The 288,358-nt window shown below is 45.8% G+C and overlaps 3 protein-coding genes across 5 annotated transcripts; 2 read left to right on the top strand and 1 right to left on the bottom strand.

The window, feature by feature from the left end:
• The first annotated feature begins 64,132 nt into the window (after positions 1-64,132).
• On the top strand, positions 64,133-69,567 carry LOC142570838 (defensin-like). The gene is made up of 3 exons (XM_075679155.1): positions 64,133-64,321; positions 65,170-65,211; positions 69,326-69,567. The coding sequence occupies exons 1-3, from the start codon at positions 64,279-64,281 to the stop codon at positions 69,436-69,438; spliced, it is 198 nt and encodes a 65-aa protein (XP_075535270.1). The 5' UTR covers positions 64,133-64,278; the 3' UTR covers positions 69,439-69,567.
• Positions 69,568-85,918: 16,351 nt separating this feature from the next.
• Positions 85,919-140,778, bottom strand: Rab14 (RAS oncogene family member Rab14). Of its 2 annotated transcripts, none has more exons than XM_075686646.1 (8): positions 140,622-140,778; positions 135,187-135,547; positions 126,529-126,595; positions 122,506-122,593; positions 114,488-114,518; positions 107,841-107,909; positions 99,690-99,831; positions 85,919-86,418 (listed from the first exon to the last, which is right to left on the bottom strand). In XM_075686646.1, exons 2-7 carry the CDS (start codon positions 135,468-135,470, stop codon positions 99,723-99,725), a joined length of 648 nt encoding a protein of 215 aa, XP_075542761.1. In that variant the 5' UTR covers positions 135,471-135,547; positions 140,622-140,778; the 3' UTR covers positions 85,919-86,418; positions 99,690-99,722. The 2 variants fall into 2 exon arrangements, with proteins under 2 accessions (XP_075542761.1, XP_075542769.1); XM_075686654.1 differs by lacking the exon at positions 140,622-140,778 and adding an exon at positions 140,113-140,553.
• A 411-nt stretch (positions 140,779-141,189) lies between these two features.
• Gclm (Glutamate-cysteine ligase modifier subunit) lies at positions 141,190-228,601 on the top strand. Of its 2 annotated transcripts, none has more exons than XM_075686636.1 (7): positions 141,190-141,718; positions 147,734-147,799; positions 150,270-150,351; positions 154,598-154,654; positions 181,835-182,028; positions 203,383-203,497; positions 224,280-228,601. In XM_075686636.1, the coding sequence occupies exons 1-7, from the start codon at positions 141,599-141,601 to the stop codon at positions 224,318-224,320; spliced, it is 675 nt and encodes a 224-aa protein (XP_075542751.1). In that variant the 5' UTR covers positions 141,190-141,598; the 3' UTR covers positions 224,321-228,601. The 2 variants fall into 2 exon arrangements, with proteins under 2 accessions (XP_075542751.1, XP_075542743.1); XM_075686628.1 differs by lacking the exon at positions 224,280-228,601 and adding an exon at positions 214,047-223,275 and having other exon boundaries at positions 141,193-141,718.
• Positions 228,602-288,358: the final 59,757 nt, after the last annotated feature.

Here is a 288,358-nt window from a genome sequence, read left to right as displayed (position 1 = left end):
GCGTCGGGAGCCGACCACATCCGATTCGCCACCCTTCGTAACCTCAGTGACGCGGATATTAACCACCTCACCCATATCTTCAATGATTGCTGGCGCAAGGGCATGCTTCCCCAAGCATGGCGACACGCCGACATCACACTGATCCCCAAACTGGGCAAGCCTGCTAAGGTTGAAAACTTACGACCCATCTCCCGAACATCCTGCATTGGTAAGCTCATGGAGCATGTACTCTTGCGGCGTCTGCAGCCCTTCCTCGAAGAAAAATCATTTTTTTCTAACTCTCAACTCGGATATCGGGCTCATCTGTCTGCCAAAGATGTGCTTTTACAATTGCGGGAGGAAGTCATAGGACCTCCATTGTCCGCCCAAACGAGAGCACTCATCGCCTTAGACCTAAAAGGGGCATTCGATAATGTTCAACATGACTTCATCCTTCGCAATGTTGCACATAAACACTGTGGAATGCGTATGTACAACTATATCCGCGCATTTCTTCGAGATCGCACAGCCACTGTAGAAATGGGACTGCATCAATCCGGTACGATTCGCCTTGTAGGACGTGGGACACCCCAGGGCTCAGTTTTTTCCCCTACTCTATTCAATATCGCGCTCGCAGGGCTCCCCCGGCTACTCGACCAGATCCCTGATGTCGCCCACGCTATTTATGCGGACGACATTACTATCTGGTCGACACGGGGTTCCGACGGAGCCATCCAGTATCGACTACAGCAAGCACTCGATACAGTTTCCGAGTACTCGAGAAAATACGGCTTAAGATGTGCTCCGGAAAAGTCGGAGCTCATAATCATTCGCCCCCGGAGCCGTTCCTCTAGTCCCCCTATCACTGTGCACGTGAATGGCACACCGATACCACAGGTTAATCGTGCTCGTATCCTCGGCCTGCACGTCCAAGCGGATGGCAGGTCAAATTACACTGTTTCCCTTCTATCCAGACAGATTGAGCAAATTCTGGCCATGATCCGGAAGGTCTCCAACAGGCGCTCGGGCCTTCGAGAAGAGGACCTGCTGCGCTTGGTGGAGGCATGCGTGATCAGCCGCCTTACATACCATCTCCCATTTCAGCGGTTGACCCAAGCGCAACAACTTCGACGCAATGATTCGCAAAGCGACGAAGCTGGCCCATGGCCTCCCGAACTATACTTCCACACGCCGTCTCCTTAAATTAGGGACACATAACACGCTAGGTGACCTGCTAGAGGCACATTGGGTCAACCATCGCCAGCGCCTCCTACTCACTCTTACTGGCCGCCATCTTCTCACACGGCTAGGATACTCTGTCCCACCCCTTGCGTCTGAAACACGTCCAACAATCTTGTCGTCAGCGATACGCCAAGCACTAAGTATTCATCCATTGCCACGTAATATGCACCCCGAGCATGACAAAGGGCGGCGCAAAGCCCGTGTACGATACATTGGCCGCATGCTCGCAAACATCCCGGAAACACATACTTTATACACGGACACATCACGCACTCAAGAGGGCTATACCTCGGTAGTTTTGGATGGCACCGAATCCCTGAGAGAGACTGCTGCAATGCGCGGAACAAATGCCGCTTACGAAGAAATTCTCGGCGTTGCTCTTGCAATTCGATACGCCATCCGTGTTCCTGAGGAAGTGTATGTGTTGACGGACTCGCAGCAGGCATGCCGGGCGTTCCTATCAGGACATGGCATCCCGAGAGCGGCGCACCAAATTCTCAAACAGATCCCGCAAAATACACCAACCACACCTCCCCGCATCCACTTACTCTGGACCCCTGGTCATACCTCGCTGCCGGGTAACGAACGCGCACGTGCGGTTGCCCGAGAAATTTCCCTCCGGGCGACTCGGCGTGGTGAGGTGACTAGTTCAGAGTAGGGGGATCCCTTGCTCCGTTATAAAGACATACTCGGTCATTACACACGCATTCGTCGCACCCACGCCACACCACTGCCGTCCTTCTCGCGGGAGGAAGCAGTGGCATTACGCCAGTTACAAACCGCAACTTTTCCAAATCTTGTCTCTCTCAATAAATTCTACCCACACTGTTATGCAGATCGCTGCCCTGGCTGTGGCAGCTCGCCTACAATCTTCCACGTCACGATTGAGTGCACTGCAAACCTCTTTTCTCCCTTGCCAACTCTCCTTTACCCCCTACGTAACAAAGAGCTGTGGGACGATGCCCTCCGCGACGGACCTCCCGAGGTCCTCCGAGCTGCGCTACAAGGGGCTCGAAACATCGCCGGAATCATCTTAGGGACTCTGGACTGAGGGTTCCTCCCAGACTGCTCTCGCCATTCAAATATTATTAATAAAGATGTTTTACTCTCTCTCTCTCTCTCTCTCTCTCTCTCTCTCTCTCTCTCTCTCTCTCTCTCTCGAGGCGTGATTGGGCCACGCTACTTCGCCTGCAAACTGGCCGCGTATGGACACCAGCCAGACGCCACGCCAAATGCATCATCGCTTCACCTGCTTGCAGACGACGCGGGGATTCTGAGACCCTCGAACATCTCCTCTGCACCTATCCAGCCCTTGCACAGGATTGTTCGAGGGTCACCGCTGCATATAGACACCAGGGCCTCCCTGCGGTCCATCTCACGGACATGCTGTTCCCGTCCCGCCCCCACAGTATCGCACTAAACAGCCCGCTGGAGTTTGCGGAGGTGAGCGGCATTACAGCTTAACAACTGAGCACCACCGGTCTGCCCTTGCCGGCTCCTGCCTCTCTGCGGCCCCTCCGTGTGCGGACGAGCTCCAACTGCTGCATCACTCCACCATCTTTAATTCCCCCTCTCCCCTCCCTTACGATGCTGCGCCGTGCTCCCTAATGCGCTGCAGAATATAGCGTCTTTTCCCCTTCTTATAATTACAATCATCATCAAACACCTCTCCCTGTGTGTTCTGTGTACTAGGCAGACAAAGGGCAGTGGTGCACGCAAGATAACGTTTAACATCAACCCACCACTCTCGTGTTAGCCTAAACGCTAAAGAAATTAAGCTTTAGCCGTCGACATCACCGCTAATTATCGTCAATCAAATCATCCAGCAGGGAAAGCTTCGCTTACATCGATTCCCACAGCGCGTGCGATCTGCATAATTTTGATAGTGTGTTTTTCGCCGTCACTACAACTTGACAGTATCACACACAAAAATTGGCGCTGTTGATGTCGCTTTCGTTTAAGCTGGCCATGCGTTCTCCGTGCGCGCGACTGCCCTCGTTCAACAACCGCGGTATTTCTTCTTTAGTCAGTGAGGTGGGATACGGGTTCAACGGCCCCTACCCGAAAGCACCCCCACAGTCTAGTCAAGCCGACTGTCCGGAACACATCTTCCTGACTCCTGAGCGACACGCTGATGCCTTTCCAGGAATACACCGGGCAGAAAAACCGCTAGAAAGGTCGGCGCGGCGCCTCTGGTCGACTGAAAACGGTTGGTCCGCACTGGTCTCGCGTATGCAAATCGAGGCCGGGCTAGAGGGCAGAGTGTACGCGTCGCCCCTCTAGCCCGGCCGCGACGAACTTGGGTAGTAGCGTCTTTTCCTCTCCACAATATTTATCGCAAAATCAATTGGTAATTCTGCTAAAAAAGAGAAAGTTCCTTCTTTTAAATCCCAAAGAATAAAAAAAATATTTTTTTTCTAAATGACGAAATCAGTGGTTTCCTTTCAAAGAAATCTGCTAAGTAAAAGTAGAATTTTCCCGCTTTTGCGTTATTGTTTATTTTTTCACAGTATAGGTCCACCATGGCGCCTGAGTGTCGCACGTTCATCAGTTATAATTCGCGGCTCTTGCAATTCGCCATTCTGCCTTGCTGGCTCATGAAATCTTCGCGTACACCGATTCCCATAGCTACACCAGTTTTTATCCTTTCTTTGTACCTTTAATTTTTTCGTATCTTTGGCAGCGAATTTGGGGTTGTGACTCTTACCTGAGTGGAGCCTTTTCCACAAATAGCACTGTGCCCATCTGTACAGGCATCTCCTGGGTGCGCAAGGCGCAGTGACTTTTTGTGCAATCGATTTAACGCATCTACGGAATGCACTACGTTCGTGCGACGCGAAGGCGGACGGTAGGCACAGAAGGAGTGTGTAGTGTTTTAGTTGAGCGTGTTTGCGCTCCGCTCAGCAGCTGAGCGGAGCGAAAGCGCGAACGCGCATGCGCCGTCCGCTTAACCGTAAACGGGCTAGCGGACCTAGAAACACGTTAGGGCCGATTTACGCTCGAGCCGCCCATCGCCACAAGCCGCACCGCACGCTTGCGGTCGCGCGAAAAATTGCACGTGCTCAAATTAGCATTTACACTGTGTGCACAGTGTATACCTTACACATTGTAAACCGAAATTTGTGCACAAGTGTTTGATACGTGCAATCTTTCGCGCGGCCGCACGCGTGCGGTGCGGCTTGCGGCGATGGGCGGCTCGAGCGTAAATCGGCCCTTAGAAGCTGCCTGAGCGGAGCGTGCTGCGCAGCGCTTTGGCTAGCGTTGGCGTTAGAAAGGATTGGATTGGATGCAGAAAGCAAGCTCTCTGGTTATCACGTGGCGTTCCCCAAGGAGGCGCTTTATTTTCCATTGGATAAAATGTACCGGTAACGCATTACAAGCGCACGTCCAGATACTTCATGGATATATATATATATATATATATATGTATGTATGTATACCTTTTACTGAGTAAAAGTGATCAATAGGCGTTTTTATTATTTTCTTTCATTACCCTGAATTTGGCCAGAGGGCGCTGCAACTACGAAATTATTAACACGCAAGGTGGCAGAAATAGGCTAGAATGGGAGGAAATCGAAGAGAAACTAAGGCAGGAGAACTTAATGGTTTATGGGTTTGTAGAGGCACATCTTAGTAAGATGGAACAACCGCCCTGTAATCCTGATTATGCATGGGAATGCTGCAACAGAGTGCAGGGTAGCAGAAAGGGCGGGGGAATTGGAGCACTCATTAATAAAAATACAAATTGGCAAAGGGTCAAGCAGGAATCCAAAGAGCATTTATGGCTAAAAGGAAAAGTAGTGGGGGAGAAAACACTTCTAGGCTTTGTATACCTTTGGACAGGAACAAATGCTAAAGAGGAAAACAAAAAAAAAATGTTGGACTGTATGGTAGCGGAAATCAATGAGCTAGGAAAAGGATGTGAGATAATTGTTTTAGGAGACATGAATGCGCATGTTGAAGATATGGATGGTTACACAGACTTCACAGGTAACATGCTGCTGGATATGTGTGAGAGGCATAACTTAGTTGTCTGTAACTCTACTGAGTAGTGTGACGGGATCATAACATGGGAGGTAGGGGGTCGACACTCGACAATAGATTATGCGTTACTGTCACATAGGATGATCGATAGATTAGGAGCCATGATTATAGATGAACGGAGCTCCAGAAGTAAAGGTAGCGACCACAAACGTATCAAGTTGAGTTTTAAGAGGTAAACTAAAGCACGAACGAGGCGTGAGAAACAGCCAGATGGGGTTTTTTACTCAGAAGAGCAAGTGGAAATAGCGGCCAAACAAATTGAAGAGGAAATATCAGAGGGTATTGAAACTGATTGGACTTACCCAAAGTTAACGAGACTATTTGAGCGTGAACTAGGTAAGGTGCAAGTCAGGAGAACAAGGCAAGTGATACGAAAACTCAAGAGCTGGTGGAATGAAAAGGTTAAGAAGGCCATAAAGAAACTTCAGGAAGCCTCCAGGGAACACAGGTATTCCAAAAGTAAGGAAAAACCTGAAGTAGAAGTAAAGAGAAAATGGGAACTCTACATAAGATGCAGAAGGGAAGCATCTTATTTGATCAACAAGAAAATTAGGACAAAAGGGTTCCAATTGCGGTCAGAAGTAAGCAATAAAAAAGATAAACAGGCAGCTAGGAAATTCTGGCAACATCTGAACTCATTGGGTAATAGGAGAAGACTAGAGCAGAGGTATATAGTAACAGCTCAAGGTACTCGGTTAGAAGGAGAGGAGGCAATGGAGCATATCGGAACCATGATGAGGGAAACATTTACAGAACAGAGAAATGGTACATGCAGTATGTCGGAGAGGGATAGCCCGGTCAATCCACTGCTTTCGCTTGGACAAAGAGAGGGAGAAAGGGCCGAGAAGAGGGTATCAAGTAGCACATCGGCAGGCCTGGATGGTATTCCAATTATGTTAATAAAGAAATTGGGCCCGCAATCTAAGAAAGCATTAAGGGAGGTGGTGAGCAAAATGTTAATGGATGGTAAAGTACCTGACGAATGGAGGCTAAGTAGGATGAGAATGATATATAAGGGAAAGGGGGACAAAGCTGACATAAATAACTGCCGGCCTATAACAGTGACGTCAGTGGTTTACATGGTGGTTATGCAGATTATAAAGGACAGACTGCAGGCATGGATAGAGAACGAGGGGGGGCTTGGAGAGCTACAAAATGGGGGTTCTGGAAGCTGAGGCGGCTAGAAAACAATCTGTTCTCAGTGACAGTGCATTGAAATAGCTGAAAAGGAACACATACTCCTATGGCTGGCGTTTTTGGATATCAAGGGAGCCTATGACAGTGTATTTCAATGGTGCAGCATTCTGGAAACCTTAGGAGTGCAAGAAGGAGTAAACAATTTCTTAAAATGTGACCGGATGATTATACAATGGGAAAAGCAGGTTTCGGAGCCTGTAATGATTCGGCGAGGGCTTATACAGGGGTGCCCATTGTCACCTCTGTTGTTTATGCTGCACCTGCAAGGATTAGAGGCCAAAATACAGCAAAGCGAACTCGGCTTCAACCAATCATTTTTTAAACAAGGAAAATTGATTGAACAGTCATTACCAGGACTGATGTACGAGGATGATATTGTATTTATGGCTGACAATACAAAAGATCTGCAGGGATTGATGGACATATGTGGTACAGAAGGAGACCCAGATTAGGCTTGAAGTTCAGCAAAGAAAAATCAGCAGTCATAATTTTTATTGATAACATTTGCGGCGAGCATAAGATACAGGAGGCCACGCTGGAGATAGTCGATAAATACAAGTATCTTGGAGTGTGGATAAATAATGTAATTGAGTATCTGACAGAGTACGAAAAATATGTAACGACTAAAGGTAACAGAAATGCAGCGATTATCACTGACTTTTACCAACGTAGTTCTATGTACGAGAGCAGAGACCCGGGCACAGTTGGAAACTAGGCAACGTGGTGTGGGTAGCCTCGCTCTGGGAGCACATGACAAGACACTAAATCTTGGGGTGCAGGGGGATCTGGGATGGTCTTCTTTCGATGGCAAAGAGGCTAGTAACATGGTAGCATTTGAGGAGCGATTGAGAAAAATGGGGAAAGTGCGGTGGGCTAGGAAGGTTTTCAGTTACTTACACAGGAGGAGTGTTGACACAAGGTGGAGGAAGCGAACTAGAAAATTGTCAAGCAACTACTCGGGCAGCAGGGGGGGGGGGGGGGGGGGGGGGACAGGTAAGGAATCATCTGTCAAGAAAAAGATTAGGGAGACAGAGAGGGGTATGTGGAAAACAGAGATGCAAACCAAATCAGCATCAGAGACATACAGGACGTTTAAGCAAGAAATAGCCAAAGAAAATATTTACGATAACTGTAAGAGAAACTCATTGCTGTTTGAGGCCAGGACAGGTGTGCAGCGGACTAAAACGTACCCAGCCAGATACCAGGAGATAGACTTGTTGTACGGGGCGTGTGCAGAGGAGGAGGAAACGGTTGAACACCTGATAATTTCTTGTAAACAACTTCAACCTGCAGTTCGATGTAACGGGGAATTATTCAAAGCTATGGGTTTTAAAGACAGTGTAGGTAAAATAGACTTTGAACAGGTAGAAATAACTAAACGGAGGCTATCTGATTGTTGGATAATTTCAACGCAGAAGTAAAGGAGTAAATACATAGGTATGCATGCATATAATACCATTCAATACCCGCCGTGGTTGCTCAGTGGCTATGGTGTTGGGCTGCTGAGCACGAGGTCGCGGGATCGAATCCCGGCCACGGCGGCTGCATTTCGATGGGGGCGAAATGCGAAAACACCCGTGTATTTGGATTTAGGCGCACGTTAAAGAACCCCAGGTGGTCGAAATTTCCGGAGTCCTCCACTACGGCGTGCCCCATAATCAGAAAGTGGTTTTGGCACGTAAAACCCCATAATTAAATTCAAGGCTAGGTGGCGCTTGCCGCCGCCGCCCGATTCGGGAAAAACGTCCGCCGTTCCGTTTTGGCTTAGCGGGGAGACTCGGAGCGGAGCGTATGTAAAGACGCCCAACTAAAACACTCTATTCTCTCTTGGGTGCCTGACACCTCAAACGAAGGTATCGTTAAAGCCAGTAAAGCGAAACAATTGTCTGGCTTCTGTGCCACCTCGCAAAGAACACTGTAGTCACGGGCGATCTCCCTTGTCCAGCTTCAGCCACAAAACTACTTCCCCCCCCCACCCCCGTTCACCCCAGGCCATGCCTATACAAGCTCGTATATCAGAATTCGAAGAAATGTGCGCCTGTACGCATTCTTGAATTCAGGCTTCACCGGGGAAAGACATGGAAAAGACGACGAAAAAGGCGCTGCTCGCGAAAGGTAAAAGCACGCAGGGTAACCAAAACGAAAAGTAAAATAATGACACATTCTGGGAGAGCTAGTGCTGCCCAAGTAAACGTCACGACTGCAAGGTTGGACCGACGTTTTCTTTTCTCGCTTTCTTTTCTATAGAATTATCGATGCTTTTAAATCGCCTCAGGCATGCAGGAGAGTTGTACTTTTTGAGATGAACTGCTGAGAGGCGGACACTATTTGCCCGAGAAATCGAAATGCGAGCTCGACTACAGACGCCTACGCATTTGGCATGGTCGGTCTATCACTTTAGCGGAAACAGTGCGAAACAACAAGGCGCCCCATGCTCACGTCCTGTCATTTCGCGCCGTTTCCACTCAAGATCGCCTCGTTGCGAAATTTTCGCTAATCAAAATTTTTAAGACACACACTCAATCTGCGCATTATAGCCGGTGAGCTCTCAAGGCACGCCCACTAATTCAGCACGTGTATTGGAACACTTCGCTCATTAATAAGACGTGTCGAATTCCCTTCCAACGTTTGGCTGCTACACCTATGCCTATGTTTGGGTTGGCTTATGTTTAACAGCAGCACTGCTGCAGCGTCAGCGGGAATATTTCGGGACCCGCCGTGGTGGCTTAGCGGCTTTGGTGCTGCGCTGCTAAGTCCGAGGTCGCGGGATCAAATGCCGGCCACGGCGGCCGCACTTCGATGGGGGAGACACGCAGAAAAACACCCGTGCATTGCGTGCACGTTAAGGAGCCTCAGGGGGTGGAAGTTAATTCGGAGTCCCCCAGTTAAGCACTATAATTCATTTCCGCAAATTTCGTCGGCTTTCCTTCAAAATCGTAAAAAATAAACACGCAAGGGATAGCGCGCAGAGTAATAATGTTTATTCCCGTCAACTCATACATATCGACAGAGGAGGCAGGAATAAAAGCGAGAAAACGCTTCACAACGTTCCCACCCCCTTTACAGAAGATGCTTCGGGAGAGGGCAAAGACGGGCGAAAAGTAGGGCGCACACAATATCAATTGGACGTGTAACTTGCAGCGTATAGGAACCACTTCATCACACGTAGCAAATATAAATAATAATAAGAACAGATACGCATGCGCAAAAAGCTACTGCTGTCACAATAAAAGCGCGTAAGAAGACCATATTACGTGTATGCAAAACACATCATTAAACTAATGGAGCACAAAGCCCAATTATATACACGGTCATAACTACATTATTCATTTACAACTTGCTACGCCGCAGAAAAAAAAGAAAGAAAGGAGAACTAAAAGAGATTAATTAAGTGTTCTAAAATGCGATCTCGACATTATGCCAAAGTACAAGAAAAACATTTTACTGCATTAATAATTAACTAATACATTATGAATAACACAAAAAATACTGGACGCTTCCTCAGGTTACTTCTGGCACCAAACAATTTACTGCATCCGCATAGAAGGCTTCCCTTAACAAAATTATTTTCGGGAGCATTACGACAGCTGGGACACCCAGTACAACCGAAACCAAGACCTGTGTTCAACTTATTTTTCGAATTCCTACTAGTAATTTGCCCTGTGTTGTCCTTGGTGTCTTCGTTTGTTGGCTTCTTATGCTATGATTATTGAAAATCGGGCTCCTCGGTTCCCTTTCTTCTCGTTCATTACATTGCGAGGGTCTTGAATCCAGCAACGTTAATGCGTTCAGGTAACATGTGTGGGTTTCGTAAAAGGTCACGTAGTCGTGACGCCTGCGGCAGAAAGGATGTTTTACATCCGCCACATAGGTTTGTGAATGGTGGCGCTGGCTAACACTCCCAGGGTTAGTTATATTACAAAAAACAGGAATACCCCAGAAAGTGGATGGGAAAACAGCGGCGCGGTAGGTAAGAGCATCGCACGCGTAATGCGAAGGCGTGGGTTCGTATCCCACCTGCAGCCAGTTGTTTTTGTCGAATTCAATTTCCATTAATTTATCATTCATTTAATTCAGTTACGATATGATATGATTAATAAAAATCGGGCCCCTCTATTCCCTTTCTCCTCGTTCGGTACCCACGACGGCGCTTGAGAGAAATAGGAGTTAAGTTATGGCGCGCTGATCGATGGACCGCAGCCGAGCCGACTTCACTAAAGTGCGGACCGAGTGCAGCTCCTGGCCGCGTTCTGTTCCTTTCCTTCTCCGTATTTCCTTTGTTGCTTGGCAACTCGGCCGCAGATTCAACCTTTTCTGTTAGTACAGTGCTTCACTCAATGCCTCCACACTCTATCCTAATGCACTCACAAAAAACGGGTGGGTGTTAAGAAAATTTCTGAGGTGGGAGGTAAACCCACACATATCCAGCAATGGAGAAAGGTCGGCCGCCGCTTTCCGTAGTCATCTGTTCAGTTATCGCTCTCGGCCAAAGTCACCTAGAACGAGTTTTAGTGGCCACTGTCTCTACTCGCTTGTCGAGTATGCTCCACAGGACAAGGCATGCATGTGCTGCAAAAATGTCTGCAAACGACTTGGTACATCATAAAGGCATGCCAAGATATTAAACCAGCAAGACTCGTAGGGGATGTTCTCCTTCCAGAAACGTTGGGACTCAAAGAAGATGAAATCGTTAACTAGTCGCCATAATATACGATTAGAGAATTCGTGGGAAGAAAAATAGGGAAGAGATGGAATAGGAGTCACTGCAAATGTAATATAATGGTACATAGGAATAGCGGGTTTAAATATGAAAGTTAATATCTAGATCACGTAGGCATAAGGCTAGATGGCGTTAAATGTAGCCAAACTTGGATAAATCAAGAGACTATGCGACATACTTGGCTACGCCCTGTTTATAAGGGGATACCAATAAACATCATCACCATCGTGTCTCCGATGTGATGGCATACCTTTTCGCAGTTCTAGTATGTGTAGCTTGCAAAAGGAATGTGTTTTTAACCAGGCCGTGCTGACGCGGCATTATTAATGCGCGACCCGCCTACACGATCACGCGGTTGCTTGCCGCGGAATACAGTTAAATGCAGTGGAACACCCGTGAAGTGTGGCTTTCAGATTTCCCCGAGTCTGACGAACTCAATTTTGTTAATGAGCAACTGGCACATTTTAACGTGTCTAGGCCCACTCGTCACAAGGCCACTCGTCGTAGGCCACCTCGTCGATAGTAAACTTGTCAAGTAGGCCAACTTGTCGTAGGGCATGTCGTACGAGTATTTCTCGTACCACAGGGCAATTTGTCACACGGAAAGCTCGAGTTCGGAGCTAGGTTTATGATGCGGCGTTTCGGTGCCGTACACAATCAGTGGGTATGTTTGTTTTCCACAGGATGTTTGAGCTCTACGCCATCGCCCTTCGCTGGTTGGCGCTCCTGCGCTTGGCTCAAGCTCGAGCGCTTGCGCTCCCTACGGAGAGGGACATGTTCCGCCGGGGTAAAAGGGTTTGGATGTGGCTTTGTCTGGATGGCCAAGTCTCTCCACACCATTTCTACACCATACGTACGTCTCAAACGCGGGAGGGGGAGGGGGGGGGGGCAAGCGTGAAACTGCAAGAAATTGCACACTTGTAGGCCTTATAACTCCTGATGAGCGCGGGATTGAATTTGAAGGATGATACGCACTAAGGCATAGTCAGCTCTCTTAAACGTGACCGTTCCTACTCAGATAGACAAGCGTGCTGCCGAATTACGCCTCTCTGAACACCGCACGTGAGGCTACATTAAGCACTGATTGCGACATGTGTGGCGCAGCAACGGCGCTATCTACCCACGCGAAACATGCGTGATCGCGTAATGGCTTCGTTCATCTGCACAACGATGAAAGTAAGGCGCATGAGTACCTTATTTGCATTCGTTCTGACGCGCACCTTTTTCCGATAAAAAGCGAGTTCAAATTTGCGTGTACGTTATATAACTAATTCTACTCAAAACCAACAACGAAACCAATTCTTATTTAAACAAAAGCTCAGTGCGAGGTAGCTATACTCACGGACAACTTTCCTTGGCAATAAAGCGAAGGCTACAGCGCCAAATTACGCGAGTGCTAACGCTAAAGAATGTAGTCCCACAATTGCGTCCGTGTGTTCTGCATGAGAACAAAAAAATAACATTGCTTCATTTTCTACAAGAAGCTATTTGAAAGAGGACGCAGCACACACCAGGGATATATATATATATATAAACTTTATCATTTCGTGCTTTTGCACGTGTGAGAACGACGCTTTTACATGCACATTAAAAGCAATATGGCGTCTCCACCTTCTGGTGAGCGTTCGTTACCTTCTGGCAACGAACGCTCGTGATTTGGAAGAACTGCTCGAGACTCGGATGAGAGTCACAACGATTGGAGTTCGTGATTTCGAGTTACTGAGCAGATAACTCCTTCCACGTGGTCTCCTTCCGGAATGTCTGCATACGGCGCGGGTTTTTTAGGGTTCCAGCCAGGTGTCCGTAAGCTTTAGGATAACCCTCCCGGCGTAACCACTGCGAGAATACGCTGCGCCGCCCTAACGCCTTTCACGCTAACATAACCTAACCTAAGGGAACCTAAACCTAACCTAAACCTAAGCTAGCCTAACCTAACGTGGGCGAGACGCAAGGTCAATAATCCTCACGGCGTGATATCACGCAGTGGCGTTCAACGGCGGTTGCTAAGGTGCTGTGCGTTTATTTCACTCAAAGGGGACCACTCAAAGATGCTCCAGAAAAATCGCGGACAACAGCATATGAAAAGCCTGCCAAGAGCAAAGATACTGCATTAGGAGAGCAGGCCGGGCCTCTACTATGGCCCCTACTGCTCCCCTGAAAAAAATACGTTTTTTTTTTTTTTTGAAGGTAGAGCGCCGTAATGGGGGGGCAAGCAAGGCTTAATCCGGCATGACTGACTCAGCACCAGCGCCGCAGGCGCGATAAAGTCTGTCCAACGTGCCTTTAGACACAGCGATCACCAAACGGGGCGTCCGTGCCCACTGCCTCACCGCGCGGGCAGCCAGCGCCGGAGCGTAAACAAACTCTACCCCATGTTGCGACTTCGGGGTGGAGGACGAAAAGACTAACTCGTTCCGTAGACGAAGAAACGAAAAACTTTATACAATATTTAATGATAGTGGATGATAGCGTACAGGTAGCAGTAGGAGCGCATCAGACCGACTGGGCGGCTGCAAGCGACTCTGTTCACAATAGGCCGGTTCTCCCTTGAATCCCTTCGGCGACCCCTCGTCGGCAGGAACCGGTTCGGGCGAGTTCTCGTCGGCAGGAACCAGGCGGGGCAGGGTGATGACCTCGCCCGCGTCGAATTCTTGATTCGTCGCGGAGGTGCCTGGGCGCCGCGGAGATTGCTGGGCGCTTCTTGAAGTCGCCTCCCGTGTCGAATTCCCGATTAGTGGAGGAGAAGTGAGAGCTCTCGTCGCCTCGTGGTAGCCACGTGGCGCCTGTAGTATGGCAGCTCCCGTCGCCTCGTGGTCGCCTCGTGGTGCTCGTAGTATGGCACAACACCCACTCCGCAATGCTGCCATGTCTGCGGAATCTTATAATGGTTCGGAAAACGAACCGTTCACTCCGCCGCTTACTTCACTAAATGGGCCACTCCCAAGCCGGAGGTGGAAGAGGGGAGAACGCGACCAATAGACGAGAGAGTGCCTTCTCTGAAGGGTACGCATGGAGGAAGGAAAACTGAGGAGGGGCCCTGAGGTCACTCTTTGGGGAGCTAAGTGAAGCCGGAAGTTGGCGTTGCTCCGCCATCATATCGAGCCAGTTCTCCTCTCTCGTTTACATTTCTCGCGAAACCACGCCGCTCTGCGCGCAACCGGGCGGCTCGGACGCGCGCGCTCCGTAGAAATGCTAAACAAAAGGATGCGGTCGCGATTTCTCATTGCATTACCGTTGCCGAAGTCAGGTTGAAAGAAATTCATAATGACCTTTGCAAATTGGGCCGTGAGGTCAAATCGCCTGCGTTTACTGGCTTTTATGAAAATAAATATGCTTTATCAGGCCAGTAAACTGTTCTCGTCAACCGCAGGTACCGGCCGTTTCCCAGATCTCGCGTGTTTTTTTTTTATAAAAAAAGGTCACCTTTATCGCTGACTTCTACTTCCTTTCTTCTGCTTGGACTTCCTGGGACGTTCAGACGATCTTGCGAGCTAGACGTCTGGCGATACGAAAAAAATGTACACCTATTTGCGATCCATTTGGAGTTTATGAGCACAAACTCATATTCTCGCTGTGGCTTGAGGAATCGTCGTGCTTTATTGCAGAAACTTCAGGTGGCCGCGCATCACTACGACAGTGAGCCGGCGAGGAGGCAGAATGTCATTTATGGCTCCGCGTTTATATTCATTGACTGCGGCCTGAGGTACCTTCTTCCCATGGTAAGTGAAGCTTCACGGAGCCAAAGTTTTGCGATAGCCGGCGCAAGGTGCAGAACAGTACGCCCGTAGAACCGGGTCTACGTGCGACCACGCATGGAACAGTCGTTTGGTGTGTTTGCAGGCGTACGTTCTGTGGAGCCTTGCCCACTCTTGCAGCGCATCCGCTAACCTTCACTTCCCTGCGCTTCTCGCGCGCCAAATAAGATACGCCTGCGGTAGGGAGGATTCGTTCCTTAAGTCAAGGCAGCCGCTTCTTTCCCATCTTACAGGATAAAGCGTCGGGTGGCCGGCACACGGTGCCGATCGAGGGCAGCAAAATGCACATATTCTGCGTACCGCTCTATCAGCACGTGTATTGTGGCACACCTGTGCAGGTGTGCATGAACCTCGAACGCGCTCTGCTTAAAAGACTTCGTGCTGTCGCGAGTACTGCGAGAAACAAGCAACAGTTAAACAACATGTGTTTTAACATGCACAACAAAAGCAACTTGTTACTGATTACGAATGTTCTAAAACCAGGACTGTGCAATCTAGCATAAGGCACACGTTCTACGTGCCGCAAATGCACCATGCGCTGCCAAAAGCAGGAATCCCTGACCTGCAAGGCGTTCATTGTGCAGATTCTGAAACGCATCGGTTTCGGCCTGCGATGGCACGTTAGCATGATTCCGCGGAAGAGGGCAAAATTTCCCGAGAACATTCCTTCTTCCGTTGCCATTGCCGTGGCGCGGTACATTGCGTACAGCGTTGCACGCGCGTTCATTTCGGGAGCTTTAGTTCCCCCTGTCCCACCTCAACATCCGGGAGAGTACGGTTCAGATAACACAGCGCAACAAAACACGGAGACTAACGCAATTAACCTGCCCACACGGCGCCTTTGCCACCGTACGAAACCTACGGAGCAACACGTGTGAGCGCACAGAACCATAACAATGCCGCCATTGTAGCCCGAAAGTATGGCCGCTGCAGCAAAAGAAATAAAAAACTGCAAAAAAAGAGAACCTACTACGTCATTTCCTCCATACTTTTATCCTAGCGCGCTGACGGGGTATAGGGCCTCTCCTCAGTTTTCCTTCCTCTATGAGTGTACGCTATCATATGACGAGCTAATCGAGGTACTGAAGAATGTTTCTGCTTGCTAATTAAACATAAAATCTAAATTAACTATTATACGGCAAGTTCTAAAGTATAGACGTGTGGTGCCGGACGTTTAGGCAATGCTTGAAGCAATTTATTAGTGTCATTCTTTTTCATTCTCCGCCGACAGGCGGTATCACAAGCGTAAAGTTGGCAGGGCACAGCGCCATGTCGTCTGCTACCAAGAGTTTGCACGATGCACGCACCAGGAACGCACTGCCAGCATACACTTCCTAAGTAGCGAGCGCAACAAAACCGTGAACTGGTTCTTAGGGCCACCTTTACTATATCAATTTTCCTTCTCTTGTCGCCCTTCGTCATCGGATCAGACATGACTCGCTCGCCACCGCGCTGCCGTTATTGCTGCGATCTGCCTCACGGCGCGTTGCGTGACAGAAGCAATGGAACTTGAAATCGAACATTACGATATACGGGCCCTGCATTGCCTGCGCGAGGTAAAATCGAAGAGCATGGTGCTGACAGCGCGTGCTGTGCCGTGAAATTGCGGACGAAAGTGCGGCACTCCCGAACTATGGAGCAAAAAGGGCAGCCAAATAAGAGATCTCCTCAGTATCTCCCCATCCTGACTGTATAGTTTTATCAGCCGAACGAAGGAAGCGCTGGACCAGCCTAGGCTGAACCCTTCTGTTTGCTGAATGCGATCTGCGAGCTATTTACGCTGGCGATAGCACCGGGAATTCGATCTCACCATGCAAATATCTCCTTGGCATTGGCTTTGAAGCGGGGGTCACGGGAAAGCTGACCCAGCCCTTCTACTGGCCAACACAGTAATTACGAGAGCAACTTCGTGGACAGTGTCGGCGGCAGAGATCTAGGCCATTCCGATGAATGCTTCGCGTCCGACCGACCTCTGGGAGCTGCAGGCCGGTGGCGATAACCGCAGCGCGCATTTCGTTCCTCTGCGTATAGAATGACTGACCACTGGTACGCTTGTACCCAAGTCTCCTCTAGTTCGTAGCGTATAGCCTGCAAAAGGTCTACTTAGAAAGCCGGCACGGGAGGGGCAAATAGTTACCGTCATTTCTTCGAACCCGTATCGCACTTCCAGCCGTGGTCGACACTGAAAGAGCAACGCCGAACCCTTGTCGTCTGCCTGCAGGCAGACGACAAGGGTTCGGCCTCGTTAGGTTAGGGTAACCTAACCCAAGGAGGCGTATTCTCATAGCGGTTGCAGGGGCGTCGACCATCAACTGCGCCCTTTCAGCCACTCGCGTTCAACCGCGGTTGCTAAGGCGTTTTGCCTTCTAGATTTCATATATGTGCGGATCGGGGCCACTTCCACGGTCCCTACATTCTTAAGCAAAATTAAACCCTTTTGCCACGCAGCAATAATCATCATCTGTCTTGTGCGCATTTCCTTTCTTTAACGCGGCGAGCCCGGTATTTCCCAGTAACCAACGGCATGCGCGTTGTCAGCATGACATAGCATTCCCGACAGGAAAGTAGTGGGCGCAGCGTTTTTAAGAAAGGAAACGCAAGCAAGGCAAATGATGATTATTGTTGTGTGGCAGTTATACACCCCAAAGTTTTGCCTAAGAGTGCACTGCTACCACGGAAACATCTGCGATGTTATCACCTGTTTCACCGCGCCGGCAGCCAGCGTCGGAGCGTAAACAAACTCGACCCCACTCCGCAGTGCCGGCATGGCTTTACAATTGCTGCTAAGGGAAAATGCATAGAACACGCGCTAAGAAACCTCAGTAGTGCCTAGGCAGAGTCACATGTTCAAGGAGCAAAAGCCCCCACACTTTCTCTCTCGCAGCCGCTTTTACTCGCGCATGCGCACAAACGTCCGGCGCCTCCGCAAGTGCCACATCCCGCTGTACTTACTAGCAATTGTAAAGTCGCGCCCGGGACGCGTATAATCCTGTGACGCGCCGTCCATCGCTGAAAACACAGATTGAGTGCCTCGCGTGGATCCACCTTAAGGGACACTAAAGAAATAAGTCAGTAGCGTGCCAACTTGTTTTCGTGTGGTGAGGGGAGGCGGCAAACAGTGGCATCGCAACCAGCCTGTAGCAGAAAAAAAAAGATAAGTGCGCATCATCTAGTGCGATGTGCAATGTACAGCCGGGGATAAAATAATCCGGGATCTACGAGCGCGTGCCACACTGCATTCGTGCGCCCTTCCACAAAGCCTTCCTTCGAGACAAGTCCTTTCATGCTCCTATCCCTATGACCACTTTTTGCCAGCGTGCTGTCGAAATCGCCATGATTGTAAATGATTACGCTGGGACGGCGCTGTCATGTTCGATTGGCGTAGTGCACTGTGCAGTGCATTCTCACACGTTACAACGGCCGAAACAGACACCGCTCTCCTAGCGTAATCTTCTTGCACGAAGTGGGCGTAGTGGCAGACGCACGAACATCAAAGGACACGCATGCTCAGTAAGTAAGTAAGGCGTTCCTAGTCCCTTTTAACGCAGGGTAGCCGTTTTAGGCGCGAGAGGAACAATGATATAGCTTTTGCTGTCTCACAGAGTTCACTTGGGTTTTGTTATTGTACTGTCGAGTTTCGCACAGTTTCCCAAAGGTGTTGGGCTGCTAAGCACCAGGTCGCGGGATCGAATCACGGCCACGGCGGCCGCTGGGGGCAAAATGCGAAAACACCCGTGTACTTAGATTTAAGTGCACGTTAAAGAACCCCAGGTGGTCCAAATTTCCGGAGTCCTCTATTATGGCATGACTCATAATCAGATCGTGGCTTCGGCACGTAGTACCACATAATTTAAGTAACCGTTTCACCAAAGAACACCTCGTTCATTTACGATGGCTGGGCTCAAGGCGCATCCTTCGTCAAAGGGCAGGGGCGTAGTCAGGAAGGAAGGGCTTTTCAGAACTCCCCTCCCCCCCGAAGTTTTTTCGTGCTGTCCATGCATCAACGACCAAAACAACCCCCGGCGCTGGAAATCATTCTGGGTTTTGTCTAGAATCTCTTTTTTCACGCTCTAAAATACATCCCAGCGAGTACATTGCGAACTCGGGCTGGAGTTCGCGGCAGTGCCCACGCACCGGGAGTCACATAACGCAAGGAGTCCCATCCGAGCACAAAGCTTCAAGGGCGTTTTTGTGGCGAGCAAGCTCGTCGCGGCATCTCGCGGAGGCTGCGGAATCCACGGAGCGCATGGATTTCAATTCCGAAACTTTATGGTATAAAGTTTTGATGCGAAAGGTGCATTGACATTTCCAAAGTCGTGCCTTAGATTTTCAATTCCGGAACTTTGTGGGTTTAATGTTGTTATAAACATTTGACGCCAAAGGTGCATCAACTTTTCTAAAGTTGTACGTCGGACCATACAAGGAGACAAGCCAAATCAACGCACTATCAGACAAGTTGACAAAGCACGCAGCGAGGTCCGAAAAGACGAAGCGTTGTGGTGGTTCATTTGTGCTGACATGTCACAGAAAAAACATATTAACATTCTTTTTCACCTGTGTCAAAGCATCCATGTCAAGACACTAAAACCAGCAAAGCTAACTACGTTCTTGTTTATTTTTCTAATTTGACTTTTATTCGCGACGACACATTGAGCCTCTTCAATATTCTTGTTCTCGCTACCCGCGGGCTGCCAGAGCCAGCCAGAGCGCATGCGTTTTTCTCGTGTTGCCCTGACCAGCACGCGACGCATTTCGGTGCGCGTTCGTTTTTGTCTGGCCGAGTGGATTTTCGCCTGGCAGAGTTTTTAACACTTTTTGGCTAGCAGACGAGTAAAAGAAACAATGGTCGTTCGCCGCCACCACTGTGGGGACTCGACGTATTGCAACACGTTCGTTTGAGCGCAACCTCTCCGGAAAGTCTTGTCTCGCCGGTGTAGGATACCGAGCAGTGTGCGTACCAAGCGTGTGCGTACCAAGCGTGTGTGTACCAAGCGTCTCACTTTTTCTTCAATATTCCTTCGGTAGCCACATTATGTTCCCAAAGTAGGCATTCGATTGTGGCCAACATGCTTTCCTTTGCGTTTTTTTTTTTTCATTTCGATGCCCCCGCCCCACAAAAGAAAAGAAAAAGGCACTGTTGCGGCGCAGCGAATTGTCGCGTGGTGAAATTTTGATTTTGTTACTTCTTCTTTTGCGGAAAGTAATGGGCCACGGGACGCTTCAGTTGTCGGATATTCTTATTATATTGTTACGATAGCAAATATATGGACACTCCAGGCGCATTCCTGCCGTGCGGCGATGGCAGTCCGTCAACATCGTGACCGCGCGCCGCATGCTGTATGTGCGAGTGAAAGGTGGTTTCGTGGCATGGGGTGAGCAGACGATGGTGGCTCAGTCTTGTGTGCACAAGGAGGAAAAGCGGGAAGGAAGCGCACCGCCTTTTGTTTTTAATCCGAAAGGTTGCCCTTAGGCATAATACAAAGGATGCTAAAAGTAGACGAACAGATTCGACTCGTGCAAAAAATCTAGGAGTGAACAATGAGCCTCCATGAATCCAACGTTCAAGGTCGGTTGGGCGGCCAGACCGAAGGCTTGTTGCCCAGAGGTGGCGGAGACGGCTTAGATGAAGTCCTGGGCACGTCCGCAGTACGTGTGTCACTGTCACATTTTGGATTTCTGTGTTACAAAATGGGCACGATGAATTGTAAAGACCATGGTACTGTTGTGGCCAGAGAGCGGTCACAGACGGGGTGAGCGCGAAACCGACATGCAGCCTCCTTAACGTAACCTCCTCTCGGCGGGTTAATCCAGCAGGGAGGTCTGACGCACACGGAGGTATGAGAGCTCGTGTGGTACGTCGGAGATTTTCCTTTTCCTGGTTCAGTCGTCCACAGGCGTCTTCAGGAAAATGCGCAAGTGAGCATGTTGTAATATGTGGGTGGGGCTGCCATATCTGTTTCAAGGCAGGGCTGCTCGAGGCACCCACTGGACGCGTATGAGGATATTCATAGTGGCAGCAAGACGGTGAATGGTATCTGAGAATAGGGTGGACCGAGATACACATACGTATGTCGTGGATGGCTTGAGTAGAGTGTGCGAAGGAGGGGTTGAGAGTATCGAGCAGCGCGCCGCCTTCCTTTACGCGCGATACATCGGGGAGAGTGGAGGGAGGAGGGGCGGGCCTCAGGATTCTCTGATCTGTGAATCTGTGATTGCGCAACATCTTTATTTGCCTCGTTTGACGCATTGTATACCATAACTTTTTCTTAGATACGTAGATTTATTGGAGGCACACGTATATTTAAATATCTTATTGCGAGGTTTTGTGTATACGTCCAGTGAACTTTGTTTCCAGGGGCACTTTTTTGCCCTTCATCAAGCTGTATCTTCGCATTTCTTTCTACCACTGAACCACCGACGCCGGTCAGATCTGTGACGCAGCAGAGGATGCTAAGGATACCTGGCTCCGGACAGGCCGCCATTGGAATCTGAACCTGGCAGCGTTTAACATTAGAACGTTATCTAGTGAGGCGAGTCTAGCAGTGTTATTGGAGGAATTAGAGGGTAATAAATGGGATGTAATAGGGCTCAGAGAGGTTAGTAGGACAAAAGAAGGATATACAGTGCTAAAAAGCGGGCACGTACTGTGCTACCAGGGCTTAGCGGAGAGACGAGAACTAGGAGTCGGATTCCTGATTAATAAGGATATAGCTGGTAACATACAGGAATTCTATAGCATTAACGAGAGGGTGGCAGGTCTTGTTGTGAAACTTAATAAGAGATACAAATTGAAGGTAGTAATGGTCTACGCCCCTACATCCAGTCATCATGACCAGGAAGTCGAAAGCTTTTATGAAGACGCGGAATAGGCGATGGTTAAAGTCAAAATAAAATACACTATACTGATGGGCGACTTCAACGCCAAGGTAGGCAAGAAGTAGGCTGAAGACAAGTCATTGAGGGAATATGGCATAGGCTCAAGGAATAGCAAGGGATAGTTGTTAGTAGAATTTGCAGAACAGAATAATATGCGGATAATGAATACTTTCTTCCGCAAGCGGGTTAGCCGAAAGTGGACGTGAAGGAGCCCAAATGGCGAGACTAGAAATGAAATCGACTTCATACTCTGCGCGAACCCTGGCATCATACAAGATGTAGACGTGCTCGGCAATATGCGCTGCAGTGACCATAGGATGGTAAGAACTCGAATTAGCCTAGACTTGAGGAGGGAACGGAAGAAATTGGTACATAAGAAGCCAATCAATGAGTTAGCGGTAAGAGGGAAACTAGAGGAATTCTGGATCAAGCTACAGAACAGGTATTCGGCTTTAACTCAGGAAAAGGACCTTAGTGTTGAAGCAATGAACGACAATCTTATGGGCATCATTAAGCAGTGTGCAATAGAAGTCGGTGGTGACTCCGTTAGACAGGATGCCAGTAAGCTATCGCAGGAGACGAAAGATCTGATCAAGAAACGCCAATGTATGAAAGCATCTAACCCTACAGCTAGAATAGAACTGGCAGAACTTTCCAAGTTAATCAACAAGCGTAAGACAGCTGACATAAGGAAGTATAATATGGATAGAATTGAACATGCTCTCAGGAACGGAGGAAGCCTAAGAGCAGAGAAGAAGAAACTAGGAATAGGCAAGAATCAGATGTATGCGTTAAGAGACAAAGCCGGCAATATCGTTACTAATATGGTCGAGATAGTTCAAGTGGCTGAGGAGTTCTATATAGATTTATACAGTACCAGTAGCACCCACGGCGATAATGTGAGAGAGAATAGTCTAGAGGAATTTGAAATCCCACAAGTAACGCCGGAAGAAGTAAGGAAAGCCTTGGGAGCTATGCAAAGGGGGAAGGCAGCTGGGGAAGATCAGGTAACAGCAGATCTGTTCAAGAATGGTGGGCAGATTGTTCTAGAAAAACTGGCCACCCTCTATACGCAATGCCTCATAACCTCGAGCGTACCGGAATCTTGGAAGAACGCTAACATAATCCTAATCCATAAGAAAGGGGACGCCAAAGACTTGAAAAATTATAGACCGATCAGCTTACTGTCCGTTGCCTACAAAGTATTTACTAAGGTAATCGCAAATAGAATCAGGAACACCTTAGACTTCTGTCAACCAAAGGACCAGGCAGGATTCCGTAAAGGCTACTCAACAATAGACCATATTTACACTATCAATCAAGTGAAAGAGAAATGTGCCGAATATAACCAACCCTTATATATAGCTTTCATTGATTACGAAAAAGCGCTTGATTCAGTCGAAACCTCAGCAGTCATGGAGGCATTACGGAATCAGGGTGAAGATGAGCCATATATAAAAATACTAAAAGATATCTATAGCGGCTTTACAGCCACCGTAGTCCTCCATAAAGAAAGCAACAAAATCCCAATAAAGAAAGGCGTCAGACAGGGAGATACGATCTCTCCAATGCTATTCACAGCGTGTTTACAGGAGGTATTCAGAGAGCTGGAGTGGGAAGAATTGGGGATAAAAGTTGATGGAGAATACCATAGCAACTTGCGATTCGCTGATGATATTGCCTTGCTTAGTAACCCAGGAGGCCAATTGCAATGCATGCTCACTGACCTGGAGAGGCAAATCAGAAGGGTGGGTCTGAAAATTAATCTGCAGAAAACTAAAGCAATGTTTAACAGTCTGGAAAGAGAACAGCAGTTTACGATAGGTAGCGAGGCACTGGAAGTGGTAAGGGAATACATCTACTTAGGGCAGGTAGTGACCACGGATCCGGATCATGAGACTGAAATAACCAGAAAAATAAGAATGGGCTGGGGTGCGTTTGGCAGGCATTCTCAAATCATGAACAGCAGGTTGCCACTATCCCTCAAGAGAAAAGTGTATAACAGCTGTGTCTTACCAGCACTCACGTATGGGGCAGGAACCTGGAGGCTTACGAAAGGGGTTCTGCTTAAATTGAGGACGACGTAACGAGCTATGGAAAGAAGAATGACGGGTGTAACGTTAAGGGATAAGAAAAGAGCAGTTTGGGTGAGGGAACAAACGCGAGTTAATGAGATCTTAGTTGAAATCAAGAAAAAGAAATGGGACATTGGCAGGGCATGTAATGAGGAGGCAAGATAACCAATGGTCATTAAGGATTACGGACTGGATTCCAAGGGAAGGGAAGCGTAGCAGGGGACAGCAGAAAGGTGGGCGGATGAGATTAAAAGATGTTTGCAGGGACAACATGGCCACAATTAGTACATGACCGGGGTAGTTGGAGAAGTATTGGAGAGGCCTTTGCTCTGCAGTGGGCGTAACCAGGCTGCTGCTGCTGCTGCTGCTGCTGCTGCTGCTGCTGCTGATGATGATGATGATGATGATGATGAACTTCGCATTTCTAGTGTACGATGGTGAGTCAAATGAAAGTGAGCCAACCAACCCCGTGCCATAATGGTTCTGTTCGTTATCTGCGAAGCATGCGAATAGCACACAGGCATCTCTTATTTACAAAAGTGACACGCAGGTTGCGTGACATAATGGACCTTCCAAAAGTTGAACAGAGCGGTGTCGTGAGGCTTTTGACAGCTGAAATGTGTTTCCTAAAAAGAAATTAGTCGCCGTATGGCTGCCGTGTACGTTGAACATTGCATTTCATTGACCACTGTGAAGCGTTGGAGCAAAGGGTTCAAAGAAAGACGTGAGAGTAGCAAAGACGATCCAAGACCGGGCTGAAACCACCGTGCAATCACCCCAAACACAATTGCAATAGCTGAAGCGCTGATTAGACAATAACAGAGGATAAGCAGCGATGAACTGGCAGAGCGTGTGAACACCAGACACGGTTCGGTTCACACCATAATTCAATAAACATGTCGGTTACCGGTTCTTGCGTGCGCAATGGTTGCCCGAGATTTTGAACCACCGCCAGAAGACGGAGAAGTTCGGCGCTGCATTGACTCATCTGATCTGGTATGGCAATGAGGGTGACGAATTCTTGTCGGCAACTGTGACCGGGAACGAATCATGGTGCCACTACTATGAGCCTGAAACACGACGGCACACGACGGCAAAGCTTGCAGTGGAAACATTCGAATTCGCTGCCCCCAAGGAAAGCAAAGGCCGTCATTTCCGCCGGAAAGGTGTTGTTGACTTTTTTTTTTTCGATCGTCAGGGGCCATTACTGATGGAAGTTTCTAAACCTGGAGAGGCTATCAATCGTTTCCGATATTGTGAAACGCCGGATCGGCTGCGTGTCGCAATCAAGAACAAGTGAGGTGGAAAATTGACGAATGGGGTCATCTTGCTCCACGACAATGCCCGTGCCCACGCCGCAGATGTGGTTAATACAAAACTGGCAAAATGCAAGTGGGAAACACTGCAAGATCCGCCATACAGGCCAGACCTGCCCTGCCGCCTTGCGACTTCCTCATTTTCGGGCAACTGAAAAAACAGCTCAAGGAAACCAGATTCGTGTCGGACGGTGGCATGAAAGAGTCAGTTACATACTTTTTGAAGCAGCAACCCAAGGAGTTTTATGAGACGGGAATCACGCGACTCGTTAGTCAGTGTGACAAATGTCTAAATGCCCATAGAGACTACTTTTAAATAAAGTACCCCGTTTGTCATATATTCGCATTGGCTCACTTTCATTTGACTCATCCTCATATATTTTGCAGAAATCCTGCTTTTATATGTGCTATCTGTTGAGACTAATTTCGGTGCAATTGCTCACAATACACGACTGGTGACAGCTGCTCCTGAGCAATACATTGGAAATGACAGCGTCATTGAGATTTTTCCCTGGTCGTTGTATATGCACAAAACTGTAAACAAGGTTCTTGACTGACAAAGTTTCATTAAAACATTTGTCCTCAACTTATTCATTTCATGACCTTTACATTTTTCATATCAGCGGCATGCACTGCTTTGCTGATTTCGAACTGATGTAGTTCTAAAGTTCGTGTGATATTTTCTTTACTTATTGAATAGACAAAAAACTTGGAAGCATTGACATCAGTTGTTTCGGACACAATTTTTGGGACAGACGAGTGTATTCTTTTATGAAAAAATGCATATTTTACTTGTCTTGACAGTGCGTAGCGTACAAGAATTCGTTTGCAGTATCTTTCGCAATGGCAATGCAGTTATCATTCATGCATTTCATCCCTCGGCAAATACTACAAGGAGGGGGACGAGCTGCAACGTGAGCCTCACCCCCCCCCCCCCCTCGAGAGAAACTTCTGGCTACGCCACTGTGAAAGGGCGATAGAATTCAGTTTGACATGTCGCTCGCAGAATCCTTCTCATTAGGGCGAAAGCCTTATATGCCTCATAGGTAGAAAAACTGGCCGTACGGCGTTATGGCGCCCAAACTCAAGTGTACGCGCCAGTATTTCTTCATCAATAAAGACAAGAGCTCGATTATCCTTGTTCTCGTTGAACAGACACCCTTATATATAATCATTGCGGCCCCAAAAAGTATCTGCGTGTGGTTTTCCGGTTTTGTCCATATTTGCCAAGCAATGTGCACGTATCTTATGTTTTGAGGAGTATAAGTAAGTCAGCGAGAACCAGAAATAAATCTGTTGTTGAAAGTCAGCGTTGTGTGTTTGTCTAATTTCGCCTTACCGCGTCCCTCTTCAAGAAGTACAAGGTACCATATATACAAACCCATTTAGTTATCGTTGCCGCTGAAAGTGTTAGACAAGAAAAAAAAATTCGGTGCCCTTCCACTCAGTGAGGAAGGGGCCCATTTACCAGCGAAGCTGTGTAAATGGGCCCCTTAATGGCTAACTGCGCTTCCGCCGCGGGTCGGCCCGGCATTGCACTATATTCGGGATCGGCGCACGCATGGGGAGTTTTGTCTACACACGGACACGGTCGTGGGGGAACTGGCCCTTAACAGCTTCGCTGTAAAAAATTCATTCATTGAACCTGTGTATGTGTCATTAATGGAACCTGTGTATGTATGTGTATGGTCTTCATAGACTTGCCACGTCCGTTCGAACGCGTCATTAACCACGAAGAATGAGTGACGATTTCTAGGTGACCGAAAAAGATAACAAGAGAAAAACAAGTAAAGATAAAACAAGTAATAGAAATTAACGCACTCAAATGAGAATGTCAGTGTAATTTAATGAACGTCACGTGAGCACGCAGGCTACCGTGAGCGTAATTTTTTTTAACCCCCCCCCCCCCCCCGTGCCTCATACTTTCAAATTCACTGGAGCATTTATGTTTAATACCGTGTGATAGCCTAAGCTGGCTCCATTTCTTCATAAGAGATTCCCTATAACGGATTCCCTATGTGCCGGGGACACATTAGCAAAGCATGGGCCTCTTTAGGTGGATCACTTAATTGAAGGGGCGTACGTTGTTTCACGCGGCGAATCCGAAACGTCCATATAACCAGACATTCCAATTATCTAAGCATGCAAACATGCGATCTTCTAAGAAAGCAGGGTTGCTACACAGTATGACAAAATGTAAACACGAGGCAAAAGAAAGGACGAGCACTCACTTCAAATTGAAATTTATTGCATATTAATGGGAATGTAATGTAAAAAATAGCACTTATTACAATACATCTTTGCAAAAGGTTGCAAAGCGAAATTTGACACTTCATTGCTGCAATGCCAACGTATGCATAAATCGAACTTGTTCGAAATAAAACAAGGAAAATTTTGTACCACATAAACAAGCTAAAGCACGTCTTAATCATACTGTCCGACATCTTTTTTTTTCTCTCTTCTATTGTCTGGCGAGGCACAGATATGTCATTTACTATCCTTTCAACGACACTTGACAGTTCAGTGCAATACCGTATGTCAGTTGCCGCAATGATCCACATTCTAATACGCCGACAAACATTACGTAGCACGCAAGGAACTTGACAAAGTAGGAACAAACACATCGAACACACATTGCATGCAATCATAAGAACAACTATAAACGAGGAGCACCTCTCTTTAATGTGGCAGAACATTATGACGAGGAGATTTTTAAGCTCGCTACGGGATACCCGGCAAAAAGACCATCTCAAAAGTAACTCAATAGATTCAATTTTAACACATTGTCACATGCTGCATTTGGACTTAGCCAAAGGCCGGAGAAATGGTTGTACCTCTTTTCGCATCGTCCACCTGTCTGCCATTTTTGGACATATGGTTCCCTCTGTTGGGCTTAATCTAGCACAACAAACATGAACATATAACATGCACGTTTCACACGCTTTATGCCACCAATGCAAGCTTTGGAATTAAAAAAAGAAATGACATGTACGAGTCTCATAATCACAGGTTTAAAGTAGTCTACAGGTTCTAAAATTAGTATAATCACGGGTTTAAAGTAATCTAGTTTGTAAAGTTTCTACAATCACTGGTTTAAACTAGTGTACACCCGTCTGTCCTTTACAGAAACCTTCGAAGGTTTGTTGGAGGCGTAAAAAATGGGATACGATAATTGTCGCAAGCTCCTTTAAGAACAAGCTCTCACACCGACTTTGACGAGTTTTGTTGCATTTACAGGAAGTTAGAATAGTATAACTGTAAGAAACGCTTTTGTACTCAGGTCGCCAATCTTTAAGAGAGTTATTCAAAATGTCAAAATAATAAACACCTCAAGTATGAAGTTTACAACACACCCAAATAAAAGAACGATATCGCAAGTTTGTATGCGGTACCAAATAGTACAAATTGACCGGTTCAGCTGGATAGCTGCAGCAAATGTGGTTCTGGACTGAGGGCTCCACCCTCTAGGACTTCATTACCAAATAACACATAAAGTTTTCTACTACTACTACTACTACCAATGATACAACTGGACGATGTTAATATACGTATTATACAGGGTGTCCCAACTATCATGCGCCAAGATTTACATATATATTCAAATGCCACGTAGCTGGGCAGAAACAAGGTGATGTTGTTTGCCGTCGCTTGGAGATACTCAGGTTACTTTTTGCATTCCGCCTAATTACATAACTAGTCTGAATTAACGAAACAATTTCTCAGAAAACTATATCTATATAAAAAGTGACACTCCGAAAATTGTAGAGCAACATCAAAAACCGCCAGTGCAGCTTTCTGTTGCTCCATACGTGCGACAGCAAAGTGTTTTTCCAAATGTGAAAGAAGCCTGCGGATGTACGCAAAGTGCGTCGAACGACCAGTCGCGCGGCAATGTTGCGTGTATTCGCGGGCTTCTTTCACGCTCGGAAAAACACTTTTGTGTAGCACGCAATGAGCAACAGAAAGCTGTATCGGGAGTTTCTGACGCTGCTCTGCAATGTTCCCATTTACAAGTTCCATCTAATTATAGTATTCGAGAAGCTGAATAACTCATTCATACTAATTATGTAATTAGGCGGAATGCAAAAATATACTCTTGAGTATCACCAAGCGACGGCAAACATTATCTTGGTTATGTCCAGCTACGTGGCATTTTCATATATTTAAATCTTGGTGCAAGATAGTTGGGACACCCTCTCCTCTTGCACAGCTATTGTGCAATTGTACGTAAGTTACAAATTTATACAACTCGTTCGACCACCTGAGATATTTTAACAGATACAGTTTAGTGAATTGTTAATTCTGTTTTTGGCGCAGTTACGGAATTTACACTTCGTGCATTTTTTTAATCTTGCCGATTTTCTGCATTCTTGGGGAAACAAAAAATGAAGTACTAAACCAAATTCTGCTTCTTAGAGTAGAACTGAACTTTCTCAACTGCAACAAACTTCATAGAAATCGGTCCCGCGGTCGCCTCGTAAAAGCACTTGTGCGTTTAGCATGTATTTGAATAGAAAAGCCTTGTTAGGTCACGGGTTTGATCACGGCCCCTGGATCTTGAATGGGGCGGAGTGTAAAAACACTCCTGTACTGTGCACTTAAAATAACTTTGGATGGCCCATAATAATCCGGAGCTGCCCTCTACGGCGCACCTCATAATCAGATCGTGGTTTTGGCACGTAAAACAGGTCGTTGACGAGTTAAAAGATTCCTCTTTACGAGAGCTTAAAAGGAACATACTGAAAAAAGAGAGAGCTCAGATTTTGCAGTGGCACTTTCCGCTCGTTTCGGTGCCACTTTATCGTTCACCCGTCACGGCCGGTTGACCACAATGATAACGCGGCCGGAGCATCGCTCCGACTACTGACGAAGCTCGAAGAGCGCGAGGCATCCAAAAATGCATCGCTACAAAACAGCGGCAGCAAGTCAAGCTCGGTTCAAAATAATGTGCCGGTCAGAGCATTCCGCCGTCTCACAATTCACGATATTCATGTAATAAAAGTGCGAACCTTGCGTGAACACCGAAAGCAAATGGAACATGCGGCGTATGACGCCAGAAACGAAGAAAATTATCGCATTTTTTGGACAATGCAGCACAACCTGACATCTTTTTTTGTCAATTTCACGCGAAAGTACGCAAATAAATGTCGCCGAACAAATATTAATAAATCCCGCAAATCCGTTATAGTCTACATTTTCGATCTATTCTTTGGCTTTGTTGGAATGCACGCACACATCGTCCGTAGTTAACGATATCGAATAACAGCGAGGTCAACGTACTGACAAACGTTACGTGAAAGCATTGTTCCTCTAGACCAACTCGTGTAACGGCAATTATACCCTCTCTTCTTTTCCAACAAGTAAACAATGACCGAAAGAAAGAACTTTTCAGTAAAAATCCTCACCATCTTTTCCGTTGCGCACTCTAGACCACGAAATCCACAAATAATTCGAAAGGCAAGTATTTGACTTGTCTAGAATGTACAGCAGATGAAACTGCTTCGTTTACTGCCGAGTTCCCCAAAGTCAAGTTCGGCTAATCTAAACAATGTTCCGGAAGGCCACCGTTGAAGTTGCAGGCCATATTTCGATGTTGGAAGTGCATCACGTCGTCGAGCACTACTGTTCCTCTACTACCATGGGAAATTAACTTTAGAGTCAAGTTATGGACGCTGTTTTCTCGCTTTCTGAGGACGCGCTCTGGCCAAAGCTAGTCGGTGTTACCAGTTTCTGTGTCAGCCAGGTTTTCATAGGGGTGCTGAGCTGTTGTTTCTTCGGTGACTGGTGGTGTTACTGAAGTTCACACATCGTAGTCGGGGTCTCCCGCATTTCTCCTGGCTCGATGGTCAAGTTTTCGTTCACTTGGGCGTTACCGGTCACAGGCTCAGCCTCATTCAAGACTTCTTGGGGATACTCGGCGGTTTCTTTGGTGAACGGTGGCGTTCCTTGTAGGCTTACACTTCCCTGGTCAATTTCACACATCGTAGTCGGGGTCTCCCGCATTTCTCCTGGCTCGATGGTCAAGTTTTCGTTCACTTGGGCGTTACCGGTCACAGGCTCAGCCTCATTCAAGACTTCTTGGGGATGCCCGGCGGTTTCTTTGGCGAACTGTGGCGTTCCTTGTACGCTTACACTTCCCTGGTCAATTTCACACTCCGCAGCCGGGGTCACCCGTATTTCTTCGGGCTCCGTGGGCACGTTTTCGATCACATGGACGTAATCTCTCGCACGCTTACATGAAAACCTGCTCTTCATATGGTCGTACTTCTTACAAGTGCTGCATCGCGGCGCTGTACAATCATGATTCCAATGGCCTACCGTGGTGCACTTCAGGCACAGTGGTGGTCGCCCTGAGAAAGCGATGAAAAGCGTTCTTTTCTGGTAGCGGCACAGGTATGGTAGATCTTTCACTTCCAATCCTTCCTTGAGGCACAGGCGAACGTAACGGGTTTTTACTGTGGCTACATCCTCATCCCCAGACCACATGTGACAGCTCACCTTTTTAACAGTGCCAAACGCTTGAAGCGCTTCCCGTAGAGATGCATTCGAGATGCGTTGCGGCACCCAGCGAACCTTTATCCAAACCTCATTTGCATGGGGATCAACGATAGCGCAGTAGCGGCCTTTCACCTGCATGCTCCCAGCGTTTGCGAGAGCTCGCATGGTATCAGTTGTCTTCAACTTAAGCAGCCATATTTTTCTGTACCGACACGGTCCGATAGCTGCAACCTCTTGGTATAGTCCAAGTTTTGTCATTGATTCCAGGAAATCAGAGCACTCGTAGGGACGCCCACGTGGGTCACAATGCAGAAAAAGGCCCATCTCTGGCATATTTTTTTCTTTGGCAGGCGATGCGTCAGGTGTTTGATCACCTTGACATGACGCGACCAATGGCTTTACCATCTCCTCTCCTTTGGCAAGCGATGCGTCAGACGCGTGGCCCTCTTGACCAGAAACGAGCGATGCGTCTAACATCTGTTCCTCTTTGGCAGGTGGTGCGTCAGACGCTTGGTCATCGTGACGAGGCACAACAGATGGCTTTAACATCCCTTCTTTGGCAGGCGATGCATTAGATCCTTGATCATCATCACCAGACACAAACGACGTGTTCAACATCTCTTCGGCAAGCGATGCGTCAGGCGCTTGCTTATCTTCATCAAACACGAGGGATGGCTTCAACATATCCTCTTCAGCTCGCGACACGGCAGACACTTGGTCATCTTGATCAGAGAAAACCGGTTGCTTCGACAGCTCTTCGGCAGGCGATACGTCTTGACCAGACATCACTGCTGATTTTCGAGCGCTACTTCCGACGTTCACTCTGCTCAGACGCCACTCGCAGAATGACCCGTCAGCTTAGGAGGGCCAGCATGCATTCGAAGAAGGGGAGGGTGACGTCACCATACAGCGGGGTCAGTAAAAATAAATCACAAGCAAAAAAAGTCTTCGCCTGGCACCCGCCCCTTGCGCTTGCTATTCACGACTCCGCCGCGCAGCTGCACTGTTAACAGAGAGGCCGGTTTCCGATATTCGGGTAAACGCAGGCGGGCGGGGCTTTGGGGCGGAGGTGTAAACATGAGCGTCCTGCATGGTGGAGCTACCTGGTGGTGCAGAGCTCAAACAGACGAAAACAGCTAATATTGCCTTCACCAAGTGTATTCTACTTCGCTGCTGGTGTATATTTCTGGCACTGGCGTTAATCGTGTTGCTGCCAAAAATTTACACCCGCAGCAAAATAAAATGCACTTGGTGACTGCAATATTAGCTGTTTTTGTCTGTTTGGGGTCTCTGCCACTAGGTGGCTGCACCATGCAGGATGCTATAAACCCCTCATTCTTCAAAAGCAGTGCCAACCACTTCCCTCCTCCTCCGCTCGGCGCGGCCTCGACGGTGGCGCCGCCCATGCTGGCCCTGCCGTAGCAGACGGAGGAAATCCGCGGAAAAGTGCGTTCAAGCCCTGCGGAGCAGTTTTTTCAATCGAGATCTTGCTTTGTCAATCGGTAACTGGCCTTAAGAATGTCGTGTTGGAATTGCGGAAGAAATAGAGAAAATGACGATTAATTAAGGAGTAAATCACGCGCACGTTGAGAGTTCGTGTTGTTGAAACACGACGCATGCACGCGGTGTGCTCAAACACGCGCGTAATTACCAGAGTTTCAGGTTTTGACAGCGTGAAAGTATATGTACATGGTTTCGTAGGTTCATCTTCGAGGCCGACCACTGTCCTCTGACGTGGCTCAATCAAATGACGCACAAAAATTGCCGCTTGCTTCGATGGGGCCTCACTCTCCAAGAGTACAACTTCTCCGTTAGATACAAGAAGGGAAAGTTGCATAGCAATGCGGATGGTTTGAGCCGGCTAATTTGAATTCTGCGTTTAGGGCTTCCGCCTAAATTTTGGGGTTGTTATAGTCAATTTTGTTAAGCCAAGAAGATCCCCTCTCATTTAGCAGGACTCCCTCCATGATTGCCCCGCAGGGGCGTCTGCATCAGCAGGCGTTTGGTGTGTTGCGGCACCACGTACCCGAGCACACGAGGGTTGGACCCTCCCGCGTGTAGCCGTGCGCGGCTTAGCCGTGTCCGGGGAAAGGGGGATCCTGGAGGTTGAGCCGATGCCAGGTGTTTGGACCTTTAAGGCCCCCCGGCGGAGGCAACACACCTCTTTGGCCTCTGCTTCACGCAGACGGCACCCCCGAACTGACCCACCCGGGGAAGTCGGCAGTCACCTCTTCCTGTCTCTTCCTCCTCGAATCTTCGTCTTTATCTCTTACTTTTTGACCTTTCCTGTCTTCTCCTCTCTTCCATTTACTTCATTCTCCTTGGCGGCAAGGGTTAACCTTGTGTGGGATAGCCAACCTTGGTTATAACAGATTTGGTTATAGTAGTGTCGTACAGCTGGCGCATGCAGGCCGTCTTTTCACGGTCCTGCAGCGTCCCCTTGTTGGGCTCCATGGTGGGTAGCTGGCGGCACTGCCGAATTTTCGCATATATCTATGGCAAATTCTTTTCCAACACTTCCTGATCGCACTCATAAACGAGGGCGCACCGAAGAAGTTTTAAAGTTTTTTTGGCCGAAACAATGACAATTTTCCAAGATTTCATGTTGCACATTCAGATAAAAAAGAAAAGGCAGCGAGAATGATCTCACCTTTTCTTGTTGCAAAGACACCTAGTGAAGCTTTTGGCCCAGGTTATAAAGTCTCCAAGTTGGCAAGTCGCGACCTCCTCTTAGAACTGCGTCATAAAACACAGTACGAGAAACTCTCTAATCTAGTATATTTCGGGAGTCTTCCAGTGACGGTCACACCGCACCGCACAATGAACACCACCCGCGGAGTCGTTTTCGATGCCTATCTCATGGAACTGACTGAAGCCGAACTACTGGAGTGCTGGAGCTATCAAAATGTGACCAATGTCAAGAGAATAAAGATCAGGCGCGATGGCAAGGAGATTGAAACAAAGCACTTAATTCTAACTTTGGCATCAAGTATGCTACCTGAGACCATTGAGGCTGGGTACGTAAAGATCCGAGCCAGACCGTACCTCCCTAATCCTCTCCGATGCTTTAAGTGTCAAAGATTTGGCCACAGTTCACAGAACTGCCGAGGCCGCCAGACTTGCGCAAAATGTAGTGCCCAAGAACGCCCATCTGACAATTGCGAGAATATTCCACACTGCGTGAACTGTGATGGGGAACACGCCGCGTACTCGCGGTCCTGTCCATCATGAAAAAAAAAGGACGAAATAGTCACAATCAAAGTTAAGGAAAACATATCGTTCAAAGAGGCACGCAGGCGGGTAGCATACCTGCCAAAGAAAAGCTTTGCGGAAGTGGCGCGTCAGGGGGCAGCGTCACAACGGCCTCCGGCGGCTGTCCGACCCACAAGCAGTGAGTCGGCAGTTACGCCATCTGCCCCCACGCCATCTGCCCCAATCTGCCCCCGCCAATCGAGCAGAAGGGAACCCTCGACCCCGAAGGCGGGCGCAGCCGAGGCTGCTACAACTTCCCCGGCCCCTTCCAGCGCTGGCAACAGCCGGCGCTGCCAAATCCCTCAGGGAGCCCCATCGACCTCCGGGCTGGTGGGCGCAGGGGTCTTGCCCTCCAAGGCGGGACTCTCTCTGGTAAACTCTCGCTCGCAAGAGCACGTGTCCGGAGCCTCACTAGAGGCAATGGACACTACACGTGTCCTGAAGGCGCACCAAACGCCTAAGGAGCGGCGAGGCTCCCTCGAACGCTTCAGAAAGGGCAAAACCCCGATTACAGGGCCTCGAAAGAGCTCTGTAATCTAAAGCATAACTTCCGTTTCCGTACACACAGCACCTATTTACTTCCAATATGGATACAGAAATTATTCAATGGAACGTCAGAGGTCTCCTTAGAAACCTTGATGATGTTGAAGAACTCATCCACAAACACAATCCAAAAGTGCTGTGTTTACAGAAAACACTTAAAACCAAAATACACAAACTTTCTTCGACAGTATGTCACTTTTCGCAAAGATCGCGATGATGCAATCGCATCATCGGGTGGCGCAGCCATTATACTCGACAAAGGTATAGCGTGTCAACATCTACAACTACAAACGCCCCTAGAGGCAGTGGCTGTTCGAGCCATACTTCTAAACAAACTTATTACCGTCTGCTCTCTGTACATACCCCCACATTATCAGCTCCATAAACATGAATTCCATACATTAATAGATCAATTACCCCAACCCTATTTGGTTCTAGGAGTTTTAAATGCACACAGCAACCTATGGGGCGACTCTCATTGCGATGTGCGAGGTCGACTGATTGAACAGTTTCTCTTTTCATCTGGTGCATGCCTTTTGAATAGTAAGGCACCTACATATTATAATACTACACATAAGACCTATTCCTCTATAGACCTCAGTATTGCATCTCCCACCTTTTTACCTGATCTTAAATGGAATGTTATTAGAAATCCATACGGGAGCGACTATTTCCCGATAGTTCTGTCTACACCGAAGATGAATGAATGTCCCCCACAGTTTCCTCGGTGGAAAACTGATTCAGCCGACTGGAAACAGTTCCGGAAAATTACTCTCTTATCGTGGGCTGACGTTTCTGCTCTAAGCCTGGAAGCTGCGGTTGAATACTTCACCTTTTTTCTGATTGATGCCGCTACCAAATGTATCCCAGAAACAAAGGGACCATCTAACAAGCGCCGTGTTCCTTGGTGGAACGAAGAGTGTCGTAACGCGCGTAAAAAACAGAACAAAGCATGGGGGTTGCTCCGCGATTCTCCGACTGCAGAAAACCTTGTTAATTTCAAGCCTGTCAAATCTCAGGGAAGGATAACGCGCCGACAAGCTAGAAGAGAGAGTTGGCAAAAATATATATCAGGAATTAACTCTTGCACGGATGAGACAAGGGTCTGGAATAGAGTGCACAGAATAAAAGGTCGACAACCTTACTCGTTACCATTAGTAAATACACAGGGAGATAGTATGGAAGACCAGGCGAACTATCTAGGCGCACATTTTGAACGCATATCCAGTTCGTCGCACTATTCTGACACATTTCAAGGACAAAAAACACGGATAGAACGGCAGCCATTAGTACGAAAAAGTGCAAAATGTGAGGTATACAATAGACCATTTGGTATAGCAGAGCTTCAAGCAGCACTAAATGGCTGCAACAAATCTGCCCCTGGCTCTCACCGCATAATATATGAAATGTTAAAGCATCTGCCATCTGAAACACAAAAAAACCTTCTTTTTCTTTACAATGGTATATGGTCTTCCGGCCAGATTCCCTCTGTCTGGAAAGAGGCCATTATAATTCCCATTCTGAATCAGGGTAAGGACCCTTCCTTGGCAAACAATTATAGGCCGATAGCGTTGACAAGCTGCCTATGCAAACTCTTTGAAAAGATGGTGAATAAACGCTTGCTCCACTATCTTGAAACCAACAGAATATTAGACCCATACCAATGTGGTTTCAGGGAAGGTAGGTCGACGACAGACCAGCTTGTCCGCATGGAAATGTACATCCGTGAAGCCTTTATCCACAAACAGCTTGTCGTATCTGTATTCCTTGATATGGAAAGGGCATATGACACTACGTGGCGCTTCGGGATCGTTCGGGATCTTTCTGGAATGGGTATACGCGGCAACTTGCTGACCATTATTGAGAGCTACCTGTCTGACAGAACATTTCGCGTTAGAGTTGGCAATGTGCAGTCTCGATCATTCTCACAGGAGACAGATGTACCGGAGGGTGGAGTGCTGAGCTGTACGCTCTTTATTGTGAAAATGAACTCCTTACATACAATCATACCTCGCACACTCTTTTACTCCGTTTATGTGGACGATGTACAGATAGCTTTTAGGTCGTGCAATCTTAGCATCTGCGAGAGACAGCTACAGCTTGGCCTAAACAAACTCTCAAAAAGGTCAGAAGAAAATGGTTTTAAATTTAACCCTCAAAAAAGCACATGTGTTCTATTCTCAAACAAGAGAGGCATGTCACCGGAACCCGCCATTGACCTTAATGGAGAACGACTATCGGTCATTCTTGAACATACATTTTTAGGTATTATTTTGGACACAAAACTTAATTGCATTCCCCACTTGAAATATCCTAAAGCGAAGTGCCTGAAGACTATGAAGCTGCTGAAGCTACTTTCTCGAACAAACTGGGGCAGTGACAGGAGGTGTTTGCTTAGCCTGTATAAGAGCCTTGTACGGAGTACGCCTCGACTACGGAGCAGTGGTGAACCAATCCGCATCGGGCAGTGCTCTCAAAATTCTCGACCCAGTCCACAATCTAGGTATACGACTGGCAACAGGCACATTTAGGAGAAGCCCTGTGGAAAGTCTGTATGTCGAAGCGAACGAATGGTCTTTACACCTACGCAGAACATATCTAAGCTACTGCTACTTTTTAAAATGTAAATCGAATAACGAACATCCGTGTTACTCAACTGTACTTGACTTGTCTTCTGCAAGACTTCACCGTAACCGCCCATCTGTTCGAGCTCCTCTGTCTGTGCGCTTAGAACAACTGGCTAATGAAACCGCGGTATTCAACATCGTGAAATAGTCCTAATGACTCCCACTAACCTTGCACCACCTTGGGAATGGCAGACTATCCAGTGTGATGTCTTTCGTCGCAATAACAAAACATGCGCCTGAGGTGCATATACATTCACACTTTCTCGAACTCCAGGCGAAGTAGTCCTAAGACAGACGCTTCTAAGTCTACTTATGGTGTAGGTTATGCAGCACTCGGACGTTAATTTTCAACGTCCGGTGCACTAAATTCAAACACCAGCATTTTCACAGCGGAGCCATACGCGATCCTCTCTGCTGTGAAACATATAAAACAAACAGGTATAACAAAGGCTGTCATATTCACAGACTCATTAAACATAGTTAGTTGCATATCAAGTCTACGAAAACACAAAAACTCTATCCTTAATGAAGTCTACAACCTTCTATGTTCAGTATACATGTCGAGCCAAATGATTGTTCTTTGTTGGGTACCTGGCCATAGAGGCCTAGAGGGCAACGTAACTGCTGACGAAAGGGCTACATCCGTACCCTATTGTGATGCAAACATTAATATACCTGTACCCTACACAGACCTTAAGCCATTTTTACAGCATAAACTACGGAAATATTGGCAACGGCAATGGGACACTCAGGTATCCAACAAACTGCACCTAATCAAACCAAAAATAGGGAACTAGATCTCTGAGAAAACAACAAGACACCAGGAAGTACTGCTCTGTAGATTAAGAACTGAGCACACCTATAGCACTCACTCGTATATTCTAACCGAACCTAACCCTCCGACATGCACTAGGTGTGGAAGTAGACTTAAAGTCCTTCATGTTCTAGTTCAGTGCCCATTATTAGAAGAGGAGAGAAAAAAGTTCTTCCCTTCCTTATACCATCATAATATACCTTTGCACCCAGTCTTCTTTTTAGGCAATGACCCTCTATTTAATTTTAAATCAGTACTCAAGTTATTAGCAGAAACGAATACCATAGAAATCATTTGGCCAGGCTATTTGAAGCACAGCCTCTGCTTAGAGGCTGTAGCTGCAATGAAATCACTTACAGAGCACATGCCTCGCAGCCCTTGCGCTGAAGGGCTGTGCAGAGGCACTGGTGCTGCTATAAATTAACATGCTTTAGTATGTAATCCTTCACAACGTACTTTTACAACCATTGGACTCACTTTTCATTGACATTATTTTAATAGATACATATTTTACACCATTTACAGCGAATATTTTATGCCAATATACAGCCACTCGATTTCCGCCATATTCCACGATACTCATGGCCATTTATCACCAAATGTCATGGCGCTCTTTGGCCATTTCTGGCCCTTGCGCCAAGAAACAATATCCATCAATCAATCTCTCCATGGTTGCTCAATTTGTCAGCACGAAATTCCTTCAAAAATTGGCGTAGCGAAATGCCGAATTTGTTGTTTCTGCACTTATGTTTTTATTTAAAGCCTAGAGGGTTTAAAGTGAGATCCAAAATATGTCATCTCGGCGCAGAGCCGTGTTGTGGGCTTCGTTTTGCAGTTGCCTGTCCTTGTTGGACGTTTTGGGCCGGTGTCATCATTTCACAGCTGGCCGCTGCAAACCAAGGCATCCCCCCCTTGCAACCAGCTAGTCTCTTCCTGCCCAGCAGTTGTCAGCACTGGCGAGTCCAGATTTTCCGGGCCATGGAGGAGCTGTTACGTTCGACTTGCGGGGGCTGGCGATCTTCGGGGAAGCGACCGTCGGAAAGGCGCCACCATGTCCGCTGCGACGACTCGCTTCGAAGGGACAATAGTCAGTCCCCAGCCCATCGGCGCCAACATGGCGCCGATGGGCTTTTTCAAATTTTTTTTGATGTCCCGGCACATGCTCGTGTAATATAAGTAAGGGCAACACTGCGTGCGTGTCAACACATCGCCCACGGCGCACCACGCGCCAGCTCGCAAGCAATGCCAATGCGCTACGTAGAGCGCGCGCGCGCAATTAAAAAACAAATACACGAGATCAAGCCGCGTACAGCAAGAAACAAAAGAAAAGTAAGCGGTGCGCGTGGCATGGGGGAAATAGAGCTCAGTGGCTTGGCATAATAAAAACAAAAATTAACGCTAGGGAGAGGAAGCGCCGCGCGGCTGCTGTAGGTTGCCATGCATGCAACGTAAACAATCGTGTGCACCGCCATTTTGCTAAAGCATCGCCCTCATGTTAGGACCGTAACTGAAGGGGACATTGGCGCCAGCGTTGAAAGAGCGTTTGCTTCAAAATAGCCACTGGCAGCCATGCGGAGATTCACCCCTGGGGCGCGGCCGGGACGGTCATTTGAGGATCGCCAGCCATTTGTGCGCAAGCACGAGTAAGAGCAGGCGCGAGAGACAAAATCTGGGGAATTTTGCTCCTTGAATATATGACTCTGCCTAGGCACTACGGAGGAGGTTTCTTAGCGCGTGTTGTAGGTGTTTGTCCCTAGAGTGGGGTCGAGTTTGTTTACGCTCGGACTCAGGCTGCCGGCGCGGTAAAATACGTGAAGCAGCGGGCACTGGACGCCCGATTTGGCGACCGCTGTGTCTGACAGACTGTCTCGCGCCTGCGGCGCTCGTGCTAAGTCAGTTCAGCGCAAGTGGCTGAAAGGCCGCAGGTGAGGATGACTGACTCAGCACCAGCGCCGCAGGCGAGAAAATGTCTGTCCGACGTACCTTCAGTGGCAAAGTTCTGACTGGTGTTGCAGAAGTCGCGGGTCGCGGTAGCGCTGAACTTAGCGGCAGAAGTTGGCGGCTGGACGTAATTATGTTTATTCAATCGTACTAACTGTAAGAACGTGCCATTATTTCGCATTATTGGCGGCGCTTCCAGGACAACAAAGCTAGAAACCGGATGCATATTAACCCGGACTGATCCGTGGGTTGGAGCTCGCCGAGGCCTGCGCGTGCCTGGGGTGTATAAGATGGGATGTCCGCTATCGCGGACAGCCAATTTTTTATGCGAACAGCCCCTGGCACGCTTCGGCTTCCGCGGCCCCAACCCACCACCGCCAAGGCCGCCTGCTTCCAGCTTTGATCCCACCGCTACCCCTTGGGTACCCAGGAGATCTTGCGCCGCCTGCTTTATTATAACCTCAGGTGTTCTTCTGGAGAAGTGCTTGTAAAACATCCAATCTGCCGTCGCGATGAAAAAAGCGACCCGCGACTTATACAACACCAGTCAGAACCTTGCCCCACGGCACCGCGTAAAAAGCTTTGCCACCTTCCGTGCGATTTGCACAGTTTGGTACGCTGCAACCCTTCATACTAGAATACAAGTGTCAAAATGACCTTCTTTGTACACTTCACCAAAGTCATTAACTTAATATCCTCGAATACCGTACCTTCAACCCGGAGCCGATCGTTGCTACGCACGCTCGACGGTTCGCAGATTGCTTCGATGGCACTGAAAGAAACGAGTCGGCGCCGTTTCCGTAAAGTTGGCTTCGGAGCGCGCAGTTGATCATTTGACGTCATTTTGCACCACGTGATCGCGCTCGGCGAATAGCGGTGCGAGCGGCGCCGGAAAAGTTATGCGCAACTCTGCTCCCTAAGGGAGCATATACAGGAACACTAGTGGTTCATGGGTTTTAGCGCCGTCTAATGTGGCGGGAACACTTCCGGCAGAAGAAAAAATAATGTGACGCCATATCCGTTGAAAACAGAAGTGACGTCATTTTGTTTTCGAAGGCGCGAAATTTGTTTTGTTGGCCTGCCCTTAGAGCTATATATTCAAATGCCCCGCCATTTAACTTGATGGGCGTTTCGAGCTCTCAGCACGGAAAGCGATGCAGGAAAAGGCCAACCGTACGGTTATCGAAATCGCATCCCTGCATAGAACATACTCTTTCTGTTTTTGAGGCCGACGAAAGCTTTAGGCGTAGACTGCTGATCCTATCGTCGGATGCCAAGCCCGTTAGCAGCGCAGTCGCACGAAAACAACTACACAATTATCTGACGGTCGTAACTCACGACTTTTGACTGAACAGGTTAAGAAGCGATCACGCTACCCGCGTCACCAAATTCAGACAAACTTCGACAAGCAAAAAGGCACAACTTGTGAGGGTGGTCTATTTCAACAGGTAAACTTTACGAGCGCGTCTTTCTGCACATTTCAAGAGGTGCATTGCACTGCGAGTGATAGCGGCGTCAACGCCCCCTGTAACGATGGGCGCTGAAAAGAAATGCATTTATAAATGATAATATTAAATAAGCTTGTACTTTCTTAACGCGTCAGGAATATATAAAATTGACCAGGAATTTTATTTTCGTTGAATGAATCTAAATGTGTCTCACATGAAGTAAAAAACGCTTTTTTCCTTCCCAATGTTTGTTCCCTCCAAACCTAGTCGCGCTTCAATCGCTGCTCCCATAAGCACCCTTGCTGATCTCGGTGACAATTTGTAGTGAACCGCTTTCCGCCCGAAGCTTCGCGACCTGTTTGGATCGACCTTGTCCTTCGCGCCTGGCGTGCCGTTAGCTTGTTGCTAGGTAACGGAAGAAAAATAGGTCGCAAAGTATAAGTTCATTTATACGCTGAACTTTTTTAGTTTTAGCAGGAAAGAAAAGAAATATGAAACGTTGTCTCTAAGCTCATTTCAGGTTCTGTTTTTCCGATGCTCGCGTCCACTAAAGGATGCGATTAACACTAGCCGTGACGTCTTTCCTGTTGCCAGTTTTCGCCGAGTGTCCCCTCTAGTTAAATGTCTTTCTCTATGGCCTGTCTGGCGCATGACGCATGCATCTGTCGCGCTTGGCGTGCCATTAGCTTGTTGCTAGGTAAGATCATTTGAATATAAGATCATTTATATAAGATAAGATCATTTAATATTGATCATATAAGATAATTTATACGGAAATCTTTTTTTTTTAGTTTTAGCGGGAAAGAATAAAAAATAGAACATTGTTTGTAAGTTCATTTCACTTTCTATTTTTTTTTCCAGTACTTGCCTCAACTAACTAACTAACTAGGGGAGAGCACGCGTGCGTGCCGGCAGACGATTACACAATGGCCGAGGTCAACGCGCTGCTGCGGCTTGTCTTCAGCTGGCATTGCGAAAAAAGTACGAGACACCGTCGCTTGGGGATTCCGCATATGGCAGGGGAAAAGAACGAGGGCCTCAAAAGCCGCATTAGAGGGCAGGTAGGTTTCCCGCCGGACGCTGGCGTGTTCGCAGGAACATTGTCTGCAGATACCAAAACAACAGAACAGTTAGAGCACGTAGCCTCAATAAAAAGAAAGTGCATAAAGGCGCAAGAAGAGATCATGTTACGCAGTGAAAAACGGAAAATGAGGTCAGCTGTTACTTCCGTAGCAACGCTTTGCCGCGTCGCGGCAGCTATTGCAAAGGACGTTTCTTCCATTTTTTTTTTTTTCGTCTCACCTGGCTGAGCAGTTGTTCAACTGTGAAAGAGGAACGCTGAGGAACTGCGTTCTTGTTCAAACGCGGCACACAGGAAAATAAAGTAGAGTAAACGAGTCTGAGCAATCTCGCACTGTTAACTAGGTCGTTTCTCCTTGTCCCAACGTTTGCTTCAGGCCGAGGCTTTCCTTGTTCGTCCAAAGTCGATCACTTCAAGCATGGCCTCCGAGATCTCGCGTGCAAGTTTTGGACGCCATGCTTAAAGTCCCCATTTCTCTGTGAGCCCCTCTCCGTTGTTTAGAACACCGTGGAATAGCCTTCTTGGTGCTTGTTAAAGCAAAGCTAGTCTCTTCCTGCGCTTTGAAGCTATCTATAATCTGTCTAACCACTATTGACTGCTCAGGCGCACACAGACGTCCACTCTGCGCTCCCCCAACTCTGGGAATCGTGCGATAAGATATATTACTAGAACTTCTATGAGCATGCATTGATGCATTCACGGTGTCCCCAGAGCAATGCTAGATTTCTAGTGATAGAGAAATGTGCGGAATATAACCAACTGTTATAGCTTTCGGCACGTATGCTCACTGAACATTTATTTTATAGCGTACTTTTCTTTGACGCAGAGCGCCGGGTGCATTCCAGTCACGAAAGGGATGCATGTATGAGCGTGACACAGCATTCCTCACGGAAAAGTACCGAGCGTAGAACGTTAAAGGAGGTAAAAACAAGATGGATGAAGATTAACACTGCGGGACAAGATAAATAAAAGGACGTAAAACGTGTTTTTTTTTTTTTTTAGAGAGAAAGTGTCCTGACTGCTTCAAAAGTGGCAAAAGAGTTCTAAAGCTGTGTTAATAGAATAAGTCCATTTATGCTCACGCTTACGCTCATATGCTGTCTCGCACGACCTTTGTAGTGCGTTGGCGGAGCGCTCTGAGTTCATCGTAGGAGTGCCACAAAGCCACCAGCGTTTTGCATTCCGCCTCCTATGGAACGCCAGCCGCTGCCGCCGGAAATCAAATCCAACCCGCGACCTCGTGGCCATGCAGCCACCGCGGTGATTACTCCGTGAAGAGCTGGTCCCTATTGTCCGTCCCAACACCGGGAATGGTTCGCGTGCATTTCTAACGTTTGCGATTTCTCTAACAATTGAAATCTTTTGCTAGCGCTAAATTTCGTCACAGGGCAGGGCGGGGCTTTCTTGGGGTTATATCTGTTCAAGTAAAACCACTTGCTTTTCACTCCCTCGATTTTCAGTCTGCTCGCTGGGGTGCGAGGATACTGTAATGCAGACGTGGACTACGCACATTCCTGGCACGTCGGTCGAGGTGCTTTAGACGCCTTGGACACCAGGTATTTACGAAGTTGTTTACAATAGAAGCGCGGGGTGGCAAACAAGTTGGGATTCTCTGGCAGACCACGCGAACGCATGCTGGCGTGCGCCAGCTCACGTCTACGCGTCTATACTGCAAAAAAAAAAAAAACGACTATTATTTGTTGTTGTTGGAGCAGGGGACGAAGAGGAGAATTCTGTTGGCCATGCCCGCGACGGCTGACAACGGCGAACTAGAGGGTTCCCATAAAAATAGTACAGATTAGAAGAAATTAGTGATCGTTCATGAAGAAGAATGTAAGGAGAGACTATTGGGTAACCTTACAGTATCCACAGTAGCGACTATTGGCGCAATTTGCTCCGCCATTTCACCTCCGATGCAAGGGACATTATGAGTGCATGTCAGCAAGCAGCAGAAAAGGTAGGTCATTATGCCAACGGGTCATTGAGGACAGAGCAACATTTGAGAAATGGAAGCTTAGGGAACATTGCTGTAGCCCGGGAGGGGGGGAGGGGCGGAGGGGGTGGAGGCAATCTGCCGTTGCATTGTAAATAGAGGAGTCTGAATAGGAACCTTTCCGAATGGTTTCGAATAAGAAAATTATAGAGAAAGGACCTTCGAATATCGAATACAATATCGAATATTTTCTTACTTCTAAATAAAGTGAATTATAAAGGTTCAATAAACCCACTTTAAAGCCGTTCAGAACTATGTTTTATTTGGTCAGCTTCATTTGGGAACTTGTCGCTGAGAACTGAAGGGCAATTGAATCTGGTGCGCATGGCAGTAATATGAAACGCAGGAACCGCGCAACACCAGACATTCAAGGCAGAAAGTGGTGGCGCTGTCCAAATAACAAATTGGTTTGCCCAAACAGAGAAAACAAATTTGGAAGCTGCCCATAAACACGACGCTTACTGAAGGACTGGAAGTCGTGCAGCAGAATTCAGCTATTTCTGTGCGTATGCTCGGCAACTATAGATACGCGGCAACGTCACGGCCTCCATGCAGCAGAAACAGCCTGTCCACATTTGGCATTCTGCCGAACAGAAACGAATGTTCACCCGTCCCTAATTGTAAGCACTGTAAGCCCATTTTGCTTTAACGTGTGAATCATACGGAGTATACAGTTCCCCAGAGTGACGCACTTTGTGCACGTTGGAATTCCATAACGACGACTAATGAAACGCGAACTGAACACACGTACGAAAAGGCGCGCGCACAAACACAGGCGCTGCGCCCACCAGCTTGTTCTTGTGGTCATGTTCCTGCACTTATACCTAATAGACATCAGCGTAGTGCATGTAAACCAGAAAAACAGAAACAATTGGCAGGTTATCAAATCTAAGCAATGACCCCTGCTTCTGCTTCAATAACCTTTGTTGTAAACTGAGTATTTATAGTAAACCGGCTTGCACAATAATGATATGTCCTGTACTCATCATGCCCCGAGTAAATCGCACAAATGGTCGTTATTGTAAATACTGTAAGTGTACCAAACAGTCCCTGTTTACTTTCTCTAGTTCTGTTCCCTATTTATCGCACCCTCTCGCTGACTCCGGCGCCAGCTGTCACCGGTGCTGCCAATAGAATTCTGTTCCTTTCCTCCTTCCACCCACTGCGGTAGATTAGTGGCTATGGCGTTGCCCTGCTAAGCACGAGGTCGCGGATTGAAATGCCGGCCGCGGCGGCCGAATTCTGACGCAGAAGAAATTGCAAAAACACCCTTATACCAAGCAGTGTGTGCACGCTAGATATCCCCTAGTGGTCAAAATTAATCCGGAGTCCCGCGCTACCGCGGGCCTCATAACCGGATAGTGGTTTTGGCACGCAACACCTCCCCCCCCCCAACCCCCCAAATTTGATAAACTTTTTTTTTACTCTTCCTAGAACCGCATCTAAAAGCCGCTTTTTCCACAAGCAGACACAAGGTGTGTTGTGGCGAGAACCATGGTTCTTCCCATCTTCATCCCGGCGAGAACTATGGTTCTCGCTGGGAGGAACGCCTATCGGAGAACGGCGTGAAATCGCGCGCGCTTCGAGAGACAATGGCCCTTGAGGCATAAATGTAGCCTGCGGACAACCATCAAGAATTCTTAGATTACACACAGCCTCTCGCCTGCGTACAGGCTTCGACGTCATGTTTAATCGCGTTAATGGAACTAAATGCATTGTCACAACGCGAAAAATCATGGTCGAGTTTACGTCGATGACAGGAAGGAAGCGCGTCGATTCCTGGATATGGATATGCACTGGAACTGAGCCAAATTGCGCTGAAGTGCTCATAATGGCAGACTTCCTGCTCTGCATGCATGGTTTCCGGCCATGCACTGCAGACGCCCAACTTAAGCTGAGTGAGACAATTAGTGTTAGCTTATTGGCACGCAGGGTAATGACGCAAGCATTATTCCATTCATAAGCTTACAGTGATGTGCATGCAACAGATCATACTTGTCCCCTCATGATCCCTGGCCCCCCAAATAAAGCAACGAACTCGACGCTGTCGTACAGGAACCGTATATATACTTTCGCATGCTCCGCATCGCTTTATGCATGCGTGTGTTGACACACGCCCTCACGAGGGCGGCCAGTGTCTGCGTCGACGAGCGTGCGTTGACACGTACAGGTCGGCACCCCGGCCTGTCTTCTACAAGCGTGCAGAAGTGAATGCCGAGTTCTCGCGAAGACGAAGACGCATGGCCTCGGCTTGCCACCCAGCGCTTTGAGCTCGCGGTCTGAAATATTGGACGCAGCTGCTCGCAAGACGCTGACAGGATGCACGTCTCCGCAGCCTCCGGGTTCCGACGCGCTTTCGCCGACAGGGGTGCTGTGAGGACATCACGCGCCAGACAAGTCGGCAGCCTCATTTCCTTCGATGCCCACATGCGACGGTACATACATACACCCACTGGAAGAGCGAGGGATATAGGACATGTCTTCAAACTCAAGGGCGGTTGGCAAAACTGACCGCACGCATCGGCGCAACTTCGAGCCGTTGCAGTATGGCCTTGCAGCAAGTGGACACCTTCCTTTCAAATCAGATCTTTGGAAGTGCTTATCTCGCAGATAAAGACTCAGCGACCGCGGTTGGTATCGCGCGGCACGCCCGGCTGAAGCGATTCGAACAATGGTGACAGCGCAGGAATCTCTGCTTGAGAACTCGGCAGCACGGGCGTGAAGAAAACGCATATGCTTGCTTAGAGTGCTCCCAGCAATTTATAAAGCTGCGTTAAATTAACACTAAGAGCAATTATGGTTGCGCAAAGTGACTGATTGTGTGGGCAGCCTCCGAGGTGCCGAAAGCTTAACTTTTTACCGAGAACAATTCTTTCGCATTGCGTAACGTAAACGCACCGTACCAGTTCCCATAACGTAACATATCCTGTTTATAAATTATAAGCTGTAGTTGTAGTCAGTCACTGGCAAATAAAAAAAAAGGCTAATTACGTTGGATTTCCACATTGAAAAAAAAAGCACTAATGTTTGTTTTTCGTACAGGTTTATTGGCACACTATTTGTGGACCTGTGCCGCTCTTTCTGTGCAGCGCCTGGCAATGCATGACCTCCAAGATTGCCGGCGTGTGTATTCAGATAAAGATGGTCCCCGCTATTTTTAGTTTGCAGCGAAATTTTTACATGGTCTGGGAAAATGCCTCCATAAAAAGGAATCAACCTGTTTTTGGCGAAACATAGCACGTATTTCTTTTTAAGTTGTTGTTTGACTGAAGTGGGAAAAGAACGTTTTAGCGACTTGCAGCTTTTACAAATCCGAACGCCTATTACACTAAACTTAACGCATTCTAACCAGCCAAAAATTTTTCTGTAAGTCTAACCCACTAGTACTGTGTTGACCCACGGGAAGTTAAATTTATGTCACCACGAGCATGTTTCTGAAAAATTGCCAAACTGGTTTTTGAGCAACAGCCTCTGACTGACCCTGCAATCAGGGTTCTTTTTCTCCATTTCAGCTACGGCAATGAAGCTGAAAATATGTCTGACAAATCTTCAAAACGTTTCTCGCTAACCAAAAGAAAAGAAAGAAGTGTGCAAAATTCCAAAAAATTCAAAAACTGCGAAAATAGCGATAATCGAAACTTATTAGGAGACGTTGAAAAAAAAAATCATCGCCGACATTCCTGAACATTTTATAGGAGACCACCCAGGACTGGTAAATATAGTGCTTCAAAAGCATGTTGCATTATTTCAAGTGGAATATTCAGCATATTTTAAGACCCGTGTACGGTCATCGCAAAGATGTGCCTCGTTTTCATAACAAAATAAATATCACTCTTATTGAACTCTGAAATCATTATTTTTGCTGTAGTAAAGAAGAGTGACTCAGATTGCGTCTTTCTTCGTCTTTTTTTAGCCACGAAATGCGTTCAATCTTGAGTGTTCAGAGCAGCTGCATCCGTATTCCTAAGTACGGTACGTTGAGGCAGCAAGCACGCGAGAGCGCGTACAGCAATTTTTTTTTAATACTAGTCGGGGGAACCTATTTCTAGCAGTGCTCTTTTATTACATCTGCTATCTGAAATGCTGCCCATGTGCGCGACCGTTGCACCGGCCTTGTAGGAAAGTACAATGCGCCACTGCAGTGGATGAGCCAGCTGGGTATGTTCAGAGGATCGGACAGTCGCAAAAACGACTCCCGAATATTTTTCATTTTCAGTTAAAGTTTTATATTAGGCATAAAGATCCTTCCACAGCGCACAACTGCGACCACTTTTCCAACACACTTTTTTTTTTCACAGACAAGAAATCTTGACTGAACTTAAATCGTAATTTAACTTCTCGTCACCCAATACTAATAGCGGTGTAGATTTACCCAGAAAATCTTGGCGGGATACAACGTGTTAGAGTGATAGCCCTTCTAATTCGTAAAACCTGCAAGTCGTTAAAGAGCTCTTTTCCGCCTGTAGTGAAATAATTTTTTTCAAGAAATTCGTGCTAAGTTTCGCAAAACGAACGTTGATTCCTTTTTTTTTACGGAGACATTTTCCCTCCCCAAATAAATATTTCGCTGAAAACTAAAAAAAAATAGCTGGGAACGTGCGCCCTTATCAGTGTGTCCGTATCTGAACACACACCGACGCAGCTGCAGTTGTGCGAGAGCGACACCTCCAAGACGTGTAGTACATTTGATGGGAGAACCCGTTCACCACGTTGGCTGCTTGAGCATGAGGTCGCGGGAGCGATTGCCGGCAGCCTCATTTCGATAGAGGGGGGGAGGGGGATGCGAAAGGGCTCGTGCACTTATATTTAGATGCTCGTTTAAGAACTCCGGACGGTTAGAATTAATCCGCACTTTCCCACTATGGCGCGCCTGGTGATCAGGTGGTAAAGTTTTGGAACGTAAAGCCCAACAACTTTTCATTCACGTTTTTCCTTGGCGTTAACGACATCGGCATATTTTTTTTTATTTTCAGTTTGTGCTCCTTTAATACATATGCACGGTCCCTACGTGCACATATGGCTCAATGGCTGGTGGTGGGCAAAGTCTTGCTTTTTTTTCTTCTACATACATAAGGCGACGGTGGAGCTCAATGATGAGAAGGTGGACAAACGATTCCATATGGCAGATGGAACTTTGTGCGTACAGCGTGATGGTTGCTGAAAGTTCGAAGACACTTTATCAGCAGCTAGGATTTTTTTTCGCCTCCTGCGTTCCGAAAACGTTTGTAATTTCTGATCGCCATCGACAAAGGCGGAAAAGCAGAAAACGGAAAGCGCCGCAGCTGGGGACGCCATGTGAGTCGTCGTCCGCATACACACCTTGTTGACATGTTGCTGTCTCGCATAACTGCGCGAATTTTTGAGCACGCCTGGCGTGAGAGCAAAGTCAGATGGCACCCGAAAGAGAACCACTTGTCCGGCACAGAGTAGATCAGGAGGCAGTCGGTGCTTGTTCGGAGGCACAGCGCGTCTCGCTGGCATTTTGGCGAAAATCGAAAATACGCAGACGCAACGCAATCTTGGCACCTAAACGAGTCGTAGCTTTCGTATTTAGGAGTGTCTTTTTCTCGTGGTCACGCGCAGAAACCTTGAGTTGAATGCGAATTTATTTATTTATTTATTTATTTATTTATTTATTTATTTATTTATTTATTTATTTATTTATTTATTTATTTGTTTGCAATAAAGTGCTGTCCTTGTTACACTTCATTAAACTGAATGGGCTTCCAGTGGGGGGCAACACTAGAGGGTGCATGTTCGAAGAGGTGGACGCAGCGAAGATGGGGATAAGCACAACCGTTGCTCGCGCTTGCATGGGTTCCTCGTCTTCTTGCAAGAAGCTCCTTCTTTTCAAGAAGGAGCGTGCGAGGATGTCGGCAGACTGCTCAAGATGCGCCGGTGCATGGAGTTGTACGAGAAATACTACAGGTTTGCGGCAACCGACCCGCGAGCACATAAAGACGACGTCAATTGCACCCCCAGAACTAGACGCGGTATCAAACTAGTTAGGGGGCGTGTTGAGAGGAGGACCAAACTTGAGGCCGTACAGTGTCGAAGATCTGCCTGTTTTGAGTTTTGCGAAGATCTGCTTTATTTTTTCCTGAAGGTGGGAAACTCGAATTCACCTCCCCCAGAACACTACATCTCCAGGCTTGCAGTGACGCCTGACATCGGCAAAAACGCCGAGAGCAAGTGGGCTATACTAATCCAGGTACAACCAAATTAGGAAGACCCACTAAGCTTCAACAAGACACTCCCTCACCAGAACTGGGATTGGAATCCCTGGTGCAGTATTCGGCCACTCCCTCCCAAATGACTCATTCGATTACCCAATGGCCCTCAGTCCCCAGAAGCTGCGGAGCACCTGACCAAGATGGCAGACAGACCTGTAACGCAGCAGAGGGTGCTAAGAATCTCTGGACCCGGACAGGCCGCCAATTGAAACTGACCCTTGCAACGTTTAACACCCGAACCCACCGGAGTGAAGCTAGCCTAGCAGGACTCTTTGAGGAACTATCAGGCATTGTTTGGGATATCATTGGCCTTAGTTAGGTTAGAAGAACTGGTGAGGCTTATACAGAGTTGACAGATGGCCACCCCCTCTGCTATAGAGGACTTCCAGATAAGCACATCGGAGTAGGATTCCTAATCCATAAGGACATAGCGGGCAACATTTACGAATGCTACAGCATTCATGAGAGGATAGCAGTAGTAATAAAGCTGAATAGGAGGTATAGAATGAAGGTAGTACAAACCTACGCTCCAACCTCCATTCACGATGACGAAGAAATGGAACAGTTTTATGAAGATGTTGAATTAGCGATGGGAAAAGTGCAAACTCAGTATATTGTAGTCATGGGCGACTTCAATGCAAAAGTCGGGAAAAAGCAGGCTGGTGAACAAGAAATTGGCAACTATGGCGTGGATTATAGGAACACTCGAGGAGAGATGTTGGTAGCATTCGCGGAAAGTAATAAGCTTCGAATAATGAACACCTTCTTCAGGAAGCGTTGAACAAAAAGTGTACCTGGAAAAGCCCTAATGGTGAAACAAGAAATGAACTTGATTTCATACTTTCTGCCGATCCCAGCATAATGCAGGATGTAGAAGTGTTAGGTAAGGTAAAGTGCAGTGATCATAGGTTAGTGAGGGATAAGATTCACCTCAATTTGAAGAGAGAAAGAGTAAAATTGGTCAAGAAGAAACAGGCTAACCTAGACGCAGTAAGAGTAAAAGTAGACCTATTCAGGTTGGCACTTGCAAACAAATATGCAGCCTTAGAACAGAGAGATGAAGACGACATAGAGACAATTAATGAAACCTTAACTAGGCTGGCTTAATAAGCAGCAATCGAAGTGGGAGATAAGGCACCAAGGCAACCAGTATTCTTCCAAGTAACAAAGGACCTAATAAAGCAACCACAAATAATGAAAGTGTCCAACTCAAGAGATCGGATAGAATTCGCGGAACTGTCAAAACGAATCAACACGGAGAAAATAAGTGATATTCGAAACTATAACGTGAGAAAGACTGAAGAAGCTGTAAAAGATGTACGCAGCCTGAAAACAGTGAGAAGGAAACTAGGCATCGGACAAATCAAGATGTATGCACTGAAAGATAGGCAGGGTAATACCATCAGTAATCTCGAAGATATAGTAAAAGCAGTGGAAGAATTCTCTACTGACCTGTACAGTAGCCAAAGCAGCCACGATATCTCCATTTGAAGTATAATAATGAAGAGGTTACAGAGGCTCCTTCTATAACTAGCGATGAAGTTAAAGGGCCTTGCACGACATGAAACGGGGAAAAGCGGCAGAAGATGGACTACCAGTCGATTTAATCAAAGATGGTGGAGCCATAATGCTTGAAAAACTAGCGGCCCTTTATACGAACTGTCTATCGACTTCAAGGGCCCCAGACAACTGGAAGAATGCCAACATTATACTAATCCACAAAAAGGGAGACATTAAGGAATTGAAAAATTATAGGCCCATTAGCTTACTTCCAATAGTATATAAAATATTCACCAAGATAATCTCGAATAGAGTAAGGGCAACACTGGACTTTAGTCAACCAAGGGAACAGGTAGGTTTCAGGAAGGGATACTCTACAACGGATCTCATCTATGTCATCAATCAGGTTGTAAGTGGCGCTTTGTCTGGACGCGAAATGGGAAAGTACTTGCACGCAAGACTGAAGCCAGTAGTGTTGTCCACATTGCCTCAAAGACTGACCTTCAAAAGATCGCCTAAACTGCAGCGTCTAAAGAATTTCAACTTTGCTCTCTTTTGACTACATGATGTATCGTGAGTATAGCTTTCCAAGCGAAATTGCTCTGCCCGCACACGCAAAAAATATTTCCGCGCTTCACGTGAATGCGCGTTCACTTGCCTATAAGCACGACATACTAGCTATGTTTCTAGCCGAGTTTACTTTTCCATTTGACATTATCATGTTCTCTGAAACGTGGTATCAGGAACACAGTGAAATGCTGATCATAGATGGTTACAGACATTTCTTTATTAATCGCACCGATAAACGTGGGGGCGGTGTAGCATTGCATGTCAAGCGCGGCATACAGTGTGATGTGCCTGAGGAATTCACCTGCGTCACGCCACATTACGAAGTGCTAAGCGTTAAATCTGACAATAACCTGTTTGTTGTGATGTACCGACCACCTACTGGTAATATATCTAATTTCTTAGAATTTACTGAAAAGCTATTAGAGCATGCTACTTTTCACAATTACAAAGTGCTTCTTGGTGGTGACTTCAACATTAACGTGCTTAATGAAAGCGCTCCAACTCGTGCAGTGACTAATGTAATCAATTCTTCCGGTTTCTGCAGTGTTATTACGACACCTACTCGCGTGACACCATCTTGTCAATCAGGTCTCGACAATTTTATTGTTAACGCTGGTGCAGAGATTTACACAGCCGGGACTATCAGATATGATATCAGTGATCATTGTCCGATATTCATAATATGCTCATTTTATATTCACGAAAGAACTTTACCTGATACCACGTTCAGCTACAGATGCCTGTCAGGCGAAAATATGGAACACTTTCGCGCACTTGCTTTGCGCACAGACTGGTCTTCTCTCTATAACAATAAAGATGCTGGTCAAGCGTACGATGAATTTCTGTCCATATTCAGTCGCCTATACAATTTGTCTTTCCCGCTTAAAACAGGAAAGGTAAAAAAAAACGCATTAGAAAGCCGTGGGTGCAACCACAGCATGTTAGAATGATTAACAAAAAAATAGGATGTTCAATAAATTTCTGCGTACGCGTCAGCAAAGTGATCTCGTTGCATTTAGGAAGTTAAGGAATACACTAAATAAAGAACTGCGAAAAGCTAAGGCACTCTATTACGAGAGCCTTTTTGCAGCCGTGCAGAGAAAAAATCCAGAAAAGACTTGGACAATTATCAATGATGCAATCAGACAGGGGACGTGAATCGCAGTTTACGTGAGATAACCGTGAATAATGAAAAGGTGTCGGGCATCCTCTTAACCGAACGTTTCAATTAACACTTTGTGAACATGACGACATCATCAAATAACATGGTCAGTGGTACTACTGTTAAGAGATGTACGCACAGCATTTTTCTCGAGCCGACTGACGATGCCGAAATTTGTCGTATATTTTTGGGCTTAAAAAACAGCAATGCTGTTGATGCAGACGGAATTCAAATCAGGCCTATAAAATTTGTAATCGATGTCATCGCAGTTCATCTCGCATTTGTGTTTAACCTTGTTATGGAATTGGGACATTTTCCAACAAATATGAAGAAAGCAAGGGTGTCAGTTATTTTCAAAGGTGGGAACCGAAATTACCTGGGGAATTATAGGCCTATTTCCATTTTATCCGCTTTTTCTAAGGGTTTAGAAAAACTGATTTCTGCACGCATTAACAATTTCTTTGCGAAGAATGACATTCTTTCTGAATGTCAACACGGATTCCGCTCGGGTAGGTCAACCGAAACAGCTTTGTTATGCCAAAAAGAACTAATAATTAATAATATTGATGCCGGAAAACTAATGTTGGGTATATTTATTGATTATAGCAAGGCATTTGATCGTTTAAGTCATCAAATTTTAATAAGTAAACTAGAAGGATATGGTATCCGTGGCGTGGCAAATCAGCTCTTTCAATCTTATCTGTCTGGGCGGACGCAGTGCGTTGCTATCGAAAAATACTGCTCTTCATATAGGGAAATTAAATCAGGTGTGCCCCAGGGTAGCGTTTTAGGCCCGATTTTGTTTAATATCTATGTTGACGATATTGCTGAAATAGTAAGTGACACATCCATTGTACTATACGCTGACGATACGAGCCTGTTTGTCTCTGACAACGATCTTGATGATCTGTTACAAAGATCTCGCAGTATCCTTTCTAAATTGTCGAGTTGGTCTCGTGATAACGCTCTAACAATTAATAGCTCCAAATCAAAGGCCATATTGTTCAAGGCAAGAGGCAGGCAGTCTTATTTAAATGAAGAATTATTGTTGGATGGCGCGCCCATTGAGATTGTAACCAAATACAAAGTATTGGGCGTGACGCTGTCAGAAGATATGAACTGGACATATCACATTGAACAAATTATGAAATCATTGTCATCTGCCGCAGGTGCATTGTCCCGTTGCCGTCATTTTTTCCCAGAGAAAGTAAAGTTGTACATATATTATGCCTTGTTTCAATCACATCTGAATTATTGTGCGCTTGTATGGGCTACCACCACGAAACGTAATCTTCATGCACTTCTTCAACTTCAAAAACGAGCAGCCGCCACCTCCTCTCCGCCTGCCGCCCAAGACGGAGGCCCTTCAAGAAGGGCGCGCACCACCTCTCGACATCCCGCCGAGTCTACAGCCGCCGCCTCCGCGCCCCCTCAGAGCAAGGGCGCGCCCGGAACCATCCTCGACGCGCCGTCTGCTCCTGATGGCGGCGCGTCCCCTGCAGCGTCTGCTAGCGAACCATCTACAAACGAAAGCGCTGCCGACGAGATGGAGCTGACGGACGCAACACCCACTGTTTCGTCACATCAGGGCCCTGATCACCCCGCGGCGCGGTTCCTGAAGGACGCACCATGCCAGCCTGCTTCGCGGCCGAAGCCAAAGGGGCAGAGGAAGCAGAAAAAGAGGAAGGAGCCTGCCCATGTTTCCTGTTCTTCTCCCGGGGCAACGGACGACTCGCGGCGCCCACTCGCTACTCTGGTCACGCCCAGTGTGCCTACAGCCGCAGCACAGAGAGTGACACCATCCGCCCGCGAGTCCACCACGTCCGACTTCACGCTGGTGCAGTCAAAGAGGGACCGGCGCCGTGCACGGGCCCTGGCGACTGCTGCACTTCCGGTTGACCCTGCGGTCGTCGGTACGGTGCTCTTCCGTCCCTCGGCGCCCGGCGGAACCTTCCGAGGAGCACCGCGCCTCTCACTCGCTGCAACCCTCTCTTCGCGGCCCGGTGTTGCAGTGGTTCGCGTTAACCATAAGCGCAACATCGTGGCCGCCGATACTACCACCCGGGAATGCCTGGAAGAGCTGCTGGCAGTCACTGAGCTGCACGGAATTCCAGTGACTGCCCGACTGCCAGCCGAGCGCGGCAAGAGCACCGGCTTCCTGCACGGGGTGGTCGGGTTACCCGCGGACACAGACCTGCTGGGAGCCATCGAGTCGAGCGTTCCCGTGCTGTCGGCAACGAGGGAGGAGAGCACCATCACCATCCGATTCGCGGGACCGGTCCCCCCTGAACACGTGCGCCTTTTCAAGCTCGGGTTCAGGGTGCGACCTGCCCGGCCCCGTCCAGTGCAATGTCGGCAGTGCGGCCGCTTCGGGCACGTGCTGGAGTCCTGCAGATGGCCGACCGACTGTATCTCCTGCGGCAAAAGCCACGCGGAGGGCGCCTCCTGCGAGAAAGTCCGCTGCCGGAACTGCGGGGGCCCCCATAGGGCCGACACTCCCGCCTGCCCCAAATGGCAGGAAGAACGGGAGGTGGCCACCATCATGGCTTCCTCCACCTCGGCATTGTCGAGGCGTGCTGTCAGGGCAGCAGTCCGGGAGGAGAAGCAGCCACAGCAGTCCTCATCTTCGGCGCGGTCCTATGCGAGCGTGCTGAAGGGCCCCAGTCCTGCACCCAGGCATCCGGTACCAGCCCCTCGTGCCTCTCAACGCCAGCAGACACAGGATACTGCTGCTCCACCCGCCCAAACTACTATGGATCAGCTGGTAGAAAACCTGCTGCTCACCATGCAAGCAGTCAGCACCTTGCTGCCAGCTGACCATCCGCTCCGGGCCATCTGCCTGCAGGCAGTGGCATGTCAACAGCAACACAATCACCATGGCTAGTCGCACAGCAAAACGTCGGCCGCGCATCCTGCAGTGGAACGTGCGCTCGCTGCGCCGACGACACGCCGAACTTTCCGAACACCTACTTCTGCACGAGTACGACGTGCTCGCGTTGCAAGAGACATACACGCGCGACGGGGAGTGCAACTTACCGGGATTTGTGGGCTACCACAGTGCGACCACCTGCGAGTTACGGACTTGCGCCAACGTGCAGTGCTGTGATCCGCTCCATCAACCCGGTCGCTCCCGCGCGTCTATTTACGTCCGTGCGCGTCTTGCCCAAGCCGTCGTTCGTGTGGCCGACATTGTGCCCACCTCCGTAGAGTGTGTGGCTGTGACTGTACGCGTTGGGGGGGTCGACACTTGTGTCGCCAGCGTGTACGTGCAACCCGTACGACGGTGGGATACGACCTTCATCGAGAGCCTCACCGCGCGCATCGGTGGTGACTGTGTTGTGTGCGGTGATTTCAACTCCCACCACACGGCGTGGGGAAGCGCCCACAGTGAGCCGAACGGCAGGGACCTGCTGAGTTCCATCCATGCTTCGGGCCTGCTAATCATCAACACCGGAAGTCCCACATTTGTGCGTCGGAGGGTACACGGGAGTGCGATAGACTTGTCGCTCGCGAGTGAGCGATGCCACTACGAGTGGGTTCGCAGCCCTGACACGCAGGGGTCGGATCACTATCCGATCTCTCTCGACCCGCTCGGCCTGAACCGCACGAGGACATGTACGTACCGCGTCACGGACTGGTCCCATTTTCGGTCCCTCTGCGCAATATCCCCTCCGGCAAATACAAACTTTCTTACGCATCTTACGAGGTGTTTGGATGCCGCTACAAAATCGTGCGCGGTGCCTGCTGGAACGCCGGTCCCCGATATCAAGCTTCTCAATCTGCGCGCTGTCCGTCGTCGCGCCGAACGCCGTGCCATCAAGAGCGACAAGGTGGAGCTTTGGACTTTATACAACCGCCTGGACGCTGCGTGTCGCCGTCACGCCAGGCAGCGCCGCAATCAGAGCTGGCAAAGTCTCTGCGTGTCATTGGAGGACACTCGCGACAAGTCGCGCCCTTGGCGCATTCTCGCTTCCCTCCTCCGTCCCAAGATCCCTCGCCATCCTGCACTCTCCATCGCGGTGGCTACGAGCTTGAGCACAGAGCAACTGGCCGAACTCTTCGCCGATGCCTTCGCCCCACCGCCACCGTCTGTGCGCCCCGTCAGTGCACCCTGCGAACTACCGCCGCACAACAAGGCTGAACTCCTCGCTCCCCTGCGCTACTTTCCTACGAGGGCAATCTTGGAGCACGTTGAGGTGCTTTGCTCGGCCGAGTTTACCCTTAGTGAGTTGCGCATTGTTTTGAACACGCGTAAACGACGCTCAGCGCCTGGTGCCGACGGACTAACTCATCAGGTCCTCAGGAACGTCGACGCAGCGCAGCTCCCTTCCCTACTCGAGGCCTTCAATGCCGTCTGGCGCAGTGGCATTATTCCTGCTGACTGGAAAGAGGCGATCGTCGTCCCTATTCTCAAGCGCGGCAAAGCTGCCACGAGCGTCAGCTCCTATCGCCCAGTGTCGCTTACTTCGGTAGCCGGCAAAACTCTGGAGGCCATGGCTTTGCGCCGCCTTGAGTGGATTGCCTCCGCCCTCGACGCTTTCGCCCCTGAACAGAGTGGTTTCCGGCGACTGCGCTCAGCAGCTGACTCGCTCGCGGACGTCGTAGCTACGCTCGAGCACGCAGCAAGTCGCCAAGAAGCCGGATATCTCGTGCTGCTCGATGTGCAACGCGCATTTGATGGTCTCCCTCACACCACCATCATTCAAGCCCTCCGTGAGCTACGTGTCACCGGCCGCCTCTTTGACTACATCGCGGCCTTCCTCAGTGACCGCACGCTCAGAGTGCGAGTTGGTGACACGCTCAGTGCCCCTCGCAGCGTGACCTCCGGGGTTCCCCAGGGCAGCGTGATCAGCCCATTTCTTTTTAACTTGGCTCTGGCAAGACTACCTGACTACATCCCCAAGATGACAGCCCACGAAGTCCACGTGGCGATCTACGCCGATGACATTGCACTGTTCGCGTGCGGGCCCACGGCCCTCGGCTTCCAAGTGCGAGAATCCCTGCAGTCGGCGATCAATGCCGTCGATGAATATCTCGCCAGCATAGGGCTCCAGCTCTCGGCGTCAAAAACTGAGGCGTTGTTGGTACACCCCCGTGCTCGTGCGCGCTTCGAAATGCCTTGTCTCACGCTGCGCGGAAGCCCCCTCCCGTGGCAGAGAAAAGTGCGCTATCTCGGACTTGACATCGACTGCCGGGTCAACTTTAACGCCGCCGTCTCCCAGCTCTGCAAGAATTCTAAGAAGGTGGCTGGCGCCGCACGCTCCCTGCTCGCCCGTGGTCGTGGCTGTACACCGCAACTTGCGCTTCGAGTTTACAACTCTGTCGCAACAACGCGAGCACTCTATGCGCTTCCCCTCACGAACGCCAGAGCCACCAACTGGAACGCCATCGACATGGAGCACCGCACCGTAATTCGCCAACTTTACGGGCTTCCTCGCAACTCGCAAGTAGGAGCAACTCTCGCCGAAGCGGGAGACTGGCCGCCCTCACTTCGCGCACGGAAGCAAGCGATGAACCACATCGAGCGCCTTCAACGTTCGCCACAGGGACAACGCCTCGTTTGTCGCCTCCACACCCTCGAGGGCTCGGGCATGGGCCAGCGTGCCACCGAGTTCAGCGCACTCGTCGCGTCGACGCCGCAACTCCTACCACTGCCGGTATCGCCGCACGCCTCCGCGCTACTCGATGTAAACACCACGGTGCCAGGCGTCAAGTCCAAGCGTCAAACAGCTGTTTGTGCTATGCAGCAGGAAACGGCCGCACTGCTACACGAGCGCCTAGGGGGCCGGCTGCTCGTTTACACCGACGGCTCCGTGGCGAGTGATGGTTCCGGTGCTGCGGCGTGCACGGCGCCGGATATTTGCGCTACACGGCAGTGCCGCCTTCGTGCTGTGTGGTCGTCGACGGTGGCCGAGCTTGCTGCGATCGACCTAGCAGCTGATCTCCTGCTTCAACAGCGCAGTGTTGTTTCTGCCGCGATCCTTTCGGACTCGCGCGCGGCACTGTGTATGCTGGCGAAGGATTACCTTGGACCTCCATTGGTGCAGCGCGTCGGCTCAAAGCTCCGCCATCTCGTCAGCCAGGGCTGCGATTTGGCGTTGCAATGGGTTCCAGCGCACATCGGCCTGCAAGGGAACGAAGCCGCGGACGCTCTCGCAAAGCAGGCTCACTCCCTGCGCTTCCCCCTCGCTACCTCGGTCAGCGGCTTCGACGTGGCCAAAGCAACCATTCTGCGAACTCTCCGTGCGCAGCACCCGGACCAGCGCGTCGCCGCGGGTGCGTCACTTCGGCTCCTCCCCCGCGTGGGCTTCTCCCGGGCGGACCGCTCTTTCCTGCTTCGCCTGCGCGTCGGCTGCTACAGGACGGCTGCTAGAACGCACAGGCTGCAGGGAATTGGCGACCCCGCGTGCAGCGACTGCGCCGATACGGAGACGCTCGACCACTTGCTACTTCGCTGCCCTGCCTTCGATGTGGAGCGCACGGACTTGTGTACAGTCTATCGGCGACTGGGACTGACTTACGATACGGCGACCGCGCTGCTATTCCCTGCAGCCCACTCGTCCATCGTGAAGCATGCTCTCTCGGCACTGCTAGACTACTGCAATGCGACGCACTTGAGAGCGCGGCTGTGAGCCCCGCACTCACATTCTTTTTTTCCCCCTTCCCACGTTCGTCCAGTCTTTCTCTCCTTCATCCTTTTCTTCCCATTCCCCCTTCCCCGTGCAATGCTGTTGAGGTGTCCTCCTGTGAGAGACAGTTACGGCGCTGCACTCATCTCTTCCGTTTCCTTTCCAAAAATCACTTCACACACACACGAAAAGTTTCAAATATTTTTAAAAAATACGTCACGACTTGAATATGACAAAAGTGATGCGCGTACCCGCAGCAAAGACAGGTGGTTAGTACCGTAAAGGCGTACAAATTACCTCATGCAGTCGCTAAGACACACGCTACCTTCACTGTTTAATAAATTTGGGAAAGAAATTGTTATGACAAATACCTTGACTCGAAAACAGCTTAGGGCATATTTTTGTAAAGAAATTTTTGAAATGTGATCTTTGTAATTATTGTAAATGTAACCCATTGCATTGTATATTGCATTTGTACTGCTGCCATGTGAGGGCCTTCAGGCACATTCAAGCTGTATGTCGCAGCTTTTCGCCTGGAGGACCCCCAACAAGTTTGTTGGAAATAAAACATTTGATTTGATTTTTTAATCGAGAAATCCGCAAAGTACAATCAGCCTCTCTATATGGTTTTCATAGATTACGAAAAGGCATTTGATTCAGTCATGATACCAGCAGTCATAGAGGCATTACGTAATCAAGGAGTACAGGACGCTTCCTTAGATATCTTGGAAAGTATACCTACAGAGATTCCATAGCTATCTTAATTCTCCACAAGAAATGTAGGAAGATACCCATGCAGAAAGGGGTCAGACAAGGAGACACAATCTCTCCAAAGCTATTCACTGCATGCTTGGAAGAAGCATTCAAGGTATTAAACTGGGAATTAAGGCTGAGGAGTAAGGATCAACGGCGAATATCTCAGCAACCTTCGATTTGCAGATGACATTGTCCTGTTCAGTAACATTGGGGACGAGTTACAGCAATTGATAGAGGACCTTAACATAGAGAGTGTGAGAGTGGGGTTAAAGATTAATATGCAGAAGACAAAGATAATGATAAATAACCGGGCAAGGGAACAAGAGTTCAAGGTCGCAAGTCAGCCTCTAGAGTCTGTGAAGGAGTACATTTAATGAGGTCAATTACTCACAGGGGACCCTGATCATGAGAAGGAAATTTTCAGAAGAATAAAAATGTGTTGGAGCGCCTTCGGCAGACATTGTCAGACCCTGACTGGGAGCTTGCCACTATCATTAAAAAGAAAGGTGTGCAATCAATGCATTCTACCGGTGCTGACATATGGGGCAGAAACTTGGGGACTGACAAAGAAGCTCGAAAACACGTTAAGGACCGCGCAAAGAGCGACGGAATGAAGATTGCTAAGCATAACGTTAAGAGACAGGAAGAGAGCGGTGTGGATCAGAGAGCAAACCGGGATAGCCGATATTCTATTGACATTAAGAGAAAGAACTGGAGCTGGGCAGGTCATGTAATGCATAGGTTAGATAACCGGTGAACCATTAGGGTTACAGAATGGGTGCCGAGAGAAGGGAAGCGCAGTCGAAGACGGCAGAAAACTAGGCGGGGTGATGAAATTAAGAAATTCGCAGACGCTACCTGGAATTGGTTGGCACAGGACAGGGGTAATTGGAGATCGCAGGGAGAGGCCTTCGCCCTGCAGTGGACATAAACTAGGCTGATGATAACGATGATGATGACGTACAATTGGCGAGCACGAGCATATTCTCGTCTCTGCGACTCATGGGTGCAAAGATGAACTTAAGTGGCTCCCTCATTGCCCCTCCCCTCCCCATTTCCTCATCTAAAAACATGCTTTTCTCCCACTCGATCTGGAAGACCACTGTCCTTGCTTTCCTGCTCTCTTTTTTTTTTTAGGGGCCTTCTGCTTAGACTTCCCTCCGAGCCCTACTTGGCGAGACAGAACTCTACGACGCGAGACGCAGAATACAGAAATAACAGTGCTATAAGACGGGACAGGATAGGAAGGAAAGAGCATGCAGCACTGCACTAACATCCGTGTGCTCCTCCCTATCCTGTCCCGTTTTTTCTTAGCGCTGGTTTCTGTGTGATCATGAGCCGATCAATTTTCGGGAACGCGGAACAATCGGTAAAGCTTCGCTTTAGAAACAGAAAACACTGAACCCTAGTCATCGCAAAATATATTTGTATTTGATCTTATTCCAAAGCAGGATGGATGGCCGGGTCACAGAGGGTCATGACCCCGCTGTCGAAAACACGACTTAGCAAAGAGAGAGAGAGAGAGAGAAAGGAAAATAGCGCATGGAAAACGCGAGATGATTTGAGGCCGCCATCAGCGAAGGGGAGCACGAACCGCGGCGGTGCCTTCGCGCCAGCCGCAGTACACATACGCTCAGAGAGAGAGAGAGAGAGAGAGAGAAAGAGCCGCGCGCCCTAGGTACACGCTGTTTCGCCAGTCACGCGCGAAACGGTCATAAGTAAACTTATTACACGACACGTTAAGTGAAGGTGCTAAATGGAAAAGCGGCAAAGAGAGAAAGAAAATGGCCGCGCGGCTCGGGTTTACGACGCCCGCGACATCGTGGCACGTCAGAAAGCAAATTGCGCCGCGCGAGTGTTTGCTCCGCCGAGCATGCGTAAACCCCGCTTATATATTTTTGTTTTGTGTGTGTGTGCAACTAGTTTGTTCATAAGGTGACGAGGGAGCTCGGTGGGCTCCGAAAGACACATTCAGGCGCAGGAAGAAAAAACGCAGTGGCTGCTGCTCGCTATAGCTTAGATCCCGCATGGCTCTGGTACTGTTCTTCCTGATGGCGATGTTGGTTGCAGGTAAGAGATCGCAGCTAGTTGCTTCACGCAGCTATCTCTCTCTTTCTCTCTTTCTTTTAAATAATTACAATCAGAATGGCAGTCAGAATTATTGTATAATGGCATTGTTTGCGGTAACATATGACGCACAATCCATGTGCTGTTCCTGTTCTGTCATCCCTGCTCGTATACGTGTTGCTGTAAGTGGTGCTTTGCGTCCATCACTTCCATCAGTGAAATTGGTGTGCGACGTGACAGGTACCAGCGCTGGCTTGCACGTACGATTGAAGGTGGTAAGGGTGTGACGTGGGATTTCTAGGCTGCGTCCATGGTATGGGTATAGATCATCGGGCTGCTGCGATGATATGGAACCGAGTTCTAAACCAACTGTCAAGCGATGGCGGTTAGATAGCAGCCCACCAAAGCGGACCTGATCCCATTAAAACAGATCCTGCGAGGCACTTGTTCAACCGACCCACATGCGTCACAGGCCGTGGAGCGTATGTATACACATATAACGCCTCTTTTAAGTCGTAAACGGCCTGCGTGCGTGCGCACCATCAGTCTTTCAACGAAGCAAGCTTTCGGTGAGGCGAAGTGTTAAAGCCCTAATCTACCTCTTTGTTTTACATGAAAAGAGTTCTCGGCAGATCAAAGACAACAGAGTAGATTTAACGTTTCGTAAAACGATAACAAAAATAACACGATTGCGGCGCCTTGAAAGTGATAGACAAGATTCCTGAAGTTTCAAATAACTCCTCATCCACATTCTTTGTAGCCAATCAGGTTTAGTCCTAGCTGGTGAACCTCCCTGCCTCTCATTTATAATTTTCTCCTTTCTCTCCGTCTCTCTTGTTCCCGCTTCTTAGGTTCCATGCAAGATGTCCCACAGAACACGCACCTTAGGCTCCGTAAGTCTTTCCAGATAGTTATTTCTTCTCTCTATTGTGCTCAGCGATCTATGCACAGCTACAACAAGACGAGGCATGCTGGTGATAACAGTCCTTTTCGGGTTTACAAAACAACAATGACAACGTTTAACTTGCAATACAAACGACTGGGAAGTTGAGTACATATTCTGCACGACAGGTTTAGTCGAATAACTTGAGTCGATCACGGGTTCACCTATAGCTGTGCCCTATGCCTCAGGCCAGCACATAGACGTGTAAACAGAAAGGCTTCTTGCACGTGCTTATAGGGTTAAGCCCTATAAGCATGGTATCTATAGCTGGCTACAACATTACAGAATTTTAACACAGATGAGACATATTAGCGTAGGCCTATATATGCGGGATGACGTACTGATCTCCACTAGATCGGTAGAGGTCAGTGGGATGACGTATCACGGAACACTATAGCACCGGTGGCGATACCTCGCGCGATGCTGTGATCAACAATAACGCACTCAAACCGTCGTGCGTGTGCGTGCGTGTGCGTGTGTGCGTGTGTGCGTGTGCGCGTGTGCGCGTGTGCGCGTGTGCGTGTGCGCGTGCGCGCGTGCGTGTGTGTGTGCGTGCGTGCGTGCGTGTGTGTGTGTGTGTGTGTGTGTGTGTGTGTGTGTGTGTGTGTGTGTGTGTGTGTGTGTGTGTGTGTGTGTGTGTGTGTGTGTGTGTGTGTGTGTGTGTGTGTGTGTGTGTGTGTGTGTGTGTGTGTGAACGGGGATAAATGAACTGACAGGGACAAGCGTTTTTCTGTTGTACGACTGTTCGAAAGAGTATACAACGGCCGCTCGACGCAAATGTCCCCATGCGCATAAATTTTCATACAAAAACTACTATAGACGGAACTGTGGAGCTGTGATCGCCCATCCGCTATGGGAACGATTGATTAGTGTATACCTTAGTGCTTGCCGCTTAAGACATTCCTGTGGAGGCATTCATTATGCTTTACCTTTCTACATTTCCAGGAGTTTTCTAAATACAGCAAGACAGAAATTTATGTGCTCACGCATGATCATAGCGAAATATTGCATTTATAACGCTATACATTGTTTTAAATAGTCGATTTGCGTAGCCACAAATTTGAAGCCAGAAGGACGAAGTTCATACGCAAATTCACGTAGCATACCCTTCATTGCACCATTGCTGGCGGAACCGCAATGCTTGCATCTAGCTCTCGTAGACAATAAGGTCCCTAGACACTATCGGCAGAGTTTCCTTTAATAATATTTGTAACAAACACGATGCCCGTGCGTTTTCGTCAAGCAGCCGTGGATACAGTGTGTTTCAGCTGACTCATGCTCAAACCTTTAAAAAATACACGTATGCGTTGCGAGAACGCAACCAGCTTAGGTACTGTTCACTATCCTCTTGAACAACTCAAAATACTTTTTACTATGAGCTTAGGTAATTAATTTACAATAATTAACGAACCTTTAAAGTATTGCTGTAATCAGAAAATATCCAATGGCGAAGTTGTAAAGCCTATTGAGAAATATCCAAATTACTTCTTTCCGTGATGATAGCTGGTGTGGTTTTAATTTTTCCGGGCTGGAAAGAAAGCACCCGAGAGTTGCAAAAGTACCTACCACGTGACTACGTATAATAAGTATGCACCTTTTTGAGAAAAAAACTCTGTGATCGGCACCATGTACGAGACTGGACCGCAGCATACGGGACCTCATACGGGACACTGATTTTACACAGCCTTCGTAATTTTTATGTTACGCCAATTATTCTGGTCTTGCCAAAACAGTCTCTTTTCTTGCCCTCCCAGGTTTGTCAATCACGATCATTCGATGAAAAGCCACTCGCACCTTGGCTTCTCGCAAAATAAAACGGCGAGGTGCTGGCGGCGCACTGCGCCTGCAAGGCAGGCCTGGCAGAGGCGCGCTCGCACATGGACGTCAGACTCTGGAGTTTTGTAAGACGCGTAGCGCCACCTGCCGGTGCGAAGAGGCAGTAATTGAGTAGTGCGAAGCCCGACTCCCTTGCTAAGTTGCCTATGCAGCTAGCGACGGCGAAACAACAATTTAACTAGATTTTGGTCCATATTGCGAGTGTTTTGCGCATTTACCACCCAGACAGAGAGCTATGAATTTCTACGCTAGTCGGACGCGCCGCCGAACTGCCATAAAGCGCTTGCTGGCTCACTTTTCAGACTGATGGCGGAAACGACGGCAACCGCATTAGCTCCGCGCGCTACGAAGAAACGCCGCAATCGACGCTACTGTTGTGTTGTGAATTGCCATGAACGTGAAGGACGGAATAACAACGTTCAGTTTTACCGATTTCCATCGCGATCGTATGAAGGGGAAAGGCGAGAGCGCTGGACACGGGCCGTTCAACCTGTTAGGTAATCGGATTACTTGCATTCCCCACAACACAGCGGCTCGCATGAGAAAGTGCGACAATTTTGTTCTTCTGTAATTGTGTTGCCTAGCCGTGACGGAGGACCGTGGTAACCAAGCGAGAACTCAAGAATTTGCAGCCGCCACTTCGTTGGTAACTGAAAAAGACAACGTTGCGAACCATCCTGCTTATGTGCCATGGATATCTCCACCTTTTAACAGACGTCCGCCTCCGCTTGATTCAACAAGTGGAACGGAGAGATTTGGCAGGTCAGCTTAACCAAACATTTTGGTTCATTTATGAATTCAAAGTCCTGTTCTAGAGCATCGTTGTATCGCGAGCTCATTTCTACTTTCGGTATTTTGTATGTCCTGCGCCGATACAAGCACGCTTCGCAATGTGCTGAGCCTGCTCGACTGCGTTTTTCAAATGTGAGCAATGAAGTTGCTGTAGGAGCACTGGACGAGTAATTGCGAAGTAACGCACATGTGTAAAGAAAAAGAATGTCGTGTATATTTACATTTATTTGTGCGCGCTTGTTGCTCGAAGCGTCTGCGAAAAGTTCAAATTAAGGTACGGGCGATGCTGTAGCTCCTGCGAGAAAGAAAGATGCAGCGCGTAGGCACTGTAGGAAGCTTCTTTCGTTATGATCTCACGCTGTTTGCTGCCCTGGAAAAGGTTATGAAAGGATACTCTCTGTAAATAATTGCGAGACTAAACATTACGATAAAATACATAAAAATATAGGAGATACTTAAGTCTTGTGTTCAGGACATATTCAATATGAACCATTTTGAAATGCTTAGATTTTTATGCTGATATGCATACAGACAAACCTGATGCTCTCTGTACTTGCGAGTTGCAGCACGCCGAAATAACACTTGAGACTTTATTTTATATTGTACAAGTACTTCGCTCTGCTGAGCTTCCTTTCCGAAGCGTGGATGTGCGGAAGAAGCTTTCCAGGTCCTTGATTTTTAAGAAACCGTGCCTCAACACAAACGAAAGAGAAGGGTCCATTGTGGCCAATGCACCTTCGCTTGCGGACAGCTCTCCTTGCACTACTCAGTTTGCGCCAAGGCTCCGATGGGGGCGCTGGTGACGGCTTTTTCCGCAGCGCCGCCTGGGCAGAGTCTGAGGTCTATAGCTGCTGCGCTCTTTTACATTAAGGTTGCAGTTAAGAGAAATAACCACGTGTCGAGAGGAACCCAATCTGGACAACATATTCCTATCACCGAGTTTCTTTCTTGAGTGACTGCTGCATCCGAACATAGCACAGTTCACCGCGACACCGAAGCTCAGTTGACGCACGGCCACGCCGGAGCGTAGTCTGTCCGGATACGTAAACATTGTACGTAGACCTGTTCGTAGACGTAGAACAGCACTGCGCACGAGACACTGAAACGTCCTGCATATATATCAGCGACTGGATAAGAAAACAAGGCGAACGGCGTGCCAAAAGATAGGGATCAGATGTTCGCGCGAGTAAGACCGATGCCATTTTTTTTCGATGCTCCCCGACCGTCAACATGGCGCGGCTGCCCCAGCGACACTGTCGCCGCCTCGCGTGTCGAGCTCAGTGCATGCCTCCTATAGAGCGAAAAGCTCACCAACTGAGTTAAGATACAAGCGACATATTTTCATGTCTTTCTCCTTCATGTTTTGCAGCAAACCAACTAACTTCTTCGTGACCGTTCTCATACACACACACTCTCTCCCTTTCTTTTACCGGCAGGTCGCGGGTTCGGTTGCCCGTACAACGAGTTCGCGTGTTCCCAACAGTGCGTCAGCGCCGGCAAACGCCACGGCTTCTGCGGCAAGGACGACACCTGCGAGTGCGTCGGTTGAGCAACGCGGAGCGCCCACCTACGGCATCCGCCTTGCGACGTTCGTGGCTGCAGGGCACTAGGACGTCGGCACGGCGGTTCGCTCGTTGGCTGGTTGAAGTGCCCGAATCGTTGATTAAATTGGCACGATTCACCAAGAATACCTCAGCTGCTTCTTTTACAGTTCCTGTGCACACCTCCCCCTCCCCCCCCCCCCCCCCTCCGACAAAGCCAACACGAGAAAAGGCCGATGCAGACTGCGCGTATAGCCCGCATGGCCGGTATACTTGGTGCTGTTTCATTCCATTTTTTTTTCATTCTTTTTAATGTCCCGCCTTCCGCGAGTGGCCGACCCCCAGCGAAAATGGCGGCCCGGCGGAGTCCTGTATATATATAGCCGCGTACAACCCAGTGACGACGGGCGAAAATGAGAAATTAAATGGATCGGCATAGAAAAATGCGCTCTCAAGACCTTGAAGTGCACAGCCGTGTCGGACAAGATAATATATATATATATATATATATATATATATATATATATATATATATATATATATATATATATATATATATATATATAATGTATGTGTGTGTGTGTGTGAAGCTCGAAGTTCGACAGGCTTAATAATTAGGCTTAGCTAGGCCTATGTCATGGAGCTTTTTTTTCCCTCCGTGCCTGCCGAGAAGACAAAGTAACTTGTCCCACTCGAGGCTCGTACGTTTGGCGCCGTGTAACGGTCGCTCAGTGGAACCGGTACTTACCACTAAACCAACTTGCTGCATGTTAAGCAAAAGTAACTGCGCTTCAATGCTATATTAGTCAGACCTGTTAAGTGTTACCGCGCCACCCACGGCAGCCGCATTTCGATGGGGGCGAAATGCGAAAACACCTGTGTACTTAAATTTAGGTGCACGTTGAAGAACCCCAGGTCCAAATTTCTGGAGTCCCCCCCTACGGCGTGCTTCATAATCAGATGGCGGTTTTGGCACGTAAAACCCCATAATTTAATTTAATTTTTACCACATTACCGCAATGACAAGTGTGTTACCCAATGCGAAAAAAAGAGGAAATCAACAAGTTGCGTAACATTCACCCGCCAAACAAATAAGCTTTCATTGGCTACAGTCCAAAATATTAAAACTAGCTTGCTGCCACACGCTGGAAGGCGCATGTGCCTTCGGCACACACGTGCCGAATTCCTCACGCGTGCCTAGAGGGGATAAACGTTTTGTTGGCGATCAGTTAGGTCTAATAGCGACCTTTTGGATTTTGCTATCGGGTGGAAAGGTTGGAAGCACGTGCTTCCTGCTTTGCCGCATTTCACTTACATGGGCTAAGGCGCCGTGTGAGTGTTAAAAATTATTCGTGAAAAAACGAAGCAAACTAACAGAAAAAAAAGGGGGAAAAGTGCCAAGTGATGGATGACGTGATGTGGCACTTAAGCGCGACGTTGAAAAAAAAAAATAGTACTTTTAGCAGTTAGTTTATTGCAAGTACGCGTGTCGGCTTGCTGCTCATTCCTGTGGCGGCATAAGTTTCGTCAAATAAGGCGGAGAACGCAGACCTGCTCGCGTAAAGAACATGCGAATTCCCTCCCCTGTGCGTGTTTGGAATCGCCCAGCTTTGTATACGTATATATTGCTTGTACTTGGCGACGTTGGCACCAGTTTACACACCTGCGCAGCGCATTGTCGTTGCTTCAGCCAACGCTTGTAGATATAGAAGCACCAGAAGAGTGAGAACAGCACATAAGAGCACCTGTATATACAGCACTGTATATATGTGCATATAGTATACATATATGCGCTCACGAATCACCTTGTCCGATTCTTTATGAATGCGGTAGCAGCGTAAAACACGGCGATGACAAGGAAGGAAACGGGACTGGCGCGAATTCTTTGTCCCCGTCGTGTTTGGCGCTGCCTTATTCCTAACGAATCATTAAAATTACTGGGGTTTTACGTGCCAATACCATGATCTGATTAGGAGGGCATGCCGTAGTGGAATGATTACGATGCATGCCGAGGCCGTGAAACTCAAATTCGGTCGGGATTTGATTGCACGCCCTGCGGCATAGCAGCGCAGTGCCACGGCCACTGAGCCACCACGGCGGATCATAACGAATCATTGCCATCTGACCCGGTTGTCCGTTCTATCGTCTGATTCTCGCGCTCCTTTCCACTCCTAGCCGCGGACTCGCCTTCCTCACTGCAGGCGCTGACGTGCCGCAAAACCCCCGACTGGTAAAGGGGCTTGCAACCTGTTCCCGTTCCTTATGTAAGTGCAACCGATGCCCATGTGTATGAGTGCATTATGTAGGCGAAGAAGGGGTGGGTGGGAGAAATCTATTGGGGCCCCTCGGCCTGCCCTGCGCACCTTCTCGTCCGCGGCGCGTACGCGATCGCGCTCTTCTACGGGCACAAGAGGTTGGTAGAATCTCTGCAGCATTAAAGCCGGCAGCATTCTGTCCTTGTTGAGGAAAGGCGCATCTGCAGGCAACCGCGTGAACAGTGGGTAACTACTTCGCGCATCGCAGCGGTGGTACCTTATAGTACACTACCTTCCCAAGTGTGAATATACGGCTTTCGGCAATACATTAAAAAAAAACGAAGAAAGAAAGAAATAAAGGAAAAGAGCGGCGACTTTCGAATTACGAATCGAATAATCACTATTCGCAAATGCGTTATATTTTTCGAATAGTTTTCGAATGCTTCTAAATTCCAGCCGTGCACGATCGATCACGAAACTCAAGCAAAAGTGACTCGAATTGCACCACCACTGGACATTGAGTAGAGAAGGTCACGTGAGCCCGCTGAGTTAGAGCACTTCAAGGGCCCGGACCGACCCAGGCAGGCCCGCTCACTAAAGGGCCTAAGTCGGGCCTCCAGCACACGCGTACGTTTTGCACTGCATGGTCCAAGATCTTCTGTGCCAAATTGAAGTGACACGTGCAAAGAGCTGGCTCATGTATACCTTAGCAAGGTATATAGAAAAAACAGATACTCTGATTTTTTTTCCTACAGAAAAGGAACATTGTTTCCGCGTCAGCAAGAAATAAATTATACAAAAAAACACTCTCTTCAAACCGTTTCCCCGTTAGCGCTTTTGCGACTACAGCATTATACTAATCTTGATACTACTATATTATGTTAGCGCTATAGCGCAAGAGGTGTCTCTTTATGCTTCCGCGTTTATCTTATGCTGCATGCTCCTGAATTCGACTGTGTGTAAATGTGTGAATTCACATGCTCGGTGATTTCATAGGTCCGAATCGTACGATCAAGGTAAATTCATGCGCACCAGTGGAAGAATAACAGCTAAGGCAATGGGCCAGATCACTGCAGATGTTCCCATGAGAGAAACAAAGATTTCGGTCTTTTATTGCTTATACACTGTAGCTGATTAGACACCGAGAAGGTGAGGCTGACACATACGGTACAATCTGTAAGTAGCGAACGCAGTTTTTAGCGCAGCTGTGTACGTACTCCAAGAGAGAAGGACCTCCTCGAAGGGGCATCCGCACCAAGGAAGCCGAGTTACAACTTCACATAGATGGGCTCGACCAGAAACCGGATATGATCGCGTTGCAAGAGACACACGGCAGACCCAGACTCCCGGGTTACGTGACCTACACGGATCTGACGGAAGGCGGGACGGCGTTACTGGTGCGCACCAACATAGCAGCCACCCAGCACCTCACGGCGCAAAAGGGCTGCGAACACACGCTGGTCGAGGTCCACACAAGGACAATTGGCAGTGCCGGAAACCTGTTTGTGATGAGCGCATACTGCAGGCCGTCACAAAGGCAGTACGACTTTGAAACAACAGTGAAGCAGGCGAAGAGGTTGGCGTGGAACAGGCCGCTCCTGGTCCTAGGCGACTTCAACGCCCCTCACTCTACATGGGGTTACAAATACCAATCTAAACGAGGCAAGGCTCTAGCAAAGGCAATGGAGGACCAAGAAATGGCGCTCCTTAATGAACCAGGCGTCGTCACCCGAAAGGGAAACAGCGTCAACAGGGAAACCACCCCTGACCTGTCGTGGATGGCGGGCTCCCTAGAAGTGGCCTGGCGGAACGAAGACGTAGACCTGGGCTCCGACCACAGCATCATAAGTGTAACGATCAAGGGACCAAGGTTCCGGGCGGCCCTCGGCAAAGCCCGGATCACCGACTGGGTCCGAATGCGCAAGCACACGGAGGAAGAAAACGAGACCTCCGGAGAAAACGCGGAGGAGGGCAGACATCAAACATACGCAGAATGGGCGCGAGAACAAAAGATCGCGCTCGACAGATTTACTCAAGAAATTTTGACAACGATGCAGACGCCCTTCGTCGACGCCAAGCTAGCACACATGCGGGCGGCGCGGCACTCGCTCATGCGAAGATGGAAGCGTCAACGACGAAACAAGAAGCTCGTCAAACGCATCGCGCTCCTCAACAAACAGATCGCTGAATACGCAACCAAGCTGTGCCGAGAGAACTGGATGAGTACGTGCGACGAGCTGCAGGGAAAGCTGTCGGCGCGCAAGACCTGGTGCCTGCTCAGACACCTGATCGACCCGTTGAGCAGCAAGACCGCAACCAACCGCAACCTCACCAAAGTTCTGAACGCTTACGGTGGCAACGGCCAAAGGCTCATTGAAGGCCTCAAGGCGATCTACCTCAAGACGGAGGGAGGGGGATTTCCTATACCGAAGGAGTACGGGGCACCGGAAAATCCGGCATTGGATGAACCGTTCACCATCACGGAGTTATTAACAGCCATAGGCGAAAGTAATAAGACGAGCGCACCCGCAACGGACGCCATTACATACAGGCTGCTCAATAACATGAGTGATGCGGCGGCACGCGGGCTCCTGGGTCACATCAACAGAACCTGGGAAAGCTTGAAGTTGCCCGCAGAATGGAAAGAGACCGAGGTACGGTTCATACCTAAACCCGGCAAACCTCTGGAGATCGAGAACATGCGCCCTATCTCACTCACGTCCTGTGAGGGCAAGGTCATGGAACGCATGGTTCTCAGAAGACTTCAAGCACACCTGGACGAGACGAATCAGATGCCGGCGACCATGTATGGATTCCGCCAGCACCTGAGTACCCAAGATGTCCTGATCCAATTACACGAAACTAGTGATTAAAAGAGCAACGAGGCACGCGCCCCGGGGTATACTGGCTTTGGACCTCAAGGGGGCCTTCGACAACGCCTCCCAAGCCAGCGTGATCGAGAACCTGCGCAAGACGGGGTGTGGCCGCAATACCTACGTCTATATTAAAGATTTCGTAACTAATAGAACGGCAACTATCCGGATAGGAAAGGAACGGTCAGAGCCTGTGTAGCTCGGAGACCAGGGTACCCCACAGGGGTCAGTCCTGTCGCCTCTGCTTTTCAACCTAGCACTCCTGCCCCTGCCCGAACTACTCAATCAGATCGAGGGCGTGGACCACGCGTTCTATGCCGACGATATAACGGTGTGTACGAACCGCGCGGGGTCTGATGCCTGGGCGGAGGAAGCCCTGCAGAGAGCGGCAGCGAGCGTCCACGAGTATGCCACGAACTGCGGCCTGAGCTGCGCTCCACAGAAATCGGAGCTGCTCATGGTACAGCCCGGAAGACCAAAGAAAGAGCCGCCGCCGAACATAATTATCGCCATCGACGGCACAGAGATCAAGCCAACGCAGCAGATCCGGATACTGGGCCTGCTGTTGCGCAGCGACGGCAAGGCGCGCGCAGCCGTCAACAAAATCAAGACCACATCAGAGCAGGTCCTGAGCATGATCCGGAGAGTCACCAACAAGAACAGAGGAATCGAAGAAGAAGACGCACTGCGCCTGGTGCAGGCATTCGTCGTGTCACGCGTAACGTACTCCTCCCCGTACCTCCAGCTTGCGAAGGTGAACCGCGAGACGCTGAACACGACGATAAGGAAAGCAGTCAAACTCGCCATGGGCATCCCAGTCTACTCGTCAACGCAGAAGCTGCTGGAAATGGGTGCCCACAACACGGTGGAAGAGCTGGTGGAAGCACACCTATCCCACCAGAGAGTAAGGCTGAGCCGGACAGAGCACGGTCGGGCCGTCCTACGCAAGATAGGATGGCAAATTGAACAGCAACCGACAACGAAGCCGCTCCCCACAACGTGCAGAGACATTATTAAGACCAAGCCCCTCCCTCGGAACATGCAGCCGGGGAGGAACAACGAGAGACGCTCTGCGCAGGCCAAGGCACTGGCTCGACAGCTGGAAGAGGACCCCGAGGTTCTCTACGCGGACGCTTCGCTTCCCAAGCACGGAACCAGAGCAACGGCGGTCGTCGCCACCATCGATAAACTGGTCACAGGCGCGTCGATACGGACGACGAATACAGCCGAAGCAGAAGAAGTGGCCGTGGCCCTCGCACTCGCACAACCGGGAGTGAGGACCGTGGTCACAGACTCCCAGACCGCCTACGCAAGCTACCGCAAGAGGAACATCTCTCCCGCGGCACTAGCGATCCTCACCAAATGCAAATCACCGGGACGGGCCGTTGAGCTCGTGTGGGCCCCGGCTCACTCGCAAGTGGAAGGCAACGCACTCGCCGACCACTATGCCCGAGAACTGTCAATCCGGGCCGAGGACGAGCCAGAGCTACCGCACCCCGTGACAAGTTACAATGAAATCACACAAATGTACAGAAGCGGCAGATGTAGGCTTCCCCGTGCGCATCCGCAACTCAGCCGAATGCAGCAAACGATCGTGCGACGCACGCAAGCGGGGTCGCTAGCGCATCCCGTGCTCTTGCACAAGATGTTCCCAACAGAGCATGGCACTTCATGCCCGTTTTGCAGACGATCAAAAGGCACTCTAGCACACATCCTTGCAGAGTGCATTAAGCTTCAGAACCCTCCACAATCCCTGCCCCCCACCCTCCCCAGCACCAACCCCCCCGAGCGATGGGAGACCTTACGGAGAGCTTTAGAATAGGGGCCCCAAACGGTTTGGGGCCCCAAAGAAATAGCGTCGAAGCCACTGCGCATGCGCAAGACGCAAACTCAGTTTGGGTTTTGCGTTGGGAACGCTATTTCACCGATTTAGCGGGAGCCCAAATAGCGGCCCCAAAAGCTTTGCGTCGGCAAACATGGCGGCACCCATCGAAGCGACGGCTCTAGCCTAGCACAAAATTCGGTTCGATTCGCGGTAACGCGTGAAGTTCGCAAGCTAGAAGAAGTGACTCCGGTTATCGATTTCTCTCAACTAGCGTGTGTTATGAAGATTGACTCATTAGACGCCGCTGATTTTGAATTCGATTGCGGATTTTATGGCTCGTAGGCCTAACGCGGCTAAGCTTGGCTGGTGAAGGCTAGTAAAGTTGGTTTGCTCAAAACTAAGCGCAACTAATTGTTTGCTGCTTACAGAATAACGTCTAAATTGTAATTAAACGCGAATACACGCAAATCAAAATTATTCCTATCATAAAATGGTAAATTTTATTTAGTTATTTCTAATAGCTTTTCTTTGACGCCGTATTGGCGCTGTCAGGGCAAAACGCTATCCGCAAACGTAACACCCTGTTCTAAAACTCTTCACTCCTACGTGCCCCAACGCTAACACCCGCAAAGCTCTTTGGGGCCCCAAACTAGTGGGGCCCCTATTCTAAAACTCCCTTGTTGTCCAGCCCCGACCTACCGACCCAGTTCGCGCTGGCGGCTATGGGCCAGGAATTGCTGGACGCATATGGGACCTGAGAAGAAGGTTCCACCCCATCTGGTGCCAGCGCGCACCAACCGTTACTAAGGGCTCAGTATAAAAGTTGATTCTCTTTCTCTCTCTCTCTCCTCGAAGCCGGAGAGCCTGGACAACCTGCTTGCTTTGCACAAGAATATGATTTTCTTGCCATTTGTTGGCATTCGCACAGTCCTATTCTCGCGGCATTGTTTTCGGGTGCAGTCTTTTTAGTATCACTGCGTGTTGTCTTAGACCTATACGAACGATATACATTTCATCTGATTTTGCTTGTTGTTCACCATATATAACCTTAACCTTTCTTTATCTTGCTGCAACAAACTATTAACCAAGAGCTAACTTTAAGAATTTGCGTAAGCATTATTGTTTCCAACGTGAAGTGTAGACAAGAGGATTAAAGAGAATGCTCTGGATTTGCTTGTATATATCCGCTTTTTCATGTTGTTCAGCTCGTTTAAAAAAAGCGCTTTTGCTAAGTTTTATTGTGGCTATACCTTTATGGTTAATGACTTCTCATGTACCGCATAAGCAACATTTCATTTATATTCTGGCGTATTGCGTGCCAAAACCACGACGCAATTACGAGCCAGCGCCGGATTGATTTCGACCACTTGTAGTTCTTTAAAGAGCACCTCACATTAAGTAAACTGTTTTTTTTTTTTTTTTTGCATTGCGCTGCCATCGAAATGCAGCCGCCGTGCCCGGCCATTAAGCTTAGCAGCGCAATAGCTTAACCGCTACCACCGCGGGTAAAGCAACATTTCAATGCGTGTACACATCGGATTTTCCGTCTGATCGCCCGCTACAAAGGGCAAGGCACTAATAATAATAATCGTCATCAACGAATTTCCTACAGCGTGTCCGAGCCGGGCCATGCACGCGCGTCCTGGCTAAGCTTACAACCGGGCACGGGCTTAGTATCATGTGCCCGTGCAGCGCTCTACACTGAGTCGCTTTGGGAGCCCAGTATCTTCTAGCTATATATATATATACAGGGTGTTTCATCGAATACTTTCAAAGTCTTTAAAAGTTGCCTGTGATAGATATGACAATTCTAGTTCATGAGTTGGTCTACTTGAAGCGGCGGACAAACTTGCACAAGAAATTGAGATGCAAAATCGGCTAATTCATAAAAGTTCACTAATGAAGTTTTTAACTAATTACATTATGGCCCATATGGCAATTTGCAAATTCTAGACGTGGAGTTCACAAGGCGGATCCACTTGGAACGAATTCTCAGGACGACACCAGTTTCGAGATATAAATTCCCTGTCTTTGCGGAGAAATGCATTGGCGTTCCAGTTAATTTGTTAACAAAACGTCGTTTCATCGTTTCATGCACTGAAGCACAGAAGTAACTGGAACGCCAATCCATTTATCCGCAAAGACAGGGAATTTAAATCTCGAAACTGGTGTCGTCCTGAGAATTCGTTCCAAGTGGATCCGTCTTGCGAAGTCCACTGTTAGAATTTGTAAATTGCAATATGGGTGATGATTAGCTAAAGTTAATTAGGTAATTACTGTTAATTAGTCGATTTTGCATTTCAATTTCTTGTACAAGTAGTGTCCGCCGCTTCTAGTAGACCTGCTCATAAACAAGAGTTCAGCTATCTGCCACAGGCAAGCTTTAACAAATTTTTAAAGCATTCGCTGAAACACCCTGCATATATATATATATATATATATATATATATATATATATATATATATATATATATATATATATATATAATTCGCATTCAAATTTCGCTCAGACATGACATTCGGCAATGGGGTACTGTTTGGTGCTATTTATCAATGCTACAACTGCGTGTTCTCTTGAGACCAACTCTGCTTACGCTAGATTACAACACTGTTTGATATATAGTGGCACGATCTGCAGTGACCGTTCTAACTGGAAAACAAGTGTTTTCTATTTTTTTTTCGCTCTGGCATCGATGCAATCGACGCGCATTTCCGTTTTTGCAGACGCTGGCGACTTATAAGACTGCCTTTCAAGTCTTCATACTGATCACGCACGATCACGCGTCCTGCGAAAAGACCTAGCTTTTTGTTCGTAAGTGTTTTACACCATTGGCCGGCTCCCTTCACTAATAGTGTCCAACATTGCGATCGCCTGGAATGTGCCATTTTAGCGTAAGAATGTTCTTTCTTTTTCAACATACGGGCGCTGATTATTTGTTTATGATGCTCTATTGGAGCTTTTGACAAAGGATACTTCATAATGTGCAGCGCAATAACGGAAATATGCCGATGCAGCGTATACACGGGATGTCAGATACTTTATATTAATCGTGAAAAAGGTTCGTTATTCGAAAACTATTCGATTCGTTAGGACAGGCTGATGGGCTATAGTTGTTATGTCCCCATCCACACTGTAGCGCAAAAGGCCCACCGACGGCGACACTACTGATTCGTGTTCGATTCGGTATCAAAAATTACTCTTCACACGGCCCTATAACGGGTGTCCCAGTAACTTGAGCCAAACGTTAAATATACGCAACTGCCACTGAGCTGAACAGAAATAAGATAATGTTGTTTGCCGTCGCCTGGAGATACTCGTATTACTTCTTTTTCTGCATTCCGACTACTTAAAGAATTAGTTTTCATTAATTAATAATCTTCTCAAATATTATAATTAGATTAAGAGTATCAATGAGAAAATTGTAGAGCAACATGAAAAACTCAGGATACAGCTTTCTGTTGCTCGATGCGTGCTACATAAAAGTTTTTCCGAGCGTGAGATAAGCCCGCGAATACACGCACAGTGCCTTGAGCGGCCAGTCCATGCGGCAATAGATATCACACATTTCAACGACATCGACACCAAACGTGGAGTAACCGTCAATGCCGCGGTTCGCAAAACTCTTGACACAGAAAGTGTCGTTAACTTTCAGAGCATCCAGGTCCTTTTGCGGGTATCTTGACAATACAAGCTGCCAAGTGGAGTTTCCTGATGCGGTCTGCCTACTTTGTGTGTCTTGATGGTAAAAAAAAAAGTCCGATTCAAGGCGGCCTCAAGAATTGCTTTTGCTCTCTTTTACCTTGATTGAGGTAGAAAGGCCAGGGGGGCTTGCCTGCTGAGACTCATTCGTGATGAGAATCAGAAGGTTGGCTTCATCGATGCTTTTTTTAACGACGAGAGGAAGGTGTTTACCACAGTTGTCGTTGAGAATGAGGGCAGTGTCGTTAACGCTACTACAGTTCGCACTGATAGGCCAGAGGTCGCGGAGTAAGCGGCTACTGCCCTCGCCCTGGTTGACAGGCGCAGGCCTTTTGTATATAGCGATTCAAAGTCGGCCGTTAGGGCCTTTGAGAAGGGCTCGGTGGCTAAGGTTGCTTTTAAAATTATGCAGACATGTGAGATCTCTCAACACTACTTATGTTGGTTCCCTGCTCACCTTGGGATGATTGAGGGAGCCCCTCTGAATCTCAATGAGTCCGCTCATGAGGCAGCGCGAGATCTTACCCTCCGCTCTACCTCGCGCCACGGCGTGGCGGCACTCCCCGATAACAGTTCTAGACTCCCCTTCCACATACAATGAAATCACGAAGTATTACCTTCTTAATCGCAGGGTTTACGATTTGCCGCATCCTAAACTAAACAGGGCTCGGGCACTTACATCACGCTTACTACAGACTGGTGCTTATCCTTGCCCACGGAGACTGAACATGTTTTATCCGGAGACGTATACAGAGCCTTACTGCCAAGATTGTGGTGCTTTAGCCAGGCTCGAACACATGCTCTGGTCTTGTGAAAGAATTGAAGACTCGGCGATCAAGGATGCGTCCAGGTGGGAGGCTGCACTTCGCAGCCCGAACTTGGATGAACAATTCTGGGCTGTCCAGCAGGCTCACGACGTGGCCGTGAGGCTTGGCCTTCCGGTCCCGACGTGGGAGCGGCCCGCTTAGTGGTTAATTATCACTACTTGCAGGACCAAATAAAGTTTTCCATCCATCCATCCACCCATCATTCCACTCTTAAAGACAGCACCTAAACAAAAACTCGCAATACATCTTGCTCAAAAATGAGGGCTTTTTATGGAGCACCAGGCAGACATTTGTGAATACTTTCGTATCACACATACATTCCTACCTTATACTCTGAAATGAGTGCTCCCTTTAAGAGGGAGCTGTACTGCACATTTTTGACGTTGATTCTCTAAATATGGTGTACACCCACCAGGTGAATGGGCCACACATCAAGAAGTTAAATAACTAGGAAAAACATGTAAAAATAAAAAATATAAAAACAAGACAATTGGTGTGGACTTGCAGAAAAAATTTGAAAATAATGAAGAGATCATGGCGAATCATAAAAAAAATGGAGAACACACTTTGCCCCTTACAATGCAACCACTGCAGTTCGGCCCAGCTATAGAAAGCCTCCATGTCAGCCAACACTGCCCACGACCCTTGATGTGATGGAAGATGTTACTGGAGCTTCAGTAGGGCAACCACATTTTAACCAGGTAACCTCAATGAGAGTTTACGAAGTGAATAATAAGTGCTTACTTTTGTAGATAAATTGTATTTGATTGTTAAAAACTGTTCTCAGTGCATTTTTTCTGCTTCAGTAGGCACCTGAAGTGCTGTAGGCCACTGTAGGCCCACTCACGTGACGTCTCCCAATTTTCTCCTACTTTCAAAAATATGACGGGAAAACAATCAGAAAAAAAAAGGTTACTATTAAAAGAGCTTCAAACTTAAAATTTCATATAAGTGCACAATTCCAGCAATATTTGTGGGACGTTTACGAGCGAAATGTTTAACTAAAAGAGGGAGTAACCTCGCAAACAAATCACACCTCCTTCAGGTTGCGATACTCGCGAAAAGTGTCGAACAACCTCGTTTGAAACAAGTAATTTATGCAAGCAAACTGCTTATCAGGTGGTAAAGGAGAAAATTTGCACTTAAATCACGGCAGTATCGTCCTTAGCACACCGGCCTCCCTTTCTTTCTGCCCGATGGTTAATCTCCAGCCGCCACACGTCCAGTGCCTCACTGACGACGTATTGGAAAGAACCAAGATGGCGCCAAAAGCGTGGGTGTCCCCACCCTGAAAGCGGCGCTGGGTATCGATGCATAGAGTTTCATACAATAATTGGTTCAGGGTCCTTTTAACATGCAATGCAGGCACCTAATAATAATTATAACAAAGGGGCAATGAGAGGTGCCAAAGCAAAGGTCTGACGTGCTTTAAACAGACTGGCAACGAATTTTCATGGTACTCATTTTTTTAGTGCAATGGTAAGCTTACTGGTCAGTCTAATCATGAAGTGCTAATGCGGAAAATGCCATGGAACATTTTTGATCAGAATTATTTTATCTAGAATGTGGTCGTTCACTGGAACCATGTCGAAAGCGGCGAGAGGAGAGCGCGATTATGCGCTGGCATTATCGGGAGGCAGACGACAAGTGTGACCGTAGCTGTGACACAGTACGATTTTATCAAGTCGATGTTGCTGCGATTGACGTTTTCTCGTGGTTTCCTATGCAACTGCTTTGGTATTTAACCAGTCAAAACAAAACCAATCGGATCGAAAACGAAGCACCTTTACACGTGATACGGGGTTCAGTGTGCTGCTGTAGCCACGCGTGCAATTTTGATTTCCGAAGCATAGAATGCGTGAATCTAATAATATACGAACTGAAATTTCAAGCAATAGTTATGCTGTACTTAATAACAGTTGACTTACGTACAGCATCTCGTGGAATACATCCGAAGTACCAAGATTTCACCGCCAGGCCTCGCCACTTGCTCGTTTTTGTCACTTTCTTTGCCCCTTTAAGATTTTTTTCTATTTAAATCGCAAACGGCGTGCTGGACTCTTATTACTATAAATCACGATGATTTCATCTCCACCGGAGTCTCAACACATTCTGGCCAGTTGTCAGTCCTTTTTAAAGGAGTCCCACACCCATTCAATGAAGTAGCAAAAAGTGCTGTGCACACAGAGACCCTATACATTTCCTTCTAGTAAAACTCATTACACAGAGCAAACATATTCCCGGAGACTACTTAGCTATAAACAAGGCTCCCTTGAACGCACTCGTTATTGTAAAACACCAACACATTGCTATACTGGAGGCAGAAGCCATGCATGTTCTACAAGCACAGCAAGACTGGCTACATTCATATGCACATACTGTTCATTTGCAAACTGCAGTTACTATTGTAGCATGGTTTCCTAAGCTGCTGACCAAACCAAGAGCAGGCATATGTATCCTTACCTCTTCACTTGCAAATTGCACAATCTACCAGGGCGGTTGACAATACTGACGGCTGAAATCTGTAAAACAGCACCATTTTGCTCGCAAGAAAATTTCGTAGCAGTGCAGTGCCACTCATCGGAACCGGTCGCAATGCAAAAGTTGAAGCATGCCAAATGCACATATACGCTATGCAGAAAAATGGTTGGGGGGCCTTTGTTATTGAGAGAATTAGTTAATGAACCACCATCCTCCGTATGTGCCACTGTGAAACCATGCCAAATGTCACTGTGTAACCTCATAGCTACTTAAGTTGATCATGTGCAGGCTTCTTGTAAACTAACTAAATTTTCCACTGTCACATGCAAAAGATACAGCTGCTGAATGAACAATTTTGGCCATTTGCAACTACACTCCATCTCGCCAACTCCTTTCACTGCAGCGAAGTCTAGAGGTCATGATGGCCACCCGAGTGTTCCAGAGAAGGTATGGGGTGGGCTCGCCCATTGTCTACCACTGATCACCTCGTGAAGCTTCCGTTCAGCTGGCAACGCGTGGGGAAAAATTGGGCCGCAGACAATAGAGCAGCCACTCTTCTGGTTCTGGTTGGCTGATGCAACCCGTAGGTTCTGCTGCACTGTACGTAGTTCGCGAGATGGAGGTGCTTGGCCTGACAAAGCTGGAAAAAAAGTGCAAACACACAGGCAAATTTTTTTTTTTAATTCCTCCTTTTATTAGCAATGTCACCTGCAATGTGTGCCAACCAGTGTTCAGCTATGTAGGTGGAAGATATAATTACATTCGAGGGAAAAAAAAAGTAACAAAAAGAGGTCCGAACCTGCTTAAAAATTGAAGTACAGCATTTTTTTTCACTGCCAGTGATGTCTTTAGGGAGGAAATAAAAACTCGTGAACAGCCTACATACAATGCAACAATATTAGGGTCACAGGAGTGCTGCGCAAATTACACATGCAGGTTGCACTGACCGCTGCTTCCAAGGCCTGCAAGTAATCCACCACAGCTGCAGCAGCAGCTGTGCACACGCACACAGCATGACAAAACGAGCACACATCGTTTCACCACTGTTCAGTCGGTGGTACTCGGTTGTCTTAAGACCACAAGCTATACAAAACCAGTGCTGGGCTAGCAGCAGTGGCTACAAAATCTCGTATGGTGGCCCTCTTTAGCCATCTGGCAAATCTGTAGCATGCTGTCTCTTTATCCGCAACACAGAGTGGCTCCATAATACTTGAAGGGGAGGGGGAAAAGAAGAGGTGTACGACTATCACATCCTGAATAACCATCTGTCATCGAGTGGTCATGTACAGGAATCTGCAACCAACAACGGACAACAAAGTGAGAAGCCTTTTTTTTCTTTCTTGCCCCCATTTTGTTTTAATGTACAATCAAATGAATCACTCGCACATACACGCAACACACAAAAGCAGCACACAAGCGCCATAGGGAAAATAGTTCATTGACCACACAGTTGGTCAATACACATCATACGTCGGGAAAAGAAAAAGTAAAGCCCAGTAGAGAAATCTCAAAGCAAATAGCCAACATTGCCCATTTCTAGTCTCTCTCCCCACCTCACCCCATCCCCGCCCTCAACACCCATAAAAACGCATGTTGCTCGGTGTTTTCGGATGACACTGGAAAGGCAGATCGCAGCACAAACAAGAAAACACCAGTGTCATCCGTGCACGAAACATTCCTATCCGAGCACCTGCCGCTGTTGGAACTTTGCGGTATTTCGATTCTACAACAATAATGTAAGCTACTATGATGGGCCTTACAAAAAAGCTGCTGATGGCCCTAAGGTTGTTGATGTCATTGCTATATTCGAAAAGGGGTTGCACAGTGGCAGGAATTATATATGATTTTCACATTGTGGGGGGGGGGGGGGGAGAAGGAAAACTAAAGAAGAGACTGCCGTTGCTGCCCAAACCATGTATTGTCAGCAGCTCTGAAGCAATTAAAAATACAGCTTGTGCCGAGCCTCCCAAGGAAAAAAGCGAGGAATGTTTTAACAGAGGCAATGCACAAAGATCAGAAGCACAGATAAGATGCAACACTGCCCTGCAATATTTGCATCCCTCCTTGCCAGTACTAATGCAGAACAACAAATTTAACAATAGAAAAAGGAAAGAGCATTTACAAACTTCGCATAGCAGGAATGAGAGAAAAAAAAAAACGTGAAAGAAGATTCTGACCAGGTTACACAAGCAAGAAGCAGCCTTCCAAGCACTGGACACTGATTCTGTCTTACGTCCACACCTCAGCAAGGCCCTTCAATGTGAAGCCACCTGAATGGTGCAAATGCTGAAAAAGTGGGCACCTTAAAGTCTGACTAGACCTGGCACTGAAGAGGGGGAAAAAAATAAAGGAACAGAAAGCACAGGCTGAAATGTTAATAGAAAGGCGAGTTTCAGCTGCTGCTTCCTCAAATCCCAAGATATACTTTAGAGCTCAGACTTTAAGATCTCCAGCCAGGGTATGTCCTGCTGCTCAGAGATGGTGCCTCCGGTTGAATGGAGGTTATACGGCAGCAGGGTGGCATGTGCATGGGGAAAAGAAACCACACATTTATTTCTCCACCCCTGGTACACGTGAGCGCGCAAACACACACACACACACAAAAATAAAAAGAACAAGAGAACGTGGAGGCATAAAAAGAAAAAAGGAGAGAGCTGTGTGAGAGACTGAGGGCAAGAACAGAGTTAAGCAGTGGCAGCAGCAGTACTGGGGCCTGTTACGACAGCGGAGAGTAAGGGAATGAGACTAAAGAAAATAAAGGGGGCCGGCAGGCTGTCATCCTCCCTCCTCTGGTCGCCGCCACTGTCCTCGCTACACGAGGAGAGACCCATGTGTGTTGTGTATGTCCGATGCTTCCTTCAGCCCTGCCCTGCTCCCCCCCAACCCTTTCTTCTAGGCTCCTCCCTCTTTTCCCCCTTGGTAGTAGTAGTCCCGTTCGAAGCAGCTTCCGTCCACCTCCACTCCTCTGCTTCCCTTGTCCTCCCGTGGTCGAAAGGCAGTCCTGGACTGCACAGAAGTTGTTGCACACTGCATGACATGAAGGAAGAAAAAGGCAAACAAAGCCTATTGGTCAAAGCTTTCTCACGTGAAGCAGTGATAAAATGGTCCCCGACTGGCCTATAGACCTTTCCAATGAGAGCTCCCTGGGCGTTGCCATAATGCCCTCTGGACTTTTGTGATTATATGTGAGCACCCCACAAAAACACCGTAGAGGCAGCCGTGCACGCCTTAGTACTCCCTCGTAACAGTCCCGAGAGGAGGTTCTACTATGGGAAAAAATGTTTGCCATCATACTCAGCGAGGTTGTTTAATGGCTCTTAGGAAAGGAAAAAAAAAAAATTAGAGGAAATTTATGCAGCCTCTTCTTGGTTCTGTCAATAATTTAAGAGTTCTGAGGGGTAAACGTTGAAAACGCCTCTTTTATGTACAGACTGCCAATGCAATAAATACATTCTGGTTTTAAAATTGTATGCCACCCTCCATTCACCATGCAATCGACACTCACTATGCTCGCCATGCCACCCACCTACCAGCACTACAAAAGGCCTGGCGAGGAGCAGAGCAATCCTCTGTATTGCCATTTGTGATGTAAGCACAGGATGACGTCGGCTGGGTCTCGGAAACATGCATGCAAGCTTCCCAGTTAGGCGACACAAACATTGGGAAAAACTGCACAGGCATACTTCCTACACTGTAGAGGTGACCCACGCGTAAACCAGGATTTGGCATCCTCCGATCTACCTGACCGCATTGATCGATGGCACATGAGAAGCCTCGTACTGTCCCCCTCCTTCACTGAATGCTTGTTCATGTTGGTAATCCTTGGTGGACTCTTTTTGAAAGCCGACAGTATGACACTGCTGCTTGCATTCCGTCTTATTTTCATGTCTTACACTGCTGTATGTCGTGTCTGGTCTACACCAACAAGCCTAATTCATTGTCCTATAAAATAAAGCTAACACACACACACACACACACACACACACACACACACACACACACACACACACACACACACACACACACACACACACACACACACACACACACACACACACAAAATCACGTACTCGTGACGCCTGTGGCAGAAAGGATGTTCGACACCTGCCACCAAGGTTTGTGAGTCATGGCGCTGGCGAACCCTCCCAGGCTTCTAGTAGGAAACATAAATACCCAAGAAAGTGGATGGGAAAACGGCGCCGCAGTAGCTCAATTGGTAGAGCATCGCATGCGTAATGCGAAGACATGGGGTCATTCCACACCTGTGGCAAGTTGTTTTTTCATCCACTTTCATTTCCATTAATTTATAATTTCTTTAGTTCCTTTAGCAAGTACAAGTGATTTACCCTATGCTGTCCTTGGTGTCATTGTTTGTTGGCTTCTTAAGATATGATTATTAAAAAACGGGCCCCTCAGTTGACCCCTTTCTTTTCGTTTATTACATAACGAGGGGCTCGAATCCGACAACAGTGACGCCTTCAGGTAGTACATGTGGGTTTATTGACCAGTTGCTTTCACCCAAAAAAAGATCATGTACTTTTGATGCCTGCGGCAGAAAGAATGTTCCACATCCGCTGCCGAGGTTTGTGAGTGGTGGCGCTGGCCAACACTCCCAGGGCTAGTTCTAGTAGTAAAACATAAATACCCAAGAAAGTGGATGGGAGTACTGCGTCGCTGTAGCTCAACTCGTAGAGCATTGCACATGTAATGTGAAGATGTTGGATCATTCCCCACCTGTGGCAAGTTGTTTTATCATCCACTTTCATTTCCATTACAGTCGCCGACTGATTTTTCGGACTCCAAAAATTCGGACATGCTTGATTATTCGGTCTGCTTCGCGGCACCGCCATTCTCATCATAGACTACAATGTATAACAACTGCCGAAAGTTCGGACACCTTGCAACCTCTCGTCTGATTTTTCGGACACTCCTTGAGCTAACTCGATCGAGAGCACCATGCACCGACTTTGACCGGTGCATGGTTCGACTTGCTGAACGCCTTTTTTGTTTTGAACGGAGCCTCCTTGCTGCCGCACGAAGTGTACTGCAAATCCCCGCTCATCATCATCGTTTCGGCCTGGTTCGATAGAGTGGCGACAGCAGTTCTAGTCTCAGCTTAGTAAGCCATGTCAAGACAATCCAGCAGCTCATTTGTTTCTTCGCACACGACGTTGCGAGTAGGCCACGTTTTTCGTTTGTGCGACTGGTGTCGGCGTGACGGCGTGATGGTGTTTGCTTTGTGTGCTGTGTCAAGGTTGCGGTGATCCAACGTGGCATATGGAAACATAGCGTCAAGTGTCTAATGGCGCCGACAGCGCCCGCGCAGACTGCGCTGGGGAATGCCGGCAAGCGGGTGCCGGGAGGCCTAGGATTTGTTGCCTTCCTATGTGCTCCCTACTGACGACGAAAATGTTCTGCCGAGACCTGCGCAGTGGTTGCATTGCGATTCCGGACACCGTCTCATTTGACAGTTTCACAGGTGCTGACACTGCTGTACTGACATGTGCAGCACTCGATGACGGTGAGATCATTCGTCAGGTTTTTGCTGCACCACCGGACAATGACTCCGAGTCGGAAGATGACGCACCATGTGCTATGCTGCAGTCGCATGCGGAGCGTCTGCAAGCAGTGACTGCGCTTTCAGCCGCCTATAGTGACCAGACAACCCTCTCAGAGATCCAGGTTTATCTGATTGCGCGTAAACGGAACATCGTGCAATGGCGCATTTATGACTTTGTCAAGCCTAATGCTGAGCCCGAATAAGTGCGTGAAAATAAAGGATTTCATGTGTTTTCTCAATCTGGTTTTTCAAACACTTGTTTATTCGGACAACTGTTTATTCGGACATTTCCGCAGTCCCCGTGAGGTCCGAATAAACGGTGGACGACTGTAATTTATAATTTCTTTAATTCAATTAGTACGTACAAGTAATTTCCCCTATGTCGTCAGTGTTATTGTTTGTTGGCTTCTTATGATAGTATATATATAGTTACAATCTTCTATCAACTAACCCAGAAGTAACTGGTACTCTGAGAACAACAAGTATTACTATAGACTTTTTACAGCAAGAAGTCTGCACAATGCACACCAGAGGCCGCCACAGCCGCACCATGGCCTGAATGCCTTCTAAATTGGGAGCAAACAGGCATCAGCCGCTGCCCGCTGCTCCAGCAATGTTCCAGTGAGAGGCTAGGGTTCACTTAGCACTATCTATTTAAATTGTGAAAGAGCAGAGGAAAAACATTTTCTTTGACAGGAAGTTGAACTGCGACAGAGATGAAAGTGCGGGATGAGACTATGCAAGCTTGATCCGCCTGAGCTGCACAAGGAGTGCCTGTGTTAAGATTGTTCCTCATGCACACCTTTCCACAAGGCAAGCACAACAAGCTCTAGCACCAGCATTGGATAGTCAATTGCCACAATGACCGTCAACCTATGTTGCTGGCAATGACCGCAGGCTAGCACCACCTCCAGCAACAACACAGCAGTACTGCCACCACTGGCAAAAAATATCACGGAGTGTTGAACTTCAACAAGCATGCAAGTCAACGCTAGGTCCTCACCACGCCAGCGCGACTGACATACTCGAGCAACTTGATCTTCCTTAGTAGCAAAAGTTAAACATGGAACGAAGAATAGGCGAGCACTGCAAGTTTTCTTTCCACGCCAGGAATCAAACAGCAGGTGAGCGATCGTTTGGCCACTTGCAAGACTGCTGTACATGAGCACACAAATACATTTTAATCGGCACTGTAAGTAATCAGAAAGCCATTCCCACATTATGTGATCAGCGCTGGTAACAAGAATGACACAGTCAGAACTAAACACTGTGGTCGGAGCAGGAAGCAAACCGATTTCCTGTGCATGACACCCATGCCCATTCCCTAACGAAGTTGTTGCACAAACAGTTAATGATGACAACATGGGCACAACCTGACAGAGCGTTACAGATCTACTGGCGTTGAAATCATAATATAAAGGGTAAAAGTGAGCATCAGGCTGCTATGTTTAATGCCCTCATCCATTCAACAATGTATCGAAAGCAATATCTAATGCATCCCGCTAATTGACACTGAAATCCACACCGCCACCGGTAATTCGAACTCCACACCACGTGCACGGGGAGAGGGCTAGTGTGCGAGATCGCGTTGGCATCGCTGTGCGGGCCTGCAGCTTTCCTCTTTCCATCTGCGGCCCTTTGTTTAAGCCAGATTGGAGAGAGACGGGTTTGTGCCAGGCCAGGCAAGGCCAATGCCTCTATTGCAGGTTGGTTCTCTCCTTCTCTCAAGACCTTTAAGGGGGGAGGCGCACCTTGAAAAAACATTCGTAACATAATTTGTACTAGAGATATGAAAATCCACGCACTTATAGAGCATTACAAGCAGATTTCAAATATGTCATTAGTTTCTGTGTAACTGCTATAGTACTTGAGTTATGTGCTACACAATGGCAAAACAGTGATTTTGTGGGCCCTTTATTGTGTAATAAATTTTCATGAAATGCGTTCTGCTGTAGCTTATTTAGCTCTTTGAATAGGTATTGGCGCTTAGCAATCTACAAACAGCATCTACAATTACTGCAATTATGAAAGAAAACTTAGGACACGTAAACAAAATTTTTCCACAATCACATAAAAATAACCTTGTACATTAATAATTGTCTTATACTAATGAAATTTGGCACACATACTCTTGAAGATTTGTACAGTACTGACACCTACTTGAAACTGCAATACCTCCAAGCAGTAGCTACAAAAATACAAGGTTAGATTTCAGGGAATCGAGAAAAAAGATTGGTTGAAATGCTCTAATCTTGTTGCATAGTTTCAGTAATTGTACATGCTGTTTGGCTAGATATTGGCCCTTTGTGATGTACAAAGAGCTAAACAAGCTACATCCCGATGCTTTTTGTAAAAATTTAGTACATAATAAAGTGTCCACAAAGATGAATATATTTTGCCATTGTACATCACATAACTCAAAAACTACAACAGCTACACAAAAAGTAATGACATCTTTGAAGTCTGCATAGAAAAATAAAATTGGCTGAATTTTGAAACCTTTAGTGCAAGTAATAAAGAAAAAGTTGTTTCGAGGAGTGTCTCCCCTCAAGATAAAAACGCCGATGCGGTGCTGCGCATTTTTTTCCCTTTTTCTTTTTTTTTTTTCATTTTACATCTTGGAGACTATGCTCTTTCTCTACAAGGTGTCCCGCCAAAAAGTGGCACCAGGTAATGTCTAAAAAAAAAAAAAAGGCGCCCATGACGTGTATCGGAACTCGCAGTACCCAAAAAAGCATAACCTTTGAGATTGGTGGCTAGTACTCAAAGGAAAGCATCGCTTCAATATGTGTTTGGACGCCACCTATGTGTATAGTGAGACTCGGCAGTGTGCAACCGGTGCAGATATGAAAGTACAACGGAGACCAACATTGCAGCAGGTCGTGGTGCATTTCGTGAGTGCATATTAGAGCGCAACTCTTGTTCCTGCGGTGAGCGTCGGCGGCATAAAGCCGCATTTATAGTTTGACGTTTCCGGCGCCCGTTGCTGGCGGTCAGTCACGCTAAATCGCTTGCACCAGCCGAAATACCATTCCTTCTGGATGCACGCGCTGTACCCGAGTGCTGCTCTCTTCAAGCATGCGCAGAATGATCCCCAACCTGCGCACCACTTTGAACGGCTGTCTGCGACCGCCAACGAAGCGACGTGGCACCTTTTTTTCTCCGCACCATGCATTGTGGGTTGGCGCGACGAACACACGCACGGAGCAAGAGCTATCTCAATGTTGGGCACGTCGGACCGCATTGGCCGCGTCTGGTTACATTGGCTGCGCCATTGCTTCGAACTATAGACGTTATTGTTCTCACCAACGTGACGTAGCGTGTGCGCACACTCGCGCTATGTCGGACTATATGCGCGCCTTAACCGCGCAATTATTTTTTTACTTTCATTATTTGGGGGAATTTTGCATAATTCGAATTTTCGTAGCATCCCCGCAGAATTTGAATTAACGACCTTTCGCTGCATTTCCACTTTTAGTGCCTACGATGGCCAAATGCGGTTGTCCTCAGCGAGCTGCAGAGCGCTCAGCCAGTGAACTCATGGTGGCGCCCTGCGGCACCTGTGCTACATAGCAGACCGCAGCTACATGTAACTGCAGCGTTTGCTTTGTGCACGACGGGGCTAAAGTGCAGGCTCGTGCTCATATGCTGCTGTCTGGCTGTGCTATGTGGTGCGGACTGGCTTTGTCCTGCCCCTGCTTGGCCTACGGATAGCAGCCACATCCAACTTGCACATTTTTTAACTGCTATCAATGGCCGATTTCAAAGTGATGTCTGCCACGGCGTCTAACCAGGAGCCACCAGGAGTGAGAGCGTGCTGGAAAGCATGAGTGTGGTCTGACCTTTAGTTTCGCGTGGTTCAAGGCTAGTTGAAATTAGCGAGACTGGATGGCTATGACACTGATAAGCAGGGTGGCCAAATTCCTATGTAGACGGTTGCGTAGGAGTCTGATCAGACGATAGTTTGCTTCTTCCACAAGTATGTACCATATTTACTAGCATAACGATTGCACCCCTGTCAGTACTAGATTTTTTTGCTTTCCCGTGTAATGATCGCACCCCAAACTTGCTGCAGCGATATGCCGTGTACCAAGTCTAGCTAATGATGATCGCGCTTACCATCTGTCGAATGCTGTCGAATGCTATGCAAACGCCTCTTCAAGACATACCAAGCGGTCTGCACGCACCAAACATTCTTAAGCAGATGCTCAATTTTATTCCTTTCATCACTTTCCACACTTCGATGAAAAAAAAAAAAAAGGCTACAACCAAACTTGCCTTGGCTTTATTATTTGTAGGCTTTATAATGGTTGTGGTCAACAACAACAAAAAAGGCGCCTTTCGATTCTTCTCGTCTGCACTTGTGGGCACGCAACAAATCGAGAGCGGCAACGACAGTAGCCACGTTTACACCAATACGTTAGAAGTGTACCCTATTCATACGCCGACGCTTGTAACACAGCTAAAATATTCGCCCACCTTTAGCGGAAACGTGCCCTATACGGATAGTAGTGAAGACAAATGCCACAGTTTCCGCAGCATACCCGCCATGTGTTTCTATGTTACTGGCAGCTAAGCACGCCCATCTCTGTTTCTGTCCCCTCAAAGTGGACAGGGCTACGTTATTGCCACAGACTTACCAATATTAACTATATTATTCATTACTGATATGGAAGAAATTGTTTTAATGCACGTAATATACTCACGAAAAGAAAAAAAAATTGCGTTTGGCGCGTTCGGCTTGCTCCGCTGGCCGCGATTTTTGTTTTGGTGTCCCGCACTGTTACAGCAGCAGCCGCCTGTTTGTTGACCTGTTGTCATTTTGCAGCAAACGTGGGATGAAAAAAAATTTTTCTTTTCGCGGGAAATTTAACCAGCGTAATGATCGCACTTCTGAATTTGCGGCAATTTTTTTTACAAAAAGTGCGATCATTATGCAAGTAGATGCGGTAATTATTATTGAAAGCAGGTTTTCACTTCTGACTTTATTAAACTGCATCAATAATATACACATTAACAGAAGGAGAAAGCGCACTGGGCCTCTTCGAATTTCGGAGCTCTGGCAGCCCGCTGGCAGCCAGCTAGTTCCAGTCCCGATAGGAAGTCGTGTGGATTGGGATCCCATGACAACCCGAAGCTGCTCGAAGTTTGCAAAATTGAGCACCGGGACAGGTGGCCTCGGGATAAATGTAAACATGCTACCAGGATGCAGCGACTTGCACTTGACGTAATTGGCCCGTTTATGCGCTGCCAGCTTGAAAATATATAGCTACATTCCGGGATACAATCACTTTCGTGACATTTCGTGCGACTTTGCACAGGACGCACACTAGGCCAACCTCACTTTGCACAGTGCAATAGACGGCCTGCGACGTGGCCGACATCTGGTTCAACCAGTTGGACAGCCACTTCCTTCTCAGCAAAGTTCCAGGCTCCGGCTGCTTTCCAGGCACTGGCTTCATTCCAGGCTCCGGTTGCTACCCCCCGGCCCCGACTTCTATGACGACTTGCGGGCAGCTGTCCTGGCTCACTATGTCACCTCGAGCGCTCCGTCACAACTGCTCTTGCCATTTGAACAGTCGTGTCATTCTACACCTTGTCGTCCCACATCGCCAGTGTTCACCCGTACCGATTGTCAGCATGCGCTGGCCCCATCATCAGACCTCTACTCGGTTTGTGAGCCTTCTCCCCAGCTCAAAGACAGCGGCGCGCCTATCACCTCCAAAGCAAAGAAAGAAAGAAAGAATGAATGTGTGTTGTTTAGTGGCGCAAGGCCCCGGTATGGCCAAAGAGCGCCAAGACAGTGTTAGTGATTTCGCGGTGGAATGATGAGTTCTGTGAAGATGTCACTTGGCTGTAAAGGGGCCTAAAAAACTGTCGCTGTAAAGTGCGTAAAATCTATTTGCTATAAGATTATGGCGATGTCTAACGACAAGTACTATGAGCGTTACACTACATTGTGGGAGAATGATATGATATACAGAACATGTAAGATGCAAAAATTAGCTACAGCACAACTGCCTCACCAGAGCCCTCGAAACACAAGGGCCTGGAGGCATGTGCTACACAGTATGACTATCACAGTGGCATCCTCTCAGCAAGCGAAGAGGATGGGCTCATGTGCAGGTAGTGCGAGAAGACAACGCCAGTGTGCTCAACCTGGGTGGCTACCACTGTGCGCCGCCTCCTACAATGGCACCAAAAATGACCGATGGCGCAGAGAGTAAAAAAAAAAAAAGAATGCTCGGATTACTGTAAAATTTCTCAGGGAGGTTCTTGTAAACAAAGTAAATTAATGGCTTTGAAAAGAAAATGTTGCAAATTTCGGTCTGAGTGGGAATCAAACCCGGGCCTTCAGGGTGCAAGACAAGCATACTTCCCTAACGCCAAGGCGGCTCCATGATTCTGGCTGACTAAATATGTGCCCGGTGCATGCGTCATGTTGCTGCCATCTGTCTGACTAGAGGTTTGGCTTAGTGCGTGTGTCATTGGGCACCTGACGGCGCAGCCAATGGGGAGGAGGTGGCGCCACGTCATGAATGTATAACACGGGTGCATTCATGGCATTCCAAGGTCTACTAACGGTATAATGATTTCGCATCATATCGGAGACTTGCAGCTCTCCACCGGCACACTCAATTCTGTTACTTGTTGCACTTTTACTTCTATGCATCTCGTGACAGGCAAATGTGGATTACCAGTGAAAGTTGCATTAGAGGAAATGTTCAGGTCTGTTGATGGTGTGCTATGGGCTTCGGTTTACCCAATGACAATTTACCTGCATCCGTGGGCAATGTTCGTCACCCACGGCACATAGATATTATAAACAAATGGGCATAAACAAGTAAGTTGAGCTCCCTCTTCAACTGCCATTATAATTAGTTTTTACATTGGAATCTTGTTAATTTGAACTTCTGGCTTATTCAAACAGACAGTGCGATCCTGTCAAAATTATGTGTACAGTCTAGCCCGCTTATAATGAGCCTGAGCATTACATGCCGTCTATTCGTTATACCCCGAAGCTCGTAGTAAGTGGACAACAGCTCAAAAAGAAAAAAAAAGAAAAGTGGCGAATCAAAATACAAAATTATTTCTTTGCAAAGAAGTTCGTGATGCTCATCGGTTACTGTAGTGCAGTAATCGATGAGGGCGGTCTCCAGTTTAGTTAACGCAGAAGCGTGCTCTTCGCTGAGGCCCTTGGCAGAGGCAAGTTGCCTGAGGCTCTCTATGTAGCCCATTGCTACAGGCACGCTTATGGGCGCTGGCTGCAAAGTTTCATCGTCATCTGATTCCTCCGCATCGCTCGCCACTTGCACTTTGCAGTGATGCCCTCGTCCGTGCATGGTTCCACAATATCAGCGTCTTCATCAGCAGAAATAAAGTCATTCCAACCAGTAGCCCCCATGTCAGAGTCGACGACGCGCTGCCACAAATCGCCGTCGGATCGATCATCTTCAGAAGCATCAGGCTCAGCATCAGGCACTGCGTCGATAAAGCTGGCCTTGCGGAAACAGTTCCGCACACAAGCGGCCGTCACTTCCGCCCAAGCTACCTTTGCCATCTCAACAGCTGAATACAGTGAAACTCGAAGCGGCAAGTTGGTGGAAGGGCGGTAACCAGCGATGAGCAAGTGCTCCACAATGTGGCGCCTATTATGCCCAAATCAAGTGGCTGCATTTTCGAAGTGGTATTGGGCGGCAGGAAAAGTACCGTAACTGCTGTCAGAGAAGTTTGCAGGTTGTGAGCTGAGCAGTTGTCGAGCACGAGCGGTACGCACCTCCTTTAACTCTGCATGTCGCGATCAAACTCGCCCTGCCACTCTGCAAATAAATTATGCGTGGTCCCCGCCTTAGCATTGCGCCTGTAGCGCACAGGTACACAGCTCCAAAAGCAATGCAACTTCTTTGATTTTCCAATTACAAAGGGCACAAGTACTGTAACGTGCATATTACTGTGCTTTTTGCCAGCACGAGTCGCCTTTCATGGTGTGCATCTTGTCCGGCAGCATCAATTACAACTTGGGCCCCACTAGAACGAAGTGAGGAAGCATGGAGACTAGTGTGGAGAGGCCTGCTTCGCCAGTAACAGCCATAAAACAAAACTTTTAACTTTAGCCTGCGCCGTAGCACGCATGCCGAGACAGCGTGGGAGTTGCAAGAAAGAGCAACGAGAGGGGAGCCGAGTTGCGAGGACAGGTGGGAGGGCGATCGTGGAAACCACATGCAGACACTCGCGGGCAGTGCGTGACGGAGGAGAGAGGGTGTAGGAGCACGAAACAGATAGTTCGCCTCCGAGGAGGCTTGGGAAAACAGACTGCGCACGCAATGGGGTCGAAGGTCGTAGTTATTTTGCATCGTGGCGGCGGGTTTACATTGTCCATTCGCTGTAACAGATCGGCAGGGCTCAAAGACGTTCGTTATACATGCAATTTTATGGCATTGAAATAATGTATATTTTGACGGTCGCACGGCTCTCATTCGTTTTAAGCGAAAGTTTGTCTTAAGGGGGGACATGGGTTTTAGAGGCCGAAAAAAATAGCGAAAAAAACTTGAGAACTGTATTTTTGGAATTTCCAACTATTATTCGACCACTTTGCCAAATATTATGCATTCTAAATCAATATTTTCGCTGTAAATAAATTTTGGGCACCAGTGTGGGCTAAATATGAGCCATTTCCGTAAAAAATAGCTTTTTCCACGGAGCGTGACGGCCCCCACAGTCGTTCGGTTGCGCCGACCCGTATATCGTTTGAAAGAGCAGACTCTCGTCTTCATTTTCCCGCCACCACCGGCTCCATCCACACATTGGCAGTGAAGAAATTCCACCTTAAAAAGAAGACCTAATGTGTGCTGTAATTGGTTGACCATCAGCTAGCCACGCCATTGGCTAGGCTGGCGTTGTTTGCATCACTCCGCGGCCACTCCGCACAAGCCATGCTTGCCAACGAGGTTTCCCACACTGACAGCAATTCTGACCTTGACTCCGAAGTTCGCTACAAAGTTCAAACTTAGAAGAAAAAAAATGGGAAGAGGAAGTCTGCGTACAACGCCGACAAACGACCCTCTGTGGCGCCGCTTCCCGATGACATTGATAAGGCGCGTTTATAGTCCGACCTTATCGGCGCACGGGCGAGCGTCGGAGTCCAAATCCGGTTACGCTGGCTACACCAATGTGTCGAACCATTGGTCTAACAATAGATGCTGTTGTTCTCACCAATGTGACATAACATGTGCGTGCTCACGCTACGTCAGACTATATTTAGCCAGCCTGCTGCCGCAGTTGTGCGTCGCCGGAGATCCCGATGGTGTGTTAGGCCCAGTCCTTCGAAGCTATTCTGTAGCCGGAATATTCGCGGCGTATTGACAGTGAAGCTCAAGGTAAACTTCAAGCATTAGCGCCAAACTCCTGCTGCTGACCAAAAATCAGAACTACTAGATTGCATTGACGACACTGCTGCCGGGACAAACAAGATGCTGGCTACGTCTGCTGAGCATGCATCTGCTGAAAACTTGCAGCGGGTGCTCAGAAGGCATCACCGTAGCGACACTAGCCAGACAGAGTACATTCCTGGAGGCTACTAATGCAATAGCACTTGTATATATTTAAATATTTTGTGGTGTTCTGTTATAAAAGTAAGCTCATCTTGTTTTTTCAAGTTTTCTCAGCATCTCATCTTTGGTGTTTTTTAAACTCCCCGAAGCGCCATCTCGGTCTTCAGTGCACATAGAACCATAATTTTAACAGCAGCATGTAGCTACATGCGTGTACTACACAATGCTAGGAGCAGATTTTTTTCATTTCTGCTTTTGTCAATTTTAAAATCTGGCTACTAATTGGACCACATGGTTGCCATGTCTGGAGATTGAACTTCGAATTACTGTAAAATTGGTAATACCTGCAATATAAAAAAAGTAGTCCTACAGTTGTGTTGCTTACACTTTGTAGTATCCAGCCATATGCCTTTATAAACATTCTGGCTGATACTCTACTAACAATTGTTCAGATAAAGAATAGGTGATTAATTTTAATCATATCTGGAACCACTCAGTCAATTTAAAAAGTAATTATATTTTTGAAATCAGCATGAAAAACTGTTTGGGTGACAATTTTTATTAGATTTAGTCAAAAAAAAAAAGAAAGTTTCTACCCCCCCCCCCCCCCAGTGGGGCCGTTATATGTGGGCTCGACTGTATTTCAGCTTGAGAAAGCCCTTGGTAATTCGAACATACTGCACTGCCAACAGTGTTCTGCACTAACTCTGATGGCGTTTAACCTGCACCAAAAAGTTTAATATCAAAGTAAAGTCAGGATGCGGGTTACAAGCAAATTTGCCTCGAGTAGTGGCTTCACAGCAGCAAAAATTTCGCCTGAAAGTGTGGCTTCATGGCAATACGCACTGCACTGCCATGAAGCCACATTTCCAGAATTCGTCACTCCTGCGTTGGCTCAGTGTGCATGCGCCGCCTTAACTCAACGCTACATGCAAGTCCTCCATTCAATGAGCATAATTTTAAAAAAATTTTTCAGGCGTTTGAACTGAGTTTTAATTATCGAGATCAGACTGTACTGAAAATTGAAGTGCCACCATCACAGTTCCATGTTGCCAATGGAGGAACAGCATTCCAACATGTGGCGGACAAGTGCATGCTGCATTAACAACCTCTGCACAACTTCTACAAGTGCATTCACATTAGCTAGCTTGCCAGATGTCTTCTGCCACAAACCTGCGTGCACTTACCCGGAAGGGGGGGGAGGAGAGAAGCACGGGTTCCTAACAGCCGCAGGCCTCCTTGTCTGTGGTAGCCTCGCTCGTAAGGCTTGTCGTGGTCCGTGTCTGGGGCTTGTGCTGCACGCCAGACTCGGCTGCATTCAGGTCCAGGCTGGCAACGACAATGAACAGCGGATTGACGGTGATGAGGAGAGGACAAGCCTACTTTTAGTGTGTTCATGGTTTCAAGCGAGATCACAGTAGGGAGATCCCATGAGATCAACACAGGTCGAAAATTCATACTTCAGATTAAATTAAATATTTTATATTTTAGGCTCATATCACTCGGTAGTACAAAAGTGAACTCGGCTTCTTTAGGAAATGGATAGTCCAGGTGAAAAAAAAAATGCTGAATTTCTTCAGCGTGGAGGCGCCACTTACATGCACCGGGCATACTACCAAATTCACAACAACGTTGAATACGAAATATTACGGTACAAAAATGTGTTCTACTGTGTAAAATGTGTATGTAAAGAAGAGCCAGGTAGCACTGCTTGAGGCTTCTGTACAAAACAGAAGTGTCTTAGAAAATTTATGTGCAACACCTTTCAAAAGCTGCTACATTTACAAATTTTTATCTCCTAAACCAATGCACGTAGACTTTCGAAATTTAGTGGGCTGTGAGAACTTAACTTGTTCAACAATTGTGCTGAATATTGTTGCTTTATCACAAATTACCATTTTACAGTTTGCCTCAACTGTCTAGTTTTGACAAAAATGGACACTAAGAATCAAGAACAAAAAAAAAAACTATATAGTTAATTTTTGCTCAAAATCTCGTGAACAGCTGTTCACAGACCCTGAGGAAAAGAACATTAAAAAACATGCTGCATTATTTTGTTTGCAAACAATACAGGTGGTATAAATGTTGAGCCGACAACAGACGACACAACCAAAATGGTTGGAATGAACGTAGCTTAATAATAATAATAATAATAATAATAATAATAATAATAATATTTGGGATTTTACGTGCCAAAACTACTTTCTGATTATGAGGCACGCTATAGTGGAGGACTCCGGAAATTTCGACCACCTGGGGTTCTTTAACGTGCACCCAAATCTAAGCACACGGGTGTTTTTGCATTTCGCCCCCATCGAAATGCGGCCGCCGTGGCCGGGATTCGATCCCGCGACCTCGTGCTCAGCAGCCCAACACCATAGCCACTGAGCAACCACGGCGGGTGAACGTAGCTTCATTCTGGTTAAGGCAGCAGCCACACCACCCAAAACTTCGCTTCACGTGCTTTGTCTGCCACCGCTTCCAATAGACCCACTCCTCATTCTATTGCAATCTATCAACTCATAAACAGACAATTTTACAACAGCCGCACCTGAAATTGCGGATGACGGCCTATGAGAGGCCTAAATACCAGAATCTACATCAGAAATTTAGACATTGCCGTGCATTAAAATCATAATTATAGTTTACCAAAACTGCCTTTTGTTGCAATCATGGTTAAGTTTAGCCAAGTCAGAGGCTTAAAATTTTGTTTATCCTCATGTCCTTTTTCACAGCATCCTACCACATCTCGGCGAGGCTCTCATTTCAACCACCTATATTGTCATTGCAAACAAAATTATGCAACACGTTTTTTAATGTTCTTTTTTCCAGGTTTGAACACCGTTTAAGAGATCTTGAGAAAAATTAACAACATTCTTTTCTTATTTTGATTTTTATATAGTGTTCATTTTCACTAAAACTATAGTCGAGTTTTTCACCAAACTATAGTCGAACCATAGCTGCGACATCGTGTCCCTCTGCAAGGCAGCATACGAGCGAACTGGCTGCTGCGCATCGGACTGCCGCTATCCCATCGACGCCAGGATTTGCGCGTTTGTGGCCGTCACTTTATACCAGAAGATCACTAACGCAATAGTGTTTCGCGAGTCCGTTATTAGGGCAAACACAAGCACAAGGGGACAGGGTCTGGCCGCTTTACTGTGCCGTGACGGGATGAGCCATGAGATGAGCAGAAGGGCAAATGTGAATGGTCTGCACGGTGCAGCCACCTGGTGGCACAGAGCTCAACCATACACAGTAGCAGCAACGAAGTGTATTCCTCTTTGCTGGTGGTGTGTATTTTTTGCAGGAGTGTAATCATTAACACATTGTTTTTATAAATGTTCAAAATGTTTTACACTTGGTTAGAGCAAATTATCGCTTTGTTTGGCTGGTTAAGCGCTGCGCCAACAAGTGTCTGGACCGTGCAGACCGATCAGGCCGCTCACGTACGTCTACGCTAAAGTTCCTTCATCAGCTTGCGTTTATGCCTCCAGTCATTTGCCGAAATGGCCAGCTTGCCTGTGGTTACCGGAATACCAGACACGTTCGGCGCTACGACAGAATGCTCGCAACGCACACTGCTTTGATAGCTCTCGGTCGACGGCCAAGCAGCTAGCGGAGAGGTCTCGCGCAGGCGGGGGCGGGCTCCAAAACAACCGGAATGATTGCACCCCTGAATTTTGCCGTCAAAATTCGATTTTTTTCTTTCCCGTGTAATATCACATCCTGAACTTGTCGCAGCAATATGTTGTGCACCAAGTTTAGCTAATGATGATCGCGCTTACCATCTGTTGACTGTTACGTGGACGACTCTTGAAGACATACCAAGCGGTCTGCACGCACCCAACATTCTTAAGCAGATGCCCCATTTCATTCCTTTCATCAATTTCCATACTTCCATGAAAAAAAAAAAAAAAAACGCTACAACCAAACTTGCGTCGGCTTTATTATTTGTAGGCTTTATAATGGTTTTGGTCAACAACAACATAAAGGGCGCCTTTCGGTTCTTCTCGTCTGCACTCGTGGGCACGCAACAAATCGCGAGCGGCAACGATAGTGGCCACGTTTACACTGATACGTTAGAAGTGTACCTTATTCATACGCCGACGCTTGTTATGCAGCTAGGGTATTCGCCTATGCTCAGCGAAAACATGCCGTATTAAGATAGCAGTGAAGACAAATGCTGCAGTTTCCGCAGCATGCCCGCCATGTGTTTCTATGTCACTGGCAGTCAAGTGCGCCCATCTCCGCTTCTGTCCCCTCAAAGTGGACATAGCTCTGTTATTGTCGCAAACTTGCTGATATTAACAATATTATTCATTACCGATTCGGAAGAAACTGTTTCAATGTATGCAATGTACTTACGAGAAGAAAAATAATCACGTTCGACGCGTTCGGCTTGCTCCGCCGACCGATATTTTTGTTTTGGTGTCTCGCACTGACAGCGGCAGCCGCTTGCTTGTCATCCCACAGCAAATGTGGGATGAAAAAAAAAAAAAAAAATGTTCTTTTCGTGGGAAAATTAACCCGCGTAATGATCCCACCCCTGAATTTGCGTCAATTTTTTGAGAAAAAAAAAGTGCTATCATTATGCGAGTATTTGCATACCCCTGCTTTTTTCTATTCGTAACCTTTAAACGGCAAAAAAAGTACAGTGAAACCTCGTTAAACCGTAGTTGGCCGGAGCTCGGGAAAGGTACGTACTAAACGGTAGTACTGCTTAACCGAATAGCATGAGATCGCCCACTTACCTGTCGAAAACGGAACTCAGAGAGAGTGCGATGAAAGGGGAAAAAACATGCAGTATTTATTCACTTCGCGCGATAAAAGCGTTATTTTCGTTTGATGCCGCGGCGGCCTAGCACGCCGACGACAGCGGCCTCAAACTTATTGAAGCTGCGTGCCAGCTTTTCAGCCAGCGCCCTCTTCTCGGCAAACACTTCTCGGAATAATTTTCATTTGGAATAGAGTTACGTTATCGCGCCCATATTGTCGTCGCGACGATTGCATTCATGAGGCTGACGCAACGCGCAGCTTATGCCACTGTCGGGCCTGAATCGCCCGTGCTATCGCTTTCCGTGTCGTCCTCGTCACTGTCGCTAGTCGACACTTCGGCAACAACAGAGGCAACGATGGCGAAAAGTCGAACCTCGTAGCCGACATATCTTCGTGGTCGCAGCAGCGCTGCCGAGCAACTTCTTCGCATTCCAAATGCCACACACTGTAGTGAACAGCAGATCCCTGTTGCGTGTCAGCGCCGACTTCTTCGTGTCACATTTGATAGCACGGACGATGTCTAATTTTTCTTCTATGCTGAGCACCCGGCGTCTTTTTTATCCAAGCTTCGGAACGACGCGAGTCCTCGCTTGCACGACGCCATAACGCTCTCTGGCACCGCGTCGAAATGATGTTGATGTTGATGTGGCTTCACACGCAAACGCACAGGGCGCTTGGAGGCCATTGTTCCGATCTCTGAGGCGTGTTGTTCTGCCGGGCCGCCCGATGGAGACGGCGCAGCGCCGTGTTTGCGCGACGAAAAGTTCAAACGCTACGTTTTAACCGATGCGTACGCAGTAAGCTGGTACGGTTTATGCGGATACGAAACACATTATGTTCAATGGCCGCTGAGTCGGGGATTTGACTTTACTACTTTTAAAACGAAACTACTGTTTAAGCGGGTACGGTTTAACGAGGTTTTACTGTATTGGCACTTGTCTCAAACTGTTCTGCATGACAACTCCACATAACCGCAGCCTTCCCAGCTTTTGATATCAGCTAGAAGCATTGCAGTGATCTAAATGCACAAGTGACAACATGGCTTAGAGCTGGCAGCCAGGAATGCACCACAAACTGGATCAGCCAATACAGAGCAAAGGGCACATGGCAACTTCACATTTTGACTATACAGTAGACATGAGCTAAAGAAACATGCGATTTAAGATAGACACACAAAGCTGTCACACGGATAGTTTTAACTATTGTTGAAAAACTGCCATGTGGCACGCAAGATGGCTTCACACGTACGGCGAGTTGGAAACTGCTGGAGACCTCGCCAATGCCCAAATAGGAACACATATACAGTAAAACCTCGTTAAACCGTACCCGCTTAAACAGTAGTTTCGTTTTAAAAGTAGTAAAGTCAAATCCCCGACTCAGCGGCCATTGAACATAATGTGTTTCGTATCCGCATAAACCGTACCAGCTTACTGCGTACGCATCGGTTAAAACGTAGCGTTTGAACTTTTCGTCGCGCAAACACGGCGCTGCGCCGTCTCCATCGGGCGGCCCGGCAGAACAACATGCCTCAGAGATCGGAACAACGGCCTCCAAGCGCCCTGTGCATTTGCGCGTGAAGCCACATCAACATCAACATCATTTCGACGCGGTGCCAGAGAGCGTTATGGCGTCGTGCAAGCGTGGACTCGTGTCGTTCCGAAACTTGGATAAAAAAGACGCCGGGTGCTCAGCATAGAAGAAAAATTAGACATCGCCCGTGCTATCGAACGTGACACGAAGAAGTCGGCGCTGACACGCAACAGGGATCTGCTGTTGACTACAGTGTGTGGCATTTGGAATGCGAAGAAGTTGCTCTGCAGCGCTGCTGCGACCACGAAGATATGTCGGCTACGAGGTTCGACTTTTCGCCATCGTTGCCTCTGTTGTTGCCGAAGTGTCGACTAGCGACAGTGACGAGGACGACACGGAAAGCGATAGCACGGGCGATTCAGGCCCGACAGTGGCATAAGCTGCGCGTTGCGTCAGCCTCATGAATGCAATCGTCGCGACGACAATATGGGCGCGATAACGTAACTCTATTCCAAATGAAAATTATTCCGAGAAGTGTTTGCCGAGAAGAGGGGGCTGGCTGAAAAGCTGGCACGCAGCTTCAATAAGTTTGAGGCCGCTGTCGTCGGCGTGCTAGGCCGCCGCGGCATCAAACGAAAATAACGCTTTTATCGCGCGAAGTGAATAAATACTGCATGTTTTTTCCCCTTTCATCGCACTCTCTCTGAGTTCCGTTTTCGACAGGTAAGTGGGCGATCTCATGCTATTCGGTTAAGCAGTACTACCGTTTAGTACGTACCTTTCCCGAGCTCCGGCCAACTACGGTTTAACGAGGTTTCACTGTACTGTGTCATGCCACAGCAGCTATCAGTGGCATGTTATAACAAGTGAAGTGGCATTAAGTGGCCTTTTTTTTGTGGTTTCAGTACTTGCTGTTGCTGGACATTTCACGAGTGATAATTGGATGTGATTGGCGCAAGGGCCAGGTGTGGCTAAAGAGCACCAAGGCCATGGCAATGGGTTGCCAATGGTGCATCAATTGTGAATTTTGGATGGTAGATGTAACACGGCTGTATAGAAGCCTAAAAAACACTTGCTGTGAATTGTGTGAAATATATATGTCTTAAAACGATAATGACATGTGAGGTGCGAGATGTGCTATGGACACGAAAGTTATGCAGAAGGGGGATGAACATTTCGTCAATGCTGATGCTTATGAACACTAGGCTTCCACAAGCTTGACTGCAAGTCGATTCTCCACTGACAATTTGTTCTCATTTGAAGGTCTTGGCTAGCGGCAGTACATTTTTGCAGGCTGTACTTTCCATTCCTTTTACCTGCAGATGACACCTTGCAGGTAAATTCAGGATCAGCTTGCCTATACCAACCCTGGTAAAGACTATTTTTGGCCTGCTGTTTCCTGACGGCACCTCCTGCAGGCATTTACAGTTAGCTCGAAGCCTGCAGTCCCCTGACTACTCTTATGCACACTAACTAGCAGCTTGACTGTTGTTGGCATTTACGGCGAGTACAGCAGAACCTAGTTCACACACTCTGGAAAGAGACTTCAGAAAAAATGTACAACACATAATCCAAAGTAAAAAAAAAAAGCAGACTCAACTTTAACTGACACGCATGTAACGCGAAGCATTGCATGAACCTTTGCAATATGAGGCACTGACACATGCCAAGCAGTTGGACCCCGAGCGGTACTGAGGCAAGCGTTGTCGTTTTTGTGGCTTTTACAAGCTTACGTTGGAGCTCCTTGAATTGGGAGTGAGTCAGCAGTTTCTTTGGGTGGGTCATATTGTTGAGAAGTTTTGATGGGCACAATCGGCAAGAATCACTGTGGCATGAGACTTGATTCCTGTCGAGCTGGTGGTGCTTGAGCGGCCCGGGACACGCTTTGTCATTTTCCTATTGCGCAGTTGTTTTAAGATGGCGGTGGGAAAATTAAATGAGATCGAACTCGTGGACGATGGTGCAATGCGATTCTGCCAGAGCGAAACCTGATGCTCCCTTCATGCTGCCTGCAGCAGGGACAATGGTGCGTTCAGGTTATTGCATATTAAATGAATGCAGTATGCTTCCGAGGCACCAACGGTGCTGCACCCCACATGCTGATAAATGAAGATTCTTATCGCGATAGGGTTGGTAGCAAAGCAGGAAGCTGTGAATGCGGCGTGCAATCGACCCGCAAGATTTGCTTGCACCGAAAAAGAAACTGACAACCACAGCGTTTTCACGCGCCGCTAACGAGTGAGCATGGCAGGGACTACTGCATCAAGTGGCTACTGCTTTCAATGGCGCATGCCTCGCACCTTTTCGTGTTTACACGGGATCTAGTGGCCGAAAAACATTGCAGTTTGCGAATGTATGGAACAGAGGTGCCGAAAGGTCGTGCTTTCCAGGAACATATAAAGCAATAAAAAGAAGCGTTAATTGTATTGAGTCAATTTCTATATTCGCAATTTCGAACGTTGCCACCATGAAACCATACCAAACAGGATCGTATAAATGAGGATCTACTGTATTTTGGCATACATAGCAGACCAGAATGAATGCCTAGACACCTCAACGCTGTACTCCAGGCCCCAAAAGTACTCTTTTAGCAAGAGGCCAGTGCCAGAGAAGCATTTCCGAGACACTGGTACCTTGTGTAGTATGCTAATGCCAGCATGTTTTTAGCACAATAGCCGCTGATGGTTGCTAATTGTGGCGACCAATTACAGCAAATCTTTCTGGTACTGTCAACGTCAGTTTAGTGGAAGTGAAATGTACATTTACAAAAGATACAAATTGCAAATCAGGCTACTAGGTAATGAAATCTACTTGCTCCGATTGTAGAAGCTGTGTGCAATGGTCATGACATGAAAAGTATGTCTTGCTTCAAAGTGTGAAGAAAGTTTAAAGCTTCACACACCTTGTGCAGCTAAACTACTAAAAAACAATTGCCTCTTCTGGCATCATGAAACATGTTGATCAATATGAAACACTATTGCACATAACCAAATGCAACCCATTCTTCACAAAAAAATTGTCCACCTCACCTGCCATCCTGAATATTTTGGAAGATCTTCTTAGCAGTCTCGAGGAAGGCCTCCTCAACATGCTCACCCCTATTTTTGAGAACAAACAGAAAAGCAGGAATCTTTTAATATCTTCAAGAGCATATGAACCTGGATAATGTGTCTTCAACTGGCTTATTAACAGGCAAGACAATACACAGCTGGATTCCATTTGCTCGCTGTACTTTATGCTATTCTAGTGAGCATATTTTCCCCCAAAATTCATAAAATGTGGCATGTGTGTTACAATTGAGTACGAAATTAGAACTGCAATGGGTGGTGTCCGAATACTAGCCCCTAATATCAAATTGCACCTCTACAATTTATTGTTAATTTTCTTTTTCCAAAGGAGAACAAATTGCTATTTTTGTCTCTTACCATGAAAATCTGGTAAATAAACAATCAAGGGTTTCGCATTTTGCATTTTTATGTTTCAGTATCAAGATGAGAGTTATAATCGGAGGTACTCAACTTTCCATTTCTGGCTGTGAAAAATCTGGTGCATGTCACAATTGAAGGAGTGTTACAATAGAGTAAATGCGATAATTTTGCAGTTTCAGGGTGTCTACCAAGTTGACATTTCCAAATTTCCTGAGCTTTCCAGGTTTTCCTTGAGTGCCATTGCCAAATTCCCTGGGCGACACAGAACATTGTTTTATGTCAAGAGACGGGCTGACACCATTTCGCCCGATGGTGTCTCTCTCTAGTAAGCATGCTAAAAAAATTTAAAAAGAAACGACTTAATCCAGCTTGAATAGTATGGGGGAGCGTTTATTTTATTCAAAAATAAAACAGAAGGGAGGAGTTAGTAAAATGCACAGCGAAAAAAAGATAGTATAATGGAAAAAATGCATAAAACTCATAGTGAGACATTCTCAAATACAAATAGAAACGAGATGCATACAGAAGCAAATATTTTCGAAGATTAGCTATTTGCTGGAGACTTCATATAGAAGGCAAGTCAAGGCGGGAGAATGCCTCTGAATTTTATAGTGACCCATCGTAAATATATAGTAAATAATATTAATTGTAAAGTGGGTTATGCTATGTTTCTTCAATAAATATATTGAATCATCCCCTCAAATTATTTGCAAAAGTTAATTATTGGGCCAAAGCATTACAACAAGGGAAGAAATAATCTTTTGCGATTACTACCGAAACCCCCCCACTTCGCCTTCACGAAGGCATTACCCTCTTTGAAGGGACGTCAAAGAGGGCAATGCCTTCATCAGAGCGGTCGTTTGAAGGGATACATTTCACTGAGAAGTGGAAAGGGTGTACCTTAAGAAAGCAGAATGTGCAATTTACTCAAAGCCTAATGTTCACTGTCTATTCCTTGTAACCACTACACAGTAATGGCAAAAATAAGTTGCGTTCGCAAATGTTATGCCGTGACCGAAGGGGATATTACGAGATACGCAGTTTGTTTCTCCGGTGTTCTTGGTGAGTTAAACAAGGCATCTTGTTTATTTCTAGGGGAAATTAGGGGCATGGTATGGATAAGGTGTAGGCAATGCTCCAAATAGGTGGGTTAAATGCACATTTTTAAGTAGAATAGGTATGCAAGTGGTCCATAGCCTTATTAGTCTATTTTACGAGCAGTGTAAGACAGACTGCTGCTCTTACCGTATTTACACGATTGTAAGTCGACTCGAATGTAAGTCGACCCCCCATATCGCTTGACCGAAAAAAAAAAAAAAAAAAAACCGAGGGCGCATTCGATAACGAAAATTTATTAGTAGCTGACATGGTCACTGGACTACTCGTCTTCACTAGTGCTGCTATCGTCATCGTTGCTGCGGTCCCACAGCGCGTCGTGGTCCAGCGAAATTTCAAATTTGGCAAACGACCGCACCAGGACATCTTGCAGAACAGCAGCCCACGCCAAATGCACCTAACCACATGCAGCTGTCAGGGAGGCTCTTTTGACAGGTCCGGTTGGCGTAATTTCGCAGTCTTCTGCCGCCAGCCACTCGTTGTACTCACGGCGGAGCAGAACCTTAAAATTAAGGCGAAGGTCCGGGCTTGTTTCATGACCACGTCGCACTTCAATGGCAGGGACCGATCACGCATTTCAGCGACATACGCCGCAAGCTTAGCCTACAGCTCCGGAAAGCGTCCAGACTTAGGCACGTGGGAAATTTCTCACTTGCCGCCACAGGGTGAAAATTTCGCTTCGCTGCAGTCGCCACTCTCGCACCACCCGTTTAGAAACATCGAAATTGCGGCCCGCTGCACAGTGATTTGTTTCTTCGGCGAAAGGATGGCAGCCCTCTTGAACGCTGCTGTGAATGAGTGCCAAACGATTAGTGAGCCTGCAGCACTCATGACGACTGGGGAAGCATAGAAGTAGCACGTAGCCGGCAGTCAAGTGGAGCGCGTCAAAAAGTTGGTCAAACCAATACCAGTGCCTTTAAACAGAGAAAGAGAAACCCGCGAGCGGTGTCTGCTCTTCCATGAACTACCGATACTTCCCGCAAGCGCCGCCGTTCTGAGGGTGCTGCCGCAAATGGGAACAGCGGCACTTCCATCAACTATTGACACCCCCCCATGAGTGTTGCATCCACTGTAAGACTCAAAAATGTTGAAAAACCCTTCCGAAAAGCGAACAAATACGTGGGATAGCGAAAAGATATGGGTAGGGCCATAGAGCAAACATAAAATTGTAACTACGTTGTAGCTCCCGTTGGTATTGCTTTTTTTGGCGGGGCCATGTTTTGGTTTCGATTGTAAGTCGACACCCCAACTTCAGACTTTCAAATTTTAAAAAAGTGGTCGACTTACAATCATGTAAATACGGTACATTATTACAATAACAACTGAGATGAAATTGTGCAAACATAACAGGAGCAATACGCCAAGTTTATGTGCGATGGTAAATGCATGTTGATAAATACAGCATAAAAAAATTGTGAACAAGTGTTCGAAATTATCACGCTACTGCTATGGTCCCAAGAGAGTTTAATTAAGATACTTTATACTTTGAAGGAATAGGCAGCATTTCAAGTGGAATGTATTACATAGTTTTAATATTTCTGGGTTATTGAAAAGCGTTACGAATAATCATTGAACCCTCATTTTTTGTACTTTTTTTGTCATGCGTGATGTTAGTTTAGGCTGGTATCCTCACTGAACTAAAGAAGGCAGCTTCATTAGGTTTGGTGACTAAGGATAAATTAATGGGTGATGTGGAGGTGAAGTTCAAAATAGATGGCTTTCGGAATAAATCGCGTATGCAAGCACTCCAGCGTGTTTGAGCGTGTCTAACGAGAGCGGAAGAATTTAGCTCGCTTTTCTGGCAGCACTATAAAAGCCGCCAAGACAAAATTTAGCGAAAAATGGTGGTGCCCAATGGAAACTTCCTGTGCGAAGTGGTTGGATCAAATACAGCTTTTGTAAAAATTGTCTAATTCATAGAGTGTGTGACATGGCCGCTATCAACTATGCTTCCCAGTGTCCCGACATAGCTGTAGTTTACAACAAGCTCATATTTTGTGGAAAGTGGAGGGGGGCATTGTAACTGCAATGTATGACAAAATTTTTACGTTCCTGGTCCGGTTAAAAGCGTAAATAATAATGAGCCGTCGTTTTTCTTTCCTTATTTTCATGTCTCATAACACCTTCCGTCCTTGTTTCAGCGATGTCCACCATGAACTTAACGATACATTTGTTTATATTTGGCGAAAATAATGGGCGCATTATCACCAATATGAAGGCAAACTTCGAAGATAGAGAACTAATTATGATATTTTTAGTATATTACACATGTAAGCTATTCGGAGCTTTAGGAATGTGTTTTGCGAACAAAGAATTTATCCCATTGCCCTGGAATAATTGTGACCTCAACAGATATCAAATCTAGTGGAAATTGAGTGTGTGGGAAGAGTAAGGGGGGGGGGGGGGGCATTATAAAGCACTAAAGCATTGCATACCCCCTCAGCAGTTGTAGTGGTGGTATTTAGCAGGTTCGCTGGACGCCTTCGGTCGCAGGGCCGAGATGGCGAGTCCACTTTTTTTAATGTGTGAATATTGCAAGTAATTTATGCTGATTGTATGTCGTCGCCTATAACCTCGACAGTACTATTATCTAAACTAGTGATACATTTATCTTGTAGACTTAAACAGCAAGTACAATTCCTTGTTGAATTATTTGAATTCTTTGTAGCAAATGTGCCTTTTTATGTATGCTGTACTGCTACTACTGGGGGCGATCCGAGACCACTGTGGGTGCACTCATTGCCTTTTGCCCCTGTATCATCTTGAGATGTTATATAGTTGCAAGAGATAAATGCAAATTCAGCTCATTTTTCGGGCCCCCATGTTTCACCATGTGTGATTGATAAATAGGTCCCTGTCGGTTAAATATACTTAAAACAGAAGCATTTCCACGCCATTTCACTTACTGTAACACACGGACACACTCTACAAATAGTTGGTATGCCCCTGCAAATCTTTTACTGCCGCAGAACATCAGAAAAAGCTCTGACGGCCTGCCAGTACACTTATTAGGAACATCGGTGCTCATCCTGTGACAAAAGGCAGCGGGTGCACGCGTGTCCCGTGACAATTGCCCCTTCCCACTCATGCTGAACTCCGCAATGTGCGCACGCTTCACCGCGTAATACTGCTGTAGTGAGGCGAAGCCGACTTTCGGCAACCGGCATTATGCAATGCGCCGTGCTTTCCGAGCTTCGAAGCAAATCGCGAGGACCACAAAGGCGGAGTCGGTGCCATTGCTGATAGCGGCAAATTCTTATGAAAAACACGGCACAGAACGGCAAGAAGCTTAATAGCGAACGCAGAAGCAGCTAGGCCTAGCGTTGCTGCGGTGGTGGCTACGGCTGCCAGCGGATCTGCGTGCGAGAGTGTTTGAGGAGCGACGAGGTAATCAAAACGGTGGCGGTGGTGGTGGTTTTATTAATGCCGTTTCGGACCTGCCATGATGACAATAAGTCCGGAAAATCGGTTGGCGAAGGGTTCTTGCATCCGAAATGTCAGACGTTATTATACATAGGCTCAATGGGGTACGTGGTGGTGACGCGAAGCTGTCCGAATTATCGGGAGTCCGGAAAGTTGGTCGTTGACTAAACACTAGCAACTCCGCCTACTCGAGCCAGCTTTACCGCGACTTTCTTTCTCTTTCAATAAAATTACAGCTAATTTTTCTGATAGAAGCACGAATTCCCCGAGTTCTCCCCGAGTTTTTCCAGACTATTGGAAATCCCCGAGAATTCCCAGTTTTCCTGGTTGGTAGACACCCCGAGTTTACAATGCACTCAGACTTTGTATACATCAAGTGATATATACAAAGGAAGTGAAGGACAGACAAAGCGTAATGCAACCAGAATCATGGGAACAAGTAGGAAAGCAAAACTGTTACACAGCTCTGCCCGGCAACGAAGCTGCCTATAACACAGCTCCAGGATTCACAAGCCAAGCGACAGGACAGCCGCTGGAAGGGGCGAGGATGGGATGTCTCGTTAGCTACTGCGATATCCTACGACACTATAGAATACCAAGGGCACTGTATCCAGCTGCGCACAAATCCCCAAGCAAATGAGAATTAGCCTGGTGGAGGCCGCAAACTAATACTTTTCCTAATCCATCACTACTACAGCAACATTTATCTAGATAAATATAATACCAACTTATGCATTAAATGACAAGAAACAGCAAATCTGTTCCGTATCCTCTGGGCATGCCCCAAAGCGGAAAGAAGCAATTACTACAGAGCAGTGGGAGGCCATGTTGCTCAGCTCTGACTGTTGTCCCAAGACACCGCGCCACTGCACCAGGTGCGGAAGCCGCCAAGGTCTAAGGACTCACGGTCGCTTACCAATATCACCTCCAGCAATCTACAATTCCTTTTTACCAAATAAGGTTTCTACTCGCTCACTCACAATGCAAACTCAATTAGAGAAAAGAATAAGCTGAAGTATCAGTAGCACTATGAATAACTAATGATCGGATGTAAAAAATATAAATGGCGAGTGCTACTTAGCTAACACTTTCATGTAGATTTAGCTATACAAATACTCAAATTGGTTGCAGTGCAATTTATGCACTGAAAATCATGCATAAAAATGAATTGTGAATGTAAAGCATTGAACTCCTTTGCGCAATCATTTTGACACCAGCATGCTGCCCAATTGAACCATAAATAGCAATAAAAGAAGCTGTACCACAGGAAAATCTATGTACTGTTTACGATTCCTACGGTGGCTGAACAACGGCAGTCGCCCACACTTCCCCTCCTAGTAATCTTGGTAGAAAACACTATGGCCCTACCCTAACTGGATGCCATACTGGCACCCAAGCACGCTGCTAAAACATCCTCACAAGCATTAAAACAACCGTGTGCCTCATGGTGAACATCTCGCACCATGCCCATCTTTCTCAAAAGCTGCGTCGAGGCAAACCAGCTGGCCAAGAGAAACCAATATACCAAGTCCTCTTGCAAAACGACGACTGCTCAAGTTAACTGCACTGAGCCTCTCTTCTTCAAGGTTTTTGTCTTTTCAGGTAATGCAAAAATCTACTAGAATATTTCTCGCAGTCAGATTGACTTTGAATTAATACAGTTATAACGCGTAGCCATGGCACTAAAAAACAAAGCAAAGCTGACTTACGTTTTTGCACTAGCCTCCACAAACATTAGACCTGCAAGGTGAGAAAAAGAAAAGAGTAAACATTTTGAAGCAATGAATTAGGGGGCAGTCTGAAAGGACAAACACAACTGTATGTAAATCTTGTAAACTTGTCAGGCTTATCGATCTTTTCTATGGCGTTCACTGCGCACGCAGATAGAGGAAAATCGTCGACAGGCAGACATTGTAAGAACACAGACTACAAAGTCAGCGCCCTTTTTCTCTCTGCCTGTTCCACGTTCCTTAGTTACACAGGTTGTTTCAGGGAACAGTCAAAATTTTTTAAAGGTTGCCTGTGGCAGACAGCACAATTCTAATTCATGAGCTGGTATACTCGAAGAGGCGGACATTACTTGCAAAAAAAATCGAAATGCATAATAGACTAATTAACAAAAAATTCTTAATGAGTTTAAGTAATTACCTTATGGCCCATATTGCTACTTACAAATTCTAGTCGTGGAGTTTGCAAGGCGAATCCACTTTGTACAAATTCTCAGGATGAAACCTCTTTAGATATATTAATTACCGAACTTTCCAGAGAAATACATAGGGGTTCCAGTTACTTTCTTAACAAAACGTCGTTTTATGCATTGAAGCACAAAAGTAACTGGAATGCCAATGCATTTCTCTGCAATAAGGGCAAATTGCAATAAGAGCCATAAGGTAATTAGCTAAAAACTTTATTAGTAAAGTTTGTTAACCTCGCAAGTGTTTTATTTTTTTTTTTTTGAAATTTTCCTAACCAAAAGGGCCTATTTTTTTTATTGCGGATTTTAAATCGCATTGCACTAAAAAGCAACTACTCGATGCTGAAGAAATATTTGCACCACATATTAAGCGGGTACGCGGGTTATAGAATGGTAAGAAATGTCAGAAAAATGTATTTTGAGGAATATGCATTTCAGAAATGTTTGTGCCTTCAAGCACCTGCCCTCAAATTATAAACGCTGATTTAAAAAAATTGGCTTTCAAAGTGCCACAGGAGCCACAAAACGCCCTGCGCCAGGCAAAACTTGTTCAAACTTCCCGTGTGCCGCGGCTGCAGCCACCAGCCGACCACCACCATCTTAACCTGTTTTCTTTGTGCACATTTTGTGCCGGCTCAAAATGGTGGCACTCAAACAGAACGACCGCTCTCGCCGCTTTTACAAAGGGCGATTTCTGGCCTCTGATTGGGCGGAGCGCACGTGCACAAGCCGAACCTCCAGTCTTGTGCCTCCCATTGGCTGGGGTGAGTGAAGCGGCCGGTTTGCACGGGTGGTCTTCATCTGCTTTCGCTTGTGTTCACACGGCTGCTGCACCGTCTTTTTGTCGTGTGGCAGGTCAGGAGATGCTCGTATAAAGAAGGCATGTCAAGCTTTTGGAAAAAAAGAAAAAAGCGTAAATGGAACGAGAGGCTGCAGACTGCGGACAACAGCCCGCTACCTGAATGGCCGGCACGAACGGGACGGTCAGAACGACCTGTTGCGTCCAGCGGCATTCTAGACTGCGCTGATGCAGCATACAGTATTCAGTGGGCAAGTCGGCTGAGCGTGCGAGAAGTGAATATTCAAGCTGCTCGTTACAAAAACTTTGGAGCATCAGACAGTAGTGCTACTAAGGCCAGATATTCAAAACTGCACAAGCCAGAAAATGACCTTGTATAGAGCATTGGCAGGCTGTAGAGCGAAGTGTTTTTGTACGACAATCAATTTAGTCCCTTCAATAAGTATTCCATGCGTGTTATTGACTAACATTGCAAGTTTATTCGGCTAAGGAAAGGCTACTTTATTATAAAATTTTTTTATTTATTAAGCTTGCAGGTCACTAGAACAGGCACATGAAGTAGTAAATGTAGTTTCGCATGCTGGTTTAGGGGCAGTACATGGCTTTATAACAAGCTTTTCCCTGTTTCCTGAGGGGGGGGGGGGGGTACAGTCGTATATATTTAGTGGCCATTCTCCTCAAGAATAGAGCTACAAAATGATGTCATTAAAGGGACACTAAACGCAAATACCAAGTCGACATGGACTGCTTTAATACCATCCATCCCAGAAACCTTGCAATGCTTGTTTCGTGCCAAGAAAAAACTTAGTTTACAAGAAAATTTCACCTGAAGGGTCTGAATGCCTTTTTCGAAATTCAAATCTCCTGCCACTGAACTGGAAGAGTGGTGACGTAACATATGCGATCACTACCCTTTGCTGCCTGCCGTCAGTGAGTAAAACGATGCCAGACAGACAGAGGTACCGAGTCAAGGCAGAGTGGTAGATTTGCCGCTGCAGCTGCTTTTTGGTCAAGTGGCGTAAACCATTCGGGCATCTTGCGACATCACATAGAAGTTGAATTCTCTGGTACTTGCAGTTTGTGTGAGTTTTGCGAGGCAGCAAAACCAGCGCAGCACTACGCGATCAGGAAAGTTCTGGAACGCGAAAGCGTGGGCGGCACAGAGTCGAGCGTAAACAAAAAAATTGGAGGACGCTTAAGCTTCGCCTTCAAGAGTGGAACGCGACAGCGTTCCTGTCGACCCGCCAAGGGGTGTAAGACAATGGGCTACAGGGCAGCCATCACTTACGAGGCGCCCCGCATCGGACGCGGTGAGCGTCGAGCCATATGGTCCAGCAACGCAGCGTTCGGCGCAGCAACGAAACGTGCGCCTGAGCAAGCGGAACGAACCAAAGAACTCGGTATCTCGGAGGGGGAAATGATGCACGCCAGCCAAACGTCGTGATCGGCACGGGCCGAAAGATAGACAGATAGTGATCTAAAGAAAGGAAGGCCGCATGATTCTGCAGAGGGAGCAAGGCGAAGCGTTGTCAGGGGAGAGAGAGTCCATGCCGCGACCCGCCTCGCACCGGTCCTCGTACAGCTCCAATGCGCGCGTGGCGCGCCATCTGTTGGGCAGCGCCGTACATGGAGAGGAGGGGGTCTTCTATGTTTGCCGCAAGATGGCTCTGCGTGTGCGGAAAGCCCAGAAGAAATGCAGCGGAAACGCACTTCGCTACTCGTGTAATTGCGACTTCTGTAAGTTACATGTTCATAATTACCGATATACACCGCAGTATAACTTTCCACGGCTCGTTTCGAAGGCAACACCGCATTCACTAGAGGCGCGTTTGTACCGCTTGGAAGCATCGAACTCGTGGCTGAGTGGTAGCGTCTCCGTCTCACACTCCGGAGACCCTGGTTCGATTCCCACCCAGCCCATCTTGGAAGTTGCTTTTTATTTATGAAGTGCCTGCCGTGATTTATCGCTCACGGCCAACGCCGCGGACGCCGACGCCGACACCCGACGCCGACGACACCGGCTTTTCTGCGACACGAGCTCCTTAACGCTATCGCGTTAAAACCTTTCGAACGCCTGCGCCGTTGTCAACGACAATTTCAACGAGTTGTCTTTTTTTTGAAAAATGAAATATAACTCGATTTGTAGCATTTTATTCCATCTTGTAATACAACACTAGGATGTTTTTATCAACGAGTAGTTGAGCACTGGAGACAGAATTTAACTGAGGAGTGCTTTTATCATCGGGCAAGTACTTGAATGTCCCAGGCGAGTCTCTAATGTCGTGCATTTACCTCAATTTCTCGATTATTAAAGGGCACCTCACCAGGTCTGGCCATTTTGAGCTGACAAGCGCAGAGCAAACGATGTGCGCCAACCATGGTGTTTGCAAAGAATGACATTGCTACGCGCCGCGAAAAGGTCTGAAATTGCAATCTGAATGCCGTTTTCCCTTATCGCGGCCGCAGCGCTCCAAGCCAGAGGACAACGTACTCGCGTCCCTGCGGCTACATTACTTGGGTACACAGTGTGACGTCACTCGTGGTATCATGTGACTTCGAAAATTATTCAAGGCACCAACTGTTATTTGTGTGGTGTGTTGCTTGAATTGACAAATTAAAGTTTAGAGAAGTAATAAAACACACAAACGGAATGTCTGCGTGTTTTTCGTTTTACTTCGCACCGAAGCAAGAGAGATGTACTTCCACTTCATCTGCTTGTCCCCACGTTCGTACAGTCACGTGTGCAGGTACCAAAAACCATGCCATTTTCTACCGTGTTGCAGCACATGATCATGCTCTACAATCCGCTTGTTCTGCCTCAGTATTCGTGTAGCACCAAATTATACCGCTAGTCATGCGTCCTTGTGCACAGCACGCAAAATTGTGCGCTGCGTGAACGAGACAACAGCTTGCACGCGACACTGTCAGCGTAAGGGCATAACGTCGAGAAAAAAAATGAAGGCGGGGCCTGTGATATATGCGTCACGCGATCCTCGAGGTCTGGTATGGGAGAATGCAGGGAAGGAATTTCGCTTGCGGAGGCTAGACAGGGCGAGTGGAGAGAGAGTCTTGCTTGACAGTGGAGCCTGCCTGCTGAAATCATGGGTTTGCGGCACTGAAATATTTCTATCTCGGCTATTAATAAGCCAATTTGAAACACTTTTGCGGCAGAACGCTCCCTAGAGGACATGCAACAACTTGCAGCGTATGACCAAAATTTGCTATGGGGCCTGGTGAGGGGCCCTTTAAGGCTCTGTTCATGATAATATTGATGCCTTAGAGATTCTCGAGCACTAATCTATCATTTTATCTTGACTTAGTATTTACCTTTAGTGTCCCTTTAATGTTGCTGTAGCTGCATTCTAGAAAAAGATGTAGCTATCTAAACTTCAAATGAGTTTTTCTCAGTTTTATGTTTTTACACACCACACTCAGCCTTACAGGGCTTGTCTCTATGATGTTGTTGAGAGACAATAAAAAGTTTGGTATCAGTATATTCATAATGAAATGATCTAGGGGGTGATGTTATTTCTGCTACTATAGCATAATTTTGCAAATTACAATAAAAAATAATGAGTGAAAAATAAAAAAAATAGTCACAGTAAATGTTGGTCTGGTTTCTTACCTTTAGAATGCTGTCAAATAAATATAACATCACCCCCTTGAGCAAGTTTTTGGCATTAGCATCATGTACTTACTTTATGTGTTTAGCAATGCAAAATTGCCAAAAAGCCCCAGAAGAACCCATCAAGTTTATTTTTTAACTTTAATACTTTCTGAACCAGAGTAGGTATCGAAAAACCAATTATAGATTTGAAATCGGCATGAAAAACTGATTGAAACAGCAAAGTTTAGTCCAGATTGAACCAAAAATAAAGAAAAACCTTTTAGAACCCGTGTCCCCCTCTAAGTCAAATCAACGCAATATAGTTCATTTCTGAACATTACATATGAAACCAGCTGCTTGCTTCTGATAAGAAATACAAACCATATAAAGCAAACAGTTGCAAACGTTTCGTCATTGCTCACTGGAGCAGGCTAATCAACCTTTGGCTGCTTCACTTGGGAATCTTTGGGACTGTGCAGTAAACTTCAAAGCAGGGAACGACACTGGGACGAGAGCACTTAAGCTTTTCAGCCCTGTTGCGATTGGTTTCATCGACCTCTAATGTAACCAGTTTATCATCGAGAAACTGTTGTATGTGCTCCAGACGGTCATCTGGCGACATCAAATTGAAAGTCTTGCTGGAACGGCCAAAAATAGAAACCGAGGAGGCTTGCGCAAGGATCGTTGACATCAAGCTGCACCCACTGTGCACTTTCTGAGATGTTCTATCACCAGAAAAACTGCTCAAATCAGCATCATTGCTGCCTTCTTCCGAACACAAGATAAACATCGGTATGCGAATAATCTTCTTTGGAAGAAGATGACGAAGATGAAAAGCTGCTTTTTCCGGTTGACAGGCCAGCTACGCATGTGCCGCCATAATCAGACACCATGTTTTCACACAGAAACCACGCTCCTGTGGCAAGAGAAACTGAAATCGTCAAGTAAGTGCTTCTGTCTGGTGGGCGACACACGATCCAAGCCGCAGACGAGCGCTTCTTGTCCTAAACACTCAAGAGGAGAACCTGTTCTGGTAGAATGAGTTCTGCTCACCCAAAACAGTTTGGGGATGCTTTAGCTAGGACGAGTTCTGTTTGTCCTGAACGCTGAAGGGGTTAATTAGGCATTTCAATTTTTTTTTTTGCAATGTTCGCCCCTTCAAGCAGACCAGCTCATGAACTAGAATTGTGCTTTCTGGCACAGACAACCTTTAAAAAATTTTGAAAGTGCTCGCTGAAACACCTGGTATATATATGTGCTGTGAACACCAGAGAAAATAACCATTGCCAACTAACACAAGCTTCCATACTTGCATCCTGCATCAAACTTTTTCCTAGTAAAGTTAGAAATGGTATGGTTTAATGGTTGGGGAAGCACTGAACAGCAGAGGTGTTAAGTGTACAACTGACAACTACACTACAAGGCTATCTGAAACTGCTCCACTGTTGACGCCACACACACACTTATTCCATAGTTTTCTAGAAAAAAAAAAGGGGGGGGGGAGAACAGCACGCATATATGCACGTAGCAGTATTGCTATAAGGTAACCTGCATATAACTTCACTTAAACAAAGCAACAGGCATTCACACCTTTAGTCTTGAAAGGCTCGAGGCAAATTAGTTGTACAATCTTGCACAGCTTCCTTACCTAGCGAGAAATGCCATTTTTACTTATGCCTCTGACTAAAGCTAACCAGTGAAAATAAAGCTTCACAGTAATATAGCAATAATTATCTGCCACACGAACTCCCACGATGTAGTGAACAAGTTTTAAAATAGTGTCTTAGCAATTGGCTGAGAGTTACGATAGAGTAAGAGGTTAAAAATATACTGCCATGATATTTTCAATTCTTCCTTTTTCCATTAAATTAAGGTCCATGACTCCTAAACCCTTGAAAATATGCTGGCAAGCCTCAAAACGCTCTAATAAAATATAATAGTTGACTCCTGTTAATTCAGCCCTGACGGGACCAACAAAATTACATTATCCGGCAGGTGGATTAAGATGCAAAAAAAATACCAAAACACACTGCCCTATTCTAACATGCCCCCGAAAGAAACATGCGGGGCTGTCTGTTCAAAGTAGAAAAGTAATATAGAAACTACATTAAAGCATCTAAACAAAGTAGAAATCTAACATGCTCCCGATTTTTTAGCAGAAAAAATGGGCAAGGGTCTAATAGGTGTTGCACACTGGCGGCCGGTTTCCTATAATCAACTTCACCGCATTACATCTGTGTTGAGGCCAACCACCATGGAGCGAAAAAGCGACCAACTTTCAACGACCAAAAACTGGCTGTTTGTCGCTGATCTACTCTCTGCACATATTCACCACCTAGCTAGCACCACCACCATAAGTGGTTGCGTGCACTGGAGAGCCTGCAACAATGATTGTAGCACAGCTGTATGGCTTTTGTTGGCCGCCTAAGTCGAGTTCATCTGGCCACAACAATTCCTCGCAGGCTGAGTTACAGCGGCATGGCCAGCGGTGTTCGCCCGCTCTTGCTAGCATTAAGTGTGGGGTGACAAATATGCAGCCGTGCTCCGTGCTGGAATATTCCGCTACGCAATATTTACAGCAAAATTTCGCTCCATGGAGGTTGGTCTTTACGCAATGAAGCATAGAAATGCTGCAAAAGCTGCTTTGATTTCCCGACTGACTGCACCGCACAGGCAATTTTTGGCCCCATTGTCTTGAACAAAAAGCATGCGCGTGCTGACTAGTCAAGTTCACATTAACTAACAAAGGCTAATTTTAGGACCAAAATAGTGTTAGTTTGAACCCATAGAAACGAACGGCACTACACGGGACGTTCAGCCGTGATCGCAATGCCCCAAAAATACAATTAACCTGAGTCAAATTAACAGAAATCTACTGCAGATTTTCTATAGCCATGTTCAGTTTCACTTCTTAGGAAGTTCTAAAACACTTTTAAACAACGTAGCTGCACAAAAGCACACTGTGGATAGACTGCGGACAGCTGGCAGCAAAATAGTGCACATCATTTTTGCGGATCAGACACAGCTGCAAAAGCAGCTGTCTTTCAGGCTTCTCACATGCGAACGTACGCTATTTCTGCTGTAATACAAAAAAAGAACTTCCAATGTGCTTGTTTCCACTGCTCACCATTTTCATCAGCAAACTGCTTTGCCTCGTCATACGTGACATCTCTCTGAGCTTCAAGATCACATTTGTTACCAATCAAGAAGATGACCTGCACACAAAAAGGGGGGAAACAATGGAACAGTTGACATGAAAAGTCCGAAATACAAGATCACTTCTTTTATGGTGTGAACCACACAACAAGGCTAACAAAACGAGAGCACATCTCATTACCTGGAAGCAGGCACAGGCACGATATCCATCTTTCTGTATTATTAATGTGCACATACTTAACTGTGCCGTCATTGCCGTTTCTCTGATCATCTATCACCCACCAACGTCCTCTTCACTACCACAGAGATTATAAACAGGGCTTATCATGTTGCCCAACCCTTTCTATTTGTTGCCAAGCTACCCCTTCAAAAACCCCTCCATATACATTTCTGCCGACTAGGTTGAATACCGGCAATCTACCCTCCCCCCTCCTCCTCCTCCGCAATCCTCTCTCACTCATTCCCCCAGATTCCGGCATGATGATTTCGGATGACGTAAGCGGAACATACGTCATCTCAGCATCTGGTTCAGAGCAGAAGTAACATCATCTGACATTTGCTACTGCTGCACAGAGGTGCGAGCATGCAACAGCGGTAAAAGAGAAAATCCAGGAAGCTGAAACCCTGGGAGTGGAAACTGTGGAATTGGAACAAGTGTGAGCAAAAATGTATCAGGGAAGGACGGTGCACATCAAAGGTTAGCACTACTTGGCAAAAGCGGTGGTTGCAAGTGAATGGTGGGGCTGCAAGCCCTTCCTTTGCCGCAAGCCAACCTTTTATAGGCTTCAATAGCGTTTGTCAGTGCATCACAATGTAATTGCTGGTGGCTCAGCCAGAGGAACACTTGACAGTAAGATTAGGAGGGTGAGATTGTTGTACTTGAACAATCACACAGTATGTTTGTTGCCTTATTACTTAAAGACAGGTAAAGGCTGAGGGTTTGATTCACAGTGCAAATGGTGCAGTAGCATTTTCTGTTCTGCAAAGCCAAAAGCGACGCATGACCTAGCACGTGGCTCCTTGGCATAACCTCCGAGATAGCGACAGCACAGCCATGCAATCTTGGAGTACATGCTGCTACATAGTGTAGAAACTGTGGTCACTGTGGGGTGCTGCGACGAGCCCTCTTGCCACCCGGACGCTCAGACACGAGCCAGTCTGAGTGACCGGCAGCCGTGGTGCGCTGAAAAATATGATGCGGCATGCTGGGACTCGCATCACAGTGACACCAACAGGTACATGCACCGTCTGCTTAAGGTGCTGTTAAAGGCTGCTTACAAAAAAATGATAAAATTACCAGCTCAGTGGCTTTTACCTGTTGCCTTTTGCCAAGACTGATTCAATAGTATAAAGCATTACTGATTTATCACCAGTTTATCCAAAGTGAAATTTCGTTGCAGTTGGTCTCTAACCCTTGGATGGAGACGAGTGTAGATGCACACCAGCATGCACTCGGTGCTGGTGCATGTCTATATGAACTGCCATGACAAGTTGCGAATTTTTTTTTTTTTTTAGAAGTGCTGCATTTTTCTGAGACCTCCACATTTTGTGTCAATTTTTTCTACAAAGTATGACACCAGGTATGCCTACTTCATTTCTACTGGTCTCGTTGAAAAAGACATAGCAAAAGTCATTGTGCATTATATTTACTTCTCAATATTACAAAAAACTGCACATATACACAAGCAAAAAAATTGTGGGGAGTTCACGACAAATTAACTCTTCATCGGCACCAGAGGATGCTTATCGTGATAAGTTGCCTCGTCTTCGGCCGAAGTTAACCCAAGTCCGAGATATATTTGCTTAAAACCATGTATGTACCTGCGAAAGGCTTCCCTCCCCTTATCATGAATTATATGCCCTCACTGCCAAAGACCCGGCAATCAGGGTCCTACATATTGACAGGTGTACGCATATTTGAAGCTTTTGAACAACAAATCATCTACCTGCGCTGTTCTTGAATCCAATTATTACTATTCAAAATGTGTTATCTCTTTTGTAAACTGTGCACTGACTCTGCAACTACTACTTGAAAACAAAAGGTACTAACATTCCTTTTAATCGCTAATGTAAGCACATACCAGATAACACAGACTGCAATCAGTCAGTTCAGAAGATTGTTGACCAGCACAAACACCAAGGAAAAACTTTTATCCCTTTGTATTGCAGTTGAACTAGGCCTGCAGGTTGAACTCATCTTTCAACAAGGCTTTATAAATGAACAGTCCATAAAGCACTCTCAAAGTTACCTGCCTGCAAACAGTGCCAAGCGGCCATTTTTCTCTTTTTTTTCCCACTTATTTCGCTGTTCATTCAAGACAAATAACACAAGCTTTGCAAATTGTCATTGTTGTGAAGCTTGGTATTTTAGAGCACCATAAGCACACGCAAAATTATAAACCAGGAGGCAGCATAGCACAGTAGGAAAGGCGTGGAAACTAGCAACTGCAACGGAGGAGTGCCTCTTATTTGTGGCTGTAATGACTTAGGTGTCAAGTGAAAAATATGTATTTCTTCCCTCTAACATTGCAACAAGCAGGCGGGGTAGCTGTTCTTAAAGCATGTGCCAACAAACGAGGACTGTCACAACTACAGAAAAATTTAAGTGAATTTTGGGCAAAATGAAGAAAGAGTATGCTGCATCAAATTTCGCCTTGATCTGTCTTTTCTACTAAAAACTTTTCCTGATAAATGGAAGTCCCTACTTCCCTTAAGGAAAGCTAATATTCATAAAAATTATGGTGTTTTACGTGCCAAAGCCATGACCCGATTATGAGGCACGCTGTAGTGAGGGCTCCGGAGTAGTTTGGACCGCATGAGGTTTTTTAACGTGCACCTAAATCTAAGTACACAGGTGTTTTCACATTCCACCCTGATTGAAATACGGCCACCATGGCTGGCATTCGATCCCGCGACCTCATGCTTAGCAGGCAACACCATAGCCACTATGCAACCATGGCGGGTCTAATATTCGTAACTGTATTGTTTAAGTTAGAAGGATCGAGGGAACAGAGAGACTCTATAATAACTATGTGAAGCCAACAGGCAATGAAACCAGGGAAAGTGTAGGGTAAGGTAACTCTTATTTAAATTGAATTGCATAAATAATTATGATTGAGGGTTACATGTGCGAAGTGTTTATGTTCTTAGTATAAGTGAAAGTGGAAGAACTGCCACTGATGGAAGCCATACTCTTAACCTCCAGTTGTCACAGATGGCAAGTTCTCTTTTCTTTTTCATTTCACTTTTACTATGCATCCTGACATATGCCTTTTCCTAATTTTTGAGCTATTCGATATGGCATACGACAAAAACATCACCTCTTATCTGTGGTATCTTAGTTTAATTTTTATGCTTGCCTTGCACTAGAAATTAGTTTTATAGCAGCTTTTCTACTGGCAGGGCAAATGCATGCTGCTTGTAACTACAATTATCAGCATGGTATAAAAATGCAACAGTATTCCCACATCCTTATGTTTGTGTGGACAAACAACACAAGACTACAAATTAAAACATAATAATGGAAGACTAGAACATTGCATTAAATTAATATTAGAAAAACCTCTGAACCAATGCTATCATTGTTTGAATCTTATTTGATCTGGCTACACCAAGACATATACCTACTGCTACAAATTTTACATTCTATGCCCACCAAAACCACTAAGCTTTAAGCAAAAACTCTTCCAAAAGACAGAAGCAAAAGTCAGTACAACCAGCATTCAAGCAGTAATGTGCAGTTTCAGCCATTACTATGCATTTGCGTATTTCATACTTCATAATGCAACTCATGCCATCGGGGGCATGTGTGCAACTTGTCCTGCTCAGTGCCTAGTATGCGTTCACCATACTATAAATGGGGAGGTGGTGAAACCTAAGGACAGCAGTGAACACTACAGACTGCCGCTCCAGCACATTTGCCAACATTCCATCATAAAATGTCTGGAGCGCAGCACGCAGTGTGTGGCCATGGCATAAACAAACAAGGACTCACTGTGTTGGGGTTGGTGAGGTTCCTTGCGTCAGTTAGCCAGCTGCTGAGATGGTTGTACGTGCTGCGCCTGCAGCCAAGACATGAAAAGCATGTGGCACTCTTCGTTGTGCACTCAAGAGCACAGACAGATAGCGATCAGGCAGGGGCCACTTTTTTTCATGTAGCTCCTACTGAAATTTAGCAGACGGCTTATGATTGACTGAATAATTTGTGGGGTTTAATGTCCCAAAGCAACGCTAGGGCTATGAGAGATGCTGCAGTAAGAGACTCCAAATTAATTTTGGTCACTTTTCTTTAGTGTACACCTAAGTATTAGCACACGAGCATTCTGTCAGTCTGCCCCTCTTGGAATAGAGCTGCCACGGCTGGGAATCAAGCCCCCTTGACCTAAGTCTCAGCGAAAGAATGGCATAGACAATGAGCTACCACGTTGGGTAACACATGGCTTTCCACACTATATGGCAAGCGAGTGGGAACACATTCCTAACTACCAACCCTCAACAAGTACAATTACACAACAGAAAGTACTGCCGGTTACAACATCTTGCTTCATGCATACTGTAAACCTTAAAGGGTCTGAGGAAAAAAAAAAAGGGGGGGGGGGGAGGATTATTATACATGAACACTTACTAGATTCACCACATGTCTTACTTTTGCACTAAGTCATGCTGTTGGAAGCCAGACCAGCAAGCTCTGTGCTTATGTCATGTGACTGATCATCTAGTCACTTTCATTTCGCAATGGACGTTCTACAAACATAGGGATTGAAGGTCCACAAGTGAGACGTCTTCGACCAGGTTTTTGGGCAGCTATAAGTTGTCTGCACATTTCCATAACCAACCCTCCCACATCCCATGAAAAAATTTAGATTCAAGCACCACCAAAGAATTATCTCATGTCTGTACCTTTACGTTTTCTTTATTCATAAACACAATTTGTTGATATATATATGCAACCAGTACACCATAATGGGCACTGAAAAAAACTATCAGCACTAAGATAACAGCTTTAAAAACCTTTTGTTACAAAGGGTATGCTAACTATATTCAAGCTAAACCTTTGTCATGCTGAAAGGGGAAAGTTGAGTGCATTTATATGTGCAATTACCCCAGCTAATAGAATAGCTGCTGTTAGGTTTCTCGCATTAAGTGAACATAACTGCAGTATGCTATAAGACAGATTCATCTTGACTATGGTAAGCATGGCTCCTGTGCTGGGGAACAAGAGTGCATTTCTTTGATGTATTTGTCAGGAAATTTATAAGCTGCCACTTCATATAGCAATGCAACTCATGCTTCATGAAAACTGAGACTTTACAATTAGTGCCCAATGTGTGTTGTGATTCTGTCTCTGATCCACTTGTCCGACTACCTGAGGCTGAATTCACACATCTTTGTGTGAAATGTGAAATGTGAAACGGCAAGAGCCGTTTCACATTGCCCAGATGCCTTCACTAATTCACAGCTGAATTTCGTTAATTCGACCCTGATGGGAACAACGAAATTATTCAAAATTAAACAAGATGCCCCAAAACCCCAAAACACACCGCTGATTCATTTGGCAGTATTTGCCCAATTCTAGCACGTCCCCGAAACAAAAGCACGCTCACTTTCCATAAGTCCAAAGTAGAAAACTAACACAGAAATGACAGTAAAGCTCCGAAACAAAGTATAAATCTAACTGGCACCCGATTCTTTAGCAAGAAAAATGGACGAGGCTCTAATATGTGTTGCACCACGGCAGCCGGTTTCCTAAAGCTAGCTTAGCCGAATATGTGCGTGTGGTTATGAATGATAAACCTACAGGTACGGACATGAGGGAATTCTTGGATGGTGCTTACAGTTTTGCTACATCTAAATTTTTTGTTGGAGTGCGGGAGGGTTGGTTATGGAAATATGCAGACAACTCGTTGTAGCTGTCCCAAAACCTGGTCGAAGATGTTGCACTCGTAGACCCTCAAGTCTTTAAGTTTGTAGAATTCGCATTGCGAAATGAAAGTGACTAGGCGATCTGTCACATGACAAGCACAAAGCTTGCTGGTCTGGCCTCCAACAGCATGACTTAGTGCATCATGCCACAGTCCCTCAGTTCCGGAATAGGAAAAAGTAGGAAAGAAATGCCACTTGCAGACGCTAGTCAAGGCAAAGGGGGAAAGTGTCTCTCTAGAAACATACACACTAACCTCCCATGCATTTCTATGGGCCCAAACTTTCTATATTTAAAGCACATGAAATGTACACCTATGGTTTACATATCCCGAGAGCCGTTGGTACGTATTCCAAACAAAGCCCTAGGTGGCTTGGGGTGAAGCCCACTTCCATTTCTCTGCCTGGGGTTTCCTCCTAAGGCTACAAGAGTTCCTGCAAAATATTTTTTTCTATTCGTCAATTATGCTTATTACTGATGTGTCTTGCATGTATAGATATTTTTTAAATACACATTTTTTTTTCAGATATTTATATGTGCTGTCATTAAAAGGTTAGAGGCCTCCTTACTAGGTTTGGGCATGGCAAACAAACAAGTGCAGCGCGTAGATCCCACCGCGACATTCACGCCTGCAAAGTATGACACAGCTGGTGTGAAAACGGTCAAAAGTGTGTTCGACACTACTGCAGCTGAAGATCTTCCATCTGTCTGTCTTCCCTGACTGTGCTTAAAGAAAAAAAACTGGTCCCGTGCCAAACTTATGCTTCATCGTCCTGTGTTCCTGCTCTAAACAAACAAATGACACTTGCTGCCTATCATTCAGTGTTGGCCGAAGACATGTAGCCAGAAACTTCATACTCAATATTGAAACTCTGCAATCAATACAGGGTTAACAATTAGGCAGTAGAGGGAAAAACATGCCAATGATTATTAAAACTTAAAAAAGGATGCCTTTACACACTTTGAAGTTGCAATGGCTATGCTTTATATTAGAGACAGAAGCAAGCAACTAACACTGCCACTTCTGGATTTTTAGAGCGCCAAATTTTGCACATAAGAGAAAAAAAAAATGGCATCCAGACGTTCCGCTTATGAGTGAACAAGAAGGCGAACCAGGAGGCCCAACTTTCTTAGTCGCAACCACACAAAGTCAACAGATAATGAAGCCATGGAAATCGCACAGGAAATTATTTGTGGATTTAATTGAGTGTAGAAATAATAAGCTAAAGGGAAATGAAAATGGAGGAAAAAATAACTTGCCGCCGGTGAGAGCCAAACACGCAACCTCCACGCATTATGCGTGCATTGCACTTCGTGTGCTGTATATGTTGTATGCACAAATATGTACATGCACACTTGTGTATGTATGTACAAGTGTGTGCCTAAAGGGTATTATAGGGACTATTCATGGTGCGTAGACAAGCAATGGCATTCTTTTGCCAAGCATACGAGCATGGGTTCGACTTTGGTTACCACATTCTGATGACAGTGGAATAGAAGAGAATGCAAAAACACCTACACATCAAGATTACAATGTGCATTAAATAGCTGATGAAAATCGGAGCTTCTAATAGCCAAGACACAATCTTGGTCCATCGATTAACAAAAATGTAACAAAGTAAATATGCTGAATGGACATGCTGAATGGAGGAATAAAAACAAGAAAGTGCAGTGTTGAACGAGCTCACAATGGTATGAAAGTGACAGTGGAAGAAAACAAGCAGAGGACCAATAGCCACCCATCTCGTCACCTAATAGCTTTACTCATTATGGTATGCCGCATTAGCATTGTATGTGACAAGCAGGTACGTGGGAAACTGTTGCCAACCAGGCCAAATTTTGAACACTTTGTTAACAGCAAACCAGATGGGAGGGTTAGTGTCACACATGTCAAATTTAGCAGTCCCTTTCTTTTTCCGTGAGTTGTGAAATCTGCCGTAAACAAATTTCTTTTGAGAAAATGGGCTCCAAATGGTCAACACTATCAATTAACAGTCACAGAAGTGCTGCCTGTCCGCTATTAAGCCCTTCATGGTCAGACAAAGATAGTGGGGCAACAGCAGTGACAAGCATCACTTCAATATTAAGCAGAAACAAAAGTTTCTTGCGCAGCTACAGCTGGACTAAAAAATTTTCTGGGCAATGTTAAATGTTTTACCTAGTTTTTGTGCTTCACTTCTTATATGTTTGAGGCCATGTTATCTTGTAACAATGAAAAAAAAAAAAAAAAAGCCTATTACCATTGGCTCAAGCTCCATTATTTGCACTTAATCGTAACACAATAAGAAAGCTGCTTTTCACCATGTTTCCACAGGCCCCAGCTGCGGTGTTGCTATTTTGTTACTGAATTCACACAAAAAGTCCTGGCAGCACAAACTGGCATGCCTCGACAAGATCATGCACAAAGCTTCCCTGTAGTACTAAAAGCTTGTTTTTCAGTCATGAAGGATCTATTCCACACCTGCCAACCTGTGAAATTTAAAGTATATAAAATCCTCACAGACTTCTAAAGGCAACAGGGGGGGGGGGGGGGTCAGCACGAGAATAGCATGCATTCTTCATTAAATGTTTAGCCCGAATACACACTGTGTGACATACATACACAAGTCATTAATGATGATTCACTTTTAGACACAGTAGACAAAGAGTTGCAAACTTGTAGCAGCCCAGGCTAATTAGCAACACATAGGTTCTAGATGACAGCGACTTTGTTGCTGTCACTTTCACCTTCAGAAACTTGTCTAAAACTTGCTTGAAGTAGATACCCCTCTGGCATATGGAACCTTGCGCTGCGACAAGAGGGCGGTGCAGGTATCACCAGAATTACTTTTCGTACACATTTCTTTTTTTTTTTTTTTGCAATTGTGTGCCAGTAATTTTTGTTTTAGCACTTTTAACACCTTTTTGCAAACAGTTTATTTTGTGTAATATTTGATGCAGGATTCATAATATTGTAGAATTAGCCCAAATTTATAAACATTATGAAAGACATGAAAGAGTTAGAAGATGTGCTACTACCAACAGTTTACTGTGAAGCCTGCATGCATACAGTTGTACTGCTGGTTAGAACATGTTATCTATAGGAAAGTGAGACATAAAGAGGCAAGGAAAAAGAAAGACATTTGATTGCCATCAAGTCACTGCTCAAGAAATGAAAGTGACAATTACAAAACATGAGAAAAAGAAAATGTTACTGGTTACAAATCATTAATTATTAGTGAATTGATATGCACAAGTGTGCTCCAAACCGTTCTTTCTGTGTGTCACATCCTTAAAGAACCTCTGAAACGGACCGGACAAATTTTGTAGATGCGTAGAGAACAGTGACAGTTAATCATTCGCACCAGAACTTGTGCGAAGTGTCTCATATTAAGAGAACCTACAGACGATTACAAGTTACCCTCCTCCCCAACCATGCATTTTCTCAACTCGTTTGGCGAGCAATTGGAGCTAAGCTCCCCCTTCACTTGCTCTGCGCCATGATGGCACATCGCGTCGTCTACTTCCGGTTGTCTAGAAGCGCATGCACGAAGCCTCTCCAACCTCTCCGCCAGGCACTTTGCAGTCTACCACAAGCAACAGCTATCAAAGCAACATGCATTTGCGAGCATTCTGTCGCAGCACCGAGTGTGTCCAGTATTCCAGTTACCACAGGCGAGCTGGGTGTTTCGATGGATGAGTGGAGGCATAAACTCAGACTGATGAAGGAGCTTTAGCGCAGACGTACGTGAGCGGCCGGATCGGTCTGCACGGTCGAGCCACCGAGTGGCGCAGAGCTTAACCAGCTAAACAAAGAGCTAATATTGCTCTAACCAAGTGTAAAACATTTGAAACGTTTACAAAAATGTGTTCGCAATTACACCCCTGCAGAAAATTTACACCAGCACGAAAGAAGAATGCACTTCATTACTGCGTCTGTGTTTGGTTGAGCTCTGTACCACCAAGTGGCTGCACTGCATTAGTCACACAGACCATTCACGTTTGCACCTCTGCTCATCCCGTGAAACTGCACGGTCAAACGGCCACGCCCAGTTCGCTTGCACTTGCATTTACCCGAATACCAGACACACAAAACGCTACTGTGGTAGTAATCCTCCAGCGTAATGTGACAGCCGCAAACATGCAGATTCTGACACCGATCGGATATCGACAGTCGGATGCGCTGCAGCCACTCTACTCGTCTGCTGCCTTGCAGAGAGACGTGATGTCGGAGCATGACATATTGCCAGCCGCTACGTTTGCAGCTCACAATTTAACAAGGGCGAACCATGGTGTTTGCGAGAAGTAAGATGGAGATCAACACTGACCGCGGAGCTCTCGTGAACATGGAGCACGTGGTAACACAAGCAGATGACACTTGTTTTGTGCCAGAAGTGCTTAAGTGTAGTCAGAAATTGTCCATGCGCATTCTCGTTCTATTACTTGCTTTATACAGAAACAACTTAACTAACATTCCAACTATTACGAACAACATAGGTTCACCATAAAGTTGGAAAAATTATTGATGACACACCCTAGGCTGCCAGTCGGATAGCTCGCCTTAGTAGTGTCATTAGGGCACCTTGCGTCAAATGGTCAGGGGCACTTGAAAATTCAGCGAAGTGTTGTGCTGCGATCGGTAGCGATGTACATTTTTAAAACCTTATAATAAATTACAGGCTTTATGCGGAGCACTTAGATGCGTCAATTAGTGATCAAAAGGACCTACCCTAACACTCGGTAAGTTTGTACAAGATTATCAAAATTGTTTCAAGTTCCCTTTAAAGATCGCTACTCCTATGCTCCAACACAGAAGATACAGCATCCAACCTAAGCTATCCTAACAGGCTCTCCTTCAGAAAGGTAAAGGCAAATATTCCGTTCACCTGCACTTCAAGCCCCACGCTGACACCATATAGGCTAGATTCTCACATTTTCACATGCATGAGGATATACTGTCAGGCTAGTTGGCTTATGATCACGTCACACATTAAAAAAGCAGTGAAAAAGAGCCATACATACATGCATACATACAGTGCTGACTGAAAACTTAATGCTTTATTCGAATTTCAACTTTTTTTTACATGTAGAAGAATGTCAAGATCTTCTCGTCATGCCTTACGAAGGTGTGTAAAGACACTGAATTTCTTTTCCAGAGATGTATGCAAGCGCAGCTCACACAAATAATTGAAACACAGATGCACTGTATATTTTTTTAGTCCTTCGGGAGATTTAAACGATGGAATCTGCTACTGACAGCTTGCACGCGAGTTGCACATGCAAAAATTTGGAGGACGCTTAAGCTTCGCCTATAAGAGTGGAACGAGATAGCATTTGAAGATCCTTGACTGCTTCTCGTGCTTCCCGACAACTGCAGCGTATGCAACCATAATGTTTACCGGGAAACGCTCGCGGCAAACGCAATACACGAAGGCGGGCTTTCTGGTAGAAACGAGACCTCTTGCGTGGGCCACGATGCGGCGGAAGAGAGCGCCATCTAGAATTGTTTCAAGGAAATGGGTGCGCTGCTCCGTGGACTCGGAGATATTACCGCATCTGCGCGCACATATGGCGGACGCCGTGGCTAGTCTATGTATTGCAGAAATGCTGGAAAAGGGGTTCGAGTTTTCGCGTAACAGAATTATGTTTTCTTGTCTTGTACATTCAAATTACAGTTCGACGCTATCATGCCTGTAGCTTGTGTGCAAGTCATACTTTACTATTTTTCTACGTATTTTAGCTTGAAAAATACAATTAGTTCAGTAACTTACATGTGCCACATGGAGGGCCTGGGTATGGGTGGTTCGAAAATCATTTTGCCGAAATTACATCCGACACTGGACGCTGATGTCGGATTGACTGCAACACAGGGCCCTTAACGCGATCGCTTTAAAAAAAGGCTGCTTCTGGATTGTGACTGACCTTAGAAATGCTAGCATGCCTGAAAATCTTTTTTTATAAAGAACTTTGCAGAATAGTTGATTTTGAAACAGGATAAGATAAAGCATTTTCCCTTGTTTCTACCTGAACCGTGTGTGGCAATGACATATCTGTTGCATAGTCAAGAGGTAAAATGAACTTTTCACGCTTCAAACATAAAGCAAATTGACTGAAGAAGCTTCAGAAGGGTTATCGATGGAGTAATTTTAAAATAAGCCATATATATATATATATATATATATATATACGTACATAAACATATCCATACATATACAAACAAAGGGCCCCGACGAAGATAAGCCCCCTTGTTGAAACGATGGCTCCAGCCAGAGACATTCCTACTTCGACCACTGTTAGTCACTTCAAGCGTCTGTTATCCTGCGAATTTCTATTTTGTTTAGATCTTCAAATAAAGCATTTAGTTACCAGCCAGTGCTGTGTGTGTGCATCTTTCACTTCGTCTAATTTTTGGTGCACTACCAATTGTATTGCACATGCTTCCATATTACGCACCTAATCTGTTTGCAAAATTGTGCCTTCTTTTTTTAAAAGTTCTCGGGCCATGACCAGAGTGGACTCCAGTCTGTGCAGTGGAGTTCAGGATGCAATCCCTTGTACTCCACAGGTTTAGAGGGCGAGGACAACACACTTGTCTCACGTTCCATAGCTTTCATGGAGCAGGGAGTACCAAGTGAGCTCTGCTGCACACCCGAGAGCAGTTAACTCTGGTCCCCCGAATTAGTCCTACACCCCAGAACCCTAGAACTCGTCACACAAAGTGCTGAGCACAAGTCACAATACAAAGCCAGGCACCTGGTGATGTCGTAGACCATGAGTGCTCCAGCAGCGCCACGGTAGTAGGATCGGGTGACAGCGCGAAAGCGCTCCTGACCAGCTGTGTCCCAGATCTGGAGCTTGATCTTCTGACCGCACACCTCGATGATGCGCGTGCCAAACTCAACACCGATGGTATGCGGGCAGTCAGCCATAAACTTCTTTTCAGTGAACTGGTGCAGCAGGCACGACTTGCCCACGCCCATGTCACCAATTATGATGTACTTGAAGATGTAGGAGTAGTTGTACGGCCCCGCAGTCATCCTGCTGGCTGTGGTGGTGGCTGCTCAGGCTGCTACTTTTCACTCACTATCTGTCACTTTCCCACTGGATGGGTCACCTGCAATCATTGATTGATGGGTTGGCATAGGAGAGAAAAAAGAACTCTACAGAATGAACAAAACACACAATTAACTAGGCATCTCAAACACTTACTTAACGTGACTGAATTGCTGAAAGACAATTTGGCATTTGGGAAAATAAACAAAAAAAATTTCTTTAGGAAGTGCAGTACAGGAACCCAATTATACTGTATAACATCCATCAAAAAACAGTGGTGAAATTAACACACACACATGCATCCATGGATGAAAGTATACATGGTGGAATCAAAGCTTTTAAGTGCTCCTACCAGGTAGTGGCACTACAATTTTGGTCACAGAGCATGCTGAAGAGGAGCATAAAACTTTGTTTTTGTGTGTGTGTGTGTGTGTGTGTGTGTGTGTGTGTGTGTGTGTGTGTGTGTGTGTGTGTGTGTGTGTGTGTGTGTGTGTGTGTGCGCGCGCACGTGCGTGTGTGGCTGTAGCTTGCCCACTGCCTGAAATTCTGACCCCATGTGGAAATCTGACTGAAAAAGGATTTCGCTCAATTTGCTCACCTATCTAAGCAAAATACAAGAACGATTCCATTAAAAGTTGGCACATCAAAAACAAAACATGGCTAGTGCATGTGCCTAGCTAGCATTTACAAGCGAGTCAATTACAAATGGATTCTCTGCATTTATTTTTTTCCTCACACGAAATACCATAACCCAAAGTTATCCAGCCTCATTGACTTAAAAAGTGGGAAATCCACAAAAATCTGCCACAGGGTCCTTGAAATAGCCACAAAGCAGGCAACTGGCTGTGTTGAACTTCTGCAAACCATACATGGTGCACTCACTTATCACAAGCTTTACTAAATGAGTATGAATGTTTATTTGGGTTAACAATTTGTAGTTAATTTGGTCAAGCTGGTTCAGCATGAAAAATTGCATTCTTACATATCGCTATGCTAGAAGCTTAGGCTCCAAATGATTCACTCCTGGATCAGGATTTTGTGCAGCTGTATTAAAGCAAGACCCGAAACGTTTATTTTGCAGTGCCTCAACTTCATGCTTTGTAGATCTTTTTTATAAAAGTTTTCAGATGCACAACTCACAAGAAAAACTGATTCTTCATGACCTAGGTAACACAACCCAGAATCGAAGCACTGTGTGCACATAGTTCACTGATGGATTTTAAGCTGCATGCTGTGACAGCAAAGAAATCAATACATTTGTGTAGGCTCTGCATTCAAATAAATTTTGTGGGTATGTTAACGAAGACTAAATGATTACTGTACTATTAAAATAACACCAACTTAGGCAGACAAATCCACAATCCGATGTAAGGCTATAAGAATGCAATGGGTTGTCACTTTCAATGAAAAAGAATTAGACCGATGATGAATACGGTCTTCATGACATTTCCACACAGACACAGAGTCAAGGCATGTTGCAATCTGAACTACGCCTCATGAGAAAACATGCAGCAATTTTCACTGCGGTACATGCACAACTGGAAATAAACTGCTGCTGTTTTGAAATTCATGCCCCCCTGAAGTGACAATACAGTGAAGAGAAAGCTGCAAATGTTTCATAGAACCAGATATTGAAAAACACTAATCTGTTCCGAGATTTTTAGAATGCTAGGGTCAACATTCATTGGCCACGCAAGTCAAAGACCAGAATGGCTACCCAACGTAAATGAAACAACCTTGGCTTTCTGATGGGCAGAAGACATTCATTGGCCACGCAAGTCAAAGACCAGAATGGCTACCCAACGTAAATGAAACAACCTTGGCTTTCTGATGGGCAGAAGAAACTGAATAGACCTTTATTTAGGCCTTTCAAATTGCACTCTCATCAATATGTGGCACAATGAAAAAGAATGGATGATTGGAGCCTACAGAAGCTTCGAAGACTGTACAGGCTTGCCAAAGCAGTGGAATTGGTAGCACCCATTCCACTGCAAGAAGAAACACCAATGCACTGAGCATCAGTGGCAGCGACATACCTCAAGACTGATAATGGTGTACATTCCGAAGCCTCCGAGACTCAGGAATGCTGTGCTTCTGCAACTGATTGCAGTAACATGCAGTCACAACAGTTTCATGACAACTACCAGTGTAGAAAACGCGCTAGAACTGCTTTTGTTTGTCTGCTGGTTGTCATTACGCAACATTAAGGTTAGGCACAATTGACATACCTACACTTAGCAATAGAAATGGTTAGTTCAGCTACCCCATCTACAGCCAAACAGCATGCATTTCTGGGAAGCAGTGTCCTTAACGTGATACAAACCAGAATAAGAGCCAGCCTCAGCATGCTCAGTAGGCCATAAACCATTGCATGTATTCTCTGGCTTGCCTACAGCCACTGTCAATGTGCCTCAACACAGGGCAGATATCAATATGCGCAGGGGCAATGTGCAATCAACACGGACTCCTTCTCCAGAGGGAAGAGAAGTTGCATATTCATCTCAATCCACGTGTATAAACGAGGAAGAAGCTCCAAACAAGATACATGAAACTGCTCAATCAAGAAGAAAAGTCAAAAGTAAAAAATTTTCTGGTGCACAGGTGAAAGATTAACTGTACTTTCCTCTGACAAACTTGGGCCACACATAATGGTACAAAAAAATTATCTGAACAGCAAGGACACTACTGAATGTGGGGAGCAATAAAGAATAATAGTAGCAATGTGCTATCACCACAGGTAAACGAGAATGCAATCGGTGGGTATGCCAAACTGAAAAAGCCAACGAGCAGGACAGTGATAAGAATGACAAAGCGGGCCCAGCATTCTGCAACTAGAACTTGGAAGCAAGATAATAGATTACATGAGAGAATAGACTGACGTGAATGCTTCAGCACAACCTACAAAAAAGGTTGAGCACAATACAAAGCACAGAGTACTGATTGCAATGACCCTGTGATAACTAATGTCAGAGCACAAGAAAACGAGGCAGTGTGTAATGGCTTCCACGTTAAGAAATAACTGCAAAAACTGTTACGCACTGCACTGTGTTAAACCTCTGCACGGCAGTATAAACAGTTGCGCAACAGGCCAGCAATTGCATGCTGGACTATTTGCGCAACTACAGGTAAGAAGATACAAAGCAGTTCATCAGCGATGCCTGTACTGAGCAAACAAATCAGCGTGCACCAAAGTATGATATTAGCAAAATCAACAGGAGCAGCAAAATGATTGCCAAAAATGCTGCCACAAAATATGGCATGCACGACATGGCCTGGCACATTTATGAAGCTTACAGCTGTCACAAATGGAAGGCATGTATTTAGGAGGCATAATATCACCAGGCGATGCTGTGTCTACAACTTCATACTCCAAAAATCTCAAGCGCTAAGGAAAAAAAAAATCCCAGGTTTAAAGTGTATCACATAGAATGTAAGGAAATTCAGATTGGACCAGTGCTGCAAAATCGGCGACAGTGAAAAGTACCTTAAAAGCACGGAAAGGTAAACAATTGAAAGTCGCTGATGGTGTTAGCACAGCAGGTTCTCCCCCACTATTGCCAATATGTCGGAGATATCCGAGATGCCAAGGTGTTTTTCCAGACGCCACACTTTGTACAAATTATTGCTTTTAATCCAGAAATGCTTTTGCGGTTCCATGTGCATAATGCACACTTATAGAACCAATAAGACACTGCTTAAATGTTCTACCGCGTTTTACTATCCGTTTTTTGTGGACAATAGCAAAAGATGCTAGAAAAGTGCGGAAACTTTCTGCTCCATCGACTGAATTACGTGGTGCTGAAATAGGCATATCATAAGCCTGCCGGATATGTACTACACGGAAGGAAATGTGCATTAAATACAGCTACAGCACCGTCAAAATCGTTCAGAAGTCACGATCACTGACGACCGTGCAGTCGAAGTAAATAATCAATGCAGTTAACGAAACGAATGAATTCAGCGACATGGAGATAAGAATAATTTTCTAAAACTATCGCGTAGACGAAAACAAATGGTCGAAGGACTTCTAAACGAAGGCAACAGCAGAGGAGTTTCTAAAGATGATCACTGCCGAGCTAGTGCACGCGTAGTTTCGAATGCTCGCACGGCCTGTTCCGGTTCTGAATGGAGTGGAAGCGGCCCATTGGCGCTTCGTCAGCATAAGAAAATTAAATGGCTAAACCATAACGCAACGCTTCCACGACACCTAAGACTGCAGCCGAACACTTAGGACAGTGCAGCATGTTACGCGCGTGCACGAACAGTTTGCACGAACCGTGCATACCGCAGATCGAAAATGCACGAACGTGTCCGGAGAAGCAAGGGTTGGTTTAGCGCGAGCGCCGTTACCGAGCCGCTACAAGAGTCGGCCAGGCCACATCTGCTGCCTTACACTAGTCGATTCCTGTCTCCAAATGACAAGTCCGTCGGCGTCCGAAAGACGATGAGGCAACGAGACAAAACAAACTTCACGCGCGAGGTTTATCGAGGGGCGGTGCAGGGCGTTCATCACTCACACACTGACGTGGCCGCGCATTCCCTTAATCTTGAGGCGAGAACGCGAATTTAATAACAAAGCTATAAACAAAAAAAAAAAAAAAAGGGTTCCGAAAGCTGGCAACTCACCAGCTGGGAATGACGGAAACGGTCAAGGTCCGGCCGCGATGTCGTGTTCCTTTCGACACGCCTCGTCGGGGTCGCTCGCGGGCGATCGCGAGCCTGAGAACACGAGGTGGTTGCACAGTGGATACAGTGCGGAGCGAAACGTGCGTGTATGAGCACTGCCTGCCGCACAGGCGGTTTCGCGACGTCCCCTCCCACGGGGCGAACAAAGAGGCCTCTGTGGGCCGATCAAAACGACGCGACCATCGCAATTTTTTTTTTTCCCTCAAAGTTTCTTTTTTTTCTCCGCGAAGTCGACGTCGACAGACGTTTGCGCCAAGGAAAGGCAAACGCTTCGAGATCGAGCAACTGGCGACCCAGTCGTTCTACGCTCCGCTATGTGGCCAGCCTGTCGCTCACATACACACAGGCGGAGCAGCGAGGACGATGTGCGCAGCTCGGGGAATGAATCGGGAACGCTCGTCCTTTGCGGACGCGACCCGAAGGCGGCGCGCACACGGGTAAGACCTCACCTGGCTGACTGTTTCCGGTCAACGCGGGCCCCGGGCGCGTAGCAGAGTCCCGAGGTGCAATCGCACGGCGATTTAATAATCTTCGAAACGGAGGTGGACACCTAATATGGCCGACAGATGACTGACCACGAAGGTGACGGCAGGCTGCTGGCTTGCGCTAACGAAGAAAAAGAAAAGGAAAAGCAAAAGTGATTCACAACTTGCAACTCATGTCTGTTCTCAATATAAAACGGCATTTAGTAGAATAGGCATTTTTTGCAGTTACTTTGTACTCTTAAGAAAGCAAAAATAAGCGACTTTTTTTTTTTATGAGCACAGCATATGCACCCGCTTGAACAATATGTATACATCAATTACCCATTATGCGTGTTATTATTTCAAACAGTAAATAAAACAGGCAAGTACTAGTTAATAGAAAAAGGCTGCGCAATCACTTCTTCAAAGTTAGTACGATTAGTACGATGAAAGACAGGTTTTTGTTTCTGGCGTACTTAATGGCGTCACCCAAAGCATGCAAAATCAAGTCAATCCAATCCACAAAATTTGATCACTCGCATGTTTAAAGGCGCATGCGCACGGCAAAATCAACGTGGGTGGCAGTGGGCAGTACATGTGACGTGAGGAGTACGAGAACGAAACTTAAATTTCGTATTTCCCGTTTGCCGTGTTGGATACTTCGTGTAAGGAACATGGTCGTTGTGTGGAAAATATGAATTATGAAGTGCACTTGCTGACACGTCGACAGAAAGCAAACGCGAGCACATGGAATATATCGGCAGCCAAAGAGGCGAAAGTGCGATCCACGTGATAGTGAGGCAACATCGCCAGATACTACTACTGCTGTCGTAGAGAGTGACGTAGCCGGCGAGATCAAGGAGCGAGATTGATTCTCAGCTGGTTGGCTCACTGGCCATTGGCCAACGTATCAGTGGTTCGCCACCCGACCAGCTGCACACACGAACCCCGCTGCAGCGACCATGAGCAACGACTGCTCAGCTGTTTTGCCTGCCTCTATGCAGCAAGTTATTCTGAACACGGGCAACATCCTGGGCTGCAAGGACCTCACAAAAAAAGTGTTTCAGTCACTCGGAGAGGAGGCAAGTTGCCCGGTTTTTTGCTTTGTTTTATTTTTTTCCATTTGTGCCTTATGACGCAGTCTCGTCTTTTGTAGTCACTTTCGGAATACACTGTCCGAAAATGTAATCGCCGTTGAAATTGTGCTGTGCAAACATTTGTGGTGAGCTCATGCAATTTCTAGTTTGGTGGCAATGTGTGGCCTTGCGCACTTTTGAGTTGCAACGGGTGGCTGCCGCGTTATAATTACGATCTAGTTACGCAAGAAATAACGATTGGCAAGCTTGCCTAGAAGCGCTCGTCAGGGCTGCGGCGTGGCTGCGGCCAACTGTTGCCTAGCGCGTCCGTAATGTGTTCCGACGCGTTACCTACAAACTTACGTACAGTTCGGACAGCGTGGAGTGCGCGTGAGCGGTTGTAAAGCCGTGCTGCATTAATTGGACATAAATAGTCTCGCTGGCTTTCATTGTATCGTCCTAGCGCTGCTTATTAGTCAAATATAATGAATTGCACGCAGTTCGTGCCGAAAGTAATGAACAAGCCTTACGATATTCTTTGAACGAGTTCAGCGTAATATTGCTGACCTTTTTGTGTGTATGTGGGTGAATTTCCTCACAGTTTTCCCTTGCTTTCCGCACAGACTTTCGCCACAGTCCCAGAATTAGACTTCCCCATCTGCTAGAACTATATTTTGAGCCCTCCAAAGAGAGAGTGAGGCAGTGCGGCCTGAATTGCAAGTAGCTCTGATGCTGGATATTGGCGAGACATATTTACTGCACTCACTTCAAATGACATCCTTCACAAATCGTGCAGATCACAGCTGAGAAACTCCAGGTACAACAGCAGGGTCTGAATGTGGAAGAACTTCCAGTGTCTGTTCTGTCAGTTTTCTTCCATGCCATGCATACATTGTCATGCTGCATTATGAGCATTCTTCTAGAATGTTTGTCTGGCAATGTGGACAGAGCTTGTGCTGTGCCCTACCAGCACAGCAAGGACTTGTGGTTTGTTGCGAGTTCACAGAGACCACATAAAATAAATTTCAGCATAACCTATCTCGCGATGAATGTTGATGTTAATGCAATTAGTATTGAAGCATTGTGGCAATACACCGTATTGCAACTGCCAAATTGCGTCATGTATGGTGTGTGTATGCAGCCGTGCTCCTTTTCACTGGACACACTGCGCCATCTAGCCATGCCACTGTAAAGTCTATGCGTGTCTGAATATGTATATTTTGCCAAGATAGTCTGAATATGCATTACACAGGTTTGATTCCACCCAGAAGCAGAAAGATTTCAAAGTAAATATTTTTGTCATTAAAAAGTGCCACATACCCAGTAACCCTAGTTGTTGCCAAATAGGTTCATTGTAGAGGAGCACATACCCGGCGTCGCATATTCAGTGACCCAAGTTGGTCCAGCTGTTGGTTTCGATAATTGTTCGCTTAGAACAGCAGCCTGATGCTCAACCCATTATACCATTAACTATCCAGTGACCCAAGTTAGCAGGAAAACGGTTAGAGACATAGAAACACAGATACTGGAGAGTGCTTGAGGTGCCCTAAGAAGGCTAATCGCATTTTTAAAAATTCTCCACCTTCCAGAAGGGTTGTGATAACCTAGCCTTGACAGCTGCTACAAGGCTGATTTTGACCGTTTTGATGACCGTCTTTAATGTATACCCATTTGGATGAGGTTTTATTTTCCTCTGAGACAAGAATTGGGTATATGACTCGGCTTGTAAATGCCCAACAAAATTGTTTCCATGTGCAACCAGCAATTACAAAAGATACAGTGTCACATGCCACAGAACACCCACCCTTGTGCTGTTTTCATACGTGGTGTACAAAAATTTTTGCTCATCAATATCGCTATGCCCCTTGTGATCTGTTAATACCTCATAGGATTATTATTTTTTATTTACTACTGTTGTTGCTAATGTAATGGCAACACTCAAAGTGCACTTTGTACTCTTACTATGCATGCCAGTACAAGCTGAAATTTTTTAAGCATCTTAGGTTTAAGCTTACATGACTTTCAAAGCAATATGGGCACAAAAGTTTTTTTTTTTTTTTCTGATGCAATACTTTGTCACCTTACCCAATAATTGTAGTATGGAACCTGATTTTTCCTCCTGTGCCTGACAATAGTCTCTTGCAGAATGTGTGTACATTTACAGGGCATAGTAATATCGGTGTACAGAAAGTTGCACATTATGTTGTTGTTTTGGTTTTTCTTTTGGTGAACTTTTTCCTGCTTAGTTTCATACATTTTACAGCAGGACTGCCGTGGTGGCTTAGTGGCTACGGTGTTACGCTGCTAAACACGAGGTCGCGGTATCGAATCTCAGCCACCGCAGCTGCATTTCGATAGGTGCAGAATGCAAAAACGTCTGTGTCCCATGTATTGGGGGCATGTTAAAGATCCCCTGGTGGTCAAAATTAATGTGGCGTCCCCCACTACAGAGTGCCTTATAATCATCTCATCGTTTTGCCATGTAAAACCCCAGAATTTCATTTACTTTGCAGCGTGTTCTCATGACTGAGCTTTTGCTATCATGTGTTTGGTTGTTATTGCTATTTATTTGCGCTAATTGCAACAGACCCTTCAGTGGTTTCTGGTGTGTGATCCTTCCTTCGTCCATTTTCATTTACAGTTATGAAAGTAAGCAGAGCTTGAAAAGGACCTAATTGATGTAGCTTCGTCATTTTCTTGCGCTGTGGCAGGCACGGTGACAAGCAGTCTCATAGTGCAGTTTTATCATTAAAGTCATGAGGTCTCCTCGATTTGGCTGCACTTTCTGCACGTAGTTCACAAAAGTGTCGTGCGAGTGCTGCAAGTGCAGTGCGACACTGTCGTCTGCAACAGCCAGATTGCAACAACTCATGACCTCATGCACTGAGATGAACTGACAGCGGAGCGAGTGCCAGCGTGCAAAGAACTCGTGCACGAAAAGGCCTGCACGATGTCAAGTCAAGTGCGGCAGGGCAGGTGGTGCGTGTTGCACTCGCCAAATCGAGCGCCAGAGTGCAGCACTCTTGAACTAGTGCTGAAAGTGCAGCCAAATCGAGGAGACCCATGACTGTCTCTCTTACTTATTGCTCCCATTCTCAGTTTCGATTTAGAAACTGCTAATGGTAAATGCAGATGGTTGATGCTTGCAGGACTAATCCTACACACTGTGCCACAGAAGGCCTGGTACATAAGAGCCCCACAACTAAGCTTAACTCAGCCAAAGTGTTTCGAGCCATTACCCGTGCCGCTAGGCCAGTTCTAACCTTCTGCTTCACTCCATGTTCCTTTCATCCCACAAGTGACGATTCACTGTGTCGAAAGGAAAGACGAGGGTAAGGGGCTTTAGAACTGGGGGAAGGGGGGACAGTGGGAGCAAGTGCCCCAGATTCCATAATTTTTTATATTTATTTATTTATTTAAAGATACCTTACAGGCCCCTAGAGGCATTGTGTAAGGGGGGAGAGTACACTCAAAGATTATACAATAATTAGAATACATATACAAAAAATACAGTGTAAGACATGCAGTAATGTGGTGTTAAAAATTGTACAAAAGACAAACCGAATGCTTTTGAACACGAGAAGCCAGTGAACAAGAAATTTTCACTAAGTAAAATAATGACTTTGATACCTCAAAATGCTGATAACGTGCAGGAAACTTGACACACCTCAACAGTCATCGCATGTAATAAGTTATTGTAATTTATTGTGACCAGCTTTTGTTTTAGTTCCCAATACTTGGAATTAGCCATGACATTGAGGGAGGCTCCATGCAAGCACGATCTGGTTACTTATTAAATAGGCTTACAAGCCTCCAAAGCTCTAGGGACACAGCATACTAATGCATGCTAATGCAGCCAGTGCATACTAATGCATGTGCTGTTGTAGTAGTATTGCGATTTGTGCCTACTAAGAGTAACATCATCAGTATTTGCATTTCTTTTTAGGGAGGGGGCATTGTATGTTTCATTTGGTGTCCATGTCTGGAATTAATGCACTTTCCAAGGGAAGTCAAGCATCCCCTGCTGTCCTTAAAATTATATCAAATATGCTGTAAGCTATCTTTGTCACTGACACTTACTACAAGATATGCACAAAAATAAGACAGCATGGTTATGTAATAAAGGCATGTCGTTGGTAGTGATAAAACCTGTGTTAGCGCATGCAGCACTAAAATTATAGTCCTCACTGTGTGAGAGTCAAACCATTTCCAAATCATGAGGCAGTGTAGCAAGTGTGGAGTACACTCTGGAGTCTATTTCAATCCTGTTCGTCTGCTGTTGAACAGTTTTCTCAGATAAATGTTTTCATCAAAAAAAGAAATTCAGGGAGCAAATTACACTGGCATCATGTCATAGGGCAGGCAGAGTCACGCGAGGTATTGTTCTGGGAACGCTTTGACGTGCAGATAATATTCCAGCTCGTATCAGTATTGAAGTGCGTGAATTCGAAACTGCAGCTGCTGCGTTCCACCCTGTCCATTTTTTTTTCGTCTTTTTTCAACTTTCCAGCAGTGAAGGCCAGGCTGAAAGCTGAAATATTAACGCATTTAAAGATCCATCAAGTGTCAAACTGCATCAGAAAAAGGACCTTCAGAGAGGATTGAAATGGGGAAGGTGCTGGAAGTAGAGATAATACTGTAAGGATGATAGTGATCAGTAACGTACCGGCATTTTAGAAATTGTCCTTCATTGCTTAATTGGTTTTTAAAGGGTCCATTTCTCAGCAGTATTGGGAGAACAGCTGGTTACCTGGCTTCAAGATACTGAGTGTTGTGCTGCTGCTTGTTTTCTCAATGTGACATTTTCATTCAATCTTAGAAGCCACACGGCACTGCTGTCAGCTTAGCTTCTGCTTATGTATATACTGCAGCAGAACTGATAGTTGGGCGAGTTGGTACGAATTCATAGTAAAATATTTAGTAAAATCTTGTTGCCACCGACTGAAAGAAAGCTTTGATAATCAGGTAACAAGACTAGCTTCGGTGGGATTCCCGGAACACATTAGTCAGAGCGGCCAAAAAGGTAATAAAAATAGTAAAGGGTATACAACCCACACATTCAGGGAACAGGCCTAGCACGAACAAAAAACGCCTTGCAGTGGTACCTTACGTACATTATTTTTCCCATGGGCTAAAGAATGTTGCCAGCGGGTATGGCATTGAAGTGGTTTTCAGCGCTCCTAACAAGGTGCAAAAACTGTGCCAAGCTATTTCCAACAAATTAGACAATAGGGTAAAAAAATGTAGCTGCGGTCTAAAAGACGATAAAAAATTCACTAAATGCAGAATAGGTGTTGTGTACCGGCTTCCATTGACCTGTGGCAACATGTACATAGGGCAAACCGGTCGGTGCATAAACACCCGTCTAAAAGAACATGAACGTTCTCTTGGTAAAGAAAATCATTCGCACTTGTCAAACCACTGAAATCTATGCCACTGTGATCCGGTATTTTTTAACACTGACATTTTGTTTTCAGATAAAAATAAACTAACACGTGAAATTGCAGAAGCATTTCATATAAAAAAGTGCGCTGAAAGATGCATAAGCCAACCATCGGTTGTAATCACTGAAAATGAATTCGCTTTTTTAAATACTGGTTGAACCTTCTTAATCTGTTTATCTGTTTCTGTTTTACTGACATGCTCAGCACATGCTCAGCACATGCTCAGCGCTGATAGCTGGGGTATATATGTTCTATATCTTTCCGAAAATAAAATGGTTGTGAGTAAGCGCTCGTGTGTCCCCCCTTCACTGTGTCCTTGTCAATTGTGCGCGCAAAATATTTTACTATGAGCTTATGTATATGTTGGGTTGGTATGCCTGTGGGAATATTTGTAATCTTGCAGTGGTGTGTGTGCGAAACCAGGCTGAACGATTGGAAATTCTTTGCATTTTAGGATTAGTGGGGGTTTTCTCAATACAGATCTGCTGCATTGAGAAGTCCTGCAGAATGCAGTGTCTTTACCTGAAATGTTTCTAAATGTTCTAAAAAAGGTTTTCTTGTGTGTTTGATTTTGCAGCTGATACAAAGCCTGTTACTGGCACTTGTCAAGTGGAAATCGTCGGGCAACGATGTGAATTGTTCTGTAAGTCTGACTGAGATTAAAACATGTGATAAGTCATCTAGCTTCTTCAGTTGCAGTTCTACAGTTTCATGAGCATGTGTCATTGTTGTTGGTATCAAAATTATTTTGCATTTTTGATGGTGACGCATTGTTAAATTTGATTTTATTAAATGGTAAATAGATGGAAATATTTCTATAGGGTATTGTACTGCTATGACACAATCGAAGATACGGGATCTGACACGGTATCGGTTATAGCAAAGTAAATTTTTTATTGCAGGTGCCTCAAAATACATATTCTGGTAACAAAATGTCAAATACAGCTGTCAACCTATTGAGACACCCAATTTCTCAGACCTGCACAATTGTTCTGACTTCCCTGCAGCGCCACCACTTACACCTATAGCACCAATATATAACGGCAATAACTGAAACCTCGGGCACCACACTATGTTTTGGGCATAAACCGTGCGTCGGATGCCTAAGACATGGCAGTCATGAACAAAACTTGCCACCATATCGACTGGCATGAAACCGTAACTTTGGTTGCTCACTTCTGACGAAGCGGTGCTGGTTAGGCTAAGTAGCGCAGCCGGTGGCCATTGCAAGCAGCATGTCACGAATATGTTGAGACTTTTTAAGCAATTGAGCATAAGTTCAGATGCAATGGGCGTAGTAGCCACGGAGTAAGACATTTAGGAGGGGAAACTCCTGTCAGCGTGAGCGAGCACGGGCGACCAGATAAGGTCACAATTGTTGTATGCGCCGACAGGGCCGTATACAGTGGCGGCGCCATTCGGCGCGTCGTAGAAGCCGCAGCGAAAAAAAAAAATGCAGCACCCGGGCAGGCGGCTCCGGCGCGCTCTCAACGGCGGTAATTTCTTTCCAGGCCGCCAGCACGATAACGGCTCCGCGGGCTTGTGACCTTTTCTGGTCACCACAAACAGCGGAGTTTCCACTCCTAAATATTTCTTGCTCCATGGTAGTAGCAAAGTATAGATGCTGTGTGTTCTTCTGTTCACACTCGTAGATGGATATAACGAAGCAATTTTGGTGTCCTATGTGACTTCGTTATAGCAAGGTTCGACTGTGGCAGCAGTGGCCATCTTCTGATTTTAGGGCACTAACATTGCAGTGCTGGTAGTGAAAAATTAGAATAGCGCTTTAGGGCCATCCACTGGAGTGTCAGCAAGTGGACTTCTTTTCATTGTGCAGCACTAGTCACTTTTGGCTGGGATTTTGTGAGGACTGTCCCCCCAGGAAAGGAAAGTGCTTTGTGACCTAGGCATCTTGTGTTCAACACTGGTCGAGTAAGTGATTTTGCTGGAACCATTGTTTCAACAAGAGAACTTATCTTCATCAGAGCCGTGGCGTAGGCACTTGACGGAATAAAGTCCCCTTGTTGAAATGTTGGCTCCAGGAGACATCTCATGCCCGACCACTGTTGATCATTTCAAGTTTCCGTGTTCCTCTGAAACTCTGTTGTGCTTAAATTCTGGGGCACTCCACGAAGTATTAGAGGGACGAAAGTGATGCATTTAATAGAGGTCTTGCTGCACAGTGTGTGTGGTTACAGTTCGCACGAGTCAGGCAGACACCTGGTGTTGCTATCGGTAGGGACTACTGTTAGCTAAGCAGGGGGGGGCCTGGAACTGAGAATTCTTTTCATTACACACTCGTTGGACTTTCCTGAAAAGGCAAGCATGGAGACTTTGCCCCCACAAAGCAGAGACCACATGTTGAAATGTTGCACTGGGCTGAAACTCTGCTGTCGTTTATTTCTCAATTCTCGTGCTCCACTTGGGAAGGTTTAATGGAGTCCTTGCTTATGGTGGTCTAAAGTTGCGAGGTTGGTGGCTGTGATTCTGAACGTAAAGATGCAGGCAGAAAAAAAAAAGGTTTACGCAAAGGCTGACATGTACTAAACTTCTTGGGCGAGTCAAGTCATACTTAAAGCAGTGACCATAGTGTTAGCACGATGAACGCAAGAAAGCCGAAGAACATGTTCTGCTCAGTCATCTTTCTTCTACATCGGGTCCTTTTCAGTATTCCTCTTGTATCAACAGTTTTGTGTGTAGCGTTCATCCCACTGCCTTTCTTGTGTCCATTGTACTAATGCTACAATTATTGCTTTAAATCTGACATGTACAGTATGGTCCACCCTTGCCTAAGGGAACACCTAGTTAGTAATAAAGCCAATGTGTTTGAAGCTCCTTATGAAGAGAGAAAAAGAAGAAAAAGGCTGATAGAGCGCATTAGACTGACAGCTATGCACTAAAATATTGTCTGCATTTTTTTCATGCTGTAATTAAGCTGTAATCTGATGCCAAATACTAATTGTGCTGTACATTAGCTTTTTGTCCCACATAGTGCTTCTACTTGACCTTTATCCTTTATGTTGCTTTTTTCTTTTAGGTTGCCTTATAAAACTGTTACCCAGAATTATTTTTCCTCTGAGCTTGCTTGGTATATATCTTGTCCACATTTTCAGGATGGGAAGGTGCTGAAGTATGCCAACAAAGACCTGCCATGTCGAGTAGCCATAAAAGAACGGTCAACCTTAAAAATCACAGGTGTGCTTGTCCTCTTTTTTTTTTTTTTTTGTAACCCCTTTAAGGGTTACAAAAAAAATAATACTTTAAACAATAAAGGCATATATCTTTTTCCTCTAGATTTATGCAAGGTCTTCAAGTAAGTTTATGAAGCAAAGGTACATGGAAAAAATTGGTGAAAAAAAGATGTGGTTTATTATTGACAATTAATAATACAAAGTAACAAGAGGGGTTTCACTGAACTTGTGTACATACTGTACACACCAACATTAAAGATACTTCTCCCGTTTCAAAACTCCATTCTTTTCCAATGGGGAGTGGTCAGTCCACTGCCACTACCAACGCCATGACGCTGCAATTGCCCTTTACATGAGCCCTTTGCCTGAGCATCGTATTGCATGAGCAAGCCATGCTTTTAAACATTGTGCTTACCATTCAGGTTATAACACTTAATTTGTTGTGAGCAACCTCATAAGCCTATATTTTTTATTTATTCATTTATGCATGCTGCAGCCTAAATCAGGCTATTGCAGGAGTGGGATGAACAACGAACATGCAAACATTTGTAAACAAGCTTGCATGAATTGTTTCTGTGGCCGTGAACGGATGTTTCCTGATAATGAATTCCAAACTTCAATTGTTGATGGAAAAAAGTTGTATTTAAAGGAATCAGTGCGGGCAAAAAAGGTTGAGATATTTAAACCATGGTGACCACTCGTAAATGCGGGTTTGGAAAAAGTGAAATAGTTATCTAGAGAGGAGAGACGACGAGAATTGATTAACATGTCAAGGAATTTTAGGCATTCATGTTTGCGACGCTCTGCAAGTGGAGTGAGACCAAGTAAGGGAAGAGAGTTAGGTGGTGAAGAGTCCTTGTCATATAGCCTACAAACAAAACACACTGCCTTTTCTTGCACTGTTTCTAGTTTTTTGATGTCACAGTGTCTGTATGGATTCCATACAATGCAGCCATATACGAGGATGGGGCAAATGAGGGTTTTAGATGTTAGAAGTTTAGTTTCTTGAGGAGCAAGACGCAGCATATGATGTAAGTAACCTAGCCTTTTAAGGGCCTTGTTACAGATGACATCAATGTGTTTCAACCGTGACAAATTTATGTCCACTGCTGGACGAAGGCCTCTCCCAGCGATCTCCAATTATCCTTGTCTTGCACTAGCTGATTCTGACTTGTGCCTGCAAGCTTCATAATTTCATCACGCCACCTAATTTTAAAGGCTGAAAATTTGTTGCAGTATGATGGCTATAACTTTAAGAATAGCACAGGCCATGTGTCATTCAATTATTCTCCATGGAGCTAGGCTAGAATAAACACTGGCATTTGCTGGTTGTGTTAGTGCGTTCGCATTCTTGGGATACTTCACACACCTTCCGCACATGCCCCAGTGCATTTGCGGTGCAGCTTAATAATGTGTTGGGTTGCTGACCTTGACGAACTCTTGTAAAGTGGGTTAGATTCCGTTCAGCAGCGAAGAAATTTAAGGGATATTTTTAGAGAACCAACCAGGAGTAATTAAAAAGAAAGTGAGAAAAACAGGCAGTAAATTAGATGCAGAGGACGGAAACAAAACAGACCATGGAGATTTCCAAGTACGGCAAGAAAGAAATAGGGAGGGAAAATCTATGTGATAACACAATGGGCAGTCAGTGCCTATCTCTTTGAGGCCCAAGCCGACTGCCAGGGGACAAAAACATACTGAAGCAAATATTCGCAACAGGATATTCAACAAATATTCTGCTGCAGCAAAAGTCGGGAAACGACTCGGCACATTGGAAGGGAATGACAAGATATTCTCCCAGCAAGACCTGTAAGAAATGTCCACTTTTCAGAAGTGCTGTGATTTAAAGTGGATGGAAGCATTAACTGGTCAGCAGTTGAGACAAGCAAGGGATGCTCAGAGTATTGGTATAAAATAAGTGGGAAGGAGATTGATAGAACAGGGCCATAATTTTGTAGTGACAGCTTTTCCCTATGCTAATATGTTTAGATGCTTTTTGGGTACGCACGTGGTCACTGTGAAGCTCATGCAGAGCACTGCTTTGACCAATCACAAACACAAAAAGCACTGAAAGTCACCAGGAAAAGGCATTGCTACAAAATCATGGCCCTGGTTTCATTTCAGGCATAGGGATCACCCCATGCCAACAGTCCCAGCCATGTGCTCGACCATCTCATATTTTATTTTAAGAAATAGAAGATAATTAGTATTACTGGAAAAAAACCTTTATCCAAATTTTTAGGTGAAAAAAATGCTTTGTACGTTTGACAGTGATTTTAATTTCCTCACACTGCTTCAAACCAGGTTGGAGAAAACAAATTGCCATAGATAGAGTATTTCTTTCATTGTCACAAAACTTACATTATTATAGTTGGTAGGCAGCTTCTTATTAGAAAATAGTTAAATAAAAAACTACAATACAGTAGAACCTCGTTCATACATTTTAGAAAGAAACATGAGAAAAAATGGCATACGATCAGAAGTCACTAAATATGAATACTCAACTATAGTTGGCATCTACATAATGCAGAGCGTTGCACGAATCGTTGTTGCATGAGACACTGACATGAGCCGAGCTGGGGGCTCTAGCGACCCCAAAACATGCATTGTTTTAGAGCGCAGCTCTTGGGTGCCTATTCCTGTGGCGAGCATTGGCGTTGGTATAGCCGAGTGAACGAGCACAGCAAAGGATGAAAGAGCAAACGCGGAGTTCAGCAGGGGAGAAAAGTAGAGCAGGAGCGTGCAACGGAACCATGAGGCGGAAAACAGAGGAGGAAGGTATGGCAGAAGTGTGTGAAGAAATGTATAGTACACTGTCGATGGCTGCGAGATGATCATCTGGAAGGTCTGTCTGCACTGGCTGCTGTGAATTGCGCCCTCACGTCGCTCATGTGCTACCTCTGTCTCCAGAATAGCGAGGCAGTTGCACCATACTCCGCTCCATTTGCAACATGCCACACAAGACAGATTGTCCGCGCCATCGAATATATTGTGAAATTAAAACTCGTATAGAGCTCTCTCAAATTTCGCATTAGGGCGTATCGTAATCATCGGTGAATTTTTTTTGGCTTCGGCAAGCTTACGTTTGCACTCATCAAATTTGGCCTGGGTCAGGAGCTTCTTTAGAGCGGGGGCATTTTGTCGGAAAGCTTTACATGCCCACTCAGTGTGATTCATTGCGGTACAAGACCTGGACGTCCGCACTTCGAGCTGGTAGGGCCTAAGCCACTCAAGACAGACGTTGTTTTTGTCCTATTGCATGCTGTTTTGAGACTGCCACTGGAAATATAAACGAAATATAAACATAAGATGCCAAGTGCATGCCACCATAGTTGGCTCTGCTTAAATAAAAGCGCACCATTTGCTAATTTAAGGTGAAATTTGAGGAATTCTTTAGGAAAACTGAAGTAGTTGTCTACAATGAAAACTGTTATTTATCCTCTGGTGGTACAGCAAAGGTTATGACTGCATTATGCACCTGAATAGACGCAGCCATCCAGTTTTCTTTGCGTGTTCAGCTTCACTGGAAAGCTCCATGTGAAGGTTGTTGTTAGCTCTGTTACAAATATTGGCACACCTACGTTTCTTGCTGGATTAGTGCACACAATGTCAGAATCCAGCTTTCTCTCGCTTTGTTCAGTTCTGGTTTGTGAGCTTAGAACTGGTATGCCGTGAAATTTTAAACCTAGAAAAGGTTTAAAGCTCATTCATGCTCTGCCTTCTTTTGTTTTGTCCACATTCTTCAGTGTGTACAGGGGTGTGCAGGGGCAGTTTCATTAAAACTTTGCCAATAGTGAGTGAGGCAGGTGTACTTACTGGCAAGTCCCGTAAAGTATGTGTGGAGAAGACCTGAAGCCGCTAATTAAATAATTACAAGTAGTAAGGAACCTTGTAAGCATGGGTGGATGCTTTTAAGGTGAAAATAACCTTTGGTAATGTTCGAACTTGGGTCGACTGGGTGTTCTGTACTCAGGATAAAGTGCCACTACAGCTGACGGAGAGTAAACTTCTGCAGACTTCAGTGATCTCCAACGAAACCCCAGAATTGGCTAAATATTGTTTTTGGAAATCCTTGAGGACCTTCATGTGTGCACTTTCAACAGACAGTGCTCTTCATACTTGCCCTGATCTACAAAAGGGCTCTTCTTTTATTAAATATAGCTGGGCTTTCAAGGCACAGTTCACATTTTTTCACGTTTGGCACAAAAGTGCTCTGCTGCTTCTTACATGAATTGGTATTTCTTTTTCAGTGAAGGTCTTCCTAAGTGGCTTCAACGCTGTAGCCTTGGAATCTGCTACACATAAAGGTATTGTTCTAAAAATTCGAGATGAAAATATACATAACAGTTTATTGCTGCCATCCTTGTGAGGGTAATTGGTTGTTCTAAAAATGTTTGATCAGTCGTTTTTTGTTAGAATAACAGAACTCTCTATTTAATTTTTATTTACAGTATTTATTTTTACATACTACATCCTTGTTTAGGGCTGTGGCAGCAGTGGGGAATTATGCAGTTGCACAGCATACAAACGATACAAATTTACACAGCACTGCAGAGGAAAACATAAACAAAAAAAGGTCACTCACACTCAAAGTTCGAGCAAGGAATTGCCCAGCAGAAGAGAACGAATGGCCTATTGTGAAACAACCATGACAGTTGCTGCAGTTGATGTACGCGTGTTGTTCCAATGTACAGGCGTTGTAGGCAAGGCAAAGAATTGCAATTTTAATGGCAATGTACACAGTGATCCTTTATGAAAGGGGACATGTGAGCGTATGGCCTGTGCTCTATGATGGCTATCTATTGGTGGCCAGAGTAACCAGACACGGCTGATAGACAAGCGCTTGCTGGACTCCCTCCCCTGCTAGACGGATGCGCAAAAGGTGGAGCCTGCAGCACAGCGTGTGCTGCTAGAAAACCATGCTTGGTGCGCGAGCACACTGGAAATGTGGAAGTGCCAAAATATGCTGCCCAGTAGTTATTAAGTAAAATAAAACCTCGATAATACGTGGTTGGCAAGGAACGTGGATCCAGGTACACACTAAGCAGTGTACTAATTAACCGATAATGTCAGATGGAGCGGCTGTAGACTTACTGGCCAGAAAAGAACTACGTCTTCATTCTCACTCAAGCACACGAAGACAAGTTTTGTTTGCAAGCAAGCAGAAAAAAATATCTCTGATTTTCACTTGTTGCCTGGAGGCCTCGCAGTGACAACTACATCCTCAAACTCCGCAAGGCCACCAGCTAGTTTCTGCTCAGCAGGCCCCATTTCTCTGCAAACACCCTCATGATGGTCAACGCATGCACCACGTCGGATGTGGAAGGGCCATCATCCGCTTCCACATTGTTGGCGTGGACGACGTGAAAGCGCCAGAGGCTATGGGAGCAGGAAACGCATCATGGCCACCATGTTTTGACGTCACTATTGGTGGCAACTGCAGTCCATGAAAAGTTGTGTGTGCGTGCTGCAATTTCCCTTTCTATGGTCTGCACACATCATTTTGCTGACTTTGTAGTTAAGTGCCAAAACAAACAAAGAAAATACTAGACACTAACCATTTGGCATGTCGTAAGTGACTATGGCTTAAGCGGTCAGCCAATACATAGTTTAGTGGTGGCAGTGGGGGGGATTCATTGCTGCTGTAGTTCAATCGGAATTACTTATTAAGTGGGTACATATTAACGAGGTTTTACTGCACTCCTAGCATATCTTTTTGCAGCATGCAACTCTGGCTTTCTACTTCCCCGCATAGCATGAATAAACCTCACTTGATTTGAAGCAGTTTAGGAGAGAATGATGCACTCTCAACAAACATTGGAGGTGGTAATTAAGCTAATCTTTTAATTCTTGAAATAGTTATTTACTGTATTTATTCATATAGTGGTGGCATTACTTAATTGATTAATTAATTAGTTATTACTAGATAACTGTATAATTCACTTTAATTAGCCATATGATTTGCATAAACATCAAATTATTCATTTATTTGTAGTTGAATTATTTAAAAAATTCATGATTTCAAAAACCAATAAACCGGCCAAATAATCTTAAGTACCCTTATTTGCTCTTGATTGGGGTAAATAATTTAACCTGAAATAATTTTAACTTGTCTCACTATTCTCAATTACCCTCAATTAATTGTTCTTATGCTTAAATAATGTCATTGCAATCAATCTCCATTAGGTTTCTCTACTTGTCGTTAGTCTTAAGGAGTCTTATTTAGTGCGAATTTCATCATAATTCATGTTATTTATATTTTATTAACCTTAATTACTCATCAGTACTTCCTATATACGAGTATAGTCATAATAGTAAATCTTAGTAGTCATACGTAGTCGTAAGGCATTCTCATATATACCTCCACAGGACTGCATAGATACCTGTAGTGCGTGTCATGTGACATATTACAGACGGGCAGACAGATTTCGGAGGGAAGTAACCCTAGTATGCTTATGCAATAAAATATGCTGGGAGTACCTAATTATTACCGGGCATATGTTAACACGTCCGCGTTTCCAGTGCCCTTGCATACCAAGTGTGATTTACTAGGAGCAGACGCTGCATTGCAGGCCCTGCTCCTCGCGCAGCAGTCGTGCAGGGGAGGGAGTCTAGCTAAATCCAGCAGGCGCTTGCTTATCGGCCGTGTCTGGTGATTCTGGCCACCAATAGATGACGCCAAAATCAGACGTGCTTCCCCTTGCTAGTGCTCTAAACTGCCGCCACAGAGCACAGGCCACGAGCTCATGTATACCCTTTCATAAAGGACCGCCATGTGCACTGTGTACCAATGTAAAAAGGGAGCACTTGACCTGTGTTCACATGACAATTCCTGCAATCACACAAGTTCAAGCCTTAGTTTGCACTATCTGAAACACCGTTCTTGTGATGAGAATGTGCCTTGGGGCACTATTCTAACTTCAGAGTGAGGGCCAGGAAAACCATGGCCGTTGAGTGCAAATCTGGTGTACCCTTTCATGTCTGTGCAACATGAGAGTGACACTGTCAAATTTTAACAGGCTTCATATTTCTTTATGTGTTTGAAGGAGCACTGAGACATATATTCCAAGTTGTAGAAACTTGGTTATGTTATATGCTTCTCACATGTGAATGGATGACCATGAGCATGTATGAAGATTTGGAAACAGTCATACGGTCGAGCCTCCTTATAGTGAATCTACATCTGGCACAAAAATGCCTTCGTTATATCCAGTATTCATCTTAAAGAATATATTCATTACACACTGATATTGGCAAAAAAGCATTTTATGTTTACTTCGTTACATCTGATATTTTGTCATATCTGTCTTTGTTCTGTCGAGGTTCGGCTTTTTTATTTGATATTATAATTGGTCTCAAAATGTCGCAACTGGTCTTGTCACCATTATTGTGATGTTATGGCGTAGAGCAAAATTTACTGACCTTGTGTAGCAATAAGGTTACGGATGATGACATTTCTCTTAATAAAATGAACGATAGTACTGCACACCCTTCTCTTGGCTGCACTCGCATGGGGCAACCGCAGCAAACACAGAAACGCAACGAGCCAGTGTGTCGTGACGTCATGACACATCCACTTGCTGGGTACCAAAACTTGTTCATAGAAACTAGTAATACAGTAAATTATTTAGGGTGCTCTGGTGCTTACTAGTATTTGTTCTAGAGCTTGAAGGGTCTTGACCTTCATTCGAGGGGGGGCGTGGCTCTCGAAATTAACTTCCTTATTTCTTCATGAATGTTGAAAAAAATTGGCAGAGGAAGTAGTAATGTTTCTGTGATGTTATCGTAGAAATTTCAAGGTTATATCTGAACAACTTCATTAGTTTCAAATTTTTTCTTCTTATGGGGTTGTCCCAAGACTGAATGACTTACAATATTTGATAAGACTCATTCAAAACACTATGCATTTCAAAATGAATGGCTGAGTGTGTGACATCTTTAGATTTTTTTTATTTACAACATGATTTTTTAGTTCTCATTGTTTATCAGGTGACTGTACAACAGGCATCTAGACTGTGAACAACTAGTTGAATCATTAATTCAGAAAAAGTTTTACTGGAAAAGCAAGAATTTCACGCCCTGGACTGCACTTCAATGAACACAGTAATAAATACAGAATTGAAATGGACCAAGCAGCCGCGAAGAAATCAGCAGGAGGCAACAAAACTGGGTTTGAGAAAGTGGCTTTCAAAGTTGTGCCGTTGATATTAAGTTATCAAAAGGCACCAGGGCTGTAGTGATTGATGTCCTATCAATGCAGAGCTTGTGGAGTGTTTTGCCTTTAATCTGAAAGGCTTCTCTTGCCTTTTCTTCCCCCAAGACATCAGTTAATTTCCTTTCCCTTTATCCTCCGCTAGCTTCAACACTAGTTAAGGAGGGAAGGTGTTTAAGGTCCGAAGTCGGTGTCCCTCGATTATTTGAGCGCACGGTGGCAGCGCTAAAGAAGAGCCGTTGTCCGGTAAAGAGGTGCTTTATTCAAATGACAAGGCATCTGTCCAAGTCCGAGCCCAAAACTCCGCTCTCCCCTACACAGCCAAAACATGACTTTTTAAACCCTTAGTTGCACAAAAGAGTCGCAAACCAGCCAATCGCACATGCAAGTTCACACCATTGGATCCAATAGCACAACAACCTTCGTGTGCCGCACACAGCATTGGTGGAAACAGTGGCACACTTTACAACACGCCAGGGGATAGGTTTGCTCAAAGATACGTGTCATCTCCCTCTTCCCTATGTTAGGCTCCGAGTATCAGCCTTGATGTCCTCCCCTTTTCTGCTGCAAGTGGCTGCCACGCAAGCTGCGAGAATGTTTCCACGAAACCACGGCTTATTGACGGCAAGTCTGCCAGACAGTAGGCTGCCCTGCCAGTACTAAGAAAACTAGGTCCCCCGTGCAGCTGTGGGCCGGTTCACTCGAAATTCAAACACCCGTAATTGGGAACCGATGGCGATCGCGCACAAAAGCATCCATCGGTCATAGCCGGCTAAGTGGTCATAAAAATGCCACCGTTTTCACAAGGCAGTCGCGGAAGGCGGGCATGGATGCCAAACATTGACACTCAAACCGGATGGGCAGTCACGTCGCCCAATATTCATGACTACGCTTCCACGTCTGGCAGCAAGGCCCACAAACAAAGTGCAGTCGTGACTGAGAAGGTCGACGGGACATGTGGGAAGCGCATGAGCATTAGCAGTGGCGATGACGTCAAGCACCCCCTACCTTTTATCTTCATGCCCGTCTCCCCGAACGCTCCCCTTCAGCTCGGACCGTCTTCCCTTTTGTTCTGAGCGAGTGTGCAGATTTGGCGCCTCTTCTACAGCGGGGTCTCCCATGTCCCCTCTTCGTGGAACCCACCTGCGTCCTTCGTTTCCGGTTATTGGCCGATACAGCAGCGTGTGAAATCGTCCTGTGCTTTGCTGTAGTACTCGCATAAACTGGGCCACACAACAGCTAGACCAACTCCCTAACCTCAAACTGTCTACACACTTCTCCACTGCTCTGTGAAAAGCATGTTGGCCAGGTTTCAGACCAAATGTTGAACAATATCCCACAAAAGCACAGTGGGTCCCAGAATTGTGTTTGCATACTGCCTTGCTGACGGCTGTTTCTACTGGAGCAGGGAGGCTTGCTCCTTAGCATCACTCACTTAATGTCTCTGTCACATTCATTAGCACATGTTTGTCTTTTTGCAGCAATGACCAAATGGCTAAACAAAGACTTTCAGCAGCATTTTGAATTTTGTTTCCCGGGCAACAACTGAGAAGCTGACTGCATGTGAAAAAGGCACTGGTACATGGGCAGAAATGCAGCTGAAACATGCATGCCTTGCAAGCCAGCACTTATGTTGAGATTTACCCTGTGTTATTGCAGCCTAATTTTCGCACCAGCTACCATATTTTGAGAACATTGTATGTTACAAACGTTTTCTCCTTTGAACCTTGTGAGGGCCTGGAGAGCTTATAGAATGTAGTGTAAGGTTTGTTGAATATTGTGAGCATAGGTAAATGTGACATTCTTGGTGCCCCCTCCCCTAATTATCGCTTTCATTTTTCTTAGCAACTTCACATCAGACACACACTTTGGGTGTTAACAAATTGAAATAATTAAGCTAAGAAAGCTAGGAGGTCCCAACCTGCACTGTAGCTCATGAAACCGTGACCAATAAAAACACATGAAGAAATAGAATAAATGCCCGATGTGCAAAATGCTTATCTGTGGTTTCGGAGAGTTCATGCGTGATGTGTTCGATTGCCTTATCCGGAGAGCCGACGGGCAAAATGCTTAGCTGCGAATACGAGGAGTCTGTGCACAATGTGCTGGGTTGCCGAATCTGAGGGGCGTTGTGTGAAATGCTTAACTGTGGGTCTGAGAAGTTTGCGCACAATGTGCTTGATCGCCGAGTTCGAGGAGCCAATGTGCGAAATGCTTAATTGTGGGTCTAAAGAGTATATGCACAATGTTCTTGATCACTGAGTCCTATGCGCTAAATTCCTAGCCGCAGGTCTAAAGAGTATGCGCACGATGTGCTTGGTCATGGCACCAATGCTTGAAAGGCTTATCCATGTCACCGAGGACTCCATGCGTGAATTGCTTCGTCGCGAAGTCCATGTCACCAATGCTCGGAATGCTTAGCCATGTGTCTGAGAGGTCCAGTGATGGAGGGGTCAGCCGCACTTCCGCGGTGTCCACGTCACGCTCATTTTGACACTCAACATCATGGAAGTCGAGTGCAAAGAGCTTGTGTGCCTGCTCTTTGCATCTCGCGCGATCGAGCTCGCAAAGTACAAAGAGCAGACGATGTTTGTATGGAGCGTGCGCTGGACTGGACTCGCTTGGTGGGCATGGCCAATCGGAAACTCTAGAATGACGTTCACTCATTTGCTTTTTGTGCACTTGTTTCTGAATGGAAGAGGTAGCCAAAGTGGCAAATTTGAAGACAAAGAAATGCGCTTTCCAATGAGACTAAAATAGCAGCGTTCGGTTGCAACCACGACCTACAGTACTATACTGACCTTCTCAGCGAGCAGAATGCCAGCACACCTGTACTAGCTCATATTTCTGCTACTACGACCTTTATGGCACTTCCAGTTACCTCACCTGCACCACACTTTTGCTGCCGTCTGCTCTCGCCAAGCCTTGATGTTTTGCGTGGGTATGCATTTTGCACGACAAAGAAAATGAGCAAAAGTGCATAGATTCCGTAAAATCAACGTTAATGCCACACTGCTGCATGCCTTTAAGTAAATCACAGCAAAGCAAGATGCCTGGCATAAACTTTTTATTGAGTTCCCGGTTTACGCATGTGTGCGAAAAAGATGGATGATGTTTCTAGAAAAGGTGAGGATGCCCTAGTGTTATGTGGTGTGCCAAAGATGCAGCTACATGCATTAAATTGTTATATGTACGTGCTCTGATTAACGAGATGTACCCATACATTTATTTTAACTTGGAGGCATTTCCTGAATTAATTCGCCGTCGGTGTAAATTTTCCATTGTGAGCATGCGAGGCAAGGCTTACACAAAATATTTTTGCAACAAACATTCACGCAAATATGTTGTTCTGCAGAAAAAAACAACTGTATTACTGTTGGCGGTTTATCGCGTACGTTTTCATTATTTATTTGTCTTAACAATGAAGTTCAGATTGGAAGCATATCGCCTTTACTTCACTTGAGATAGTTCTGGGCCAGAATCTAACATAAAGACTGAAGGTGATGCACTGCTTTCAATACTTCTATCCTTTGTACTATAGGTGCACATGCGGCGCCTGTTGTACCAGAAGCAAGCCGCATGTAATCAGCAAGAAGAAAGTGGAATGAGGTCTAAACACATACATTATACAGCCGAATTTTTATGCAGTAAATGAATGGTCCTTGGTCATATACGTTACCCGTGTTGCAGAGCCTGTGACAGAACAATAAGTCATCATCCTGTACAAACAGATCTACCACTAACCTTCAATGAGAGTTTAGAAGATTACGAAGTTGACGGTGCCTAGACTCTGATGCCGGGCCTTTGAATTTTATTGTTTAATTTCTTGAACAGTACAATGAACCTTAAACATTTTCCAGGGTGCAACCTAATTGTTAAAGGTTCACAAACAAATCTAGCAGCATGAAAAAAAAAAAAAAAGAACACTAGTTTTATATAGTAAGAGCTGCAAAAGAAGATATAGCGATATTTCAGTGGAACATGGAAAGCTATAGATAGAGGACCCACGCTCTACCGTCGTAGCTGCGACTGCGGGGATCATTTTAACTTGGAAAGGCGGGCTGATGTACGTACCCGAGGTAGACGCTAAAGCTTATGAGCTATTTCCATGTTAAAAAAACAATAATAATAAAAAAAAAACATTTGAACTGCCCTCCAAGCAACTGCTCGAAATACTAATTACACAGGAAGGCTCTACTGAAGGCCACATAATAAGATTTGCTAAGCTCGTGTATGATAAATAATCTCATTTCTTACTTGCACCGCCAACAAAACAAACAAATAAATGTGCACAATATTTGCGAAAGAACCAATGAGTGCATCAGCTTTGGTTCAGTTGCTTTTGTAAATAAATGCTTTGAAATGTTGTCTGAAGTGGAGATAAATATTCTCATTATTACAAACATTACAATAAATCAAAGTATGCCTAAATTTAAGCACATTAAGCGAGTGAAGCAATTGTACAGCACGCCTGCATGTGCTGAAACCATTGACCTATCGAAGCATGGGAGGGGTAACTCGAGCTTAGTGGCGACGTCTGGAACAAGAATTGGCGCAGGCGGCTCCGTAGAGTGCCACCAACTGGGCAGGTCAATATACACAGTAGGTCGTGGTTGCAACCATGGAGGAAGGAAAAACTAAGGAGAGTCCTGATGTCACTCATTGTGAAGATCAGTGACGCCAGAAGTTGGCGTTACTTCACCATCTTGTCGGGACAGATTCTCCTCTCTTGTTGACATTTTTCGCCTTTGGTGCGTAACCACGTTGGGCTTTGCGAACGTGTGCGCACTGTAGTGCACGGAATATGAATTATTGAAAAGGCGAAACAGCACTCGCTTGGGCATTCCATTAAAGTCACGACGTCGGGCACAGCACCGATGTGCCCTCTGTCATTAGTCGGCTCGCTGAGAAGGCAAAACGCACATAGTGCGCTCTTCAAAGAGGCAACATGAGAGATATCGTAGTTTTTGTGCATCACATCCTAAGATCAACACGTAAATGCAGTTTTCGCTGCAGCACAACAGATGATACGTTGGGCGTGTTGTCATTATTTCCTCCTCGCTTTTCCGTGACTTCATCGGGATGCTCAAGCGGGCTGTTGTGGCCTAGCAGATTCCTCTCCTCAAATACTTCTTTCTCCGTGCCGTAGTGATCCAATCAACGGACTCAATTGTGGTATATGCCAACGTGATAATGCTGCCTAAGTCATATCGTCCGAGTGTAGTGCTCTAGCGTTGAAAGGAGTTCATAATAAACTCTGCAAGTTAGGCTGTGAGGCCGGTCCCCTGCTACTTTTGCCGGCTTTCTGAAAATGAATCCGTGCATTCTCACTGCACTGAAGAAGGCACAGGCAATAGCCGGCAGCACACTTTACGCATATCACGACCTACGGCGAGCCCCTCTGCAGTTTATGAGAACAAACACGTATGCTGTTTGTGGCTTCATAATAATCATTTTGCTTTATGAACAAGTTTCGGACGGCTGTGCACAGCGGAGATGTGACGAGCCTCAGTGCACCGATGGAGAGGCCAGCAGGGGAGAACGTTGTTACGCATTTAAAAACAATGACTGCAGCTTATGTGTTGTTGTCACGGTAAGTGGAGCTTCACGGAAACGAAGTTCTGTGGTATCCTCTGTATGATGCTGAACAATAAGCACGTATGCATGCGGCTTGTGCATTGACCAGGCCTACATGCGACCATCAGCCGTTTGATGTGCGCATAGGCGTACATTCTTCTGTCAAGCCTTGTTCATTCTTGCATTGCATCCACCAACCTTCACTTCCCTGCACCCCTTGAGCACACAGATAAGATGTCTGTGGTATGCAGGGTTTGTCCTTTTATTACTCGTAGCAACCGCTTCTTTCCCTTCCTTCAGCATGGCTGTTTTACGTGCCACAAATGCATTGTCCACTGTCAAAAGCAGGAACACTACACAGCTGTCAGTGACCTGCAAGGCATTTATCGTACATATTCTGAAGCACAGCGGTTTCAGTCTGTGATGAAACGTTAGGATGAATGCACCGAAGATGACAAATATATTCCCATATTGTCCTTCGTCTGTGGCGTGGTATGTGGTGTACAGTGTTGCATGTGCGCTCGCTTCACGCTTTCCACTTCCGGTCCCACCGGGCCACAACAACCGGGAGAGCATGGCCTAGATAACACAGCGGAACAAAAAATGGAGGCTAAAGCAATCTTGCACATACGTCGCCTTTGCCACGGTTTGAGACCTACAGGGCAGCACACGCATGAGCGCACATCACCATAACAAAACCACCATTGTGCCCTGACAACGTGGCCGCTACATCGAAAAATTACCATGCGACTTCCTCCACACTGTTCTTGTAGTGCACAGAGTGGGTAGAGCCTCTCCTCAGTTTTTCCTTTCCTCCATGATTGCATTGTCCCAGAGATAGTGTGGCTTGAAAACGCTGTTCTTTTGTGATTTCCACCAAATTGTAATGCAAAAACGTTCTAGGTCCCATGAGGCAGAAAAGTATGCAGTGATTGGTAACAGAGATCATCATCAGGGACATCATCCTCTTATATGACGTCAATAGTAATACAGAATTAGAAAACAAGATAGAGAAAGCTGACTTAAAGTGGATTAAAGTGAATTAAGGTGAATTAAGTGTATTAAGATGGATTAAAGTGGATTAAGGTTGGTACAAATTAGAGCAAGGTGGATTAAAGTAGAGCTGTGAAGGACACATGGCAATGTGTGATGTCACATATTATGGGCGTAACCAATTAGAGAAGTCATTATGAGTTTGCATTCAAATTGCTTAACGATACTTAAAGGCACACTAAAGGCAAATACTGAGTCGAGCTAAAGTGATAGATTAGTGTTCGAGAATCTCTAAGGCATCAATATTATTGCAAACAGAGCCTTAATAATCAAGGAATCGAGGTAAATTCAGGACATCATTAGAGATTCCCCCTGGACATTCAAGCACTTGTCCGATGACGTAAGCACTCATCAGTTAAATTCTGTCACTAGTACTCAACTACTCATTGCAAAAAACATCCTCATATTGTATTATAAGAAGTAAAATGCTACTTGTCCAGTTCCATTTCATATTTAAAAAAGCTAATTGAAATTGCCGTTGACAACAACGTGGGCAGTCGAAAGGCTTCATTTGAATTCGACTCTGCGCCGCCCACGCTTTCGTGTTTCAGCACTTTCCTGATCATGTAGTGCTGTGCTGGTTTTGCTGGCTCGCGAAACTCACACAAACTGCAAGTAGCAGAGTATTCAACGTCCATGTGATGTCACGGTATGCCCAAACGGTCTACACTACATGACCAAAAAGCAGCTGTAGCGGCGAATCCAGCGCTCTGTCTTGACTCAGTGTCGCCGTCTTTCGGTCGCTGTTTTACTCATCAACGACAGCAAAGCGTGGTGATGGCCTATGCAACGTCACCACTGCCCCGGTTGGGTGGTGGGAGATTTCAATTTCAAAAAAGGATTCAGACCCTTCAGATACGATTTTCTCGTAAAGTAGGTCTTTTCTTGGCACGAAACAAGCATTGCGAGGTTTCTAGAAGGATATTTAAACAGTCCACGTCGACTTAGTATTTGCCTTTAGTGTCTTTTTAAGTGACTGTCAATTTTTTTCACCACCTTGCCTGATACAGATTTTTTAGGGAACTTCTACGGGGTTTTCAGTGATATTTCCGAATCAGATAAAAAAGGGGTTATAAAAACTGAAGATGCGATTTTTTTTAATTGTTTTTTTTTTTTTGCCATTCCTTGCTATGTGAAAGCGTGCACGCCGTTCCTGGAGGCGGCCATTTTTGCCTTCTACTTTGATAATTGCAAAACTTCGAAGTGCATTCAATAATTAACACCTGGCGGGGTAAAAGTGAACTGCTTAGAAAACAAAAATATAGTTCTCCTCCTTCACGTCCTATGGCGCAGAGTGTATGTGAGCAGTGTGGAAGGTCTCGAAAGCGGCATTTCAAACCATCGATAGCGGGCGGCCATTTTTGCTTCCTACTTTGGCAGTCGCAAAACCTTCAGAGCGAGTTGAAAAATCACCATGAAGGGGGGGGGGGGCGCGAACTGCTTAGAAAACAAAATATAGTTCTCCTCCTTCACGTCTGATAGCGCAGTGTGTCTGAAAGTGGCATTTCGAACCATCGTTAGTGGGCTAACGATGCCCAGTGGGTGCGGTATTAAAGAGTTAAGGGGTTAAGAAAGAAAGAAGAGTGATGACCAGTCGAAGATGTCAAGTCAGCATTCTTTTACTAGAAAAAAGTGACAAAAAGTAATGTTTCTGCTGGCACCTTGGTGTGAAACAGAGGGTTAATTATATAATTTTTCATTGAGTGGCCTTTTGGTATTCAAGAGAGCCTGATGCGCTGCTGTAGCAAATTGTGAGTTGAATATATTTAATGTCCATCAAAGAGTGAGCCATAAGATTTCTGTAGTTTCTGTTCTGTGATTGATGTCATGATGTTTCGTCTTCAATACAATCCTAGGTCGTGACATTCTTGATACCTACATCCAGTGGTAATGCAATGAATACTAGGATTTTTGATTAGAGCTGGGGCTTTCAAATGAATAGAGTTAGTTAATTGGAGATAAATTTTAATAATTTTTAGCTTTATAACAAGTCTTTCATTCTCAATGTGCTTCATTCAGTTGGGTGAAACAATTGCTACAATATAGGGACCTGTCATACAGTGTCGCCAGTGCTTTAGTGAACAGCGCCACCTGTGACAGAGGCTTTGTCCGTGGCATGTGGAGCAAACAACATTCCCAAGGAAAACTGAAGGGTGTATGGAACAGTAACTGTGTTTTGCCATGGTGTTAAGCCTTCTGGAGTTGCAATGGGATTTTATAAACCTTAAACATTAAAGGGTCCCGTAGCAAATTTTGGTTATACACTGGAAGTTGTTACGTGTCCTCTGGGGAGTGTCCTGCCACAAACATTTTTCAAACATTTATCTCTCGGCAAAAATTTTTTGCCTAGAGATAAATGTTTCAGTGCCGCAAACCCATGATTTCAGGAGGCAAGCTCCACTGTATAGCGAGCAACTCTCTTTACTCGTCCCGTCTAGCATGTGCAAGTGAAATTCCTTCCCTGCGTTCTCCCATACCAGACCTCGAGGATCGCCTGACGCATAGTCACAAGCCCCACCTTCATTTCTTTTTTTTTTTTTTTTTTTTTTTCGACACTACGCTTTTCCGCTGACGGCGTCGCCCGCGAGCTGTTGTCTCATGCGCTCAGCGCATGATTTTGCGCACTGTACACAAGGAAACATGACTAGTGGTATAATTCAGTGCTACACGAATACTGAGGCAGAACAAGTGGATCGCAGAGCATGATCACGCGCTGGAACATGGTAGAAAACGGCATAGTTTCGGTACTCGCGCACGTGCCGCACGACCATGGGAACAAGCAGACGAAGCGGAAGTACATCTCTCTCGCTTCGGTGTGAAGTGAAACAAAAAACACACAGACATTTCGTTTGTGTGTTTTGTTGTTTCTATAAACTTCAATTTGTCAATTCAAGCGACAGATCGCACGGATAACAGATGTTGTCTTTAATGATTCTGGAAGTAACGTGTCACCACGTGCGACATCACACTGTGGACACGACTATGTAGGCACAGGGACGCGAGTACATCACCGTCCGGCGTGGAGCGCAATGGCTGCGAGCAGGAAAAATGATGTTTGGTTTGAAATTTCATATCTTTCCGCATCGCGTAGTGATGTAATACATTGCAGACACGATCGTTATTGCGCAATGTATGCTCTACGCTTGTCAGCTCAAGATGGCGAGACCTGGTGAGGGGCCCTTTAAAGAGACTGCTGCCTGCACGGCAGCTTGGTGTCTTCATAAGGTCAAAACACAGGAATGCAATGCTGAATGTGCCATCAGTGAAGCTGCCAGAGCACAACTGAACGCTACCCCCCACAACATGAAGTATGCTTACTGAGTGTGACAATTGTTTGTGCTTTTATTCTTTTGAGTTGATTTTTGTGACAGGGGTTATCACACATATTGTGATTTTGCTGCACCAAGGCCGGGACCAAAATAACTTAAGCTTAATCACATCATCAATGTTTTGCCCTGACTATGTGTCAGTGCTGCTTTCAGTCATATTCAGACATCATATGACCAGCTGCAACGACCAATTGGACAATAATGCAACAAATATTAGTTTAAATTACTGCTAAAGACAAAACTAGTGCTTCACTTAGTAAACCAATAAACCTAGACAAGAGACAGTTGCATATGTGGGGCGTAATTGAAAATGTAACTCTGCTTTCAGTGGCGTTGTGTTGCTGCTCACAGAAGCTCAGCATAAGGAGAAGGTTGTGATGTAAAGGTGCCCTAAACACTTTCACCTCTTTCAAGGATAAGACCAAGACTAAGAAAATCCACTGGCATGCTTTTTCCAGTGCGCAACACTTATCCAAAGACTTTGGCCTGCGAGTCTGCATAATTCTGATAGAAATCGGTGAGACAGGGTGATTTCTTGTTTTATCCTGTTTATATGTCAGCCCATGCATCCCATGATGCAAGAAATGTGTTCAGACATAGCGCATCGAGAGACATACCGATAAACTGAAATTAGGACTAAAGACGACAATCGCAGTGTGATTGCAGAGCATTGGTTACCTGCCGTGGTTTCTCAGTGGCTATGGTGTGGGGCTGCTGAGTACGAGGTCGCGGGATCGAATCCCGGCCACGGCTGCCGCATTTCGATGGGGGCAAAATGCGAAAACATCCATGTACTTAGATTTAGGTGCATGTTAAAAAGCCCCAGGTGGTCGAAATTTCCGGAGTCCTCCACTACGACATGCCTCATAATCAGAAAGTGGTTTTGGCATGTAAAACCCCATAATTTAATTTTTTTTCAGAGCATTGGTTCTGACTAGTTGGTAGTCCATAACTCTTAAATTAACACTGAAACACACTGAATGAGTGCTTGAGCACGCTATCACTTTCTTTATCCAAAAAGGAAATTGGGTTTTCTCAATGGCAGCTGTTGACAGCTCAATATTTGTCGACAGTGCATACATGCCGGCTCTGCCATGCGATTGGCTGGTCTCTCTTCATCTTATTTTTTTACTTTTGTTCCTCTTTATATCTATTCAAAGTGTCTGGCATTAAATTTTAGTTGGAACCTTCTGCCAGTTGTTTCATGTGTTTCAGTGTTATCCTAAAATTTTGTGCTAAAAATCTAGAACATGATCGCAGTGCAATAAACATGTGAACTGCTGAAAGCAGTAGGACCGTCACATGTTGCTATCTTCGGATGTGACGAAAAGCACTGCAAACAAGTCTGAGAATTATTCATAGATTAAGTTTAGCTCAATCTCTGAAAATTTTACAAATTTTTCATTGTCACCATATTCACTGTGTTTTTCACTTGCCTTCATTTCTTAAGTAAGCAGTCAATTGGGTAGATAGCAGTCTTTTTGATGTTACAAGTGAAACTTTGTGTAAATTGTTAGCTGTCTAAAACTAGCAGAAGATACTCATTGGATTGTATGCTCAGAATGTCTCCTCCTGAGTATCGTCTGCTCAACATGCCACAAATGAAATGTACGTCGTTCCGTCTAGCACAAAAGTATGTGTGAAGTGAAAAACAAAGCAGTTGCTGACCAACTGAACAAGGCTCCTATGTGGGAGCCCAGATGCTGAGTTTTTAAATAAATTTTCACCTTGGTCAGTGAATTTTTCACCTTGGTCATCCGTTTTGTTTTTCGGCATGATTCTTCTGGACCGGAGAAGATTGTCAGACTCTCAACTTCATGCATAATGCTTCAGCTTGAATCATGCACGTTTAAATAGTGCAGATTTTCACAGGTTTTTAATGCATCTGACACTGGCCCTCCTCAGGCCCATTTTAAGGTAACCAGTTTCCATGGAACATGAAGTGTGACGGGACTAGTGAAGAGGGGTGTTAGAGGGGTAACAGAGGCCAAGGATTGTTCTAGGATGTATGTAAAATAGTGGGTGTGCAGTTTGCTCTCCACTGTCATTTTGGGGCTTATTTTTTAGTTCTTTTCATGTCAGAAAGGCTGTGTCAGGGCAGATTAGGGTTTTGTCAGAATCGGGCCCTTGTACATTGGCATCTGTGCATGTGTTGTATGTAGTGTGTACTAGACTGGTTGAGTCGGCCAAACGGTGCTCTCCCGCTGAGGTGTCGCATGTGGAAAAATTTCTCGATGGCGCTGCGAGCGAACTGGATCGGGGGCGGAGGCAGGCTTTGCGGTATATTCAATGTAATTTCGCTGCGGGCGGTGAGACCAATTGCATGCATACGCTCTTATAATGCCGGTTTATTTCAACTGCAAATGTATATTGATGCCTTTTTGCTACGTATACATATTTGAGGCGTGCGTTATACAACATGACGTCTTCGATTTTGCTGTCGTTGTCAAGTGCGTCGTCTGCTAGCGTGCGCGCGTTCGTTGCGCCGATGCTGGCGGATGCCCAGTTTTTCTCGCAGAAAGTCTGTGCATTAAACCTTTTATGGTTTTAGTTGCTTTGGTGCGCCTGTGACTCTTGTCGGCCGGTTCAATTTTAGTTTTAGCTAGGTGGACAGCTATTTTTAACAATGTTTTCTAAAAGTAGCACATAATTTTTGCCACAAAAGCCGCCTATCTGCAACATGAAGCTGCATAAGAAAATTTGGATCATGTTGTGTCATTCTATGCATGCTTCTTGTTGGTGGAATATTGATCAGGGACAATGATCAAAGCAAACAATATTACAGTGAAATAAACCAGGTTTATTAACTGCGTGGCATGAAGAGATGCACATGACCAATGCACTTCTAGATAAATCTAAAGGTACATAGTCATATATATCCACGACATATATGTAAGAGAAAAATGATCAAATATTCTAAATGCACTGATTGAAAAAGTGAGAACTTATGCTCGGAATAAGCGTGTTTCTTTTAAAAGCAGCACCAGCTACAGGTGAACCAATCGACTTTCCGAAAAAAGGAATTATTGGATGTTAATATGAACAACCGTGTTAGGGAAATTATATTTCCTATGTACTCAGGCTGAATTGGGGAGACCGGGAAGGCTTTACCAATGTAATCTCTGTGGCTTGTGTGGCAACCCCCTTCAACATGCCAGCAGGCGAAATGTAGAAACATATAGTCTAATTGAATGGTATTTGCTGTTCATATCGTATTCGACTTCAAAATTCACTATTAAAAATTAGCGAATAGCAGTTTCCGTTCGAATGTAACACATAACAGCACTTTTTAAGTCTCAAAGGTGAGGGGCCGATGCAAGTGCAGGACTCTTATTCCGAATGATTGTGATGCTGGAGAGGCGTGGCTGTTGCACAGAGGCACACCAGTTCCTGAGAGAATTAATGCACGGCTGCTAATTGGTTCAGCTGAACAAGTTCCTAGCTCTCATTCAATTTCATGGCAACCTGTTAATCTGCTAACTTGATTCAGGCCAGGAAAACATTTTTTTGACAGTCTCACAATGTCTCCAACCATTAAAACTTGGTGCCCACACTTATTTTCTTCAACGAACACAGCAGATCTACAAATGTCTCCACGTGTATGTGAGGCATGCCATTCCTTTAATTGCTTCATTATTGTCCTTATGATAGTGCACAGGATAACTGAAAGTAGCTGTTTGTTTATAATACAGAAGCTGCTTAGTTGAGTAGATGTACAGTTGGGAACGGCATTACATTGAGTTAATTCCCGGAAGTGTTCCCAGGTGTACCAAGGGTTACCTATCGCCACAACAGGAACTTTAAAACATGTTAGTACACGCAAAAGTCAGCCAACATCATTCCCCCGTAATAAAAGCATGCTGTCGCCCCAGGTGCAAAACCTGCAGGCATCTTCAAAGTGACATTAAAATTAAAAGCATCGCAGATTGTTATACACACGAAGTCAAGTCTAGCTTTACTTGTACAAGTTCGGATGTGATTCATATGCTTGAATGTTCCTTCTGTAGGAAACAATATATTGGTGAAACATAACAATCAATGAATGTCAGATTAAACGGACATCACACGGACACAGCTAAAAAGCTTGACAAAGCCGTCACCGAGCATTTCAACCAACCAGGTCATAACTTTGATGAAATTAAACTCTACATCTTATAGTCAAATTTCTGTTCTGAACGAGAAAGAAAATACAGAGAATCATGCCTTATCCATAATTCAAGACATTGCAACCAATAGGCATAAACGTTTCAAAGGGAACTTTAGAATCTATTCGCTATGCTAAATTTCAAGCTATAGGCAACAACACTTTGTTTGTTTAATGGTTGTTTTTTTTTCTTTCCTTTTTTTTTGTTTATTTATTCATTTATTCCATTTCAATATTTTTTTTTTCGAGCACCGGTTTCTGTCGCTCCTATTATTTCTTTCAGTGCCACGATAGCCTACTACCACCAGACACGCTAGTTGGCACATGGCCGTTGACACGTGATTGACAGAAGGCCGTGTCCATAGCCTTGAGCACAGCACTCCTTTATTCTCAATTCAACACCCTCGCCGCTGACACACCTCAGCTCGTTGCCGCACTTGCCTGCCTTGCACCCTCTCCCCTTTAGAAGAACCCTATCTATATATACTGTGGCAAGGAAAGCATATGTCGCCTTGAAAATGACAAGTCCACTTCTTGAAACGTTGGCTCCTGCTTTCACCTTTTTCTCATTTTGCTCACCGTCTTGAATTTCCATCTCCTGCCTTCCCCCAATTTTCTCTATTATGTAGGAGGTGCTCATTGTATTCTTCGGAAGTCTTGGCGTCCGTGTATCTATGTTGGGTGACTCTCTTCCATTAGGGCCCCCAGACACTGCTTGATGTCTTGCAGCTCCTGGTGGGCAGCATACAAATTACGCATTTGGACGAGACGGACTTTGCGAGCTTCGGCCGCCTTCTTGGCATGGCTTATGCATGCTTAACACGTGTCAGCACTCTCATTGGCCCGTCAAACGTGTGCAGCCTGAGTGCACTGGTGTTTCCTCTCTTCAGTGTTGACAGCTGTCTTTTGACGCAGTGGCATGTTGTCATTATGAATCCCTCAGGATCAATTTATAGTATGGCATTTTCAGTACACCAGGCAGTGGCCAGTGGTGCCAGAATCACTAAAGATTTGCCGCTTATATAGTTCAGCATGTTGAACTTGGCCTACAGCAGCACAGCGATCAGCTGTTGCCGCAACGCATTTGCACAAGTGCACGGCGAACAAACGCTTTTTTGTTTGGGGAATGTGCAAACTTAAACACTGTCTTTTTTGCACCCGAACTGTAAGCCAGCATGCTGCTGGCTAGCCAAGTTAGCGCACCATGCACCCTGCTCTAGTGGCTGCGGTGTGAGATAGGACAGGTTCTACTCCCGTGCCAGCCGTGCCAAAGTGCGCCAAAGCGCACCAAATGCCCTTGGTCATACTGACTTCACCAGACGATAGACTGTTTAAGCGTACACTTTTCATCGGGGTAGGAGAACTGTGCCGTGCATCGTGCATCTGAGCTGCGCTGGAGTATAACTTGCCCTCTACACATTCTGAGATACTGCACCGTACTAAAGCTTTTAGTTTTTAGTGTATGAGGGCGTAAAACCTGCTGAAATTTTCAGAAGACTTCAGGTTCAGTACAGTGATGTGACACTCAGTCGCAGTAAGACATTTGAATGGTGTAAGTGTTTCAAAGATGGCTGTATCTTTATTACTGACAATCGCGATCGTGGTGGATCACAGCCCACAATAGTCGTTCCTGAGAACATTCAGCGCGTGGAGCAGCTGACTGTGGACAATCGTCGCATAAACTGTCCTGAAATTGCAAGGGTGTGTAATCTGTCATTAGGAACAGTGCACACAATAATTCGTGATCATTTGTTGTTCCAAAAAATGAGTGCACGCTGGGTCACGAAGTAGCTGTCTGCTTTTGACAGACAGAGAAGAGTTGAAGTCTGTAGAGAACTGAAGGAACGCTATGAAAGGGAAGGCCAGGATTTTCTGAATCGCATCATGACATGTGATGAAAGATGGGTTCACCATTTCGCCCCCAGAATCCAAAAGAGCATCGATTCAATGGAAGCATACGGAATCACCACCTTCCAAGAAATTTCTAACAGCTGCGTCTGCTGGTAAAGTGATGAGAAGTGTATTCTGGGATAAACAGGCAATCATTCACATTGATTTTTTACCCCATGGTGTCACTATCAACAGTGAGTATTACTGCTGTGTTCTGCATGATGTGCACAAGAGTTTACGGAAGAAACGTCCCGGTTTGATCACAAAGGGTGTGGTCTTTTTGCAAGACAATGCATGACCGCATACCGCTCAACGCACATTCCAAACAGTCCAGGAACTTAGCTGGCAGATATTACCACACACCCCCGTATAGTCCTGACTTAGCACCAAGTGATTTCCACCTGTTTGGGCCCCTGAACGAATTCCTTGGAGGAAAACATTTCAACACTGATGATGAAGTGAAGAATGGTGTCCTACAATGGTTCTATCGTAATAGTAAATCTGTCTATGCCGAAGCATTTCAGGCGATTGTTAAACACTGGGATAAGTGTATAACTGTACCTGAAAGTTGTGTGGAAAAATAAATCCACTTTCCACACTTCGAAATTTGTTCTTCTATTGGTTTTTAAAAAAAGTCCTGGATTGGCTTGAACGACCCTCGTATGTTTATCCTAGCACAGAAATAAGCATTACTTTGTTTGCCTTGTTTAAATGGTAGAGTAGTCGAAAACGTAGCATTTGATAAGTATAATTTGTTCTAGGCCTCGGTAGTTCCCATATTTCAGAACTCTTTGTACTGACCGCCTTATGTTTTGCTGTTAAGTTGGAAATACGTTTTAGGGTGTCGTTTCTTTTAGTACTGGCCATATAATTTCGTAGTAACATATTTTCATAAATGTTAGGTATTGACTGCAAATTGAGCTTTTCAAATAGAGCACTGGTATGCGTTAAGTAAGCGACATCTAGTATACAACGTATGGCCTTTTTCTGTATTCTATGCAATACATTGATATTAGAAAGCGTTGTAGTGCCCCAGACAAGATGACAATAGTTTATATATGGTAATAACAGTGATTTGTACAAAATAAGTTCAATACTTTGTGGAAGAAAAAAAACGCAACTTGCACAGTATTCCAGTCACTCGAGAGAGCTTACGAATTACCATTTCCACGTGAGCATTCCACGACAAATGTTGCTTAAATATAACTCCAAGACACTTAATGGAAGGAACAATAGGCAAAATGGAGTTAAGCTGTAAAAGGGTACAAGTATCAATATTTCGATTTTTTTTGCCTAAATAGTACAGCCTTTGTTTTACTAACATTTATTGTTAACGAGTTCGCGACACTCCAAGATGATAATTTTGACAGCACCTCGTTGGCTTTAAACATGACATCTGCAGCATTTTTTTTCGTTACAAGAATTGTAATGTCGTCTGCATATACAATAAATTTTACGTCTTTGTCAATAGTCACTAAATCATTAATATAAATGCAAAAAAGCAAGGGGCCCAAAATACTGCCCTGTTGTACTCCTGCGATAAGTGGTTTCAAATCAAACGCGTGGCTCTTTATAACTACGTGTTGCATGCAGTGCTGGATATATGATTCTATTAACTTCAAAAAAATGCCTCGAAAACCATAATAGTTAAATTTTTCTAGTAGGGTAGCATGATTTATGCAGTCAAATGCCTTTGAATAGTCAACGAAAATACCCAATATACATAGCTGACTTCGAAACAATCTAATATAATTTCCTTTTGTGTTAGAAGGACAGCTTCAGTAGATTGGGACCTCTCGTAAATCCAAATTGCATGTTTGGTATTAAATTATGCTTAGTTGTAAAGGATGTAATGCGGCTGTGAATTAATTTTCCAGAGGTTTTGAAAAAATTGGCAAGACGAATATTGGTTTATAGTTAGTTAAATCGTTTTTATCGCCACCCTTGTGTAACACTATAACTTTAGCAACCTGTAGGCTTTTTGGAAAAGTACCATCAGATAAAACAAGGTTATAAATGTGTGTCAACGCCGGAGTGATTGCATCTAGTACAAATTTTGCAGGCCCAATTTCAAAACCATCGGCATCGCAACATTTACTATTTCTGATAAGAAAGTGTCGATTATTTCCCTATCTGTCATAGGAGTCAAAAATGAAGATTTGCTGGTCCTTGTAGTTAGATAGTGCGAACAATTTGGATCGTGAGAACTCTTTGCTGAATTGGTAAAGTACTTGTTGAGAAATTCGGCTAGTTCCTTTTCTGATATAGCATTACCATTAATTGTAATTTCCCTAATAGTCTCATTGCAACCACTTCATCCAGGAACTGTGTTAATACGCTTCCAAACAATATCTTTCTTTTTCATAACGTCAACATTAAATAAATTTTGTAAGTGCATCCTTTTCTCGCGACGCAGAAGACTGTTTACTTTATTCCTTTGAACTCTAAGTTGACGCAAAGTTTTTTCAGACCGCGTTGAAATAAAGTAATGAAATAAACAATTTTTTGTGCGTATTTATTTTAAGCACTGTTTCATAACCCATGGCTTCCTACATTTATGCACAGGTTTCAAGACGTTGTACCTGAAACATTTCTCGTAAGCAGATTTAAACTTTTCGTGAAAATATACATAAGCTGTCCCAGGGTCATTAATAAGCAGTAGAGGTGATCAGTCAATGAGCAATATTTCATTGCGAAAATTGTTTAAACTATGTGCATTAATAACCCGTACATTCAAAGGAATTTCGTTCATGGTTCCAATAGATGTGTTATGCTTAAAAAACATAAAAATTGGGAGGTGATCGCTGATGCGAGTTCCTACAACACCGAATGAGAGATCTGTATCTTCAATGTTTATTATGAAGACGTCTATTAGCATACTTGAGTCAGTGGAAATATGTATGGGAGAGTTCACTACATTTGCAAAGCCATTAGATTCAAGTGTCCTATACAATTCGTCACGCTGTTTACAAGTCTTCAACAAGTCAATGTTTATATCACCTGCCATAATGAGCTTGAAACCATTATCGTTAATCCAGCTCAGGTACTCGTCTATAAAGGACAGAAAGCTTGGTATGTTTGTACTATCGTGAGCAATATGAGCAGGAACACACGAGCGCGTGGGAAATAGCCTCGAAACCGACGTGGGGCGATGCGTTGCGGCCGCTGTAGGAAACAAAGTGGAAAGGGCGCCGCGGTTCCGCCAACTGTCGGCACTCCCGCCTCACTAGCGTTGCTGCGTAACGGCACCGGATTGCGTGTCACCGGGCGCTAGCGATGATAAGGCGGTTATGGCATGCAGAGCGTGGACCGCGCTGTCTGTAGTTCAGCGCAAAATACCGCTGTTAACCTTTTTTGTTCCTTTTTTCTTTGTCTGAGTGTGCATATGTGGAGCGGTCAGACCCGACTCTTAGATATTTGCAAGCATGCGACAGGGAATATTTTCTGGCCGACTTCTTAAAAGGTCTATCGTAAGGCCAGTCGCACCTTTCATGGAAACGTTCGAATCTTTGATGAACAAGAAAAGAAGTAAAAACGCTACGTCACGGCCGACGCGCATCTTTAATTTCTTTTTCGTGGCAAATGCTTATAAGGGAGACCACGACTGCCCGCGGTTAGAAGTGCGTTTCAGCGTCCTGCGATGTCTCGAGTGCCGTTGAATAAGCGGGAAGAAGTCGTTGAGTTGTGGAAGAAAGCTTACTCGCAGCGAAACATTGCTGCCTTGACGGGCTGCCGGTTGAACACAGTCAACAGGATAGTGCAGGCGTACCGAGATGAAGGACGCATTAAGGATGCGCCGCACGAGAGGCGACCTCGCGCCACGTCGGCGGATCAAGACCTGCAAATTGTTGCTGCAGTCAACGAGAAGCCATTTCTAAATGCGAAGGAGGTGCGCAGTACTCTTGCCCTGGAACATGTAAGCGACAGCACGGTGCGGCGAAGGCTAAGGGAAGCCGCCCTCCGTAGTCGTATCGCTGCTCAGAAGCCCCTTCTCACAGTTGCCAACAAGACTGCTCGCCTAAAGTTCGCTGTCGATCACCGCAGCTGGAAGGTCGAGGATTGGAAATATGTCATCTTCTCTGATGAATCTACGTTCTCAAGCCGCTGGGACCAGCAGAGAAGAGTGTGGCGCATGGAGAATACGCGCTTCTCTCCGCAGAACGTCAAGCAGGTGGCCGCAAGTGGACGCACGTCAGTAAACGTGTGGGTGGCTATTTCGCGGGATGGCCTAAGTCCCATTGTAAGAATCCCTGGGAGATTTACGAGTTCTGCATATTGCACATTGCTGGAGCACGAGATGATCCCCTATGCTCTGAATGGTCCACACCCGGATGGGTATTATCTATTCCAACAGGACTTGTCTCCCGTTCACACAGCAAAGGTCGTGGCACGTCTTTTAGGCGAACTAGGGGTAAGGAGCTTGGAGTGGTGTGCGAAGGGTGCAGACATGAACATCATAGAACATGTTTGGGCACGTATGAAAGCTAACCTTTCAAGACTCTCCTTGGACTCGATGACCAGTGATGAACTGTGGGAAGCCATAAAGCGCGAGTGGAAACATCTTCAAGATGACAAAGCCTTCATCGAGGCTCTCTACGTGTCTCTGCCAAAAAGAATGGAGGCCGTCATTCAAGCAGGCGGAGCCATGACCCGTTATTAACGCATGAAGCCTGCAAGGAAAGGTCAAGCTGTAACACTGATGTATTGGGATACTTTTTGTGTGGATGAAAATTTTGTTACCATTAAGCAATCGTCTAATAAAACCTTTAAATTCACTGCTGCGTACAACTTTTCTTTGTTCACAATAACCGAGACATAGAAAAACACGCATAACAAAACAACCCTGCTTTTTCCTGCGTGCGAGCGCTATTACAGGCACCACAGTATCACGCCGGTATCATTGCGATACGTTCCGCAAGTATGATAAAAAGAGAGCTAGAGATATTTTGCGCTCAACTACAGACAGCACGGTCCACGCTCTGCATGACATAACCGCCTTATCGCTAGCGCCCGGTGACACGCAATCAGCTGCCATTATGCAGTAACGCTAGTGAGGCAGGAGTGCCGACAGTTGGCGGAACCGCGGCGCCCTTTCCACTTTGTTTCCTACAGCGGCCGCAACGCATCGCCCCACGTCGGTTTCGAGGCTATTTCCCACGCGCTCGCGTGTTCCTGCTCATATTGCTCACGATAGTACCTGTAGGTCTGTATACAACACAATATACATTATCATTGCATTTAATTGAAAGCACTTCATAATAAAGAGTAACAAAGGAAAATGACTCAATCAGTTGGCAACACAGCTTGTTTTTTACCATCAACATAACGCCTCCTGCTCTTCGAGAGCGTCGATTTATGAAGAATTATTTATAACCGGGCAAACTAAGCGCATCTATTTCATTTTTATACCAGGTTTCACTTATCATCAGCACATCCGGGGTGAAACCAAACGAGGCAGTAAGCGCAACAACTTGGTCTTCCTTATTTCTGGCTGATTGTACGTTAATGTGGTTGAAAGATAATGAATTCTTGTTTTTTTGCATATAAGTTACCTACTTCGCAAGGCGAGAGAAAAGTAGGAGAGGAGGTGTTTGTAGGTGTGACGTCGTCGAAAGAAAACATCCTTTTCCTAGTCGATCTTATCAAGATCCGAGATGCAAGCTATACGCATTGCTCGGGAAGACTCAGTTTTCCTTTCGAAAACTTTGCCGTCCCTTGTGCATGCAAAACGCAAATTTTTCTCTTTCTTTTTCACAATTGTCATGCCCAGCAGCTTCTTTAATTCGAAACATAAATGCTCGTTCATCTGTACTGGGGCAGACTGCAAAACCAATATCAGCCATTGCAAATCTTTTCTTTCTAGCCTTTTCTAAAACTACATCGCGTTTCGATCTGCTGTAAAACTGTACAAGAATGTTTTACTGCAATGAGCCTTGCGTTGGAATCCTGCGGCATTCTTCAACATCGCCCTGTACAATTGATTCACCAACAGCATCGCCAATGTTTTGCAAAATTTTCAGGAGACTTTCATACTGCAAAACTGGAATACCTTTGATTTCTAGGTTTTTGTTTCTTGAGTACTGTTCCAGCTGTACCATTATTAGTTCATTCGCTTGCGCCTGCTCTTTAAGGAGTGCACACACAGACAGAAGGCAAGCATTCTGAACCTTAATATCTGCATTTTCCTTTTGAATGGCTGTCATGCTAACTTTCATTTCTTCGAAACATTGGTTAATCAGTTCCATTCTAGCTTTTACTTCTCTGTTTTCTAAATTCTCATTCCAGAGAAGCGCACATGTCACAAATTCCCTGCTTCATTTCTTTCAACATTTGTAACATTTCAGGATGAGGTGTCATGCTTGGAATAAGAGAATCGGGCGACGTAAACAAGAACAACAAGCCAAGATATGGCAGCGGCAACAGCAATATTTACATAAATCATAAAAAGTAGATAGTGATGCAATTTCTAACCTGTAAGGACCGAATACGATACACAAGTGTAAGCCGTGTGTCTCCAATGCTGCCGCAGCTGTCAGTGGCACCTCAAGGTGCCAGCGTCCCCTTTTATCCGGAGCTGCTCGTAATGGGCGTCACGGCAGCTGTCGATCGTAGACCACGACGTGCAAGGGGAAGATGTGCACAGTCACACAGTTTGGTCACCGCAGAATCGTTGTCAGCTTGAGTGTGGGCATCTGTAAGGACTGAATACGATACACAAGTGTAAGCCGTGTGTCTCCAATGCTGCCGCCACTGCCAGTCTGAAGCCTAAGACCTTGCCTTCAAAATTATCACATACTTGAATGACAATGATTTATCGGGACATCACCTGCCTCTTTACTGTTCTTGATATTGCTGCTAAGCTGGTCAAAATGCAGTATCATTAGTACAGCAGGATGACCTTTATGTTGTTGTCCTGAACTTCTAGGATAATTACATAGGAACTCCTGGGCTGAAATAATGTAGTGAATCTATTTCAATTCTTGTCCTTTTTGTGCTTTGTCATTGGCTCAATGGGTACATTGCCTGTGCCACCACCAGAATGGGCCGGTCTGGAGTTGCAAATTAAAGAATGGAATAAAGTTGGTTCAAAAGGAATCATTGTGTTGTACTGGCACTTGTCTCTTGAACCTATGTGCTCACTAAGGCTGATTTAAACATCACTTTGTCCACTTGTTAACCTTTATCTATTTTTGGATATGCTCCGTTTATCTTGCACCATCTTGTGACTATTTCTGTATAGCTAGCTTACCATAATGTTGTGGTGTCATGCCCAATTTTTCAGTGCTGGAGGAGCTTGGTGTGTCTGAGCTGGACTCTCTGATTGTGGCCTTCCCACCAAGTGCGAAGTCTAGCACAGAACAAGTGCGCCCCCTGTGGGCTGCCGCTGAGCAGCTCTACCACCAGGGCCTGGCACTCTCAGTCGGTGTTTGTGACCTGGACACAGCGCAGCTGCGGGATCTTCACTCATGGGCTGAGGTGAATAAGAAAGTATTTTGTATCATTTAGAACAGACAGTATTGGTCAGCGGACGCCACCACATCGAAAATGCCAGGCAGTGAATAGCAGCTGTTTTCTTTTCTTTTTTTTTGCCGTGCATAGTGGCAGAATGTCATGCTCTCTTGCCACACAGAACTGCCTGTGTGATGACTATTTTGTTTTGCTAACTCCATGTGTATATTTTACATGCGTTAAGGGGGCTGTATCCTTCAACTTGAGAAAAAATTGTAATTTCTTTTTTAAGGTTATGGATTCATTTTGTGTAATTTGTCTACCAGCAGCTCTGAAGTTGTTCATAGAAGCCAAATGGAAGGCGCCTAAATATCAGTTTCGCCAGCCAAAGTGGAAAAGAATTTCATAGAACTTGTGAAGGATCTCCACTTTTCGGATGCCCATATTTGCAGAGTGTATAACTGAGTGTCACCATGTTAGGTCTCTACTAAAAGCAAGCTTCTTCGCTTCATATTTGTTACCTCCACTGGATCTTTCAAGCAGGAGGGAACCTGTAAAAGACAAAAGTTTTGAGGGTCTCGTGAGCAGAAATGGGTCACTTCCCATTGGCGTTCCATGCCACTTAACTCTTTCCCTACCGTGGGGAAATGGGTGTTTTTTGTTGGTTATGCCAGATTTTTTTTTTCTGAAGGAGCTGCTGCACTCAATATTTTATGTAATACATAAACAAAAAGCAGAATGAATGCTCTTTTAATGCATAGAAGTTTTACTAACGAGATGTATGTCACAAAAAAGGTATAAATTGCCAGAATGAAGATTGTAGGATAAAATTGAACAAAGTTTGTAAAAACACAGTTCTATCTACTAAGAAAAATATTTTACAAAATGTATGAGATATACAAAAGGTATTGCCATCTAATAGGCACTATCGCCAAAATAAATAAAAATTTAATTGAACAGGTATTCCACTAGAAAAATTTAAGTGCTAGCACTACTATTTTGGTGTGCTGGGCTGCGGCTGCCGATGTTCCGGGCTGGCTTGCGTCATTGTCGCTCTCAGAGTCAAAGTCTGACGAAAGGCAGCATCCTGAATTACTGCTGCTCGATCCATCGATAAAATCAGCTGCAAACGCAGCAGAATCGTGAGATATGTGATCTTTCGAAGTGCACGCCACTCTCGGAGGCTGCCATTTTTGCTTTCTGCTTTGACGATCGCCAAGCTTCGTAATGCGTTCAAAAATTAATGCCTATTGGCAGAAAAGTGAACTGCTTAGAAAACAAAAATATAGCTTTCCTCCTTCACATACTATGGCACAGAGTGCCTGTGAGCGGTGCAAAAGGTCTGGAAAGCAGCATTTGATACCATCGGTAGCAGGCGGCCATTTTTGCTTTCTACTTTAACGATTGTGAAAACTTTGGAGCGCATTCAAAATCATTGCCTGGGGGGAAAAAAGTGAACTGCTTAAAAAACAAAAGCATAGTTCTTCACGTCTGATAGCACAGTGTGTCCATGAGCGGCGCTGAAAGTCTCGAAACCAGTGTTTCAAACAATCGTTAGCAGGCTGACGATGCTCAATGGGCACGGCACAGGAAGAGGTAAACGCACTCAGTCATGAATTTCCTCCGTGATTGCTTCCAGCACCGAGTGTGCTCTGCAGAGGAGCATCTTCTACTGTTATGCTCTATTACCTGCTATTTTGAGCTTGATAGTATTGCACATTGGTGTACTTTAGGATTTCTCTGGTGATTAAGGAGTGACGGTCATTCAAGAAATGGGGGAACATTCATTGTTTCAGTAAACTTGACCTTAATTTACCAGAGGAGGAGGCTGTAAGACTCCTCTTCCAGCTTGTGGATTTCTGAAGAACTGATTTGCTCAATATGTGTTCCGGTGCTTTCTTCGAATTAATTCAACCTTGCACTGCTAGCCTCTAGGTTAGCTGACTGCTACAAAAAGACATTGGTACCAAGTTCTATCGATTGGTCAGGGTGAATTTTTCTTCAACTATGAAGCTTTCTTCCTGAGAAACCCATATGGCTTCTCTTTTTAGCTCCAAGGTACTGTCATGGGGATGACCATCTTTTTCTCCATTTAATTATTCCACCTGTTCCTGAATGTGTCTTATTTGCTGATGCACTCGGTGGTGTGCACATTTGGGTACATGGCCTCATCAGTAGCTCTATGTTGGCAAGATAAAAGAAATGCTGCATGCAAGGACCGGTGGCATCATTTGTTTGTGGGGCTTTTGAGCTATGACGTTTATTAATTACGTTCTGTTAGCATAATGACAGTGGTTCCATGACAGTGACAAAAAGAAAGGAAATGCAGTTGAAAGTCTAGCACAAAATTTTTTCATGTAAAGCAGCCCTATTTCTCTTGGTCAATTCATGAAGACTGAACCCAAGAGTCCATTCTTTTTTTTTTTTTAGCAAGATTATATAAACAGTGTGAAGAGGATGAGCTAAATTCAGCATACCCTTGTAGCCAGAAAGGAGAAAATTTAGTCCATCAATCAAGTAATGACTTCTGATTAGACCCTGTTAATAGCCAGCTGGACATGGTACCATGAAAGTAATGATTGACAGCAGGCAAGTTGGTGTGTGTAAATACTGTGAAATTGGATGCATGAAACTACAGAGACTACTGAAAGTATGTGGACTACTGAAAGTATGTGGACAGGATGTGCATTCTGTCTGTCCCTGTCCTGTCCAGCTTTTTTCGTCAGGTTATGTAGTTTTGCAAGAATGGAGACCTCGAAGGCCTTCTCGGCTCTATTGGTAACGAGACAAGGCGACATACATGGCAGCACTCTACAGTGAGGCTCTTTACATGAGAATTCCATCGTGAAAGTTGCCAGGCCCTGTGACTGAATGCAAACAAAGTTGCACAACCTTTTACATTCTTAAAGTCCAACTGCAACGTCATTTGACCTTGACCTATAAGTGAGTAGTATATATTTCTGAAGTAATTTTGGCAAAGCTGCAGTGCTAGTAATTATGTAGTTCTCTTAGTAGTTCTCTTGTAGTAGTAGTTGTAGTAGTAGTAGTAGTTGTAGTAGTTGTAGTAGTAGTAGTTGTAGTAGTAGTTGTAGTAGTAGTAGTAGTAGTAGTAGTAGTTCTCTTGTAGTTCTGTAGTTCTCTTAGTAGCCTTTAACAGCACCTAAGCAGATGAAATGTGCACCTGGTGGTTAGTGGCTGTGACGTAAGTGCAGGGAAATCCTGATAACTCGTATTGACTGATAATTGTAATTGCTTTGTTGGTCCTGGCAAAGTGCTTTATATTTGAATAGAGAAAAACTCCCATGAATTCTAACTCCGAAAATGGTGTAATTGTTATTTTGAACAACAATTTCTTGCTTCGATGGACTACTTTTTGGACAAACCTTAGCCCATGGCTCAGGTTCGATGCGTCGCTAGCTACCATATTGTCGTGTGCCATGAAAATTACGAGGAAGGACACACGGGAAGCTGAGACCGAACTGGAGCAAGCAGAGCGGCGCACGCTCAACCACGTCATCTCTAACAGTGGGTGCACGGGAGGATCGTGCGCATAAAGCCCCATCCTTCTCTGCTCACCCTCACACGTTTTCCCTCGCACCTACAGCAAATGGCGCACGAGGTGCAATTTTATCGCTCTTGTGCTTTGTGCAGAACCTAGGCTTCTTCCTCTACATGTCGTTGTGCACTGGTGGAGGAAGCTTAATTACTTCTTCAATGTGAGCCTAGTGATGGTGTTGGTTTTGCGCACTGTACCGCACAATTGATCGAATGCTATATATATTTGGAGTCATGACTAAAACTCTGTTTTATACGAATAAATTTCCGGTCCCCTTGGATTTTAAATGAAAGGACACCATCTCCAAATCTCATGCCGAAAAAATTTTTTGAATCCTTCAACTATAAGTGAAGTTATCACACCAATACCCAGCTTTCCCTCTCATTTCATCTCTGCTAGCGTGCTGGAAGCTACACAGCAGATAAGCCAAGACGGGGTAGCCCTGGCCAAAGTTGAGTGTCGCAGTGGCAAAAGGGCTCGTAGTGGTACCCCATGGTGGCTACGGTAGACTATGCTACACAGAACACTGCTGCTGCCTTGTAGGCCATGCACAGCTGATGCAGCTATGCGCAGTGCAAAGATGAAATTATCTTTGTCTTTTTGAGGTTGCAGACATATATATTTCTCATTTTCTTAACTCAAAATTAGGAATTTTGTATTGCTGAGAATGCCCTCGTGATCACAAAATCAGTCAATAGAGTTGGTTGGTCCCGCTGCTTTCGATGATGCTACATGGCAGCATTGCGGAAGCAAGAGCAATGAATTTTTCGCTGTTTTTGACATGAAATTATAATTCCCTGCTGCATACAGTACAGTAATATTTAGCTCACATGTTCACAGCAGCCTCTACAACAGATCGGCTAGGATTTCTTACTTCATTCGTAAGGTATTTCAGGGCCCCTTTAAAGGCCAACTGCAATGGAATTTTGGGCCTCATAAAAAGCCTAGATTGAGATAGTGTAGATACAGAACAACCTCAATGCAAAATCTTACGTTTGAAAAACGAGTGGATGCGTCACAAAAGACTCGCAAAAGTAGGTGTTTTGACACCGAAACTAAAAAAAAGCATGGCATTACTACTCATCAGAAGTGACGCATGACTCGGATCATGAGACTCCTTGACATGACCTCTGAGGTTAGCTACTGCCTGTGGTTGCCTGCGAAACACTGAAAAATCTTAGAGGCAATGGGCTGGTACAGTAGAATCTTGTTAATAGTGATGCCATTCTATGATTAGTTAGGAAAGTGTTTCAGGGCCCCCTTAAACACTTTACTGATAAGCCAGTGCATCAGCTGTTCGCCAAGCAAGAGCTGCTTGAGCACTATAAATGAAAAATGTGTTGCAGATGTAATGAACACAAATACAGGGAAGTTGCCGTAATTAAAGATCTCTTAATTCGAATTGAACGGTTGCTCGCAACAGAGTCATATGTATTTGAATAGGGAAAAACTCCTGCAAACTTAAACTCCTAGTGTATTGCTTAATAGTTATTTCTAACAAAATTTCTTGCTCCCACAGACTGACTTTCGGACAAACCCAAGCCATAGGCCAAATTCTGGTCCATCTATAGCCACTGTAACCATGCCCACTGGTGAAATGGAGCCTTTTAGCCTTGTGTGATACGTGTCACAGTGCATCCATCACCTTCTCCACGAAACCAGGGTGAAGTGCCACGCCATCAACATTTAGCATGCTGTCATCGCCTGCTGTGTCCCACAGGGGCATCTACATGAGCAGGCATTTGGTATGTTGCGACACCACGTACCTGAGCACACGAGGGTTGGACCCTCATGTGTGTATCCATGCGCGGCTTAGCCGTGTCCTGGGAAATGGGGATCCTGGGGGTTGAGCCGATGCTGGGTGTTCGGACCTTTCAGGCCGCTGGTGGAGGCAACACACCTCCTTGGCCTCTGCTTCATGTATACGGCACCTCCAGACTGACCCACCCGGGGGAAATTGGTAGTTGCCTTTTCCTGCCTCTCTCTCTCTCTCTCTCTCTCTCTCTCTCTCTCTCTCTCTCTCTCTCTCTCTCTCTCTCTCTCTCTCTCTCTCTCTCCAACCTTCGTCTTTCTGTCACTTCTCATCTTTATCTTTCCTGTCTTCTCCTGGCTTCCCTTTACTTCCCATTTTTCCAGGCTGCAAGGGTTAACCTTGTGTGAATAGCCAACCTAGGTTATTTCATATTTGGTTATAGTGATAGCGTACAGCTGGCGTTTGCAAGACCTGTTTTTTCAGTCCTTGTAGTGTCCTCTTGTAGGGCTCCACGGTCAGTGGCTGGCGTTATTGCTGAAAACTACGCATTCCTCTATGGCTAGTTCCTTCCCCCCACTCCCTGATTGCCCTCAGAAAAGAGGGTGCACCGATCAAGTATTCCAGTTTTTTGGTCAGCAAAAAGAATCTTTCCGTCGGTGATATGTTATTCATTCTGAAGAAACCAGATAAACCAGTTCGAACAATTTCACCGTACCTTGTTTCAAAGTCTTTGACTGAAGTTCTTGGTCCAGGTTATAAGGCGTCGAGAATGGCAAGCGGTGATCTCCTCCTGGAGCTCCGCAATCAGAAGCAATAAGAGAAATTGCTGAAACTAGTGTTATTTGGGGAGACCCAAGTAACAGTAACCCCACACCGTACTACGAATACCACCTGTGGCGTAGTCTCAGATGATCTCTTGGCTGAAGTGGAACTCCTGGAGTGCTTCAGTGAGCAGAATGTGATCAATGTTGGAAGAATTAAAATGAGGCGGGACGGCAAAGTAATTGAGACTGAGCACCTGATACTCGCCTTCGGCTCAAGTGTTCTTCCCAAGTCCATCGAGACCGGGTACATCAAGCTTCGCATAAGGCCATACCTGCAAAATCCCCTCCGATGTTTTAAATGCCAGCGTTTTGGACACTGTTCACAGAACTGTCGATGCTGCCAAACTTGTGCGAAATGCAGTGCCCATGAACACAGCTCTGAATCTTGCGAGAACTCTCTCCACTGTGTAAACTGTGATGGGGAGGGAGCATGCCGCATACTCACGGTCGTGCCCATCCTGGAAAAAAAGAGATTGTGACGATAAAGGTAAAAGAGAATATTTCATTCAAAGAAGCATGCAGGTGGGTATCCTACCTGCCAAAGAACAGCTTTGCCGATGTGGCGCATCTGGGGGCAGTGCCACAACGGCCCCCGGTGGCTGTCCGACCCACACGCAGAGAGGTGGCAGTAATGCCATCCCCCCCCCCTCCCCCGGTAGCGGCAGCTAGCGCTGCTCCGCCGCCCCAGCCGAAGGGACCATCCACCTCCGGGCTGGTGGCCTCAAAGGTCTCGTCTGCCGAGACGAGGCCTTCTCGTCGAATGCAGGACTCGTAAGAGCGCATGTCCAGCGCCTCGCAAGAGGTAATGGACACAACAACCAGCCAGACGGCACCACCAGCGCTTAAGGAGCAGCGAGACTCGCGATCGCTCCAAAAAGGACAAACCTCGCGTCATGGCGCCTGGAAACGGCCTGTGAGCACTAACCTTCGTCTCTTTAACACAGAACACAAAACACATTTATCATAATGGAGACACAAATACTACAATGGAATGTTAGAGGACTTCTTCATAACCTTGACAATATTAGAGAATTCCTACACAAACATAATCCAAAGTTGCTGTGTGTTCAAGAGGCATATCTTAAACCTACAAACACTAACTTTCTTCGCAACTGCACCATCTTCCGAAAAGACCGCTACGAGGCCAACGCCTCTGGCCCTGTAGCAATAGTTGCCGACAAGTCTGTGGCTTGTCAACACGTCGCCCTTCAGACGCCCCTTCAGACGCGGTGTCATTTTGGGCAATCCTTTTTAATAGACTGGTCGCTGTGTGTTCTGTATACATGCCCCCTAACTATCATCTCAGAAAAAGCGATTTCTATAAACTCATTGATCAGCTTCCGGACCCTCACATACTCGTGGGTGATTTTAATGCCCGTAACACAATGTGGGGAGACTCGCGAAGTGATGCAAGAGGTCGATTCATTTAAAATTTTCTTCTGACCTCTAGTGCCTGCTTGTTTAATAAGATGGAGCCGACCTATTACAGCGTCCAACACAACAGTTATTCATCAATAGATCTAGCAATGGGCTCTTGTTCTCTTCTGCCTCACTCGGAATGAAGCGTCATCAATAAAGTTTATGGAAGTGACGACTTTGCTGCAACTTTAAATCTGATTACTCTGCATGAATACCCTCCCCATATTACTCAATAGAAATTAGCGTCGGTGGACTGGGTGCATTTTAAGGAATCAACTTATCTACCACAAGATTTTATAAACAATTTTTAATATGGATGATGATGTTATACATTTCACCACTTTAATTATTGATGTAGCCGAAAAGCTTATCCCGCAAACGAATGGTGATTCACTTACAAGACGTGTTCCGTGGTGGAAAGAAGTTTGTAGAGAGGCTCGAAAGGGAGGCAGTATAAGGCATGGGGCGTGTTGCACAGATCGCCAAATGCTGAAAATCTAATTCAATTTAAAAAATTTAAATCATAGGGAAGGCAGACATGATGTCAGGCAAAGAGAAAGCTGGGTGAGGTTCCTCTTGGGTATTAATTCATGCACGCAGTAGGCAAAGGTGTGGAATGGCTTAAGAAAGCTAAAAGGGCAACAAATTGCCTCTGGGGAACGAACAAGGCAGTACCTTGCAAGACCAGGCAGACTCTCTTGGGGAGCACTTTGAGCCTGTGTCGAGCTCAATCCATTGTTCTCAATCCTTCCTTAAATACAAACAAATAGAAGAACGTAAGCCAGTCATATGTAAATGCAGACAGAACGAACTGTATAACCAGCCTTTCAGTATTGCAGAGTTGAGAGCTTCCTTGATCGCATGCAATAGCTCTGCACTGGGACCTGACAGAGTCATGTATGACATGATCAAAAACTTACACACTGACACACAAGTTACACTACTTGCACTTTTCAACACTATTTGGGCTGCCGGATACCTTCCATCCACATGGAAAGAAGCCATTGGGATCCCTGTTTTGAAACAAGGCAAGTTAAAGCGCGATAGCTCTTGCAAGTTGCCTTTGTAAGCTATTTGAAAAAATGATTAATCCGCGACTCATCCATTTCCTTGAACTGAACAAAATGCTTGATCCCTATCGGTATGGCTTCAGAGAAGGGCGGTCCACAGCCGATCATCTTCCGCGCATTGAAGGAAATATCTGTGACATATTTGTACACAAACAGTTTTTCTTATCCACATTCCTCGATATGGAGAAGGCGTACGACACAACATGGCACTACGGGATCTTGAGAGACTTGTCCGGAAAGGGCATCTGTGGCAACATGCTAAACCTAATAGAAAGCTATTCGTCTAATTGTACCTTCCGCGTAAAAATCGGGAATGTATTCTCACGTCCATTTGCACAGGAAGCTGGTATACCCCAGGGAGGTGTACTCAGCTGCACGCTCTTTAGCGTTAAAATTACACTTTGTGCTTCATTACCACGGGCCATTTTTTATTCCATCTACGTGGACGACATTCAAATAGGCTTCAAGTCCTGTAACCTTGCAGTGTGTGAGAGACAGGTACAGCATTGCTTGAATGAGGTGTCCAAGTGGGCAGACAAAAACTGATTTAAAATCAACCCCTACAAAAGCACTTGTATTCTTTTTACCAGAAAGGGAGGCCTTGTCCCAGATCCTTGTGTAGAACTGTGGGGACAACAAATACCTGTCAACAAAGAGCATAAATTTCTGGGTATTATACTTCACTCCAGGCTTACTTTCATCCCACACATTAAATATGTTAAAGAAAATGTCTAAAAACAATGAACTTACTGAAAATTCTATCCCACACAACATGGGTAGCGACAGGAAGTGTTAGATTAATCTTTGTAGGAGCCTAATACGATCACAATTGGGCTATATAACTCATATATAACTCTGCCGCCCAGAGCATGCTAAAAGTGCTAGATCCTGTCCACCATCAAGGTGTCCGCTTAGCTACTGGTGCTGTTAGGACTTGCCCTATTGAAAGCTTATTAGCAGAATCAAATGAATGGTCACTCCATCTACTGAAAACATACATCAGCCTCACATATTTTCTTAAAATAGACTCTAATCATGAACACCCATGTTTTAATGCCGTTAACGATATGACATGCTACACTTTTCTGTAATCGTCCCTTTGTAAGACAGCCTTTCTCGCTGCGTGTGAGGGAGCTTAGTAATGAAATGCATGTCCCACTCCTCGAGCATTGCCTAATGCATCCAACGAAGCTGTTACCTCCTTGGGAGTGGCAGGTGGTAGAATGTGGCATATCCTTTCTAGAAGTTACAAAGCATGCTCCAGAGGTCGAAATCCTAATGCATTTCCTAGAACTCCAGTGCAAGCACTTGTGCACAGAGTTCTGCACAGACGCTTCCAAGTCACATGCCGGGGTGTTCTTTGCAGCCATCGGTCCATCCTTCTCGAAATCCGATGTACTGCATCCGGAAACAAGTATCTTTATGGCCGAGGCCTATGCACTATTGTCGGCTGTGAAGCATATAAGGATAGCAAAACTCCAAAAAGCAGTTATATATACAAACTCCCTAAGCATCATGAAGGCCTTGATGTCACTCTGTAAGTACAAAAATTCAGTACTTACTGAACTCTGTTCCTACCTGTGTAAAACATATCTATTTAACCCTTTCAAGGTCAGTGACATAAATATATGGCGCCGGGAATAAGTTCAGAATGGTCGATGCTGTATCTTTACGGCGCCGTCTGTATGTTTAAAAAGTGTGCCAGTTTCCTAACTTTTTCTTTCATGTGCTGACACTATGCGGGAATACAGGGAATTTTTTTCGTTCGCCTCCCTCTCTCAGTTTTCGTTGCATGGTTTGTTTTAGAGCTAGTTTGCTCCCGTGTGTCTATATACTACCGCTCGCGCATTGGCGTGCGGGCGGGCGGCGGTTCGAGTTTTGTTCTGCGGGCGGTTTCGGCTTCTTGCGCTTGCAAAACTGATGGCTATCTCGTTACTAATCGCTTAAAAGGCGACCGCTTGTTTCTCGCTCGTTTAGTGCTCACAGGGATGCGCATAGGAAGGATGCCGCCGTGCATGCTTTTCGTTGCTTTCTTTCTTTCTTTTTTTTTTTTTTGAGATATGCGAAAACAAATTTCCTCTGGTTGGAAATAAGAGGAAGATTAGTGGAAGTTTTTCACGCATTTTGCTTTTTTGACGAGCATACAACCACACAGTTTTAAGTGAGTGCACCTACGTAGTTCGATTACGCTATGGATGTACATATTAGTGTAAGAGCAGGAACATTTGTGAAATATTCTCGTGTGCGCATCTTCAAAGCCTTGAACGATGTGTATAACAATGCATCAAACTTTTAATTCTTATAACTTTATTTCCTTTTTTGTTGTTGTTGTTCATGAATGGAGAGTACATATATAACAACGCAAAATATTTTTTTCTCACTTTACAGTCACCCTAGAAAAATTACAGTAAATTTTTTCGAAATAAGTCCTTAAGAAAAATTGGAATCTGCAATAAAAAAAATTGACCCTGGGTGGTCGCATATGGCAAAAAAATCGACCCTCAAAGGGTTAATTGGCATATCATTATATGCTGGGTGCCTGGCCATAGGGGCATCAAGGGTAATGTTCTGGCGGACGAGATGGCCACGTCAATTGCATTGCATGCTGTTAATCCTACCACTGCTGTCCCTGTCACAGATCTGAAGCCTTTTTTACGAAAGAAACTGCGAAACCACTGGCAATGCATGTGGGATGCAGGAACAAATAAGCTGCATGTGATAAAGCCACAGTTAGATTTTCGGCCCTCCGCAACAAAATCACGGCGAACAGATGTCCTACGTATTCTGTCATCTCACAATAAGAAACACATTTGGCACTCGTAATTTTCTACTTACTGGAAATGAACCTTCAACCTGCGGTAGATGTGGTGAGAGGCTGACCGTCCTTCATGTCCTTCTGGAGTGTTGGGAGGCCGAAGCTGAAAGAAACATTTCCTCTTACGTATTGCTACTGTGTCCTTCTTCACCCAGCTATGTTTCTTGGTCAAGAACTGCTCTTTAACGCCAAAGCAGTCCACGGTCCTTTTTAATGATGTTATCCTACATGTTACAAGTACATTAAATTCATAGCGCATCCTCTTTCCAGAGGATGCTGCTGTGGTAATTGTTTTGTGTAGCACACGCCTCTAGGCCCCTGTGTTTCAATGGCTCTAACGAGGCAGTAGTGCTCTAGCCAATTTTAGCATCTTGACATATTTTGTATATCGTATCGTTCTTTCGCAATGCATCTTAATGCTCATAGTACATGTCATTTCTCAGTGCCATAATCTTATTACACATGGATTTTACGCACTAGATAGTGACTATATTGAAGGCCCCTTTACAGCAACGTCACATCAACTTCATAGAACTCGTAACTACACTGTGAACTCATTAACGTGGGCATGGCACTCTTTCCATTACCTGGCCCTTGCGCCAATAAACACCACACATTGATTTCATCACCTGCTGTGCTTCAGCGCATAAGCAAAATAATGATGCAGTTAGGAATTGAGCTGTTAACCCTTTGAGGATCAGTGACGTAAATATACGGCGCCGCGAACAAGTCCAAAAATGGTCGATGCTGTAAATTCATGGCACCGTCTGTACATCTAAAAAGCACGCCAATTTCCTAACTTTTTTTCTGTCATGTGCTCCCACTATGTCGGAATACAGGGAATTTTTTTTGCATGCCTCCTTCTCTCAGTTTTTGTTGCATGGTTTGTTTTAAGGCTAGTTTGCTCCCGCGCGTCTATATACTACCACTCGCACATTGGCGCGCATGCGGGCAGGCGGCGGTTTGGGTTTTGCTCCGTGCGCGGTTTCGGCTTCTTGCACTTGCAAAACTGATCACTATCTCATTACTAATCGCTCAAAGCGCGACCACTTGTTTCTCGCTCGTTTAGTGCTCACTGGGGTGTGCATAGGAATGATGCTGCCGTGCATGCATTTCTGTTGCTTATATTTTATTTTTTTTTTTTTACACTCGCAAAAACTAATTGCCTCTGGTTGGCGATAAGATGAAGATTAGCGAAAGTTCGTCAGACGTTTTGCTTTTTTGATCGGCACACAATCACACAGTTTTCTTGAGTGCACGCACCTACGCAGTTCGATTACGCTATGGATGTACATATTAGTGTAAGAGCAGGAACATTTGAGTCTTGCGAAATATACTCGTGTGCGCATTTTCAAAGCCTTGAACTATGTGTAAAACAATGCATCAAATTTTTAATTCTTATAAGTTTATTTCCTTTTTATTGTTGTTATTCATGAATGAAGAGTACATATATAACAACGCAAAATATTTTTTTCTCACTTTACGGTCACCCTAAAAAAATTACGGTAAATTTTTTTCAAAATAAGTCCGTAAGAACAATTGGAATCTGCAATAAAAAAATCGACCCTCAAATGGTTAAGGCATTCCTCATCTCCAACGAATGACCAGTGCTAAATGCTGTGGTGCCATATAAGGGCAAGCCAGTGCAATTATCCTTTGCACTGGCTTGCCCAGCTCGAATTAGCTGCACTCGCTAGTGATCTGTAATTTCCGAGACTGTGCTTCCAGAAATGCATAGTCAGGCACTAGCCCTCAGTGATACAGTACACTCACCCACCGATAATTCAGACAGCTTCGCAGAAATTACAGCCAACTTGCAGCATGTCACTCAGGAATTTGGACCTGGTTTCATTCTGCCTGCATGACCACATGCAAGTCGGCTACGAAGTTGACCGAGTTGGACACAAAAAGCAATATTTTGATATGTTGCAGCCAACATAGCCCCAAACCATGGAACAAGCCAAGCTAAGGTGCTAAGTTGTAAGGGACTACATTTACAGTTTGTCATGCAAGTTCTGTGCGTCCAGATTTATTCCTTTATGTGTGAAATTGTAACAAGGTCCTGGGTGACTTCTTTGACTGCAATTACGAGTTTTTGTCGGTTACAATCAAGGAGATCCAGACAGTGCCAACTCCACCCTTAATGTCTCTGCTAAAGAGGATGGTTAAGTGAGAAAACTGCTGTACCGTGACTGTTGCAAAAGAAACCCCAATCATATGGCTATCGGAATGCAGTCAACCTGTGTTCAAGTTTCAGGGGATGGATACGTGGTGCGTTTAGAGGCCGTCTTTTCGTCTGTCTTTAGCGACAGCCATGACAATGGTCAAAATACTGACATACATAAGCATGTATACATGCAGCAACGCATTGACCAGCCTTTCTGCTCACTTATGGAAGAAAGACTGATTTTCTGGCAAATTTGACATTTTGGAATTCATTTGTTTGGACCATTTAGACTCTCCCCTCTAAATCTGAATTATTATTCAGCAGCTGTATTGTGCACCGTACCGTGCATTATACCATGATATTCAAAGGGGCACCTTTTTTGTTGGAATACCATTTTATTCAGATAATGTTTTGGTTCGCTTAGAGTTCAAATGAGTGGGGTTTCATTGTATAAGGATTTATCAGATATAATTATCAGATATAACTAAATCTGAAGTTTTTCGCCGATATAAGCATGTAACAATATATGCCTATAGTGAAGGCATTTAATGTCAGATGCACCTTCATCATAACAAGGTTCAGCTGCATTAAACACTAAAGGCAAATATTAAGTCAAGCTAAAGTGATAGACTAATGCTCGAGAATCTCTAAGGTGTCAATATTATCGTGAACAAAGCTTTAATAATAGAGAAATTGAGGTAAATGCAGGACATGGTTAGAGACTTCCCTGGGGCATTCAAGCACTTGCCCGATGACGATAGCACTCCTCAGTTAAATTCTGTCACTAGTAGTCAACCATTTGTTGCAAAAAGCATCCTTGTATTGTATTATAAGATGAAATAAAACGCTACTTGTCCAGTTCTATTTCACTTTTAGAAAAAAGTACTCATTGAAATAACCCTGACAATGATGCGGGCAGTCGAAGGGTTTCGTTTTCGCTCGACTCTGCGCCGCCCACGCTTTCGCGTTTCAGTAGTTTCATTATTACGTAGTGCTGCGCTAGTTTTGCTGGCTCATGACACTCGCACGAACTGCATGTAGCAAAGAATTCACCTTCCATGTGATGTCGCGGTATGCCTGAAAGGTCTACGCCACTTGACCAAGCAACAGATGTAGCAGTGAATCCACCACCCTGTCTTGGCTCAGTATCGCCGTCTGTCAGGCACCATTTTACTTACCGACAGCAGCAGAGGGTGATGGCATATGCAACGTCACCACTCCCCCGGATGGGTGACGGGAGATTTGAATTTCAAAGGAGGTATTCGGACCCTTCAGATGCAATTATCTAAGTCTTTTCTTGGTGCAAAACAAGCATTTCGAGGTTTCTGGAAAGGTATTTAAACAGTCTACGTTGGCTTAGTATTTGCCTTTAGTGTCCCTTTTAACTATCGGAGAGAATGCATCTGAATTTGGCTGCTCAGTTTGTGTTGGAAACACACGGTATAGGATTTATGCATTGGAACAAGGCATAGGAGAAAGTTCAAAACCCTTTGATAAAAATTACATCAGACGCTACTTTGTGCATGCTACCATTCACGGATGAGCATTAAAAAAGTAATATACTCATTGCTATTAACTCTTTCAACGCAACTGACATACCGGTACGTTTCCATGCTTGTGTCTCCGCACCTTCCTTTTGACATTCCTTTTTTCAGATAGGAATGTGAGGACCACACCAAGATAGCATTTGCCGTTATCCGTGTCATGTTTTCATTTCTGCACAACCAAAAATAAACCATTGTGTTCGTCTTATGTCAAAAGAAAAAAATGACACTGGAGGTGCGTCACTGCTGAAAGAAATCCTACACTGAGAGGGTTAACTTACGCTGAAAGCATTCAGATCACATTAGACTAAGAGAATGGTATAAAACACAGTTGTTTCAGGTAGCACTTTTTTTCTCGGAAGTATTCACAATTGAATCAAATTATAAATGAAGGTAGATGAGAACACACCTGCATGTGAAACAATCAGCACCTGGCGCTTTTCTTGAGCTTCCCTGGTGCACTCTTGAAAAAGGCGTCGAAGATTGATTGTCATTCCTGCATGTAAAGGAAGATGCCTGCTCAGAAACCCTAGCATACTTGTGCTACCTTGTAGTATCGTAACCCCAAGTTCCAGTGAAGCAGTCTGCTGCAAAGGGGCTGCAGTGTGCAGCTTTCTTAGTTCCTGTGAAACTTCTTCACTGACCTTGTGCATCCTCCCGAGTGCCTCTGCACTGAGCCATAGCTGTCGCACCAAAATTGGTGGTGCTGAATACACGACCGCGTACAACTAACACTCTCAAAAGTGACATTTCTGAATTTGGATCGAAACTTCCTAACTGGTGATTTGAAGCATACACTGAAGCATTCTAAAGGCTATGACAGCGGTTATGGAATTTCCTATGGTGCCTCCATGACTTTAAAATTTCTCCAATTCCACAATTGCTAATCTGTTAAAGATAAGCTTGTTGTGTCAGCGTTGTCACAAAGTCACGAAATCGGTATCGTGTTGACCTATGGCTTGTCTGTGCACACATTCATGCAAACGTACCCTGCTTCCTCTAGGCAGCACTTACCACAACACCGAGTGCATATTAATGTGCATAGACTTCGCACTTCATACACACAGTACGTTTGTGCAGGGAACACTTGTTGCTTCCGTGTCTCCTGAAACGCATGTGGGTGCCATCGATTTTAACATTGTGTTCACGTTTCCTGTAAGGACCCTGGCATTTCAATGGTGTTCACGGTGCAAAGAGAGTTAAGGAAATAAGGGACAGGCAGAGAGAGAAAGTCTGCTCGTTCGCTTTCTGCCCGTATATTATTTCTGTAAATTTGTTTGCGTTTAACAGTGCAAACAGAGTAAACACCATCAAAATGAAGTGCTTCTGCACAAAACCCCAGCAGTCTCTCTCTCCTTTTTTTTTTTTTTTTTTGCTGTGTGTGTGTGTGTGTGTTTGTGCGTAACCTTATGTGCTACAGAACGACCCAGCCTGGCCGACCCAGGCGATGAGGTGATTGTCCCCCCTTACTCCTAAAAATTTTTGCTTATGTCATGTTACCATCGCTATGCGGACAAATGGGGCAAAAACAGCCACTGTTCGGGTAGACAGAACAATTGGTGAACCCGATGATAGAGACCAGTGGGTAGGGTTTACACTTAGCAAAGGCTCCTCCCGCATTGCCCCCACCTGGGTGAAGTTGGTGTTGGTTGGCACGGATTGGGGTCTCATGCTTCATAAGTGTTATGACTTGCCTAAGGATAATGCATAGATGACAACTGTGGTGACAGGAGGGTATTGATCACCACTATGCTAAGTGCTTCAGTCACCCATGCGTTCCAAGGCAAGAAGGTGCCCTTCATGTAGCAGCATAATTTTGCGGTCCCACTGGAGGCACACCTCTCCCACATTGCAGATCGTGATTAACCAGCCGTACAGCATCAAACACGACAGTGCGCGTGACAGAACTCTGCTAGGTGAATAAGTAGGGGCAATGTTGTTTCCCACCAAGCCATCGTCGCTACCCGTTTCTTCTTGTTTCTGATTTCCATCATGTACATAAACTTCAGTTTTGCTAAGCAGTGTCTCTCATAACTGCCCGGTCCCTCGATGCTAGATGTGGGAGGGAGGAAGGGGGCTAGCCTCCTGTGGCCCACTTACCCCGTCGTAAGACGGGTCACTTGCAGCTAAATAGCCCATTCTAACAAAACATCTCTGCTGTCTTCAGAAGAGCGTTAACATCAGCCAGGAGTAGGTGTCGGAAGACAATGCTTTCAAATCTATTGGAGCTGCTAGCCTTTATTCCACTATGAACTATGGAGGCAATCAAGCGTAACAATGACATCCGATATTCTCTCTCTTTTCTGTTACTGTCTGCCTCATCAGTTCCCGAGTGTCATCAAATAATGATGGGTGTTGTGTGATGAGGACCACAAAAAGTATATTGACTAACCACAAAACCATAATCTTGAGTTCAATCCAAATGTCATTTGAGCAAAGAACGATGCCAAGTCATGGAGCAAGTTACTGAAAGTGAGGGAAACTATCAGGGTTACTATCAAAGTTCTTATGCAAAGCTTGGCTAGTGTATTTTAAATGTAGAAGTGTTTGCGCAATGCAGGAAGTATTATTTAGTAATTAAGGAATAAGTATGATTGGGGTCACAATAGGTTATGTTGTTTATTTTGGGTTTAAAAACGCTGCTGCTTGTGCAAATGCATCAGGTTGTAGACAAAATGGTATTGTCCTTTTTTTTTTGTCTGAAAGAGTTTTGCTTTCCCCCACTTTGCTTGCTTTTGCCCCCCCCCCTCCTCGCCAAAAGCAATCTCTGGGGCTGCCACTGGTTCAGAGTCATGCATTGATTTATGTTTCATCAGCTCATTATTCGTAGCAGGCTTAGAAGACCTGCAGAAGTAATTTAGGTAGAAACAACTACCATATCTTCTGTACTGCCACTCAGGACTTACCTGCACTCCCTAAAACATTACCCTATGGGAAACTCGAACTTGGCAATTGGATTACGTTTAAGGCGTTACCACAGATACAGCCCTGGCAAATTGAAGAAATGCCTATAAACATGGCCTGTTCTACTTATACTAGCAAGACAAATTAGAGATGCTGTTGAGAAAACAATACTGTACTCTTGTGGACGGCTTCCTCATAGACTGAAGCCTTCGTGAAACAAATATACTGCCTGGCAGAGTGGTGGGAACGAAGCCGAGCTTGGGGAATATTTCGATGCTACCTAATAGTAATAAATTCTTCAAATTCAGGAATCTACATGCTGTGGTGAGGAGGATAAGACAAAAAACAAAAAATAAATCGTGCTACTCTTATGCGAGGTCTCCAATCAAAAGCTTTTTGGGATAAAATGTACAAAATCAACAGTAATCATTGAACATATTTGACCTTGCTGCTTTGATCTTGATGGAGGCATTGAACTTCAGGCAAATATTTTCGCCACTCATTTTCTAGATGTATTGAGTTCATAGAATTACTAACAGATGTTCCAAATCAGAAATGTGAGATGGAAGGTCAGGAAATAATTATTATCCTGAGTTACAGAGATGCTCATAAATATGTCTTACTATTCAGTCGTTGATATCCAGCATAGAAAGTAAGGCTGCAAGACCAGATAGCTTCAGTTATGAAGTGCTGAAAATTCTACAGCACAGCCCTGTTGATACAGAGGAGGGAAGATTTTTGGGCTAGTTGCTTTGCTGCATTAAATAAGGCCATAGTGCTGGATTCACACGAACAAGAAAGACGATGGGACATGTGCTATACTATCAACTGATTTTATTTCAGAAGAGCACGTCCTGTCGTCTTTCTTGTCCGTGTGAATCCAGTATTATGACTCTTTTGACTGTAGATACACTTCTGTAATATTTAATAAGGTGTTACCTCATGGAGATTAATTTTATTAATCTTTATAAAGCCCAGAAAGGATACCTTATAATTGGCATAGTTATCAACTACTCACTTTGACGAGCTGCATGGGGAAAATGTGTGAAAGGGTGATGAATCAATATCTTGTGCACATTGTAGGAGTGAAATGAATGATAAGTATCAGCGTGGATTTTTAGCTCTCTCTTCTGCAGTCAGCCACCTCATCCATCTCTGCAAATAATTTATTCTGCTAATGGAAAGGATTCAGGGTATTGGTTATTTGTTCAGAAGCAGCACTGCATGTCCATATTTTCAACTTGACATACATTAAAGTGATTGAAGCTTCAACAATTCCAAGAAAACCATCAGCTTGGAGCAAGTCTTTGCAATGTTGGGGCCCTGATGAAGACAAGCCCACTTATCGAACCATTGGCTCTTGGCTTAGGCTTTCCACATTTGCCTACGGTTGGTCACTTCAAGTTTCCACCTTCCTGTGAACCCTTTGTTTTTTTAAGATGGAGTTAAGGCATTCTTACAGACTTGGTGTACCATGGATTTCTGGTTCGGACGTTGGCCATCCTATATTTCTTGGGAACCATTACTTTCGAGTCAAACTGGCGATGACTTTTTTACCATGGGCATGAAAGTGGTGTGCCACAAGAGGAGCCCTGAGTGCGAAACACCCAGTCGTAAAACTAAACTAATTTGCATGGTGTTTTAATTTTATGTAGGCGCCATAAGCTCAGCTGGTCCTTGTGCAACATCTACTCTTGTGAGTGACAACTACAGGTAGCTGTGAATACCAGGGTGTTCTGGACAGACGAAATTGGTTTAAATGTTTCACACACACACACATACATGCAGGCACAAAAAAAAACACGATGATGCCACATTTAACTTGAAAAGAGAAATATAAATAAATCTGAGCTTAGAACATCGAAATTGAAATGCCGTTGACAAAAATGAAAAAAAAAATGAAAGAGCCGTGCCATGTACTCTAGGAAAAAACACTAAAAATGTGCGAAATTAAAGCTATAAGATCGCACAAAATTTTAGGGTTTAGACAGAACTTGCATACTAAAATCACAGTATAACTGTGTCATGCATTTGCAACTGGATTATACATATTTTTTCAATTATTTCATTCTTGTTGAGCTGCAAGAAAGTCTGCATTGAAACACCTGGATCCAGTTCACCACCTGGGTTTGCATGTCTGCACAGGTGCATTTTGAACATCACCTATCAAAAGCCTTTGTACAGAAAGGAACCAGTGGTCACTTTTAAAACGCTGGCTATTTCTCGAAAATTGCTTTGTACTATATAAGCGTTGTCACAGGCAGGTCACCTATGCTACTGATTACTTACATTGCCACATTTTGCAAGATATTATTTAGAAACAGGCCTCAGCAGGCCCCATCATTGTGTGTACAACATCTTTTAATAAAAGTAAAGCTTTCTGCGAAGTGTAGCTAGTAAAAAAAATATTGTACACTTGTTAATGGTTAACAAAAGGTTAGGCATGAGGACTACGGTACAGGTAGGAGGAAACTGTGGGCCAGTATGGTGTCATCTAACTCTGAGGTTGGAGAGAATAACCTCATAGAAATATTTTCTGTGGTGGCAATTTCTCCCGTCCCTTAACATAGTTTTCACTAATTGGAGTTCGTAATTATTTGTTTATCATTTATTTGCCTCATTCAGCCTGACGTTGTTTTCAGGTTTTTTGCGTCAGATGTGCTGTGCAATCGCAATATGATACTATGATGTCTGTGATCCACAAGTCCTTTGCGGTAGTAGTCAGAAAATCTGCTTCTTTGTGTGCTTGTATACCTAACTGTGTGGCTAGGTATCCAACATAATTAAATGTCAAGACCTAGGCTTTGGCACTGAAAATATTCATGCCAGTACATTTTGCAATGAACCAGCAGTAAGGTCTAGGGCTTGATGCACCAGCTAGTGACTTTTTGGCATTAAAAGAGAAATTAATTTTTCTGTGACTCTAAATAGTTGTATCAGCTGCTGCACAAACAAAAAAAGCACGAACAAGCCAAATTTCTTAACTTAAACGATGTTTGCTGTCTGTCATATCTTGCCTTTGTGTTGTTCTTTTCCGTTTTAGCGCAGACCACTTATGACATCTAGTGCAGCAAAGCCTGCTATCTTCATGACACACTGTTTTCTCAGTGCTAACTTATTGTTGCTTTGCATCACAGCTAGCAGCTAATGTATGGCAAGGTGTTGGCAAATCTTTAAAAGGAGATCAGCTTTCAAATGTATGCAGTTGCTTTAAGAAATTGTTCTAGTGCACTTGTGTAAATTCTTTCTGCAAAAACTAGTTTTAAAGTTTTGCGAAATACAAAGCTTCGTACAAGCAGGCGGATAAACTTGTGTGTTATCATCCGTAGGTGAAGCCGAGCGTGAACCAGGTGAACCTCGACTCGTGCTGCGTCATCCCCCAGGAGATGCAGGAATTTGCCAAGGCGAACAACATTCAGCTCCTGACACACAGTGACCCAAAGGGTAAGATAGAGAGTGCTCAGACTAGCATCAGTGAAACATGTTGAATGCTTGTATAGTTGCCTAGTTATAGCTGCTCAGTTCTTACAATACTAGTTTGTTGCTGACTTTGTTGCATACCAAGGGCTGCTAGCATGGAAAGTTTTATCCTAGTGGCTAGAAAGCTTCACATTAGTGACAGTAAGCTGCCACACAGGAAGTTGACGGGTGACAAAGTAGTGACACTTGTGCAAAACTTTTTGTGCTTCGGAAGAACTTTAGATCTCGGCCTAGTTTGTGCTTGGTAAAGGACACACGAACACTAGAGGGACAAATACACTGCAAGAAACACCTACTAGAGTAGCTTAGCGGCTATAGTGTTGCACTGCTAAGCTCAAAGTCGCGGGTTCAATCCTAGCCGCAGTGGCCGCATTCCTATGGGGGCGATATGCAGAAACGTTCGCGTACTTATATTTGGGCACATTTTAATAAATCTCAGGTGGTCAACACTAATCTGGAGCCCCGCACCTCAACATCCCTCACAATTAGATCTTACTTTTGGCACATAATACCCCAAAATTTATTATTTATTTATTTTACACTGCAATGGGACATAGATGACCCAGGCAGTAACTTCTGAGTAGAATATGTTGCTAGGAAAGTTGGTTGAAGTCTAGGGGGTACATATTAGTGCTCGCTGTGTTCTTTCCTACTCCCTCCTTTGAGTCTTCATTTCCACATCACGGTAATATGTATCCCCTAGTCATTTCCGACTAGCCTATTTAGGCCACAACTGAGGGATATACTATACACAGACAAAATTTACACCAGTGGCAGTTGACCTTAAACTGTAGAGCTATTATTTTCCCGAACAATTGCGGGACATACTATTAACAGAGAGACAGCAGGCACTGAATGTAACACTAGAAGTGACATGGAAAAGTCATCACAATCAGTGGCTGATGAGACAACCAGTTGTCGAAGCAGGCTGTTTGCACACCTCTTTTGGACAATTGGGTGTCCTGTCTAAGGATGGCTAAGTTCCACGGCTCACTGCTAAAGTTGGTGGCACAGACAATCCCAGAAAGGTCAAGGGCAATATGTGTGCAGCAAGGATGAAAAAATTGGAGGACGCTTAAGCTTCGCCTTCAAGAGTGGAACGCGACAGCGTTCCCGTCGACCCGCCAAGGGGTGTAAGACAATGGGCTACGGCGCAGCGACTACGTGCCCCGCATCGGACGCGGTGAGCGTCGAGCAACGCAGCGTTCGGCGCGACAACAAAATGTGCGCCTGAGCAAGCGACGCACGCCTGAGCCTTAGAAACAGCTCGTTTCTAAGGCAACACCGCGTTCACTAGAGGCGCTTTTGTACCGCTTTGAAGCATCGAACTCGTGGCTCAGTAATAACGTCTCCGTCTCACACTCCGGAGACCCTGGTTCGATTCCCACCCAGCGCATCTAGGAAGTTGCTTTTTATTTATGAAGTTCCTGCCATGATTTATCGCTCACGGCCAACGCCGCGGACGCCGACGACACCGGCTTTTCTGCGACACGAGCTCCTTAACGCTATCGCGTTAAAAACCATAATACATGAAGTGGTGCCCTAGGTACACAAGATTGCCCATAACAGTAAGAAAGTAGTGGCAGGCAGGTCATCTCTGTTGTCTTCTCGGCCTCTTTGAAACTGGCCCGGCTCAGCTTACATACCTCGAGTGAGACTGTGAGCCCCGTAGGTGTTTGAAAAAAGTGCACAAAGCCTTAACCAATATGTTCTGTAGGAGTTTACAGTATGAAATCCCCTTGACGTGCAGCAATTCCTGTACTTAAGAGTCCTTAATTTTTGGGTAAAACTCGTAAATAATTCAATATTTTCTCTCCCCGTACAAGTTTTATCAATAACAGGTGAAACCCGATTTCTTCCCAAAGTTTGTTGTTTCATTAAGGATAATAATCAGTGTAGGCGTTACAAAACTAATTAAAGTTTCCTACCTTGTGTGAGCAAGTGGTCAAGATAGGTTATATTAGTAGTAATATTGTTCATGTGTGAAAATTATAAGTAGAACCTCATTGATATAATCCCCTTTCATACGATTCTCCAGTGCCAACATTTGCAATCGATGACACAAAAAATGGCCCTATACAGTTAACCTTTTCTTTTTTTAACGTTTTAGTATGTTCCCGGAAAACACCATCTTTTGGCAACAGTGTTCAATACATTGCCAGACTGAAATTTTATACCTTTTATGTTTAAGGTCACTAGATCCTGTGTAAACAAGAAAAGGCGCGAAGAACCCCAATCGAGGGCATTAAGTGCCCACTACGGCAGCTTCTCCACAGTACTAGCCCACCCATGTCATGTGAAAATGCTGGCATGCAATCACTTTACACTAACAGTACTAGCAAACCTCGCAGGTTGTTCCACATTGAATCCATAGTTGTCGCTGCCAACCATATTGCGATAACTACCTTCATTTATCCAGCTGTTTGTCTGCGTGTGCGGCATAGTGCCACTAGAAGCGTACTGCACGCTTTTAATAGGCGATAACCCAAACGTCGCAGTACGCATCATGTTTCACTCTGATGGCATCGTATTTTGGTGTTGCCCACCAGCTCGATTTCATTTGGTTTCTCCTTGCCGTCTTCAAAACCCACATGACAAAGCGCAGCTCAGGCCGCTCCGGCCCCACCTTGTCGGTCTCTCGCCGAGTGGGCATGTCGAAGCATCCTTTCTGCAGGATTGAAAAGCGTAGTTGATGCGCTAATGAAAATTCACATATTTTGTTTTGTTATGTATAAACACAGCTGATAATGAGAGAACCAATGTGTCATATTCGTTAATTCTTGAGTTGTTTCATCTTGCAAATGTGTGAGTTAATTACCTGTGAACAACATTGCAGTATCATCTGCATACATTAAAATTTCAGGGCATTGAAGAGCTTCAGGCCAGTCATTGATTAAAATTTTAAACACTATAGGTCCCTGAACTGATCCCTACGGTACTCCGCATGTCACAAGACCATATACAGAATGGATGGTTCTAAAAACTATTTTTTGCTTGCATGAAGACAAATAACTGAAGAAAACTTAGGACACTATCAGAAACCTCATAGTACTCTAATATGTTCAGCAGCATGGAGTGACAAGCAGTGTCGAAAGCTTTTTTTTATATTAAGGACCACCACAACAGCACAGCTGCTCTGATTGAGTGTGGAATGGATGTACTCGGAGAGAGCTGTTACAGCCATGGCACTTGATGTGTTGCATGCAAATCCATGCTGCTGTGGCCGTCTTACATTATGAACACTTAAATTTTTTTAAACTGTAGAGCTACTACTTTCTCAAACAAGCTATAAATTGCTCTATGCGCCGAGATTAGTCTATAACTACTGGGATCATTATGGTCGCCATTTTTGTAGATCAGCTCTACTCTTGCAACCTTTAGCTTCTCTGAGTAAATACCACTGGAGACTTGCTTGCCACCTAGCCGACAGCGGCGGGCAGTGTGGAGCCACTTCCATGGTCGCCCCGAAAATCCTCAATTACCCGTCCAGGTTTCACACAGCACACCATTGTAGGAAGTTTCCCACTTGTGTGTTTGTTTCTTCTGAAAAAAGCAAATTTTGCACTTTCCACATGTGGCAGGAAAAATTTCTGTGCAGTGTGCTGCCAAACACATACATCGCCACTGCTAAGTGCATTGTATATGCATAATGTAGACAAATTTTAGTTCTCCAGAATTTTTCCCATTGTAGTCGATGGTCCGGTACAGCTTGGTCCCTTGAAAGCTGGGTTTATTGCAGTAGTGATATAGGTGGGCCAAGCTATGTGAAAATGGTCTGTTACATCTGAAAGATCTTGTATGTGGATCTTTTGTAGCAGACACGGACTGCATTTAATGCCTTAGTATTCACTTCTCCATACACTTGCACGATCACCAAAGCCTCACAGACCTATTTGGTAGCAAAATGAGCCATTGGGTAGCTAGGGGTGGGTTTGGGTGGTGGAACCCCTACTCCCCCCTTTTCCATGGAGCAGAAAGTTTCAGGAGGTGGGCTCCAGAAGAGCGACATGGATGAAAGGGAAAGCTTGAATGTGAAAGCAAGGCGAGGGCTAGTGGTGGTACGAAGGGAGGGGGGGTTATGGGGGCAATTCCCTCTCCCATGCACAGAACATTGCGGCCCCACTCAGGGTATGCCTCTGCCTCATTCCGGATTGTGTTAACCATAATTGCTGAGCGAGGATCAGTGTTAAAAATTCCACATAGAGATAAATATGGGACTAAAGCTCCTCCATCCATGCGCCACCGCCTCTTTTACCTAGTCGGTGAAACATGTAAGGAGGGCCTTTAGATAGGGCGAGAGCATGCATAAAACTTGAAGGCACTATTGCTCCCCACCAGGCCTTCTTGTCATCAAAGAGCTTCTCATTTCTGGTACTTGACCGAATTGTTGACCATGCTGCACGGAAGAAAAGCAGTCAGAAAATATTGCAATTTGCTTGTCTAGGAAATGCACAGTAAACATCCCCCCCCTTTTTTTTAATGTGAAGCTTTCTTTGCCTCTTCCTTCAACATTCTCACTGCTGCTGCTATTGCTGCTGTTGCTGCCTGGCATACCGCATCTGGGGGTGGTTCAGAGCGTGTGTATAATGACAGAAGCGCGGCAGAGAGGAAAGGCAATGTGAGAAACTCGTTCGGACATTTGCACTGCGTCGAATGTGCACAATGCCCTCTTTTTTATTGCGCAAAATGGGGTAATAAACAGGACAACAAAGAAAGACCTACAGGACGCTGATTTGCGCATGGCAAAATATATTAAGGACGGGGGTGCTGGGCCACGGAAGCTAAGAAACCACCACAGCAAGCAGTTGGTAGGGAAAGTAGGTGAATGGCGTTAAAGTCCACGCAGAAAAAGAAATATAGGAATGTTAGGGGCCATCACATCATCGAACAACCCAGGGAATGTTGAAAGAGTACGACAGTGACTAAGGGAGAAAAATTTTAAGGAGGGGAGTGGAGTGATAGATATGAAGGGGGGGACGTGGGGGAACAAGCATAAAAGGCTTCAGGAACAAAGTTGACAGATAATTGCAGACATAGGGAGAGCATCTCGTTACTGCCCATTCGCTCAGCATGAGACGGTCGTGGCCAATCTCCTAGCTGAGGCTCGCCTACCCCATCGTAACACGTTCTGCTTGCTGCGGAGAACCCATCCTAACTAAACATCTTGGCAATTTTTAGGATATAAGGGTGTCGGGAGACACAACACTTTCAAATCTGTCGGAGCTACTGGCCCTTATTTTACTGCTAAGTACGGATGCCGTAATTTTCACAAAGGGTTCTAAACAAGGAGCAGCCCTGCTTGGGACTGTCTAACTCATCAGTTCCAGAGTGTGGTCAAATAACAATATGCCTCGCGTGTGGCCTACAATGCCATGATTGTAAGTTATTCTAAACATCTCTTCAAACAAATCGGACAGCAGGTCACCGAAAGTGAGTGATACTTGCATCATATGATTCTGTTGAAGTTCTAGTGCAAACCTTTGTTCCCGTATTTTTACATTTAGAATAATATAGCGTTGGAATTATTAGAATATTACCATGGAACACCAACTCGCCCAATCCGCTGCCCTTCTGCAATATAGCGTGCCCAGAACGCCAACAGCGTGATTGATTGATAAGCGATTTGCAAAATATGTAGCCGTACTAGAAGATCAGTCTTGAAAACTGGTTATCTCCACTGTTACCCGTGTGCAACAAGTCTGGCCTGCCTACAAGAAGACACACGATAGTGGGCACTCTTGGTTTTGTTCGGCTCCGTCTTTAGCCCTGTTTATTTTTCCAAGTCATGTACCAGCTAGGTTATCAATACACATTATACAAATGCATCAATTCGTAAATTAAATTTTAGCTTTTTTTAATTTCATCATTTTTAAAAATAGCATGAGAATATAGCATAATTTGATGCGAAGTGGCTGCACACATTGGCAATAAAAATCTTTTGTCAGAAGTTAAGCTAAGTGTTGTTTTGACAATGGAAAAACGTGAATCTGCATTGAAGCGTTTTTGTCCGGAGAATGCTAGGTGTACAACCTCCACACGCACGCACACACACACACAGTAGAAGCTCACTCGTATGTTTTTGAAAAAAAAAAACGCGGGGGAAAAACGTACTAACCAGGAAAACGTACCATCCAAAGTAAAAAAATTTGACAGACTCAATTATTGTCGATGCCTATGTAATTTGAAGCGTCGCATGGATTGTTGCGGCACGAGACGCCAATGCGCGTCGAGCTGGTGGTGCTCTGGATGCCTGAGACTCGTTTTGTTGTTTTCCTGTTGCGTGGTGTTTTAAGTGGGCGGCGGGAAACCGAAACGGAATCGAGCTGGTGGGTGGCGCCGGATGCCACAAAAGCGAAACGGTATGCTCACATCGCGCCGCCTGCAGCAGGGAACGGTGACACATTTGGATTATCGCCTACTAAAAGCGGTTAGTACGTTACCAATGACACTACGCACCACACACTGTAAAACAGATAGGTGAAGGTGCTTATCTAACGGCCCTACGTACTGTGAAACAGGTAGGCAAAGGTATTTATCACAATAGGATTGACGATGGTAGCTGTGAATGCCACCCACGACAACCCCAGAGGTATGCTGGTACCGAAATGGGAAACTGAGTGCGCATCAGCATTTTCACGTGAGGCAAGTGGGCAGCTATATACTTTCTTGATCGCGCGTGTATTGTGAATTTTCTTGTTTTCATGGGATCTAGTGGCCGGAAAACGTGTTACACAATCGCAGTTTGGTGACGTACTGGATGTTGGTGCTGAAAAGTCGTGTTTTCCGGGAACATATGAACCAGCAAAAAATAAACATAACTCTATTCGATCATTCTTTGTGTTCTCAATTGCGAACATTGGCACCGGGAAAACATATGTTACGGGCACTTATCAACAAGGTTCTACTGTGTGAGCGTGCGTGCGTGCGTGCGTGCGCATGTGTGTGTGTGTGTGTGTGTGTGTGTGTGTGTGTGTGTGAGAGAGAGAGAGAGAGAGAGAGAGAGAGAGAGAAGTGAAGGTAGCGGAGGATGGGTAGTTGTCGGTGGAGAAGCTCCCTTCCCCCGAAATCAATTTCTGGCTATGCCACTCGAATGAGCACTCGTTCTGTGCTTCAGGCCATCAAACACATTGAAGTTGCTCATTCTGTCAATTTCAAAAATAAAAATAAAATAAAATCAAGTACCCTTCTACAAACATTGAATCGCAGAACACGTGTGCATAATATCTTATTATTATTTATTTGTAATTTTTTTAATTATTTTTTTAGCATTTGCAACACCGTGTTTCATTATTAAATGCAAAGCTTTTCTTTACTTCTCTTTTCCTTTCTTTACCCCTGACACATGGGCTAAAGTAAAGTCCTTTGCAGTAAACCCCTTTTGTTACCCTGAAGGGCCCTTAGCAGAAAAGAGTTGCGCCGATGCCACACAGCACTGCACTAACTTCTTTAGGTGATTCCTCAGATAACCGCTGAAAAAAAAATAGAAAAAAAATGTGCTGCTTGTTAGAGCAGCAAGAGAGAATGGAATGGAATGGAAAACTTTATTGCCTTTTTTAAGGTTTTAGCAGGTTGAGGCCGAAGTCTTCATTCTTGAAGCTTGGGTCCTCTTCAGCCATGGATGGGCCCCTAGTCCAGGGCTCCACTGAGCCGGGCCACCTCGCACGCGTGCGCTATTAGAGCTCTTTGAGCCTCTAGCTCGCGGCTGGTGAGCCAGCTCTCCCATTGCTCCGCACTTGGTGTTTTGTGTTTGTGGAATGCCTGGTTTCTTGTACACTCCCATGTAATGTGGTATAATGTTGGTTTAGCTCCACACCACGGACAGGTTGCGCTATACTGCGTGGGGAATATCTTACTTAGTATGTGTAAGTTTGGGAAGGAGCCCGTTTGCAGTCTCCGCCATCCTGCAGCCTCCTCCTTTGTTAATGCTTTATGTGGTGGGGGATATTGATATCTTAGCTCCTTATAGAGGTTTAATAGCTCTGAATAGCTGTTCCCGCAGTTGATCTGTGGCCCCTCTGGGGCAGTGGACGTTCCTGCTCGGCTGGTCATCCCTCGAGCTAGGCTGTCTGCCCCTTCGTTGCCCCTGATCCCTGCGTGGCTTGGTATCCAGATAATGTTATGTGTGGGTTGTCCCTCAGCGATTGGAACTCTGCTGAGTATCTTGAGCGCCGTGTTACTAATTCTGCCTCTTATATAACTCCGACACGCCTCTTGTGAATCTGTTAGAATATTGAGGGATATTCCTGTTCTATAACCTTCTTCTGCTGCCAGTGCGACAGCAATTTCCTCTGCCTCGGTTATGTTAGCCACCTCGGCCGTGAGTCCTGTGATTAATTCTCCTTGATAATTTACTACTACCGCTGCCGCGTTGTTTTTGTGTGCTTGTGAGTATAGGGACGCATCGCTATAGACTGTATTGTCCCGATGTCCCATCGTCTTTTCGTAATACTCTGCCCTAGCCTGTCTCCCACTCGCATGGAGGTTTGGGTCCATTTTGCGAGGGATAGGTTGTATGCGTAGTTTCTTACTTAGTGGGTCTGGTATTGTGGCCCTGCTACTTTGTGGTTTTTCTACTTCCCGACCTAGCTTTGTCAGGAGCGCCCTTCCCGTTGTTGTATTGCTGAGTCTTCGTACTTGTGCCTTGAGCTGGCATTCCCTTAGTTCTTCAAAAGTGTTGCTGATTCCAAGTTGCATGAGTTTGTCGTTGGATGTGTTCCTTGGGAGGTGGAGAGCTGTTTTCTACGCTTTCCGGAGGATGGTCTCCACTTGCTCTTTTTCAGTTTTGGTGATTGCATGGTACGGCAGTGAGTATGTGACCCGGCTGACTATCAGGCTGTTGACCAACCTGAGTGTGTCCTCCTCTTTCATGCCATATCTTTTGTGTGCCACTCTGCTAATCATTTGGCCCACCTGTCCTGCTGCTTTGTTTAGCAGGCAGATTGTGTGGCTGCATTTCCAGCTTCCTTGCAGCCACATGCCGAGGACTCTAATCATCTTTTGTTCCGGGATGTTCTGTCCTTCTAGCCTTACTTCGAGCGGGGCATCAGTGGGGTGTCTGCCCACCCTGAGGAGTTCAGATTTCTCCGTGGAGCATCTGAGGCCTCTTTGCTTTGTGTATTCTTCGATGCAGGCGGCAGCTTCTTGTAGTGCCTCTTGTTTATCCCCTAGTGAGCCTTGAGTAGTCCAGATCGTTATGTCGTCCGTGTACATTGCGTGACTGATTCCTTGGATCTTGCTAAGTTTCTTGGTAAGGTTGACCATTGCTATGTTGAAGAGTACTGGTGAGATTACTGAGCCCTGCGGAGTGCCCTTGCATGGCGTTTGAAAGGCGTCACTCCGTAGGTCTCCCAGGTCTACTGTCACTGTTCTGTCGGTTAGGAAGCTCCTGATATAGTCATGGACTTTCTGCCCACAATTAGTGGTGTTAATCCCCTCCATAATGGCGGCGTGGGACACGTCAAAGGCTCCCTTGATGTCGATGGCCATGACCACATTTTCCCCGTTTTTCAGCATTGTCTCGAGTACCTGTTCCTTTAGCTGTAGCAAGATATCTTGCTACAGATATCTTGCTACAGATATCTTGCTACAGCAAGAAAGAAAACATTTTAAAGAAGCTGTGTATGTAGATTACATTTAGCAATTGTAGAACCTAAAAACGTTTTTTTTTTCTATCGTTGATGACTTATAATGCACAAATTCATTTATTTTCTTCAAGTTTTTACATTCTTAGCATCAATTTAAATTGATCCAGCAACTATGGACAGTCAGTGTTTTGCTGTGCATGCTGTTTGTTATGGTGCTGCCATAGTACTGCCCACATTTCTGCCCTGTTTTTTTGTTTGTGTTGTGATACAAGTGACGTGATGCGAGCGTTTGAGAGTATAGCTAGAGTAAATCTTCTCTGTTTAACAAATCGCATTACAGCTAAAAATTAAACATTTTCGCAAGATAAAAAAGAAATACTTATGGGGCACCATAATTTTGTGTCAGGTTTCCTTCTACCGACGAGTTGTGCACGCCATGTGCAAGAGTAACATCCTTTCCACTCGAAAAGTAGATGCGCGATCTGCTTTTCAGCAAAGAAACTTTGCTGTGAGGTAGACATTCCTTTATTGTGTGTCACTGCACTTGAACGCCTTTTCTGTAGATGCCCCCTTACCTAAAGGACATTAAAGTGCCCGTGTGTCAGGGGTATAAAGTGTGGTTCTTGCGGAAGGGTGTAAGGTGCTGTGCTTTGCGGGGGTATGTACGTGCATGTCACTCAATGTGTGTATGCATGTGTGTGAGTGTGTGTGTGCATACAGAACATGACAGTTTTATAGAGACATTAACCAATAGTGGATGTTGTACCAATGGAAACTTAAATTAAAGCTAATGACATAGTGGCCTCAACAGGTCATGGTGTTTACAGCTATAGCCTTGCAAAGGTTTTTGGGAAGCACTTGAGTAAGTAGCATTAGTGGCTGCAGTGCACTTCACTGCAATGTCTCTTGCACCGTTCCCTTCCCTGCAGTACTGCTTGACCACGATGGCATGGCCCGCCTACTCAAGGGCTATGTGGCAGAGGAGGACATCCACCGCTGGTCGGCACCCTGGGTGGTCCGCTATTCAGTGCTCGTCAAGTGCCGAGGCTTCCTGCAGAGCAAGGGCTACGTTGCCAGCCTTGTCAAAGAGCAGTAGTGATCAGAAAGGGGACCATGCTTTGTCTAACCACCGGCACGAGACTGGACTGCAGCAATGGGAAATGAGGTGCTGTACGAGTGGTTCTCCTCGGATCAAAAGGCCACCAGACAGTGAAACCCTACCCTGAGCGTTCAAGGAGGGTTCAGCTTGTGATGGAAACTCCTCTGATGATGCAATGGTTCTACGTGTGAAAGATAAAAAAGGGACAAAAGACGGGGTGCAGGGGTTTGAATGTGTCTGCATGTTTTTTTATTTTTATTTTTTTAGCTAAATGTTGTATTGTGCTGCTGCAGAAGTTTTCCTTTTTCTTTTACTTTTACACTCCTTCACTGCATAGGTTAGTGTGATAGTCACTATACAAGCGTCTCAAGGTTGGTCATGTTGAGTGTGTTCGTGTGCTTGGTTGATTATATTATACGACATGCTTCCCATTGAAGCATAGCCACTCTGGAACAGCAACTAGAAAAGTGGTGACAGGGCTGCATGAAAAGCTTGAATGTTGGGCTGCTGCAGCCCTTAATGTAAAAAATTCTGAGGAAGTCTAGATGTTGTATGGATCTCTATTGCAGCATCTTGTATGCAAATGTGCTAACGCTACTAGCTTTAGTAAGGAAAAGTATTTGTGGCATGATGATTTACTGCTTATGGTTGCTCTGTGGACCATTGAGTTTAGTGCTGGCTCTACAGTAGATGTCTAAAGCAAAGGTATAACAAACTTAATGGAAATAGTGTGTAAATGTGTTGATTTATTTATGATCTGTCCGATCCAGAATGAAATTCAGCAGAGAATTTATTGCTATACAGTCGAACCCACTTATAACAAATTCAAGTGCAATAACCGATAATTGTTATAACCGGGTTGCATGAAAAGATCAAAATGGGGGGATGGCAGAGATGATGTAAAAAAATTATAATGGCGGGCAGGCCAGTGTCCCTGCCCACCACCTTCCTTCATCCGGCTGCGGATTGTGTTCACTCGTTTAACTGGTTCCTGGGTGCTCCGATCATGCGCAACAAGCCGTGGTTGTCGGTGTTAAAGAATGACACTGCTATAACAACTGTGAAGAGGGGTCATGGGTGGCAAGCGATATGTGAGCACCACCAAGGCATCACTTTGGTGGCCCCAAAAGGGGCCTTTCAAAAATTGTGAGAAGGCTGCTGCGGCAGCCTGTCAGCTTGAGAAATCCAGGAGAAACGCTGAGGCGAGATCGCCACAAGCATCTAGCCACAAACTACTCACTGGCTTGCACAAGAAAACCCTATTGCCGTCAGCCTTGCATGCTTTACGCGAAGCTTGCCAACATCCTTCTCCAAGGCATCCAGGTGCTCCACATAGTGCAGCGGAAGGTTCCTCACGAAAACGAAGCCCCGAAGGGACTGAATCCTCTGCTGGGCCTCCTGTGAGGATAACGTTGAGGCAGTGTGCCCTACCGCATCATCACTGCCGTCATCGCTAAGGTATCCGACGCAAGCGTGTTCGCGAGGATCACCTCATCGGTTAGAAGCGCTTAATTTCCAAATCTATAGCCATGCGCTTTCTTTTCACCGGCATTGCCGATGATCAGTGGGCGCATCAGCCATCTTCCGCTTTGGCAGCAAGTCAAACCAACTGTTGGTCAAACGAGGTAGAGAAACCACGTGCCCAGGAACGATTTCGATGCAGCCATCGAAGACAAACAAGAGCGATTAAGCTGTTTGCAGAACTGTGCTAAATGAGGAGCCAGCGAGCAATCTGCAAGCAGTGAAGTTGGCAAGGTCCATTCGTGTTTCGAAAGGTGGGGCAGTTTAGAGCTGTGGGCACAGCCCATTCGTGTTTGGCGGGGTGGAAGGGTGACAGGAAAGAGGCACGCGGAGATGGCTGGAGAATGAGCACGTGGAGGCTGCTGAAGCAGCGGTCCATCGTGCAGCGGCTTGTATTTCTTGTTTTCTTTTCTTTTTTTTAAAGGATGTTGCATTTCACTATCTTTCGGCACGGACACCCAGCAGCTAGACTTCATTGTTTTAACTGATAATGCAGCATTGGGGCATTATAGTAAGCAAGTTATTTCACCATGGAAAACATACAAAAGTTGGCGGTGCAGTAGCTTCTCATTGTTATAACCGATATATTGTTAAAATCACCCGCCGTGGTTGCTCAGTGGCTATGGTGTTGGGCAGCTGAGCACGAGGTCGCGGGATCGAATCCCGGCCACGGCGGCCGCATTTCGATGGGGGCGAAATGCGAAAACACCCGTGTGCTTAGATTTAGGTGCACGTTAAAGAACCCCAGGCGGTCAAAATTACCGGAGTCCTCCACTACGGCGTGCCTCATAATCAGAAAGTGGTTTTGGCACGTAAAACCCCAAATATTATTATTATATTGTTAAAACCGGTATTGTTATAAGTAAGCTCGACTGTATAATGTAAATGTGCCTTGCATTGAGAAACATGAAGCACAGCTGTCAGCTGTGCTTAATATAAGGATCACAGTATGTCGACCCAATCAAAATGCTATCATTGTGTTACTAACTTGATTTGTTGTTTTCATCACGTATGCACTGTGCATCATGTGTGGCAGTTGAAAATTGCGAGAAAACTGCTGGCACTAATATGTTGTTTATATGTTGTTTCTTTTAGTAGGATTAGGTAAAGCAGGCAAGAATAGTCTAAAATTTTTTTCAATATATAGGGAACTATGAAAATGTCCTATTAACAGAGCAGACGGAATAGATAGTTGACTTCTGTTCATTCTAATTTGATGGGACGGATCGAATTGATCGAATTATCCAGCAGGTCAAATGAAAAAAAAAAAGGCACAAGGACGCCACTGCTGCTCTTATTTCACAGTGATTACCTGAATGTAATGCACCCCCTTTTACGCTTTCAAAGTATGTAGGAAATGATGTGCACCCAAAAATAATGTGCACCCAGTTTTATAACATGAAAACATTAACACACGTCTGATTTGTGCAATCAGAAAAAAATGAAACTTTCATAGATCAAAAATTTCTTAGATATAATGTCCGTATTTGTCATCCTCCGACAGCCCTTAAATTGTTATGGACCATAATGTTTACTCCATGCAGTCCCCTGTGTTTCATATTCTACATTTCTGGAATGACTCCAAAGCCATTGCGAATGGGATGGTGGCCCATGCACAGCCTAACCACTTTGCCAGTTCATCCAGTGATGCACACATAACTGCAACATGATGAGAACATGGGACACGACTCTGTTGCTTCTAGATTAGCATCTCAAATAACATTTTCTGTAAATGCTCTTTCGTAATTGAAGCAACATCACCTGCTTAGAAAACTTGTTCTGTCACCACCTTGTGATGACAACAGTGATGACGCTGGCTCTGATGTTAGTCTATTGACAATGCCTCAAGCATGGCTTCGGATTCTTATTTTATTGTTACGCACCGCCAATTTTCGTACCCATATTCTTGAAAAAAAGGTGGGCATTGATATTGGGTAACCATGCTGATAATTGTGAACTGCTTTTTCACTTGAAACTTTGCCTAGGCAAGGCCAAAAATCATCATTTTTGGCAGGAGATAGCGTGTCTCTGATACAGTCACTGTCCGCTAGCGCCACCAGGACGAGTCCTGCAGCCATTGGGGCCATGATTAGGAGTTGCCATTGAGGTCAGGTGTTCATGTGCTGACCAGTGAAGTTTGAATTATTCAGTGAGGGACACTTTCAGGATTTGAGTCTTGGCCCATAGAAATGCATGGGTGCTAGCCAGAGCCTTTGTTTCAGATGAAATTGACCAGAGTCAAATTAATGGGAGTCAGCTGTATTGGGTTTTAAAAAAGACTAACTTTGCTGCACCTTAGAATGCCACCAGCGCTGAAGCCTTATTAATGTACTGTTGCTAAGTCTAACACTTCAATGCAATACCACCTAGTTGAAATTTCAGATAGTTGATCATGTTGCATTTGCCTGTCCACCTCATCCCGCATGTCGTCACAATGCTGCAGTGTGCAGATGTCAGACATGTCCAGCCTAAATAGCAACTAGCTGGCTGTCTAGGCTGCATTGAAGGCATTCAGTTTGTCACTAGTGATGTTTACGCAGTTTTTATCCACCCTATCATGAAAGTGCATAGTTGAAGTTGTTATAAATTAGGGACTGAACGGTGTTCTTGGTTTTGGTTGGTGGCCTAAACAACTGACCTGCTGCTACCCATCGAGCCCATGGGTGTTGCTCAGTGAACTTTATTTTTGCTGATTAGTGCTCCACTGCAGTATTGTAAGTACAGCACAGCAACAGCTATTGAGTTTGCCCTCATGAGGACTTCTCGCTTGCCATGCTTGAACGCTACATTTTGAAACACAAAGTGATGAAATATGGCTTGGTTATAAGCCACTTCCTGCCATATACTTGTCGTAAAATAGTTAGAGATTGAAAAAGCTAGCCAAAAGCACTTCATGAGTACTAGTCTTAGCTACCAGGCACCACTGGAAATTTCCTTTTCAGCCAAAACGAAGGTATGGGGCTGCAGACTAGCAGCAACTGCATTCACAGCTGCACTATACAGTATTTACTTGCACAATCAACGTACTTGCATAATAAACGCACCTCCAATTTCACTCTTCAAAATTGTAGTTTTTTTCCCCCTTGTGATAATCGCAGCCTCAATTTTAGCCCCATGCTGTACGGCTGTGCTGTAGTTTCCCATTTCACTCGCTCCAGCTGATGATGATAGCGCATGCCACATGCCACCTCTTGGTGAAAAAATGTATTCTCTCTGCTGCAGCACGACTGCAACAGCAAAACAATGCGTAGACAGTTGTACAGCTAGAAGCAAGTGAATTGGTAAGCAATATGTTAGCCCTATTTTTGAAACAAAGCTTTCTTTGCTTGCCTCTGCACGATTTGGTGTGTCATTATCATCATCGGCTGTCTTGCCGAGTAGAAGCCGTCACTGGACGATACAATCATTTTCGCGAGGTTTTGTGTGAGTAAGCACCGAATGCATTGGCGCATACAGCTCGCAACATTTCTGGCACTGCCCCATGCTATCGTCACGCAGTGCCAGGAATGCTTTCGGCCATCTAGTTAGATGCATCTAGTGCAGACTCATGCGAAATCTCGTAGTGATAGCATCACCTAAAGCAATGTCTTGAGAATACCTATTGTCCCTGAATGAAACTTACCTTTGCTCTGCAAGGTATGCCACTGTGACTTATGACTGTTACTGTATGCATTCATGGCCCAAATACACAGCACGTTTCTTATTGCGATGTACTGTTTTGTCTTGCTGGCTCATCAAAGCTTCGCTTGCACCAATTAGCACACTGCATACTTTCTTTTTTTTTTTCACTTTGAAGGCAACTATTCCATGACAGCATTGTCTGTTGCTCGATTTTCTGCCCGTGTTGCATTTTTTCTGTAGGCCATGGGCTGTAATTCCACTAATACAGCTGGTTTTAAGTAAAGCATTATGGAGTATACAGTCGAGCATGGTAATTGTGCTGCCAGAAGGCTTTTTGGTGCGGGCGAAGTCCACTTGTGCTTCTGGCAGAAGCGGCATGACAAGCTTCTCACTGCTGAATCAGGCACGTTGTGCTTTGCCCTGGAAGGCGCAACAGGAAACTGTTATTGTTTGTAAATTGTGTGCGTTTATATTTACTTCAAAGCTAAGTTATCTAATGAATTTTCTAGTCATTACCATCTTACCTTTAAATTTGTTCTGTTTCGAAAAAGTTCCTATAAAACTTACCCCACATATTGCACCCCCCAACTTTGCTTTGATCTTTCAGGGGAAAAAAAGTGTGTTCATTATGTGAGTAAATATATTATTTGCAATGTGGCATGTTCAGGTCATGTTCAAAACACCGGGCATGATATTGTGTGGCATTTGAAATTTCATTTGTGTTCATATGTGTTGATTCTGTTGGGTGTGATGTAGTGCCACAGTAAAGTTTAAACAATCCAGCAGATTCGAAAATTTAATTGGAAACTGTGCTTACTGAATTTATCATTGTGTAGTCGACCGGTTCAAGCACTGTCCACACCTTTGCAATGAAACTGGAGCTGTAGTAATGCACAGTGCTGTGGCTATGACTTGCTATGGCTTACTGTGGACCCTTTTACGAAATTAGCATTGTGTAAGCTAAAAGTATTCCTTTACATCTAGCTCAAATGCGAGTTTTACAGAATCACGTCCGCTGTCTAGAGTTCAACCACGCTTTATTTCATCTGGTGTCTTCCGTGCAGCTCACATGGCTAAAAATAAGCTCTAGCGATGCCCCTTTCCAGTTGTCGTCAGTGGATGTGTTTGTATCTCTTAAGGATTCTCACAGGCAGGAGAGTAGAGGCATCGAGGCATTTTTGTAGCCAATAGACACATGCGGTCGTGTGGTGCCACATTCACTGTGGCGTTAAGCACAGGATTGCAGGATGGATTTCCAGTCATGGCTTCCACATTCTGAACGAAATAGAATGCTAAAATGTTTTGCGTTAAAAGTTCAGGGTATGGATTGAAAGAGCACCAGGCAGTCACAATTAATCTGGAGCTCTCCACTACCTGTCATAGTCCAGTGGGGGGGGGGGGGGAGTGTATTCTCTAAGTGTCCACCTAGTGGAGATGTCCATTTCATCTGCTGCTGAAGATGACAGGTCCCAGCCAATCACTAGCCAATCATCACTTCAGCATCAGACAAAATGGACATATCCACTAGGTGGACATTTACAGAATACCCCCTCCCCCCAGGTTATTGCCTTGTCACATTATCCTTCATAATTGCAAATTGTGAGTTGACCAAGCTCAGATATTGATAAGATCCTTAATGGTTGTTCAATAATGATGTGCTTTAAGATTTAGTCAGGTAAAGTTTTAACATCTTGGAGCAGGTGAACCTCTGCAGCAGCCAGCATTAGCTTTCTGAACATTCTGTGCGGTCTTTACAGAAACGTCTGCAGACCTGAGCAATCTCTGTAAATACTCTAGTGTCAGGTATTGAATGCATATTTTTTTTTCATTCTTGGGTTTCACATTCCAAAACCATGGTAATGGTTATGAGGCACATCGTAGTGGGGGACAGTGGGTTAATTTTGACCACCTGAGGTTCTTTAACGTGCACCCAATACACAGTACATGGGTGTTCTTGCCTTTCGCCTCCATTGAAAGGGACACTTAAGGCAAATATTAAGTCAAGATAAAGTGATAGATTAGTGTTCGAGAATGCCAAAATGCGTTCATTCTGCAAAATTTAAGCGAGAACAGTGCAGTGTTGAGTGCAAAATCTTTTTTTGAACATGCACAGACAAATATTAGGACCCTGTATATTCAAGTATGCGCCCATTCACTTATTGACGCATTGGCGATAGAGTGGGCATAAGATTCCGTGCCAGTTGGGATAGATGTGTGTAAATACTTCGCGCGAAACGTACTATGACAGGAAGCAGTGCTACTCCCGTTGTCATTTGTTTAACTAGCGGCACTCACTCTTGCCGACATTCCAGGGCTGAATTGCTTTCTTTGAAGGTTAGCAATACAACGCCGGCGGATGAGAAAATTTCTGTATCCTCAAAGAAAGCCATACATCTCGAAGTGCCGGTAACATGTACGGACAGTTGCAGCAACGGTCTGCGAGCGTGGTTACACAGATTCATTCCATTCCTTAATATGCCAGTCACTATTTTTGCAGCCAACTACTGCACACATTCTAAATCTGCATGATTCAATTCAGCATGATTGAAGCACAGTGCGTTACCGAAAACTCGGTTGCGTTTCCAACAGTTGATGGCACAGAAGCAAGGTGGAAGCACTAATGGTTCTGTATTCGTGTGCTGTCACTGAAGTGACATGTGGTGGGCCACCGAAAGCACCATCTTGTTTTTCTAGAACAAACTGCTCCATGAAAAGGGTCAGTAGCAAGGGCCAGCGAGGTCCACACATGGCTGTGTCGTAAACCTCAGAGGGTGCAACACTGCGTCAACATTTACATGAATTGTGCTGAATTGTTGTTTCACATGAAAATTTCCCACACGCACCTCACTTTTCATGCAACTATTCTGTGCAGCATGTGAATGCCAAGTTTCTGTGTTGCCTAGCTTACTTTCATGGCCACTGCTAGCCAGCAGTCAATAAAGTAGTACCATGTCAGAAAGCATCGTAGGTGCTTCTCCATTAACCTGATTGTAGAAACGTAGTGATCTGTTATTGTGTTTGTTTGTAGAGTAAAATGGGGCTGGTGTTTTCAAGGTGCTTTCTGCATAGAGTGCCTTCCCTGAACTTCTGGCTTTAAACAAATGGTTCAGAAGGCCTGTGATCTCGATGTTGTAGGCATATACCAGTTGCTTTCTAATCTTGTTCTGAGGCAGAAGTGGGTGATGGCATAGAAGCTCGGCCTAGCTGGAGCGAAAATAGAGTGCATCATGCAAACACTAGTGCATGCAGTTTGAATGCAAAAGAGCCATAAAATGCTCTTGTGGGTTGCCTTTTGTGTTTCATTTTCATAGCACTTTCAGTTTTGGATTGTAGTCTGTGTGTCAATCATAACTTGTGCAACGTCATCCTGATAAAATCATGGAAAAGCCCACATTACCACAAAACTTGTTACTTCTGAGTGCAGCTTGAATTTCTTGCTATAAATAGAGAGCCCTACGCGGCATTATTTATAAAGAGCCAGCGAGCAAGCAAATGTACATAAATACTTTTCTTCGCCCACAATTTTCTGTCCTTTATGAAGCAATTCATGTCATCTTTTGTCTTGAGGTCCTTTTTTGCTCTTTTCAGTATACCCGTTACAACCACTTCACAATAATATGTTGGTCGTGAGGGTGCTGTAAAAACATTTAACACGCGTTAGTTGAAAAACAATTCAGTATTTGAATCACTCCATGCTTGACTTTCCTTCACTGCTGAACCCTAGTTAAATTAAACTTTATTCAAGCTATTTGTGCACTCAGAATTAGTGGGAATTCAACATAAAGGTGCTGGCACCTTCTTAAGGTATGGTAGGAAACACTAAAAGGAGATTGATGATGGCATTGCTACATGAAGAGTGGTAAAAATGTTGAATAAAGTGAAAATAAAGGGAAATAAAGGGAAAATTTTTCTTCAACTATGAGGCTTTTCTTTCAAGGAACCCGTATGTGTTTCCTTTGTAGCAATTGCTACGAACGGGTGGATGTCTGATTTTCCCTTTATTCATTACTTCTCTCCACCTTGCGGGTTTCCGCAGAACTACTACGTCAAACGGTAAAAATGTTGTTTTGCAAAATAACAATTTGATGCTGACTGATTGTACAGCAGTTAATATGGTCTTTGTTATTGCAGGCTGATAGCATCATTGTTTGCCTGCGAAATCTGCCAGTTTTGTTGAAGTGAAGGCAGCTATAATGAAGTCTTAGGAAGGGTGCACAAAAACCTCGTTTTAAGGGAGCTCAGCAAGGCAAGAACTGTTGTTATAACTGATATTTTTTCTAGTTGCACATACTTCTAACCTAATAATAATAATAATAATAATAATAATAATAATATAATAATAATATTTTCATGCTGGAATGAGTTGTGCTGAATGTTGGGCAGTACCTTGAAAGTTATTCAAACACAAATATGATACTGAAAAATTGATACTGAGCCAACAACTTCATTAACTTTCAGACTCTGTTGAGTAGGGATATAGAATTTTAGTATTTTCCTGCTTTCAAAAGCTTAGCCTGAACCTTCTGCATTAGAATATATATCAAAGGCATTTTTAAAAGCTTCAGCAGTTGTCTCCTGGATGGAGTGTGACCGCAAAAGTGCATGTAGAGTGAAATGTAAACATTTATGCATCAACAAAATGGCCAACGTAGCATACGATAAGTCATCGGCAGTCTAGTGGTCAAGGTCTGGCATGTATTAATAGAAACTGATAGATTAAACAAGACTGGATGAGATTATTTGTTGTCTGCTCTTGGAAGCTTACACCATTGGCAAACTGATTTCCAAATCATTAAATACTTGTGCTGAAAATGAAAATGTTCCACGCTGTAATCCTGTTATTGTGTTTCATGAGAATGCCATGAAGTCATTTAGTAACGTTTGACATTTCTAGGATATACATGACACCCCACACTTCCAGGTGGGGCACTGGCGACAACTTGCATTGAAGAGCGGATGTGATGCGGAGCAGAGTTGAACTTATTCAAGCAGCTTTAACTTTTGCCAATCATCTTTTCAATAAATTCCAGAATGTATTATGAGGACAGTGCCTTATAAGTACAATTACAAAATAGCATTTTTTATAAAGACCACTCTTGGGAGGCCTGTTAGCTTGTGGTTTCCTATGGCATTGCACTTCTGTATGGTTTTAACATTATTTTGGAATGCTTGGGGCCAAGGTTTGAACTACACTGTTGGTCTTGACTCAAAGAGGCGACAGTGGGACAAGTTGTGTTTTTCTACCAAAAAACAACATTTTCAGATGTCTGCAGTCGTGGGTTTCGTTACTAAAATATCATTCGCATTGGTGTTCCAGAACACTAGTTATCTTGTCTCATTAGCTAGCTGGTATTATTTGTGCAGTTACAGTAGTACTAGCCACAGTTATCAAAATGCATGTCTAAAGTGAGAAATAGGCCTTCATGATTTGAGTGCCATTGGTAAAGTAGCAAAATTTGCTTCGAAAACCATTATTTTCGAAGCCAGCTTTGCTGCAGATTGCAGAAGACATGGAGTATGCATGTTTGGGCGCTATGATAGAGTGCTCCTTGTACCCACATGCTCTAGGAATCGCATTTTTGACATGCTGCAGCATGTCAAGATAGAAGCATTGTACTTGCCTGGGCCAGTGTAGTTCTCTCCTGCATATTGCTTCAAAGGGCGTTCCAAGCTTTGTGTTCCAACTGCCTTTGTAGTTGACACTGAAACCACCTCAAGATTTTGTTTTGAACAGTCCGATACACTGTTAGGCAGAATGCATAAGCTTATGTTGCGAGCAAATTTTCTTGTATTGCTAGTCTGCTACTGTCCAGCTCCGCAGCAGACAGATTCTGACAGGGGGTGTCGGGTCTTCTCTGCACACCTGCGCAATGTGTTGACGCCATTTCTATGAGCAATTGCAGCTCGTGTTCCCTTTAGCAGTGGGCCAGACTGTACGAGCATGCAGAATGACCCAGTTTGTGCTAGTACCGTGGTTGGCACCTTTGTACAGGAGGAAAACAGGAAATTGGGCAGGGGACAGACGAATGCTTGCTCTCAGTGGCAGATTTATTGTGAAAACTTAATGCATCATCAGACCAAACAGCGTAGAAGAATTTGTGATAAGTTTTAGCAAACTCAATGCGTAACTTTTAGGTAAATCTGTTATATGTACTTTTGTATTTATAGCAGAGCAGAATATAGTGCAGCATGGGCGGTAACTATCGCATGATTGCCAAGGTTATGTGGATCACAGTAGTGGTGATTGGAGAATGGGGTGCTCCTTGTACTCCAGAAAACCAACAGTTATTGTTTTGTGAGATAGTTTGGCAATTAAAGAAAAAGCGAAAAGGGTTCTTAGAGAATTCTCTGGAGAAAACACGAGGATGCAATGAGAACACAAACTAAGTCGGTCTTCTCACTGTCTTCCCCGTTTAGAGCTTGTTACAACAGAAAACTCTGCACGCAAAAAAAGAAAAACATTCTTCAACTAGTCTTGTGACAGTCTAGTTTTTGTTGTTTTCGGCAATGTTAAGCCCTCCTGGCAGACATCTCTGTAGTGTGATCATTCATCTGGGGGGAACTAGCAAGGCTGGCATGCCGTTGTGATGTTTGAACCAGTGATTGAGTATAAGTGCACATAGCTGGTTGTGCCAGTAAAGAACTGGCCAGGCGGCAACCGTCAAGTCAGTATGGCCCAAATTACACAAGGAATGGTGTGTACATATTATGCTACTGCTTCTTTCTTTCTCTTTGTTTAGTGATATTAATTTTTTTTTTATTCTGCCATTCAGAAACACATGTAGTTCAAGAGTCGGACGTGAGCATAGTGTTAGCCATTGGTGGTGTGCTGCCTGACCAAGTGCGTGCCTGTGCAGCTGTTAAGTTGTTGCATGCAAGATTGTCACATGAGGTTGAATTTTCAAATCCACACTCAGCCTAGCTTGCTCTTGGTCACTATTGAAATTTCCAGTAGTGTTTGAATGTGTGCAGTCAGGCACGTGAACCAAGAAGTGCTTAGTGGGCAACTCGTTCAGCCTTGCATATTATGTACATGGTTCTGGCTCTGGTCTTACACTCGTGGAATGTTAACACAGGGGATGCTGCATGCACATATGCATGCCTTAGGAAGATAGTTTCATGTTGTGCCTGCACTTATACCAGTTTCCATTGGGTAAATGAAAATGCATTCACAAGCGTTTCTGCTTTCCATTGGTGGGGCAGGGGCACTGTGATCCAGTGATCAAACAGGCACACTTTTACAGTCAATCGCATACCTCACTGCTGCCTAGTCAGTGGTACACTAGGGAGTCTTCTGATGCTTGTCATGCCACTTCTGCTTTTCTTTCCTGGGGAGATCCAAGAAAATATTATAGAAGGCAGTGTATGGCCCTGTGTTAGAAGAACAACCAATCCCATTGATCTGAGAAAAAAAAAATTTCACATGGCACTTGGTGTGGCATCCTCCCTCTTGCTACTCTGCTCTCAGAAAAGCACGAGGGCGCCCTTGCAGTCTGAGATCCTCTGCACACACTGTTCTCAAGCACTACTCCCTCTGCACTCCTACTCTCCCACTGGTAACTGGTATCGGCAGCAAGATAGTCCAGGGCAGGTAGAGTGTCACGATTCCTTTCGTTCGATTCTTTTCTTTCATTATCATTCCCTGCTCGCAATTGGCAACTTTGGTGATGATGTAGGCAGAGTATTGCTGGGTCTGCTGGAAATAGAAACGTTACAGTTTCCAACCCAGCAACAGTTTCTTGTTTCCTTTTATCTATCTTTCTTATATGTAAAGTGGCCTGTTGGCTCATTGATATATATATATATGATTTATTATATCTACAACTTATTTTTTTATTTCCTCAAAAATGATGTCCAGCTTCTTGAACATTGTTATAGTCCTTTGTGACAAACTTGGGGAATCCTCCTATTTCTTATTTGTTTCATTATAACAAATTTTCTGCATGTATGGGGAATATGTCATCTGAGAGGTGCTTAGTGTTTTAGGAAGTCTGTTATTGTCTACCAGCCTTATGGCTTGTAGTTGGTTTATTTTTAACTTTCATGTGTTTTAAGTGAGCTGCTCAACTTTGTGAAGACTCGTCGTGGTAGCTACAGCATTCTGCTATTGTGCTTGAGGTCATATGTCCCATTCCAGGTCGCAGCAGCTGCATTCCAGTGGGGGCAGAACCCAGAAGCACTTGCTTGCTGTGCATTCGGCGTACATTAGTTGTTCAAAATTAATAGAACCTTCCACTACTGCATCCCTCATAGGCCACAATGCAGCTTCTGGAGACTAAACCTTATAATTATATCTGATTTTTTTAAGTTTGTGAAATCTCAGAGGCAGAGGCTATGCACAAAAGTGTAAAGATGCCACTTGCTGCTCCTCATACAATAGATCTCACTGGGTGCCTTTAGTTCAGTTTTTCTACTCTTGCGCTCTAGTTGGTTTATGGGGATATTTTTTTTCTCCCTTCATACCTTACAGTTGCCTTTTTTTTCAGTCTTGTAATTGTAGTAGAGTGCCATATTAGTCACCTTATTGTTTGGTGTCAGTATTCTTTCTCAGTATTGTGCAGAGATATCTTTCCAAAAATGAATGCCCTCAAAAGAAAATTGTACAATAGATTTCACTTTCCACTCTTTTTGTCCTCTTTGACGCTGTTGTGCTAATGTTATGGCTCGGATTAGCCACTCGGCTCTACTGGCGATGACCAAAGAACGGAAAATGAAATGAGTTTCCATTCAAAATGTGCTCTTGCTTAATATGCAGAGTGTTTCAAGAGTAAGAAAAGTACTACCAGATGTTTCCTCTGTGCTGCAAACAGTTCTGCATTGAAATGTGTGTAAAAAAACAATCTTTATGTTGAAGCTCCTGTGCTGAGAAAGAGCACCAGCCAAATTTCAAATGTTTCTCGAATGGCAAAGGAAATGTTCTCCTCATTTGTTTCTTTGCTGCTTACACATCTGTACTAACTGCACTAATTTGGCTGTTTATGACCAGCATGTGTATAATGCAATCTGTTGGAAGTGAGCACCTTTTCCTCTGTCCTCAAATACTGATGTAGCCTTAGCAGTCAATTCACATTGTATGACCACACCCTATGCAATGCAGAGTAGGTATTGTTTTTATGCTGCTGCACACTGCTACAGGAGTCCTACATGTTTAGAGCAGATTTGCTCTCAGCGCTTGCAGTTATTTGTGTATAATCAGATGCGAAAAATAAAAAGGATATGCCGGGTATATGTATAAAAAATATATTTCCATGGACTCTTTTTTTTATCTCTCCTGTTTATTTAAATGTTATGCAGTTATGGTGAACTGCTTTTTACAAGAAAAGTTTGTAACAGTAAATACAGTGCATCCTCTCCCCATCCCCATCCAGGTCTTTGTTTTCTCTGTTTTTATCAAGATATCAGTGAAAAAATAACATCTGGTATTTAAACTTGAAGGTTGAAAAAAAAGTGGCAGCACCCATACCACAATGACTGTCGACGGTAATGTGTTAGCATTGAATCAATATAGCCACACAATGTATTGCAACCATCAAAACTAGTTGTATAGAAAGCGTGTACTGCAGGGGCTCCCCTTTTGCGCTTCCATATGAACACTGCGCCATCTAGAGCCATCGCCACAAAGCCTGGCCTGGTAACCAAAATTCATGGTGCACCGTTGCATGCTGATGCTGAGAAACGCGTCATGCAGCCATCGGGCTCCGCTCTCGCGCTTCATTCTGGATACGCTGCAACGTCTAGTGGCGCTGCCGAGAAGTTTGCGTGTGGCCCTCGGGACGAGAAACTGGCGCGCCAATGCCTGCAAGTGCCGAGCATTGTTCCCTAGCTTGCTGCACATTCAGTGGCACATACTCAATGACCCAAGTTGGCGAGACGTTCATTGAAGGGCAGCACAAACCCACTGCGTGCATGGCACTGCTCGCTGAAGCGTTGGTGTGAAAGGCATTCATTGAAAAGCAGTACCTACCCTGCACATTTGTGGCGCAACCTGCTAATTCATCAGGTTGCTGTCCTTGAAGAACGCTTGTGACAAGGGTTCGATTGAGCTCAGTGTTGGAGAAACTTAAGGGATCTTTTTTTAAGGTTCATTGAAGAGCTGCACACATGTATTGGCACATACCTAGTGACCCAAGTTGGCATCAAAAATTCATTGAAGATCAGCGCTGACTGAGTGGTACATACCCAGTGCTCCAAGTCGGCGTCAAAACATTTCTTCGAACAGCGGTGCCTACCCAATGGGCATAAAAGAGCTTGATTGAAGTGAGGCTCGTATGCACACATTGGCTCATACTCGGGACCCAAGTTAATCTGATGGCTGGTTTCGAACCCTGTTATCTCAGCACAGCAGCCCGATGAGCTAACCATTCGACCACGGACTACCTCGTGACCCAGGGAGGCAGGAAAATGGTTAGGTACAAACACATGTATGTACTAGATAGCCCCCGGTAAGTGCACAAAGTACCCTCAATGCACTAAAAAATAAGCACGAAAGTCTGGAATAAAGAATGACACTTGCACACGGCAACTGGCAGTTGATGAATACCACTGGGCAAATGTTTGATTCACTGCAGAAGGGAGCAAACCTACTCTAGACACACCATACAGTCTACTTGCTAGCTGTGGTGTAGATGTTACAGCTGCTGTTGGACTTTACCAGAACAGTGAAAACGGATCTCTAGCGGCTTGACTTTAACAAACATGGGTGTAAGGAGCAACCATTAAATTCTTTGGAAGGGAGACGCATATTAAGTTACCACATTCAAGGCACCCCAGCCAGGAATCACCAGCACCTGCAGGAGAATCAAGAAGACGCTTCAGGAAGGTTTGAGTTAATTGTGATGGTGGCTGTATGTCTGAAATGCACTGTAATTTTATACTTAGACTTTCCAATGTGACACCCGAATATGTTACCCATGTTTCACAATTCCCATTGGCACATGCCCAATTCCACAAGAACTATGTGTGTATATATGAAGTGTAATATATGGAGGGCTGCTTGAACAGTGCGGTCAAGGCTGTGCATACAAGTGAGATAAAGGCTGTACAGATGGACCGGTCACCTTTTCACTGTTTATCTCACTTTTTTGTTGTTGATTCTGTGGTTATTCTGGTTGGGGCGCACGCTGTTTCATGTATTTTGAGTGTGTGTGCTTCTTTCCCGCTCATACTTGCTCTGGAGACACAGTGAACGAATAACAGCGCGAAACAATCCGGCAACATTGATGCCTTCAGGCAGCACGTGTGGGTTTATTGACCAGTTGCCTTCCCCCAAAAATATCACATTCTTGAGAGGCCTGCGGCAGAAAGGATGTTCCACATCCACCGCCAAGGTTTGTGAGTGGTGGCACTGGCTAACATTCCCAGGGTTAGTTCTTGTAGTAACGCATAAATACCTCAGAATGTGGATGGAAAACGGCGCCACGGTTGCTCAATTGGTAGAGCATCGCACGCGTAATGCGAAGATGTGGGGTCGTTCCCCACCTGCGGCAAGTTGTTTGTTTCCATTAATTTATCATTTCTTTAATTCAGTTATTAAGTGCAAGTAATTTCCCCTGTGTTTTCCTTACTGTCTTTGTTCACTTCTTATGATATTAAAAAATTGGGCCCCTCGGTTAACCCCTCTTCTCGTTCATTACATAATGAGGGTCTCGAATCCGGCAACATTGATGCCTTCAGGCAGCACGTGTGGGTTTATTGACCAGTTGCCTTCACCCAAAAAGATCACATGCTCGATCATGACGCCTGTGGCAGAAAGGGTATTCCACATCAGCCTGTGAGGTTTGTGAGTGGTGGCGCTGGCTAACACTCCTTAGGTTAGTTTTCGTAGTAACATAAACACCCCAGAATGGGGATAGGAAAATGCCACCGCGGTAGCTCAATTAGTAGAGCATCGCACGCGTAATGCGAAGACGTGGGATCGTTCCCCACCTACGGCAAGTTTTTTTCATCCACTTTCATTTCCATTAATTTATCATTTCTTAAATTCAGTTATTAATTACAAGTAATTTCCCCTGTGTTGTCCTTGGTGCTCTTGTTTGCTGGCTTTCATGATATTAAAAAATCGGGCCACTCTATTGACCCCCTTTCTTCTCGTTCATTGTTTATATCATATTATATTCATATTACAATTTATATATGAAGATATTGATTCATCCCTGTCGCAGGTACCAGCTCATTACGCTTCTTCAGCTGGGCTATTTTAACTGATCGACATCACATTCTGGATAAGTTGCGAGTGCAGAAGCGTTTAATGGAAAATTCTTGCTAATTGTCGTTTTTATTTATGGCTTTAGGGCATATGTTGTAATGGTGGAATTAGATCCCGTCAACATGCAGGGCCTATTCAATTGGAACCAATTTTGTAGCTAGCACCAGTTTCGATATATACGCAGTCAAAGTGTGTAGCGAAATCCACTTGTGTCTTAATTGCTTACATCCAGCTTTGCATACAGGGTGTCCCACATAACCTGAGCCAAGAATTTGAAAATGAAAGGCGCGTCGGAAGGGAATCGAACCGAACGCATACTATTCGCAATAGCCTATCATTTTTTCCCCATAACTCACTAATTAAGTTTAATTACCCAACCTTTTTATCATTGGCTGAGGACCCAAAGTATGATACGCAGATTTGTAGATCACCTTCAGAAACCACCGATCGAGTTTTTTTCCTTTACGATACGTCACACGTAGGCCTTTATTCTGGGTTGCAAAGAAAGCCTGCGCAATATAAATAAATTAAAAAAGCCACGTGACGGAGCGTTTGCGCAGTGGCATTGTGCTGTTCTCAAGCGTGCGTTCGGTGAACAAAGTCGGCTGCATCGTGACTGGCGACAAGGATGCGGCAGGGGGTTCTTTATCTCATCGGCAGCGCTCGGCCAGCAGTGTGCATTTTCGCCGTGGTTTAGCGGGGCGACTCGGGGCAGAGCGTATCGTAAAGACGCTCAACTCTTACTACATGTTCAATACCGTCTTTTAACGCGATAGCGTTAAGGAGCTCGTGTCGCAGAAAAGCCGGTGTCGGCGTCGGTGTCGGCGTCCGGCGTTGGCCGTGAGCGATAAATCACGGCAGGCACTTCATAAATAAAAAGCAACTTCCAAGATGGGCTGGGTGGGAATCGAACCAGGGTCTCCGGAGTGTGAGACGGAGACGCTACCACTCAGCCACGAGTTCGATGCTTCCAAGCGGTACAAACGCGCCTCTAGTGAATGCGGTGTTGCCTTCGAAACGAGCCGTGCAAAGTTATACTGCGGTGTATATCGGTAATTATGAACATGTAACTTACAGAAGTCGCAATTACACGAGTAGCGAAGTGCGTTTCCGCTGCATTTCTTCTGGGCTTTCCGCACACGCTGAGCCATCTTGCGGCAAACATAGAAGACCCTCTCCTCTCCATGTACGGCGCTGCCTGACAGATGGCGCGCCACGCGCGCATTGGAGCTGTACAAGGACCGGTGCGAGGCGGGTCGCGGCATGGACACTCTCTCCCCTGACAACGCTTCGCCTTGCTCCCTCTGCAGAATCATGCGACCTTCCTTTCTTTAGATGACTATCTGTCTATCTTTCGGCCCGTGCCGATCACGACGTTTGGCTGGCGTGCATCATTTCTCCCTCCGAGATACCGAGTTCTTTGGTTCGTTCCGCTTGCTCAGGCGCACGTTTCGTTGCTGCGCCGAACGCTGCGTTGCTCGACCATATGGCTCGACGCTCACCGCGTCCGATGCGGGGCGCCTCGTAAGTGATGGCTGCCCTGTAGCCCATTGTCTTACACCCCTTGGCGGGTCGACAGGAACGCTGTCGCGTTCCACTCTTGAAGGCGAAGCTTAAGCGTCCTCCAATTTTTATTCCCTATACTGCGAATTCTTATAACTTGTATGTTTTATTCTAGCATTGTATTCTCGCCCCTTCGTACCTAGTACAATGCATTACTATGTATCTTGAGGGTCTTACAAATAAATAAATAAACATACGTTTGCGGCACCTGCCAAGCATGAAAAAACAATGTGGTAATATATTACTGCACGGATATATATGTGACTACAAAAATAAAACTAATTCTGGCAGCGGTTTTGCCTCTAAGTGCGGCCTCCTTCCCGCTCACTCGCCCCAGAGAACTATTTCTTCACATTTTCTACATGATCATTGGCTCCTCCAAAACGTGTTCCTTACAGATGCCGTAACACAAGGTCCGTTCGATTCGCCTACACCACTTTGAACCAGTTAACATCAGCGCATATGAGAAGTGCAGCTCGATTTCTCTAGTGCGAGCACAACGTGACTATCGAAACAAATGCCGAGGTGCAGACGCGGTGCAGGCGTTATGTTTTGGCCAACTAATGTGCATCGAGTGCGTGAGTTTGAGGGTCTCGAACTGCAGGTATGATGGCCTTATGAGTCGTTCGAATATACCCTATACTTCCGTAAGCACTTCAGGCGCACGTAAGCGGGGGTTTTAACCGTACTCGCGCCCGTGTGCTGCGTCGTCTGCTGCGCTGCTGCTTCGCACCTGCACGCCTGCTCCAAGTGAAAATCCGCAGGCTGTAAATTTCGCGTCTGCGATCGACGCGGACTTCTCGCGAACAAAAAGCGCAACGCACGGAGACGTCACGCGAAGCTGCGCCGAATAGGGGCAACACAGGGCGTCCACTGAATGCTTTTTTCCCGCCAAGAGGTCCCCCGGCCTACCCTGTCGTGCTCGAAGCGGCGGACAAAGCAGTTGGCGGGCCGGCTGGCGCATCCTATATAATATTCATCATCATCATCATCAGCCTGGTTACGCCCACTGCAGAGCAAAGGCCTCTCCAATACTTCTCCAACTACCCCGGTCACGTACTAACTGTGGCCATGTTGTCCCTGCAAACATCTTTTAATCTCGTCCGCCCACCTAACTTTCTGCCGTTCCCTGCTACGCTTCCCTTCCCTTGGAATCCAGTCCGTAATCCTTAATGACCATTGATTATCTTCCCTCCTCATTACATGCCCTGCCCATGCCCCATTTATTTTTCTTGATTTCAACTAAGATGTCATTAACTCACGTTTGTTCCCTCACCCAATCTGATCTTTTCTTATCCCATAACGTTACACCTATAATTCATCTTTCCATAGCTCGTTGCGTCGTCCTCAATTTATGTAGAACCCTTTTCGTAAGCCTCCAGGTTTCTGCCCCGTACGTGAGTACTGGTAAGACGCAGCTGTTATACACTTTTCTCTTGAGGGATAATGGCAACCTGCTGTTCATGATCTGAGAATGCCTGCCAAACGCACCCCAGCCCATTCTTATTCTTCTTATTATTTCAGTCGCATGATCCGGATCTGCGGTTACTACCTGTCCTAAGTAGATGCTTACCACTTCCAGTGCCTCGCTACCTATCGTAAACTGCTGTTCTCTTCCGAGACTGTTAAACATTAGTTTTGTGCAGAGTAATTTTTAGACCCACCCTTCTGCTTTGCCTCTCCAGGTCAGTGAGCATGCATTGCAATTGGTCCCCTGAGTTACTAAGCAAGGCAATATCATCAGCGAATCGCAAGTTGCTAAGGTATTCTCCATCAACTTTTATCCCCAATTCTTCCCACTCCAGGCCTCTGAATACCTCCTGTAAACATGCTGTGAATAGCATTGGAGATATCGTATCTCCCTGTCTGACGCCTTTCTTTATAGGGATTTTGTTGCTTTCTTTGTGGAGGACTACGGTGGCTGTGGAGCCGCTATAGATATCTTCCAGTATCTTTACATATGGCTCATCTACACCCTGATTCCGTAATGCCTCCATGACTGCTGAGGTTTCGACTGAATCAAACGCTTTCTCGTAATCAATGAAAGCTATATATAACGGTTGGTTATATTCCGCACATTTCTCTATCACCTAATTGATAGTGTGAATATGGTCTATTGTTGAATAGCCTTTCCGGAATCCTGCCTGGTCCTTTGGTTGACAGAAGTCTAAGGTGTTCCTGATTCTATTTGCGATTACCTTAGTAAATACTTTGTAGGCAACGGACAGTAAGCCGATCGGTCTATAATTTTTCAAGTCTTTGGCGTCACCTTTCTTATGGATTAAGATTACGTTAGCGTTCTTCCAAGATTCCGGTACGCTCGAGGTCATGAGGCATTGCGTATAGAGGGTGGCCAGTTTTTCTAGAGTAATCTGCCCACCATTCTTGAAGAAATCTGCTGTTACCTGATCCTCCCTAGCTGCCTTACCCCTTTGCACAGCGCTCCCAAGGCCTTCTTTACTTCTTCCGGCGTTACTTGAGGGATTTCAAATTCCTCTAGACTATTCTCTTTTCCATTATCGTCGTGGGTGCCACTGGTACTGTACAAATCTCTATAGAACTCCTCAGCCACTTGAACTATCTCATACATATTAGTAATGATATTGCCGGCTTTGTCTCTTAACGTATACATCTGATTCTTGCCTATTCCTAGTTTCTTCTTGACTGCTTTTAGGCTTCCTCTGTTCCTGAGAGCATGTTCAATTCTATCCATATTATACTTCCTTATGTCAGCTGTCTTACTCTTGTTGATTAACTTGGGAAGTTCTGCCAGTTCTATGCTAGCTGTAGGGTTAGAGGCTTTCATACATTGGCGTTTCTTGATCAGATCTTTCGTCTCCTGCGATAGCTTACTGGCATCCTGTCTAACGGAGTTACCACCGACTTCTATTGCACACTCCTTAATGATGCCCATAAGATTGTCGTTCATATCTTCAACACTAAGGTCCTCTTCCTGAGCTAAGGCCGAATACCTGTTCTGTAGCTTGATCTGGAATTCCTCTATTTTCCCTCTTACCGCTAACTCATTGATCGGCTTCTTACGTACCAGTTTCTTCCGTTCCCTCCTCAAGTCTAGACTAATTCGCGTTTTTACCATCCTATGGTAACTGCAGCGACTTTGCCGAGCAGGTCCACATCTTGTATATGATGCCAGGGTTAGCGCGCAGTATAAAGTCTATTTCATTTCTAGTCTCGCCATTCGGGCTCCTCCACGTCCACTTTCGGCTATCCCGTTTGCGGAAGAAGGTATTCATTATCCGCATGTTATTCTGTTCTGCAAACGCTACTAATAACTCTCCCCTGCTATTTCTAGAGCCTATGCCATATTCCCCCACCTACTTGTCTCCAGCCTGCTTCTTGCCTACCCTGTCATTGAAGTCGCCCATCAGTATAGTGTATTTTGTTTTGACTTTACCCATAGGCGATTCCACATCTTCATAGAAGCTTTCGACTTCCTGGTCATCATGACTGGATGTAGGGTCGTAGACCTGTGCGACCTTCAATTTGTACCTCTTATTAAGTTTCACAACAAGACCTGCCAGCCTCCCGTTAATGCTATAGAAGTCCTGTATGTGACCAGCTATATCCTTATTAATCAGGAATCCGACTCCTAGTTATCGTCTCTCCGCTAAGCCCCGGTAGCACAGGACGTGCCCACTTTTTAGCACTGTATATATGCTTCTTTTGTCCTCCTAACTTCACTGAGCCCTATCATATCCCATTTACCGCCCTCTAATTCCTCCAATAGCACTGCTGGACTCGCCTCACCAGGTAACATTCTAGCGTTAAACGTTGCCAGGTTCAGATTCCAATGGCGGCCTGTCCGGAACCAGGGATTCTTAGCACCCTCTGCTGCGTCGCAGGTCTGACCGCCGCCGTGGTCAGTTGCTTCGCAGCTGCTGGGGACTGAGGGCCGGGGTTTGATTGTTGTATTAATAATTGATATAGGAGGGTGTGGCCAAGTACTGCATAAGCAATATAATCTTAGTCCTCATTAATTCCTTGTACTAAAGCCCCCGTTTGTCGCGACTAACACAACACGCTCGTAGACATCGGATAGCACCGTAATTTGCTCGCACACTCGTGTTTCTCCCGCACTATGCCACAATGGAACGCCTTGCCTGAAAGTGATGATTGATGATGTGAAAGTTTGAAAGTGTCTTACTGAACTCTTTTCCTCCGTGTTGATGTTGTATCTACCTTCGTGTCAAAATTTACTTGTGTTCTGGTGGCAGCAGTGATTTTGAATTATATTTCTTCCTTTATTTCGTTTTGCTCTTTTTCTTTTACGCTTCTTTAGATTGTGTTTTGCACCATGGTCGTTTGTATTCTGTCGTACGCACGCCTGTTTGACCATCGAACGGCAGGATACCTTAAATAAAATAGAATAAATACATAAATAAGTTCGCGCTAATTTACAGACTCTTCTTTAAATTTATATTTACCACAGATATTTCAAACGTACGTTTTCACACAATCGGAAACATCAATTTGATTTCCTTGGCTTTTTTTTTCCGAGTTTAAAAAAATTACTTGAATACGCACCCAACCACGATCTGATTATGAGGTATGACGTACGGGTACTGTTAGATACGGGACCTTTTTCTGAGCCCCCTTCGAGTTCCCCAGACCACATCGAATCGCACCACTGCTAAGTAAGGAATGCAGGAGCACGGATGCCACATTCCTGAGGCACGACACGTGCAAACAAGTTGGCGGGCCCCACAGCCGGTGGAGCTATTCACTGCTTGACTCTTCCAGAAAGCGAGGGGATAGCCCGGCACTGTTCCAGGTAACGTGAGTCCCGAAGCCAGACTGCCGTGATGTACAGGTGCTCCCAGAATAATTCGGAACGCTGGACGCGCAGCTGCTCGTCGGCGGAGCGCGCCGGCGGATAAATACAGGCAAGATTTGCGCATGCGCGGTCTCCCTAGCGAGCAAGTTTCGCTCCCTAGTGCATCTAGATTGGCGTTGCCTTGCTCCAAGAAGGTAGCGCTAGGTGCCCTTTAGCTTTGTGCAATGGGGGCTGGGCGAATGAATGTCTGTAGCACAGCATGCATGCACCGTTATCTACAAATAAAGGCTCCTGCATTCCTTGCAGCGCATTCTCGCCATGGTCTGCATCCCGTCTGGGAGATAGCAATGCTTTGCGTGATTACGTGCTAGTGGGGCGGCTTGGCTACAACGGCAACGCTGCCTTATTTTTCCACCGTGTAAGCCTGTCCTGCGAAGTATTAGCTCTTAGTAAAATATCTCCCTACCCGTGTTACTACTAGCTTCGCAATACGAGGACAATTTCCACTATTACATGACCCCTCTTAACGGGTGTGTCTGCGATAGTGGCAATAAAAGAGTTCACAAAATGATATAACGCGGCACGTTCATCAAGGCCAATTTATGTCAATCAAGGCCAATTTAGTCACTTCATGCAAAGGTCACTCTAATGAACTCTTCACGACTCTACTGATTTATTGACGCACCCCGTTACGTGGTTCGTATATATTGTGCGCCAATCAATCACGGAATCTGGACCACTGGTAGCGAGTATCCTTACGTATTGATCGCGAGTCGGCGTTTGTTGGCGAAGATAGATTTTTTTTTTTTGCTCAGAGGAAATATACAATGATAATCCAGGGTAGGCTGTGTGAGCTGAATGCAGAAAAGTAGTAAGGAGAACATAGTAAATCTAAATAATAGGAAGAACACGGGGTTTATTTTTTCCACAGTAAAAAAAAAAAAGAATCGAAACGTAACTGTTTCGTCTAAAGCGATTGGCGTGTTCGGCTATCAATATCTCCCGAATGCGCCGTCCACGCGAAGCGCAGCTTGTACGCGGCGTGGAATTGACTCGGAGAGCGCATCGACGAAGTCCCTTCTCTCACCAAGGCGCTTCCACTCGCGCGTTATGGCGAGCCAGAGCTCGTCGGCACTGGCCCCTCCCAGATTCAGCTTGGATAAGCTTTCTTTCATCATGCCCCACACGTTCTCCATAACAATGAAGTCTGCACCTTTCGGAGGCCAGTCAAGAACGCGAACCCCACGTTCTTGAAGAAGTTTTGCCGCAGCTCTGGCGGTGTGCACCGGGCTCAGGTCTTGCTGGAAGAAGAAGTAGCCATCTTTAAATGGCCCGTCCAGCGCGTATGGCAATAGGTGGTAGTCCAGAATGTCACAGTAAGCTTCAGCTGTGAACGATGGGGACAGTCGGATTAGCGGACCGAGGCCCTCTTTGCTAATTGCTCCCCAAACGTTGATAGTACAGCGGCCGCTGCTGTGGATCTCCGAAACATACCCAGGCTCGTATTTGCACGAAAAGAAGGGAATAGATAATGGTCTTTTCAGATGAAATACCTTTTGCGCGTCCGAAGAATTTGTGCTTCAAAGATCAGAAAGAAAATGAAAATACCTGCAGTTATATGGTCTCCATACGCGGCGCTCTTGGTCCCATCTAGATGAAAATGTCGATTCATCTGAAAATATTACTTCCTTCCATTCTTCAGTCGTCCAGCGCTCATATGCCCTGCAAAACTTAAGGCGCCGGCGTTTTTGGTGCTCCGTAAGGTGTGGCTTTTGTGCCGCGACAAATGCAAGAAGACCAGCCTCTCGCATGCGCCTTCTAATTGTTTCCTCACTAGCTTGCAGGTTGAGGGCTGTCTTGATCTGGCGGGCGCTCTGGTAAGGATCAGCAACGGCTGCAGCAACAATAAGAAGATCGGACTCTTCCGATGTGCATCGGTGTCGTCCCGATCGTGCTTCATCTTTGAGTCGGCCATCTTCATCCCTGTAGGCTTGGATTATTCGGTTGACCGCACTGATAGACTTTCCTGTGAGGCGGCATATCTCACGTTGAGGTATACCTTGGGAACTGAGCTTAACTATATTTCTCCGCACATTTATCGGCACTCTTTTCGGCATGTTGCCTCGATTGGAATAGGGCGGAATTCGCGTAACTGTCGTTGTTTAAATATGTTCGTATCTCTTTATCAATCGAGCCGCCGATATCATTACGGTTGCATCAGATGAAAGCGCCGCCCTTTGCCAGCGCCAGTCACGGTAACCTACCATAAATATTTTTAGCAAATGATAAATACAGCCCACACGAAAAATGAAAAAAAAGGGCCAAACACGCGAACATGCAGACACGAGCGCTCACGCTCCAACTCGAGTGCATGCGCAGACACAGCTTGTCACAGACACCACCGGCCCAGCCCCCCTGGACAAAACGTTAAGAGGCACCTAGGGCTACCGTTCTGGAGCAAGGCAACACAAACTAGATGCACTAGGGAGCCAACCTTGCTTGCTAGGGAGACCGCGCACGCGCAGACCATGGTACTACTTCTTCCACGGGTGCGCTCCAGCGGCGAGCGGCCGCGTGTGTGGCGTTCCGAATTATTCTGGGAGCGCCTGTACCTGGAAGGCCTGGCAGCGTCGCCCCGGCCGCCTTTGAAGAGGGCATTTGCAAGCCAGCGAGGCCATACCGCCGGGAGTAGGGGGCCCTCGGACAATTGGGGCCCAAGCGTCGCCCCCGTCCGCCTTTGAAGAGCGCATTGCAAGACAGCAAGGCAAGACCGCAGGGAGCCGCCGGGTGTGACACCACCGCACGGGCGCCTACCATTGGCCGAAAATGGCGTCATCTGAGCGGACTCTCCCATTGGCCGAACATGACGCGTCTTCCAGACATCGAAGGGCTTAAAAGAGAGACTGGGAGCATTCCAGAGATTCCTAGAGCATTCCCGGATTCACCTCTCTCGGACTTCTTGCGCGGGCCGCAGCGTCCGAGTTGCTGCCGGCCCGTAATGACTGTACGACTGTTCATTGACGTCTCTCTGTAAATAATGTAAAATAAACCTCCCAAATGTTTCATCCCGAAGTCCGTCCTCAACCCCTACAACTGGTGGCAGCGGTGGGATCGCCTCCAACCCCTACAGTACCAAATGCACGGTAAACCAACGCTGCATTCCATCCCTATCGGAATCTGCCGCCGCGGCCAGGATCGAACCCTTGACCTCGAGCTACGCGGCAGGTTCCGCGTTTAAAAGAAAGTCTTCGAAGATATATATATATATATATATATAATCCTACCCGCCTTCGCTCTCAAATGCTTCTTAGGAACTAAACGCAGTTTGAGCGGCGATCGAGTCTCGCATCTGGGCGCACTAGTTTTTCCTAATAGCATGTAAGCAAATCGACAAAGCCACGTTATGAAAAATCACGGCGCACGCTATCGGTAATTCCGCGCGAGGCCAACCTGAACGTGCGACACAAAATGTAGCAGCCATCTCGAAGAAAGGGGACATGTCACATTTATGACTGAGGCGGTCTATTGATCACGCGGCCAGAATTAGTTCGCTCGCCGCATGTTGCAGCGCACAAGCGAGAAGCCGTGTGTGTGTGTGTTCCTTTCTTAATGTATGTATATATTTCACGCTTAAACGCGGAAAAGACCGTAAAATATTGCGCCCCGCAAATAATGTGTTTCCTTATGTGTTCTAAAACCAGGTGCTGACCACATCTACCCTTACTATAATAATTGAAAATTAATTTACCCAATAGTTGCGAACTACTTAAGGATAACACGTAAAATAACGGACTCTCCGGCTTGTTGCGAACATACAGTTCGTTTCATCCTCGTCGAAAGCTTCGTTTCTCTTTAAAACATAGCCTACGACAGCGATCCATTTTCTTTGCTAACGTATATGCGTGTTAATTGATTGCCACGGTGATTTTTTTCTTCTAACATTTTGTAGCTACCAATAGCAGAGACTGTCGAGAGACCGGGCCACACACCGATTGTCAGGTGCGCCGGTTGTTGGCCCGGTGACACTAACGCTCTGACCTTCGGCGAAACGACGCCGACACTTTTGCTCCCCGTGAAATCCTGCGAGCAGGGTCTTTGCTGGATGGATGGATGGCGGCTACACCCTTTGTAACGGGCGGCGGCTGGCGCCACCTAGCCTTTTACTCCCCCTCCTTCGTGGAACCCCACCCCTTGCTTAGGCGACGGTTTTCTCTCCATTTATTTTTTTGTTGCAGTAGAACTGCCCCCCTGTGTGCGGTGCCTCTGCAGTCCTTCCACGAAGACAGGACCACGAAGAAACTGGCACGTGAGAGGCGTTCCGGGTTTTTTTTCTTTTTTTTAACGCGCAGCTGACGGGTTGCAAGTTCTCGGGCAGCCGCAGTGCCCCTAGAGGCTACCTGAAGTCATGCGAGCGATGAAGACCGTGGTTTCAGCTTTCGAATATCTGGGCTTGGTTTGTTTCATGGTTACGAAAATTCAGCGCGAAAAAAAAAAAAGAAAACAGGGCATGAAGAAGGAAATGCACGAAGCGAGCGCTGTCTCACAGCTGAATTCTTATTGGGATCTACCCTGAATATATACACGTACAGAAGGAAGCAAAGATAACGGAGCGAAGAACCCAGAAAAACCAGAGCCAAACCGCTACGCAGCATCCTTGGAAGGTACGAAAACAACAGGCGTGACGTACTCAATCTTGATCGGCATGAGCAGTCTAGAACGACTTATCAATGTAGTAATATTCCGTCTCATGTAAGGTTAGGGATTCCTGGCTGACGCATGCGCCTTTGTGTTTCCCAACAATGTAAAACACCTCTGTTAGCTCGCGGGTTGTCTGGTCCTTGCTTTTCTACAAAAGGCAAATCGTCGCAGAGAAAGGATTGCGTGTTCTGACGGCCGACAAGTTTTTTTTTCGCTGTGTTAGACGAAGCTGCTTATCGAGATAAGGCCATCATTTCCCTAGATAAGAATTTTAAGAAAGTGATCGCCACCTCCACGACCTACTGTATAAAGGTCGTGCTCTATGCATCGATACCCAGCGCCGCTTTCAGGATGGGGACACCCACACTTCTTGCGCCATCTTGGTTCTTTCCAATACGGAGGCGCCGGGCGTGTGGCGGCTGCAGATTAACCATTGGGCAGAAAGAAAGGGAGGCCGGTGTGCTAAGGGCGATACTGCCGTCATTTAAGTGCAAATTTTCTCCTTTACCATCTGATAAGCAGTTTGCTTGCATAAATTACTCGTTTCAAACGAGGTTGTTCGACACTTTTCGCGAGTATCGCAACCTGAAGGAGGTATGATTTGCTTGCGAAATTACTCCCTCTTTTAGTTAAACATTTCACTCGTAAACGTCCCACAAATATTGCTGAAATTGTGCACTTGGACGAAATTTTAAGTTTGAAGCTCTTTTAATAGTAACCTTTTTTCTTATGGTTTTCCCGTCATATTTTTGAAAGTAGTCGAAAATTGGGAGATGTCACGTGAGTGGGCCTACAGTGGCCTACAGCACTTCAGGTGCCTACTGAAGAAGAAAAAATGCACTGAGAACAGTTTTTCACAATCAAATACAATTTATTTACAAAAGTAAGCACTAATTATTCGCTTTGTAAACTCTCAGCGAGGTTACCTGGTTAAAATGTGGTTGCCCTACTGAAGCTCCAGTAACATCTTCCATCACATCAAGGGTCGTGGGCAGTGTTCGCTGACATGGAGGCTTTCTATAGCTGGGCCGAGCTGCAGTGGTTGCATTGTTAGGGGCAAAGTGTGTACTCCAATTTTTTATTATTCGCCAAGATCTCTTCATTATTTTCCAATTTTTTCTGCAAGTCCACACCAATTGTCTTGTTTTTATATTTTTTATTTTTACATGTTTTTCCTAGTTATTTAATTTCTTGATGTGTGGCCCATTCACCTGGTGGGTGTACACCATATTTAGAGAATTAACGTCAAAAATGTGCAGTACAGGGAGCACTCATTTCAGAGTATAAGGTAGGAATGTATGTGTGATACGAAAGTATTCACAAATGTCTGCCTGGTTCTCCATAAAAGAACCCTCATTTTTGAGCAAGATGTATTGCGAGTTTTTGTTTAGGTGCTGTCTTTAAGAGTGGTATGATGGGTGGATGGATGGATGGAAAACTTTATTTGGTCCTGCAAGTAGTGATAATTAACCAATAAGCGGGCCGCTCCCACGTCGGGACCGGAAGGCCAAGCCTCACGGCCACGTCGTGAGCCTGCTGGACAGCCCAGAATTGTTCATCCAAGTCCGGGCTGCGAAGTGCAGCCTCCCACCTGGACGCATCCTTGATCGCCGAGTCTTCAATTCTTTCACAAGACCAGAGCATGTGTTCGAGCCTGGCTAAAGCACCACAATCTTGGCAATAAGGCTCTGTATACGTCTGCGGATAAAACATGTTCAGTCTCCGTGGGCAAGGATAAGTACCAGTCTGTAGTAAGCGTAATGTAAGTGCCTCAGCCCTGTTTAGTCTCAAAGGCCCTAACGGCCGACTTTGAATCGCTATATACAAAAGGCCTGCACCTGTCAACCAGGGCGAGGGCAGTAGCCGCTTACTCCGCGACCTCTGGCCTATCAGTGCGAACGGTAGCAGCGTTAACGACACGGCCCTCATTGTCCACGACACAATACAAATGCGTGACACAATACAAATGCGTGCATAAGTCTAATCAGACTATCCTCCTTGAACCCCGTCTGCCTGTTGGCCACCCTCTTCACTAGGCGTACTGCATTTCCTTTCTTGGCAGTGGTCTTCTGGATCGTCAGCGTGTTGGCGCCGTTCGACTCAATCATCATCTCCAGAACCCTGGTCTTATCTACCCTAGGTATGAGATCGCCATTTCTTTTACGAAGCTGAATGCTCAGCTGGTCCACGGGGATCCATCCCCTTGGCTTGGGTCCCCTTCTAGTGGGTCTGCACAGCAACAGCTCCTACTTGGAGGGGGAGCACCTTAATCCAGTCGGGTCCAAATAATTCTCAATTACATCTACTGCCTCCTGCAGAACACTTTCGATATAGCCCTCACTACCACCGGGACACCATATGGTCACGTCATCTGCATACATGGTGTGCTTAATCCCCTCAATCTCCAAGAGCTTCTTGGTCAATCCGACCATGGCCAGATTGAACAATGTGGGCGAGATGACGACCCCCTGAGGAGTGCCCCTGTCTCCAAGATTTAACGTCTTTGACTCTAGCTCCGCAACCCTCAAGGTAGCTTTCCTTCCTGACAGGAAGGACCTGACATAGTCATGAAAGCGCGCGCCAAGGCCAAGATCCGAAGTGGACTTAAGAATATAGGAGTGCCGAACGTTGTCAAAAGCCTTCTCCAGGTTCAGCCCTAGGATGGCCTTAACGCCCCTTCCATCTCCATCAATGACCTGATGCTTCATGAGCTTCACTGCGTCTTGAGTCGACAGCCCGGCCCGAAAACCAATCATAGTGTGGGGGTAGACCTGGTTTTCCTCAAGGTACTTTGTAAGCCGATTAAGCACCGCATGCTCGGCTACCTTGCCCACACACGAAGTGAGCGGAATAGCCCTTAAGTTATCCATGCTCGGGACTTTGCCAGCCTTGGGAATCAGCACCGTGAGAGCTGTCTTCCACTGCTCCGGAACCACCCGGACTCTGCACATAGCGTTAACCTCCCCGATAAGGCACTTGATTGACCTATCGTCCAAATTCTTCAAAAGCTTGTTCGAAATCCCGTCCGGTCCGGGACGGGATTAAGCCATGCGTGGCTCAGTTCTTTGCTGGAGATATGCATATATAACACACTTATGCAGCCTCATAGGAAACCTTGTGCCAGTATACAAGTATAAATTGCTCATTTGAATCATACTTTTTACAATGTATATATATATATATATATATATATATATATATATATATATATATATATATGTATGTATATATATAGCTGTGGTCTCTTCATTTTCCTGTGTCTCGGACGTTTTTCAACATCAGAGACTGTGCAAAGGGCACAACGTCATCCTCCAGGATGGGGGATAGGAATCCCCACCAAGCGTTTGACCCTGGTCGTCCACCACTGGCTGCATCGAAGACAAGGGACCGCACTGGCCCTTCCACTGTCGCCCTTGAATCTTCCGACAGCTCAACGGTTGAAGAAATGGAATCGGACAACGATTTCACACTTGCCGTGGGTCGCCGTTTGAAGAGAAAACTCAGGAGGACATCAACAGACAGTGAATCGTTGCCCAGGCAGGACAGTGGTAATCAATCATTCACTGTTGCTTACGTCCCTACCGCAGCTACCGACGATCTGAATACCTTGAACAGGCAGAGCTTAACAGAGTACTTTGAGCGAATTGCGCCAGGCCAAGTCAACGAGATCAGAATTAACGCACGGAGGAACATCCTTTCGGTGGACGTGAACAACAAGTCCATTCTGGATACGCTAAAGGCTGCCACACTACTAGGAAACATCCCAGTGCGCTCCTTCTTTGCGTATGGAAAAGGAACCTCGACTGGCGTTATTTCTGACGTGGACAAAGAAATCGCAGACACTGACCTCCAGAGGCTTTTGAATTCCACCGCACCAATAGTGCAGATTCACCGCTTCGGTCAATCCCGGTGTATTAAATTAGTCTTTGACTCTGAAACATTACCTGACTACGTAAAAGTAGGATACGTAAGACACCGTGTGCGCCCTTACGTGCCAAAACTGGTGCAGTGTCGGAAGTGCTTCAAAATAGGACACGTAAGCGCAGCTTGCAAGGGCGGCGTAAAATGCCAACGGTGTGTAGGGGCCCATCAAAATGATAGCTGCGATGCTACTGCCCTAAAATGTCCTAATTGCGCCGGTCCACATGAAGCGACATCAAAAGAGTGCCAGAAAATCAAGGACGAAATGTCAGTGCTTCGAAAGATGGTGCGGGACAACTCCACTCACAGACAGGCTGCTACATCGATACGCCGCCGCAGACGTCGATCGCGACACAGACGACAGCACGACAAGAGTACTTCCCATACAGATGGACCATCGACCGCATGGCAAACTCCTCGCTTGCCAAGTTTGCTTCTGCGATCAAGATGCGGGCCCGACGTACCTTCTTCGGCAGCAGCACGTGGAACACATGCGCTGCATAAAACGACGCTTCCGCCGACCGACTCTGACATTGACTGGCCGTCGCTCCCACCGAAACAAACAGGCTTAAATGCGTCGGGTGATGTGTCTTCAAAGGTGGTTGAGAATGATAAGACAGAAAATGAAAATGTACGAAGTATGCTGAAACACCTGATAACTACGATGCGTTCACTTCTCTGCGGCTTACAGACGCCGGTTGCTAGGACCGCGCTACATGTTCTAGATGCTTTGGAACCGCTCCTCGCGGCTCTACAATAAGGCATCATGGCGCTCTCTTTTGAAAACCAATTACGAAGATCTGCAATAATGCAGTGGAATGCCAGAGGCCTACGAGGCCGCCTCGCAGACTTTCGGCAATGGATGTTCAAATACCAGTTTCCCGTGGCTGTAATATGTGAACCAAACATGACGTCTTTACTACGTGTATCTGGATATGTGCCACTGTGGTCAAGGAATGATCACAATTTAAGCAAAGTGCTCATGTTTGTTCGTCGGAATTTAACGTGCCTTCGTAAAGACATTCCTGCACACGCTTCCAACGAGTACGTTTGCATAACGCTGAAGTACAAGCGGCGCACACTCTCAGTAATTGGCGGGTATATACCCCCAACATCGAGCATAGACTGTTCATATTTGCTGTCCATACTGAAAGCTTGTCCGGGTCCCCACGTAGTCATCGGTGACTTTAATGCCCACCATCCCATGTGGGGCTCTGCTTCGACGAACGCCCGCGGTAGAGACTTGGCTGACTTCATGCTTAGTCAAGGCTTGATGGTGATCAATGATGGCTCACCGACATATCTTCGAGGCTCTTACTACAGCAGTTGTCTTGACATTGCGTTCGTTTCAAAAAGCCTGCTGTCTGCTACGCGACGGTGTACTGATCTCGACACCCATGGAAGTGACCATCTACCAACATATGTTCAGTTGAAATGGTTACATCCCCCAGCTCCGCACACTGTGCGTTCTATCGATTGGCCAACATTTCGAGAATCTGTCACCACCGCATGTCAAGCCGTCCAAGCACCATCCAATATTGAAGATGTCATCGCGGCAACTTTACGTGACACAACAAAACACCTCTGCGCACCTTCACCTAGATCATCTATTGATGACCAGTACGAGCGACTTCGCGGGATACGGCGTCGAGCAGAACGGAAATACAGAAGGACCAAATCACCATTAGACGTCACTGCATCACGCCGGGTTCATCGTCATGTCCTGCGCCACCTTGACAAGCTTGACAAACAACGCTGGAGATCATTCTGTGGCTCTCTGGATCCGAGAAAACCTCTCTCTAGAATTTGGCAAATTGTACGAAGCCTTCGCTCGCCTCCACAACAGCTTCACCCGTTCAGCGCTGTGGCCATACGGCAAGGCCGGCGTGAAGTCGAGGTCGCCGATGACTGTTGCAAATTACTCGTGAGCTCCTCGAACGATATACCAACCCATTCACGACTGACTTTCCCGTCATCTAGTGATCACCGTGTGGACGCGCCTTTTACTATGCACGAGCTCGACGCTGCGATATCTTCTTCCCGCCGATCAACTTGTCCAGGACCAGATGCAATTACATACTCCGCGATGTGTCATCTTGGAGTAGAAGCTCGAGAAATTCTCCTGGCGCTCTACAATTCTACGTGGGACACAGCAACTGTGCCTAATCACTGGAAGTGCGGTCGTCTTGTGGCTTTGCTAAAACCTGGGAAATGCCCGCATGATCTCTCACATTATCGGCCAATAGCCTTGGCAAGCTGTGTCGGTAAAGTGATGGAGCGGATGGTACTGAGCAGACTGGAATGGCTACTCGAGAAAAGTGGTGGACTTCCTGATTTCATCAATGGATTCAGAAGAGGCCGATCATCCATCGACGGTGTGATCGACCTAGTATCTTCTGTTCAACAGGAAAAGAGACGCCGTCGTCTGGTATGCGCAATATTTCTGGACATCAAAAGTGCCTACGACAACGTCTTCCACCATTCGATTCTTCAGGCGCTTGAGGATATTGGTGTTGGTGGCCGGATGTATGCATGGCTGCAGAGTTACCTCAGTGGCCGCACCATTTTCATGTCCACTTCGGATGGCGAGACTGATAGACATGAAGTTTGCAGGGGTGTTCCGCAGGGTGGTGTCCTTAGCCCAGTATTGTTCAATATGATACTGGTGGGCCTTGCAGACGAGCTACCTGAAACAGCGCGTATCAGTACGTACGCGGATGATATCTGTATTTGGTCATCCGGGGTCACACGTCCACAAGTGCGTGCAAGGCTTCAACGTGCGGTTACCATAACGGCGAAGTACTTGCGCCGTAGAGGCCTGCAACTCTCAGCAACTAAGTGTGCAGTCATGACATTTACGCGCAAATCGATGTCAAATTATCCATTCTTTGTCGACGGAACGGCGCTTCCTTTAGTCACCCACCACAGATTTCTTGGCGTGATAATAGACCGCAGTCTTTCTTGGACCAAACATGTTACTGCGCTTAGGGCTAAACTGACTAACTTCATACACGTTCTTCGTGTAATATCAGGACTGAGATGGGGCCCCTCTGAGCGAAGTTTGCTCCAAGTGTACCAGGCACTTTTTGTGGGCTACATACGCTACAGCATGCCTGTGTTATCTAACATGGGGTCATCTTGTATACGCACGCTGGAGAGCCTTCAGGCTCAAGCACTACGGATATGTCTTGGCTTGCCACGCTGCACGTCAACTAAGGGCACAATAGCGGAAGCGCGGGCTTGTCCTATCGACATATACAGGTCTTGTGAACCTGTGCGAACCTATCTTCGCCTGCTAACCAGACACTCACACCATCCACTGTCAACGCTTCCAAGCATCAACCTTGACCGTGCTTTTTCTAAAGCTATTGCATGTCACGCAAGCATTGTACCTGCAAGATTCCAGGCAACCGACATCCCCGCGACACCTCCATGGACATTGCCAAGACCACTAGTGAGGCTTCAGATACCCGGAATTAGGAAGAAATCTCACGTTTCCTCCATTGGCTTGAAGCAGCTCACCCTGTCCCATATATTTACTTTATATAGTGGGACTGTACAAGTATATACCGATGGTTCGGTCACGCCATCTGATACAACGGCCGCATTTGTCATCCCACAACTTGGAATTACTCAACGATTTCGATTAGACCACAAATCGACATCTACGGCTGCGGAACTTGCGGGAATACGGGAAGCTGTCCGTTTTATGAGAACGCAGACACCCCATAAATGGACAATATTGTGCGATGCCAAATCAGCGCTACAGGCGCTAAAATACTTTTTAAACAAAGGACCATACTATCTGCTCGTGCTGGAAATCGTCGAACTTTATCACAGTGCCGAGTTAAGTGGCCACGTGATCACCTTTCAATGGGTGCCTAGCCATTGTGGTGTTTTTGGTAATGAACTCGCTGACAGTGAGGCAAGATCGGCCTCCTCTTCCTCTGATGCAGTACGGATTGCCTACTCGCGACCTGACACCAACTCCATGATCAGGCACTCATGCAGGACCTTACAAAGGCTTACAGAGCCCACTCTGATAACATTCACAGACGTCTACATATGATTGACCCAGACGGTAAATTCTGTTTGCCCCCGAAGCTTACACGGAGCAAAACATCATTGCTACACAGGATTCGGCTCGGCGTTGCTTTCACCCGTCGCTACGCACACCTCATCGGCCAATCGAACAGCCCTGATTGTGTACACTGCCAGATGCCCGAAACACTGCAACACGTACTGTGCGACTGCCCAGCATATATGCTGGAGCGAAGGACGTTAGACAGTTTCTTAGCCAGTGTTGGCAGGCAACTACTGTCGGAGGAAGCTATCCTCGGCCCATGGCCTGACACTGCAATTTCAATGCGTGCAACAAAAGTATTGTTGGAGTTTCTGCAGGACACCAAGCTCGACGAGCGGCTCTAGCGAGGCAACTGTCTCATGTACATAAGCACTCACCACTTCTCTTATCATCATCATCCATTCCAATACTTTCACTCCCCTTCCCTCTTCCCCAGTGCAGAGTAGCAGACTAGAGCGCACTAGCTCAGGTCGACCTCTCTGTCTTTCCTATCAATAAATTCTATTCATTCATTCATATTCAAGGCAGGATCACAATAGTCCCCACTGCTGTTTTTGTCGACAGCTCTGGTATCGCCAGTTAGTTGTACTGGAACAAGGCAGGCCAACGAAATATCTGACAACATTTGCAAACCTCCATACGAGAAGGTTTTCTTTTTGCAACAATTGTGCACAGAAAAGTCTACAGCAATTTTGTGAACAAAACGTACCTACCACCAGCATGGTCCACGCAATCTGACAAGTGAATAGTTAAATATTAAGCAAGAAAACAACATTGTTTACTGAAGGATAATTCAATTCACTGGTTTTATTGATGAACTGGTTTTATTGAACCCACTGGCTGCCATGCTACGACGGCTGCGCGGGCAGACTTGCCGCTATGCGCTTTCAATTTCAGTGAAACCGTAACCTCTTCTGGCTTGGCTCGCTTCCCGACGGCGACTTCCTCGTTACTCGTCCTCGTTTCTTGGCACGCTTTATCGGCGGCATCCTCTCTTCGCGCTTTCGTCCCGTGGCTCGTAGCCCCGCCTTCGTGTTGCCCGTGTCGAAGCTCGTAGGCCCGTTCCTCGCGCGACGTTGTTTCTTGGCAGTGGGCTCGTAACCGCTGGCCCTGGTGGAAAGGCTGACATTTGAGCGTGTTCGCTTGCGACCGCCACGCCTGCTGATCCGCACTGATGCTGCCACCGGCAAATCTACCGTATTCGTGCCGCTGCGTAAGCGGCGTTGTTTCTTTGCCGCGGGCTCGTTAGCCCTGGTGGAAACGCTGGACGAGGAACGCGTTCGCTTGCGACAGCCAAGCCCGCCGCTGCGCGTCGATGCGGCCGCCGGCAAGTCTACCGCACGCGCGCCGTTGCCTGACGATATTGGTTCATTTCTCATGCGGCGCTGCTTCTTTGCTGCGGGCTCGTTAGCCCTGGTGGAAACGCTGGACGAGGAACGCGTTCGCTTGCGACAGCCAAGCCCGCCGCTGCGCGTCGATGCGGCCGCCGGCAAGTCTACCGCACGCGCGCCGTTGCCTGACGATATAGGTTCATTTCTCATGCGGCGCTGCTTCTTTGCCGCGGACTTGCTAGCCGTGGTGGAAAGGCTGGAAGCGGAATGCCTTCGCTTGCGCCCGCCTCGCGTGTGGCTCCACGTCGACGCGGTGGCCACCGGCAAATCATCTGGCACCACGGTAGTGACGGTACGAGGGCTCTTGGCCCGTCGTACCCCACTCGACGTCGACGGTTCGTTTGCAGACGGGGGACCCTCCTTAAGCTTGTCCATCCAGCTTGCTGTATGCCCGGGGGCGAGAGTTGACAGGCGTCGCCTCTTGCGAGTCCTTTCCACGCTCTCGGCTTCGTTCGTCGAGCGTTGCCGCTTGCGTTTGTTACTAACGCGGGAGCTACGCCTAAGGCCTAGCTGGTTTTTGCCAGTGTTTGGCTGGGCAGCTGTCGAGCGGGCAACGCTCCTTTTGTTTTGTTCGTTTCCTCGGCCATTATCTGAACGGGCTCGATAATGCTTTACAGAAGGCGCATCAACGACTGCAGTGGCTTGATCATGACGCGGTCTCTTGCGCTGGCCTTGGCTACCGCTGATGCTATCCATAGAGTTTGTTCTTTTGCGTTTCTGGAAGTTTCGCGTGTCGGGTCGGCTCGTCGGCGGACGTGGGCGATTCTCATTAAAGCTCACCTTATTCCCCCGGAAACCAGATGTTTCCAGAGGCACCTTCAACCAAGCAGTCGCGTTAGGCTTAGCTGCTTCGGGCTGCCGCAATCCTGCATCACGGCGGCTTTGGCGTAGCATGTTTGGTGTCGAAGTTCTTAATTCCTTGCGTCCTTCGGCTGAAAGTCTGGCCCCGGCACGGTATTTCTCAGGTGGCCCGTTGTAGTGCCGGCGTAGACAGGCGAGCTGACGGAAGGGCGCCCTTCGGAAGCATCCTGGTTAGACAGGTCGCTCTATAACACTCGATGTGCCTCTTGTTTGCGCCTTCTGAAAAGGAAAGGCTGCAGTCTTCGAGGGCTAATTCGCTGGCTGAGACAGACGTTAAAGAAGGGACGCTTAATCGACAAGCGAGCTTACGATGAAGGTTAGATGTAGGGCGCAACGTCGGTTAACTAAGCTGATAACTTGCTTGCTTGTTCCTCAAGTGTGGCGCTTACCCACTACGGGGAATTAGCCAAGAAGCCGGCGGTTAAAGGTTAAAAGTTATAGGGAAGGGGGGAGAGAAAAAACTTAAACGTAAGATTAAATCGGGATGAAGCATAACGTTAATGCTAATTAAAAATAGATTCACGTGGCAGACAAACATTTTTTTTTTGCAATTATATATCAACAAGAAATTTTGTATTCTCTTTTGGGTGGTATAATTTAGAAGACGTGATCAAGCATTTAATGATCTATCGAATTATTTATTTCGAGAATTCACATGGTAGCCTTCTCGTATCATATATGTGTATGCCAAATGTATGTCTGCCGGGCTGTAGAGCAAATTTTGTATTCTCTTTTGGGTGGTATTATAGTAATTTCGAAGACGTGATCAGGGATTTAATGATCTATTTGATTATTCATTTGGAAAGGTACGGACCGGAGGAGCTCGATCGCAAGATTGTCAACTCGAAGAACCCGCTGGCCTTGGGAGCCAAACGAATCAAGAGCACGGGCACCGTGGTTGTGGTCTTCGACGGCTACGAGGTGCCAAACTACGTGTCGTACGGCGGCATACTTGTCAAATGTGCATTATATAGGAAGCAAGTGGAAGTGTGCTACGCCTGTGGCCGCCTTGGGCATCGAGCGGACGTCTGCCCCTCGCCGGACGAAGCCATGTGCAGGGGATGCGGCGTCGCCAACCCGGACGAACAACACAAGTGCGACCCCAAATGCAGGCTGTGCGGAGGCCGACACTTCACCGCTGCCAAGGAGTGCAAGCTGAGGTACCAGACGCCGTACCTCGTCAGACACAGGCGCGGGGGCCGATCCTGAGCCAATAGAAGCAAGTCTCCGGCCCTCGCCATGGCCGAGCGACAACACCCGGCCGTCGCCGGTCGCTCCGCGGCTCGCAGGAGCTGTAGATCCAGGAGCCCCTCTCGGCCTTCCGGACGCCGTTCCAGGTATAGGGGGAGATCCAGGTCCAAGGGAATATCCGGGTCCAGGGGCAGATCCATGTCCAGGGGCCGGTCTAGAAGCCGCTCCAGGAGCTGCTGTGTCTCCAGGTGCCGGTATGGGTCCAGTGGCGGCCAGCAGAGGAAGAGAAAGTTGACCCTGTCGTGGGCAGATATGGTTGCTGGCGGCGCCGAAGCGAGACCCTCCCGTGGCCCACGCGACCAACTTCCAGAGCAAGCCAGGGGCGCCGAGGTAGCGCGCCTTCAGAAGGAAAGCGCGGACTTAAAAGAAATGGTCAGAAAGATGGCTAGCGAAATGACAGAGGTTAAGAAATTGGTAATTAGAGTGCTCCGGCCAACGCGTCAGCGCCGACCACCACAGAAGCACCAGTTCCGGCCTGCGAGTCGGCCGGGGCCGCCAAGCGTAGGGCACTTTCCAGTAAGGAAGATTCAGATTCGCAAACTAATGAGATCAAATTAAGGCATGCTGGCCACGCTCACTAAGAGCGTGCAACAGTTACAGCAAGGCTTAGCACAGGTCAAGTCGCCCTAGGAGACCCTAAGAGAGGCCTAGGCTAGCTGGCCGATTGCACGGACGCCCTCGAGCATCTGGTCGTACCAAATAATACGTCCGTAACTCCGATGCAGGTCGTTGTTCCGCATGCGTCGGGAACTCAAATCAGGGCTACAAGCACATCGGCGCGTTCGAGTGGGGGGTACTCTTTGCGGGCACTTGTGCTTACAGCGGGTACTCCAGAAATTTATCTAATCATGGACAGTGCCAAAGAGGAGTTCAAAATTTGGCAATGGAACTGCAGGGGGTACTCCAATAAGAGGGCTCCGTTGCAGCAATATTTTAGATCGCTACCTAACAAACCACAAGTAATAGCATTACAGGAAACCCTCGTCTCTGCCGCATCTCTCTCTGGTTATCGTGCCGTCTCCGTGCAGCTCGTAGGTCGGGGAGTGTGCACGTTAGTTGACAGGAAGGTTACACACTAGTCTCGCGACCTGAAGCTGGCGAGTTGCAAGGTCGAATACATCATGGCGGAGGTTCTGCTCAACACAAGACAACGCAACCAGCGGAGGAACAGCGTGTTTATAGTCAACATCTACAGCTATCCTAGGGACTCGCGACAGCAGTTCAAAACGATACTCAAGAAGCCCGTCGACCTGGCCGGCACCCATCCCCTGGTCGTCGTCGGGGATTTCAACGCACCGTACGGATTGGGGGGGTACGTCTACGACACGAGAAAGGGCCGGGGTCTGTGGCAGAACGCCAACGAAATGGACCTCACGCCCATCACAGACAAGGCATTCCTCACCCGAATCGGCAACTCAGTGATCCGGGACACCACCCCCGATCTGGCGTTCGTGAAGAACGTCGAGGGAGCCGAGTCGAGCGGAGTGGGGTAACACCGCAATAAATTTTGGTAGTGACCATTACGTGCTCGAGACCCGCTTCAATGTCACCCGAAGTGAATCCAGAGTCACGGACTGGGGCCTTTTTCGTAAGCTCCGCGGCAACGACAGCGCACCCGTCCCCAAAGACCTGGAAGATTGGTGCGAGCGAATCAAGAGTGACGCCGAGTCATCCACTAAGAAGATCGTCAGCGACCTGGAGGTAGAGAAGATAGACAGCAGGCTAGCCCATATAAGCGAGGCCAAGCAAGCGCTGCTTCTAAGATGGAAGGGGCAAAGGTTTAACCGAAGATTGAGGAAAAAGATCTCCGAGCTTAACAAGGCCATCGAAGATCACTGTCGGACCCTCGGCAAGCAGCAATGGATCGAGGTCTGTGACTCGATCGACGGGCAGATGCGTAACGTCAAGTCCTGGGGCATGCTGAAACATCTCCTCAACGAGGGCAGCACCAGATCCAGTCAGAGACACTCGCTCGCCAGAGCCCTGCACGAAGCTACTACATCCTGTACCGTGGACGAGCTGGTTGCCAAGCTCATGGAGAAGTACCTTCCCGTAAAGCACGGAGACGAGGAAGACCGGTTTCCCTACTACCTCTGCCCAGTCCGTCCGGAATTGGACGGACTTCACCGTGGGGGCAATTAGACAAGCCATTTTTGCGCTCAAGGGGAAATGTGCGCCAGGTGCCGACAGAATCACCAACAAGATGCTGCGGAACCTTGACGACCGTTCGATCGGATACCTCACCGAAAAGATTAACGAGACATGGAAGAACGGCAGCGTCCCAGAGCAGTGGAAGACCGCCGACGTCGTTCTGATCCCCAAACGCGGGAAGGCTCCGAACGTGGGCAACCTCCGTCCCATCTCTCACCTCCTGCGTCGGGAAAGTGGCAGAGCACGTCGTCCTCAACAGACTAAACAGATATCTCGAAGAAAACAACATCTATACTCACGACATGATTGCCTTCCGTGCCGGCTTCTCGTCGCAGGACGCCATGAAGATGGTCAAACATCAGATCATCGACGGCAGCACTAGGGACACCAGGGCCCTGCTCGGACACGACCTCGAGAAAGCGTTTGACAACGTTCTCCATGAATACTTTCTGGCCTCCGTCGCAGACCTCGAGCTGGGCCCCAGACTATATAACTACGTCCGTTCGTTCCTGACGGGGAGGAAAGCGAAGCTGCGGATCGGCCACTTTGTCTCCGACGAGGTGCTCCTGGGCCCACGGGGCGCGCCGCAAGGTTCGGTCATTTCGCCTGCTCTCTTCAACATCTGTATGATCGGCCTCTCGAGGAATCTAGCCCGAGTTGAAGGCGTCAAACACACCATCTACGCCGACGACATCACGATCTGATGCACCGGCGGTTGCGAAGGACAAGTGGAAAGCGCCATGCATTAGGCGGTAGACGTCACGGAGCAGTACCTGCTACGCACCGGACTCAGATGCTCCCCGACCAAATCTGAGCTTTTGCTTTTTAGACAAGAAAAAGGCCGCAGACCTAAGGGCTGCAAACCGGTCTCGGAAAGTGACATTCACCTGTTCACTCGGAGCGGTGACCCGATACCCAGGGTATAGACACCATCAGAGTCCTGGGTATGTTCATCGAATCACACGGCGGCAACGGCACTGCGTTACGCAAGATAATTGCGAAAACTGGCAATGCTTTTCGCCTCGTTTGAAGCGTCACGAACAGACATCGTGGCCTCAAGGAGGACAACCTGCTTCGGCTCATCAACGCCTTTGTGCTGTGTCACTTCACCTACACGGTGGACATGCACAACTGGCTCAGAGCCGAGCGGGAAAAGCTTAATGCCCTCATTAGAAAATTCGTCAAGAGAGCCCTCGGGCTGCCCTTCAAAACGCATACCGAGGACATCCTTCGGCTCGGAAAACACAACACCATGGAGGAAATAGCCGTGGCTCAGGAACGGGCCCAGCTAACTCGGCTGTCCACCACGCCGGCCGGCAGGCGTATCCTAGAGGAGATCGGGCTCGCACCCACCAAGAACTTGGCTGAAAACACCCAAATCCCCCAGAGAAATAGGGGAGAAGATCGTGGTCCCCCCTTTGCCCCGCAACGTTCATCTCGTTCACAATGCAGGTCGTCGCAAGGCAAAAGCGTTGAATATATTGAAGCAAATAAACAAGGACAAGATCGAAGCAAGCTTCGTGGACGCAGCTGCATACCGAGACGGCAAGGCTTTTGCGGTTTCTGTCGTGGACTCGCGGGGCAAAGTCATCAACTGTGCTTTCGTCCGGACGACGAATCCCGAGGTGGCCGAGCAAGTGGCCATTGCACTCGCCATGCAAGACGTTGTGAGAGAAAGGGTGTATGGCGATTCAAAAGTGGCCGTCAGTGCATTCCAGAAAGGCCGGGTAGCCCGGCAGGCAATTCAAATTCTGAAAGGCGCAAAACACGGCGACACCTCCATACACTCCATCCTTTGGTTCCCTGCCCACGTCGGGGCGATTGAGGGGATTCCTGTGAACGTCAACGAGTCTGCCCACGAGGCTGCGCGTGGCTTTTCCGACAGCGCTGCCCTCGGATCGGGCGACTCTCTCCCCGGACACAGAGACGCTCCTATAACGCACAATGAAGAGAAAGGTTTTCCCACCGCCTCATTACAAGCTAAGCAAGCCGCAGGCGGTCACACTCAGACTCTGAGACACTCAGACTCTCAGACTCAGACTATAATTTACGTAAATGACCTGTGTCGCATTCCGGATTCTCCTAAAATAATTATGTACGCCGATGACACTAATATTTTTTTTACTGGTGCTTCAATTTCTAACCTTGAACTACGTGTAAATACCTATCTAAGTACGCTGTCTTGCTGGCTTAAAATCAAGAAGTTACGGCTAAACGCGAGTAAAACTGAATACATATTGTTTGCACCTATCAATAAGCTATGGAATATAAGCTTATATGTTTCCTTTGAGGGCCAGACGCTTCAGCAAGTTAAGGCTCAAACATTTCTGGGCGTATGGTTCCAGGAATAGCTGTCTTGGAATTAACACGTAAATAAATTAGCATTAGAATTAAGTAAAAGTGTTGGATGTATGTACAGGTTAAGTCGATTATTACCACTTTGGCTCAAAAAAACGCTATATTATACGCTATTCTATTCCAGGCTTAGTTACTGCGCGTTGATTTGGGGCACAACGACAGCACATAATTATACCACATTACTCACATTAGAAAAAAAAAGGTACTACGAATATTTGAGGGATATTATGGTCACCCGCAAGGTCTCAGCACGCGTCCGCTATTTACAAAACATTTCATATTGCAAGCTAACGAAATCTATTGTCTCAAGCTTTTTTTAGCATATCCAAAATAATAAGCTATACCCCACGTACAGTTCTTCGAGATGTGTTCAATACTGCCTCCATACACAAAGTATAAGAACACCAAAAATTAGAACTACCTGCGGTCGGCAGCATATTCTGCACCAAATACCCAGTCTGCTTAACAAACTTGGCAACATTTTAGACCTAAATAAACAAATTTCCAAAAACAGGTTTAAACAAATTCTTCTAGAAAACTGCATTGAATATGTGTAAGTACTTCTTAAGTGTTGATTGCAACTTCTATGTGTATTCACTTTTTTATCTTACTCAATGTGCACTGTGTGTTTTATTTCTTAGTACACATTCTTTCTTTTGTTGCTGCTTGTCACAATATGAATGTCGATCTGCTTGTTTTCTTTACTCTGTGATATTTCTGCTTTTTTGTTGTTTTTTATATGTCTACAGAGACAATTTAGATTGTTAAATGATTATCTTATGTTAATTATTGTATATTGTTGCTGTTTCTCTACTTGTATTATGACAGCGTGCTGAACTGTATCTCGGAGCAAAAGCCTCTGTTAGGCTGCATAGCCTCTTGCTTTTGCTTCGATTTCTATTGATGCACAGAGAGAAAGAAATCAATAAAGAATAAGGAACTCCTACCCAAATCCGGCGTCCCTTAACAGCATATATCCTGAGATTTATCCGACTTGTTCTTGCGTGGCCTGTGGTGAGGTTGCTACTTTGCCTCATATGATCTGGGAGTGCGGGTCGCTGGGCCCGAAGTTCACCAAGAAAGAGTGGGATGCGCTCCTGCGAGTCCCGTCTTTGAGGACGAAATCCTGGCCGTCCAGCTCGCCCGCGATCGGGCCGGCAGACTAGATCTGTCAGTCCCGTCGTGGGATTAGCCGGGTGCGCGTTTTATCGCGTTTTGCTGGACCAAATAAAAGTTCACATGGAATTCACATGAAAGTTCACTCAGAATTCCGTGTCTGTCCGATCTCCACGAGGTTTACCCCGACGTGTATCGCGACGACGCCTGCCCGTCCTGCAGGCAGACCTCCACTCAAGCTCACATGCTCTGGGAGTGCGGGAAGACATACCCCAAGTTCCTCAAGGAGGAGTGGGACTCGCTTCTGCGTAGCCCCGCTCTAGAAAAGCAAATCCTGGCCGTCCTGCGGGCCCGCGACGAGTTCGCGTCCTCGCCGGACCTGCACTAAAGTTTCCTCACTCACTCACTCACTCACTCACTCACTCACTCACTCACTCACTCACTCACTCACTCACTCACTCACTCACTCACTCACTCACTCACTCACTCACTCACATGGTAGCCTTCTTGTATTTTATATATATATATATATATATATATATATATATATATATATATATATATATATATAGGAGGAGGGCGTGGGCGTGTACGCCAAGTGGGCTCCTGAACAATACTTTGAAATATAGCGAATGCATTTTAATCATGCATCAGGGGCGTCAAACATGTGCGACGTACTGCTATCGTATTTAACTCTCATTGTACCCTGTATCATCACCGGTTTTTTTACTTGCGCTGTCCGCACACGCAGCGTTGCCAACCCTCGGCCACTCGGCCGACGGAGCTCCGACGAGCTGCTTTAATGCTTGCTCGATTTGCCCTGCCTTACAGTCAACACTAAATTTAACTGGAATCCCCTATTAACCTTAACCAACAAGAGAATAACATACACCATCAGAAACAACAACTCGAAGAAATAATTGAACAACAGTTTAGTGCCTTCATCGAGGAATGTATTGTGAATCACTTTCCAGAGACGCGAGACAAGATTTCTTAAATGAAGTCACGACGCCTTCCAGTTATAGGATCTTCCACAGGGAGCTAATGCAAATCCCACGTGCCGATTTTCACTGGATGTGGCGAGCGCTTCTGCCATCACTGTGATGTCACTTGCCCTTGGCACTTTTCTTAGGCTTGGAAGCACTCGCCCGCTTGGCCCGCCGTGATTTCGACGAGGACTTGCTACGGGCGCGGCGGTGCCGTTTACGTCCGCCACTCTTGGTGGTCGCGCTCGCGGCAGAAGAGCTGGTCACGGAGCGGTGGCGTCGGCTCCTGCGTCCCCTCTTACTGCCGCGGCTGCTCTCCGATCCGGTGGTTGACGTCCCTCGGCGACTGCCTCTATGCTTGCGGCCACCTCGGCCGCTGCGGGACGAGGGTCGGGATCTGCCACGGCTCCTTCCCCTGCTGGCATGGTGGCTGCCGCTGCCGGAAGAGCGACTACGCGAGCGGTGGCGACGCTTGGTACCCTTGGCAGCGGCCGAAAAGGCATGGATTTCCTCAATCATTTGTTGGAACTCGTCCGCAGTGTTGCTGAATGGAACAATATCATCGGCAGACCGAAGGTTGCTGAGGTATTCGCCGTCGATCCTTACTCATAAGCGTTCTCAGTTTAATAGCTTGAATAGTTCTTCCAGGCACGCAGTGAATAGCATTGGGGAGATTGTGTCTCCTTGTGTGACCCCTTTCTTTATAGGTATCTCTCTATTTTTCTTGTGGAGAATTAAGAGAGCTATGGAACTCTGCAGATATTTTCCAGGATATTTACGTAAGCGGTCTGTACTCCTTGATTACGTAATGTCTCTATCACTGCTGGTATACCCACTGAATCAAATGCCTTTTAGTAATCTATGAGAGCGAAATATAGAGGTTGCGTTTACTCTGCGGATTTCTCGATTACGTGATTGATGACATGGATGGGATCCATTGTAGAGTATCCCTTCCTGAAACCTGCCTGTTCCCTTGGTTGACTAAAGTCCAGTGTTGCCCTTATTTTATTGGAGATTATCTTGGTGAATATTTTATATAATACTGGGAGTAAGCTAATGGGCCTATAATTTTTCGATTATTTAACGTCTCCCTTTTTTGTAGATTAATGTTTGCATTGTTACAGTTTTCTGGGACGCTGGTAGCCGATTGACACTTCGTATATAAAGTCGCCAGTTTTCTAAGGATTATGTCTCCTCCATCGTTGAATTAATTTACTGTTATTCCATCTTCCTCTGCCGCTCTTGCTCGTTTCATGTCTTGCAAGGCCCTTCTGACCTCATCGCTAGTTATAGGATGAGTTTCTGTATCTTGTTCATTACTGTTTCGAATGGAGCTATCCTGAGTCTTCTGGGTACTGCACAGGTCAGTATAAAATTCTTCCTCTGCTTTAATTATAGCTTCGAGATTACTGATGATATTACCCTGCTTATCTTTCAGTGCATGTATCTGGGATAGGCAGAAAGCATGAAATCAATTTCATTTCTTGTTTCACCTTTAGGACATTTCCAGGTCGACTTTCTGTTGCTACGCTTCTTGAAAAATGTCTTCATTTTTCTTACCTTATTCCTTTCTGCAAATTCTACCAGCAGCTCTCCTCTAGCGCTTCTAGAATTGACGCCGTAGTTGCCAATTGCTTGTTCACTAGCCTGCTTTGGCCACTTTTGCATTGAAGTCGCCCATTACTATAGTATACTGATTTTGCACTTTTTTCATGACTAGTTCAACGTCTTCATAAAACTGATCTACTTCGTCATCATCGTGACTGGATATAGGAGCTTAGGCTTGCACTACCTTTATACTATACCTCTTATTAAATTTGATTACGACTGCTGCTACTCTCTCATTAATGCTGTAGAGTTCGTCAATGTTGCCTGCTATGTCTTTATGGATTAGGAATCCTACCCCGTATTGCTTCTTATCTGGGAGATCTCTATAGCAGAGGACATGGCAGTTATTCAGCAATGTGTACGCCTCTCCCGTTCTTATAATCTCATTCAGGCGGATGATATCCCAAACAATGCCTGATAGTTCCTCAAAGAGTCGTGATAACCTAGCCTCACTCGACAGAGTTCGGTTGTTAAAGGTTGACAGGGTCAGTTTCCATTGGCGCCTATGTGTACAAATTTCATATATCAAATTGTATATTTCCTCAATTTGGTCCAATATCTACGTACTCCCATATTAGTGGTCTATTTGATTGATATGTATAATACATTATTGTTGTCCTCTTTAGGTGTACTATTATACGCAGTCTACAGAATTATCATGTCGTTTTTATTGCTCCATTGTTCTAAACTTGCTAAATTCGTTTCCTGAACATTTGCTATTTTTAACAATATATGCAGTCCTAAATCAAAAATTCCTTTTCGACCACTAGATTTTAACTTTTTCTTTTAAATGCAACAACCTCCATGAGATCTGGTGCAGTGGTTGCCATAAAACTGATTTCTCTGTTCCACGTATTTATATAGATAGGAACGCCAGAGCTAATGCTTCCTTTTATTATGAGGCGCTTCACTTAAATTGTGACATGAATCTTTTACTGTAGCTGTACCCTACGCGTCAACAAAATATATTCAAAGCGCTTCATGGACCATTTTAGGGGCACTGATTCCATTTCTGAACATGGCAAATGAGATATCTCTCCCGGCTGGTTTAACCATGTCTGGTCAATATTCTTAAATTAAGTGAAAAAATTATATAATACAGTTTCTGTGGCAGCTAAATCGAATCCAAGCTTAGTTTATAAAGAAAAAACTATTTCTGCATATTTCTTATGCCTTAGGCCACTATCCGCATTTTCCGAAATTATTAAAACAATAGTTTTCATACTGTGAGTAAAATATATTTATTGCGGTAGCAATTATATGGACAGTTGTATAGAAATTAATGGAAAGAAAAGTAATGTACAAGTCCGACCGTTTACATATGGACGCCGACTGCTTGCGTCGTCACCCCGTCGATCCTTGTGACAACGATGATCTCGATTCCGACACTTCCCTTCTGACTATTTCTGACTTTCGCAACATAGTTACTGAACCGCGAAAGGACGACTCTCTACGGTCGATAATCGAGCGCTTGACTTCTGGCCAATCAAATCGCTCAATAAGAATGTCTGTGCTTCATGGCGACATTCTTTATCAACGCAACATCAGCTCTGATGGACCAGATTTACTGCTAGTTGTCCCTCGTCGCCTCCGTTCTACTGTTCTTGCTGAGTTCCACGACGCACCCAATGCCGGACACCTTGGCACCTGCAGCACTTACGACAGAGTGCGACGAAGCTTCTTCTGACCGGGCCTGTACCGACTTGTGCGACGTTACGTTGAGGCTTGTGACCTCTGCCAGCGGCGAAAGAGACCATGTGTGCAACCTACTGGCCACCTTCATCCAATCGATGTTCCCAAGGAGCCCTTCTTCCGTGTTGGCATTGGCCTTCTTCGCCCCTTGCCCATATCGATAAAAGGTAATAAATGAAAAGCCGTTGCAAGAGACCCTGCGACCTGCTGGGCTATTACACGTGCCCTGCCCACCAGCTGTGCTACAGATTTAGCAGACTTTTTACTTCAGGTCGTGATTCTTCACCATGGCGCGCCAAGGCAGCTTGCTGACAGATGGTGGCCGGTACTGCCTGTCCCAACTTGTCGAAGACATATAATTCGTTCCCGCACCACCGAACACAAACTCGCAACTGCATACCACGCACAGACGAACGGACTGACTGAATGACTAAATCTCACCATTACAGAGATGTCTATGTACGTTTCAGCAGACCATCGTGATTCGGACAGCACTTTGCCCTACGTGACATTTGCAAACAATTCGTCACATCAGGATACCAGTACATTTCTCGCCTTTCTACCTCTTGTTTGGTCGCCATCCCACTCTGCCTTTTGACACCATGCTAGATTCGGTGTCGCGACATACCACGGAATACGCTCATGACGTCGTTGGTCGGGCTCGTATGGCTCGCCAGATTGCCTATGATCGACCTACCGCGGCTCAGGCGTCACAAAAGACTTGCTACGACAGTCGCCACCGGTACCTTGTCTTCTCTCCCGGAAATCTCGTTCTTCTGTGGACTCCAATTCGCCACATCGGCCTGTCCGAAAAGCTTCTGTCACGCTATACCGGGTCGTACGGGGCATTACGACGATAAAGTGACAAGCACGTAATCGCCCCTGTTAGAGAGACGCCATCGTCATCCCAGCTACGAACTGACGTAGTCCACCTGTCCCACTTAAAGACCATACTGTTCATCTCGTTCACTATCATTCTAACAAGCGCCGGCACGGCACTCCAGCCCCCGGGGAGTTATGTTACGGTGCATTTGGACAGGCCCATGCGATGGGCCGGGATGCGATGCGATGGGCCATGGGACCAAGAGGAAGTCGTATCCTGTATACTGGAGCTGTGATCTTTGTACCAGCCGGCGCGTTTACCACTAACTTTTCCCTATGTAAACAGTTGTATATAGGTTTGTGCGTCAGGCTTGTTCTTCGTAACAATATAGCTTCGTCAAGCACTCTGCTGAGAAGCACTCTGCGGGTGCGTGCGAATCGCGAACGCTCGATCATGACAAGAAAAGAAATCGATATGTCGAGGAGAAATAGACGGAAAGACAGGGAGGTTAGAAAAGCTTGCGATTCGGCCGCCAGCCACACGTTATTCCGATGCCTCACTAACTTCTGCATTTTACACTCCGGCAAAGCCATTTATTTATTTGTTTTTTCAAACATACTGCAACAAGGATTCCCTGGTGATTTGTGTTGCCCATTCGTCTGAGAAGACGCAGGCTGTAGTGAATTGACAGGTTAGTGCGGATGCCCGCTTTCACCGGACGGAACTGCCTCGTCCTCCGGTTATGTCGAGTCATGCACATGTGCTCTGCCAGCTTGGTGACGGTTGGCGTTAGCGAGATCGGGCGCAGGTCGCCGATAGCATCTTGTCTAATTTTGGAATCGTGGTTAACCATGCACTGCATGTTCTCATTCTGGTGGTATGCCTCGATTTGCATCCACACCTTTTTTCATAAAGTCCAGACGCTGCTGTTTTGTCAGTTCGACGAGGTGAAGCAGTATGGGCCATGTTATATCTTCTTACCGGGCGCGCTATGGCTGTTCCTGTATTCGAGGCTAAAGAGTAACTTTTCAATGTTGAACAGTGCGACTCACGGTACCATCGTTGTTTGGAGGGACTTTGTACATAAACAAAAGGTCAGGACGGAGTGCGTGGCTCTGCACGTCTCAAGTTCAAGCTCGGACGTCGTAAGTTCTGTTGCCGACAGAATTGTTTTCTGTCGTGTTAGTTTATTTTGTGTTGCCTTGTTGTGTTTGGCATGTTATACTACAGTTTGTGAAGGCCTATTCTCCGGTTCATAGGTGCGTAGTGTATATGCCGCCCTGAAAGTCCACCACAGAAGCTTTTTGAGTTTTAGACATAGGGCTCTTACGACGCAGATTAGGTCTTTGCGCGTGCGGAGATTAGTCAGGTATTGGAGGGTAAAGTTCTTGTTCTTGCCGCAGATTTAGGAGGTATTTCTCTGGAGTCGCGGTAGTGCTTGTCAGATTCAGTGTGTGCATGCTATAGCTGCTTGCCCTGTTTTATTTAGAATGGAATTGCTGCTTCACGCTCATCTGCGTGTGCGAAATATTTAGCCGAATCAATGAACTGTATCACCCTCGAACTCGTGCAGAGCTCCACGAAAAGCGTATAGTGATTGCGGTCAATAGGTTAGGAATATCGGCGTCACTCAGTAACGAGCCACCATAGTGTCTTGACAAGTTGTAATGCGAAAGCGGTAACTAGACCAGAAAAGCCGGTGTTGTTGCCTGCGACGAGTGGTAACAAAAATCGATGTGACGTCGTGGGCATCTAGTATGACGTCACTAGTAATACAGAAGATAAGAAATGGTATGTCAACGTTAATTACTAGTAATTATGGGTTAAAATGGGAATGAATGTGAGTTAAAAAGAACTAAGGTTATTTAGAGTAAAGTCAATTAAAGTTAGAACAAGTTAGACTAAGGTGACCTAAGGGGGAGTAAATTGAATTAAGGTGAAGCTAATGAAGGCGAATTAAAGTGGATTAAGGTGAGTTAAAGTGTATTAAGGTTGCTACAAATTAGAGCGAAGTGGATTAATGTGGATTAAGGCTGGTACAAGTTATAGGAAGGTAGATTAAGTTAGAGGTGTGAAGGACACGTGACAATGAAGGACGTCGTGTATCATGGACGTAACAAATTAATTAGAGAAGTCATTATGCTTTCGGCTTCAAATGTAAGGATTCTTAAGTGACTGTCAAGTTGTCGTTTTTGCTGTTGTTAATGAGCCGCGCACGCTGCCCACGAGGCAGCCCATTTAGGCTCATAGAGGAGACCGGCTACGTACAGTGCGCGTCACCCTTTTACGCAGAGCGCGCGAACTGCGGCTGCCGGGGCGCTCTGGAGCCAACAAGCGACGTCTAACGGTAGCTGCTAGGCTCGAGATAAGAAGTGTCTGGGCACGCGCGGCCGACGCCTCTGATCTCGGGCCCAGCCACTGCCCAGCCACTGCGGGCCCAGCCACTGCGTCTATCGGCCCTGTGACGGCAGCGGGCTCCTCCTATCGGCGGCGCGACGCAACGGACGCAACTTCAACACCAAATGGTATTATTCGTTTTATCTCCCGTTGCAACCGGCGCTTCGCTGGAAATCCGAAATGATTGGATAACACGCGAAAGTAGGTACCCGGGTGAGGGGAGAGGGCATCGCCTCGACGGAGCAGATAAAGTGACGCGAGCCCGTGTGCAGACGCTTTTCTCTGGTTGCTTTGTGTTATCCGCGCGCTCCTTGTCCGCTCAAGCTGTCGTCTGTGTTTTAACAGAAGTTACGCAGTCGCGCAGATAGGTATCCGCTGCCGTCACCATGCCGATTGACGTGCGCCGATGCTACTTTATCTGGTTCGCGAGTATCCTCGCCGAAAGAGTATAAATCTTACACTGGGGGAGGGGGGGGGGATGGTCGTGTGTCACCTCGTGTAAAAACCTTTCCGATAGATGTCCCCAAATTCAAAGGCCTTTGGAGGGCCCTTGTTTAATACTTGAAAAATTTGCAATACAGCAGCAGGAGCTAAAAATAATTCATGGCAACATTATATATATATATATATATATATATATATATATATATATATATATATATATATATATATATATGTGCAGCATTCAAGAAAGAAACAAGAAAGCGAACGTTATGGGATATTGGGGGCGAGCTCCACCTCTGGAAAAGCTGGCGCCACCGTCGGAGTGACGTGGCATGAGGGATCACGTGGACACAGCGGCCGCGTCGGCTGCTTCGGAAGCGCTGAAGCGAACTGAAAACGAAAGTTTAAAATGCCACCTGCGCTGTGGTTCTGATTAGGTGGTGAGGTTTTCCTGGCTTGGGTATCTGCTTGGCAGCATTATTGGTAGCGGCTGCTTTTGGAGGCGTGCAGCATGGTAGGCTACTGCTCCGTGCCGCAGTGCCGGACGAACGCAACAGAGCCTGGTGTCAGCCTTATTCACACGTAGCTGCAGGACAAGAAGCTGGATGAAGCTTGGCTCGCAAACTTTAGAACCGTCGAACAGCCATGGGCTGCAACTCGGGTATGCAGCAAGAACAGACGCGATGAAGATTTGAGATACGGTGTCGGGACTGCGATGTTCGGTGAGTAGCAGAAAGCGTGCACTGAGACGCTCGCCCGCGCCCGCTGCCCGGCTAGTGTCATGACGCTTTATTTGGTCTATGAACTTGTTGATACTAGACACCATGGCAAGTTCACTTGAACTGAAAGGAAGCGGTAAGAAGCACACTAAAAAAAGGCATGGCACATGGTCATGTTTCTGTTATGAAATAATGTACTGGATTACAAAAAAAGAAGCAGCGGGAAATCGCACGCTGAGAAGACCTATAAACATACAGTGCGACGAAACTTGAGAAATAATATTGAAGCGTCCAAGAACTTAGAAGAAAAAAAAAATTGAATCGTCGCGACGGCACATCACAGTCGCCGTAGGCGTCGAATTAAGTCTCTATAACGAAATTATTTTTGACCAGCTCAGATAGGGCGTTCACGCAAGAATGGTTGCTTCTGTACTGTCAAATGCTGATTTTCTGCGGCCTAAAGCTCACGGCACTGTGCGAAAACGTGCTCATAGCGAAAGCAAAACATTGTGCGCGGACATGCATGCAGACGCGCTGTTAGTCGCTGCGAACCCGTGTGATCGCTGCATTGAGGCTTCATTCTTTTATGCTCCATTCAGTTCTACAGACAGCCCACTATAAGAACATGTTTACCATAGTTTTCTCTAAGCGTTTGCCTACCTTTCACGCAAGAAGCCTGTTCGGGAGACTCCAACCCGGCGACCGCGCGCAGTGGCGTTCACTGTACGTATAGCGTCTGTAAGAGATAGCGTCTGTAAAGGATTCTGTGCTTTCAGTTTGCCCAAGATTATTATTTTGACAATAAAAGACTTCCCTCGTTTTGAGAGTACGTACAGGAATGTCCAGGAGGGCTGCCCTGTGGTGTTTTTATTGAGTGCCGCAAGTCAAACCTATGAGGAGCGCGCCGCGTTACACCTCATACTATGCAAGGGGGGCGCTTCCGACAGAGGGCGACTCCGTAAGTCCTCGTCCCCAATATTCTTACTGACGTTACGGCCGAGGACTGGCCTTCGTCCGAAACGTCAGTAAAAATATATGCCACTGCGTTCGCCTGTTGTTCTTTTTGAACGGGTCATATATATATATATATATATTATACCCTCAGGGTCAACAGACATCACAGAGGGGCGTGGAATAAAATACAGGAATACAACAACAGTTTAACTATACAAGAAGCAGCGCATTGTTTCTCATTATGCAATAATATATATATATATATATATATATATATATATATATATATATATATATATATATATATATATATATATTATATATATATATATATATATATATATATATATATGTATGTGTGTGTGTGTGTGTGTGTGTGTGTGTGTGTGTGTGTGTGCATTGTTTGGGATATCATTGGCCTTAGTGGGGTTAGAAGAACTGGTGAGACTTATACAGCGTTGACAGATGGCCACGTCCTCTGCTATAGAGGACTTCTAGATAAGAAGCACTTCGGAGTAGGATTCATAATCCATAAGGACATAGCGGGCAACATTTACGAATCCTACAGCATTATTGAGAGGGTAGCAGTAGTCGTAATAAAGCTAAACAGGAGTTATAGAATGAAGGTAGTACAAACCTACACTCCAACCTCCATTCACGATGATGAAGAAATGGAACAGTTTTATGCAGATGCTGAATTAGCGGTGGGAAAAGCGCAAACTCAGCATACAGTAGTCATGGGCGATTTCAATGCAACAGTGGGGGAAAAGCAGGCTGGTGAGCAAGAAAGCGGCAACTACGACGTCGATTCTAGGAACGCTAGAGGAGAGATGCTGGTAGAACTCGTCAAAAAGAATAGGCTGCGAATTATGAACACCTTCTTCAGGAAGCGTAGCAACAGGAAGTGGACCTGGGAAAGCCCTAATGGTGAAACATGAAATGAAATTGATTTCATACTTTCTGCCGATCCCAGCATAGTGCAGGATGTAGAAGTGTTAGGTAGGGTAAAGTGCAATGATCATAGGTTAGTGAGAGCTAGGATTCACCTCAATTTGATGAGAGAAAGAGTAAAATCGGTCAAGAAGAAACAGGCCAACCTAGACGCAGTAAGGGTAGAAGCAGACCAATTCAGTTTGGCACTTGTAAACAAATATGCAGCTTTAGAACAGAGAGATGAAGATGATATAGAGGCAGTGAGTGAAACCGTAACTACGCTGGCTTCAGAAGCAGCAATTGAAGTGGGAGGTAAGACAGCAAGGCAACCAGTAGGTAAGCTCTCCCATGTAACAAACGACCTAATAAAGAAACGACAAAGAAAGAAAGTGTCCAACCCAAGAGATCAGATAGAATTCGCGGAACCCCCAAAAGTGTTCAACGAGGAGAAAAGAAGGGATATTTGAAATGATAACGTGAGAAAGACTGAGGAAGCAGCAAAAAATGGAGGCAGCATGAAATTAGTGAGAATGAAACTTGGCATCGGACAAACCAAGATGTATGCACTGAACGATAAGCAGGGTAATATCGTCAGCAAGCTCGAAGACATAGTAAAGGCAGCAGAAAAATTTTATACTGACCTGTACAGCACCCAAAGCAGCCGCTATACCTTCATTCGAAGTAGTAATGAACAGGTTACAGAGGCTCCTTATATAACTAGCGATGAAGTAAGAAGCGCCTTCCAAGACATGAAGCGGGAAATGCGACAGGAGAAGATGAAATACCAGTTGATTTAATCAAAGATGGGGGAGACATAATGCTTGAAAAACTTGCGGTCCTTTATACGAACTGTCTATCGTTTTCAGGGGTCCCAGAGAACTGGAAGAATGCCAACATTATACTAATCCACAAGAAAGGGAGACGTTAAAGAATTGAAAAATTATAAGCCTACTCGCTTATTTCCACTATTATATAAGATATTCACCAACATAATTTCGAATAGCATAAGGACAACACTGGACTTCAGTCAACCAAGGGAACAGGCTGGTTTCAGGAAGGGATACTCTACAATGGATTGCATCCATGTCATCAATCAGGTAATCGAGAAATCCGCAGAGTACAATCAGCCTCTCTATATGGCTTTCATAGATTACGAAAAGGCATTTGATTCAGTCGCGATACCAGCAGTCATAGAGGCATTACGTAATCAAGGAGTATAGGACGGTTCCTTAAATATCTTGGAAGGTATCTACAGAGATTACACAGCTACCTTAATTCTCCACAAGAAAAGTAGGAAGATACCTATACAGAAAGGTGTCAGACAAGAAGACACAATCTCTCCAATGCTATTCACTGCGCGCTTGGAAGAAGTATTGAAGCTATTAAACTGGGAAGGCTTAGAAGTAAGGATCAACGGCGAATACCTCAGCAACCTTGGATGACATTGTTCTATTCAGCAACACTGCAGACGAGTCTAAACAAAGGATTGAGGACCTTAACAGGGAGAGTGTAAGAGTGGGGTTGAAGATTAATATGAAGAAGACAAAGATAATGATGAATAAGCGGGCAAGGGAACAAGAGTTCAGGACCGCCAGTCAAACTCTAGAGTCTGTAAAGGAGTACGTTTACCTAGGTCAATTACTCACAGGGGACCCTGATCATGAGAACGAAATTTACAGAAGAATAAAAATGGGTTGGAGCGCATTCGTAAGCCATTGTCAGATCCTGACTGGAAGCTTACCATTATCATCAAAAAGAAAGGTGTACAATCAATGCATTCTACCGGTGCTGTTATATGGGGCAGAAACTTGGAGACTGACAAAGAAGCTCGAAAACATGTTAAGGACCGCGCAAAGAGCGATGGAACGAAGAACGAAGAAAGAGACAGAATAAAAGCGGTTTCGATCAGAGAGCAAATGGGTATAGTCGATATTGTAATTGACATAAAGAGAAAAAAATGCAGCTGGACAGGTCATGTTATGCGCAGGTTAGATCACAGTTAGGGTTACAGAATGGGTGCTAAGAGTAGGGAAGCGCAGTCGAGGACGACAGAAGACTAGGTGGGGTGATAAAATTAAGAAATTCGCAGGCGGTAGTTGGAATCGGTTGGCGCAGGACGGGTAATTCTAAATCACAGGGAGTGGCCTTTGTCCTGCAGTGGACATAAAACAGGTTGACGATGAGATATTAGATGAGGTGTTTCGGCCAAGAGTTTAGGCAATCTTTCAAATTCATTTGTGGCAGGTAGCACAATTCTAGTCTTTCAGCTGGTCCACTCGAAGAGGCGGACATTACTTGCACGGTAAATCAAAAATGGGTGATCGACTAATTAAGTTCGCCGAGGGCGGTATACAACAAACATATTATTCAGTCAGCCGAAACTCCCTTCTGCAATTCCGCCGGATTAACTTTGACCCCTCATAATTCCTTAAATTGCATCCAAATCACGTTACCCCGTGTGTCTTTTATTTCCACCCCATGGGAATGCGGCCGCCGCTATCAGGAGTTGAACCCGTGACCTCGTCTTTAGCAGCAGGACGCAATAGGCTCTGATTCGCTGCGGTTGGTAGATTCCAACTTTAATAAGTGAGCGCGCGCATATTTTTGAAATCCGCAAGGTGAAGGAGATCCGATAAAAGCTGCCTCCCACTCACAAGCAGCGCAAGAAAAAAATAAAATAAAAAAGAGACGGTAAGGGACCAGCTTCGCGAAGTCAGCATTGAAGTCGAGAGCGATGCAGTGTACTTTGCTGTCCAAACAAAATGGCGGCTTGACAGCCTGCTTGGAAACCCGCCCGGAAGTTCGCCCGCGCACAAGAATACGTTGTCAGGCTTCTTTTATGCACCTGAAGCAAGCCGCGTTGTATTTTTAGTAAGTTATTTGTCTTTCCTTTTGGTCGACGCGAAGTGGCGTCGATTCCGCAACACTCTTTAAAAAATTTGCATCCTTTGGGGCTTATCTCGTCCCACAACGATAAACGTCATCTGTCTTGCCCACATTTCCTTTCTTTAACGCTGCGAGCCCGGTACTTCCAAGTCATGAATGGCTTGTGTCATAGAGTTTCATACTACTATAACTAGAGGGAAATCCGGCGCTGCGATCGTTCAACCATCATAGGAATGACAGGAAGTACATCTACGGATTGATATTCTGTTGAATGGCGAATTAGTCCACAGCTTCTTTTTTTGTGTATGTGTGGCAGTTTTTGGTTCCGCTCCAAACGCAGTTGCTATAACCCGCAGTGGGGCAGCGAGACGGAAAGCTCTCTGCTTTTCTTCTGTCGCTCGAAGTGGCTTTAAAATGCATTACCATTTTCGCGTGATGTTATCAGTTGCTGCGATCGCTGTGAACGTTATCATCTTATTAACCATGTTATGACGCATGACCTTCATGACCGTATAGAAAACGTTGGATGGCGGCGCTCCTTCGCTCCCATTGGAGGGTTGGAAAGCATAATAAAACGCAATAGCGTACCCACCAATCGGCGACTTTAACGTCGACCTAGTGGTCGGCAAGTGGATCCACGGCAAGTGGATTGTGTGCTTCCTGTTGGAACGGTTTGGAATTGAGTGCTACACGGACGTGAATGTGCCCACCACAGCGTAACCGGTCGTGTATATATAGATTTAACCTTGGCGAGGACTTGTCTTGCAAAGCAGTACAACCGATCGCGGTGTGCCACAGCGACCACAAAGCTGTGGATCACTGTGGTAACGAATGAGACAAAATAAAGGCGATAAAAACCACGAAGTTACGTGCATGTGTCTTTATTCAATCAATATGGCAATAACCATGTAAATCAATATAGTTGTCAGTATACTCATCCCAATACAGATTCGCTGGTCATCCTTGTTCACAGAGTGGTAGGGTACTAAATTTTTTTGTTGTTGTCTGTACGAAATCAAAATTATAGCAAACTTACATAGACAAGAAAGGTATGTATAAACGACGTCATGAATACTGTAACGCTGAATTCACATACATCATCGCTCTTAGAATGGGGGCATATTGAGCAAAATTAGTATGACGCGAGCAGTATGTGACACGATAGCTTCGTGGGCGCGGGGCATCCTGTATCTATAGCACCGGGCTCCCTGCCGGCTATTTATTTCCGTTCGGTCTTTGTAGCGCCAATGTAAATAAAAATGAAGAATTGCGGCCACTATAAGTTTCATAAATAATCTGAAAAGGGAAAAGTATTCGGGCAGAATTTAGCTACCGCTAATTTTGAAAGTATTAGAAAGCGTGCTCATAAGTTTCGGTGGTACATATTTATATATACAGTAGGTACAATGATGTCAGATCCAGCGCACCTGTTGGAATCTGTGTGAAGTTTTCGTAGTGGGGTCAGTCGTATTATATAAAGCTTTTCACATTCTGAGCCACATTTAGCAGCATGGCGACTACCGAGCCTAGCATGACAGCGTCCCAGTTTACTATCAACTATCTCCAGGATCGGTCCATTCCTTCCGACTCACGGTAGATGTATCGACAGCTGTAATCAAAGTGACGTTTATATACTTCGTATATCGTGCACCTCGAGTTTTCTGTTGGATGCCTCCAAAGCCGGCGAAGTGCCTATAATGCTACAAAAAAATGCGTGACCGAGTGCGGGATGTAACCTTTGCCTTCCAGCACAGCAGCCCAACGCAGTAACCATTAGGCCACGAACGCACGCTTCTCTCGCACAAAAGTCGCCCTTTGAAGCTTCTGGCGCGTGCGTCACGTGCCAGCTTCTCCCAGTCTTCCCTCGTCACCGCTAGAGCTTCGAGACGCTGCCTTAGACCGCACTGCCTTCGGGATCGGTCCACATTTTTCGCAAGACAGTATTACTCAAATATGCGGCTGCGGATTTGACCCTTCTCTGGATCTCACCGCACCCGAGGAGCGGCACTCGCTCGCTAGCACTTTCGCGGCGGCCGGGGGTCCCTAACTCGGGGTGCGCTGCGATTAGCCACCTCGGCGGGTTCAGGCCAACGGGGACTGCAGGCACGCACCCGGAATTATATGCAACAGACAACAAAGAAGGCGTAGCGCCGGAGCTTTCCGCGCAGCTGTGACTGAGACCGCAAACGGGGGAAGCACACGACGAGAGTATATAAAGTTTCAGCGCCTCTCGCGTCGCTCCGCGCTCTCGGCCCTGGGGAGGAGAGCCGCTCACCATGGCTGAGGCACTGCGGGGGAGCCGGTGGCCCGTGGCTGAGTCGAGTTGCGGTCAGTCGCTCGCTCTCCAACCGAAAGTAGCATCGGGGAGACGAGGCTTCTCCCCGAGCTGTGGAGTCTCCCCAGTTCCAAGAAACGGGGGTGCCTCGGCTGCAGCTTCACAGCAGGGCGCGGAAGGTAGTGGGAGTGCCCGGAAGGTGGGGAGTGCTGTGATTGTCCCCACTCCACGCAACTTTCCGGCGAGCGCGCGTGTTATCGTCACGTGACAACTACGCGCGACCGCTCTTGATATGTTGGATTGCGCGTGGATCCCCACAACGCGGATACCTACAAAGTGGGTGAGGTCCGCCTGTGATGCTGTCGCATAAAAGATTTCCACCCACCACGGCAGCTCAGTGGCTAGGGCATTGCGCAATTGTGTGCACGAAGACACGGGTTGTATTTCTGCAACGACGGCCGCATTGCGGTGGAGGCGGTATGGAAAAACGCGCGCGTACCGTACGTTGGTTGCACGCTAAGCACCCATGTGGTCAAGTTATCCGGAGTACGCCACCATGGCGTGCCTCATAATCAGATCGTAGTATTGGCCTGTAAAACCCAAGAATTTACATTTAAGGACAATTTAGTTACCTGTCAGCTGCATGCAGATAGAGCTTTGTGTTATATTGAGTTACGATTCTTTCGTTATCTGTGATAAAAAAAAAATCACAGAAGATTGCGATACTCCCTAATGCGAAAATTCAGCGCAATTCTATACGTGTTTTCATTTCGCGATATTGGCTGGCGCGGACAATCTGTCTCGTGCGGTACATTGCAAACGGAGCGAAGACTGGTGCGACTCTGTCGCTGATCGGGAGATCGCCAGAGGCGCGTTGGCGCGGGCAGCCGCCGCAGATAGACCTCCGCTCATGTAGTGCTTTGCTTCCACATATATGGTATCGGTGAACGCTTTCGCCACGTGCCTTATCGATGGCGTCATCAGTGAGCAGACAACGGCGCGCTACTCTGGCGCCATCTCGCAGCGGTCGTCGCCGCAGAGCCCGTCTTACGCGCCACTGTTCTAACGCTTTCGCCATACCCTCATCTTCCGTTTTCCTCCTCGCGCTCTCTTCGCTGTTGCCGGCTTTCACTTCCCGTTGTGCTCCGCGTTCGCTCTCTGTGCTCGTTCGCTCGGTTACGCCGAGGGACGCCGACGCTCAACGCGGGAACGGGCGGCCCAAGAGCTGCTCTCTAAAGAGATTCGTTTTTTCCTCCGCAAAATGTGTAACACGCAATCTGCTGACCATCTTAACGCATCTCTGCTTCGAGTTCCATAGCTTATATGGCTGAACTCAGCGACAACATAAAACGAAAAAAAAAGGAAGGCAGACACGCACTGAAGCAGTGAAGTTCTAATTGGGCATAATCTCGCGACTTCAGTTTCGCTGGAGATGAATGCTTGCTTATTACCATACCAGAGTTTGCCGAGCACATTGATTTTGCTAAATGACGGAGCAGCAATGTAATCTGGGTGGCGCAGTTTAAACGGAGCACGTAGAAAATAAAATAGAAGCAGCAAAATTTTTCGCAAGAGAGTACAGGCTAGTGCGAGCTTCCCGCCACATGACAGTTCGCGTTTTTTTTACGCGTGATGGGAACGCTCTGCACTTTTCCCGCAAACGTGTGGCCTTATACAGTGTACGTATATATATACTATCATTTCGATGCTATGAATGCATTTCATTCGGCACCGCCTCTCTCTATCCTAGAAAAAAGAAAAGCAGATCGGGAAAAACTGCTGACAACACGCCACTGCGCACACATTCTTTTTTTAAGTGTGTCCCGCCTGGCGCCTATGTCCACACTAGTGCAGCGTCGATGCGGTCACTGTCGGGTTCGTCTCGCGGCGGCCGCATAACTAAAACTAATCTCAGCGGCGTTTCGACGGCTCCGCACCTGGAAACAAAGCCTCGAGCCCGGGCATTCAAGTCTTCCTGAAACGGTAATACGGTTCCGCAATGATAAAAACAGAAGAAAACACTAATTGTACTTCTCGAGCATTATCGCGAGTGCCTAAGGGGATACTCGTTGCTCGTCAACACCGACTTTGCGCGATGCATGTGCAGGGCCGTCCGCACTTGGCTGCTGCATGTCCGAGAAGTCGTGCTGCCAAGCTGCGTGCCCCATCGTTGTTCGTTTTCACGCAGGGCTATCCTGTTCAGGAGAAAAAGAAATCCGTCCCAAAGATTTCTGGCAGCCTCAACCGATGGGTCGCCGACGACAGCGGCGCCATAAAACCGACGCGAAGCCAGCGGAGGCCAGCCAGCCACCATCCTCCGAACCAGCGCCATCGGGCCCACCGCCGACGGCAGCTGCAGGACCGGTGGTGCCGGTAACCGCGCAGTCGACGTCAACTACATCGTCGACATCGCACTCGCCCTCGACGTTAGCCGCTGCGGCGTGTGCGACCGCGGACGCGACGCAGGACGCGTGTGTTGTGTACCTGCGGGAGCTGTGGTCGACCATCCCCGTGGCCAGAGCCCGCTACTGTGAGCCCCGCTCGTCCACGATGAGCGCATCGCAGGCATTTCCCCCGTCGCAGTCGTAGGCACTTGGCAGCTCGGCGACACGAATAGCATGCACATTATACCGCTTTTATTTTCATCCTGTTAGACCTCGTCTCGTCCCATCTCTCAATGTCTTATCGAATAAATGTGTGTGCCACGCGTGCGTTCTTGTCAGTGTCGACTACAGGGCCTTCCTGCGATACTGAGCCGTTCGTCGCGCTTCGCATATCCGGGGCAGACGTGACTGAAGCGTGAGAAAGACTGTTTAGTAGAACTTGCGCTTCTTGAGCTGCCGGGGTCATGGCTTAATGTATTTCTTGCGCAATTTACGTGTCGTTGGTTAATTTAAGAAATACTAGCAAAGAGGAAATAGTGTCACATTTTCAGATACGCCTTATTGTACCTGCATGCAACTAACTATACGTTAACGAAACGGGCAGCAAGGCACTTGAGAACTTGCTTTACGAATAAAGTTCGCATACGACGCAGAGAAATTTGAGCGGGAAGCAAGGCTTGTGGCAGCAATAATATGCGCTGTGGTTTTCCATTACGCAGAATGCAGCAAATGCGAGCCATGCACTAACCGCCGCCTTAGCTTAGTGGCTATGGCGCTACGCTGCTAAACTCTAGGTCACGGGTTCGATCCCGATCGACTACGGCGGCTGCATTTTCAAGGAGCTGGTACCCAGAAATGCACGTGCACTTACCTATATGTGTTGAAGAAGCTGGGGTGGTCCAAATTAATATGCAGTCCCCCACTGCCGCGTGCCTTATAATCAGATCGTAGCTATGGCACGTAAACCATCCACAATCTAACGTTATCTGTTAGGTTATACGCGCGATTTCGACTGCTTTTAGCGAGAGTGCTCTAGAAATGCGTGTGTGGTGGGCTTTAAAAAGTTTGGCCTTGCAATGCTTGTGTATAATTACTGGTTGGGTTAACAGAGCAGTAGAGGTGTATGGGCGCTATCTGCAAATCGAAGAGTAAACACGTCTTTTGTTTCGTTTTTTTCTCCTTCCCGGCTTCAACGCTTGCAACAACCTTTGGTGTGCTTCTTTGTTGCGTTTGGCGATCCAGACAGACATATGAATAGCGAGACAGCATCATACATTTCGAGTGCAATGTCCGTTATATGCTATGAACAGCGAAGCTGTTCCCACACGCCGGCCATACAATGTAGCAAAGATCGTTGGTATCATGTACCATGGTATTTCATTTTAACGTTGACAGAGTTTTTGAATATTGCCTGTGGATGATGCAGTCGAGACCACATAGAAAGAATACCTTCGCAGAACAAAACGTGCTTCCTATCAAGAGGTTGTTATAATAGTACTTTCCTGCAAAGTTATTGACGAACTGAACAAGGCGTAGAAGAAACACTTTACCTCCCAGCCTGCATCTTAGGCGGCGGCACTCGCCCCCTGACCTGCGTGTCGGGGGGTGGGTAGATCACCTTATCCGTTGGACAATAAAGTTTATTCCATCTACTACCAGAAACGGCGGGCACTGCGCTTACTGGCAGAAATCACTGAATTAAGTAGGTTATAAGTTCTGTAAACTGAACAATCGGGTTCTCGGAGTTCGCCATGATGTTGACGTGACCTTAGATGAAGCCCCTACCCATGTGAGGGGGGAGGGTGAGAGGCGGCTGGAAGGTCGCGTGTTTCTTGGTCATCCTCACCACCCGAGGCCTCCATTTCCGGAAGTCGTCGCATCTCTACAGCAGATGTTTTTCCTCAGAGGTGCTCTCCTAAGCCCCTTGAATTCCGAAGCCATCGCAGCTCCGACAAAACCCGTAGCCGCCACTCGGTGAAGACGCACGACGCCACGTCACGGCGCGCTTCCATGACGTAACATGCGACGCGCAACAATGCGGTAAGAGAGCAAACGGTGGTAGGGCGCCACCGTGCGGTGAGACTGGTGGTACGGTGGTCAGGGAGCTGCTCTCGCATTCTGCCCTCGTGACAGCTGGCGTTTTGAGAGGCTGTCGTTGATGTGCTGCGCCTCTGGTCGAAGACGCGGTCGCTTGAGACGTTGCGCCACTGGTCGCAGCGTCTGCGAGTTATAGAGGCGATCGCAGCCGCTGGACGGGGTTCGGAACTGGTCCCTGAGGAAGCGGCGCCCGAAGTGCCGGTACGGTCCCCGCGTACGGGCAAGGCGCGGTGGTAAGGCGAGCGAGCGTCGCCCATAACGCATGGAGCAACACAGTTGCACAGTGACCACCTCCGAAAGCATGCTAAACGAATTTTTTTGATAGCTGCGAAGTTGGTTTCTCACAAACAGTTTTAATATATTCATGAAAATGCTTTTTTTAAGTGTCTGCGGCGTTATGTCGCTAGATTGCGACGTGCCCCATTTATTCATTTATTTACGAAAAAAGAACCTTAAAATAATTGGGCTGTGACCATGAGATTTTGCGCATACAAATACCGAAATGCGCACGTGCTTATATACATCTCGGAATACTATCTTCTACCAGGGGTGTGTGAATAAGTGAAATTTCGAATACGAGTCGAAGTGTTTGCTGTTTCATTCCTACACAACTCGAGTATTCAAGATTAGAATTTGTGGAACGTTCGTTTCGTTCGAGTGCCTATGGGGGACAACAGTTCTTGCAATCTACAGGGAGAAAAATTGATGCCAATAGATAGACTCGTCTGAATCATTCTGGTTTAGCAGAACCAAAGTTGTCGAGCTGACGATCGAGGTCTGAACAAACACACATATTAGGTCGCTTATGCGCAAGAGTCGTTGAATAAGCATGTTTCGCATTAGGCAAACTATGAATTCGTTGTCTCAACGAAGCAATTTATTATTTGACCAATCTCACCATGTTTGGTTTCTTTCGAAATGATGAGCGGTGCCATGGTATGACCTTCAGCTCTTTCAATGAGCACTGTACTTGCTACGTGCCTATGAGACGTGCTGTTACTTTTTTTTTTCTCATTACCTTTGTTGCCATCGTGCAAACGAAGAGATTTTGCTACGCTTTTGTTCCTCCCCTACAAGCTTCCTAGTCGACCTGACATCCAGTTGTTAACTGCATTACGTGTATCAAATAATGTAAACAAGTATTTTGTTGAACCGCTTCCGCATTTTTTTTCATCTCACTGTTTTAGAAATTGCGAATAATCAATACTCGATTGGATTTTCGAAGGTCGCTTTTCTCGGATGTTCGTATTTCATTCGATTGACAAACTTCGCTCTTCGAACACCCTTATGAATCTATGCATGTAATCAGTATGGATGACGATAAAGGGAAACGCAGAATGGATGGACACGTCGAGGGGCCGTAACTTTTGGGACGCCGCTAACCAAGATGGCCGCTTGCATGCGTGCGCCTGCTGGTTGCTGCACAACGTTAAACTTCATTGATGTTCGCGTAAAAACGTCAATTGCTCCCTCCCATGTGCCGAGAGGCCAATTTCTTCTGCCTTATACAGAGGAAACGCGCATGCGCCATGTAGCCAAGTCGATTGACTTTGCAGGGCGTTGCCACGGAGGACGATAAAGCTTGTGTGCAGAACCGGTTGACGAACCGTTATAAATTTGTATTTATAAAACCTACAAAAATTTAACAATTTATATAGAAAAAAAAAACAACAAACGGAGCTGAACCTGCTCTAAATCTGAGCGTGTCGATCCCGAACCTAACCGGCATTTTGGTTCGACACACTGCTTTAAACTACACCCAGACACTTGTTTGGCAAGACCAAGTGTAGCTACGAAATCAACTATTTTGCCAATACTTTTCAGGGTTCTTCATATATTTACAGCACAAAACCACCGAGACCGACCGTGAGGACACAGTGCAAACACTTGTGCTGAGTGCTTCCTGTTCACGTCTGTGGTTTTGCACTATGAACTAAGATATGCAATTGTGGACCACCCTCATTTGAGAGTGGTTGAATGGGATGAGTCTGTATAGCCATGCTGTCTTGGCGTACGTGCAGGAACACAGCAGTGCCAGGGGGGAAGTGCATGGCTCAGGTGTAATATAATGAATAAGTAGCGAAGTGGCCGACATTAAGCAGGCTCATATTAGAAACATGAGATCTTGAGCGTAATTCACATACTTTAAATGCATTATTCTCAGCCTCATGTGAAGTTGCTTTCTACGTGACGAATCATCACGGCTGTGATTTGTCAGGTTATTTTACTCCACACACAGCGTTGCAATAAGGTATATGCAATGGTAAGCAATACGAAAAGGAATCAAACATACTTGTTATTTCTGAATTTGAAGGGTACACAGTAATGCGTACCCAAGGTGCCAATTTGCATTTTGTATGGAAGACTTTTGCGTTCGGCACAAAGACTGAGCCGCTGTAACCTCTTGAGTGCAAATAGCTTTGTCCCCTTTAACAGCGCGTACGTGGTTATTCCCCATTTCTTTGGAGACTCGTGTAGTCAGTATATGATAATACAAAACACCCAATGTGCATGCAAACTTGCAAAGAACATATTGAGCATTAATCACAAAGCTGCACTCAAGTACCTGTCCGTTGGTTTGCTTTGAAAATAGAGAATTGCAACAAATGTTTCTCGAATGACCTGTGCATAGCGCTAATAAAGGAGCCTGCGCAATGTTTTGCAATTAATTGGATTGGTAATGAACTAATATCTATAAGACCGACATTGTGCTCGTTCATTAGTGCCTGGAGCAAATTGGGCAGACTCAATGAACATGCATTCGTCGCCTAATAGCTGTTGTGGGTTGGAATTTGTCTGTAATTTGCTTTGGCATTGAATGCAGTTACTGGCAAACTGTTTATGTTATCCTATGCACTTTACACTTCTTTAAATGTGACTGTGCGTTAGCTAGCGAGGTTGTTAATACACAAGAATAGGGTCCACCCGCTCATGCCGAACTCACCCAAACAAGAACTTGGATAACCCGCCGTGGTTGCTCAGTGGCTATGGTGTTGGGCTGCTGAGCACGAGGTCGCGGGATCGAATCCCGGCCACGGCGGCCGCATTTCAATGGGGGCAAAATGCGAAAACACCCGTGTGCTTAGATTTAGGTGCACGTTAAAGAACCCCAGGTGGTCAAAATTTCCGGAGTCCTCCACTACGGCGTGCCTCATAATCAGAAAGTGGTTTTGGCACGTAAAACCCCAAGTATTATTATTAAGAACTTGGATAGAGCTTGCGAAAGTTTACCGCCCTCATGAATCTTTTGCAAGCTTTATTTTATCTAGGGAAAGAAATCACAAGAGAATACACGTACAGAGGATGCTGATAGCATCAAACGATCTCAAGACGATCAGCATTGAATGTTACCATTACTGAGAAAGGGAGCATGGCTGTCATGATACTGATTATTTATATGTATTTTTATAGTGTGACATAAGTTGTGTAAGTGTGCAATACGGTATCGGTTAACGAAAAGGGAATATGTTGGCCACCTAGGCCTTCTAGCATGGCCATTGCTGGCTTGTGTGCCCCAGTAAACCTCTGCGACCTTAGAAGGGTTTGGGTGCGAGCTAGTTGGTACGGGTGATTCATTTTAAATAGCGCACAAAAACACACGGACAAGGAGGAGCACCGGACCAGCGCTGACTGCCAACAATACCATTGTTGAAGCCCGCACAAATATATATCATTCGCAACGGGCTGGGAGAGAGAAAGGAAGAAAGGGAAGGCGAGTTATCGTCAGTAAACTCCTGCGGCGCAAGCGTCAAACGTAAACCTATACATATGTAAAATACACAATATGTGCACAATCGAAACTGATTAACTTCTAAGGAACTTCAGTTCCTTATCGCAAAGAGCTATAGAAGGGGTGTTTACGCAAGTGGCTCCTAACTGACAAATTGAAAAGGCCCCAAAGATATACCTGGCAATCTGATCGCTGTATCTTCTCAGCACACGTGTGTCTTTCAGGCTGGGTAAACAGACACATTTTGCACAATGGACAGCTAGATTACTACGAGTCTTTATCTTGACACAGTACGCGTGCTCACGTAAACGTTCACTAAGGCGGCGTGTATATATTTGTGCGGGCTTCAATAAACATGTTGTTGGCAGTCAGCGCTGGTTCTGTGCCCTTCCTTGTCCGTATGTCTTTCCTTTTGGCGTTGTTTAAAATGAATGACTCTGGGATCTTGATGGAACCAATGAAATATCAATACTGCTGTTTGCGGTTACATTTAAGCCAGCAACAAAAATTGTAAATATGTGATTTCAGTCCATAGAAGGTATCTTGTCAACAATATTGAATAACAGTTGCCTTCATAAAAAATATTCTGCTGTATAACTAGCATTTGTTAAGCATCCCTACATGCATAAGGCGATTATTATACGAAATATTGCTCTTATGTCAGTCATAGTGAATTCTATACTTGTAACAATTAACCTTCCCTTCCTTGCTGCACCAAGTTAACCAATTGTGCACAACGTTTTTAGACACGTTAAGATTTTCAATCAACGGCTGAGCCCATTTTTAGTTTATGAAGTTAAGGTCTCATTCGGGTAAATTCCCTTCGGGCCTGTTTCAAGCAGCACTTCCTCTGTGGTACTAATTTTCCGTAAGAAAAAGTGGGCATGTTATGCGCCACAGTAATTTAAGCTGACTTTTAAACTTCGCAGAGTAAGAAACATAAAGAACAGCGTGCACGTTTCTCAGCAAGCCGTACTCGAAGCTTTATACGCGTGCTGATCGATAAAATAACAAAAAAAAAATGACCCGTCAAGCTGCGCAACTGCATACCACGGCAATCGCAGCATCTCCAAGGAGGAACGTTCAAATCAAATCAGTTTATTTCAACACCAGAGGAGACAATGCAACAGTCACAGCAGTAATGCTGTGGGGCTAAAGCAAAAATCCATGAAGGCTTCGCGAAGGCATTTCATTTACACCATTACCCACATAGCAAACAGCAACACGAAATCACGGGTTATTATACAGCGACGAAAACACGTCTTTGGGTATATTGTATGGATGGTATTCTAATCGCACATAAAAAAGACGGATGTTTGGAGAAATAGAACCGTATAATTCATTTATTGTGTAAAATCTGTTTACTCTTAGCGGCAGTAAATAGTTCATCATTTAGCGAGCATAGTTGGTACGGGTGTAAGGGATTTTCCAATCATCAGTGGCTCGCTTGCTATATAGGCAGGTGCGTGGTGTTAAATACGTAAGTCTGTAAAAAATCATGATTTTTTCGGCAAATACAATATCGCTTCAATAAAATCGAATTGTAAATGTCAGGCAGTGGTTGTAAATTTAGGGCTTCGAAGATGGGTTTAGAGTGTGCATCGCGTGGAGGACCTGCAATTATACGCACCAGCTTTATTCTGTAGTATATATATTCTGCTAAAGTTCTCTTCCGTTGTAGAGCCCCATACTACGTAGCAATAACTTAGTGTAGATAAAAATCGAGAATTATATAGTAAATGTTTAATTCTTTGCAGCAAGAGAAAACGCAGACGCGTTAAGACACTTACGCTACGAGAAAGTTTAGAGTGAACAAGCTCAGCCTGATTTTCGATAGCATATTTTCGTGAAAAATCACTCCCAGTGTTTTCACTATAGGTTCAATTTTAATTGTTTCCGGGCCAGTCGTTAGGGTCAAATCGGAGTTTACTTGCTTTAGGCACGACAGAGTACTGATTTTGTTTTAGAGGTGTTTATAATTAACGAATTGGTTATGCTTCATGTGTTCACTAATTCCAAGACACCGTTTGCTTTATCCACAAATTTGTGCAAATTGCAGTCCTAAAAGTAACCTTGTACCATCCGCATAAATTATGAAAGTTGTATTATTATTGATGTTCACCGAGTCATTTACAAAATACTGAAAAGTAGCGGACCCAGGATACTACTTTGGGGCACGCCATTTGATAATTCTTTAAAATTAAACGCGTAGCCATTAATTTCAACATTTTGCGTCGGTATTCCAAATATGACTTTATGACATTTAATATGTTACCGCGAAGCCATAGTGGTCTAGTTTTTTGATTAGTGTAACGTGGTTAATTCTATCGAAGGCTAGTGAGAAGTCAACGAAAATTCCAAGTGTATATGTTTCCCTTTCGAATGCATCCAGTATGATTTCTTTTTGCGTTAGTAGCGCAATTTCGGTTGAACGCTGCTTTGTGAAACTAAACTGAAAAGGCATCATAATGTGGTGCTTGGTTAAGAATGAAACTATTCATTTATCTATTATTTTGACATCACTTTAGAAAAAAACAGGCAGTATGGAAATGCGTCTATAATGTGATATGTTATCTTTGTTTCCACCCTTGAAGATATATAACTTTGGCTATCTGAAGACACCCAGGAAAAGTTCCTAACGAAAACATTAAATTAATGATATATTCTATGACAGGGGATACAATATGAATAACATGTTTAATTGGCCGAATTTCCAGGCCGTCAGCGTCACAACACCTGCTGTTCGTTAGGGACATGAAATCAGCCGTAACCTCCTGTGTAGTTACCGGAAACAGAAATGCACTTTCGCTTATTTGCGCGCCCATGAAGCGGGTGAAATTACTGTCATGTGAGCTCCCTCCAATGGAGGTAAAGAATTTATTGAAGGCTTCGGCAAAGTCATCACCAGTGAGGATCTGGTTGTCCACGGTAAGTTTAATCGGGTGTGTGCTGCCGTTTGAACATGGATTAAGCAACATGTTTAACATTTTCCAGACGGCTTCAGATGTTTTGGTTTCTCCAGGGTCAAAGAGGTTGCTGAATTATTCAAGTTTGCTGTTCCTTAAGAGAGAATTTGTACTATTCCTGTGTTTTCTAAACGTCTTAAAGTCTTCTTTGTCTCTAGATTTTAAGAAGCGCCCATAAAGTGTATTTTTTTATTTTATAGCTTTAAGACACTCTGAAATAATCCAAGGTTTCCCTGCCATGCGTGGCCGCTTTTTTTAAAAAATGGAAATCACTCGTTGTAGGCTTCTATGAAAGTTTCTATGAAGACATTATACGCTGTGCCTGCATTCTTTTCACGGGAAACGGCGTCCCATGTTATCGTGGATATACATGCAGCAAACACATCAATGGTGCTTGGGGATATGCACCGAAATTGTGGATGCGGTGGCTTTGCATCCCTAAACTGAAATTTCTTTTGGCTTAAAATTACATGATACCTAATATATGTTTTAAGGACACCAGAAGAAATAAGTGCTTTTGTGCTATTTGTTATAGAGGCATCTGTATGGGCGCAGAAATGAGCATGGAATCGAGTAGGTTCTTTTATGTAACATATATGTAAATGCGTTAGATTACAAGATATTACAAAGTTCAAGACGTTGGGGGCTTCAACATATCAATATTTAGATCACCGCCGATAGTAAGGTTGTAATCATTTTCATTGGCCCGCGACAGGAAAGTGTCCAAAAACGTAAGAAAGGTAGACATGTTGCATTTAAAAATATTTCCGAACTACATTTCACAGTCAGCATCTCGTAATCGTCAGTAACGATAGAAAAAAGAAACCTCAAGTATTTCACACTCAAACACATCTTTTACTTAAAGCATAACCCCACCACCCATCTTATCACCCCGGTTCAAGAGATAAGTAGTATAACTAGGCAAACGAAGAACTTCAGATTCGTGGCGATACCAGGTTTCGGTAACCATGATGACGTCGAAAGAGAATTCAAACGATTCAAGTAGTATGTTTATCTCGTCTGACTTGTTTCTGGCTGATTGTGCATTTACATGAAGAAAATAAATTTGGCTTTCTTTTGCGGATAGCGATAGACTCAACTCGTGTGGCGTTAGAAAGTCTGTAGTCGTATTGATACTTTTTTTAAAGATGAAATTCAACCAGTTTAGACGATCTTTTCTAGATCAATTTCATTTGTTATCTGAAGTACCTACGACTTCTCATCCTTTCGCGTAAAAGATTTGCCGCCCTTTGACCAGGCGAATGTCCATTCGGCTTTCTTCTTGCGCACAACAGTTTGTCCAAGGAGCTTCTTTAACTTCGGGCATAGGCGTTCATTTACGTAGAGAAAGATCTTTCCTGGGCAACCAATATCGGCTGTCTTTAAACGTATCTTCTTCGTCTTCTCTAATACTGCGTCCCCCTTTGACCGGCTGTTGAACTGCACAACAATATGGGGGAAATAGCCGTGTTTAGCGGTCAAGCGATGGCAAATTTTTTATGTAATCTTCCCTCACGGATTCGCCGACAGCTTCACCAATTTTTTGAATTTTCTAATAGATAACGCCGCACCGCTACAGCCTGTGCCGCGCTGTTGCCGCAGCAGGCCTTGATTCGTGTAGCTTTGGTTTAAAACGTGTCTTGGGCGTCTTTATGTGTGTGTGGCGTTCTTGGAAGCTGTGTCCCCCCCCCCCCCCCATGACCTATAACTAC

This window comes from Dermacentor variabilis, chromosome 1 (genome assembly GCF_050947875.1).
Source record: "Dermacentor variabilis isolate Ectoservices chromosome 1, ASM5094787v1, whole genome shotgun sequence".
Taxonomy (NCBI): Eukaryota; Metazoa; Arthropoda; class Arachnida; order Ixodida; family Ixodidae; genus Dermacentor; species Dermacentor variabilis.
Note: the sequence above shows the minus strand (reverse complement) of the source record. Positions and strands in the feature narration are given on the sequence as shown.

Coding starts and splice junctions, on each gene's coding strand:
- LOC142570838 (XM_075679155.1), top strand. CDS start 64,279: ATGGCTCTGGTACTGTTCTTCCTGATGGCGATGTTGGTTGCAG. Junction 64,322..65,169: donor GATGGCGATGTTGGTTGCAG/GTAAGAGATCGC, acceptor CCCGCTTCTTAG/GTTCCATGCAAGATGTCCCA. Junction 65,212..69,325: donor GAACACGCACCTTAGGCTCC/GTAAGTCTTTCC, acceptor TTTTACCGGCAG/GTCGCGGGTTCGGTTGCCCG.
- Rab14 (XM_075686646.1), bottom strand. CDS start 135,470: ATGACTGCGGGGCCGTACAACTACTCCTACATCTTCAAGTACATCATA. Junction 126,596..135,186: donor ATGGTCTACGACATCACCAG/GTGCCTGGCTTT, acceptor TCTTGGCTGCAG/GCGCAGCACGTACAACCATC. Junction 114,519..122,505: donor GCAGTTTGCTGATGAAAATG/GTGAGCAGTGGA, acceptor CTCACCTTGCAG/GTCTAATGTTTGTGGAGGCT.
- Gclm (XM_075686628.1), top strand. CDS start 141,599: ATGAGCAACGACTGCTCAGCTGTTTTGCCTGCCTCTATGCAGCAAGTT. Junction 154,655..181,834: donor GGAATCTGCTACACATAAAG/GTATTGTTCTAA, acceptor CCAATTTTTCAG/TGCTGGAGGAGCTTGGTGTG. Junction 182,029..203,382: donor ATCTTCACTCATGGGCTGAG/GTGAATAAGAAA, acceptor TATCATCCGTAG/GTGAAGCCGAGCGTGAACCA.